Source organism: Typha angustifolia, chromosome 2 (assembly GCF_048772165.1).
Source record: "Typha angustifolia cultivar Huaian chromosome 2, ASM4877216v1, whole genome shotgun sequence".
Classification (NCBI taxonomy): Eukaryota; Viridiplantae; Streptophyta; class Magnoliopsida; order Poales; family Typhaceae; genus Typha; species Typha angustifolia.
In genome coordinates, this window is record NC_133240.1 from 9,595,471 (window position 1) to 9,858,957 (window position 263,487).

General features: G+C 38.0%; 49 protein-coding genes, 1 long non-coding RNA gene, 4 other non-coding genes and 1 pseudogene across 83 annotated transcripts; 28 read left to right on the forward strand and 27 right to left on the reverse strand.

Moving 5' to 3' along the window:
* Positions 1 to 725: 725 nt before the first annotated feature.
* Positions 726 to 4,923, reverse strand: LOC140776143 (glutamyl-tRNA(Gln) amidotransferase subunit B, chloroplastic/mitochondrial). Of its 2 annotated transcripts, XM_073119736.1 has the most exons (10): positions 4,771 to 4,923; positions 4,533 to 4,585; positions 3,641 to 4,302; positions 3,307 to 3,516; positions 2,596 to 2,736; positions 2,296 to 2,499; positions 2,004 to 2,201; positions 1,842 to 1,910; positions 1,348 to 1,464; positions 726 to 1,238 (listed from the first exon to the last, which is right to left on the reverse strand). In XM_073119736.1, exons 3-10 carry the CDS (start codon positions 4,277 to 4,279, stop codon positions 1,158 to 1,160), a joined length of 1,659 nt encoding a protein of 552 aa, XP_072975837.1. In that variant the 5' UTR covers positions 4,280 to 4,302; positions 4,533 to 4,585; positions 4,771 to 4,923; the 3' UTR covers positions 726 to 1,157. The 2 variants fall into 2 exon arrangements, with proteins under 2 accessions (XP_072975837.1, XP_072975847.1); XM_073119746.1 differs by lacking the exon at positions 4,533 to 4,585 and having other exon boundaries at positions 4,771 to 4,916.
* A 2,443-nt stretch (positions 4,924 to 7,366) lies between these two features.
* LOC140768382 (protein neprosin-like) lies at positions 7,367 to 11,450 on the forward strand. The gene is made up of 7 exons (XM_073108640.1): positions 7,367 to 7,972; positions 8,060 to 8,146; positions 8,264 to 8,521; positions 8,924 to 9,097; positions 10,148 to 10,201; positions 10,324 to 10,470; positions 10,903 to 11,450. Exons 1-7 carry the CDS (start codon positions 7,781 to 7,783, stop codon positions 11,278 to 11,280), a joined length of 1,290 nt encoding a protein of 429 aa, XP_072964741.1. The 5' UTR covers positions 7,367 to 7,780; the 3' UTR covers positions 11,281 to 11,450.
* Positions 11,451 to 13,449: 1,999 nt separating this feature from the next.
* Positions 13,450 to 15,391, reverse strand: LOC140776478 (large ribosomal subunit protein eL21z/eL21y-like). Its single transcript, XM_073120204.1, has 2 exons — positions 15,100 to 15,391; positions 13,450 to 13,893 (listed from the first exon to the last, which is right to left on the reverse strand). Exons 1-2 carry the CDS (start codon positions 15,334 to 15,336, stop codon positions 13,636 to 13,638), a joined length of 495 nt encoding a protein of 164 aa, XP_072976305.1. The 5' UTR covers positions 15,337 to 15,391; the 3' UTR covers positions 13,450 to 13,635.
* A 356-nt stretch (positions 15,392 to 15,747) lies between these two features.
* LOC140774656 (uncharacterized) lies at positions 15,748 to 16,812 on the reverse strand. The gene is made up of 2 exons (XM_073117736.1): positions 16,222 to 16,812; positions 15,748 to 16,119 (listed from the first exon to the last, which is right to left on the reverse strand). The coding sequence occupies exons 1-2, from the start codon at positions 16,628 to 16,630 to the stop codon at positions 15,872 to 15,874; spliced, it is 657 nt and encodes a 218-aa protein (XP_072973837.1). The 5' UTR covers positions 16,631 to 16,812; the 3' UTR covers positions 15,748 to 15,871.
* A 526-nt stretch (positions 16,813 to 17,338) lies between these two features.
* Positions 17,339 to 22,868, forward strand: LOC140776768 (uncharacterized). The gene is made up of 13 exons (XM_073120622.1): positions 17,339 to 17,545; positions 17,618 to 17,711; positions 17,797 to 17,886; positions 18,121 to 18,198; positions 18,368 to 18,442; positions 18,784 to 18,836; positions 19,185 to 19,335; positions 20,064 to 20,174; positions 21,375 to 21,501; positions 21,657 to 21,757; positions 21,853 to 21,988; positions 22,405 to 22,457; positions 22,646 to 22,868. The coding sequence occupies exons 1-13, from the start codon at positions 17,448 to 17,450 to the stop codon at positions 22,727 to 22,729; spliced, it is 1,251 nt and encodes a 416-aa protein (XP_072976723.1). The 5' UTR covers positions 17,339 to 17,447; the 3' UTR covers positions 22,730 to 22,868.
* A 751-nt stretch (positions 22,869 to 23,619) lies between these two features.
* On the reverse strand, positions 23,620 to 32,754 carry LOC140770463 (uncharacterized). 2 transcript variants are annotated; one of them, XM_073111680.1, is made up of 17 exons: positions 32,428 to 32,754; positions 32,252 to 32,317; positions 31,603 to 31,735; positions 31,317 to 31,466; positions 30,948 to 31,064; positions 30,796 to 30,880; positions 30,023 to 30,131; positions 29,819 to 29,886; positions 29,611 to 29,736; positions 28,376 to 29,529; positions 27,752 to 27,955; positions 27,586 to 27,646; positions 27,255 to 27,368; positions 25,822 to 25,935; positions 25,649 to 25,738; positions 24,487 to 24,560; positions 23,620 to 23,752 (listed from the first exon to the last, which is right to left on the reverse strand). In XM_073111680.1, the coding sequence occupies exons 3-16, from the start codon at positions 31,710 to 31,712 to the stop codon at positions 24,534 to 24,536; spliced, it is 2,529 nt and encodes an 842-aa protein (XP_072967781.1). In that variant the 5' UTR covers positions 31,713 to 31,735; positions 32,252 to 32,317; positions 32,428 to 32,754; the 3' UTR covers positions 23,620 to 23,752; positions 24,487 to 24,533. The 2 variants fall into 2 exon arrangements, with proteins under 2 accessions (XP_072967781.1, XP_072967775.1); XM_073111674.1 differs by lacking the exon at positions 32,252 to 32,317 and having other exon boundaries at positions 32,428 to 32,753.
* Positions 32,755 to 33,564: 810 nt separating this feature from the next.
* LOC140775611 (carboxyl-terminal-processing peptidase 2, chloroplastic) lies at positions 33,565 to 39,411 on the reverse strand. Its single transcript, XM_073118995.1, has 13 exons — positions 39,212 to 39,411; positions 38,403 to 38,751; positions 38,140 to 38,289; positions 37,530 to 37,612; positions 37,226 to 37,434; positions 36,569 to 36,637; positions 36,309 to 36,427; positions 36,067 to 36,142; positions 35,944 to 35,985; positions 35,082 to 35,190; positions 34,831 to 34,928; positions 34,626 to 34,719; positions 33,565 to 33,835 (listed from the first exon to the last, which is right to left on the reverse strand). The coding sequence occupies exons 1-13, from the start codon at positions 39,332 to 39,334 to the stop codon at positions 33,710 to 33,712; spliced, it is 1,647 nt and encodes a 548-aa protein (XP_072975096.1). The 5' UTR covers positions 39,335 to 39,411; the 3' UTR covers positions 33,565 to 33,709.
* Positions 39,412 to 41,861: 2,450 nt separating this feature from the next.
* Positions 41,862 to 41,934, reverse strand: TRNAF-GAA (transfer RNA phenylalanine (anticodon GAA)). Its single transcript has one exon. It is a non-coding gene; the product is annotated as a tRNA-Phe (tRNA).
* A 1,867-nt stretch (positions 41,935 to 43,801) lies between these two features.
* On the forward strand, positions 43,802 to 48,192 carry LOC140774339 (nuclear transport factor 2-like). Its single transcript, XM_073117304.1, has 9 exons — positions 43,802 to 44,274; positions 44,361 to 44,495; positions 45,534 to 45,834; positions 46,123 to 46,385; positions 46,545 to 46,704; positions 46,797 to 46,918; positions 47,005 to 47,070; positions 47,250 to 47,328; positions 47,805 to 48,192. Exons 1-9 carry the CDS (start codon positions 44,236 to 44,238, stop codon positions 47,969 to 47,971), a joined length of 1,332 nt encoding a protein of 443 aa, XP_072973405.1. The 5' UTR covers positions 43,802 to 44,235; the 3' UTR covers positions 47,972 to 48,192.
* A 1,165-nt stretch (positions 48,193 to 49,357) lies between these two features.
* LOC140771488 (large ribosomal subunit protein eL37x-like) lies at positions 49,358 to 50,999 on the reverse strand. Its single transcript, XM_073113070.1, has 4 exons — positions 50,906 to 50,999; positions 50,679 to 50,814; positions 49,780 to 49,881; positions 49,358 to 49,573 (listed from the first exon to the last, which is right to left on the reverse strand). Exons 1-4 carry the CDS (start codon positions 50,906 to 50,908, stop codon positions 49,524 to 49,526), a joined length of 291 nt encoding a protein of 96 aa, XP_072969171.1. The 5' UTR covers positions 50,909 to 50,999; the 3' UTR covers positions 49,358 to 49,523.
* Positions 51,000 to 51,110: 111 nt separating this feature from the next.
* Positions 51,111 to 51,182, forward strand: TRNAT-CGU (transfer RNA threonine (anticodon CGU)). Its single transcript has one exon. It is a non-coding gene; the product is annotated as a tRNA-Thr (tRNA).
* A 235-nt stretch (positions 51,183 to 51,417) lies between these two features.
* On the forward strand, positions 51,418 to 57,702 carry LOC140770333 (probable inactive histone-lysine N-methyltransferase SUVR2). 5 transcript variants are annotated; one of them, XR_012106013.1, is made up of 11 exons: positions 51,419 to 51,636; positions 51,756 to 51,958; positions 52,034 to 52,066; positions 52,144 to 52,777; positions 52,921 to 54,101; positions 54,518 to 54,783; positions 55,098 to 55,164; positions 55,268 to 55,318; positions 56,116 to 56,209; positions 56,806 to 56,926; positions 57,113 to 57,702. XR_012106013.1 is itself a non-coding variant. In XM_073111486.1 (10 exons), the coding sequence occupies exons 2-10, from the start codon at positions 51,782 to 51,784 to the stop codon at positions 56,835 to 56,837; spliced, it is 2,535 nt and encodes an 844-aa protein (XP_072967587.1). In that variant the 5' UTR covers positions 51,419 to 51,636; positions 51,756 to 51,781; the 3' UTR covers positions 56,838 to 57,105. The 5 variants fall into 5 exon arrangements, 2 of the variants coding, with proteins under 2 accessions (XP_072967587.1, XP_072967599.1); XR_012106015.1 differs by lacking the exon at positions 57,113 to 57,702 and having other exon boundaries at positions 51,418 to 51,636; positions 55,090 to 55,164; positions 56,806 to 57,105; XM_073111486.1 differs by lacking the exon at positions 57,113 to 57,702 and having other exon boundaries at positions 56,806 to 57,105.
* Positions 57,493 to 61,560, reverse strand: LOC140770360 (large ribosomal subunit protein uL14). 2 transcript variants are annotated; one of them, XM_073111526.1, is made up of 4 exons: positions 61,467 to 61,560; positions 58,619 to 58,903; positions 58,014 to 58,055; positions 57,493 to 57,779 (listed from the first exon to the last, which is right to left on the reverse strand). In XM_073111526.1, exons 1-4 carry the CDS (start codon positions 61,468 to 61,470, stop codon positions 57,697 to 57,699), a joined length of 414 nt encoding a protein of 137 aa, XP_072967627.1. In that variant the 5' UTR covers positions 61,471 to 61,560; the 3' UTR covers positions 57,493 to 57,696. The 2 variants fall into 2 exon arrangements, with proteins under 2 accessions (XP_072967627.1, XP_072967618.1); XM_073111517.1 differs by lacking the exon at positions 61,467 to 61,560 and adding an exon at positions 59,371 to 59,521.
* Positions 58,336 to 58,469, reverse strand: LOC140777806 (small nucleolar RNA snoR137). The gene has a single exon (XR_012107097.1). It is a non-coding gene; the product is annotated as a small nucleolar RNA snoR137 (small nucleolar RNA).
* Positions 61,561 to 64,209: 2,649 nt separating the features above from the next.
* On the forward strand, positions 64,210 to 68,082 carry LOC140774240 (protein PHOSPHATE STARVATION RESPONSE 2-like). Its single transcript, XM_073117156.1, has 8 exons — positions 64,210 to 64,345; positions 65,123 to 65,849; positions 66,128 to 66,338; positions 66,446 to 66,522; positions 66,614 to 66,653; positions 66,856 to 66,910; positions 67,119 to 67,188; positions 67,361 to 68,082. The coding sequence occupies exons 2-8, from the start codon at positions 65,265 to 65,267 to the stop codon at positions 67,727 to 67,729; spliced, it is 1,407 nt and encodes a 468-aa protein (XP_072973257.1). The 5' UTR covers positions 64,210 to 64,345; positions 65,123 to 65,264; the 3' UTR covers positions 67,730 to 68,082.
* A 287-nt stretch (positions 68,083 to 68,369) lies between these two features.
* Positions 68,370 to 71,236, reverse strand: LOC140774250 (cytochrome c1-2, heme protein, mitochondrial-like). The gene is made up of 8 exons (XM_073117168.1): positions 71,080 to 71,236; positions 70,803 to 70,928; positions 70,152 to 70,372; positions 69,506 to 69,785; positions 69,349 to 69,420; positions 68,930 to 69,046; positions 68,782 to 68,847; positions 68,370 to 68,700 (listed from the first exon to the last, which is right to left on the reverse strand). Exons 2-8 carry the CDS (start codon positions 70,860 to 70,862, stop codon positions 68,584 to 68,586), a joined length of 933 nt encoding a protein of 310 aa, XP_072973269.1. The 5' UTR covers positions 70,863 to 70,928; positions 71,080 to 71,236; the 3' UTR covers positions 68,370 to 68,583.
* An 829-nt stretch (positions 71,237 to 72,065) lies between these two features.
* On the forward strand, positions 72,066 to 74,641 carry LOC140772483 (protein NRT1/ PTR FAMILY 5.2-like). Of its 2 annotated transcripts, none has more exons than XM_073114574.1 (4): positions 72,066 to 72,231; positions 72,359 to 72,576; positions 72,653 to 73,221; positions 73,484 to 74,641. In XM_073114574.1, the coding sequence occupies exons 1-4, from the start codon at positions 72,132 to 72,134 to the stop codon at positions 74,343 to 74,345; spliced, it is 1,749 nt and encodes a 582-aa protein (XP_072970675.1). In that variant the 5' UTR covers positions 72,066 to 72,131; the 3' UTR covers positions 74,346 to 74,641. The 2 variants fall into 2 exon arrangements, with proteins under 2 accessions (XP_072970675.1, XP_072970684.1); XM_073114583.1 differs by having other exon boundaries at positions 72,105 to 72,227.
* Positions 74,642 to 75,192: 551 nt separating this feature from the next.
* On the forward strand, positions 75,193 to 78,274 carry LOC140776697 (heterogeneous nuclear ribonucleoprotein 1-like). Its single transcript, XM_073120511.1, has 2 exons — positions 75,193 to 75,628; positions 76,197 to 78,274. The coding sequence occupies exons 1-2, from the start codon at positions 75,407 to 75,409 to the stop codon at positions 77,340 to 77,342; spliced, it is 1,368 nt and encodes a 455-aa protein (XP_072976612.1). The 5' UTR covers positions 75,193 to 75,406; the 3' UTR covers positions 77,343 to 78,274.
* A 688-nt stretch (positions 78,275 to 78,962) lies between these two features.
* LOC140776707 (uncharacterized) lies at positions 78,963 to 84,771 on the forward strand. Of its 5 annotated transcripts, none has more exons than XR_012106932.1 (7): positions 78,963 to 80,372; positions 80,502 to 80,767; positions 82,523 to 82,546; positions 82,629 to 82,741; positions 84,119 to 84,213; positions 84,304 to 84,515; positions 84,591 to 84,771. XR_012106932.1 is itself a non-coding variant. In XM_073120523.1 (7 exons), the coding sequence occupies exons 2-7, from the start codon at positions 80,665 to 80,667 to the stop codon at positions 84,597 to 84,599; spliced, it is 453 nt and encodes a 150-aa protein (XP_072976624.1). In that variant the 5' UTR covers positions 78,963 to 80,372; positions 80,502 to 80,664; the 3' UTR covers positions 84,600 to 84,771. The 5 variants fall into 5 exon arrangements, 4 of the variants coding, with proteins under 4 accessions (XP_072976624.1, XP_072976632.1, XP_072976640.1 ...); XM_073120523.1 differs by having other exon boundaries at positions 84,116 to 84,252; positions 84,449 to 84,515; XM_073120531.1 differs by having other exon boundaries at positions 84,119 to 84,252; positions 84,449 to 84,515.
* A 1,195-nt stretch (positions 84,772 to 85,966) lies between these two features.
* On the forward strand, positions 85,967 to 88,951 carry LOC140768605 (very-long-chain aldehyde decarbonylase GL1-6-like). The gene is made up of 10 exons (XM_073108946.1): positions 85,967 to 86,117; positions 86,200 to 86,426; positions 86,499 to 86,731; positions 86,819 to 87,038; positions 87,126 to 87,504; positions 87,592 to 87,699; positions 87,793 to 87,993; positions 88,111 to 88,212; positions 88,316 to 88,489; positions 88,611 to 88,951. Exons 1-10 carry the CDS (start codon positions 86,058 to 86,060, stop codon positions 88,785 to 88,787), a joined length of 1,881 nt encoding a protein of 626 aa, XP_072965047.1. The 5' UTR covers positions 85,967 to 86,057; the 3' UTR covers positions 88,788 to 88,951.
* A 388-nt stretch (positions 88,952 to 89,339) lies between these two features.
* Positions 89,340 to 94,293, forward strand: LOC140771236 (protein unc-13 homolog). Its single transcript, XM_073112692.1, has 5 exons — positions 89,340 to 90,078; positions 90,941 to 91,834; positions 92,087 to 92,548; positions 92,658 to 92,844; positions 92,921 to 94,293. The coding sequence occupies exons 1-5, from the start codon at positions 89,623 to 89,625 to the stop codon at positions 93,919 to 93,921; spliced, it is 3,000 nt and encodes a 999-aa protein (XP_072968793.1). The 5' UTR covers positions 89,340 to 89,622; the 3' UTR covers positions 93,922 to 94,293.
* A 221-nt stretch (positions 94,294 to 94,514) lies between these two features.
* LOC140772518 (exocyst complex component EXO84A-like) lies at positions 94,515 to 100,604 on the reverse strand. 3 transcript variants are annotated; one of them, XM_073114648.1, is made up of 8 exons: positions 100,343 to 100,604; positions 100,066 to 100,163; positions 98,887 to 99,934; positions 97,882 to 98,376; positions 97,235 to 97,423; positions 96,641 to 96,771; positions 95,542 to 95,720; positions 94,515 to 95,460 (listed from the first exon to the last, which is right to left on the reverse strand). In XM_073114648.1, exons 1-8 carry the CDS (start codon positions 100,469 to 100,471, stop codon positions 94,685 to 94,687), a joined length of 3,045 nt encoding a protein of 1,014 aa, XP_072970749.1. In that variant the 5' UTR covers positions 100,472 to 100,604; the 3' UTR covers positions 94,515 to 94,684. The 3 variants fall into 3 exon arrangements, with proteins under 3 accessions (XP_072970749.1, XP_072970741.1, XP_072970732.1); XM_073114640.1 differs by having other exon boundaries at positions 94,515 to 95,720; positions 97,235 to 97,408; XM_073114631.1 differs by having other exon boundaries at positions 94,515 to 95,720.
* Positions 100,605 to 101,195: 591 nt separating this feature from the next.
* LOC140776163 (large ribosomal subunit protein bL28c) lies at positions 101,196 to 102,582 on the forward strand. The gene is made up of 2 exons (XM_073119779.1): positions 101,196 to 101,459; positions 102,158 to 102,582. Exons 1-2 carry the CDS (start codon positions 101,243 to 101,245, stop codon positions 102,388 to 102,390), a joined length of 450 nt encoding a protein of 149 aa, XP_072975880.1. The 5' UTR covers positions 101,196 to 101,242; the 3' UTR covers positions 102,391 to 102,582.
* A 352-nt stretch (positions 102,583 to 102,934) lies between these two features.
* Positions 102,935 to 105,815, reverse strand: LOC140776152 (rho GDP-dissociation inhibitor 1-like). 2 transcript variants are annotated; one of them, XM_073119760.1, is made up of 5 exons: positions 105,496 to 105,815; positions 104,030 to 104,093; positions 103,730 to 103,951; positions 103,392 to 103,516; positions 102,935 to 103,162 (listed from the first exon to the last, which is right to left on the reverse strand). In XM_073119760.1, exons 1-5 carry the CDS (start codon positions 105,727 to 105,729, stop codon positions 103,097 to 103,099), a joined length of 711 nt encoding a protein of 236 aa, XP_072975861.1. In that variant the 5' UTR covers positions 105,730 to 105,815; the 3' UTR covers positions 102,935 to 103,096. The 2 variants fall into 2 exon arrangements, with proteins under 2 accessions (XP_072975861.1, XP_072975870.1); XM_073119769.1 differs by having other exon boundaries at positions 103,730 to 103,948; positions 105,496 to 105,809.
* A 1,297-nt stretch (positions 105,816 to 107,112) lies between these two features.
* On the reverse strand, positions 107,113 to 110,701 carry LOC140772539 (cyclin-dependent kinase inhibitor 3-like). Its single transcript, XM_073114659.1, has 3 exons — positions 109,946 to 110,701; positions 107,853 to 108,053; positions 107,113 to 107,561 (listed from the first exon to the last, which is right to left on the reverse strand). The coding sequence occupies exons 1-3, from the start codon at positions 110,398 to 110,400 to the stop codon at positions 107,492 to 107,494; spliced, it is 726 nt and encodes a 241-aa protein (XP_072970760.1). The 5' UTR covers positions 110,401 to 110,701; the 3' UTR covers positions 107,113 to 107,491.
* A 4,653-nt stretch (positions 110,702 to 115,354) lies between these two features.
* LOC140770572 (transcriptional corepressor LEUNIG_HOMOLOG-like) lies at positions 115,355 to 121,865 on the forward strand. Of its 2 annotated transcripts, none has more exons than XM_073111829.1 (18): positions 115,355 to 115,626; positions 115,809 to 115,889; positions 115,975 to 116,072; positions 116,578 to 116,687; positions 116,780 to 117,078; positions 117,177 to 117,252; positions 117,381 to 117,492; positions 117,596 to 117,645; positions 117,733 to 118,005; positions 118,553 to 118,663; positions 118,834 to 119,061; positions 119,153 to 119,294; positions 119,375 to 119,484; positions 119,721 to 119,870; positions 120,572 to 120,727; positions 120,820 to 120,936; positions 121,090 to 121,287; positions 121,472 to 121,865. In XM_073111829.1, the coding sequence occupies exons 2-18, from the start codon at positions 115,858 to 115,860 to the stop codon at positions 121,613 to 121,615; spliced, it is 2,406 nt and encodes an 801-aa protein (XP_072967930.1). In that variant the 5' UTR covers positions 115,355 to 115,626; positions 115,809 to 115,857; the 3' UTR covers positions 121,616 to 121,865. The 2 variants fall into 2 exon arrangements, with proteins under 2 accessions (XP_072967930.1, XP_072967921.1); XM_073111820.1 differs by having other exon boundaries at positions 115,357 to 115,626; positions 118,547 to 118,663.
* A 3,090-nt stretch (positions 121,866 to 124,955) lies between these two features.
* On the forward strand, positions 124,956 to 127,672 carry LOC140777032 (peroxisomal membrane protein PMP22-like). Its single transcript, XM_073120937.1, has 7 exons — positions 124,956 to 125,158; positions 125,327 to 125,425; positions 125,965 to 126,066; positions 126,217 to 126,292; positions 126,690 to 126,760; positions 126,834 to 126,919; positions 127,454 to 127,672. Exons 1-7 carry the CDS (start codon positions 125,087 to 125,089, stop codon positions 127,503 to 127,505), a joined length of 558 nt encoding a protein of 185 aa, XP_072977038.1. The 5' UTR covers positions 124,956 to 125,086; the 3' UTR covers positions 127,506 to 127,672.
* Positions 127,673 to 128,564: 892 nt separating this feature from the next.
* LOC140774158 (uncharacterized) lies at positions 128,565 to 128,924 on the reverse strand. Its single transcript, XM_073117037.1, has one exon. The coding sequence runs from the start codon at positions 128,922 to 128,924 to the stop codon at positions 128,565 to 128,567; it is 360 nt and encodes a 119-aa protein (XP_072973138.1).
* A 2,436-nt stretch (positions 128,925 to 131,360) lies between these two features.
* Positions 131,361 to 133,273, reverse strand: LOC140774166 (very-long-chain aldehyde decarbonylase GL1-6-like; annotated as a pseudogene).
* An 867-nt stretch (positions 133,274 to 134,140) lies between these two features.
* On the reverse strand, positions 134,141 to 140,597 carry LOC140774687 (glutathione reductase, cytosolic). The gene is made up of 17 exons (XM_073117777.1): positions 140,447 to 140,597; positions 140,104 to 140,265; positions 139,873 to 139,937; positions 139,564 to 139,633; positions 139,315 to 139,386; positions 138,532 to 138,735; positions 138,104 to 138,177; positions 137,920 to 138,003; positions 137,516 to 137,603; positions 137,315 to 137,396; positions 136,953 to 137,026; positions 136,580 to 136,687; positions 136,396 to 136,460; positions 135,584 to 135,697; positions 135,143 to 135,242; positions 134,913 to 134,966; positions 134,141 to 134,428 (listed from the first exon to the last, which is right to left on the reverse strand). Exons 2-17 carry the CDS (start codon positions 140,242 to 140,244, stop codon positions 134,333 to 134,335), a joined length of 1,491 nt encoding a protein of 496 aa, XP_072973878.1. The 5' UTR covers positions 140,245 to 140,265; positions 140,447 to 140,597; the 3' UTR covers positions 134,141 to 134,332.
* A 1,059-nt stretch (positions 140,598 to 141,656) lies between these two features.
* Positions 141,657 to 141,742, forward strand: TRNAM-CAU (transfer RNA methionine (anticodon CAU)). The gene is given in 2 exon segments: positions 141,657 to 141,694; positions 141,707 to 141,742. It is a non-coding gene; the product is annotated as a tRNA-Met (tRNA).
* Positions 141,743 to 142,902: 1,160 nt separating this feature from the next.
* On the forward strand, positions 142,903 to 145,126 carry LOC140772323 (uncharacterized). The gene is made up of 4 exons (XM_073114345.1): positions 142,903 to 143,174; positions 143,270 to 143,350; positions 143,429 to 143,486; positions 144,940 to 145,126. The coding sequence occupies exons 1-4, from the start codon at positions 142,981 to 142,983 to the stop codon at positions 144,985 to 144,987; spliced, it is 381 nt and encodes a 126-aa protein (XP_072970446.1). The 5' UTR covers positions 142,903 to 142,980; the 3' UTR covers positions 144,988 to 145,126.
* Positions 145,127 to 145,978: 852 nt separating this feature from the next.
* On the reverse strand, positions 145,979 to 150,773 carry LOC140774191 (uncharacterized). The gene is made up of 6 exons (XM_073117085.1): positions 150,345 to 150,773; positions 150,151 to 150,269; positions 148,586 to 149,537; positions 147,628 to 147,918; positions 147,421 to 147,539; positions 145,979 to 146,751 (listed from the first exon to the last, which is right to left on the reverse strand). Exons 1-6 carry the CDS (start codon positions 150,621 to 150,623, stop codon positions 146,262 to 146,264), a joined length of 2,250 nt encoding a protein of 749 aa, XP_072973186.1. The 5' UTR covers positions 150,624 to 150,773; the 3' UTR covers positions 145,979 to 146,261.
* A 297-nt stretch (positions 150,774 to 151,070) lies between these two features.
* Positions 151,071 to 155,327, reverse strand: LOC140775529 (pentatricopeptide repeat-containing protein At2g13600-like). 2 transcript variants are annotated; one of them, XM_073118893.1, is made up of 3 exons: positions 155,200 to 155,327; positions 152,839 to 155,006; positions 151,071 to 151,592 (listed from the first exon to the last, which is right to left on the reverse strand). In XM_073118893.1, exon 2 carries the CDS (start codon positions 154,961 to 154,963, stop codon positions 152,876 to 152,878), a length of 2,088 nt encoding a protein of 695 aa, XP_072974994.1. In that variant the 5' UTR covers positions 154,964 to 155,006; positions 155,200 to 155,327; the 3' UTR covers positions 151,071 to 151,592; positions 152,839 to 152,875. The 2 variants fall into 2 exon arrangements, with proteins under 2 accessions (XP_072974994.1, XP_072974986.1); XM_073118885.1 differs by lacking the exon at positions 151,071 to 151,592 and having other exon boundaries at positions 152,331 to 155,006.
* On the reverse strand, positions 155,089 to 161,741 carry LOC140775506 (uncharacterized). 4 transcript variants are annotated; one of them, XM_073118864.1, is made up of 17 exons: positions 161,574 to 161,741; positions 161,330 to 161,435; positions 161,120 to 161,214; positions 160,663 to 160,819; positions 160,446 to 160,584; positions 160,106 to 160,199; positions 159,746 to 159,883; positions 159,391 to 159,491; positions 158,896 to 159,009; positions 158,602 to 158,822; positions 157,823 to 157,881; positions 157,559 to 157,735; positions 157,343 to 157,466; positions 157,130 to 157,185; positions 156,371 to 156,516; positions 156,111 to 156,278; positions 155,089 to 155,580 (listed from the first exon to the last, which is right to left on the reverse strand). In XM_073118864.1, the coding sequence occupies exons 1-17, from the start codon at positions 161,635 to 161,637 to the stop codon at positions 155,290 to 155,292; spliced, it is 2,250 nt and encodes a 749-aa protein (XP_072974965.1). In that variant the 5' UTR covers positions 161,638 to 161,741; the 3' UTR covers positions 155,089 to 155,289. The 4 variants fall into 4 exon arrangements, with proteins under 4 accessions (XP_072974965.1, XP_072974956.1, XP_072974969.1 ...); XM_073118855.1 differs by having other exon boundaries at positions 157,559 to 157,744; XM_073118868.1 differs by lacking the exon at positions 161,574 to 161,741 and having other exon boundaries at positions 157,559 to 157,744; positions 161,120 to 161,224.
* Positions 161,742 to 164,984: 3,243 nt separating this feature from the next.
* Positions 164,985 to 169,011, forward strand: LOC140776094 (uncharacterized). Of its 2 annotated transcripts, none has more exons than XM_073119673.1 (11): positions 164,985 to 165,204; positions 165,350 to 165,430; positions 165,993 to 166,088; positions 166,177 to 166,252; positions 166,330 to 166,428; positions 166,554 to 166,642; positions 166,737 to 166,841; positions 167,366 to 167,503; positions 167,966 to 168,071; positions 168,216 to 168,424; positions 168,550 to 169,011. In XM_073119673.1, exons 1-11 carry the CDS (start codon positions 165,136 to 165,138, stop codon positions 168,616 to 168,618), a joined length of 1,137 nt encoding a protein of 378 aa, XP_072975774.1. In that variant the 5' UTR covers positions 164,985 to 165,135; the 3' UTR covers positions 168,619 to 169,011. The 2 variants fall into 2 exon arrangements, with proteins under 2 accessions (XP_072975774.1, XP_072975781.1); XM_073119680.1 differs by having other exon boundaries at positions 164,986 to 165,204; positions 166,336 to 166,428.
* A 288-nt stretch (positions 169,012 to 169,299) lies between these two features.
* LOC140774201 (syntaxin-132-like) lies at positions 169,300 to 171,875 on the reverse strand. The gene is made up of 13 exons (XM_073117097.1): positions 171,861 to 171,875; positions 171,209 to 171,316; positions 171,073 to 171,129; positions 170,918 to 170,966; positions 170,735 to 170,823; positions 170,534 to 170,607; positions 170,331 to 170,373; positions 170,154 to 170,214; positions 170,038 to 170,063; positions 169,865 to 169,942; positions 169,710 to 169,790; positions 169,545 to 169,610; positions 169,300 to 169,467 (listed from the first exon to the last, which is right to left on the reverse strand). The coding sequence occupies exons 1-13, from the start codon at positions 171,873 to 171,875 to the stop codon at positions 169,300 to 169,302; spliced, it is 915 nt and encodes a 304-aa protein (XP_072973198.1).
* A 4,026-nt stretch (positions 171,876 to 175,901) lies between these two features.
* LOC140777441 (phosphate transporter PHO1-2) lies at positions 175,902 to 182,222 on the forward strand. 2 transcript variants are annotated; one of them, XM_073121554.1, is made up of 15 exons: positions 175,902 to 176,247; positions 176,573 to 176,626; positions 176,731 to 176,989; positions 177,107 to 177,467; positions 177,617 to 177,665; positions 178,246 to 178,320; positions 179,012 to 179,141; positions 179,270 to 179,390; positions 179,919 to 180,168; positions 180,532 to 180,636; positions 180,737 to 180,781; positions 180,896 to 181,048; positions 181,164 to 181,445; positions 181,516 to 181,652; positions 181,745 to 182,222. In XM_073121554.1, the coding sequence occupies exons 1-15, from the start codon at positions 176,002 to 176,004 to the stop codon at positions 181,833 to 181,835; spliced, it is 2,358 nt and encodes a 785-aa protein (XP_072977655.1). In that variant the 5' UTR covers positions 175,902 to 176,001; the 3' UTR covers positions 181,836 to 182,222. The 2 variants fall into 2 exon arrangements, with proteins under 2 accessions (XP_072977655.1, XP_072977665.1); XM_073121564.1 differs by having other exon boundaries at positions 175,904 to 176,247; positions 177,110 to 177,467.
* A 1,551-nt stretch (positions 182,223 to 183,773) lies between these two features.
* On the forward strand, positions 183,774 to 184,829 carry LOC140769634 (uncharacterized). Its single transcript, XR_012105936.1, has 2 exons — positions 183,774 to 184,003; positions 184,370 to 184,829. It is a non-coding gene; the product is annotated as an uncharacterized lncRNA (long non-coding RNA).
* An 82-nt stretch (positions 184,830 to 184,911) lies between these two features.
* LOC140769628 (uncharacterized) lies at positions 184,912 to 188,851 on the reverse strand. Its single transcript, XM_073110414.1, has 2 exons — positions 186,952 to 188,851; positions 184,912 to 185,501 (listed from the first exon to the last, which is right to left on the reverse strand). Exons 1-2 carry the CDS (start codon positions 188,503 to 188,505, stop codon positions 185,118 to 185,120), a joined length of 1,938 nt encoding a protein of 645 aa, XP_072966515.1. The 5' UTR covers positions 188,506 to 188,851; the 3' UTR covers positions 184,912 to 185,117.
* Positions 188,852 to 190,403: 1,552 nt separating this feature from the next.
* On the forward strand, positions 190,404 to 192,505 carry LOC140771367 (plastid-lipid-associated protein 6, chloroplastic). The gene is made up of 4 exons (XM_073112881.1): positions 190,404 to 190,734; positions 191,419 to 191,655; positions 191,751 to 191,877; positions 192,107 to 192,505. The coding sequence occupies exons 1-4, from the start codon at positions 190,480 to 190,482 to the stop codon at positions 192,319 to 192,321; spliced, it is 834 nt and encodes a 277-aa protein (XP_072968982.1). The 5' UTR covers positions 190,404 to 190,479; the 3' UTR covers positions 192,322 to 192,505.
* A 352-nt stretch (positions 192,506 to 192,857) lies between these two features.
* On the forward strand, positions 192,858 to 197,416 carry LOC140768525 (kinesin-like protein KIN-10A). The gene is made up of 6 exons (XM_073108834.1): positions 192,858 to 193,848; positions 194,513 to 194,668; positions 194,763 to 194,870; positions 194,983 to 195,093; positions 195,182 to 196,684; positions 196,886 to 197,416. Exons 1-6 carry the CDS (start codon positions 193,192 to 193,194, stop codon positions 197,141 to 197,143), a joined length of 2,793 nt encoding a protein of 930 aa, XP_072964935.1. The 5' UTR covers positions 192,858 to 193,191; the 3' UTR covers positions 197,144 to 197,416.
* Positions 197,417 to 198,631: 1,215 nt separating this feature from the next.
* LOC140770433 (serine/threonine protein phosphatase 2A regulatory subunit B''beta-like) lies at positions 198,632 to 204,115 on the forward strand. 2 transcript variants are annotated; one of them, XM_073111635.1, is made up of 13 exons: positions 198,643 to 199,178; positions 200,039 to 200,287; positions 200,389 to 200,494; positions 200,585 to 200,684; positions 200,816 to 200,921; positions 201,088 to 201,178; positions 201,450 to 201,591; positions 202,010 to 202,157; positions 202,268 to 202,377; positions 202,852 to 203,008; positions 203,116 to 203,241; positions 203,324 to 203,476; positions 203,573 to 204,115. In XM_073111635.1, exons 1-12 carry the CDS (start codon positions 199,029 to 199,031, stop codon positions 203,462 to 203,464), a joined length of 1,626 nt encoding a protein of 541 aa, XP_072967736.1. In that variant the 5' UTR covers positions 198,643 to 199,028; the 3' UTR covers positions 203,465 to 203,476; positions 203,573 to 204,115. The 2 variants fall into 2 exon arrangements, 1 of the variants encoding a protein (XP_072967736.1); XR_012106026.1 differs by lacking the exon at positions 203,573 to 204,115 and having other exon boundaries at positions 198,632 to 199,178; positions 203,121 to 203,241; positions 203,324 to 203,462.
* A 73-nt stretch (positions 204,116 to 204,188) lies between these two features.
* On the reverse strand, positions 204,189 to 206,281 carry LOC140770447 (putative protein phosphatase 2C-like protein 44). The gene is made up of 5 exons (XM_073111649.1): positions 205,843 to 206,281; positions 205,264 to 205,515; positions 204,894 to 205,122; positions 204,632 to 204,765; positions 204,189 to 204,520 (listed from the first exon to the last, which is right to left on the reverse strand). The coding sequence occupies exons 1-5, from the start codon at positions 205,873 to 205,875 to the stop codon at positions 204,383 to 204,385; spliced, it is 786 nt and encodes a 261-aa protein (XP_072967750.1). The 5' UTR covers positions 205,876 to 206,281; the 3' UTR covers positions 204,189 to 204,382.
* Positions 206,282 to 206,409: 128 nt separating this feature from the next.
* On the reverse strand, positions 206,410 to 208,449 carry LOC140770457 (large ribosomal subunit protein eL14-like). Its single transcript, XM_073111662.1, has 5 exons — positions 208,318 to 208,449; positions 208,102 to 208,203; positions 207,024 to 207,153; positions 206,814 to 206,926; positions 206,410 to 206,731 (listed from the first exon to the last, which is right to left on the reverse strand). Exons 1-5 carry the CDS (start codon positions 208,318 to 208,320, stop codon positions 206,675 to 206,677), a joined length of 405 nt encoding a protein of 134 aa, XP_072967763.1. The 5' UTR covers positions 208,321 to 208,449; the 3' UTR covers positions 206,410 to 206,674.
* Positions 208,450 to 210,265: 1,816 nt separating this feature from the next.
* Positions 210,266 to 214,884, forward strand: LOC140768374 (glutathione gamma-glutamylcysteinyltransferase 1-like). Its single transcript, XM_073108634.1, has 8 exons — positions 210,266 to 210,590; positions 210,838 to 210,994; positions 211,154 to 211,392; positions 212,012 to 212,175; positions 212,645 to 212,696; positions 212,835 to 213,062; positions 213,162 to 213,671; positions 214,477 to 214,884. Exons 1-8 carry the CDS (start codon positions 210,516 to 210,518, stop codon positions 214,573 to 214,575), a joined length of 1,524 nt encoding a protein of 507 aa, XP_072964735.1. The 5' UTR covers positions 210,266 to 210,515; the 3' UTR covers positions 214,576 to 214,884.
* A 580-nt stretch (positions 214,885 to 215,464) lies between these two features.
* LOC140773909 (H/ACA ribonucleoprotein complex subunit 3-like protein) lies at positions 215,465 to 217,555 on the forward strand. Its single transcript, XM_073116692.1, has 4 exons — positions 215,465 to 215,582; positions 215,998 to 216,069; positions 216,548 to 216,590; positions 217,157 to 217,555. Exons 2-4 carry the CDS (start codon positions 216,016 to 216,018, stop codon positions 217,252 to 217,254), a joined length of 195 nt encoding a protein of 64 aa, XP_072972793.1. The 5' UTR covers positions 215,465 to 215,582; positions 215,998 to 216,015; the 3' UTR covers positions 217,255 to 217,555.
* A 473-nt stretch (positions 217,556 to 218,028) lies between these two features.
* On the forward strand, positions 218,029 to 220,345 carry LOC140776685 (NADH dehydrogenase [ubiquinone] 1 alpha subcomplex subunit 13-B). The gene is made up of 3 exons (XM_073120483.1): positions 218,029 to 218,288; positions 219,800 to 219,871; positions 219,946 to 220,345. The coding sequence occupies exons 1-3, from the start codon at positions 218,074 to 218,076 to the stop codon at positions 220,088 to 220,090; spliced, it is 432 nt and encodes a 143-aa protein (XP_072976584.1). The 5' UTR covers positions 218,029 to 218,073; the 3' UTR covers positions 220,091 to 220,345.
* Positions 220,346 to 221,617: 1,272 nt separating this feature from the next.
* Positions 221,618 to 225,691, forward strand: LOC140772778 (probable methyltransferase PMT3). 4 transcript variants are annotated; one of them, XM_073114987.1, is made up of 9 exons: positions 221,618 to 221,782; positions 221,910 to 222,038; positions 222,398 to 222,782; positions 222,871 to 223,035; positions 223,155 to 223,337; positions 223,477 to 224,071; positions 224,561 to 224,673; positions 224,814 to 225,034; positions 225,134 to 225,691. In XM_073114987.1, the coding sequence occupies exons 3-9, from the start codon at positions 222,516 to 222,518 to the stop codon at positions 225,447 to 225,449; spliced, it is 1,860 nt and encodes a 619-aa protein (XP_072971088.1). In that variant the 5' UTR covers positions 221,618 to 221,782; positions 221,910 to 222,038; positions 222,398 to 222,515; the 3' UTR covers positions 225,450 to 225,691. The 4 variants fall into 4 exon arrangements, with proteins under 4 accessions (XP_072971088.1, XP_072971077.1, XP_072971082.1 ...); XM_073114976.1 differs by having other exon boundaries at positions 221,910 to 222,027; XM_073114981.1 differs by lacking the exon at positions 221,910 to 222,038.
* A 345-nt stretch (positions 225,692 to 226,036) lies between these two features.
* LOC140770750 (uncharacterized) lies at positions 226,037 to 228,949 on the reverse strand. Its single transcript, XM_073112013.1, has 7 exons — positions 228,608 to 228,949; positions 228,311 to 228,488; positions 227,844 to 227,941; positions 227,214 to 227,310; positions 227,021 to 227,106; positions 226,852 to 226,940; positions 226,037 to 226,370 (listed from the first exon to the last, which is right to left on the reverse strand). Exons 1-6 carry the CDS (start codon positions 228,872 to 228,874, stop codon positions 226,887 to 226,889), a joined length of 780 nt encoding a protein of 259 aa, XP_072968114.1. The 5' UTR covers positions 228,875 to 228,949; the 3' UTR covers positions 226,037 to 226,370; positions 226,852 to 226,886.
* A 3,404-nt stretch (positions 228,950 to 232,353) lies between these two features.
* Positions 232,354 to 234,159, forward strand: LOC140774575 (protein CUP-SHAPED COTYLEDON 3-like). The gene is made up of 3 exons (XM_073117619.1): positions 232,354 to 232,577; positions 233,221 to 233,486; positions 233,620 to 234,159. Exons 1-3 carry the CDS (start codon positions 232,409 to 232,411, stop codon positions 233,998 to 234,000), a joined length of 816 nt encoding a protein of 271 aa, XP_072973720.1. The 5' UTR covers positions 232,354 to 232,408; the 3' UTR covers positions 234,001 to 234,159.
* A 1,729-nt stretch (positions 234,160 to 235,888) lies between these two features.
* LOC140769487 (lysine-specific demethylase JMJ703-like) lies at positions 235,889 to 243,297 on the forward strand. Its single transcript, XM_073110188.1, is given in 13 exon segments — positions 235,889 to 236,081; positions 237,157 to 237,449; positions 237,707 to 237,778; positions 237,878 to 237,955; positions 238,053 to 238,550; positions 238,933 to 239,157; positions 239,272 to 239,433; positions 239,637 to 240,005; positions 240,079 to 241,485; positions 241,488 to 241,650; positions 241,868 to 241,971; positions 242,331 to 242,528; positions 242,834 to 243,297. Coding segments are annotated over 12 exon segments (3,870 nt in total). The 5' UTR covers positions 235,889 to 236,081; positions 237,157 to 237,161; the 3' UTR covers positions 243,140 to 243,297.
* A 3,432-nt stretch (positions 243,298 to 246,729) lies between these two features.
* LOC140772127 (protein LIGHT-DEPENDENT SHORT HYPOCOTYLS 4-like) lies at positions 246,730 to 248,320 on the reverse strand. Of its 2 annotated transcripts, XM_073114041.1 has the most exons (3): positions 248,053 to 248,319; positions 247,814 to 247,916; positions 246,730 to 247,583 (listed from the first exon to the last, which is right to left on the reverse strand). In XM_073114041.1, exon 3 carries the CDS (start codon positions 247,562 to 247,564, stop codon positions 246,971 to 246,973), a length of 594 nt encoding a protein of 197 aa, XP_072970142.1. In that variant the 5' UTR covers positions 247,565 to 247,583; positions 247,814 to 247,916; positions 248,053 to 248,319; the 3' UTR covers positions 246,730 to 246,970. The 2 variants fall into 2 exon arrangements, with proteins under 2 accessions (XP_072970142.1, XP_072970149.1); XM_073114048.1 differs by lacking the exon at positions 247,814 to 247,916 and having other exon boundaries at positions 248,053 to 248,320.
* Positions 248,321 to 249,838: 1,518 nt separating this feature from the next.
* Positions 249,839 to 255,786, reverse strand: LOC140769027 (cell division cycle 5-like protein). Its single transcript, XM_073109544.1, has 4 exons — positions 255,340 to 255,786; positions 252,882 to 254,609; positions 251,716 to 251,997; positions 249,839 to 251,354 (listed from the first exon to the last, which is right to left on the reverse strand). The coding sequence occupies exons 1-4, from the start codon at positions 255,514 to 255,516 to the stop codon at positions 250,341 to 250,343; spliced, it is 3,201 nt and encodes a 1,066-aa protein (XP_072965645.1). The 5' UTR covers positions 255,517 to 255,786; the 3' UTR covers positions 249,839 to 250,340.
* Positions 255,787 to 256,435: 649 nt separating this feature from the next.
* Positions 256,436 to 261,120, reverse strand: LOC140771879 (U-box domain-containing protein 3). Of its 3 annotated transcripts, none has more exons than XM_073113669.1 (6): positions 260,830 to 261,120; positions 260,629 to 260,707; positions 259,500 to 259,777; positions 259,027 to 259,143; positions 257,035 to 258,879; positions 256,436 to 256,819 (listed from the first exon to the last, which is right to left on the reverse strand). In XM_073113669.1, the coding sequence occupies exons 2-6, from the start codon at positions 260,666 to 260,668 to the stop codon at positions 256,754 to 256,756; spliced, it is 2,346 nt and encodes a 781-aa protein (XP_072969770.1). In that variant the 5' UTR covers positions 260,669 to 260,707; positions 260,830 to 261,120; the 3' UTR covers positions 256,436 to 256,753. The 3 variants fall into 3 exon arrangements, with proteins under 3 accessions (XP_072969770.1, XP_072969787.1, XP_072969778.1); XM_073113686.1 differs by having other exon boundaries at positions 260,478 to 260,707; positions 260,830 to 261,119; XM_073113677.1 differs by lacking the exon at positions 260,629 to 260,707 and having other exon boundaries at positions 260,830 to 261,119.
* Positions 261,121 to 263,487: the final 2,367 nt, after the last annotated feature.

The following is a 263,487-nucleotide window of genomic DNA, read 5'->3' on the forward strand; positions in this document are numbered from 1 at the left end:
TGCATACGAGTCATGAAAAAGCTTTTACCTTTGAGAAATCCCCAGCTTCCACAAAATAGGGATTAGTCTGAAAATCCTCGCTCCATTATTCAAAAATTTATACAAAGAAACTAGTAAGTATCACCGACCCCTGTTTCAAGAATTTGCCATAACAAACACTCCTATTTCAAGCTATCATCAAGATATCTTCTGTACTGAAACTGAAGAAAATAGATATTTGATAAATGTAATAGTAAAATACATAGGAAAGATAATAAATGCCAAGTAAGCCAGCCAAGCGTATATTTCTGATAGATATGTAGGACATTTTTGGTCCTTTTGGATACCATTATAGAAAAGATTTCATAAAAGAATTCAAGCCTCTATTATATTTCAGGACAGGGAAAATGCTGACTTTAAGTTATTTGTCAACAGGTCCCTGTTTTCTGCCGACTTCCGCTGAGGAGCTGAATACAAAAGCTGAAGGTTTCACATAATTTCCAGAAACATATCTGATCCAGCTATGGAAAACTGAAATCATCACATTCCGATATCTTTTGCATCTATCGTCTACATATATAAGTTACAAGTGGGCAACCCAACAATAGATGAGAATAAAGCAAAATTAAAGACTCTTGATTGCAAATTGGAGGACAAAATGTATAAAAGGTATCTGGGTTTAGTTCATCAGAAAGAAATTAAAACAAACTTTGGATTGAAGAAGGATGATAAAAGCAAAATGGATCTTATCCTTGCAACTGATGTCACCAGAAAATTAAGATAATGATGAGGAAATAATTTACACTGAAATTTGATCCTTACACGAGGTAATATTTGACCTCAGCAAGAATAGAACTGAAAAAGAATAGTTCAAATTATACGGCCACTCTTCAGATGTCACTGAAGGATTACCCTAGGAACAGCTTATCCCTCTAGTGGCAAGCTAAACACCATAAAGAAGAAAATTTGCAATGAGATCAATGCACTGAACCAGGTGAAATGACACTGTTAAATGTACTAATCACTGCATACAAACATGTTAAGTAACCGTCATGTCATTTATATCCACGTCGCATCATCTTTTCCTCGATAGCAGCTTGCTTATACATACTCATTTAATAATTATAGAATGCCGTATGCTGATCAATATATGTTTTGCCTTGCACCATTTAGCCTTCTCAGCTCCCCGCATTTAACTTATCGATGAGTATCTTGTTCAGAATTACAGGATTAGCCTTACCTTTTGATTCTTTCATCACCTGAAAGTATGATAAGGACATTTCAGAACTTGCAATAGCAAATGTTGGAGTAAAAACTGAAGTCATCTAAGAACATAGGAGAATAGTGGATCTCCTATTATTCACATACCTGACCAGCAAAAAAACCTTGCAACTTAGTTTTGCCCCCACGATACTGTTGAAGCTGCTTGGGATTCTCTGCAAGAACCTTATCCACCAATGCTTCTATTGCAGCTGGATCTACTATCTGTAGATCCAATAACAAGATATGAGCTCTTGCAGAACTAAACCATAATTCTGTAAGATGATCCTTAGTGTCGACTATTTTGGGATTTGATCATTGACCACAACTATAACAGAATCAAGAATTTTAATCAAAATAATGTTATTATAATATTATAGAGATATAATGCTACAGATGTTCATTTACATGAACCGAATATTGAAGAACAGTAATAAGGAATTGTTCTAGTGTTCCTATGCTTAAAATGTTATGCAAGAACAGTCTACAGAATCCAAGAATCAAACCAAAATTTTGCGTGTCGATAGAGATGGAATGCATAGTGAAATGTGACACAGAGAACAAATGTAGGGAGTTCATGTCAATAATTTAAAAAGATTTACCTGAACCAAATCTTTCTCCTTTATCAATGATTTAACAGTTCCACCTTTGGATATAAGCTCAGTTAATATCTGCAAGTCACAGATTATTAATTCTTGAACAACAGGACCTATTAGAATTGAACATTTGGGGGCCTAGATTAAGTGGCAAAATAAAAATAATACCTCCTTCCCTATCTTTCCACTAATAGTTCCCTTTTTAATGGAAGCTATTAGTTCAGAGAGTTCTTGAGGTGTTAGTTTGATTTCACTAATTGAAAGCCTTTCATTTTTCAGAAAAGCTGCAATATCACCCATAATCCAATTGGCAGCCAACTTTGCATCAGCACCTTTCCCAACAGCAGCATCAAAAAAATCAGCAACCTGAAAAATAATCATTGCAGTTTGACGCTTAACAGATATTATGGAAAATAATCTTAAATGTTGTAAGAACTATAAATTTATTGAAGAGACTTACACTGTTATCATTAGCAAGGAAGAGAACATCTTGCATACTGAGTCCCATTTCCTCATAACGTCTACGCTTTGCTTCGGGTAGTTCAGGCAGTGACTGACGAATTTGGTCAACATACTCCTCAAAGAGGACAACTTCAGGAAGGTCAGGCTCAGGAAAATATCTGTAATCAGCAAGCCCTTCCTTCTTTCGCATTGTAACAGTTTTCTGAATAAGCAATTTGAAAACAAACCAAATAAACTACACCAATGAAGCAAAAATGAGCCTGTAATAAATACAACAAAAGCAAACACTGGTATAAACCTGAGCACCATCATCCCAAAGGCGAGTTTCTTGGACAATTTGGTCAAGCTGGCCCTGATTATTAAGAAGAATCTGCCTTGAAATCTCAAAATCTATTGCACGGTTCATTGCAGAAAAAGAATTCATGTTTTTTATTTCGACCTGCCAACAAAGTAACAAAAAGCATTTCATATATCATTTCTAGGATAAATGAATTACTCTTCTTCGTATGCTGGAAATAATAAAAAATAAGAACTTGCAAGAGAAAATTACTTAATCTGTTCCAAAATAGTCTCTCCGACGATTATCAATGTTTTCCTCATCATGACTTACAAAGAGATGTAAGTTAACAGGTAACCAAAAAAAAAAAAATTCAGTTCCAATGGTCATTTCAAATAATATAGGCTAGTGGCAGTGAATGTATGATTAAGTTCTGGATGCAGATAACCTAATAACTGAGTCCAATTTCCTCAATTGTAATGTCAAATTCATGTGAATTTATTCAAATTCAGAACTCCAGAGAACTGAAACTGTACTTCCTGTTCAGGAGGTTTTTGCAAATGAGAAAACTATCCAGATTACTCTTTTCTTGTACCCTCGTTCATTTGTTAATGATCACTAGGACTGCTAATTGTCATCTAATGCAATCATATGAAATAAGAAAGGACCGCTGTGAGTTGTACAAATTATTGTATTAGAATTAGGTTAGTTGAAAGATTGAGATCCAGTTACCTTTGTCCCAAACTCCAGTTGTCCAACTGGTCGAACAGAAACATTTACATCACAGCGAAGAGAACCCTCCTGCATATTTCCATTACTCACCCCCAAATACCTAACTAGCCGCTGTAACTCAGCGGCATACTCAGCAGCCTCAATTCCAGTTCTCATATCTGGCTCAGAGACAATCTCAAGCAAAGGTACCCCTGCTCTATTGAGGTCAACCTGCAGTACAATCAGTATTCTCTCAATTGATTACGAGCATTTTGGAGCTTGCCAAAGGAAGAAATAGCTGATAAGTATTAAGTTGACAGAAGATGTGCAATGAGAATAAGTAGTGTTAGTGTACCTGAGAGTAGCTTCCAGACTCAGAATGAAGTAGCTTCCCGGCATCTTCTTCCATATGAACCCTGGTTATCCCAAACCTCCTATGCCCACCACCAAACTCTAGTGGAAGATCCACATCAATGTAGCCTCTCTTTGCTATGGGCATATCAAATTGAGATATTTGATAGCCTTTTGGAAGGTCGGGATAGAAATACTGCTTCCTATCAAACTTGGAAGTCATAGATAACTCACAATTGAGTGCAAGACCCAATTTCACGGCAAACTCAACAACTTTCGAGTTCACAATCGGCAGTGTTCCAGGGTGCCCCATACATATGGGGCAGATAGTTGTGTTGGGCTGTGAACCATAGAGGTAGGGGCAGTTGCAGAAAGCCTTGGTAAGGGTAGAAAGCTGAACATGAGTTTCTATCCCAATGACAGCTTCGTATCCTTGCATCTTTTGCTCTGACAATTCTTTGGTAGCCATTTGGATAGATTTTGTTCTGCTTTCATTTGTCTGGAGACTCTCTGCACGCACATTAGACAGTGTATTTGGGCGTTGCAGTGTGCAGAAAAGAGCACCATTTCTTCTGGAAAGTAGAGTTGATGAATGGAAGAAAAGATAGTTGGTTCTGATTCCTCGGAAAAGGATCAAAGCCATAATAACCAGTGATCACATGAAGCCTGCTCCAAAGAAGAACATATTAAGTCAATTAGCAAGCCAGAAGAAGCATCAAAAGATGAAATCTTGTACAATAAATTCTCTGGTAACTAAATTTCATCTCTACTATAACCAATGCACGTCCAGAAACAGAAGAAAAGTTGGGATTTTGGAGGAAGCCCACTTGATAACTTGGTCTCGCATTGCATCTTTTATCAGTAGTTGAAAGGAAAGCAGAGAAAAATTTAGTTACCAAATGAACTCCAAATGTTCTCTTTCCGTTTTCCTCTGTGTTAATTCTCCCAACTAAAATACACATAAAATCCATCATCAAGAGCAGAATATAAATTAAAAGGTGAGGTTTTCACGAAGATCCAAGTGATAATCCATTACAGAAAATCTATTCTTGGGGAAAAAGAAAAAAAAGGTAGAGGAGAAAAGAAGAAATAGATGTCGGGAGAACCCAAAAGTACTTGTTCCGAGAGACTTACAACAAGAGGAAGAAGGAGCGCGAAAAAAGTTCTTTGGATTCAAGGTGTGGATAGAACTCCACTTCCACACGAACGGCGATGAATCTTATCGCCCCCTCCTTTCGTCCTCGAGCTTCGTCGGGTTTCGCGGCGTTCGCATTTGATCGACAAATATGCGGGCCGAAATCAACCCATTGCGACGGGTACAGTCGTACAACAGAGCGGCCCAGATAAGGCCAGATCCAGAACTTTAATGGGCCTTACCCAGTTCAAAAATGGGTGTGTGTGTGTGTATACATACATATATATTCTAACCGTTAACTTATGGATGAAAAATAAAAATAAAAATCTAAGAATATAATTATTTAAAACATTTTTAATATTTTAGTGGATCTATGTGCCACTAAAAAAGATAATAGAACAGGTCAAAGTGTAATTAACTCTTAAAATAATAAAATTATAGGGTTGAAACTGCAATGAATATATAATACTTACTAAGTGTAAAATGAAAGTTTTTTTATTTCTTTATAGTAAATTGACATTTGCAAATACGTCCTTATGTTATTTTTTATTGAATAATATTATGTTGAAAAAGATACTTGTATAACATAATTTTTTTTTTTTTCTTATCAATAAATGTAGGAGAACAAAGTGAAGCAAATAAATCGGAGAGCAACACTGGCACCACTAGTTCTACCGAGAGGTATAATCGACCCAATCCCTGATTAACTTGAATTAAAATCAATTTTAAACCTAAGTTTGAATTGAAATATATATATTTTTTAGGAGAACGACTAAAGCAAATGGGTCCACAGCAGCAACATCAGCACCGCAACGGATACAAATTACAAGAGCAAATATAATATTGGCAGGTTTCTAAGCAATCTAAAGCCCAAGATTACTAGTTCCTAATCTTAGCCCAGATAATTTGCAAAAGTGGGCCCTAAGCTTGTCCCCAATTAACTAATAAATAATAAAGTATAACTTATGGATGGCAAAATCCAAAGGCCATTTCTCAATGGAGGGCTGCTCAGAGTTTGAGAATTCTAAAGTCAATAGGGAATCTGAAGCTTGGAATCACTCGAATATAAAATATTTCCTCTGACACACCTCGTGGATATTTCCTCTCTAGACTATGATATTAATATGTTTGTAGATCGTGTGATTAGAATTAATAATAAAAGTGTTGGATTTTGTAGAATTAATTTGTTTAATATGTATGCCGATCATCGAAAGATACGACGAATAGATATGCAGGAAAAAGCCCGATAAGATGGATTTATCCGAGGATAGTTTCGTAAATTTGCCTGGATTTGGCGCGTGCGTCGCGCCGCGGGCCGCGGTGTCTTCTCTTGCCGTCTAAGCGACGTCGTTACTCGGAAGAGCGCGAGTTACGTACGCGTAACAGCTTACCTAAAAAGAGCGTGAGAATATCAACTTTTTACCTTAAAAAGAACTTTTTCTCTTCTCTCAATCCACCACTGTGGCCGTCCGATGCCAGGAGTGTCTCCCACAGCGACTGCATCTGGACCACTCATCTGTGGGACCCAACTTGCCAAAGTTATAATCGACATTGCAAATGGTAGCTGAGATATATATAAACCCTCAACAAGATATCCAGACATGTCAACAAATATTATAAGAAAAATATTATAAAAGCCGTATAATTTGAGCGGACAAAATCGAAGACATCAGACTGACCTACATAAAATCAGCTCACACCGTATCCCAACTCGATATAATCTTTGCATTCAATAGCCATTCACTAAAACATTCTTGCAACAAGGTACATCCGTTAGCTAAGATAATAATAATAATAACTTGTCGTAAATTATAATTAGGCCAACCTTGCTAAGTATAACAAAAATATAGTAGTAGTTACTTTATGCATGTAGTGGTAGGTCCTCGTATCATTAACACGGCTGCATGCTGTAGTACTCATGGATATAAAAGCAAGCCAGAGAGAGAGAGAGAGAGAGAGAGAGAGAGAGAAGGGTTGTCTGATTGTCTCTGGTCCACGAAAGACACTAAAAATGATAAGTAATTAATTAAAAATAGGCAGGAAGGAAAGAATGGAAGCCTCTTTGGCTTGCCCAAAAGATTCACCAAAGACTTTCTCTCTTTTCTTAGCTTAGTAGCTTAGCTTTCCTCGCCTTCCACTCCAAACTCCTAGAACCCCCAAGATGGCAATATAAAAACGAATAAAAGACGACGCCCACCTATGCCAGTGCACTGTTATAAGGCAAGCCCACCGTCTTTATGGGGGTAATATTTATGTCTCTCAGCTCTCCCATTCAAGTTGTCATTAAGATTTTAGGTTGGTAGGTCAAGCTTTATTTAATTATACTGTGGCTTGAAGCCTCCCTCTCTCCCATCCTCTCCTTTGATACTTTTAACTCAGTTTATAGCTATAAGATTTGATCGATTCAACTAAACTGAGGACAACGCATGTTGTTGGGAAAAGGAGTTCTCGATGACTCTTTCCAGTAACTGAAATATTGTCGTAATGTTTGGATTTCTCAATCAGACCTTTCATTTTATGTGGTGTGATCATATAAAACGGGAAAGAAATAAAAGTCTTTCTATATTAGTTTGTGTGGTAAATGGAGAATCCCAATGAAATAAATCAAAATCAATTATATTTATAACATTCTTTATTTGGCATTATGACCGTATTTCCTTCACTCGTTTTACAGGTGCAACTGCATAAAGATTAGCTTTGATGGGCACGGTCATGATTGTGGCTTCCATCTACAAGTTGTAATGCAATTAAAGAAGGCCTCAGAGAGAGAGAGAGAGAGAATATATATCCAACTCTACCAAGAATAAGCAAGTTAGAGGAGAGGTCCTTTTCCTTGGCTCCTGTGATGTTTAGGATAGCTCTGATTCATGTGCGGTCTTTGTTATTAATACTACTTGTTAGAGATTTTAAAGGACCTCCTCCTCCTCTTCTCTTCGATCTATCTGTCTGTCTATTTGAGCACTAAAACATATGTTGCTTTGAAAGGGGAAGTAGAGGAGAGGTAGCTCAATGTCTTCTTCCCTCCAATCTATCGCTTCCCTTCTTCTTCTACTACTACTACTCGTCTTCATAGATGGTGATGGGAAAAAGGGCGTCTTGGCTTCTAATTCTACTAGCAGTAGGCGATTTTCCACTCTTAAGTTGGCTAGAATTCAGAGACACTTGGAAAAGATCAACAAACCAGCAGCGAGATCCATTGAGGTAACTGCACAAGTCCAATTATATGATTCAAATTTACCCATTGTTTTGAAATAACGTTGACGTGGTTTCTTCTTTACTTTTGTGTAGAGTCCTGATGGAGATACCATCGACTGCGTTCCCCAGCACAAGCAACCAGCCCTTGATCATCCTCTTCTAAAAGATCACAACATTCAGGTTCAATCTACTTTCCACTTGATCACCATGAAGAGCCTCTCAAGATATATACATACATATATATATATATGTTCCTCTATTAGCTAAGATTTGATTATCTTGTGAATTGTTATACAGACAGTAGCACCTAAGATGCCGAAGTTCCAAGGCGGCCGACAGCCGAGGAACTACACCACGGCGGCGGCGGCCAGAAGGGCTTGGCAAGCGTGGCACCACGTCGGACACTGCCCGAAGGGCACGGTGCCGATACGAAGAACAAGAATGGACGATGTCCTCCGGGCCAAATCTTTGTTCCACTATGGCAAGAAGCAAGCCAAGGTTTCAGTTGCTAGGTCTACTGATGCTCCTGATGTGGTCAGTGGCAATGGCCATGAGGTATGATATATTATCTCATGTTCCTTTTTTTCTCTCTCAATTTTTAACAATTATTGGAAGAAGTTAGCCTAGAGCTAATGGAAGGAACATTCAAAGGTTATACTGTTCTAGACTTCAAAACAAAGCAATGAAGTCCATTGAGAAGGTTGGTGGGAAGAGGAACTGAGTAATAAATGGTGGTCATTTCTATTTCTCCATTTCCTTGCAATTCACATTAAAACCTTTTACCCTCTATGATGGTTGAGCTCAGAAGAGCATGGCATTGAATGAACTCCATGGCATTCAATTGCGTAGTGGAGGAAGCTATCATGGCTATATTTCTTTTTACACCTATTACATATACATACGTATATATATACATATATATACTGATTTATTTTGACCTTGTATTGGTATACATAGCATGCAATAGCATACACTGGGTCAGATACAGGAGAAGTCTATGGGGCAAAAGCTACTATTAACGTCTGGGAACCATCCATTCAAGTGGCAAACGAGTTTAGTCTTTCTCAGATCTGGATTCTCTCGGGATCATTTGATGGCTCAGATCTCAATAGCATCGAAGCTGGATGGCAGGTAATAATTTCTATTTTTTTTTCCTTCTTCTCTTTGAAGTTTGCACCTTATAAATCTTGGTATCTTATCCTAAGTTCATAATAAATGAATGCCATATCAAATAATTCCTTACTCAATTCAGAATATAATTATTACCATAACAAGTATCTGATCCTTTCTAGACCCACTTCTTTTTAGAAGTCAAATAAAGATGGTTTTTGCCAAACTTATTTCAATGCAAAACTTAGAGGACTAGTGAGCACAGTGCCATTGACATTTAATCACACCACCATTCATGGAGAAATTGGCAGAAGAACTTTTAAGACCTTTCTAATCCTTTGCCTAATCACATGGTATATATATTAGATGTTTAAGATTAAACTCATTTAATAGAGCTATTTATTGTTATCCAATGAGATGATCAGAGTGGTAGCACATGGGTGCCATAAATGTGATGATGCATAAGGTCAGATAATAATGTGCTTTACATGTATAATAATAATAATGTCAAAGCAACATAGAAATATTAAAATCCTTAAGTGAAAACCTTATTGCATACTTAATGATGCCAAGGCCTATTTAGAAGATCTTTGCCAGCAACATAGATGACATCCATCATCTAATCTCTCTTACTCATGATCATGATACCCCACAACAGCATCATTGCCATGTTCACAATCTGACCAAGTTAATAATTTCAAAGGCATATCTACTAACATCACTCAGGAACCCTTGGTTACCTTAGTAACTCTATCTTCCTACATATCCACATTAGGGAAAAAGATTGAAGTCAGACCACTCAATTAATTGCTGAGTCCTTGTTCAGAATCATCATAAAGAATAATCAAGGAATACTGGTGCAGAGTACCTTTCATCATCAAAGATATGCCCCATGCATGAGATTGCTGAGGACCTAATAGGATGGTCCAACTAACCTTCAAGACATCTAAAGAATTGATTCAGAGTTGGATATAGGACACTTGAAAATCCTTCTGTAGAACAATTTGGAGTCACTTGAAGTTAGTAAAATTTGGAATGGTCATCTGAAGCTTTGTATTTCTTTCTAGTCAGGTCAGCCCTGAGCTTTATGGAGACAGCAGGCCAAGGCTGTTCACATATTGGACGGTGAGAAATCCAAAACTTGATTAGATTGCAGCGTTTCTGCAAGCAAAACATATAGATTTCTAATCAAAATGGGATGGCTTGATGGTGAATTCATTGCTAGTTTCATGCTTTTGATGCCACAGAGTGATGCATATCAAGCAACAGGTTGCTACAACATTCTATGTCCAGGATTTGTGCAGACTAACAACAGGATAGCCATTGGAGCAGCGATATCTCCGGTGTCGGAGTACTCCGGCAGCCAATATGACATAACAATCCTCATATGGAAGGTATAAATTTCTAATGTTTTACCATGAATCTAGAGAGCATGGCAATTTTTTCATGCATCCTGTTGTTAGAAGTGGAGTCTTACCATATTATGGCTGTAACAGGGGTAACAAAGTTGCATAACTTTTAATGCATACAACAGCAGTATGACATGGCAGAGAGCCTGAGAAGATTGATTGTACAAACTTACCATTAATTTCTCCACAATGCAATAAATTCTAGCATCTGCCCATAAATGGCATCATAACTGATATACCTACTCTATGCATTATCTACCTAACATATATTTCTCCACCTTCTCTCCATTTGAACGTCAAGTTTGAAAATGTTAGAATTTACGTGCTTAAGAAAAGGGAACTTTAAACTAATAAGAATTGGCAATTAGGCTACAGGACCATGCATTTGATTGACACTGGAAACATAATACTGTTCAGGATCCAAAGCTTGGTAATTGGTGGATGAGCTTTGGGGACAACATGCTTGTTGGTTATTGGCCAGCTGAGCTCTTCACACACCTCTCAGACCATGCAACAATGGTGGAGTGGGGAGGAGAGGTGGTGAACATGAGAACCAATGGCGAGCACACCTCGACGCAAATGGGGTCGGGTCACTTTGCGAGCGATGGCTTTGCGAAGGCGAGCTACTTTCGCAGCCTAGAGATCGTCGACTCCGATAACAGCCTGACTGCAGTGCAATCCATCTCAACTCTTGCAGAGGACACCAATTGCTATGACATCCAGAGTTATTCCAATGCAGACTGGGGGATTCACTTCTACTATGGAGGACCTGGGAGCAATCCCAAGTGCCATTGAGTTCATGTTGCTAGTTGCTAGTTGCTAGTTGCTATTCTTTCTTTCTTGGAGTGAGGTTGATCACCAAGCCTCACTACACTAGTCTGATATGAATGTACTAATCCAGCGGTCTTTCTAAGTTTCTTAATTATTTTGAACCCCATGGCAACTGCTATGGGGGTTTTGTCCCTCTTTTTGTTGCAACTAGTATCTCATACATAATATATATATATATATTGTGCAAAGTTATTCTTCGATCAGTCTGAGAAGTTTTCACACCGCATCTGACAAAAGTAATGGAAATTAACAAAGGACTATATTTTCCAACCAGTTGACATCAAAAGCTTAAACCACATGCTTAATTAGAAACATCTTATAGAGAGGTATAGGTAGGTCAATACTGGTGGCAAATGACTTTTGTTCCTCCTCACTAGTCTCGTTTTCTTTCTTTTTTTTTGGTTACAATATCAAGAAGAACAGCTGGTATTCTGGGTACAAACAGTCTCTGTACACTCCTTTAAATTTCTTTCTGATAAGAATAACAATGCAGAATATATGGCATTTGGACTCATTACTGAGACTTGGGAGTGCAGTTAGAGTCTTCCTCACTCAATCCTTAATTAAGTAACGTAGGCCCATATGCCCATGGAAACAAAATTTACTACTAAGTGGGCATGGCTTTCCGGACCTGGTTGCTGTCAGGCAAAGAAATAAACTAGTAATGTCAAAGTCAAGGCCAGGTGAGGAGGGTTGGGAAGCACGACAAACAGCTCTGATTAATTACCAATGGTTGTGGGAGTGAATGCTGAAGTTAATAGATTAGTACCTTTGTGTGTAGGTGGGGCAGAGACAGCAATATGCTGTCAGGTTTGTGGGGCTTTGGGGTGGGTTCTTAAAAGTTTAATGGCTACTTGCCTTGATGTGGAGAAGTGTGTTATTGGGGAGAAGAGAGGAAGAGAAAGTGGAACAGGAGAAAAGACGTGGTGAAGTGTGTAGGTAGATGCTTTCTCGCTGTTGTTTTGTTTCTCTCATTCTGTTCTTTCTTCAATCATCATAGCAAATGAGTTCAAAAAATTAATATAGCTCGTGTGATTTTAGGAATAATAAGAACATTCACCGAATTATGAAAGTTGTGCCGCATCCGGCGACGAGATTATCATCGCCGCAGACTTCAATGGTGGTGACTCAGGTAAGAGAAAGCCCATATCAAACATCACCTTAAGGACAAACCCGGCGACTGCATTACTATCGGTGACGAGTTCTAACTCAACAAGCAGAGAAGCCCAATAACTAGTTGATGGGCTGACCGTGATATAGTAGTAGTTTGGGCCCTCATCAAGAGAGGAAATGGAAGCCCGTGACGAACATCTTCTTACGACCGAAGCCGGCGGCTTCATTATTTGTCGGTGACGAGTCCTACTGATTGCCGTCCATAGGGAAAGAAGCACAGCGACTGGCTTATGATCAGAAAAGGCCTGGCACGAACATTTCGGGCCAGTTCTAGCCTGTTCAGAAGGGTACTCATAATTAAGTGTGAGTGACCCTATGATCTTTATCTCTATCTCAATGAGTATTTATCTCTATCTGATGACGAGTAATTGGTCATTACAGGCCCTGCAACGGTGCCACCTAGAAAATCCCCCACATTTCAATGGAGCTCAAGACAAATGAAGCAGTTTAGCCTTTTTACTTTTCCCAATTCGATTGTAATTAATAAATGCCTTACCTGATATGAGCAATCAAAACCTACTTTGTGATACAAGGAAACTACTACAACTACTATAACGAAGGTCAAAAGTGAAATATATGTATATATATATATTGGCAGAGTGACCTCAAATATTCGATACTAACTTTCCCTCATTCGAAACTCAAATAAAGGGTACACAAGCAAGATGAAAAATGAAACCCCCCAAAAATTATTGACTAACCATGAGAAACTGCAGACACCAAAAGCCAAAAGCATAATAATCATGCAAATTCTACCTGCAGCTTTAGCATTGTGGTGAAGACGATAAATATTTACAATTAGTAGTTTTCAAGAAAGCATAAGAACAGTTATCTCTCAAAGAAAATAGAAATAAGGCAGCATTTGGTGACTTAGATCAGAAAAGTTTCAAATAGATCGAGAACTGGAAGTGATGAGGAAGCAGCACTGAAACTAATAAAAGAAAAGGAAGATTATAAGAATGAGAAAATTCCACAAAAATCTAACATTTAGTTACCATAAGCAAGTCAATAGTATATCTGGCGACGATTAAAAAGATACTCCTTGAGTTGACAAAACGCTCAAAACAAATAAGTAACAACATTCCACAACTTCCAAAAAGCCCAAAAGGGGGGGGTAAAGACCTAGTAAGATGAAATAATGGCAGCTTAGTAACCACCCTTCAGATCATTAACCACATCATATGGAATAGGAGTGACGGTCTCGAGTGTAGCACACTCAACCATGAAACCAGGTTTGGGAGCTTCAGGTTGCCGCTTCGTGCTGATAACTTCACCGCGTGCCTTGGCTTCTGCTTTCAGCTGATCATTCTTTTTCTTCCTCAACTGGAAATCTTCGGTGCATCGGGAAGGCAGGACATGCTCCACACGAACATGAATCCTCTTCCTGATAATTCTATTACCAACCTGACCAATTACAAGTATCCAGCGAAATTATAATTAACAAGCCAGTACAGTAAAGAAGCTGACGAGTAAAAGATGAACACCTCTAGAAAACGAATTACTAATTCACATCCTCTGATGAACTGGTTTGATATAATTTACATGTGAAACCAACAGATGCAACCACTCTCCCCTCACATTCATTTAGGTACTATACGACTAAAGAAAATAAATATTTTTTCAGAGAAATCAAATTACAAAATTTACAGGAAAAACATAAAAGGTCACAAATTAAGAGTTGATAGTTGACAAACATTTCACAAACTAAAAGTTCTAAAAGAAAATTTTAGTAGAATACTAAGACAATCAAGCAAGATAACTTTGGATGCAGACAATTCAAACCAACTGAAGTAAATCTAGATATCTTGTTTACCACATAGCAGTTAGCATAAATCAAAATAAAAGTTAGCATGTAAAGAAGTTAAATTCATCTTATACAAACATAGGTGATGAAGAATTAAAATTGATCTCCCAGATAGTGTCTTCTATAGGAGTCCAAGAGGACATCAAATAACTAGCTATAACGGATTGTTATCTGCAACAAGTAACTGTCTATCCATCATTTTATTTATGAATTCTCCGTATCCTTTAATCCCCCTCAACTGTCTATTTTTGAACTCTTGCATCTTCAATCGCTTAGCATTAGGTTTTTAATGCTACAAAAGAGCCAAAACAAGGTAACAGGAATTTTGAGTCGAGTTCTTCGATCCATCGTCACAGTTAATTACTTCGTATAGAAATCTAAACAGGATAAAACGGTCGTTTAAACATATGTCCAGTCTTTTTTGGCTTCCTTTTCAATCAAATCTGTCTAAACTTTTCTCTTATATCTCTAGGCATTCATAGAAGCAACACCTCAATCAACCAATCAAAATACCTTCCACTCCTAACGAGATTAAAAAAATCTACATCCCAATGCAGGCATCTATAGAAATCCTTCTACTTCCACTATATTGCTCACAGAAGTCAAGAACTCCCGCCGATCTTACTGTAACTGACTAATCCGACCTCGAATTCGAATCAAAACACTAATCACTGGTAAGTTATACCACCAACATCGAATCAAACCAAAATCCTAATATCGAAGAAAGATCTCAGCTATTATTCCGGCATCCATCTCGATCTGACCAAATTAACGCTACTGATTCGAATCAAAATCTAAACACATACCTGTTTGTTGATCTCGACACCGATGGCGCGCTTGGTGACGTTCCAGACTTGTCCCGTGCGGCCGTGGTAGAACTTGTGGGGCATGCCCTTGTGGACGGCGCCGTTAACCTTGACGTCGACGTAGTCCCCGATCTTGAACGTCCGCAGGTAAGTCGTCAAGGGGATGTAACCCTTCTTGCGGAAAGGTCGGGCGAAGAGATCTCGAGTCCGAGAACGGAGACCATGGCCGGCCGGCATCGCCGCCTAGGGTTTTGGTAGTGGAGGCGCGAAAGAGAGAAAAGAGTGAAGACGAGATAGGGTTTGGGAACCTTTGGGCTATTTATAAGGAGACTATGTGAGTAGTCCTTTTTACCCCTCTCTCTTGGTCTTTGCATTTAGATCCAAGGAATTCCCCGGCCTTGTTGAAGGTCCAAAGCCCAACAACTATGTACGGCAACGGGTTATCGGGTCGGATCTATGGCGGATCTAATGTCACGGATTTGGAACCTCAACTTCTCTTTGGATTCTCTCTCTCTTAAAATTAAAAAGTGAATCTTCGAAAGGTTTCTATGCAATTGATAATTGTATTTTCTTAGTTGGGCTGGCTTAAATATTTAATTTTAACGCAAAAAGTGAAGAAAAAACAATTATTTCATATGAAACTAGAATTAAATTTATTCTGATATTTATGATTGCTGAAGATTTTTGAAACAATTTAGTTTCAATATTTCCAACATAGAGTTTTAAATCGACTGCAACTTCTCTCTCTCTCTCTCTCTCTCTCTCTCTGAGTTCAATTTTTCTTCCAACTACTCATCAACCTTCTCGGCAGGCAAATTTTGCTTTGATTCCTTCTAGTGTTGCTGAGAATTCTGTGGCTCTGGCGAAGTATATCTATCTCCCTATCCCTTCTTATTCCCTCCTTCTCCATTGCTTCTATTTGTTGTCTGAGTGATTCCATGGAGTCCTCCTTAGCTTTCAATTTCTTCTCAAGTCCTTCGACAAGCACTCCTTGCTCAACTCCCCAGCACAATCTCTCCCCTGCAAAAGAAACCACCGTTGTAAATTAAGGGATAAGTACAGTCTAAAACACTCGTGAATTAACTATTGCTCGCTTTTTATCTCAGAGTAACTTAATTTTACCTTGATGAATTCTCTGAATGAGGTCGTCGAGCTCGGCCTTGATGGCCAGGTAGAGCTGCTTCCACTTCTCGACCGCCGCCTCTCGCCGCGCTTGCTCCGCCTTCATACGCTCTACGAGGAAGTTGGACCGCAACTCCTCCGGAGCACCTGCTGCTAACTTGTCCTCCTCCTCTTCCTTCCATCTGATCAACCTCAGCCTAGCGATCTCCTCCTTGTCCTTCTGCCACTCTTGCATCCACGACTCCTCCTTGCATGCAAACAGCGTTACGTGGTGGTGGAATGCTCGCACCTCTTGCTCTCTCGCATGCCTCATCTCCTCTATCTCTTCCTCCAGGACTTGGATTTTGGCCCTCAAAACTTGGCGTCTCTCATGGTGCTTACTGTTGAACTTGCTAAGTGCAAGACCCATAGCTAGCAACTCTCCTCTATGTGAACACTCTATTGGTTAGTTTTCGCTGGTGATAAGGAGTCGTGAAGAATGTGGTGCTAGTTTGTGATTCTTTGGATGGTGATGGACAAGGAGAAAAGAACACACCATTAAAACCATTAATGGAATTAATTGGGATGCCAAAGTGATGATTAACGTTTGACTAATTGTATTAGACCAGCCCTTGCCCCCCCCCTATATATACCTAAACCTCAGTTGACATAATTACATGACTAGGGCTAATAGGCATTATTTACAGTAGGCCCGATGATTTCGGAACAAAGCCCGACTATCACGGATCGATTGACCGGTTTGATATTTTAAAGGGAACTTTGTAAAAGACACCCTATAAATTACTAAACTATTATTATGGGTGTTATTTGGAACTTTCCCTATTTTAAATGGCATTCTTTTTGCTGGGTTGGGCTAATAGAATTTTTTAGCATGTGATGGGCCTAGTGCCCATTAAGGGAAGGCCAGATCCGTTGTAGTAGATGATCCGATCGCCTGCAGTACAAAATGCAGGAGTATCGTACAATTCGGATAGTAGTGTTAATTAAACCAATAATTTAGAGGCCAAAGATCAGCAACATTAAATTCCTACGTCTGTGGATGCAGCCGATCAACTCCATGACTTGTAGCCTGAATCTATATGTTATCCGCACCCCCACCACACTCACCCCGCTCACTCACCAGTCACTAAAATCAGATATCATCACTTTCCAACTACCCCCCCCCCCCCAAGTTTCCGATTTGCTCACTTTCACGGGAAGTCGCAATACGAGGTTATAAAAGTAAGATGATGAAGCTTGCTCCCATTCTTCCCTGCTACAACTCCCATTCATTCTCTTTCCTCCCTCGAAGCTTCTCGAATACCAAATCAACAACCCTTCCAAGGTTTCTCTCCTCTCCCTAGATCTCTAGATCTCTCTCTTTCTCTCTCTATTTCGTGTACATGGCTGCTTGTAGAGCCGAGATGTCGTCGTCGTCGTCGTGGTCGGTGGAGATGGAGAAAGCTGCGAGCTCGCCGTCTCTTCCGCCTTTCCCGGAGAAGCGGGTCGTGGTAAGTATCGACTCTTCCTCGATGATTTCTGCTCTGACAAGTGAGCTACTTCTCACTTGCTGAAGCTTGACTTCATCTCCTCAAGTTGGGATGCGGGGCGGTGTCGGTGGATTACTTGGCGACCGTGGCGTCGTTCCCCCAACCCGATGATAAGATCCGAAGCTTGAGCCTTAAGGTATCTTTTGACATCAATCTAGCGCGAGTGTACAATTTTGTTGCATTAGGTCTTTAATTTGCAATTGAAATGTCGAGTTTGGTACATTTCCACTAGTCATGTCAATCAGCGAGAATGTACGTGATAGATCTTTACTTCTTCGATATCTAGTCTTCTAAATTTAGGAGAGATGCTTGTTTACTTGGTTGAATCGGTTTAGAATGGAAGATTCTTATTAACTTGTTATGTTAACAGGTAGAAGGAGGAGGGAATACAGGGAATGCATTAACCAGTGCATCTCGTCTAGGTTTGAAACCTACGTTGATTTCCAAGGTTTTGTGTTATTCTCATTTCTGTAGGGCTAAAATTTGTATATGATTTTCTTTGTTATTCCTGTTAATTTTTTTAAAAAAATATTTGGTATTGGAATTATTTAACAAATGATGTCTATTATTATTTGCAGATATTCTTACTGATGGGTTTTCCTACTCTCCATCTGTAGGTAGCTGATGATGCACAAGGGAGAAATGTGCTAACGGAACTTCAAGCTGATGGAGTAGATGCTTCTCATATAGTGGTAAATACCTCTTTGTTTAGATTGGCAATGCACTAGTAAAGCATTTTTCATTATTGTAGAATGATTTGTACTTGTAGAACACATTTTCTTCTCTATGTTCTAATATGTAAAGCATGAATTTTTTACCTTTAGTTATAAAAAGGCTCCTTCTGTTTTGATGATATAATGTACGGATGTAACTCAAATTGAAGAAGAAAAGAAGAAAACCTTGTGGACATAGTGAATTAGAAAAATTTCACCAAAAAAGAAAATAATTTTTTGTTGAAATATTTGATACACATTACATTTCTGAATCATCACATTATTTGGATTTCTTCCTTATTTCATTAATCTTTTTCCAGGTTGCTAAGGAGGGGAATTCACCATTTACCTATATAATAGTTGACAACCAGACGTAAGATCCTTTCTTATTTTCCATTTTGCGATTTTGATATGCTTTTAAATTTATGATACAGTCCAAGATAATCTGGTCTGACTGTAAGTATCACTGAAACTGGTTTAGCTAAAACATTGCATGGTTCTATCGTATTGAATCTAGCTATGCAAGAAACATCATGTTTTACGTTTGAACTTTGAACTGACCTCAATCCTAAGGCATGTCACAAATTGCGCCTTATGCGGATTATGTTTATCTCATATGACAGTAAAAGATTAACATTCTATGGTGGGAGCCTATTTGTTGAAAAGGAGATATCAGTTCATAGTATTTACCAATGACAGATTTTCTCTGCGTGTCTTCCAGGAAAACTCGTACTTGTATACATACACCTGGTTACCCTCCGATGCTACCAGAGGATCTTTCTAAGACTAGCTTGTTTTCTGCTTTGGAAAATGCAAATCTTGTCTACTTTGATGGAAGATTGCATGAAACTGCTCTAGTTGTTGCTGAAGAGGTAATTTTCACTAATTCTACCAGCTAAGCACTTTTCATTACCTCCTCATTTTGTGTTGGTTGATATTTTAATTGTTGCAAAGAGGTAACTCGATTAACTCCACCTGCTTCATTATGTGTTGGTTGATCAGCTGACTTGGATGAAAGTTCTTACCTATTATCAAGCAATTAGTTGCGTGTAGTATAAGAAAGCATACTTCATAATTTTTCAGGCTTAGTTGTTTCACACCAGTTCACTTTACTTCAAGATCTAAAATATAATGCAAAATAAACTGTACTTCTAAGGGCCACCTTCTCTACTTACATCAATCTTTTCCTATTGACCACACATTATTTGCCACACTGGCTGAATAATGGCTTTTGTCTTTCTTCAAGGATTGAGCTCTATTTTATTCCAAGAAAACTCTACCTCTAAGTGCTACCACCTCAACTAACAGATTGACATCTGGTTCATTGCCTGATATGTTAGAACCATGAAATTTATGTGTGCCTTTGTCTTGAGACTTGAGTTACCTTAATTCTAATCCACACTTAAAAAAATTTCCCTGGTTGAATGGCATATTGTTCGGTTTGTTGCCGGATTTGTTGTAGCCATGAAAAACTCTTGCATGCTTTTGCCCTGAAATATCTTAGTTCTAATATACCCTTATATATCTTATCTTCTTTTCTTTCTTCCTTTTCTTTGCTTACAAATGTGATATATCTGTATTATTGAATCCTCCAGTGCAGGCAAGCCAAAGAAAAATTCCTATTTTAATTGATGCAGAAAGAAAGAGGGAGGGATTAGATGATCTTCTTAATTTAGCAACTTTTGTTGTGTGCTCGAAAAGATTTCCTCAGGCAAGCAGATTCCTTATAGACAAATTTCAATGGGTTTCCCTACTATTTTTGCTCATTTACTCATGATGCTGCCAAGAATTATACTTCGACCATGTATGTAGCTTATGATTTTGAATTGATAGCACCGTCATGAACTCATAATTCATTGGTTTTGGGTAGTTTTTCTCTAGCAATGTTATTATGGTATTGGAGTGAAACACACCCTAATAGCAGATGACTCCTTAATTCCTGGGAGAAATAGGAAGTTAAGGCTCAGTCAGCAGCCTCAAGGTGCTGACTTGTTCTAAGCATCTTTGCCATACCCAGAGTTGGCAAAATTTTCTTGCTTTATATGTAGGCCAACCAATAAGTGTTACTTGTCTCTGCTAATCATTTTCCATGGATTATGCCCTCATCATTTTTAGACGTATCTGTTGGTGAGCTTATAGCCTTATACCATTACTTGACTTTTGATCTTTCTAAATATAATTAAGTGTAAATTACAATTCACCCATATATGGTTTTGCTAAGAATCAAACTACTCTTCTGAACTTTTATTTGTATCGCTTTGCCTCCTTGTGGTTTAGTTTAGTGTAAAAATATTAACATGTCTATCCAAATTTAACAGAAAAAAATACAAAAATAATTAAATTAGAGAGAACTTTTCTACTATAATAAATATTAATTGATGGAAAAGTTAATAGCTTCACATTAGTCTAAACTATATGGGGCAAAGTGATACAAATAAAAATGCAATCGATGATTTTAGTTTTAGACATAACCAGACAGATTAATTTGAAATTCACCCTATAACAAAATATCTAAACCACGAAAACAACCTCCATTAGTTGCAGATTTAGAAAGCAAGTTATGCAGCCTCCATTAGTGTTAGACATAATCAGAAAGATTAATTTGAAATTTACCCTATAACAAAATATCTAAACCAAGAAAACAATCTCCATTAGTTGCAGATCTAGAAAGCAACTTATGTACCTGTTTTAATATGCTTTAATTTAATTTTGTTACCCTATAACAAAATATCTAAACCAAGAAAACAATCTCCATTAGTTGCAGATCTAGAAAACAAGTTATGTACCTGTTTTAATATGCTCCGATGATGTTACTTTAGGTTTCATAGAAACTTGGAAAATTGTTTGCATAAATCATTACAAATGGATTACTTTAATTTTTTATTTTATTGATTATGCTAATATTATACAGGCTTGGACGACGGCATCGTCTACTCCAGCTGCTTTAGTGTCCATGCTTTTAAGATTGCCTAATCTAAAGTTTGTAATTGTGACCCTTGGAGAGGAAGGTTCCATAATGCTTGAGAGAAGCGTAAATGGTGAGTGGCAATAGTTATACTTTGCAGCATCGTCTTTTATCAGTTATGTATTTCTAAAATGAAGGACGAGAACAAATATCATTATTTTATTGGGTTTAATAATGAAATTAGATATCCACGTGTACTGCTACTTAATGGTACCTAACGCCTAACAGATGCTTCTGAGAAGGAGGAAACAGATGTAGAGAATTTACTAGAATCACTAAAGCAGAACATTGATGCGAGTGCTACCACTCCGATGTGCATTTCTTCAAAGGTATACTTCGGAAGAAAATAATTCTTCATATATTTTCCTTATCTAGGTTCTTGCAAAATGAAATAGATTCTGATCTGGTGTGAATGTCTTTCTAGAGTTTGAGGATTAGCGCAGATGGTATTGGTGCAGTGAGTGGGAGGTTGTTTCTAGGCACAGCGGAAGTGATACCTCCATCAGAGCTCGTTGACACCACCGGTGCTGGAGATGCATTCATTGGAGCAGTCCTATATGGTTAGTGGATAACATTCTATCTTTTCTTTATTTACAACTGTGACTTGAACCATAGAATTTTCTTTGCCTGAACCAAAATATCTTAGTTTCTTGTGTAAACTAAATCGAACTGGATGCTCCGTCTGGAATCATCTGATTTCCTTTTGGATGCACAGAGGAGGAGGTACATGATCTAATGCATAAATATCTACTATAATATGTTATCACTTTCATTAACCACCTCCTTCAAGGTGATACCTCTATCATTAATTTAATATCTTGGAGCCACGACGCTATCTTTTGATCACAAACTCAGAATGTTATTTTTAGTTCCATCAATCAAGGCTCGGTAGGGACTATCTTTGATGTTTTGTTAGGTCACTTGTGCTGTTTTATCTCATGAACGGTGTACTAATTTCTTTCTTTTATTCTATTAGGTATATGTGCTGGCATGTCACCTGAGAAGATGCTGCCTTTTGCCGCACAAGTGGTATCCCACCTTCTCTTTCTATCCACTATCTTGACAATACTACTGTCAAGACCTTGTGGCGACGCTTTTTTTATTAAACTTGCTGATGGTTGACATCAACTAAGTGCAGATAATCTGCAGAATCCTCGATTATACATATCTTGTGATTTCTACTCTTAAAGCTGATCTTTTTTGGCCATTGGTTGCAGGCTGCTGCTGGGTGCAGAGCTTTAGGTGCCAGGAGCGGTCTACCTTGGCGTGCTGACCCGCGGCTGGCTCCCTTTTGGTCATAGACTTTGCCCGTGGTGTTTGTATGAGATGGGAATCTATTGACCTTATTTGATGGAACACTTAAAGCTTCTGTATCACTTTCATAATATATCTAAGAGGACAAATTACACAGACCATGTGAGATGGCTCGATTACAAATATCTCCCTCTATTTTCGTAACCCTTTTAACTTTTTGTGGCTTAGGCTTAAATGCAACTATTAATTTCTTCACCTATTAATGATACCAACTATTAATCCTATTAAAATGATTAAAGTACCTCTCTATTGCAGACCACTAAGTTAATTTGTGGAGATAAAAAATATCATTTTTATCATTAATGATAAATAAAGGGTTACTCTTTGCATTTAAAAGGATTAAATGCTTAACAATAGATAAGCAGTTACACTTTAATTTATATATAAGAGAATTAAATGCTTAAGTTAAAAATATAGGAGAGTTATTTGGGGACCAAACAACGGTAGTATAATATCCCCGATCTAAAATCATCTCATTGCTTACGTTCAGTATGGATAATGTCAGGATTATGTCATTATTCCTTTCGCCTAATGTTTCCCTATTGGCATGATTTGGCCACTGATGTCGACTCTTAAGCAGGAAATAATGTAGACATGCCGACGCAGCAAACTTCCCACCTTTGCAGGTTAACAGGGCCAACCCCCTCCCATCTCAGACCGGGCAACCGAATCAATTGATTGGGGACAGCCATAACCGATTGCACAATGTGTCAGCATTCTTTATTTTTTTGAGAAAAAAATGTGTCATCAAATGTTAAATGAGTTGAAGACTAAATCTGTTACCAAGGAGACAAATTACTATACCAAAAGGTGCAGTCTACATGTAAGAGGCAAGTGAATAACGACATTATGTTGGCTAAAACTAACAGTAACTAACTTGAGTTAGAAATATAATTTTGCATTGAAATCCAAGATCTGAGATACAGGGATAAAGTTACAACACATAGAAAGGCATCTCCAGGTCACTTCATTTCTGAAAATCTTTCCCGAACCCAACTCCACCTCCGCACCTGAACAAAAATTACAACAAAACGTCAAATTATCAGTTTGATACATGCTCATATCATCTACTATGGCTAAGTTGGCTAGAAATAGCTCAATTTCGAGAAGATTTGCTAACAAGCCACCCATGACTTCTTGGATGCAAGCTTTACCCTCAAACAATGCACACACACACACACACATAATAGGTTATACTACAATTTCTAAGTAAAACTTCTAAAACTTGTAGTACACATCGAGATTCTAAAACCTCATCCCAATGTGACAAAAAGTGAAATCAATTAATCCCTCTTTATTTTGGGGTATTTTTTTTTTCACTAATCCCGTGGCATACTCGATGGCTAAAAAAATGTTAAAAAAGTTGAAACTTTTTCACAATTTGTAACATAAAGTTTAGTATGTGTATGCATAGGTCAAGCCTAACTGAGCAGATGCTAGCTCGAGCTTAGCACATTTAATAAGCAAGCAAGCTTGAGCAGTGAGTAGGCTGGCAAGCTGACAAACTTATGACACCTTGCATATCAATTAGGTGCTTAAAAGTACATGGGATTTCAATTAGGAACTTATTTGGATACCTCGGCATACAACTCAAGTCTCTGATAGCTAACAATAACAATCAAGACTCAGAATTATTATGTGAATAAAGCCACACAAAAACAAGGACAATTATCAGCCCAATTAATACAAGTGGAATAAGTGTGTAATCTAGAACTGCTATAAGGAAGAAGGTAAAAGTTATTACCAGGAATGATGGACACATGATCCGCGTATTGGTAACAATTGTACACTTCAGCACTCTAGGGCATATTTCTGAATCTACAAAATAAAGTACAAAAGAGAAGAAATTAAAGTTCTTGCTGTTCTGTAGCTGCTGCAGCCATTCGTGAAACATATTACCAGAAATTCATAACTATATGCTACCAGAACTGAACAAAGATTAAAAGATCAGCTAAATAAACCATCGAGAGTGCTAAGAAAAATGCCATAGAAAACATAAATTTTAAATTTTCTTAAATGTAGTATAAGGAAACAAAATTCGGCAAGCAAGGAGAACAGTAACAAGCAAGGAGATAACTAGTCATCTGCTATTTTCGTCCTATACAAGACTAAACCTAAGTGCAAATACATGAACTTGAGATAACAGTCTGGTAGCAAGGAGTACCAATTTGTTTCTCCTGACCAAACCTGTATTTCAGAACATCAGCAAGGAATTCATTTAGGTTCTACAAGTATTGCACTTCCACGCCTACAGGTGCTCTGTAGTGTTTCATTTTTCTTTCACCAATTTACAACTTTATTCGTTCTCATCCTTGCTTCATGCTCATTATTTTCCAGTTACTCAATACTTGGAAGGTTCTAAAATCGAGATTACATCTATTCCCAATTTATTTAATGGATAGTGCTCTCCAAAGCAAAGCACCAGAAAATTAACAATTGATAGCAATGTGCAAACGTATTCATAACCATTTATTATCCACCTTCCCATTTATAAATCTTATTATGCTGGCTTGTTGTTGATGGTGACGACTGCAATACCTTCTATGCTTACTGAATTAAAACGCAAACAGATAACTATCAGTAACCATTGCAAAAATTTATTGCTTCATGCATGATCTTCCTACTCTTTGAAAAAATAACCATCTTTATCTATGAAAACATTTTCCATCCAGTCAAACTTAACAGAAACTAAGTCCTAATTAAGTAATACTTTTATCACTATTTCTTGGGAACATAATATTATCTACTTCAATTTTCTTTGATTAAGATTCAATTGCTATATGCACTTTAGCTAGTTTTGAAAAATGCACTGAAGAAAAAAAGCAGTAAACGGGAAAAAGGGAAAAAAGAAATAGAGGAGTTCCTATAGATACAGAAATACATAACAGAGAAGCTAACCCTAATACCTCAAGTAAATTTTCTTCGAGTAAGATGTTTGCCCCAGTGCAGCTGGTATCTTGTCGGCCATCATACTGAAGAATCCTAAGCTTGCCTTCCTGCATTATTTTTCCACGTAGAAAAATTAGGAAGTTCAAAACAAAAAATTGTTCTTTAAATATGACTGCCTTAAAGTTGTCACCTTAGTTCCATATACAAGACCTCCTCCAGCTAAAGGATGAAAGCATGCAACATTAACCTCATCTTCTGCACTAGGAAGAACTCTTACAAGCTCCATATCCGAAACTCTATACACCTGAAACCAATTTTAAGTTTATAACTAAAATGATGTCAACAATACACAAAAAAGAGAACATCTACTGAACAGTTAGTAACGAACTCTTCTAAATTTAAAATGGCATTATCACTTCCCTCTTCATTATCTTGTCTCATCATGTGAGATTTGAAAAGACCATGGTAAAAGTACTCAATCATCATAATGCATTATGATGGATCATACTCCAGATAATTATATGTCACAATAGACAAGATAGACAAGTCTACCAGAAAAAGGAAAAAAGTCAGATGGACCAGGAAAGCTGTGGAAAACAGTTTCCAAATTTATTACAGAAATAATTGCAGCCTAACCACAATACACAAAATATGGGATGGCCATTCCATATATATTGCAGGGAAATAGAATAAGAAAATTGCTCCCACATAATATGGTCAAAGATTCTCGAAATTGGTCATGTTATTGCAATGTTCTTTTCTCTAATAACTAAAGCTTGATTATATTTATCCGTGTTTTTAAAAGTGCTCCATGCGGCAGCCTAGGCATGGCGGCCCACGGGGTGCCCCGCAAACAGGAGTGCCAAGAAAGAGAGAGAACACTGCCATGGGAACGAGAAAGAGGTAGAGGAGAAGAGATTCCAGATAGGAGTGGCAAAGGTAGGCAAGAGGAAAGGGATAAGGGGATTTGATGCTAGAGGAAATAAGAGGTTAGTTGCACCCTTTCAACTTTTTTGTTCTGCTTCATGGCTATTGTAGTGGCTAGTGGAACAATTAGAACTATTTTATTCAAAAGGTGGCTGCTAGGGTCATCCTATTGTTACTGATATGCTGATTTGCTAATTCTTTTAAGCAATTCATTAGTTTACTGCTGTGTTATTGCTAAATTTATGATTGATATAGTGCACTATTAAAAAATCTATATATATACTATCTTACTATGTATTATATATCATATATGATTTTTTTTAAAAATTTCTATATATTAAAAATGCTAGACCATCTTAGCGCCCACTTTCCACACAGGCGCTATACGGTGGGGTGACCGCCCGCAACCCATAACCGTCTTTCAAAACATTAATATTTATATTTCCTCAAGTTCTATGGTGTATATTTAGAAGCAATCTTTTTATTAATAGCAGCTAGTTGTCCCTTATGTTTTTGACAATTCAGATTGCTGCTCCTTTCAAAGAGTTAGTATCTAATGATCACAACATAGTGTATCTCTTACAACTTATATAATAGATAATCATGTAAAATATTAACAAAAGCAAATGTTATATTCTCTCTATGTGATGATTTTTCAATCTACACAAGTGAATATGGCAAACTAATCAAATCTACCTCCAAGATAGTGTATATGGGTATTGCAGTCTCTCCATCAATGACAATGCTCCTAAGAAGTGAATTATGGCGACGACCATATGCTAATAATATGTGTTCTGAAGTAGGGGAGAACTGCAGTGAGAACATGAAAAAGATGTTAGACGTAAAATATCACAACATTGAGTTATCATGATTAAATGCAGGAGTATATATATATATGCATTTTCATGCCACTGAAGGAGAGAGAAATGAAAAGATAACATTTAATTATGTTGGATAGCACATAAGGATGTCAAGCCAAAAATTAATATAGATAAATAAATAAAAAATTCCTACAAGAGCAGCTAACCTGAATAGAAGTCAAGCAATGAGCAGCTCTGATTGCTCTTGAAGCAAGCACCTTACCAAACCTACAGAAAATGGGAGAATCACAAATGTAGAAATATTTCAACACAAAAGACCAAACATACTCTTGATAAAAATGACCAAGAAGGCAAGAAGTGATATCATCTTACGTTGCCTCTTCAAGAGAGTAAATGCGAAGCTCATATATCACTTGGTGAGAGGAAAGTGGGTGGTGCGTGGGGGATGTTGCAGCCCCTGTAGCATCAAGTTGCATCTGTGACTGGATCCCAGACTCACCTTCCATCTGAGGAAGCAAACATGCAACACAAGCTACCAAATATCGTCCACATGGAGAAAAGTGGGCACCCATTTCGCTGCCATTATTGTAAACATGTAAGTATTCACATAAACGATGCCATTGCCAACCAAATACGTAAATTTTGACAATATATTTTTTTGTGACCGAGGCAATAACAAATGTACAAACACAGAAGCAGCAGACTTTTTTGGCACAAATTTAGATATGCATAGGACAATTGATTCATTGCCAAAAGATATTCTGCTAGGGTATGAAATTCAAGACTAAGTACACTTTCAACAAGAACAAGATTTCTTTGCAATTAATAAAACAGGAATTCTCATATCTACAGTCAAAGAAAATGGAGCAGATCACCAAATACAAGGAAAAATATATCACTCTCAACACTTATCAGAACTGCTACATTAAGGAAAAGCTTGAGTATACTAAAAAAGAAAATGAAATAATTTCTCTAATCAAAATGCAGCAAGAATACCTGCAAAGGACAGCATGAGATATAGTTAATCGGCATGTTTCTGGATCCAATGGGGCACATGGATCTTGTATATCATGAGGCCATATTCTAAGCTTCACCGTACAAGGTAATTCAGCAGCTCCTGCAGCAGCCAATGATGTAGGAAGTTCAGATTCAATACTACGGGAACCAGGGCGAGGCTCAGATTCATCCATCTGAGTACTAACAAACGAGCCAACTTCTCCAGAACCAACAGAAGCCATTGGACGGGATCGTGACCGATGGCGAGAACCTGATTGCCCAGCAACCCTAGAATTTCCAGTAGCAGTTGCCATTGAAGAGGAAGCTACCAGAGCTTCAAAGTTATGCGTAGACTGAAATTCAGTTGCCAAGTAATTGGATCTAGTTCCACGAAGGGATGAGTTTCCCTGGAGGGTGTTATGAACAGGTGTTGCAGAGTGCACACCAGTATGAGTTTGACCCATTAACCAACCTTGCAAAAAGGGCAGCTCCCAGCATGGTGGCTCACCAAAAGGAACAAACTGATGAAAGTGCCCTGCCTCTGCATTTCTTAAAAGCATTTGAAGGTCAGAACTGGCAGAAGGGGTAGAGGAACTTATAGCAGGAGCATCATTGGCGCCAGGCCTAGGTTGCCTGATAGGTACGGTAATTGCAAACCCATTGCAGTGGAAAGTAGACATTTGTGAACTGCTAAAAGCATCCTGTCTCTCATTACTTCCAGCAGGGATTCTTTGCTGTGACCTAGTGTTAGCCTGCCCTTCAATCCCAGCTTGCAAAGAATTGGGGACTGCATCTTCTATTATAAAGTTAGAGCCAGAAGGTTCCTCCGGGGATATATCCATAGGGATCACTATGCGGTCATGCTGGTTTCCACCATCAGAATTTGTTAGACGCTGAGTTAGAGATTCTTCTCTCTGCTGCTCATTGGCTGAGCCACTACCCCTGCCGCTGTTATGGGGAGATGTTCTTCCATCATCCTTTGAAAGTGTTGGACAGAACAAGCAAGGAGAAGGTACAAGAGACACTCTAGCCTCAGGATGCGGAAGAAGATTTGAATTGACATTTGCAAAAAAGACAGCCGGAGGAGGATAGTGCAGATATCCAGAAGATGTTGCAAGTGTCAATGGGGAATCTGATGAATTAAGATCATTCACCTGTAATGAAGCTTCAAATGAGTTTCCTCATCAAGTAAGAATTAACAGAGAGAAGTCAAATGTGAAACTAAAAAGTTCCACCTCTGCAGTTAGTAGAAATGGAGCAGCGTGGGGATGAAAGTGCACAGCTCTCAACGAACGACGGGTTTTCAGTATAATTGTCGGGGAAGAAGCTTCCCCTCTTCTGTTGTACTTCCATATGTATAGCTGGAAAGTTCAATTTGAGTTCGAAGTCAGAAAGAATTTTCAACTATCAAATGAGTTAATACAAGGAAAGAAATTAACTCACTTTATGACCAGAAGCTACAGCAAGAAGTTCTCCTTGCGCGTGAAAAGCAATAGAGGCAATTGGACGATCTGCAAGTAAGAAAAATAGAACAAAAGTGTATTGGTAAACGAATAATAAGGTGAGTAAAAGAAATATCAGGACTTTAACGTTGCTTTAAATTGCCATACTATGATACTACATAAAAAATTTTGCAAGAGATATTACAGAAATCGCGTGACCCTATACAATCTGCAGTATGGGCATCCCAGAGGCGAACTTCATGATCCAAACTTCCACTGGCAAGTATTTCCGAATATAAAGGATGGAATCTAACCTGCAGATGATCAGTCAGATAACATAAATACATAATGCTTCTAGAAGCTTAAAAATAAAGAAAATTTTGACTGTGCACGTTGAAATTAACTATATTATAAGATCGTACGATGCAGAAAAGCATGAGATGCTATGGAAAATGTTTAGAGGAAACACCAAATACTTGACCATTTTTAAGCGATGATTAAATTCTAAAGCTAAGCTGCCGAGGAGGTCAAAATTCTTCAAGTTTTACATGTAAAACTGGATATATCACATAACAAGATAATCATGTTTCACTGAAAAAAAAAACCCAAAGAAAATATCCGTAATCTGAGGGGACAAGTAAATGGAACCACCTAAAGCCTCTATAAGTATTAATGAAAGGAAGTATCAAGAACGTATCAGTAACAATTACCAAAAAACTAAAAAATAAGACCTCATAAGCTTTCTGACCAAGTAGCTAGATTCCACAGATATGCATTTGTCTTAGACAAACTGGAAGTTCAGAAGAACACAGCATGAATTGCTGTGCTGGCTAAGTTAAATGTCGAAGGAGTCATACCACCCAATGCCTACATTTTTTTATTGCAGATATATTTCATGTGATAAAGTACAAATATATTAATATATTTAAATCAGTGCTTAAAATAAAAAAGAATCATGAAATATCAATGTAGACATACCACCCAAGGAGTCCGTCGATGACCGCTCAACACCTTCAAGCAGTTTCCAGTTTGGCAATCAATTATCTTCACGGTGTGGTCACCACTGGAGACAAAATCAATTAGTCCAGGAAAAGGCTACAGCTAAATCTAAAGTAGGACAATCAACCTACTGTGTCGAAGCAAGTGTTTTTCCATCAGAACTAAATGCTGCTGCAATTGTCGACCTAGGAGGTGGCAGAAGGGGACAATACTTGGCTGACAAATGACGCAATGACTCTGATTCTACCCTGAAAAATGAAAACATAATGCTTAAAAAGTTCAGCCTATCTTTGTCAAGTATGCAGTCATGGAATCAGTAGTTCAGCACATGGACTGCAATAAAATCCAACCAACAGTTACAAAAAAACAAAGATTTAAGGAGAGAATGTATGATAAACAAAAGCAACTTCTAGTTCTAGCATTAAAATTAGTTGTCTAAAAGAAAGTTCAGAAATTATCAACTGTTATAAGTAAAATGGAATACTGAAATTATTCCTTACCATGAAAAGAGAGCATGTTTTGCATCTGCTACTTCACATCTTAACTCAATGAGATCAGCTTCATACTCTGAAGTTCCGTGCCAAAGCCTTTTCGTACTACGTTTGGCTCGAGGAGATATCTCCCTCCCAATTAACAACTGAAAGACATTTCTGTCATGATGGGAAAAAAGGTCATGTTTCAGCAAAGTGATTCACGTGAACAAAGTGAAGTTTTAAAAAAGCACTGGACCAGGTATGGTCACAGATAGACATATCAAACCAATGTCAAGAGTAACATTTCTTTCACCTGCTCCTCGATCTTGCATATGATGGCGATTGTGAAAATGCAGGTCGGGAACTAGATGGTGAAACCGATGCTGAGAAAAACTTTGCATCATCTACCTGAGGTTGTGTCATTTCATACTCTCAACATGCTTCTCCTGAAATGATTTCACAACACAAACATCAAGTTGCATATTTCATCCAGAAGAAACAATGACAACTGTCAGGACTGAAAGAGACCAGTTGATACATGATTCTAGAGTTCTTTGTTAGCCTGATTCTTCTCTGTTTCTTATCTTGCTTTCTTATCTCGTTCTAAACTCTCGTAGCAGGATTAAAGTCCACCATGCAAATACTATGAGCTATACGCTACAATTTGCTATTTTCTTGGTATCATCCTCTTAAGACTATTATGTAGATATTGGTAAGAACCTTAAGATCTACATTGTGCTATTTTCTTGGTATCGTCCTCCTAGACTATTCAGTAGATATTGATGAGAACCTTAAGATCTACAGTATGCTATTTTCTTGGGATCATCCTCCTAAGGATTGAACAGGTCTCAATTGGCACAATCCTTTCACATAATAAGATTTGGGATAGGAAAGAGAAAAGAATCCAAACATGAGAATAAATGAACAGCAATAAATCTAAGCCAGAACCTACAACGTTATACCAATAAATTTTCAATCTTTCTCTAAGTTCCCGATGAATCCAAACGAGAAAACACCAAATTCAATTCCTAAAATGGAAAAAAAATCAATAAGTGAAGGGAATGAACCAAACTACAATATTTCAACAGAAATCCACATAACGATGGATCGGGATGGGGACCAATGGCGACGAGATTACCTAAACAGCTACGAGCTCAGATCATAAGCGATGGATCGCGGCCAAGAAACGCGGAATTCTCCCTGCAGCAAGATTCAAGAGATCGCGATGATGCAAAGGCTTTAAAGAATAGGGTTTCCTCGTGAGAGGCACGGCTCGGCTTCTCCCGGAGAAAGGACTTCTAGGGTTTCGAGGCAAATGGTTTGGTGGGGCGTCGTGTTCTCTCCGGTATCTAACCACGGCGAGAGACGGATTTGAATGGAGAAAATAGCGAGATGTAAAAGAAAACCTAAATCGAGGGGAGCGGAGCGTCAGATCAAGATCGCGTTTAGACGTATTGCTATTTTTGACCGTGCGGTTCGGACCGGGCCGCCCGAATAAGTCGGTCGTTGCAAAAGAACCAACAAAGCCACAAAGGCGGCTCGGACATGAGACACCCGATCCTCTCCAGACCCGGTTGCAGGAATTTGCTCCATGCGGATCAACGTAGGATCACATATTAATATGCGGCAGAATAATCTTAGGTTTATTTGGACCCTATTTTCGGAGGTTTTTGCAAATTTAATTCTATTAAAAATTTTATTTAGCATATAAAACTAAGTGTATATATATACTTTTAACCATCGATGCATATTTTATTATAAAAAATATACACAATTTATATGTGCGATATATACGATACTTTATTATTATAAATTTAAAAAATAAAAAATAAATTAATTTACAAGAGACCCCTTTTTTTGACTTAACTCATACATAACTTTTTCAAAAATTCAAAAAGAGAAACTCATACCAGATGTCTTCCTTTCTTGGTTTTATTATTAATATTACATGGCAAGATTTTCCAAGTAAAAAAGAGAGAAACAAGAAACAATAGCTACTTCAGATGGATGTTCTTTAAAAAATAAAAAATAAAAAAGCTACTTCAGATGTCAAAAGAGAAGCTCTCTTTCCACCAAGAGAGAGAGAGAGAGATTCTATCTGATTCTTTATGTGTTTAATATTTAAAACTCATCCCAGTGCTTATGGTCTAAGAATAGATTAATAATCCAATCTGATTCATATATATATACAACTTAATCAGCTTCATTTTCCAGCAACAATGCACGTCAGGAAAATTGATTGCGGAAATAAAAATACAAGAAAAGTTGCCACATCTGACAGGAAGTCTTCCTTAAACAATTAATATTCAGGAGAATAATGGAAAAAGTTGTCACAAAAATTAGAATGTAGAATGGGAAATATTGCAACCGATCAAAACTATAAATAAATTAAAATATAGTTGCCAATTCTTTAAGGTGGGTCATCTTGAAAATAGTTGGGCTGTACTAAGATTGCAAGGAGATGCTGGATCCTTGAGGCAGCTACAAAACCCATCCTCATCCATAGGAAATGATGTTGGAAGTGGATGGTCCGGGATTATTCCAACCTAGTCAAAGATCATGAACAAGAACAAATTAAAAGACAATTTGAAATTCCCTCTTATTTATCTTATCAGATTAATTGGCTTATTCATGCCTCAGAGGTGAAGATGAGTTGCCACATCAACAGTTACCGTATTTCTCTTTTTCCCCAAAGTCTCACCATTTATAGAATCTCTAGAGTCTGCTCCTCTCAGCTAATATGTGACCTCTAATGCATGATATAACTCAGCCATATATTTTGACCAGTTTGTAGGAAACGATAACCCAGCCAGTCAAAGAAATTACGCTTCAAAGAAGCATTATCCACTTCGAAATTAATTTTGAATCAAATTTTTTATTATGGCTCAACTCAGCTCAAGTCGAGTATAGCCAAACCAGACTCGAGCTTGAATCGAATATATTATCAAGCCGAGCTAGTCCGAGAATCCGAGCCGGATTGAGCCCAAGCCTAAAATTAAGTTATTTTCAAGCCGAGCCTATTTTTCAAGCCAAATCAATCGAACTGAGCCCAAGCTTACAAGCCTTAAAATAAGTTATTAGATCAAAGATCTAATAATTATAAATATACTTATACATACTATATATGTAATATTTTTTTAGCTGAGCCTAAGTGAGTCAGCTTCGACTTAAGCTTAGCTCGAAATACAATTTGAGCCCAAAATTTTGTTTAGGCTTGACATTCCTTGATCTAAGCCAATTCCACATGGTGAGATCAAGTTTTGATGATGACAGTATTTGCCGTATTATATTTCATGGTATAACAATATTATGTTCATCTGACACAATGCTACTAACCTTGTTTATATCGGTATGGGCAGGTGTTTCATACCGAGCCACTGTAACGGCTAAACCAGATCCATCAGAGAGCTCAAAGACTGACTGAATCTTCCTGTCCATGAAAATAGTGCAAGTTACAAATTAAGGAGTGGAACAAATTGAAGCCTTATAATGGGGAAATAAAAGGAGAAAGGAAAATAAAGACAGTAAAGCATCAGCAAACCCTTTGCCATATGTTGGCTCCCCATATAGCACTGCTCTTTTGTTGTCCTTTAGTGCTCCAGCTAGTATCTCACTTGCACTTGCCGTTCCTCGATTTACCTAATATATTTCAAGATAAATGTAGCATATCATGTATCAGGTTATGTGGTGCTCCACAAAATACAATGATAATCAGGTGATAGCACAAGGGGGTGTGCTGTACTGCCGTATCAAAGTTTTGATGGTTCAAGTGCTTCTTTGAAGAGATCATACCAGGACTACTAAAGGTTCTGATGGTGCAATAGAATTGATTCCATCTGCCTCGTATATGTCACGAACCCCACGGCTATCACATATATAAACAATAACTCCTTTGTCCAACCTAATCAGCAAGATAATAGTATTAATTAGTTTGCAACATAATAAGGTTGCAGTTTGATAATAAAAGAAGAGCTTATAGTAGCAACTCAGCATGCCGCTATCTGTATAATTGTTTGCTTCATTGCTCGAACCTTAAAGCAGATATACCTGAATCAAGACTGTTGTACATGAACTACTTATGTCCAACAAGGCTTTATAGAACGCTTGTATTCAAGAATCACAACGCATTTGGATGTGTCTAAAATGAGGAGGAATCTGGAAATGATTTTTTTTTGGCCCCAAAAGTTTGTATCCAACATTCAGGCAATTGCAAAATATGGCTTTAGATACAAGCCAGCTTAACAAGAGTTACAAGGCTAAAACCATTAATGAAGAAACACACAACTACAACTTTAGCATTTTGTTCTTATACCTAATCTATATATAAAATAACTTGGTTAGCTGTATCCTGTATGCAATACAAATGCACAAAATATGTAGTTGAAGATTATGGTTCTGCAGCTTGAAGAACCCATTTGTGGAAAAAAGAGAGCACCCATAGTTTATTACAAGAGCAACAAGAACTATTGGGAATAACCAATATGCATCCCCCTGCTGCTTTCTTAAGAACCCTACTAATATTTTCATGAATGATCTTTCCAGCATTGTAGGAATAAGATAATATGCCATACTGTATATAGCAAAAGAAACAGATGAACTAACTCATGTAGTAGCATGGCTTCTGCAGAAAAGTAAGCTCTGTGAAGTAGCTTACCAAAATTTTGCAATTTCAATTCCTTCGGGAAAAAGTCCACCACTGCAATATGTCATTTTATCAAGATCTTAGTTCATCCAGCTATCCAAGTTTAGAAAAGATGCTCCTACAAAAATTGGTCACCTGTTATTCCGCAGATCCAAAACAAAGGCCTTCACATTGTTGTTTCTTAATGTCTCAATGGCATCCTTAACAGCTCCTACAAGGACCAAAAAAAGGCGAAGAGGAGAAACTCAGAAATAAAAATTCTGAAACTAGTTGCTAACTATGATCTATCAGCCACCCCTGATAGCAGTTTCTGCTATACTAGGCCAATTTGGTATGATAGTACCATAACATGAGATTGTCGAATATAAAACTAGTACCTGAGGCATTTTGATTAAATGATGTTAATTTGATGTAGCCAATTCTCGAGCTATCCGTTTCAGAGCGTGTAATCTCACATAACCTTGTCTTCACTGGGTTTAATGTAACCTTTTCTCTCCTACCATCAGATTCACATATAAAGCACTCACCACAAGAATATCATAGATTAAAAAAATATTCAAAGTCCTGCAGGAGAGCAGATTAGGGTGCTGGAACAAATATTCACACAAGCATCAAAAGATAATGGAAAATAACTTACTTCAGAAGAACATGTCTAATGTCAGATCCACTGCGAATGACTAAATCCACAGAACTTCCTTCAGTACCCCTGCAGGAGCTCGGAATCAAAGGAACAATCAGATAAAGTAACAAATCTGCCTACAAATCAACAAAAAGAACTATCAAAAGAAAGCATTATTTGCTGATAGTTTAATAACACATAATTGTTAAAGCTCCAGTCCAGTTTATGTTTAGTAATGTAGTACAGTTAGAACTGAAAATGAAAAACAAAATTGCTCTTTTAAAATAATTTTATTTCTTAACTTTTCCATCTGGATAAAAAACATCTATGCTATTCCTTTCCCTGGAGGGACTTATTTTTTATATGAAAGACTTCTTAACTACAGATAATAAATTTATTTGGCCTAGATAAACTGAAAATTAACACAATTCTAGTTTTATATGAATTATCAATACTCAATGGAATAATATCTTGAAATCTAGAAATACAAAATCTAGTTGCAAACTTAGAAACAACTTATAACCCACAAATAGCTTGGCTGTAGAGTTAATAACAACTTGCATAAACAGCATACCCTTCACATAAATATGAGAACTGAGGTATTATAAGGACGATATATTTGAAACTAAACTGTAAGAAATAATAAAAAGAGAATTTGCAAGTGTATGTCTTTACTGTAAACGTTCTGCCGCATCATATATATCCATGTCCTCTGTACTAATATCATTAATTGCCAAAATAATATCTCCAGGACTTATGCCAGCCTTGTTAGCAGGACCTCCTGGTGTTGATGCCATAACAGCAAGGCCAGTGGGTGATCCATTAAGCACTGTAGGGTAGCCAATTGACAAGCCTACGCCTGTAAGGGCGCCTTGAGTGCCAGACTGCCTTCAAACAGGATAATGACGAGTCAGATGTAGCTTCATATCATCGCATTTATGTATATGACTAATACTTAAGAGAAAAATGAGAGTCATACCCGCAAGCTCTTGAATTTCTCAGGTTCTAGAAATCGAGTGAAAGGATCATCAAGGGTAGAAAGCATTTTTCTTATAGCCGCATCTGAAAGGTAATTGCAACAGTTTAGCACAAACCACAGAAAGTAAAATTATTACAGATATACAGCATTCTAACAAACAGAAATTTCCTTGTTGCAAACTTGCAACTTCTTAATCATCACTACAGATCTTAATTCATAAAAGAAAGCAGTTATGACAGTAGTCACAGTACTATCAGTATATGTGTTACTAAAAAAGAAGCGCTGTCAAAAGGTGTTCCTAGAGATTTTTTTTTACGGATTCTCTCGAGCACAGAGACTAGGTAACTTTACATTGACTTTCTTTCAGAAAAGCTATAAGACCTATTCAGGATTTACTCATTTACAAAATATACCTCAAGATATAGTGAGATGTATGATGTAAAATATTTTTTTGGCATGAGGTGGCAAAAATAATACCAAGTAGACCATCTTGAAAGACAAACAGTAGGCAACTTTGTCAATTAATTTATTGATTTTATTCTCTGTTAGTTAATTGATCAACTAAAAGATATGTGCCAATGCATAAAAACAAAAAAGGATGAGATAATACATGTTTCCTCCCGTGTATTCATTGGTTCATTTCGAAGTGCGGTTTCTCTAAACCTAAACCAACTTTGGCCATTGAAGGTTTTATCGAAATATGCACGATCAACTGTCCTCCATGCCTCCAAGAAAAGTAGATTTTCCTCTGTAAGCGCCCCTGTTTGAATATCAAACAACACACAGGCACACAGCTAAATATGTAAAGCTATGAAACATTGTTCTTTGAGCAGAAAATTCAAAAGGCGATAGTTGCAATGAAGGTAAACTTACATGACGGTGTCTTATTGATACTAACAGACACTGCTAATACAAGCATCATGCCCACTACCATGTGAATGGATATAATGGAGATTTTGTGCTTGAATTTCTCTTGCCAACTTGTTATTCTGTGAATCCTGTTACCACGTCCCAAACAACTGCCAAAGCTTATAAATAATGCAATATACTTAGAAGAAATACTCTTCAGTCCTCGCAATATCTGAAAAGAGGAGCTACATCCTAAAGCATCGTCAACACTCTTCACTACTTCGTAGAGCCCTGTTCTTCTGGTAGAGTTGCAAGCCAAACATCTTAGAGGAGGACCGACGTGTCCTATAATTATGCTGGAGAACTGAGATTTCTGTAAAATTCATCATCGTCCAATTAGATAGGTGACGCCAACAAAGAAGCAAGAGACTAAATACTCGCACAGTGTGCCGATTCTAAAGATCACATACAAACATCTAGAAATCGTGATTATGGAGATTATTGAAGAAAATAAAGTTGAAATTACGCAACGTTTTCTCTTTAACAGTATCATCCAATCAGTCAACATTTCCTCAATCATGCATTCCATGATTCATTCATGACTACCAGTGTACAGTCCCATAAATTCCAAATAACTCTTTCAAATGCTAGACAATAACCAAGCAATGAACCAACCCTATCTTTCACCATATCAAATTCTTCCATCAGCAAACAAAAACACTTTTTCCAACTCTAGGCATAAATAAATGGTTGGATTCGTTGCCGATTCCAATCAAAAGAGGAGCGAAGAAGAAAGAAGGGATCGCATTCAAAATCTGAGAGATTTCTCCTACCTGAGGATTGCAAGGAAGCCTCCGAGCGAGGAGGAATCGGCTTGTTTGGGTGTCGGTGGTCCTGGACGAGGCGGAGACGAGGAGGAGAGGAGGAGAGGCGAAGGAAGAAGCCGCGACATCCATCCCCCTCGACGAATGGTGAGGAAGAGGTAGCCCGAAGGGCTCCACTTATCCCGAGTGCACTTTAAGTAGTATGACGGTGTTGCAGGCGAAGCTACATTTCAACTGGCCCTAGCCCTCTTCTAGGCCTAAATTTACTTGCGGAATTTTACTCTTATTATATTAAAATTATTTGTTTTTTAATTCATTTATATGTCGAATTTTAAAATACATAGTTAGATGTAAAGTTGCATAGATTTTTATAATTTTATTTTTAATGAGTATCTTTAAATTTAACACATAAATTAATTTAAAAAATAATATTTCAGTTTAAATATAATTATAAGAGAGTTAAGTGATACGAATAAAATTATAGGAGATAAAGTGAAATTAAGTGTAAAGACCCGAAAGAGAAAGATGAGAAAGAAAAAAAAAAGATTAGCATTAGATTTAGATTTAGATAATTATAATTGTTTAGTTGTTGCCATCAATTAAATTATTACATTTTCATATATTTGCTGCTACTTTTCGGTACTCTGTTTTACAAATTAACTTTGGAATAGATTCATGATCACAGAGAATGATCCCTTTTGTAGCACCAACCAAGGAAAAGAATTACCTTGTAGAAAAAGATGAGCTTATAGATTTTGCACGCAGTCTTGTGAGAAACAGAACAAGCTACGGTGATCCATACTTGATACAAGCTGTTCTATGTGCCCACTCACAGGCCTTTCTTAGGAAGAAACAAATCTGGTGTCTAAACTTAGAAACAGAGTGAATCCATCAATCTTCCACATGAAGAGCTTTGCAGGGAGTGTGGCAATCTTAATGATCTGGATGCCCAGAAATCCGACACTGTGATGGGATGCCATGTCGTTGTAATCCTCGGAGCGATTTTAGGGTGGCGTCTTTGAACTCCGTTGTACGTGTTGTGGGAACCGAAGATCATGAATTTCTTTACACGTGAAGAACTTCTTCCCTACCAGACGCCGGTCCTGCTCCGGTACCTCTGCCAGATGCCTTAGTTCTTGATCTTTGTCGGATTCTTCTAAAAAATCTGTGCCAAATTGCATGAGGCATCCCTGGATTAGTTTCTTGACATTGGCATTAAGAAACAGATCCAGGAGACAAACAATGTCGTAAAATGAGGTGCTAGTACAAACAATTAGAATAAGCATCAAGCCCTGGCCCCAAGTATTTCCATTAGCATATATCCTCTGGTCATTCCAAAATGAGGAAGAAAGAAAGCTATCAAAAAGAAAAGGTGAAACTATTTACTATGCAGGAGTTGCCTATCTTAACGAGAAGACCATAAAATTCATCTAAAATATTAAAGATGAGCCCCATCTATCTGTTTCTCGAGAGTTGCATCTCATGCAGAAGAGGTGAATGTGACCTGAAAAAGATTTCAGTAAGCAGATCATAAGCAGCAACTAATCAACTATGATAACTATTGACCCATAATTTGATTGATATTGATTTCCCCTTCAAGGGAGTATTCAGGGAGGTTCATCAAAGAAGCACTGTATCTAAACAGGGAATTTATATTGTATCATAACTATGGCCAGCATGCAACTAATAAACACTGGCAATTAATTTTCTAAATGATAATTTTCCATAGCTTGAAAGTTCCCGTTCCAGTTTCGAATAGTTTTGATCTTGATAATTATAACATAGACGAAAAACCTCGAACTAAGCAAACCAAATCTCTTCCTTCTAGCAGCAATTTTTATATATATATATAAAAGAAAACCTATAGTTATGATTTTATATTGTATAAAACTATGGAGCCTATCGATATGTTTCCAACCCAAATCAAATGCTGCTAAAAAAACTAGAGCCTAATTGAAGCAAGGTAATCACCAATCGCTTTGGATATTGGTTTTTATAAACCAGATGATCTATTTCATTGTTTGTAGCTTTTGAAAATCATGGATAGAGATATAATAGACTACAAAAATAACTATGAAGCATTTCATTAGTAATTCTTTAAAAAGCGACGAAGAAGAGAGTAACTTCATTGATGGCAATCAGAGGGCCAGTACTCTTTTTCACCTTCTTTAATTTCCTCAAGAAATACCTAACAACATATAAACATACATCAAACTGCTAAAATTACTAAAAAGAAGTAGCATTACAATTGAAAGGTGGAAGACAGGCTTACCAAATCCATAATCACAATAACGGATCAACACCTGAACACTATCAGGGCATCAATACAACGTAAATCTAGAAATAAATTCCAGTAAATAAGATCAAATAAGCAATAATTTACGCAATTTGATAGATGTGATCGCTAGTTATTCCTACTCCAATCACACATTGCAACATCAAAGTAAAAGTAAAGTTACAACACTACTTAGAAAATCTGAGCTCAAAAATCTTTTTAGAACATACAAACATATCAAAAGGAAGTGGAGTAAAAGAGAATTCTTACCCTAAAGTTCTCCATAGACTTCGGATTTCCAACGCAGCTACTCGAGACACCACAGCCGCCGCCCTCAGAAGCTGTCCTTCATGCCGAGGACTAAAAGATAAAATAAAACTACATTGCGGTGAGCGTGGATCGAACACGCGACCTTCAGATCTTCAGTCTGACGCTCTCCCAACTGAGCTATCCCCGCTTTTGTATTACTTTTGTTTTAATATATACACCCTTAAATCAATTTATTTATTTTTTTGTTCCAAAGTCTAAATTGTACACGGATGTTTCTTTTTTTAGCAGGTGTATTTAAATAATAAAAAAATTATATAAAAAATAGTGATTATTTCGATGTTTAAATAAAACTATTCCTTTACATTGTTACCACATATTTGCTAAATAATCTATGCCAATCATTTTCAACGTAGATCTCTTCTCGATACGATACGTGACAGATTAATCCACCTCTTTTGAGTGCAACCTTTTTGTCTCTGAAATGATCGATGGGAATCATATACTTTTCATCTCATTCCAGGCCAAATGGAACTTTATAATGCAATAAAGATTTATATTTGGTTTTATTTGGCACGCTTCTGCTTTGGATTCTAACGTTACGCTTGCTTTGCATCATTCCTATTCTTATATTGTAGATTGGATCCATGCATAACAAAAGAAAATTATTCCCTAATTGTTGCACTTGATCTACCAATAATAATCATGTGCAATTATTCAACGATTATAGTGCTATAACTATTACATAATTTATACACAATTTTGACCGAGTAACTGCATTTTAGTCAGTATGTTAAATTATTATTTTACATTACCTATAAGGGTTAATTACTCTAACACCCCTAAAAGAATATCTGATTTTTATATAGAATTCTTAAATTTTTTTAGATTACAATATCATCCCTAAACTTTTGGGCAAAATGAGATAGGTAACGGCGATGATGGAAAATACGTGATGATTGATTATACCCCTAATAAGTCAACAAATTCGTCTCCATCAATGTCGATCACCTTGTTGGAGTACGCGGGACCACGTTGTCACGCTCGAGGAAGTTGGGACAAGGTTGGAGAGCTCGACCTCGCTCCGCCACCATTGCCGAGATTGCTCAACTCCTTGCTAGTGCACATATGCAAGCGACCGATCAAAAAAGACGAGGCTTAAGAGTGCAGCCTTGCTCGCTCTCGTTGCCAAGGTTGTTTGGCTCCTCGCCGGCGCACATGCGCAAATGATTGATCAAGAAGTTGGCCAACTAATGCTTGGCTATCACAAGCCGACAACGGGGAGTCAATGTTGACGATTGGCGCTGGTGAAGAGGTGGTTAGCGACGATGAAAGAGTGATTAGTGATGGTGAGGGGGAGAAGTCGGCAATACTGGATGGGGAATGAAGATGATTATTTTTTTTATAATGAGTTAAATTTAATAATAAAATATATATCCTTTTATCTTAATTTAATTAAAGAGTTTATGAGGGTATTTATATTATTTTAGAATTAACTAAAAGTGTTACATTAGAATTTTTAAAAAATTTAGGAGTGATATTGTAACCTATAAAAATTAAGGGTCTCCGTGAAAACCGAATATAGTTCAGGGGTGTTAATCGTAATTAAACATACCTATAATTATTACACACTATATTAATATTCAAATATAAAAATTTAGAATAATTATGCTGGTATTAGACTTAGTTTAAGGTGAACCAGTATAGGCTGTGAATCATAAATTATATAAAGACAGGGTGCGGTGTAATTTTTCTTATTACTGAAAAATTACAAATCACACCCTATGCTTTGAAAACATTACAAATAAAGCCCCTTATTTTTATTATTCAAGCATGGGCTGCTATACGTAAATGATAAACATAGAGGGCGTTATCTGTAAGATTGTCAAAATATAGGGTGTAATTTTCTTTATTATAAAAAACTAATATCCTCCGAATAACCAGACTCCAGTGAAGGCGACACCTGTACCACCACTAGAATCGACGGCGCAGATTTCACCATCTCGGGTGTCTCGGACGCGACGACGAGGGTTATCAGATATCTCACGCCACGTTGCGCCACCACTAAGCCGCGAATCGCGAGTACGGAGAGACTGCCCTCTCTGCTCCCTCTTCCCCCTCCCCCCGTGCGCATGTTAGCTGCGGGCGCTTTTTAAAACGCGTTGTTCTCTAGAGAGAGAGAGAGAGAGAGAGAGAGAGAGAGAGAGGGGAGAGCAGCGGAGAAGAGCAAAAGAGGGGCAACCAAAAAAAAAAAAAAAGAAGAAAAGAAAAGAGAAAAGAGAGATCCATCTGTCTCATCCCTGTATCGCTTTGCTTCCTCGAGTGGCGAATCCCAGATCGAATCCACCGAGTGGCGATTCGTGGATCTCGTTCGGATACATCGATCGCGTTGTTCCTCTCTTTGGTTCGGATCTAGGGCTTTCGACGGGGAGCTCTAGGGTTAGTGTTTCTTTTAGGTATTTGCATCTCTTTATGCTCGTCTAGGGCATAAATGGCGGCTATGTTTCCCGGTCAAGTCAGTGCTGTTCAGGTAAATCGAAATGAGTATATTGATGAAAGGAACCTTTTTTTTTTTGCTGTTGTTGGAGATTTATCGCTTACCTTTCGATGGTGTAGGTTGGGACCTTCTTCGTGGGGCAATACTATAATACCCTGCAGCAGCAGCCAGGTCTCGTGCATCAGTTCTACAATGATGCGAGCACTATGATGCGCATTGACGGTGATGCCACTGAGACGGCTACTGGGATGGTGGTAAAATTTTTCTACCCCATATATCTCAGTTAACTTACTGAAGTATTTTTCTTTTTCATATGGGATCCTGAATTAGAGTTGCATAAACGAGAAATATGCATCATGTTGGTCGTAATATATGTCTTTAGGCGTGCTGATTATTATTTCTCACTACGTATTCTTGTGCAAATTCTGGAATAGTTATTTCTAGTGTAATTGGTTCTGCCATTTTTAATCAGTAACAGAGACCCATTATAAAACTATGCCTTAAAGAAATAGCAGTAAATAAAGGAATACATGCATGAAAAAGCACATCCTTCAAGCAGTCTTTATGGTAATTCGAATGTAAAATTCAACTTTATCATATTGCATGTATTCAAGGCACAAACAATTTGGCAACATCCAAAATCCTAGATAGGTGCATGTATTTGTGCTTAGCTTAATTTAACAACTTTATTATATTAATATGAGTTTAAGCATTTTCAACGGCACTTGCTAATCACAAAGTGATACATTACTTCCGCGTAAACTGTTCATTTTTTTTTAATTTTAATTTTTGACAAAAAGGCTGCAGGTAAATGGTTAAGCTACTCCATCTATATAGTTTGAGTCAGCTATGAATTTTTTTCTCTCAAACTATTCTGTTATTTTAGCAGCTAAACGATTCACAGAGAACTCATGCAATTCTTTCTAGCTTTAGTGACAGCCTTTTGATTTTCTTAACTTCAGTAATATTCAAGTTATTGTGTCGCTTGGTTTCATCTGCTTTCAAAATTATCGTGTTTGGACCATCCTAAATGAGTTGCATATATAAGTTGTAGGTTGTGCAATTTTGAGCTTTTCTGTTTTTCACTAGGTTAGTACACCATAGTATTATGCATATCTGCACCATGTTATTTTTCTGTTCATTTCTTTGTACTATATTTGAGCTTTATATTTGAACTTCTTTTTACATTTATTGGTTTGCATCAGTTTGTGCTCACTTGCATTAGTTCACATATACTTTCTCCTTTAGAAGTATTTGCCATCAATGATAACACTTGATTTTGTCTTTTGCAGCAAATACATTCTCTTATAATGGCCCTTAATTTTACCCGGATTGAAATCAAAACAGCTAATTTTCTGAGTTCATGGGGTGATGGCGTCTTAGTGATGGTTTCTGGTGTTCTGCAGACTAGAGAGTATAATGCTAGAAGGAAATTTTTTCAGACATTTTTCCTTGCTCCTCAGGAGAAAGGATATTTTGTTCTAAGTGACTTCTTTCACTTCCTTGATGAGGATCAAATTCATCAACCGGCCGTACCAACTCATGAAAGTTTTGAAAACAATTTAAGTACATCCAATACAATTCCTGAGGCAGGTAGATTCAATACTATTGTTAAAACTTGACATTACTAATCAGAGAAGATAAATATTCTTATGGCTCTAATGTTTATCTTTTGATAATTGGCTACTGAGAATAAGTGTAATGTATGTTCTCTAATGTGAAATTAATTATACAGCTTATACTTTTTAATGATATTAATCATCAGAAAACTTGGGGAGAGTCGATAATGTTTCTTTATCATACTACTGCAAAAAATTTACCTTAACATTCATTTTGTTGTCGATATGTTGATTAGTAAAAAGAAACTCATTGTGTTGGCAGCTTCTGATTACTCTCATGGAGGAGAAATACAGACCGAAGAACTTGCACATCCAGTGCAGGCGGAAGAAAATGAGGCAGATGCTGAGTACAATTTCCCTGAGCCGCAACAGCATGTCTCCGAACCTGATGACTTGATAGATGAATCTCCTGCCGAGGAGGCTGTTCCTTCATTTGCTAATCTAACAATCACAGCACGGGACCCATCTCCTGTACCTGCAGGGGAACCTGTGGGAGAACCATTAAAGCAAACCTATGCTTCCATCGTACTTATCGCTTCTTACAACCAAATAATTTCCTATGATGCATACTTATGTCTGTTTGTAAATAAAAATAACAGCTTTTGTTCCCAATTAAGCGGTGTTGGTTGAGCAGTTTCGTCTGCTTCCATTTCTGTGCTGTTTCTGATAATATGAATATTGCAGCTGCGGACTGCAAAAGGACCTCAAACCGTATCTCAGCCACCTGCAACTTTTGAGTCATATCAAGTGCCACAGTCAGTACCCCAGCAGACCACGGTACTGATTGGACTTGAGAAGACCACATATGAGGTAGTGGAGGACATTGCGGCACTAGAAGATGATGGTTAAGTTCTTCAATGCTTATATAGAATCTGCAGTCTGATTATTTGTTTGTGCTTTGATCAAGTACTGAAAATTTGTTGTTGTTCTGTTTAGTTGAGAGCAAATCAGTTTATGTGGGAAATGTACCCTCTTCTGTCTCGGAATCTGATCTGGAAAATGAGTTCAAGAACTTTGGTAGAATCAGACCTGATGGTGTTGCCATCAGAAGCCGCAAGGTCCAGATGTAGTCCATTTATTTTACCTTCCTGCTGGAAGGAAATCTAATATCTAATACATTATTTTGCATTATATGAATGTGCAGGATTCTGGTGGTTACTATGCCTTCGTCGAATTTGAGGATGCTATTGGAGTTAAGAATGCACTAAAGGTAGTTATATATTTGTGGCTCTTAATCTTCATGTAATGGTTTTGAAATAGTGAATTGGTATTTGATCGCATCAAAATAGTGCAAGTACCAACTTGTTACTGATGTTCTCGTGGTGCCTCTATGTTCTATCAATATAATGATATTATTGCTTCCCTGCTTATCCCTTGTTTGTCATGCAGGCATCTCCATTACAAATAAATGGGTGGCAAATATATGTTGAAGAGCGGAGACCTAATAGTGGAGCATACCGAGGAGGAAGTGAGTTATTTATTACGCCTTACTAGTTGTACATTCTTTGAGTTTTCAGAATGAATTCATCAATAAATGTGGAAACAAAGTTGTTATTCGATAGGTTAGAATGCTCTATTATTTATCCTAATATCTTTAAAATCTTTTCATATCTTATGTTTGGCTATGATTCTTAATAAGCATACCACTCTTTGGTTTACCTATATGACTGGTCTTCTCTTCCATCTTTTCTATGAATTTGTCAGGATGAATAGATTCAAGCTATTCAATTTGTTGGTCAAGTACTAATCAGTTAAATTTTCTTGTAAAGCATGAAATATGAAACCAAAAGCATAATTGTGAATATTTTATTACTTAATAAAGCATGCATCAGCACAACCTTGTAGTAGTACTGGATATTTCTTCTTTTGTCATTTGACTTTATCTGCTGTCATGTTTAGGACAATAATCTTGATTTATTTGTTCATGTTCCCCTCTGTGCGCAGGAAGGGGCAGAGGAAGGGGTGGATATCAGTCAGAGGTGCCCAGGGGCCGCTTTGGTGGTCGGAGTTTTGGACGGGGAGACACCGACAGGGAGTATAACAGCCGGGCAAGGGGAAATGGTTTTCACCAGCGAGCTCCGCGGCAAGAAAGGGGCATACTAGGAAATTAAAGTTGCAAGGATATGCCAACAGAGACTCTACACCCATTACCCTTAGCCGCATCCGAAGTGTTATTTTTGTGAGGAACAGTTAGCAGTAGCTACTGAGATTTATGAAGCACTTGTGTTGTTTTTATGTCCCTGGAAGACTTCCATTTGAACTTACCCTCGTATTGTTAAAACTTATATTTTAAGAGGAAGTGGAGCCATCTTTTTGGTGTGGGTTTCATTTATGCATTCTTCTTCTTCCCTTGTCATTTGAAGGCCAGCTTTTGGGTTGCAAATCATGAAGTTTCATTTATAATCCTTTATTTATCCCTCTCTCACATAGTGGCATACTACTATCTGAAAATGGTACGCTGGCTTTATTTCCTTTTAATCGCATTTTATTAAAGTGTTTTCTTTTGAAATCGTGCATAAAAGTAGCACCGATAACTAGGTGACAATAAGAGGCAGCGGAACAAGTGAAAAAACAACTATAAGCCCATTAGATGTATTGAAAACACAGCATATATAAATATAGTTATAATTTTAAACAAACATGAAACACCCAGTAAAATAGCTGTCAAAATTTCCACCAAAGTACAAAAGATAAGCTGTTATAGCCCCTTTCATTGAGTTTGAGCTTTCTTTTCCTCCAAATTTGAAGGTAGAGAACTGTATTTTAATATCCGTTCTAACTAATGCATTTGGTTGAGAGCTTTTTAAAATGCTGTGCTAAAAAATACATTAACTAATCCAAAAATCATTATTTAATTTAGTATACCAAATCTGAAAAATAGCATTTTGAAAAACTAATAAGACCAAGCTGCTGTCTTTAGCATCTATTTAAATCAAATAGATGTCAAGACTGCATCTAGTGGCTCCCCACTAATCTTTCTCTCATTTTAATCCAACACAACCCAACCTTAACCCAAATCTCCGTTTATCTCATTTCAATCCAAACCCAATCCTAACCCATCTCTCTATTCTAACTCTTAACTCATGTTTGATCTTCTCTCTTCTATTATCCTCTAATTAAACATCTGTTAACTAAATACCTCGTTATAAAATACCTAATTAAACATGTGTTAAACAAATATATCGTTATGAAATACAATCAAGCAAACAAACAAGCCATTTATTTATCTAGATACAACATATAGAAAAATATATATACATTTCTTAATACACATGTATTTCTATATACAAAAAACTAATCGACCCCAAAGAAAAACCAAAATACAGTATATTAGTTTGAATAATACAGGAGACAATATAAGAGGATTTATTATCAAAAAATTGTACTTTATATGTGTTAATACATCATCTTTAGAAACATCATGCCAAATAACCCTATATAATGCACAAAAATTAAGAAGAAGAAATGCAAGCATAGAAACAGAGTGACAAGGAATGTTGCATAGAAAACTCAGATCAATTCAAGTACTGCCTTAAAAGTTGTAACATGACAAAAGCCAAAATATGCTTCAACATAACTCAAGCAAATTAAAATCCAGATAATACAATCAAAACAAGTGCTCCAGGTCCAAGCTAGATCGATTCCTACTAAAATAGCTATCCTTTAACTTGTAGAAGCAGCAGCTCCTCTCTTCCTTGGAGCAGCCTCCGTTCCTGAAACAATGAAAATGAAAATTGCAGATTATTTATCAGGTAGGTAAATTTCTCCAGCAGCCAAGGAAAAAAATGCAAGGCAAATTTTGTGGGTAAACAAATTTAAGGCATTACAACTGAACTCAAGAGTAACTAAATTCTGATGTAATGATTCGTAACGACTGCCTGTATCAATAACATTTACCAAGAAAAGGAACATTACAGACCTTCTCTGAAGTTGCTCTTGAATCTGCGAGGTACATGGCGAAGGTACCTCATCCTTCCAGTGCCTGTGGTCTTCCTTCTGATAGCCTTCACACTCCAGTTATCTGTAACAAATTTAACCAGGATGACGGCCTATAAAGAACTAGTAAGCAATACAAAGTCATACATACAACAATGACTTCTACAAAAATGACAGTTTGTAACACATGAAGATACCACCTTTTACTTATTTGCTTCAACCTACAATCTGTAGACAGTTCAGCACTAGATAGATGAGCAAATATAAAGAGTATTGAGTAAGAGTAGAATTAACTCGGCCATATGTGGTACAGAAAGTGTAACGAGGGAACTAATAGGACTAGCTTCGACACAAGAATCGGTAAGAAAGATACTAAGAAATAGATTGATAGGCACCCCCACCTCTAAGGAGGCTTGTATCAAACGATATTATCCTCATGATCATACTGAATGGTTCGCAAAAAGAAGAATTGGAAATATGGTCAGATTAAGCAAGGAAGGGAACAACCATATAACCAAAGATAAAGACAAACTAGTTAAAATTCTTAAGCCAAATGAAATAGACATAGTAAATAGAAAAACAAACTACATATGAGATTACTTAATCCTACGCTGTAAGTTTTCTAATAACAAACATGATCAGATATGATTGGAGAACGACTCCTAGCATCGACAAAAACTAAGTTTAAATCAACTGATCTAGTTTAAACTTAGTAGAAAAGGCCAATATACACAATAACGTAATTGTTTAGAAAGAAGCAATAAGTATACCAAGCCAAATACCTACGTCTTACAACAGGAGAAGAATAGCGACTGCAATATTAAGCAGACCAAGAATCCAACTACGGAATAATAAGGATGAGAAGGTCGATAAGAGGCTTACACTTGCGAATGCGAGCAGAGGGATAACCGCAGGAGGAGCAGGTGCTCTTCTGGAGGTGGAAGCTCCTGCGGCCACACCTCACGCAGAGTGTGTGGGTCTTGTTCCTCCGCTTCCCGAAGCTACCTGTGCCCTTACCCTGCCATGAGAAACAGCCTTTGGGGTTAGGATTAGGTTAGAAAGAAGATGATGGAGGAGGAATTAGGGTTAGAGTTCGCGCATTTGCTTACCATTTCGAAGCGTTCTCGTCTCTCTTTCCCCCGAGATCGGTAAGCGGCGTCCTACTGAGAGATCAAAACCCTAAAACGAAGAGGAGGGCTTTTATAGCCACTTATTTCGGTCGACTTAGCAAATTACGTGAATACCCTCTAAAATTGCAATAATGGTGATATTTTATTGTACGTATAGATTTAAGTTTGGCAAACTGGCATTCAAGCTTCCATAGCATAGTGGTAGTGCGTTCGCTTCGTAAGCGAAAGGTCGCGAGTTCGATCCTCGCTGGGAGCTACAATTATTTTAATTTTTATTATTTTTATAGTTTTTTGGTTCTTTACCTACTTAGCCATAAAAATAGATAAATTGCACGTAGACTAATCATAACTCAAAAGTGGTCTACAGATGCTCAGGTGCTGCCGCAAATTTATGCTTCATTCCGCTGCAATAACACCATAAGTTAAACCGAGTCCGCGGAATAACAGAATCGATCCTCCCCATTATTTTATACCTTTCCCTCCGTTCTAAGACCAAGGACACGGTCTAGTGTAGGTTGTCATTGAGACATTAAACCAAACAGTTCGAGAGAAGAGAGAGATGTTAATGGTTGGCCATTCCTCTTCTTCGAAACCCTAACCTTATACCGTGCTCCCAATAGCATCCGGATTCTGAGTTTGCCCTTTGATCGAAGCACTTGAGATGGTTCCAACCTTGCTCTAGGGTTTTCTCGAGCTGTTGAATGCTCCAGGTACTTTAACTGATCGAAGAAGTCTTGCTTTGAATGAGCTATTTCTACCTGCATTTGGTTGCAATCTCTCTCATTTCTAACAGAAATGTGATACTCTCCATACGTTTTGATCTACTTAGTTGGATTGACCCCTGGGCATTTGAAAATGGCGTCGAAAACTGAAAGAGCACGGGCGGCGTTGAACGCCATGAAGTCTCTTGGGTTCTCCAAGAAAGTTGCAACTCCTGTTCTGAAGAACCTACTTAGTTTGTATGGTAACAAGTGGGAACTCATCGAAGACGAGAACTATCGAGTTCTCGCGGATGCCATACTTGACATGCAGGTGAAGTTATGGCTACCAAAATCTTGACTTGGTATAAATAGTGGATATGGTTGCTAAACATGTTATCCTTTTCAGGAGAACGGTGCCCAGGACAAGATGGTTGATGATGTATGTAGTGCGTTTTCTTTGAGTCTTACTTCTTTCCTTATCTCCATATGGAGTGTTAAACGTTTGGTTAAATGTAGCAGGATATGGATGGTAAGAAGAAGGAAGTTGCGGTCGATGATGAGCAAGAGCCTCTCAGAACAAGAGTAAGGATTAGGCAAGAGGATCAAGATCCTTCGCCTTCAATGTGTAGCCCTGATTTGCCTGATGAGACTCCATTGAAGAGGCCAAAGCTTGAACCAGGCGAAGAGCACATTCAACACAGAGAAGCAGAGGTGCATTCACCCCGGAGGGCTCTTAGAGGCAAATCTATTGAACCACCTCAACCTTGGCAAGAAGAGCAAGCAATTATGCAAATGTCACCTCAGCCATCTCATACATCTGGAAGAACTGGGACAGTTTCACCTGAAACAAGTCGGCGGGAAACTAGAGCTTTAGCTCGCGCACGTCAAGCCAGCCTACAAGCTCAGACAACTTCACTTGTGGTGTCTGGAGGAGAGAAAGATTTAGGGAATGGGAAATTGGTAAATGCCATCTGTCTGAAAGAGCCAAAGGCTGAACCAGGGATAGAGATTCGACAAATGATTGATGCATCTGGCAGTCATACTGGTTCAGTAAGAACAGTGCTTGAGCCATTGAATAGGGACTTTCCAAATGATGAGGCTCCTCTTGCGTTCATCTGTCCTCCTCACTCAACTCCTTCCCGAAGCAGAGGTAGTCAGTTTCTCATGATGTGTTCTCATCACATCATTATTATGCTAGATTACTCAACTTCTTCACCCTTCATTTATCTTCTTATAATTGTTTTCTGTTAATTTTTATATCTGATCTAACTGAATTGATATGATGTTCTGTAGATGATCAAGGTCAGGGAATCCAAGATGATTCTCCAAGGAACATTCCTACTTTGCCAACAAATGTTACGAAAACAACAATAGATCAGCATGGGAATAGTGAGGGTGGAGAAGAGTTTCCTATCACCTCTTGCCAGACTAGGAATAAAGCTGAATTAGTGAACGTGCAAGAACCATCTTCTACTAATGTTGATATAGCCTCCTCTGCTAATGGAGAGGTCAAAATTTCATTAACTTGTAATACAGGTCGCTCTAATTTTCAAATGCCGAGCTTAGAAGCTGTCTATAGGATGGTAGAGGATCGATGCCTCAGGTCATACAGGATTCTGCAACCTGACTTTTCTCTTGGCAACCTCATGAATGAAATCTGCCAGTGTGTTTTGGACCTCAGTAATGAAACAACCACAAATAATCAGGAGAATTCTGTAAAGGTAGATTCTGCAGTGGATTATCTAATAAGATCTGGTGTACACAATATCACTGGTAGCATGGGCATGACTCCAAGTGGTGTTTCCAATATTGCAGATCCAAAATGTTCAGGGACGTTAGCCAATAATGATGGAAATGGTGGAAACCAAAGAGGCAAGAACACGAAGGAACCTCCACTTATTGGAGCCTCAGAAAATAGGCCAGAGGGCGCAATAGTTGTCCAACCACATCATCTTGCGCTTGGCGATGTAAGACCCAATCATGATGTAAATGACATATCTAAAGGGGAAGAAAGATTGCGAATTTCAGTTGTAAATGAAGTAAACAGTGAAAAGTATCCATCTTCTTTTAACTATATACCACAAAACCTTATTTATCAGAATGCTTATGTTAACTTCTCTCTTGCTCGGATCGGTGATGAAGATTGCTGCTCTGATTGTTTTGGTGACTGCTTGTCTGCACCAATACCTTGTGCTTGCGCACGAGAAACTGGAGGGGAATATGCATACACACCAGATGGTGTGGTTAAGATGGAGTTCCTTGAGGAATGTATCTCAATGAACCGTGATCCTCAAAATCATCATCATATTTATTGTAAAGATTGTCCTCTTGAAAGGTCCAAAAATGAGGCTACGCCTGAATCCTGTAAGGGGCATTTAGTCAGAAGGTTTATCAAGGAATGCTGGAGCAAGTGTGGGTGCAACAAGCAGTGTGGCAATCGTGTTGTGCAACGAGGTATCACATGCAATTTGCAGGTAAGGTTTCTTCAAAACTTGACTGAATTTTTATGTTATAATTCTTTGAATATGATTTTGGCTTTCTTCTATTTCACTTTCCTCTAATGGAAGAAAGGTACACAATGTACCTGCCAACTAATCTAATTGGAAAGATGGTAAGACCCTCTCTTGCCTAGTTCTAATTTTAACAGGATGTTTGGCACCACTTTCTAGAGGGTTGACATCATATTAAGTATCAAATTGTAAATGTATTTTATTTCCTTGAATCTTCTGTCATGAGTTGTTCTCCAACTGGCCCCTATTTTGAGACAAGGTTTGGATAAAGTAGGTTTTGCTTTAAACTTGGATCTGTATATAAGCGAATTTCATAATTTCGACTTTCTTCAGTCTCCATATATAATAAATTGCACCCATGTAATTTTTTTACCTTTCAGGTGTTCTTTACATCTGAAGGAAAGGGCTGGGGACTACAGACACTTGATGAATTGCCTAGGGGTGCTTTTGTATGTGAGTATGTTGGTGAGGTGTTAACGAACATGGAACTTTATTACCGGACAGTGCAGAGCACAGGTAATGCAAAGCACACATACCCTGTGCTTCTGGATGCTGATTGGGGCTCAGAAGGTGTTTTGAAGGATGAAGAAGCCCTTTGCTTGGATGCAACATTTTATGGAAATGTTGCAAGGTTTGTTAACCACAGGTATGCATTCATTCCTTAATGTGTTGTTTGCCATCTCCTGGAAAGAAGTTACAGCAATATAATAAAGAAAAACTTGATATAGGTAGGCAAAACCTGCTGCTTCAAAATGATTGCGATTTTTGGAATTTGAGAGAAAGTTGAAGTGAATATAGAGAGTGCAAAATATGCTGCTGTAACTGATCTATATATTCCTAGTTCTTGCAAATCAACTGAATTTTGGTATATGAATTTTCTGTTGACTGACAAAAAAAGAAGAGTTTGGACTTAAATCATCCACAGTTTCTCTCATGATCTTGATCATTCAAGTGCTTTAGGTGTTATGATGCAAATTTGGTTGAAATTCCAGTTGAAGTGGAGACACCAGATCATCACTATTATCATGTACGTGACCTAAGCTGCTGCCTCCAAATTTGTAGTCTTTTATATTCAAATTAGCACCAGCAAGTTAATGGTCTTGAGGCTTCATATTGTTTGTATCATGCAGCTTGCTTTTTTCACAACAAGAAAAGTAGAAGCATTCGAGGAGCTAACATGGGTAAGCCGCATCACATACTTGTCTAGGAAATTTAACTTTTATCCAATACTGCAAATATGTTTTATTTATTTAATTCTAACTTATTTGTTATTTAAAATTACGATTCATTGTAGTTTTATTTTTGGTCTCGGATGGAATTCCAATAATTGTACTGATATATTGATTCACAGTCTATTTGTCTTTCTACCTAACCGTCTGGCCATCATTGTATGCATACACATTTACCAGATGAAGATCTGTTGAATCTAAGATGCATGCTTAAACTAAAATGCAAAAAGTTGGGAGAAGACCCAACTGGTTATTACTATTATTGGCGAGAGGGAAAGCTCAGTTATTCATCTATCAATAATCGTGTTATGTCTTGATCTGACCTACACCAACCTTGTTTGCTGCTTGTCTATAACATGCTGATAAGGAACAGACTTCATGATAGTCAAAACAACCTCTATTTTCATTGATGAGTGAGCATAGACTAAACCTTTTTGGAACTTGAGAGAAAGTGAAGTGAATATAGGAAGTGCAAAAGATGCTGTTCTCTGATACTGTTAGGTTTGTCAAGTAAGCTTTCCTATTCTTCTATGGTACCAGCTGACATTTATTCCTGCCAACTCCTAAGCTTAAAGATAGTGCCTACATCTTGGGCTCAAGTTAAGGTAAGCTCAGTATTACCTGGAGCTTAATTGGAACATGTTCGTAGCATTTAGGATTTAAATTCTATCTCTTGCTGAAAGCTGATAATTTCAAGTAATCAAGATAGCGTGTTGTTTCTTGATATCCCTCATATGGTTTGTTTGCAGGATTACGGAATTGATTTTGATGATCATGATCATCCTATCAAAGCATTCCGATGTAGATGTGGAAGCAGATATTGCCGAGATCTGAAACGTACAAGTATGCTCTCCTAATTCTTTTAATCTCAAACATCAAGCTGTAACTATTTTGAGAAGTTTCTTAGAATGTCAGAGTTATGACATTATTTATTAGCAATTTCATCGCTCCTTCAGTATGCCTGAAGTAAGTTGGTCATTTTTCTTTTCTTTTCCTCCAGCGCATTATCTTCACATGTCATTTGCATATGAAACTTGCATGTAGATGAGTTCCAGCACATCCACCAGCATGCAAGCTCCGGCATACAATTGCCGTAGCACCATACCTCTACTTGGTCACTAAATTTCTAATATCGACCCTCAATCCATAGAGAAATGCTTATAAAATACCCCCATGATGGGGGTAAATGTTCGTTGTACCCAAAGATAGGGAGACAGCTTCAAAAATTTGACTTTCTTTTCGATGTTAAGGCAACTTTCCTTTTCATTTGTGTGCTTCCCATCAGCACATATATTGCTAACTTCAACAGAAGAAATGCCGTGCATATCTCAAAGGCTCTTATGCTATGCGTAACTATTAGATTTATTTGTCCTGTTTTCAATCTAGTTTTCGTAACATCCTCACTGCCAAAACTAATATGATATTTTCTTCATTTACAGACAGTAGACGCAAGGCATTAGTCTTGAAATGAGCGAAGAGGCACTCACCAAAGATGTCAAGGGTTATTTTTGGGAGCAGAGCTACGAATTGCTTATTTTTGAAGGCATGTACTGATACATGGTAAAATCTTAATCTCATTTTGCTTGACCGAGGTGTATTCTATAGATGTTTTCAACTCCTGTAACTCTAGGTACGGTAGTTAAGGTCATGGAACTGCTACAAATGAGTTGTGGAGTTCTGTAATAGATGGTTGAATAGCGAAGCACTAATTTATATAGATAGAAAATTGACCAAACTTATTTGCAGTTTTGCAGATATCTACAAATATGAAGAACATGTAACATGTTACAATGTAAGATCGTACATCTACATTTCTGTGAAGAAGTTGAATGCAATTAGGTTCCACTCAATGTATGCTAGAGTTACAGGTACTAGCTATATCACCAAAGATAAATAAGCATTCAGTCTCACTGCTCTTGAGACTTGATATTGATACAGGTTCTCTTGTAGTATTACTGGATAACATTTAAACGATACTCGAAAGAGTTTATTAATGGTTATTACGTAAAAATCCCATCAGAATTCAACAGTCCGAAATGAATCCCTCACAATGTTTACGCAGCTACGCGAAAAACTGGCCATTCTGGAATGCCATCAGCATAAGAATACGATAAAAACGCAACCTATAATGCAAAGACAGGCGTCGGCCATCACATCTTATATAATAAGGTAGGCAACTGATAAAATTTAACCTGAAGACACTAAAATCCAGCAAGTAGAATGATTCCAAAATTCAAAACAAAATTAGAAGGTAAAGCCAATCTTCCTTCTTTGTCCAAACACTACTAAAACACTCAAATTTCCTTGCAGAAATGCAGCTAACAGCACCATTACACGATGGCATTGGCAGCGCTAGCAATTCTAGGCCACAGATCAGCACACTCCTTTCCGATAGGTCCTGTGATAGCAGACCCTGCAGAGAACCACAACACCACAATCACTAAAACTGGATTCGGACTTCATATTCATTTTTTAAAATCACTCCATACTAAACTAATTAAGTCAAGTTTGTAATAAAACTCAACTATATCCATTAACCCAGCTAAAATGAACAAACATGATCACAGCAATCATAAGTTCAATGTTATAGCTAACGAATTATGTTTGCATTCAAAAATCAAATGTCGAGGGAATCAATTTCACGTACCCTTCATTTCTCCCTTGGGGTTAACAATAACTCCAGCATTATCTACAAAATTGGCATATAAATAGCAAGATTAGAAACAAATTTGCATAAAGCTAATAATATTAGAAAATTATAGTGTGTCAAACAAAGTAAAACATGACAAGATAAAGCATAGAAAAACATCAAACGGATTATGCTTTCAATTATTTTGTAAACAAAAAGCAAATGACGGGGAACATAATATTCCTTACATGCTGCTGCACAAGTGACAATATGCATAAACTTCATCAATACTATTCAAAATGCTTCTTTGTCCAGCAAAAAATAAGATGATTTGGTCATAAAATGTACCAGGAGACAGGTAACATGATGCAAAATTAAGAAAACATCATGCTGTTTAATACTGGTTGAATTCATTTATGCTTCTCACTGAGAAATGACCAAACAGAGGCCACTCTTTGCAAGTGTCGAAGCAACTCTAAATAGCTCTCAATAAGCATTGCCGATTATAAATTGGTAATAAATACAAACGAAATGGTTCAACGAGGAAACAGCTTAATAATCTAAAAGGGATTGTATTTATCACAACTATCAGAAACATGCTATCATAAAAAAGAACACAATACCTTCAAAGTACATGTATACACCATCCTTTCGGCGCCAAGGCTTGCGCTGCCTGACGATGACGGCAGGCATGACCTTCTTCCTGAGGTCAGGCTTTCCCTTCTTGACTGTAGCCATCACCATGTCTCCGACACAGGCCGAGGGGAGCCGATTGAGACGGCCCTTAATTCCCTTCACTGAGATGATGTAGAGATTCTTTGCGCCAGTGTTGTCGGCACAATTCACTGTCGCTGCCACCGGCAGACCCAGCGACATCCGGAACTTATTTCCGGCGCTACCTCCGCGCCCTACATAACATGAACCAAATAAACCATATCCATGGACCTAAGCACATAGCAAACAACCAAAAGCATATACTACACCTAAATAAACTTACAACATAATTTATCTACAAAAGAAAGCAATCTTTAATCTGACAAGCAATATATGACCAAAATATACTATTCAGAAACTATACTTTCTATTTCCATGGAATGCATCACAGATCACGGAGAGAACATCAAAAATTAGATCACTCCTTCCATCCTAAACCCTAAACCCTAAATTTCAACAGCAATATAGGAAGCATCGACAAAGATCCAATCTTGGAGGAGGCTTCTATCTCAGTGCATCGGATCTCATTGAAGTAAGCATGAGATCTAGTACGTAACACGGTAACAGTGATGAGATGAAGAGAACTAAGCCCATGACTAAAACACAGTTCTATGAGATTAATCCCCAAAACTATGAACAAGGGGGTCGAGAACCACTTTACCTCGCTTCGACATCTTGGAGAGAAAGTGGAGTGTACGACGCCACGCCGGAGTTGGAAGCGAAGGGCGAGAGGTACCAATTTTATACGAGGCGAATTCTAGGGTTTTCGTTCTGTGTCGATGAGGCAAATTACCATTACACCCTCGAACCTTGTTACGGTTTTGCATTTCAGACCCCACATTATGTATTTATTTATTTCTGGTCACACCCCGTCTTCGCATTATTTTTAATTCAACCCTTTATTGTTTTATTAATCACATAAAACACCTTAATGGGGAGTTTTCTCTAAAAATCCGGCGACAACAGCTAGGGGTGGCAAAAATTGACCCGACCCGATAACCCGACACGACAACCCGACTGTTAATTGGGTTTGGGTTTAGTCTAATCGGGTTCGGGTCATAAACGGGTCAACCCGCCTAACCCGATTATTAATCAGGTCGTGTTCGGGTTTATACCACTGACCCGCTTGACCCGTTTAACCTGTTTAAGTAAACGGGTCGGGTCGGGTCGGGTCGGGTCGGGTCGACCCGCAAACCCGCTATATATATATATAAGTTTTTAACCCTAACCCTAATACTCAACACTAGTTGAGTGAGTCCCCAAATCGGCCAAATCCCGATCCCGCAGCCGTCGCACCTCGGCCTTTACCCATGCCCGCAACCATCGCCCCTTGGCCCTTACCCATGCCCGTAACCGTCGCCCCTTGGCCCTTACCCATGCTCGCAGTCGTCGCCCCTTGGCCCTTACCCATGCTCGCAGCCGTCTCCTCGTCGTCTTCTTCCATTAGATCGGCTTAATGGTGCACCGACCGAGAGGGCAATGATGACCGCGGCAGTGGTGGAGAGTGGAGACAACGGTAAGCTCTTGCTTCCATTAGATTAGCTTAATGGTCTTCTTCCATTAGATCCCTTCTTCTTCGAAATCTCATCATCTCTTCCCCTCCTCCCTCTCACCTCCACCGCCGCCAATGGTAAGCTCTCGTCGCCACCGCAGCCTTCTCTCCTCATCTCCGACGGGCCTCCCACTCTCTTGCAGCCTTGCCTCTCCTCAGACTTCCGACGAAAATCTAAAGGCTCGATCTTCTCTGATCCTCCCTCTCGAGGCCTCGCCTCCACCGCCACCCTTCTCTCCTTAGATCTCCGACGGATCGCCATCCTTCTTGCACGCCTGCCTGCCCGCCCCATCGTCGTCGCTGTCGGTCGATCGATCTACCACGCCATCGCCGTCAGTCTCCGATCTCTATCATTGAGGAGTTGGATTTGTTACCGACTTATAGTTGTAATTAAGGATTTGTGTTAGGATTTGTGGGTTAATGGCTTGTATAACTGAGAGTTTATTGTATAAAAGATTCTATTTGTGTTAGCCCAGTCAATTGTATAATAAATTCTGTTTGAATGCAGGGTTAATGGCTTAATACTTATAATTATTATTTTTATGTTGTATAAATTTTGAGTTGAAAAGATATTATTGTATAATGTATTATTTATATAGTGTAAATTAGTAAATATTAATTTTTATATGGGGTTAAATAGTAAATAATTAAATATTATTGTATTATTCGGGTCGTGTTAATACGACCCATTTTTTAAACGGGTTACACGGGTTGTGCTGTTTTAACCCGACCCATTTAATAAACGGGTTACACGGGTTGTCGTGTTACCCGTTTAATAAACGGGTCGTGTTCGTGTTTACTAAATACAACCCGTTTAATAATCGAGTCGTGTTCGTGTTAGGGAGATGTTGACCCGACCCGAATCTGACCCGACCCGATTGCCACCCCTAACAACAGCGGTTCAGGTTGTCTTTTGGTAATTTATTAAAATTCAGGCGCCGAATTGAAAACAGTCAAAGGAAGGTTGACATGGTCAGCCCATTACCAAGTTATTGGGCTTCTTTGCCTGTGGTGAGCCAGAACTCGTCGCCGAGCTTGCCCTTAGCTAGATGTATGGGCTTTCCCTTGAAGTCTGCGACGATAATGATCTCGCCGCCGAGCGCGGCACGAATTAAACGTTACCCCCCCCCCCCCCCCCCACCCCAGTCCCCACCCAACTTTAACTTATAGAAAAGAGGAACAAATTTAACGAGCTTTATACTTACTCATCTACGTTTTCTAAATATCACATAAGCCACGTCAGCACCTCGTCGGCGAACGGCGACTACCCCGACTGGCGGCGGCGCATCGTCGCCTGCTCGGAAACTTCCGATCGCTCTTGCGATGTTGAACGCGAAGGGATTGGATTCTTCGTCCATGGGGCTTTATGATGAAGAAGGGTTAATCGCCACCGTCCGCGCTAACCAATGGTCAATGGATTAAATCCTGGCCGTTGATGTTTCAGAAATCTCGTTGAAGCCCACCAAAGTAGAGGAGAAGATCATCTTTAGTCAAAAGAAAAAAAAGCACTTGTAGTTTATCCTCTAATTATCCTTATAATATTATATCAAATGCTAAGTAATATATATTATGAGGTGTATTTAAATTATAGCTGTTCTTTCAAGCTATCGGCATAATGTTGAAGTGAAACAAAATCGCCGTTGAAATTAATACTATAACTTTCTTAATTACTGATTAAAATAAAAAAAAGAAAAGCATCTACCAACTTTGTTAAAGTTAATTGATCATAAAAAAGAAAATTATTCCCCATTGCTCACCTAGTGGAATTCCAATGCACTATCTTACATGGAATCATCATCCCTTTTGAGAACTTTTTCCTAGAGTCTATGTATGAGATCCATCACTTGAAAGCCAAAGTGATCTGATCTTATCTCCTTCTTAAACTTTTGCCAAGGCTCTGACTAGAAAGGCAATAAAGGCAGCCTGAGATCATTTGACAACCAAACTTATAGATTTCTTTCTTCGTGTCGGAGAGTTGTATATATAAGCAACTAAGGTGGTATCATTTGAGAGCAAGTTAGTTCTACAAGACCAGTTTATATATATATTGATGATCAATTGGAGTCTCATTAGGAGCAAGAAGATGGAAGCAATGAAGTTGGAAAAGAATGAAGTGATTCTGCTGAGTATTAGACACAATTCAGTGATCCGATGGTGGCGGCGATCCACGAGCAAGAAGCAAGTTTTCTCGAAATTGAGGTATCGTTGGAGGAATGCGATGAGATCTTCGCGAAGGCGCACCGCGAAATTTGCTTATGATTTAGAGAGCTACTCTCAGAATTTTGATGATGGATGCATCCTCCTTGGAGCAAATAGATTCTGAAGTAATTATACTCTAGCTCTTAAGAGGGTTAGTGATTAGGGATTTGCGGATCTTTGTAGGGATAGAAGTGGGTGGGACTTTTGTAATTTAATTATATTTGAATTTTTACTTTAGCATATATAATCGAATGAATATATATTTATTTTATAATTGATGTATATTTTATTATAATAGACTACGTATAATTTATATATATGATATGCACTAAAAATTAAATATAATTAAATCGCTTCGGAAAATTTCAATTGGCTGATGCATAGCTGTTAGATTCTTTTCAGCTCAGCTCTCAGGAGTTTCAAACATCATTCATCAACTTAAATTTAGTTTCAAAAGAGAAATAAAATTAATATATTTAAATCTCTGATATTTCTTTCTTTCTTTCTTCTTCATCTGGTTTTTAATTATTGTTCAATGGAATAAATAAGATAATGGTATAAAAAAATTGGGGACAAAACAATGGTATAAAGAAATTCTTTTATTATCTTAAGCAATTAATTTAATCATAAACTAATTTTGATTACTTAAAAGAATATAAAGCAGCCAGAAAGGATCTATTAAGTAAAGCACATTGGTTTTGTATCCATCATCCAAACCATAGAATGATGACAAGATTATCATCCACTAAACTTCCAAACATTACCATCATCCTTGGAATTTTGCAGATAAACCCAAAAGCAGAGGGGGCTTTCTGCAATATAGTTAAAATAAAGATGGCAATGTGGAAAAAAATATATATTATATAAAACAAGAGGAGATTTTTAATTTTTATTTTAGGAATTAAGAATGCATCAAATATCAAATGGTAAGGCTCCTAAATTAATTATACTGTAGTGCCCCTAAGGTGCCATCACCATCATAACACAAAACAGTTTAATTATCTAAATATATGATTAACAGTAATTTTGTTGAAAATATTGCTGAAGATATCCTTAAATGGGTTTTATCGCCCATTGTTCTGAGTTGAATAACGCATTTACAAGTTAGGTATATGGTTTGTTCCCCAAACTTCGGCATATAATGCTATGCAACACTAGGCAGAGGCATCTCGTGCCAACAAAATATCAAAGTCAGAATCTCTAAAAGGTCAATCTACTCCCTGATCGGTAGCCAAGTCGAATAATATGTCATAATCTTTTACACGCAACACCGTGATCTTTTATATTATTATTATTATTATTATTTGACATTTTAGGCTACTATTGCCTTGCCTTGGTCGACTTGTCCACTGTAGATAATAAACCAAGATTAATAAATAAATAAAAAAGTCCGTCATATTGATAGCAGCCAGTGGATGGTTTAATTTAATCTGAAAGAGGTAATTAATGCCTAATATTTGCTTTAATTTATACTGTTCAAAACCAATACATGGGAAATGATATAAAATTATTAGGGATAAGTTAAACAAATGTTTTGAAAAAAGATATTAAGCACGTCGAGGGGCTTAGATTAGCGTTCTTGTTATGCAAATGATATTATTTAAAGTAGTCAATTAAGATCAAAAGATTCCATCTCAAAGACTTTGCTTTAAAATAACGAAATAATCTCTAACAATACGGGCTTTAAATCTAATACGAGATTTAGGAGGGGCTTTTGAGTAAGAATGTATATACGTAATCTGTCTCCCATAGCTCGTCGTTAGAGGGGTTTTACTCCTTTTGAGATGGAACTCGGATTCCTTCTTTCTTCCTTCTCCTTTCCTCTCAAATATCTCTCCTTTCCATCACTTCTCCATCTATAACACCGCTATTTGATTCAGAGGAGGTAAGATTACGAGAAACCCACTTCGATTTTGCACTATGTTATCTTTGTCTTTATTGTTTTCTTTCGATTTCGTTCGGTTGCATTTGATGGCGGCTGAAGAGTCCTTTTTTTGGGTTGCATGTAGGTTTTTAGATGAGAGTAGGAAAGACCCAATTCGATTCTGCCTCTCCTTTTGCTTATAACTAAGTCGAATTAATTGGACTGAGGATTCCTTCTGCATGTGGAAATATATTGGGCTAAAAAAATTTTAAATCTGTCATGTGATATCTGCTCTAACAGTGTTTGTAACCGAGACAGGATGATAATATTGATGAGATTTTTTTTCCCTTTTCTTAATCTAAATGATGGAACTGGATTAGCTTCATTCAAGATTTTGGTTCCCATAAAAAGATGGCGAAAAAAAAATCCCAATCTGATGCTACTGTTAGTTTGGATTGTCAACCAATTTATAACATGTGGCCCATGTCCCATGCTTCGTTCTCCATGCTTATGGTGGAAATAATGGTATATTTTTGTGTATTTAATCTCTTATGAACTTCCAGTCTATTTGAACTTTTACGCTTTTATGACAAGGCTCTTTCTTTCTGTTTTAGTTAAATGTTCTCATACCACAGCTCTAACTAGTCCTATAGAACTATAGAAGACATCACATTCAATCGATAATGCCCTCATATTTTACTGCTAATGCATAATATAATGAATTTTTTAGAAGAGTCCTGCTTCATTTCTTGTTTTCATTTTCGTGGTTGAATCTAATTTATGATACTCCATATACAGGGCCGACGATACAGTGTGATTTATAGTTTTCGTTGTTTTGGAGAACAAGGCAATGACAGTTGTCATTCTGGAGATTAGAGGGATAAAAAAGATTGTATCAGAAGTGATATAGGTTGAACAATTTTATCTCTGTAGAATCAAAATGAAACAATTTCATAACAGAGGCATTCCCATGCTTGTTTCCTCATCTTTACACTTTCGACCTTCCCCTATTGAAGAGAAGTATCCCAAACTTCTGGATTCTCAACAGGCTTTAATGGAAATGGAACTGAGAAAAAACTCTCTGGCACCACTCCAAAACCCTCTGATGTCCAATAATGGGGTTTACGGGTTTTCATTTTCAGCAGCTCCAGTGTTCGATTCAGATCTTCATATTGACGCAATATCACCTCATGAGAAGCATACTTTCGATGCTCCATATATTTCAAAATTGTCAGATCGCAATTCCTCCTTGCCCTCCACATTTTCATTATATTCAGCAACATGCCAACCTTCATTGAATACTTATCCTGAAGAATCTGCTGAAATTACTTGGCATCCAGAATCAGTTCAAGGAATAACTGATTACCCAGATCATGTCAATCTCAACAATCAGATCCAAGAAAATCACATTACTAATCCTGGTGACATCAATAAGCAATATGAATGGTCAGATTTGACGGGCTTAATTAATGAAAATTGGAGGGAGCTACTGGATGATAGTGATGCCACTGAGTCTCAGACAAAGGTTTGTACATTTGCATATTGGACTTGGAGATTTACTTTTATGATGCTATGTATATTATCTGTGAGAGATAACAAGATGTTTAATCCTATGAAGTTTTGGTATGTGAATACAACTAGCAGATTGGTGGAGTAAGTTCATCAAAGAAGAAAACTAGTTCTTATAAGTGTTTATGATATTAATTTATGCTTACTATGAGGCTAAGGAGAGGACTGTTATAGTATTAATTAGTGCTTTCCCAGATTGAGCGCTACTCTTGAACTTATATGACCTTTTTATAGGTAATACATTCAGCAGTTCATGTGCCTGCAGACTTTTCAGTTCACAATTCACAAACCCATCTATCACTTCCTTCCCATTCCAGTGAGCTTTCTAGCGCCACTGGTCCATCTTCTTCTACAAATGCAGCTCCAGCCAAGTCACGAATGAGATGGACGCCAGAACTCCATGAACTTTTTGTAGAAGCTGTAAAGAAGCTTGGTGGAAGTGAAAGTAATTGTTGCTCTGTGGAACTCGTGTTATTTTTATTTATATACTTTCTCGCTAACTTATTATGCTTTGAGTTCCTTGCATTAATTTCTGTTTCTTCTGCTCTATAGAAGCAACCCCTAAGGGCGTGCGGAAGCTCATGAAGGTTGAGGGTTTGACCATCTACCATGTAAAAAGCCACCTGCAGGTTCATCATTTGTACCCTTTTCTGTAGTTACATAAGCTTTATCATTTTAGGTCTTTTTTCTTTTCTTATGGACCCTTTTCTTATGTTCCAGAAATATCGAACAGCAAGGTTCAGACCAGAATCAATAGAAGGTTTGCCAATCTTGTACCAATTATCATAACTTTTGGTGTTAGAGTTCATTTTTATTGCTTCTTTTTTACTTACGAAGTATGTCATGTCAAATGGCACATATTCGCATGCGGTTCGAAGTATGTCATGTCAAATGGCACATATTCGCATGCGGTTCCACTGTTTGAATTTGAAGACCACTCACAGAATTTTCTCACGTGGCAGGAATGTCTAAAAAGATTACTCAAATGGAAGAAGTCTCATCTCTAGACTTAAGAACGTAAGTGGATCATTGCTAATTGGGACTTCTGTAACTTCATTTACTATCTGTACATATCAATTCAATTTCTCTTGCTTTGGTGTTACTGTTTTCCACAATTCAAATTTGTACATTGAGGAAAGAAATAAAGCATAAAGTGCATAGTCAGAGGGCTCTCGGATAAGGTTCATACCAAGTCAAACCTGATCCTATCTCTCTTTCTTGATAGGGGTATGGGGATCACTGAAGCATTGCGAGTTCAGGTTGAAGTCCAGAAACAACTTCACGAACAGCTTGAGGTACTACTGATTAATTATTGTTGCAGTAGAAAATGATGAGATAAAATACTGCTGAATGTAATTCTTAACAGTACATGCAATATTTTCTCAAGTCTTTCTCTAATGGATCTCAGGAAAATTATTATTGGAAAGGATTGTTTGTGTTCAACTAGGTTATTCTCTTCCTCTACAGATTCAAAGGAAGCTGCAGTTGCAAATTGAAGAACAAGGGAGGTATCTTCAGATGATGTTTGAAAAACAATGCCAGGGCATCGACAAGATCAAGGCATCGGCCAATATGGACGATTCATCTACCCAGTTGTCAGAGCCAACAAATACTATCGACATAAGGGAAATTCCTGAAAATGATCATGCCAAAACAGATAAGCGCTCTCCTGGTGCAGGACTAGCAGCAGAGGGTTCTCCGCAACTTATTGACAGGCATAAAATGCTCAAGCATGATAGTAAAATTGAATCCAATATAGTTGGTGGTTCTCATTCCCCACCCTCTAAGAGGTCAAGACATAATTTTGCAGACTTATCTGCTACATCAGCAATTTAACTAACAGAATTATGCTCATTAATATGCTCAAGAGAAGTTCATATTTTGGTACAATCAGGATTTCAATACCTTAGCTAGCAGTTTTCCCTCTTACAGAAATTGCTTTCATATAAATGATGTTTGATAATAAAAGGAACAAGATTTATTATTATTATTATTATTGTGATAATTAGTACCTGATTCACAACTGCTGAATTTGGTGCTTTGATAAACATGTTCTGGAAGATGGAAATGTTGAAATAAAGGATAGAGTAATTGTTGCAAGAATCTGCCTTCTGTACTGACATATTTGATCTTAAAACTTTTGTATACACATATTGTAGGCAGTGACAGAATATTACAATGCATACTCTTCTTATTTCTTCTGATCGATGGCATAGTAAGTGCCCAGGGTTCTTGTTACAAGTATTGGACTTCACAGCTCCCGTGTCATGCAGTTCAATAGAAACACTGGACGATAGGTGCTTTAAACAAGGATCTCATGAAATAAGATGATCTCAGATAAGACTTGAACTAAGAGAATTTACCTACATCAATTATTTTGTGAAATAAGTGTCCAGTATTACCGATCCATGTCAGCTGTTCACTAGTAGTATGAAGTTGAATGAAATTTATTTCATCAAAGTTAAGCCAAAATGTATTTCAGAATCCGACGACAACAAAAAGGTCCATTTGAGAAATAAGTTGAGGAGATACCACTCCACAAAAGAATTGCTCAACAATACGATGCATAACTAATTCCTACTTTAGACCATTGAAAAAAATCCATGGGAACACAGGGTACAATAATTAATTAAAGACTTCTTATTTTTCGATGTTCTCACAAGAAAACCAAGATGGATAGAAGATCATCATCAGTTGACAACATCAAGAATCAGCTTTCTTGACTTCAAAACTGACCACTTCATCCGTCGATAATAAGCAGCTTGCATGAGAGCAAGAGACAATACAAAGATCCACTTAAAACCCATCTGCATAAAATGGATAAGCTTCATTATAATCCAAAATGATAATAGAAAAAATCCAGAAGTCCAAGAATCTAAAATGATTACCAGTTTCCTCTCTTCCATTTCAGGCTCTGCTGCCCACGAAAGGAATGTAACAACATCTTTTCCCATCTGAAAATCGAGACGTAGGTTTCAAAAGATCAGTATGCAGAACATATCAATGTTTTTAAAGATGTAAAGATGGAAAAGTTGCCTGTGATTCAGTTGCAGGAGTGCCATCTTCATACTCAATTGCACCATCAATAAGCATCTTGGGCATAGCTATTGCACCTCCAGGGAAGTAAGGATTGTAGTTTAGGCCCTCCCTAATCTAAATTCCAGAAGACTTGGTTAGCACATTCAAGATTAACAGCCACTGCAGAAATCATGAGCATACATAATAACCATTCCTCCATGATAGTAGTATGTAATTATAGACAAATGCTTAATTTCATCCTCACATAAAGTGATGATTATACAACAATTGTTCATCGGGTGTGCATTCTAGCCTGTGTGAATGACTCAAGCAATGAAGATAGCAGTATCATGCATGTGTTTGGTTTGACGGAGAAGACTGCATGATATCATTCAGAGGAATGATGAATACTAAACATAAGAAGGTCACATAATTACCGTAACACCTGCAGGGGGATCACGATAGCCAGTAAGAAGAGCAAAAACATAGTTTTGGCCATTGTGTCGAGCCTGGTTAAAGATGAAAAAAAAACATTAGTCAAATGGAAGAAGAAAAAAACAGAAGGAAATTTGAATTAGTTTACAAGAAAATTACTTTAGTGATAAGGCTCAAGTCTGGAGGATATGCCCCTCCATTTGCAAATCGTGCTGCTTGTTCATTTGCATACGGCTGAGGGAAGCGATCACTTAATTTACCAGGACGAGTGAACATTTCTCCTTCATCATTTGGTCCATCAACGACCTCTATCTCAGCAGCCATAGCTTTTGTCTCCTCTTCAGTGTATGCCACCCCGACAAGATCTCGGTATGAAATTAGGGACATTGAATGGCATGAAGCACAAACTTGCTGGTAAACCTGATGGCCCCGTCGTATTCTGCTCATGTACAATATAGATATTATAGATGTAATTGGCATGTATAAACAAAAATAAAATGGTCATCTAACAGAAGGAGATCGGTTTGTTTTAATATTTTGCATGAACAATTATTGTTTCATCGAGGAGTAATGATGCACATCTACCCTACATATGTGACATGCATTCATGTTACCTCTCCTTTTGCAAGAAAGGCTAAGAAAGTAAACAATTTATGCTCATGCAGATTCTCTAAACAACTTAATAAGCATCTGAATCTCGAAGGCCATAATCCTATTACTTTGACAGATTTGAAAGTAGCAGAATAAGTAAATGATTCATAGAAAGGATGGAGTTCATGATAACGACAGGGACACAGTTGCTTACGATGCATGGTCATAGGAACTCAGAATGCCTTCGTGAGGCCAAGGATAGTTGGGACATGGAAGTCCATGCTCAGCTTCGTCAGCAGATGCTACGGAAGCAAAGCTCAATATACCAGAAATACCAGCTCCAAGAAGAGCAAGTGCTCTTAGTGACTTCACACCAGCAGATCCAACTCTCTCTTGATCCTGCTTAAATGCAAATGATGACAGCAAAAGCGGAGCCTGCAGTAGTCAACATTTCAACAATTATCCAGAATTGAACAGCATTTTCTACCATTTTTCCAATGGATCCTGCTAGAATACATATATGGACGCTCTAAGGTATGGAAAAACATATAAATACTTTATTCCAATTAAGGTATCTAAAGAACGCCCAGAAATCTTTCGTGTCATCATGAATGTAAAAATTTTAGAAGATCTAAATCCCTCCAAAACTAGACATCACTATACCGTTTACGACCTAACAAAGAACTTGAGTTACGATTTCCTCTCAAAACCTGAATTCAATCAGTAGAATCACATCAAAGCCCACTAAAATAGTATCATTTTGAACTAAAGAAAGAAAAAGATGAATATATAAAAGGATGAGCTACTACTTAGTATATCAAATGTCTACCATCACAATCTTTAAGAAGACAAGGGGAATTCTTACACATGATTGAAATTGAGATTTCCTCCTCAAAATCTGGTGGATGGCTCTGCCGGTGGCCATCGGAGTAGATTTTTTCACCAAAGCGGAGATCACTAAGAGAGCGGATCACGAATGCATATCAATTTCCTGCATCAAAATTACAACTTGAATCACTATCTAACCCCCGAACCACGCAACTCTTTGACCAAACAATCGACCATGATAATGCCACGAAACCATGAGAATCTACAACAGCTAGAAAGATCGGGAAGATCTACAAGATGTGCGTCGGATCTACCTTCGATCCTTCTGTGGATTTAGGGTTCCAAGATGGGGGGAGACTGGAGAGAGATGAGTAGTAGTCTCTGGGTCTCTGATAATTTGGGCAGCGGATTGGCTGGTCCACTCGATGTACGACAAAACAACGTGATCAAGAAGCTGCCACGTACCCCAGTTCCTTGAATGCTATTTTGCAAATAAAGGACCTCATCTGCAAATCATAAAAAGAGAAAGGGGCTATTTTGCAAAATAAAGTCTCTGCATTAATGAAGATTGAAGAGTGCAAAACTACCATTTTGTGAGTTCCAGCACAAGTCTTTTTGAAATCTTCATATTGACAAATCCTCTACTGCCATTAAAGTCCCATAACACAACCAGAAAGAAGAATTTTATAAGTCTACGTCTCATTGAGACATACTTCTTTCAGGAAACCTCAAAGATTCCTTTGCTTGAGCAGCAATGGTGAGTTAACAGAATAGGTGCTGATCGATGAGTGGAGATTGCAGTTGCATGACATATGACAATGACGAAACAATGACGAATATCAAAAGGTCAACGGTAGCCGAGCAACGACATCAATTGGATAGCACGGCTAAATGGTAATGGTGGCCAGTTTGTGGTGGATATTGTTGGTAATGAGGATTGATGCAAAGTGAATGATATTATAGAAGCATATAATTAAGTGGATGAGTAGACATCATCAATTCTATAAATGCTAAAGATTCAATGTTGATGTTCTTTTTCATGCCAATCATCCATAGTGGCCAACCAACTGTAGATGGTCCCAGGCTGCAGCCCAGAGTGCAGCATTTCTTGCATCAGGGTACATGGCAGCTTGTTATTGGCAGTCATGGATGAATTAGCTGCTGTCGGGTAGCCAATTCATTGCAGCTGATATGCTCCTCAGAAAGGGTGGTTCTGTTTTGAAGCAAGCAAGTAGTAGGAAGTGCTAATATTCCTTCACGTGTTGCTTTAAGACTTGCAAATTTTATCTTCCTTGTAGAATATGATCACAGTGGTCTTGTCTATAAATGAAGATACAGAGAGAGTTTTACTAGTAAGAATTCATCGATGGAGGAGGACTATGCCAAGGATGGTTCAGTTGATCTCAAGGGCAATCCTGTGTTGAGATCTAAGAGAGGTGGCTGGAGTGCCTGCTGTTTTCTTGTCGGTAATTAAATCTCAAAACATATCGCCTTTCTGGCTTCGAATTCTTCAAGTTTTTTCATAGCTAGACTATGAAATACTAATGACATGAAGCAGCTAAGCTAATTGATGCATATTTGGAGTTCTTGCAGTGTATGAAGTATTTGACAGGATGGCCTATTTTGCAGTATCAACAAACTTGTTGATATATCTAACCAGAAAGCTTCACCAGGGTACAGTTGAGGCAGCTAATAATGTCACCAACTGGGCCGGCGTCGGATTCTTAATGCCGGTTTTCGGTGGATATATTGCTGATGCATACTTAGGGCGATACTGGACGTTCGTGATTTCCTCGTTGTTCTTTTTACTGGTAATTATTTATACTCATTCCTGTCTTAAGAATACAAGGAGTAGGCTCAATTGATAGTGTTAAACTTTGTGAACAGGGAATGTGTCTACTAACGGTAGCAGTTTCAGTGCCATCACTGAAGCCACCACCTTGTGATCAAACCACTATTGCAGCTAGTTGTGAGCAAGCATCAGCACTGCAATCAGGTGTGTTCTTCACTGCACTCTACATACTTGCAGTTGCATCTGGGGGAACCAAACCGAACATTTCAACCATCGGCGCCGACCAGTTTGATGATTTCGAACCAAAGGAGAAGGCTCAGAAGGCTTCCTTCTTCAACTGGTGGATGTGCAGTATCTTCACAGGGACTCTCTTAGCCAACACTCTGTTTGTCTATGTCCAGGACACTGTGGGTTGGTCTCTGGGATATGGACTTCCTACAGTTGGGTTATTAGCTTCAGTATTAGTCTTCTTTGCTGGAACTCCCCTGTATAGGCACAAGGTGCCTCAGGGAAGTCCACTTACAAAAATGGCCAAGGTATTGGTGGCTGCAGTTAGAAAGAGGAGAGTGCCACTTCCTAAGAATGCACTGGAGCTTCATGAATTGGAGTTGGAAGAGTACAAGAACAGAAACAAGTTCAGAATCCTCTCCACAGATTCAATGAGGTAACTTTTCTCCTCTTTCTTTTTCTATATTTTTTTCTTCTGAACTTGATAGTAATTGAATAGTAGCTGTGCTAAAATAGTTCTTGCATGACTTGGAGTTGGAAGTAAGTAACATAAATCTTAAGACTTATAAAAGTGTATTGCTATCTTTTTCTTCACTATGATCAGTATCAGCAGTAAATAAGCCAAGTGTTGTAGCACTTGTCATAATAGTAGTTGCATCTCATGTATCCTCTTAGCTAATATATATATCTGACTGCAGATTTCTCAACAAGGCGGCTGTGAAAAATGGATCAAACACACCCTGGATGTTGAGCACAGTGACTGAAGTAGAGGAGACAAAACAAATGCTAAAATTGACTCCAATCTTTCTTGCCATGATCGTTCCTGCAACGACGATCGCTCAGGTTAATACGCTCTTCGTGAAGCAAGGAACTACTCTTAACCGACACATCGGATCGCACTTCCAACTCCCTCCTGCTAGCCTTTTGACATCCACAACAATCTCAATGCTCACCTTCCTAGTTGTTTACGACCTTTTCTTCATAAAGATCATGAGAACATGGACTAAGAATCCTAGGGGGATAACACTTCTTCAAAGAATAGGAGTTGGCCTAGTTCTTCACATCATAACAATGCTAGTTGCATCTATAACCGAGCGAAATAGGCTACGAGCCGCGAGAATTCATGGAGTTGATCAAAATGAAGGAGGAGTTCCACTCACCATATTTATACTGCTTCCTCAGTATGTGCTCATGGGAGTAGGTGATGGTTTCTTACTTCCTGGAGAATTGGAATTCTTCTACGACCAAGCTCCTGAGAGCATGAAGAGTTTCGGCACTTCCTACTCATTACTTACTTATGGCATTGGGGACTTCCTCAGCAGTGTTCTACTAACAACTGTTTCTAAGATCACAGCTCAAGATGGCAAGAAGGGATGGATTTCAAACAATCTTAATTCTTCGCATCTCGATTACTACTACGCCTTCCTCACGATGCTCAGTATCTTCAATTTCATCTTCTTCTGCTTTGTTGCTAAGTTTTATAGCTACAAAGCTGAGGTGTTTGAACCATTCCAAGAAGCAGAGGAGTATCATGAAGCTCACAAACAAGTGCATTGTTAGAGTTCAAACAATCTTAGTGTCTTCAATTTCATCTTCTTCTCGTTCTTCTCGTTTGTTGCTAAGTTTTAGATCTGCAAAGCTGAGGTGTTTTGAGCCATTCCAAGAACCAGTGGAGGATCTTGATAATTCATATGTCTCAGTATGTCAGAAGTAGCCGAAGAACAAAGATCTGATCAGGTGTTCAGCAGAGTTCTCTGTTTCCAATTCTGGATTCCTTTGGAGTTGCTCTTTTTTTTTTCATGAAATATATTTGCATTGTATATCTTGATTAATTTAAATGAACTATTAAGTCTTCTCCGTAAATATTTCATTAGAAATTCTGATAGAAATAAATTTAAAAATTTGACTAATTGATGGATAAAAATGCCCATATATTCCTTCTATAATTATCTTCACCTTTACATATATATTAGATTTCAAACCAATTTTCTTTAATATTTCGAAATCTAGTTCTATATAGAAAAGGAATAGAAAGTAAAAATATTTTTATCCATCTAATTAGGAGGTCAATTATTGAAATATTAGTGATATAATTAGATAATACAGGGTAGATATAACTATTTTTTTTAAAGTGAGATGTGAAAGTGACACGTGGTGATATATAACGAGGGGTTAAAATATAATTAATCTTTAAAATAAAATAATGACGGTAACTAATGTTCGCCGCAAGATTTTTCCAGTTCTTAGGGGGTTATATGCCAAATACCTGAAAATAAATATTTTACAGGGTGTAAAGGTGAAACTAAGACGCGTTGTGTAAAACACTTCCCTCGCACGTGCGAGTAAGCGACCGAACCAAAAGGAGGGGATGGCGAACCCTACCTTCGTTCTCCACCGTCCGATCACTCCATCTCAGCCCTCAGACGGAAAAGGAGTAAATATCCCTTCGCTCCTCTCCCCTTCCCCACTTCGAGATCTTTTCCTCTCCGCCGTGTTCCGAGCTCGGCGGTTCTCTATCGTCTTCTCTCTTCTTTTCCAAGAAGGTCCTCCTCTTTTTTTGGTTTAATTCCTTACTTCGATCTAGAGAGAGAAGAGTTTTTGCGTGGAGAGAGGAGAGCTTGATGGATTCGGATCAGGGGAAGCTGTTCATCGGGGGGATATCGTGGGACACGAACGAGGAGAAGCTGAAGGAGTATTTTGGGAACTATGGGGAGGTCTCCCAGGTGGTTATTATGCGGGATAAGGCTACCGGAAGGCCAAGGGGTTTCGGATTCGTCGTCTTCGCCGATCCATCGCTTCTCGATCGGGTCCTCCAGGACAAGCACACTATCGACGGCCGCGCGGTTTGCTCTTTTCACCTCTTCCTATTTCGTGAAGATTGCTCTTTTCCGGCTAATAATTTGATGTTTCGATCTCGGGTTTTGGGTATCTTTTGTTTTCTCTCTTGTTTGGTTTCTCTGTTGTAGCAATGCTCGAGATTTGGGCTTTTGGCATGCTCTTTTATTTATTCTTTCCGGGATTTACAAATTTTGGTGGTGTTTCGGGTCAATTTCTCGGAGTCGGGGCTTTTGTAGCAAATCGTATTGTTCTTTTAAATTAGAATAAAATTTCCTGGTCTGCGTGTTTTAGATGCTTGATATGCCATATGTCTTTTTCGTCACATGTGTTGTTCTTGGTCTGATCAAGCATTTTTACACCTTGCTGGTTTAGTTTTTAAGCTAACAAAGCTTGGTACTTTTAGATGTTTGACATGCCATATATATATTTTTCTTCTTTTTCTGAGGCACGTTTGGTTGTCTTGGGTTTTGTGCTAATGTAATATGCATCGCTATGCAATTTTCTGTGTTAAGCTAACAAAGTCTGTGTATTGGTCCTTTTCCTATGCTCTAATGCCCTACTTATCATTATCAGGTGGAAGCCAAGAGAGCTCTTTCTAGAGAGGAACAGCAATCCTCTACCAGGTCTGGAAACCATAATGCGGGGAGAGCAGTTGGCGGAGGTGTTGCTGGAAATATTAGGACCAAGAAGATTTTCGTGGGAGGGTTGCCCCCAACTCTTACAGAAGAAGGATTTCGTCAGTATTTTCAGAACTATGGCAATGTGACTGATGTAGTTGTTATGTATGACCAGAACACCCAACGTCCGCGGGGCTTTGGGTTCATCTCTTTTGATACAGAGGATGCTGTTGATCATGTGTTGCACAAGACCTTCCATGAGCTTAATGGCAAACTTGTTGAGGTCAAGCGTGCTCTTCCAAAAGATGCAAACCCCAACACTGGTGGCAGCCGATCAATGGGTGGTGGAACTTACCAATCCTATGGTGGTTCAGGAGGTAATACTAGTTCTTATGATGGTAGAATGGATACCAACAGGTACATGCAGCCACAAGCAGGAGGTGGTGGGTACCCAGCTTATGGCTCTTCAGGATATGGTGCACCAAGTTATGGGTATGGAGCGGCAAACACTGGTGTTGGTTATGGAGGCTATGGTGTTGGTGGCTATGGAGGTGCTGGTGCTGGGTACAGCGGGCCTGCTGGGGGATATGGAAATCCGAATGTACTTCCAGGTGCTCCAAGAAGCCCCTGGAACAACCAAGTTCCGACTGGTTATGGCTCCGCAGGATATGGTGGAAATGCAGCTTATGGCGCTGCTTCCTCATGGAACAATCCTGGCAGCGGTGGTGCTGCTGCCGCACCTACTGGCCAATCACCAGGTGGGGCAATGGGATATGGCAGCCAAGGGTATGGCTATGGTGGATATGGTGGTGCAGAAGGGCCTTACGGTAGTCAAGGTGGGTATGGATCTGCTGGGGGTCGTGGTAGCGGCGGTCCAACTAATAACCCAGCTAGTGGCACAGGAGAACAAGGTGTTACTTCTGGTTACAGTGGAAGTGGTTATGGTGATGCAAATGGGAGTTCAGGTTATTCAAATGCTTGGAGGGACCCTTCACAAGGAGGGCCATATGGAGCTTCTCTGGTTAATGGGCCTCCTGGTGGAGCAGCTAGCTATGGTGGTGGTTATGTTGGTGGTCAGGGCAGGCAGCCACAGCAACAGTGATGATCAGAAGTTATTTCAGTTCCAGCTGGGCCTTCCTAACTGGAGATTGCTTTCTGTTTTGCAGCCGAGGCCTGATTCAGTTGGTTTTCGGCCTTTGCACCTCTGCAGAAAGGAAGATCTTTTGCCTGGTTGGAATGCTTGATCTCAGTAGTAGACTAGTTGCAGTTCTCTATGTTGCTTGCATATAATTAGTAGCTTTCCTGAGGATTACTATATACCTCAATCTTAGTATTTGCTTTTGAAGTTCATTTACTTTTTAAGTATGCGTGCACGTTGGTAGCTATATGTTCTCGAGCTTGTTCCCTAGCTTTGCCTCTTGCTAAAGGCTAGAGTAGCTTTATGTTTGATCTTTTCTTATGTGCTATTAGACTCTATGTGTTATGATAATATATGATTAAGTATGTTTTGGTATTGGATATTAGTATCAGTGTTAGAGGTAAAGAAAATGTCTTTTGATTCTTAGCACTGCTTACAACTATCTCAGTTTACTTTTTTGACATGATAAGGAAAAATAATATGGTCTTGCTGTATGTGGGTATAAGACAGCAGTGATTGGTTCAATCGCAGTAGCATTGCTTCATTCATAAATGATAGGTTAAGATTACAGATGTAGAGTATTTTGTGGTATTGATGAAATTCTTGATACAAAGGAATGAGTACAAATTTCAGTGGGTAGAAGAGTTGAGGGTCTTTGATTCTTAGCACTGCAACTACTGTCTCTGCTTTCTTTTCAATGAGAAAAGCATATGATCTTGCTGTAGCTGATATTTGACAGTGGTGGCTTATTTGTCTCACAGTAGCATCAGTTTATTCTTACATGATATGATTTCGGATGTATAGTGCCATTTTATGATATTTGGCTATTCACTCTGTTAACTCAAAGCAATGGGTAGAACGAATCTTTTCTGATTCATAGCACTTCTTTCTGCTAAGGCAATATTCTTTTTGCGCATGATAAGGAGAAAGATTCATGATCTGCTGTAGCTGGCTAATATCTGACAGTGAAGGCTGGCTTTGTTGCTGTAGCATCAGTTTTCATATATGATAGGATTTTGTATATAGAGTACAATTTTGTGGTATTCACATTTCTCTGGGTCAAAGCAATGAAAAGAAGGGATGTTACATTATTCTAGTACTACCTCAGTTTCCTTTTTGTACATGATAAGGAGAAAGATATATGATCTTGTTGTAGCTGGCTAATATCTGACAGTGGTGGTGACTCATTGAAATAGCATCAGTTCATCCATATACACCAAGATTATGGATGTGGAGTATAGTTTTGGTATTCATGTTGTTGATGCAATGCAATGAGTAGAAGTATCAAACAAGTATACATCTTGAGAATATTTTTGATTCGTTTTGCACATGTAAGGAGAAAGATTTATTGTCTTGCTTAGATGCATAATGTTGGAAAGAGGTGATAGAGTTCATTGCAGTAGCATCAGTTGCATGCTTGTAAGATAAAGAGTAGAGCTGTAGAAGAGTAATGGTGACTTCTTTTCAGGATAGAGTAATCTTCTGAGCAGTGTATCTACAAGTCATAGCAAGACTAGTAGTAGTTAAGAGATATCTATCAGTGGCATAATTGTTTCTCCCCTTGTATTTTACCTTTTTGTACAGGGGATGCTGCCCTTTGGTTGTGCACCGCTACCTTGCCTGCTGCTGAAAGTTCTTGCAGGGCGAGGCAGATGCATCAAAGAGCTTGTCGCGCAATTTTCTGATGCTTAGGGATGAGGATTTCGATCACTGAAGATGGTCTTCATGAGTTCATGTCATGGCTTTTCAATTTGGAAGGGGAGTGATTGGTGGTCGAACATCAAACAAAATAAGTGACAACCCAGTTTCTCTCATCATTATTGATCAATATTTCCATTCGCCGCCATTTTCACCCACCTCAGATGATTTTTCTATTTTGTTCCTCCATGGTAAAGTTGAATTGGAGGAGCAGCGTTTGATCTGCAAATTCTATTTTCACTTAGACACTAGGTTGTCACTTAGGTATTCATGAGATTCAACTAAGATTTACTTGTTGGATTTGCTGATGTTGATTGTATCAGTAGGAAGTGCCAGAGGAACCTTAAAGCCGTATGCTTGTATTGTCAGATGTTTCTCTATCACTTGTCATGCTGCTGTGTAGCCCATTAGAACTGATGCCTGCCATCAGTCAGAATTCTGGATCAGACTGTGGTTAGTGATAAGAATATTCTTGAAGACTAATTTGCTTCTTATAATTGATGAAATCTTTTAGGTGTCCTTGCTTGCCACTTATATATTTAGTTGAAAAATCTTGATACCCACATAATAGTATCAGACCCACCACCATTTTACTGACTAGCTGCTTCACCACAAGTTTCCCGAAGGATGATAGAAAGAGATCAAATGTATTAATTTTATCCAATCTCCAGTTAAATTTGTTCATCTCATATGCAGTGCATAACTAATAAGTATTACATATCAAATTTTTTTTTCCTATTTCTTTTACTTGCTTTTAACGACCTGAAATTAAATAAATATTATATCCTGCGGGACTATATAATAAGCCAAACTCACATAAAGTTTTGAGTCAAATTGAATTATACGCTTGGTATTGGACGGTCCACCGTCTACAAGTAGGTGGCCCACGATAAGTAATGGCACCTTCTAAAGCGCACCTTAGCACAATCCACTAAGCTTATAACTAAGCTGGTCCCGGAAAGCCACCGTTCCTATTGGGCACTTTTCCAGCGAAGTGCGGATATTAATATTTTTTTACGTTCACCTCCCGCCTCTCAATTTTAGCTTCCCTTCCTTTGCAGAAATTAACAGAATCGGAATCTTTTCGATGGCTTTTTTGTTAAATTCCCACTCTTGATGTGTTGGTCTGTCCTCTTCCTTCCTTCGATCTTTCTCCGATCAATCGGTGTTTGCGAAGAGATTATTCTTTTCTGGTGAAGCCCAACCCGACCCGAGTCCAGTTTTGATCTGCTTCCGATGCGGTTCGACCGAATCGGAGCTGGTCTTCAAGTTAATTCGTGGTGAACGTTGGATATGGTAAAGATTTTGCTTCCTTTTCTGGATTGGCAGTAGTTGAGATGATGTCTTCTTGGAATTAAAAGGTTTTCGGATCAAAATATGGATCTTCTGAGACTCCTTGGGTTCTTCTTTTGTCTTGATGGATAGGTTGAGTTCTGGATCTGCGACACATCCTGGTAGTCGGTGATGGATTCGGTTCGTGTGGATGCGAATCTTCGTAATGGAGGCAAGTCGTCTTCTGATTTGGACTTAAGGGAAGTAGTTGATAAGGAAGAGGAGGAAACAAACTCCCTCCTGCCATCCGCTGTGAATGGAGGAACGCAAAGGAAGAGGCAGAAGAATGCAAGGAGGAAAGTCCAGTGGAACGATCGCAACGGCAACAAGCTTGTCGAAGTCGTGGAGTTCCAGCCAAGGTGTGTTTTTATCAGCGGATAGATTGTTTTATTATATATATATTTTCTTTCCCACTCTTTTATGGAGTTCAGATCTTTAAGTATACTGACAATTTCATGTGAAAAATTCTTGGACATGAAATATTTTCTCGGCCTTTTGAAACCTAATCAGTTGTATTACTTTTCTATGCACCTGCAATCAGAACGGAATATAGTTCTTTTTTTAGTGTATTGCTTTGATAATTTCAAATTGCTTCCTCAAAGTGCCTACTTTGAGGCCAGCAAATCCATAATATTGCTTAGTATAGACAGTAGTATTTAGTAGTATAATGTGATTCTTTATATATTTCGTACTTAGGTAGTATCGTTTGATATTTATTGAATACAGCGAGCATGTTTAGAGATTGAACGAAGGGAATAAACAAATTCTTTCTGTAAGATATAATTAATGAGGTTATGAAGACTGTGTTTCTAGTACATGTGGAAGTGTCTCTTACTCATAAGGACATATTATAACCTCAACCAGGAGTTGGAGGTAATGTTACAGGACTCTACTTTTGTATCATCTGTTTGATTGTTCCTTTACCTGGTTTAAGCCTGGACTTTGCTAAACGTATATGCTATTTTCAATATCCCTGGTAGAAGAGCATGAGATTAAGATGGCATGGCAGGTTTAAGGACAAAGGATTATCTGAGATCTATTAAGAGAATGCTAAGAGGAAAAAAATAATGGCTTCTTATATTTGGTGGATGGATGACGTGGAGCAATGTTAACAGACTGAAGCATGATAAAGAGGGCCTGGTGCAACATAGTGTCAATTTAAGAAGGTTTGAATGGAATACAGTATCAGTTTGTTGGATGGAAAGAAAGTCAGAAACACTGCAGATGATTCTTTTCTGGAGAACTTGACAATTATTGGTAACTGGTTGCCAAGTAGGATCCAGGAAAAAGTGGCAATTGTTGAATGAGGCCTGTTATCACCTCCCTCTATGCCTGCAGCACACAATGTGTTTTTACCTTTTCTTTTGGCATCTTTTGTTTTGGTAATTCCCTTAACATTTAATTCAAGATAATCATCTGTACTTTTTTAAAAAAAATTTTGTGTGTGGTTTGTTTGGGGGTGCTGTTCTCTGGTCATAGAATACATTGGGAGGCCAATAGTAGAATGGAGATCAATGTTTAGTGGTCTTCTGGAAACTCTGTGATCCAGAGTCAACAAAGGATGATATGTAACTATGTAATGTGGTTCTGTAAAGATTTGATACCCTTTCTTGCCTTGTCTCTGTTTAACATGTGGACCACTTATCTGGCTACCCTTTTGCAAACTAACATCAAAGTGAACGTAAAGTTCAGGAGAACAACAAAGAGAAATATGCAAAGGAAGAGCAGAAGATTTAGGATTTGTCAAGTGCACCTGAAATGAAATGATTCTTTAATTTCTCTGCACACACATTTGCATAAAACCACCAAATAAATATAAGATACTCAAAATCCTTCTTTTGTATTGATAAAAAAAATCCTCTTTTTTTTTGGTGTCTAGATGTAATAGTTTCTGTTTGCTCTTTTACCTAAATATCAGTTGATTGCTACAGTTAAAATATGCCAAGGATGATCATGTCTTAATGAAGAAGTGCTTTTGCAATCCTGCAGAGTAGTGACAATTATGAAATATGAATTCGTATCTTTCCTTGTAATCCTAGAAATCTAAAAATATTTAATTATTGTTTTTTCTGCTTACATATGCTCAAACTTTTCTTTTTAACTAATTTTTGCAGTGATTCCAGCGACTCCGAGGATGAGTATGCAGATTCTTGTACCTGTACTATTTTGTAGATCACTTGCATATATGTGATCATAACAAGAAAACTGTTATTGTCGCAGCTCCAGTGATGGGTTCTCGATTTGGGATTATGCAATTGTTGGTTGTGCTCAACTTTGCTGTTGCTTGGGTGGCCAAAGGTCTCACTCGTAGAAGCAACACTAACACTATCAAGGTGCTGACTAATTTTCCTACAATATCGTTAACTATAAGTGATGATTGGATTGGGCACTTGTCACTTGACCATCATTCTAAGGTTTAACATATTGTCGAAAATATGCATTCTGCTGGTATATGAAGATCATAGAAAGGAATGATATTGCTCTGTTTTGATTAATACCAACCAAATGTGATATCTTAGGTGGTGTTTGGATGTGGAATAATTTTTTAAACTAGTTTAGTTACTTATTTTTAAATTTGAATGAGAAAGCTTAAACCAGTTTAGACTTAAATTATGGTGTTTGGTTGTAAACCGGTTTAGCGATGTAACTATTATGCTTGATGTGATATGATGTTCAAATTAAAGTGAAGGAGAATAGTGAAATTGCTTTGGGAATTGCTGAGATTGTATACTAATTAACCAAGATACCATGTAGGCTTTCGTTGATGGATGAAGCACACCTCCACAATATAATTTAAATCAGCTTTAATTTGTGTTGAGTTTGTATGAGAGAAGTGCGTACTAACCTGGATTTAACATGTAAAATGTGGTTATCCAATATTAACACTCGTTTTGATTATTAAATTATTTCTTTGACATCTAATACCCATTTCCCCTAAAATATGGTTATCCAATATTAAAATCTATTTTGACAGTTAAAATTACTATTTTACACTTTTAACATGTTTTTGATATTTAATACCCAATTTGCACTGCTTGCTTGTAGGTCCACAATGCATACTTGTAGGTTCACACTGTATGCTTGTAGGTCCACATTGCCTATTTTATTAAAATGACTGTGAGAAGCAAGATGGAGAGACTCATTAAAATGATAGTTAATTGAAGTAATATTTTTTAAAATACAAAATTATTATTTTATTTTGTTATTAAAATGGTTTAACTTTGTGATCTAATGTAATTTTAGAGAGAATTAAGTATTACTAAACTAGTTTTAAGATAAGCTACTGATTAGATACTGAAACAGTATAGTTCTCACTATACTAGAATAAAGTTATATTTAATTGACATTCAAACGCAGCCTTCTAGATTTTTTGCGGAGTACATATCATCAACTTATGAAGTTAGTTTGATTGTTATCTTGAGATGAGTATGTATGTGAAAAATATCATGGGAAATTGTATGCTTGATGATTTCTGTTTCTGAAAGTGCAGAGGTCAGACTATAATTTGGGTGTAAACCATGTACCTCGGTTAATGGTAATGCTGTTCATGATGAAAAGGTTATAGGCTTGCATGCTTTATTATTTGTTCTTGAGGTGTGAAAAGAGAGAAGGAAAAATTAGACAGAAAGTATTTATTATCGCCTCTTGCATTCCCTTTCAAATCACCTCAGACAGTACCCTTATCCTAACTGTCAGAAAGTTATCAGCAGGTACCCAAATGGATATCCAAAGATTTCAATTATGTTGGTTGGAGGAAGTGTTCTTATTACCAACAAACCATTGAGCTTCGGATATGGAACGACAGGTCCAAAATTGCAACATCAATAACCCAGTTTTGTCGAATGTAGGTTTGGCAAATTTTCCTATTCTTTTTATCATTTGAATTTTTACTCAGGAAATGAGGATATCCAGCCATTACTGTCCAACATTGACCCTTTTGTTTAAAGTTGGAGGCATTTGATGCAAATACTGGTGGAATGTAGTAATAGAGATTTGTCAGAGGACATTAAACTTGGGGTAACTTTAGTCTTTTGGAGCAGGTTGATAGTTGGCATGTGGGTCCTCTTATCTTACAATGGTCAGCTTGAATGCAGGGAAGGGTTCATGGTATGTGTCATCTAGCTATTTAAACCAATTGTAAGTGTTTGCAGATGTTCTAATTGAGCTGGTTCAACCTGACAGAATGAGTAAATGCATGGGGCTATACTTGGTTGCAGACTTGGAGCCTTTCTCCTACCTATATTGGGTCCACCTTCGCATGTCCTTGTATGCGCACCAATACATTATTTTGTATATATTTGATGACTTTAATTGTATTCTTAGAATTTGAGCAGGCTTCTGGATGTACATTATTAATGTGTTAGTCCGCATCTGATTGATTGCGTACTTCAACTGATTCACATGGATACACTAAATCCTAATCCTAATCCTAATCCTATTTAGTGTCAGTAAAGAGAGGAGAATTTTATTTACAGGATGCAAAACTCATATAATTCAAGGTTGTTAATGAGATAGCTTGATATTAGGGGGTGTTAAACGAGACGAGCTTGGGATAGTCGGCTTTGGCTTAAGGCTCGGGTTAGCTTAATTTGAGCTCAGGCCAAGTCGACTTCAGCTCTTATCTAATAAACAGTTCCTAATCTCAATTCAAGTCGAGATCAAACTTATGTTTATTTTGACAGCCCATCTTGAGACATGCACCTAAGATTAAACGTACAAAGAAACAAGGTGGCATTTTTCAAAGTAATGAATTGGCTAGCAATATTTTTCAACAAGCTTAGTTCGAGCTCAGGCCAGACTATAAATCAGTCTATGTTTAAGACATAAATATGTTGAGCATATTCTCAATCCTTAATTAAACAAGTCGATTTCAGCTTTATCAAATAAACATTTCTTAATCTCAATTCAATTCGAGATCAAACTCAAGTTTATTTTGACAACCCAACTTGATACATGCACCTAAGATTAAACGTACAAAGAACGTGGCATTTATCAATCCTACCTGTTATCAGTATGGGGGAGGTCCAAAGTAATGAATTGGCTAGTAATACTATTCAACAAGCTTCTAAAATTGATGGTCCTCAATTTGACAGACAAACGTTGGGCTTTCATTTTGGCTAGTTAAGATATTCAACATATTCTTTTAAAAAAAAATGCCTTTAGAATGAATAAAATGTGCTTGGAAGCTAATTAAAAGTAGTTACTTTCACATATAATGAGAGGAGGAGTCGATTATAAATTTTGAATTGAGAGGTTTTACCCCCCCTCTATTCAAGATTAGACCCAGGTTAAAATGCAGGCTGAAACTAATGCTGTGATAATATCTTCCTGGCAAAACTGGAGAACTTGGAGCCCATGGTATTTATCTGCGTACAAATTTGAGCAAGCAGTAGTACTAAATGGCTTACCATTTGCATGTTTGAATTAATAAATACACCCACGCATACTGGTACGAAGATGCAGTGAGCAGTCACTGGTTAGGTAACTGTTACAGCAAGACATAAATATATAGAATATACTACCATAATTTATGGTTATAAATAAACATACTCTTTCCAACAAACAATCCAAGAGAAAAGCCACTTGAACATTGAAAACAATAAGAGAGAGAGAGAGAGAGAGAGAGAGGAGGGGGGAATTAAGGAAGAAATGGCTTCACAACCAGGTCCTTGGACACAATGGCCATGGCAAAGGCTTGGAAACTTCAAGGTATATATATCTGTATACTAACTCACCACATTATTCTTCTTCTTAAACAGAGTTTGATTAATTCTTCTTTCATTTTGTGAAGTATTTGATACTAGCACCATGGGTGGCACACAGCATGTACAAGTTTGTATCAATCAACAATGGCTATGAGAAGTATTTGTTCAACTTCTCCATCTTCCCCACTCTACTACTTAGGCTTCTCCTCGGCCAGCTTTGGATCAGCATCTCTCGCTACCACACAGCCAAAAACAAGCATAAGATTGTCGACAAAAGCCTCGATTTTGATCAAGTTGATAGAGAAAGAAACTGGTATGCGTTTACATTTACATATCAAAGATGTGGTTATGTTCCGTTTGATTGAGAAATGAATGATGATTGCAGGGATGACCAGATCATCTTGACTGCTCTGTTGTACTATATTGCAAACTTGGTGCTTCCTGGGGTAGCTAATATGCCATGGTGGAATATTAAGGGAGTAGTCATGACCATTCTTCTTCATATGGGCCCTGTGGAGTTCATCTACTACTGGCTGCACAGAGCTCTGCATCACCATTTCCTCTACTCCAGATACCATTCTCACCACCATGCTTCCATTGTCACTGAGCCCATTACATGTAACTAAATATTCCTCTGAAAATGTTTGAACTTTATGTCATGTTTGATGATTCTCACAATTTTTCTATGTTTCTGATCATTTGCAGCTGTTATACATCCATTTGCTGAAGAAGTTGCCTACTTCCTACTCTTTGCCATTCCTCTGTTAACCATTGCATTATCGCAAACCCCATCCATAGTTGCATCTGTCGGCTACCTCATTTACATTGATTTCATGAACTACTTGGGCCACTGCAACTTTGAGCTTGTTCCAAAATGGTTCTTTGATATCTTCTCACCTCTGAAGTACCTCATGTATACTCCCTCGTAAGTGTAGCTACATCTTTATAGTTCTTTTGTAGCTACAAACTTGAGTGTGCTCTTAATTTAACTAACAAAGATGGTGTCTTGTAGGTTCCATTCACTTCACCACACAAAATTCCGAACAAATTACTCGTTATTCATGCCTTTCTACGATTACATATACGGTACATACGACGTATCGTCAGATGAACTGTATGAAAGATCTATAAAAGGATCAAATGAGTTGAGCCCTGATGTTGTTCACTTGACCCACTTGACAACCTTACAGTCTATTTTCCATCTTCGCCTAGCATTTGCTTCATTGGCATCGAAACCATATACCTCGAAGCTGTACTTGAGTCTTGCGACGCCGGTGGCGCTTGTATCAGCTCTGCTGACACAAATCTTTGCAAAAACATTTACTCTGGAGAAGAATAGATTGCAGAAACTCCAGATGGAAACATGGGCAATACCAAGATATAAGTTTCAGGTAATATCTGCTCCAACTTTTACTATATATGAGATGCTTTGATTTGGAATCGCTTTGATTTGAGGTTCTGATCAGTTCTTTCTGCAGTATAAGTCATCAACTGAGAGAGATGTGATCAACAGCTTAATTGAGAAAGCAATCTTAGACGCAGAAGAGAAGGGAGCCAAAGTTATCAGTCTAGGCCTCTTGAACCAGGTAACATCTTTTTTTTTTTTTTTTAATTTTCTTCATCTGATCTATAAATTGTATCTATACTTCCTTAGTATTCTTTGCATTGTATAATTCCAGGGTGATGAACTGAATGGATATGGAGAATTTTACATAAGAAAAAACCCAAATCTGAAGACAAAAATTGTGGATGGCACCAGCTTAGCTGTTGCGGTAGTTCTTCATAGTGTTCCTGAGTCCACCAAAAATGTTCTCCTGATAGGAAAATTTTCCAAGACATCATATTTTTTATCTTTGGCCTTGTGTCAAAGAGAAGTTCAGGTAGGTGAATTAATCAGAGGTCCTGGTAGTACTCTTAATCTTGATAAAACTGCGATGAAATAGCATCGATTTCTAGTATTTACTCTGCAATATTAATACTAGTCTTTAATAATGCAGGTAGAGGTGGTCCAGAAAGAACTCTATAAGCTCCTAAAGTTACAATTGCCTTCAGAGTTACAGAAGCATCTGGTGCTATCTGATAGTTATACAACAAGCAAGGTAAAGTTATAACTGAAGATAAACAAACAAAAATTAAATTAAACTTTATGAAAGAAACAAAACACCAAAGAAGAAGTAAATTTATTCATGTGATCACTTGCAGATTTGGTTGGTAGGAGATGGAGTGGGTGCTCAAGAACAAAGCAAGGCACCAAAAGGAGTTCATTTCATTCCATTCTCTCAGTTCCCCCTCAAGACTCTGCGCAAGGACTGCACCTATCATTCTACTCCAGCACTGGTGGTCCCAGAAGAATATGAAAACCTACATTCTTGTGAGGTATTTCTATAGCAAATACTCCAAATTATTGCAGTATATATGTATATGAATCTTATACATTATAGAAGCAGTCGTTTATTTTCGATATGAGCTAGTAATTAAATTGTGGATTTGGTTTCAGAATTGGCTGCCAAGGAGGGTGATCAGTGCATGGAGAGCAGCTGGAATAATTCATGCCTTGGAAGGATGGAATGCTCACGAATGCGGTGAGACGGTGATCGGCGTTGAGACTGCGTGGCGTGCCGCAATTACCCATGGCTTCCTTCCATTTCCATTCGATGAGGGTTGCAAAGTATAGAGAGAGAATTGAATGATGCATGCAGACTGTGATATTTATAATTATATATATATATATATATATATATTCTGCTCTAAGTTGTAAGAGGATTGAGTTATGCTACATTATGTCAAAACTTTGCTAAAAGTTAAGTTCATGTTATGTGGTGCTGAAACTTTATTTTTCTTATCCAGTAATACATATATTTTAGATTGGCCAAATTATAAAGTACTTTTATTTGCGACATCTAACCTCCTCCTAGGTTTGATCTATCTGTAATAGTCAAACAATTGTTAGTTTTAATAAATAATAAGACTAAATTAGGAGGTTAATGGTAGTTAGTCAAAGCAAACGATTGGAAGTTATATAAAATTCTATCCAGAAAGAGAGAGAGAGAGGTAAAATTATAAGATTTTGGAAGAAGGGTATTAATAAAAATAAATAATGAAAAGATAGGGTGTTAATTTCAAAATTACCATTTATTTTCTAAATTATAAAATGGGGGTTGGGGTGGCACTTTGAATTTAATTTTTTTTTTGCATATAGCCACCTAAATTAGAGGGTTATTGCAAACAAAGCCAAGGCGAGAAACGGTTGGGCGCGGGAGACAGCAGTTAACCGCGTCCTGTGTGTTGTCTTCCCAAATAGAATGGGAACCTTGGGATTAGAGAGATCCATGTGATGATCTCGTGTCATCTGGGATCCTCGTTGTCTTACCAAATAGCAACCGATCCTCCTCTATCTCCCCACCTTCAAATGCATCGACCTGTCTATCTATAGAATTCCTTCGTCGTGCGCGACCAAGACCGAGCGCCAACCGCCAACCGCCAACCGCCAACCCCCTGAGACGGCGACGATGCCCCGCCGACGCCAGTCGGGGTCGTCGTCGTTCGCCGACGAGGAGGCGGAGGATCTGACGTGGCCGTTTGGGAAGCTCGAGGGGGTCGACCGGGACGAGCTGAGGGAGACGGCGTACGAGATATTCTTCACGTCGTGCCGGTCGGCGCCAGGGTTCGGGGGGAGGGTGCAGGTGGGATTTGACGGCGGCGGAGAGGGGGGAGGAGGAGGAGCCACGGGAAGAGGAGGAGGAGGAGGAGGAGGAGGTGGAGGGATGACGGGAGCGAGCAGTAGGATAAAGAGGGCGTTAGGGTTGAGGACGAGGAGGGCCGCGCCGATGCGGCCGATGGCGTCGCCGGTGGTGGGGAAGACGAGGCAGAGACCGATGACGTCGGCGGAGATCATGAGGCAGCAGATGGGAGTCACCGAGCATAGCGATAACCGGATGCGGAAGACCCTCGTGAGAACCAGTCAGGTAAACATGTGGAAGATAGGAATGAATTTTACTGAGAATTTAGCCTTGTAGTTTTGGATTGTTGGCTTTTCCTAGAGATGTCTGATTTGAAAAGAATGCCATTTCAATTTCGCCTTTTGCGTGTTTGATGAATTGCCTCTCAGAGTTTGTCTATGGCGTTTGCAAAACACTCTTGAGGGCAACTTCTGGATAATAAAACAATCTAATCATACGAAAACAAAGAGGTTCTAGCTTTACTACTTAATGAGAATAGAAACGGGTACCTATTCATTGATGAGAGACAAACTTGATCTAGTAATCGTCTGGGTTGAGTGCCTGTAATGAGGTGGTTTTGGCAGTTACCCATGTTGCTAAGAACTATGGTGTGATATATTTTGGTTCCTCTTCTTTTTATCTCCTTTCTCCAAGCAGTTGGCAGACACTTAATTGCAAACTACAGGAAAGTCCTGCTTTGAATGTGAATCAAGTGATTAGGAACAAGGTCCCGGTCTATGATTTACCTAGCTATGACTAGAATTTAGTATAAGAACAAATGCTTTAATTTGTTCTTTTTCCAAGCATAAGTTAATACAGAATGACATTGCTAATCTGCTATACATTCTGAATGTTTTCCAGTAGTAGAATTTCTGTTCTTTACTTCAGTGGTCTTCTTAGTTGACTTATGTAACTTTGCTATCAAAGCCTAGAATGGGTTTCCTTTACCATGACCTTAGAGCGTGGTACATCTACAGAGAAAAAAGAATAGCACGAGCACACAAAGACATACTACAAGAATTCAAGAAAAATGTCAAAGCAGTGATATTGGTTTTGGATAGTAGGCATAATCTAATGATTTCCTAATTTTGTTCTGTCTCTTTATTAGATGGGAAGGCGAGCAGAGACGATGATTCTTCCCCTTGAGCTCCTCCGCCAATTAAAACCATCCGAATTCAGCGATATGCACGATTACCATTTATGGCAACGGCGCCAGCTCAAGATCTTAGAAGCAGGCCTAATCTTACACCCCTCAGTGCCTTTGGATCGAATGAACTCTGCTGCACTTCGTTTCCGTGAGATCATGAGATCTAGTGAGATTAGGCCCATTGATACAAGCAAGAACTCTGAATCCATGCGCACCCTGGGCAACTGCGTGATTGCATTAGCTTGGCGCAATCCTAATGGTACTCCTATAGAAGTGTGTCATTGGGCTGATGGCTACCCCCTTAATATGCACATATATCTATGTCTCCTCCGTACCATCTTTGATCTCAGGGACGAGACTGTGGTGCTAGATGAGGTCGATGAGCTACTCGAGCTGATGAAGAAGACATGGAATACCTTGGGGATCAATAGGATGATCCACAATGTATGCTTCACCTGGGTCCTGTTTGAGCAATATGTTGTGACCGGGCAAGTAGAGCCAGACCTACTCTGTGCAACCTTGGCAATGCTGGTCGACGTTGGAAATGATGCAAAGAGGCTTGATCGAGAGCCAGGGTATGTGAGGGTATTGTCTGCCACATTGGCTTCGATGCAAGAATGGGCAGAGACGAAGCTTTTGGATTATCACGAGAGCTTTGAGAAGGGTGCCACGGGAATGATGGAGGTGGTGTTGTCCTTGGCGCTTTCATCGGCAAAGATACTTACTGAAGATGCATCAATAGCTGGAAGTGCAGCAGCACTGGTTGAGCTCGAATATGGAACTCTCCGCAATTCGTTGCCTCGAAATCGTGTTGATCAGTACATCAGATCCTCAGTGAAGAGCGCTTTCACGAAGGTTTGTAGTTATAAGTCCTTTTGTTATCTTCTTTTTACACAGTACATCTGAACATATTGGGCATATTGACCATGATATCTGATAAACCTTGCATTTTCTTCTTGTTCTGCTAACAAGTGATCTTTAGTTATATCACTTGATGTTAGATTCTTCTCTTTTTCCAGTAACAATTAATTTCCTATTTGAGCTTGCAAATCCTAGATCATTCCATGAGCTTGTTATCTTGTATAACATCACCAATTCTCATGGCAGATATATGAGAACGGTAATGGGATAATTGACAGCATGGTTGTAGAAGTAGAAGAGGACCCATGCGATACCTTGATGAATCTTGCAAAACAGACTGAAAATTTGGCCATAGTAGAGAAGGAAATCTACAGCCCTATAGTGAAGAAATGGCACACTTGTCCGACTGCAGTCGCGATGGTGACCATCCACGGCTGTTTCGGCATCGTGCTCAAGCAGTACGTCGGGAGGATGTCTCGCCTGACCAACGAGTCCGTCCGCGTCCTCCAAGCTGCAAGCAAGCTCGAAAAGCTCCTCGTCCAGATGATCACGGATGACTCCACGAGCAGCGAGGATGGCGGGAAGGGAGTCCTCAGAGAGATGATCCCTTATGAAGTCGAATCCATTACCTTGAACCTCATGAAGGTTTGGATTGATGACAGGCTAAGGATTGGAAGGGAGAGGGTGAACAGAGCCAAAGAGACTGAGGTGACTGTACTCCTCATTCTCGATTCATTGCAGTCATGTAGATGTTAACAGACAAGCCTCTTGCTTAATTTGATGTGTAACTTAGTCTCGTTTGTTTTCATGATCATAGAGTTGGAACCCGAAATCGAAGGCAGAGCCATACGCGCAATCTGCAGTGGATCTGATGAGGCTGGCCAAGGTGACAGTGGACGAGTTCTTCGAGATTCAAGTGGCAGCCCGGGAGAAGTTAGTGCAAGATCTTGCAGATGGAATCGATGGCCTCATCCAGGACTACGCTGCCTTCGTTGCATCATGTGGTAAGTCTTTTGCCCCCACGATGTGTTTGTTTGCAGAAATGCTAACTGGCTTTTGGCTTTTGTCTAATGATCTAAGGAACGAAGCAGAGCTACGTCCCGGAGCTGCCGCCGTTGACGAGGTGCAACCAGGACTCGAAGCTCCTTCAGCTATGGAAGAAGGCGGCACAGCCGTGCCAGTCCGGCATGGACACCGTGGAGCAATCGGCCGACAAGCCCAGGCTCGTCACCAGTAAGTCTGCGAGGGCCAAAGGTGAGAACCACCACACCAGCCGCGGCACGCAGCGGCTCTACGTCAGGCTCAACACCCTCCACTATCTCCACTCGTCCCTCCATTCCGTCGATAAGTCGCTCTCCTTCTTCTCCCGGGGAGGCCGCGGCCATGGGCCCTCGCCGTCCCCCCACGGCGGCTTGGCGCGCCGCCGCACCGTAGCGCCCACGCACTTCGATCACGCGCGCGCCACCTTACACTCCTCCATCGTCCACGTCTCCGAGCTCGCCGCCTATCGCCTCGTCTTCCTCGACTCCGCGCACTCATTCTATGACACGCTATATGTCGGTAGCGTCGTCGAGGCCCGGATTCGCCCTACGCTCCATACGTTGAAACGGAATCTTACGCTCCTAGTCGGCATGCTAACCGACCGCGCCCAGCCTCTTGCCGTCCGGGAGGTCATGAAGGCATCCTTCGAGGCCTTTCTGATGGTGCTTCTCGCCGGAGGGAGTTGGCGAGCGTTCACGCGGGCCGACCATGCCATGGTGGTCGAGGATTTCGCGAGTTTGAAACGGATTTTCTGCAGCGCCGGGGAGGGACTGGTGGCGGAGGAGGTGGTGGAGAGGGAGGCTGCAGTGGTGGAGGAGGTGGTGGAGCTGATGGCCCTGCCTGCCGAGAAGTTAGTAGAAGAATTAAGCATGATGGCCACCGGTCTTTCGTCGGCCAAGGTGCCGGTTTCCCCGCCCCCCATGACTGGTCGGTGGAGTCGGACTGATCCTAATACGATCCTCCGGGTGCTCTGCCACCGGGACGAGGAGGTGGCGAACCGATTCCTGAAGAGGACCTTCGAGCTACCGAAGAGGAGGTGACGTGAAACTTTCGCTGCCTCTGTTCTACCTACAGTTACAGGATCTTCAGGATCCACCGGGACCGAGAGAGAGAGAGATCGCTAAATGATAGATTGGAAGGAGACGGCTGCGGGGTGTGCTAAAATACAGCATGCAGACGTAGAAGCAAAGGGCAGGCAGGAAACCTTAATGTCGATGAATGGGTTCCTGAGAATTCAAGAAATCCATGTGTTTTTCTTTTTCTTTTCTTTAATTAATTAATTAATTTATTTATTTTTTTGAATCGTACTTAGATTGTACATTCTTTGGTTCTTCAAAAGAGATGGAAATATGATTTTGATATCATAAGTTCTTGTATTCAGAACTATTCATCAAATCAAAATTCAGCCAGCTACTGCGTACAAGTTCTGAAGCTTTTCTGGAAGATGTGAAATTAGTCAGTGGTATCAAAATAAATTCGCAATGTATCTGGAAGAGATTTATTTATTTATTTTGGATGCAACAGGATTATTTGTACTTATAGGCAATGTGATAAAAGGGAATTGCAGAAGAGTATCGTAATTCCCATCAGATTCTTTCATACAACTAAGATGCTGGTTTTGCACTGAGAAAGCTTTCATCTTTTCATACAACTATGACGATTGACATGTTCTGTTCTTATGGAACAGAGAAACATCTGCTACTTTCTTTTCAACAACGAAAAGATAGATACAAACAAAGCATTAAAAGGGAGAAAAAAAAAGTTGATCCGTTCTCGTAAGCAAGAAAACCGTTAAATAAGATCTTAGTGCCATCTCGGAGGATTTGTGCTTGAAGCTTCTCTCTTTCTTTCTGAATTCTTTGCAGCACTGATATTCTTATGCCGCTCAGGGCCACCTTGGAGCCGAATTGAATCAGCTGCTTTGCTACTGTGACTCTTGACTGACTCAAAATCTTCGCATTGGTTTCTGGAACTGTTGCCAATGGCCAAATCAGTAGCTTCAGAGAAGCATTTGTTGATGCTTACAAAACTAGTTATCTCATTTCCAACTCTCAGCTTGTCATCTTGCATGAGCTCCTGCGAAGTAGTATGTGAATTACTGTCGTCAACTTCAATGAACCAATCCATATCCCTACTTTGGACAACAAAATCGAGATCAGTAGCTTCATCCTGTGTACCGGAGGGACTTCCACTGGCATCAAAAAATGCGGCAGAACCTTCTGAATCTCCGGAGCTAGCCTTCGCAGGGTCCAGATCGTCGGAAACTTCAGAAACTCTTGCATCCAGTTCCGGATCTTCTATATCAGGAAAATCTTGTGCCTTGTTTTTGATTGATTGACCTTCAATGGTGATGTATTCGCCCTTTTTGGCGGATATCATCTCAGGAATTATTACAGCCTCTTCTACTTTCCCCTCCTCTCCTTCCTCCCGCTCGCACAGTCTATCCTCTCTGATGTTGTATCTGGCTGCATCTTGTTCATCTTCCACGTGAACATAACAACTGTTGGAAGTTGTAGAGAACTGATCACCATTGCTAACAGCTCCAACATCGTCTTGCAGTTCTTTGGGAGATTTGAAACCTATGTTATCATTTGCAAGTACATCAGTCATATTTTCAGCAGAAACCTGGAAGGCATCAAGTTGATCGATAAGATCCAGACCTCCTTGAGCATCCTCTCCAATTGGTGGGCTTACATCTTCCTGCTTTCTCATGCTCGATCTCTCTGCAATGGTAGCAGCAGTTTCTTCCTGGGGCTGTGAATCATCTATCTCGACTTCCGAAAGCTTTTTAATTGCCGTTTTTGCAGAATTCATGGCCCATTTCTCATCACGCACACCACTGTACAAACAGATTGAATTGTTCACTCATGCCAACGAAGTATGTCTTTGTTTGAACTGAGAAAATATTAAGGTCTGATAGAATAAGTATGTAATTGGAGCTCTATCGAGCTTTATTTAATGAAATGCACGACTCCGGCCATTGTCCTAGGAATATATGCTGCTGTAGTTGACTTTCATGTCTTTTCCTCTTCCACCGTTATTAAATAAACTATTGTGTAGCTTGCTAATTTGGACATTAATCTTATTTATCATATATACGAGCTAGAATGCATCAAATTGCCAAGTAATGTGAGAAAAGTTACTAGCAGAAAAAATAGAGGAACTAAAGTTTTTCACATGCTTACATTCTTTACAAATTATTATAGAAGGTAATGCAATGAGTTGGATAAGATAAAATTTTTTATATATCTCACATCTCCTACAGTGTATTTCATCATTAAATCTTAAATCTAAATCTGAAAATTACGTGAGATCTGCCGCACTTGTTGTCCAAGGTTGAAATTTTCAGTTTCATATAACAACCCAAACGATTATAAGTACAACAAAGAAGTGACCAATTTCTGAAGGCTTTTCTGCACTTTACAAACACAGGTAAGAACTCAAGATTCTCGAAGTAAAATACATTATGCTGATGATCCATCTACTACACGCTTATCCAAAAGGCTTCTAGATGAAAAACTTAACTATGCCAATAATACTTGCAACCAAAAGATTGCTAATATGTCAAGAAAATAGTTGCAACCAAAAGATTTGACCCATAGAAGATAGCAATGCATTTTTTAACCAACAAGAATTTTACCTTACCAACACCTGTAGAGGAAATAGAAAATAATAGCAAGAGATCAAATGGTTAAAGGAGACTTCTTGATGCGAATGCTATTAAACCATATAGAGGGTGAAGAATGGTTCAGGTGCTACCTGTCCAGATCACGTTCAAGTGCAGTAGCTTTTGCTCTCTCTAACAAGTCCATTGTAACAGCCTTGAGAGCATCTGAAAAGAACCCGCCAAGCTGTGCAAATTCTGCCAGAAAATGAATATCTAAATAGACCTGCAATACAAGATCAAGCAGTGAATTAGGAGATGATCATTATGAACAGACAATACAGAGGGTCCAGAAAGAAATAAGATAATCTAGCAGAAAATGGGCAAATAAATAAAGGAAAAAATAACAATATACCAGTATAACTAAGTTTGCTAATCCTTTCACAGTCTTAATAAAATTTAACTGGGTCTAGCCCATTCATTCTCCCAAAAAAGGAGTACGACTAAGAACATATGGATGTTAAAGAACAGGCTAAAATAATGCATGCAATGGATGCTCATCTTCTTAAAACCCTGCATAAAGGATGTACTTCAAGCTAAACTGGAACAGCGAATAAGCAACTGACTGAAAATAACTGGAAAATTATACATTTTGATGAAATGAACTGATGTCAAAGAGGTTAAAAGATCAATAACATATCCAGCGATGAATCTTGTTAAACTTACTGTTAAGGGAGAAATGTTCTTACCTGATCTAAAAAACAATGCTTCTGTACATGTGAACAATCCTCGGCAATTTTCCAATACTCTTGGTTATCTGAGAGCCAAAGAATCATAGCCTCCATCAAGTCTCTTAGCAGCTTCTTTGTTATTCGATCCTCGCCAATAAAAATAGATTCAGAAACACTTTTTATCTGCCTCATCTGTATGAATAATGCCTAACAATCATTTTTATAAATTGTATCAGAGAAAGAAAAATCGCATGAATCAAAAAATGAATCATTACATAGAAGAATGGAAATGAGGCAATACTTAACAAACAGCTGAAGGTATTTCGTTTTCCTCTTTTAGTTTTAATTAGTAGCATGTCCAGTGAAGAAGGACAAGAAATGAAAGTGAGACTTGCATCCAAGAAAAGTTAATAGCAAGTTCATGTTACTAGTTTAACTGGAAGCCCATGACAGCCTGCATTGCAAGTGTACAGAAGTATCTTCAGAAGAATGAGAAAATTAACACTATATTTTCCTCATAAAATCTTGGAACTATGAGTCCTATCATGGCAAATTTACTGTGTTATCTCTTCAGAGCCCCAAAACAGGAAAAAAGATCAATTCGATTCTGCAGCAAATTTTGAAAAGAAAAAAGAGACTCATAATTGCTAAAATAAATGCTGTACCTGGAAAGCAAAAGAAGGCATCATATTATGCTCTGAGCTAGGTCCACATTTACCAAAAATATCCGACTCCAAGTTTATTCTTGCTTCATATTGCACCCTTGACGTGATATCATATATAACTTGCTGGCAGAAACATTCCCATACTCGATCAGCAGCTTCTTCAATAGAAAGAATCAGACCATCCAATTTGTTTTGTGAAGAAATATAAGTGTGGTCTGATAGTAAATTGTCCGAGGGCTCACCTCCCTTAAAAACACGAGCAGAAAGGATTGGGAAGAGACCCACAAGTGTTGTAGAATTGACCAAAAGAGAGAGCTGCTTCTTATACATTTGATCTGAATTACTTCTACGAGAATCATTTGGTAAAGTATCTCTTATGCTAGAAATAGCACTTTCAAGAGAGCACGTATATACATTGAACATTTCAGCAAGGGCCTTTAGAATTAAACTTTCCATTTGAAGGATTACCAACGGGGACATGTCATCCACAACTTCCTGGTCATAAGTATTCAAATAGTGAATCTAATGCAAATTTGTCCTTTAGGAAGCCAGTGAAGTTATTGAACTTTCCCTAACATTGTTAAAATATTTAAACATTGAGAAAACTTGGAGGAAAAAGGAACCTCATAGACAGGAAATATCTAAAAGGTCAGAAGGAACCAAATGTCAATATGACTACCACAATAACCAGGCTGCATAGAGATGTGCGAAATAACCAGCTGTCACCAAGGAAGTCATAAATTGGAAGTCTCAATATCTAAATAAAACATCAGCTTATTGAAAGTCTCAATATCACCAAGGAAGTCATATACTGAAAGTCTCAATATCTAAAATAAAACATCAGCCACAAAGCACAAAGAAACAAACTGGAAATTGTTAACAAATGTTGCAGGGGAAAAAGATGACACACTAGAAAGAGAATAACTTATTCTGACTATATGACATAATATTCCAGAAAAAAACAAACGAACATGCATCAGATGATTCGAAGGAAAAACAGCACACCTGAATTAGTGTAATAAACTTTCTTCCACTGCTTGTAAGTAGGCAATAATCCATTTCGGCACCATGCCCTGTTACAGATAATTTTTCCCTAAATATTCCTGCAATAAGAAATCTACCAGGGATACAAGTATCGCCAACAACTAATAGACCAATAACTTTCTTTAAGTGGTCAATATGTATTTGCAATACCACTTTCATGCAAGGTCTGATTAACTTTACCAAGTCTGCCTGCAAGAATATTCTCTGAGATTCCAGTAAAGAGCAGTACGATAGTACACAGTTCACGGCTTCAACTGCCAAAGATAAACTACCACTAATTTCTGAGATGGATTTGACATACTCCTCAAATGTAAGGCAGAAGGCTTCAGTTTCTTCTGTGGCCCACTTAATAAGTTCTGAAGTATAAGAGGATGATTCACCATACAGTACAACAAAGCTTCTTGCTGCTTGAGAAATGACAGAGAACACAATACGTGCAAGTTCCTTAAGATAATTTCCATGTAGAATTGGTTTTGAGCACAGAAATTCTTCCCTATAACAAATGAGGCGTGAACGATAAAATCCAAGCAGTAAAAAGCTTGCACGGTTAGTTTCACCAAGCTTGCAGAGTCCATAAAGTGCTTTATGCAGTTCAGTTTGTGATACCCGTGGGTGTTGAGCCACATGAGAAAAATGATTGGCAATCTTGGTCTTGTAAACTGATATTGCAGACATATATGCCATGACCAGAGGTGATGAAGAATCTTCATTGGACATCTTTTCAATGGTTTGGGTTGTCATTTCCAAAAGAACCATAGCTTCCTCCATTTTATGCTCAGAGAGAAGAATATCGACTGTATCAAAGGTATCATCAATGTGAGCCTCACAGCTGCTAGGAGAACAAAGATCAGATTCATTCATTTCATCGATGATGGTCTCAACCACATACTCGGATAATGCTTTCAAATAGAGGTTGCTTGTAAGGTCCTTGATGAGCTCCCTTTGAGTTGAAATATGTCCTTTAAGTTCGCGGAGATCACTTTTCAGAATACCAACCTCTTCAAACACTCTACATAGTCGAGTAAGGAAAAGAAGAAGTAAAAACAATAATGTATTAAGACCTTTACAATATATGGAAAGAATAGTACGCTTCAGTGAAAAATATAACGGCTATACTCCTTTATATATAGTAGAATGTACCTAATGAAGGCTGAATAATTTGAATAAACATTTCTCCGGAAACCTTCATATGATACTTTCTTTAATTCAAGGAGCTCTGAGCACAAGCGCTTTATACCCTGGAAATCGTTTTTTTTTCAAAGAAAAAATCAATTTAGCATGATGGTCCAAATATATGCAGATAAAATTAAGGACGTGAAACATAGAAAAATGGAAAAAGAAAATATAGTTGAAATTATGAAATAATTCACGCAAAAAACTCCCCCAATGAATAGAAAGAAAAAAAAGAAAAGCATACCTTTGAGGTCATAGACTCGATCTCCGACTCATAGCCTTCATCTGAGCTCGAATCGGATGAGATCTCCACTGCCGTGTCTCCGTCGATTCGTCCATACCGGAAACGGTTTCGCCTCGTAGAAGAAGCCATCGGAGGAGGAGGAAGGAGCGGTTCCGAGGGATATGAGATCCAAAGTATTGTGGCTTCTAATGCTAATGGAAGGAAGTCCCGACCAAATGCTAGGGTTTTGATCCATCGGATCGTCGATTTCTTCCATGGTTGGATGCCGGCTTCACCTTAGTTTCTCCGCCACCAAATAGAATGAATCCTCTATAGCGGCGCTCGGAGGAAATCAGTTATTTTGCCGCCAAAAAGTAAAAGGGAAATTTATCAAAAACACCCTTACTTTTAATTATTGATAATTCCGACCCTATCATAGGAATATTTATATTTCTCTATTTTGATTTTAATAACTCAAAAACTCTCTATTATTTTAAGAACATAAAAACTAAAAATATCTAAGAAACCCCTTATATGACTTTAAAATATATTTTTTATTACTTTTATCGTAACCTAAAAAATACATTGTCGTTAGTTTTTGTTAATAATCTTCTTCTTGTTTCCCTTTAAATCTTTTTGAGAGGGAATGAGGACTTTAGTATCAATTAGAGAAAATTAGTTGAAAATTAAGAGTTACCAGCAGAAATAAAAGAAGAAAGATCTCAAATGACAATGAATTCCAAAAGAAATTTAAAAAAAAAAAAAACATTGGTTGGGGAAGTATAGGGGTAGTTTTGTTTGGTACACATCTCTTGGTGTTGTAAATATTAGCCAACCAAATCTACTACTGTTATCAATCCATCTTCTTATCTTCTTTCTCCCACTCCCTTCTCCCAGACGCACAGAGAGAGAGAGAGAGAGATGGCGGCGTTTGTGACGACGAGTCACTGCTCGACACTCTGCTTCAGGAAGGCGGAGACATGCGATTCTTCCAGAACTAGGATTAGGTTTAGGGTTTCGACTACTGGGGCGAGCTCGATGCTAGGGTTCGGGAGCTCCCAATTGGGCGGCGCTAGGATCGCCTTTTCTCAGCCCGCGCCTCTTCTCCCCAAGCTTCCGACCCAGCCCATCGTTGCCAGTAATCTTCTCAGCCTCTTAAATTTGAAAAGATGAACTATTTTCTTTTTCTTTTTTGCGTTGGGAACTTATAGGTTTAAATTGAGAACATTGGTTTAGTAGCTTCGATTTGTGAAAATTTCCTTCGTGTTCTTAGAAATCCTATTTGTGCAATTTTGGATCCCAATATTTGATAAAGAACATTGTGTACTGATTCTGTAATATGATTGTTGTTTTACTAATAATTTAAAAGAGCTGAATTTGACGTCCTTTTCTAATCTTATACGATGGTTACTCTTCAGAGTTTAAATTCGCCTTTCAATTTCGAAACTTCCACCTAATTTTTAAGTTATATGATTTTTTTCTTCTTCTTCTTAGTACTTCAACTTTTAAGATATTAGAAGGGCTTGGGTTCTTTTGAACATCAATAAACTGATCTCTAATTTTTCATAAGATACTGGATTATCTACTCTTTACCTGCCAGTGTTCCATCTACAGTCATTTAATTCTGTATTCAATTATTTAACTTACCACATTCCTTCCTGAAGAGCTGAAACTCAAGGAGTAATTCTATTGGATTGAGCAATGAGAATGGTGTTCTTGAAGAGTCCAAATATTTGGTTGCATTTATGTAAGCTAGTTTTGATGAGCCCGAATAGAATGTTGTGGTAAGTTTATAGTGACCAAGTTTTCAAGGACTCATTTCTACTCCTATTTCAGGGAGGATTTGCCCTTTCACTGGGAAGAAAGCAAACCGAGCCAACAAAGTATCCTTCTCAAACCACAAGACCAAGAAGCTACAATTTGTGAACTTGCAGTACAAGAGGGTCTGGTGGGAAGCTGGGAAGCGATTCCTCAAGCTGCGTCTTTCCACCAAAGCACTCAAGACAATCGAAAAGAATGGCTTGGATGCTGTTGCTAAGAAAGCTGGAATTGACCTCAGGAAGAAGTGATTTTGAGCACGACCAGCCTTTTCTCCTTCTGAATTTATTATTTGTTAGTGTTGTGGAAAATCTGACTGCTGTTAAAACGAAATGTTGAGCTCCTCTGTCTTATTATTTGACTTCCTGTGCCTTGTAATTTAGTTTCCCCTGTATTGGGACTTTTGTCATGGCAATTAATTGAATCAAACATTAGTTTCATCAGCCAGTTCAGAATGAACTTTCCACATATATAATTCACTTGTTTGATTGTTCATCTTTGATTGACTTGCTAAATTATAGTATCTCTGCTGGCAGCCTAATTTACAATGATGTACCTGTGTTGGATTTTTCTGCAATGAATGTTGATTTTGTATTTCGTTGCTACTATGGGAAGCCTTTTGACCATTATTTTGCTGTCAAGGATATCATCCCACTCCAGAATGCAGAGCCCCTTGCAGTTTAGTAAGACAAAGGATATGAGGCTACCGAAACAATGATACGGAAGGAAATAATAATCCACTAGGAATTTTGATCCAGTATCTGTTCACTAAAAGATGGAAATGAGAAGCCATACTGGAGGTTCAGATCCACCAACTCATTCAATTATAGACTGTGCATCCAAATCTCCACCAATACAACCTTCTCAAATCTAGGTACATTTGCACTGTAAAATGTTTGACAGTATTTATGTTCTGACTTCCATTGTTTTCAAACATATTAGATACACAGTACTCTCTCAACGCTTCTTGATCTCGAAGGAATAGTTGAGTTCCAGATGGCATCTCTTGTCATCATCTTCAAACTGTAAAGCATCAAGCAGGAGCAAATCAGATATGTATGTTCCATAGAAAAGACTAAATGATTTTTTTTTTCCTGAACATAAAAACATGGAAGGGCAATCTCATATTTTATAGTTGGTGAAGTATGTAGGCTTAACTGCAAAACCATAAGTTCACCCCAGGAAAAGAAAAGGAAGGTGCTGGTGAAGTAGATATACAATTTCATAGCATGTTATAATAGAGAACGAATACCTTCAGTTTTGCAGAGTAACTTCCACGGGCCAGTGCGCCCGATGGAGTAGTCTCTTCTTCCAGCAAATGTTCATAAGAATCAAATTGTGGAGCAAATGTACCAAGCATTCCCTTGGTTTGATCAACTGACATCAAGGAAAATCAGCAGTCATAACAATCACAGTACCTTTTGTCAAATAAATTATGATCCTAAGAAGCATCCAGATTCATTTACTAATATGACAATATAATCGTAAATCTTGGGCTTATAGCAATATATGAATCTCCAAATTTCCTAATATAGTATTCAGCTAGGTTTTTATGTGCCAAAATTAATGAAATGAAATGGATTTCCATACCGCGAAGCCCTTTCTTCCACACTGTGTTCACATAAGTTAAGCCAGAGACAATATTATGCTTAACACTGAATGTCAACTTCAGGCGATAGTGGGAGCCCTCCTTTAGAGTGAACAGAACACGGCTCTGATTCTCCGCAAGTGGTAAAGGATTGACTATTTCAGCACAGCCTTCAGATACAATTCCTATGGAATGAAATGCAACTTCTGGTTCCATTTGGCCTGCTAAAGTAAAATGATTTTAGATATATCTACCATGGATTCGAAGCTGAATTAGTGTGCAAGGAAAATCATCGATCTAACCATTCAGTTCTCCATCAATACAACCAAGCAGCTTCTCCTTCCACCTCCTCAAGCTCTCATCATCCTGTAGTCAAAGCTTCACTCAACTCAAAAGGACGAGAGAGAAAAATATGGAACGGATAACTTCTCTACATTCTTTTGTCTAATGGCAAGGCAATAGATGTTTGAGATTGTGACAGACTGATAGTCATGCCAAAAGACTGATTACAAAAACTTAAGGACACCATGTTTTCTTGCTGCCAAGAAAATCTAAAGATCTAAATGGCTTCATAGACAGTAGGCAACTTGTCAATTTGAAGGTAATGTAATGAAATCAGACACAGAGGATAAATGAACAAAATGATTAAAGGAAAAGAAAAGACATTCTTTCATACTTCAACTATAGTGGCGCTTGATTTGGATGGAATGTATAAGTTGGAATTTATAAAAGGGTAGTCTCCAAGTGCTGCAGAGAGGAAAAAATTATCATGTGGATCTTTTTATATACGAGGTACAGGAAGGGATTAAAACTACAATTACATGGCCAACAGCCACGATCAAGATTGTTCTAAAAGGAGCATCTCTGTTGATTTTAAGGAGAAGCACATAAGATGACATGACAGTTTAAAGCAAGATAGATGGACGAAGCATCACACTTCCGACAGTGAGGAGTGCATATAGAAAGAGAATTAAAATCATTTTTACAAGTGCTATTCTTGCATTGGCTATTAGGAGCATAAAAGTATGAAAAAATTCTTTGGACCTGATGTAGTGGTAGAAGGTACCAAGAAAGTAGCACTGATGGAGATTCCTTCAGTCTCTTTGCAGGTGCAAAGCCTAGTTTTGGACTCAGCGTGTCATTTAGATCAATTGGCTAGATTTTTCAAAGGCTAGTATATGTACCATATGTGTTCAAATCCTAAGTACATCATGATCATGTTAACACTTAAAGGTTGAGTGATCACTGTAAACTTTGTGTGCATAACGATAGAAAGATTTAAGAGTCGATCATCTCCTTCCAATAAAGAAGATGAAATATGAATAGAAAATTTCCAGGACTTCGGAAGACGAGACTTCCTTAGAAATGACATTTATACACACTAATATAGATGGGGGTAAAATGATCGACTTGAAAAATACTTGAAGATAACAGTAAATATTCTACACAGTTCAGATTAGATCAAGCTCATATAATGCCATGGAAAGAGGAAAAACATGATGCAAACCTTACGGTATAAATGCCACACATTTCCAGAATCAAGACAAAATTGAAAGAGGCAACAAAAGGAAATCGATTGAGAAACAGACAAAAGCCTAGATTTTATTCAACCAATATATCTCGCAAAAGAATCCACAGCAAAGATCCATATGAGATAACCCCCAAAACAAAAGCACATTTTGAGCAAAACCCACATTCCAGATCACCTAAAAGACGCAGAGATCGAGATGAAAAATAGAAAAGAAAATATTTTCTTTTTAATCAAAACCTTATCTTTCTCCAGCTGCTCCTTTAGAGGGATCAGAGGCCCAGGGACGAACCCATCGACGCCAACCTCCTCGTCCTCGTCATCCCCATCCACTTCCTCCTCCTCCTCTTCCTCCTCCTCCTCGACTCCCACCTTCTTCTCATCATCATTCCTCCTCGGAGAAGCCGCCGCCTCGTGCCTTTGAGATCCCGGGGCGGACGAGCTTCCCGCTTCGCCTCTACCACCTCCTTCCATCGCCGCCAAACCCTTCCTTCCCGATCGAAACCACCAAGGTTTTAGAGAGAGAGAGAGAGAGAGAGCGCTAATTGCGAGTGTGGTGGCGTATATTATTACTTAAAGTACATACATTTGCGTACAAATTTCGGTATGTCTTGGTCTTAAAAGACAATGATTCGATGGTGATTTGCTTGTGCTGTCGGCGCGAGACATGTGCCCCGGAGAAGCCTGTGCTATAAGATTCGTGCGAGGGGGGACAAATGGGTTGGCACAATTGACTTCGGGTCTTGGAAGGTATATAACCGGATAAGATGAACGGGAGTCAAAGTCTAATTAGGATCCTGTTGACCTGCCCAAGATTGACCAGTGTCTGACTGGGTTAATTCTAGGGCTAGAAAACAATAATCTATATATGTAAAAAATACTCGACAGCTTCTATGAGTTGGTTAATTTATTAATTTAGGGAGTCAAAACACATTAATGTTGCATCATTTGGGTAAAAGAGATAATTAATACATTAAATCCCTAAATTATTGCCCATTTCAATGCCTTAATAATATAAAACCTCCTAACTCTGTAATCAATTAAGGTGCTTCAGAACTATTTTACCATTATTTCTGCCCTTATTAAAAAGTAGTGGCATGAGACAATCTTTGCCAGGGAAAAGAGTCCATCAGCAAACCATGGGTCCATACTGATAAAAGAGACCTTTAAAAAAACTGTGACTTAGTTTGCAGAGAAATAAATAAATAAAAATAAGCTGACATAGTTTAGCAAAAATTCTGTATCCTGATATGAGAATGGTAAATCTGTTAGCAGCAATTACAGCAGAATAGTAGTCTGAAATGAGATTATCCAAACTTCTTTAAGAACACCCACATTGCTACAGAGAATCTCAATAATTAAAAAAAACACATCAGAAATCAAGTCATAGTACCAATAGGTTTGAGCACTGTATTATTCAGCTTGACATCAATTAGAATTTAGAACTAGTTAAGTACTAACTATGTGAGCAACAGTCTTTTTTTGTCATCTGACCAAGAGATAACTCTCTGCTGAAGGATGTTGTGGGCCTGGCAACCTGCAAAACTAAAGTAAACCACATTTGCTGATGGAGTACCTGCCAAAAGCTGCTCATCTACTGCAGCTAATAATGCCCACAATTTACGGCAAAGTTAAAAAAAGCTGCCTATGTTGCAGGCTACTTTACAAATCAACTACACTTCTTGCTGGTAGAAGTTACAGTGGGTAAATTGCTATGACCACATCATGCAAGTAACACATTCTATACAACATAGATGGCAATAATTTACCATAGTAAAAAGGGCCGTGGTAAAAGAAAAAGGAGCATGAAAGAAAAGGACAAGTTGATCTGAACATTTAAAAAAAATTTACTGAGACTAAAGACAAAAGAAAGATAGGTATCTTTATTCCAGAAGAGACATTGAGTTGCATCAGCACATGTATATATACAAGATACAAAATGAGGTACCCCCACTATATACCCGACAACCCAATTTAGTCAGATACCAATTCTAACAGTACCCAAAGAAACTTAGAACATAAAGATTATGTCAGAGAGGCTTTGGGTTTAACATCTAGCTTTAACCAGTTGGCTCTATTTGTTACAGAGCATCCATCAGACTAAGCACTAGCTTTAACTTTGTTAAGATGCAGACTAAGAGGGGTGGCAAGCACCACCACCGCGCCCCTGCCCTCCTTTGAAAACCCTGGGCAGAGAGTAATGGAAAAGTTGCAGAAAGAGAAATGGCTCCTGGGTTTAGGAGTCTATTTTCACCCATTCATAGCGGCCAGGGAGCGGTTGATCATTGACAGGATCAAAGTTGTATCTGGAACATCAAGAAAGAAAAATTCAGTTAGTTAGAAGAGCTAACTGTTCATATGTTAGCCAGCAGCTTCAGACTTTACACCTTTTCTCTATCTACAAGAAAAGATTTATCATAGTAGTGCATTAAAAGTTGTTTTATGGTCTTAAAACTATGTTTATTAAATACAAGCAGACCAAAGCCATAGATATTATGCCCTGATTGAGATGATAAAATTGAGGACTGAAACTTAATATACAAGAAAAACATACTAAGGAGAGTAGAAAAAAAAAAAGGAGCAAAGGAAATACATACTTCTCTTTGAAGACTTTTTGATGATGTTGCTCTCGCTTAGCAAAAAGATCCTCAATTTCTTGGGTGGAAGGAATGATTTTGTGAGCTGCAGTCGTCCTCCTCCTCTTAGGGGTAGACTTGGTAGGCCTGGATGAAGAACCAGGAGTCCTTACAGTTTCTGGGTCCCTTATAAGACTACAAGGGGTGCTCTCTCTGGTGTTCCTGCAGTCAGTGTTAACACAAAATTCCTCAAGTACTACAAGAACAATGTTTTCAGTATGATCTTAGGAAAGTAGAAAGAACCATAAAATCATTTATATACTGAAGAAAAAATCCTTTCCCTTAAGGTGTCATGTTCCCCTACCAATGATTATCATGAGAAAGCAAGTAATAGATCACCATACGTTACAACATACTACGGAGAATTCTCGGACGTCTCAAATCAACAAAGAAACTAAACAAAATAGTTAGCTTATTTTTGTTGCAACTAAGTAGCACTGCTGCGTAAATTTTTCATAGCCAATAACTCCTCTTACTGGCATGCTTTCTATATCAGATGTTCAAGTTAAATAAGCATATTTGCAGCTCATTGTGTTAACCATGTCAGACAATTATAGTTGGTCCCACCATCTACAGGCAGGTACTCCTGATAAAAGTACCGTCTCCAAAGGGTAGACAACAGTACATCACTCTAATCTACAATCACGATCTGATGATTTTGTGAAAATTCTACTATAGAACATTTTATCGATATACAACAATTATAATACCATCCACCCAAAGAACAAAGAACAAGAAGAAATCAGAGAGGAAAAAAAATAACATTAACCATCTGAAGAAAGTCACGTATTCAAAAAGCAGATCAAACACTCAGAAAGATCTCCACAGTGAACGTTGACAAGTCCTATAATACTTTCCAGACTCGTTACCAAAAGCCATATTCTATAGGCGGAACCAAACGAGCACAGAACAGAACATAAGAGATCAAGAGTTGCAAAGTGTCAGTATATCACATACCTTTACATCTTTTCAAGCTTTAAAAGAATAAACTTCCGCAACCAACTTACCTCCAAAGCATGCCCAAGGAAAAAATCAAAATGACTTGGACACTGCAAGAAGATAATCTACCAACTAGAATATTTTGCCATGATAATAATGGTTCCTGGTTTGCAGATCACATAAGTGCTTTCACTAACCATAAAACCAAGTTTGATATGTTATAAAGTATATCATAAACTACTAGACATATTTGGCAGTAAGAGACATCTCAAGCAGCGAACTGAAACAAAAAAAGGAAAAAAAAACTGAACTGACATGCACAGCTAGCATGAAAATGATAAAGAGGGGGGGACATTAATTTCAGGTAGCATCTAACATGGTAGACCGACATGTAGACATAAATAACCATCAAACAATTTAATCGAAAAAAAAACCTATCAAACAATGAGGCCCCTCACCATTTCACAAGAAACAGAACAGAATCTTCATACAATGTATCAACATTGCTAATTACTTTAAATAATTTACATAGCACACAATATTCATAAAGAAACATTATGTGCAGTACCATGTAGGAGAAGCTCTCCAGAAGAATCAAATAACAATGAAAAAGATAAGAGGGAGGTTAAAAAAAGCATTGATTTGTCTATCAGAAGCTTGTTTCTTAAGAAAAGCCTCAAATTTTTTTTTTCAGGAAAAGGGTAACTCCACATGAATGACACCTTGAGAAATTAAATTTTCCAACAAAGTATGTAGAAGATTCTTCTTTAGCCCTCCCCTCAAATAATAGAAAAAAAATGGAAGAAGCATTAAAAATTTTTGAAAACATATAAAATCTGTACAGCTATTATTTATTATCTATAACGATCCCTAAATTTCCGCCAGTTCGAGATCAGGAGGAGAAAAATGGGACTTTTGTAGGCACAATTTCGAAAAAAAAATATCAAACACGATATAAATTAAAAAAAGTACAAGTTTGTCTAAAACCCAAATCGAAAAAGACCAGCCAAAAACAAAACCCAAGTAAGAATTAAGCTCAAATTAGGAACAGAAGAAGGCCTGATTTAAAATTTAAAATTAAGCGCTAATTACCAAAATTTAAAATCAAAACCCACCTGCCACTTTCAAGCTCGATAGCATTATCCCCGAAGGATACCTCGACCCCACCATCCATCTCCGGCGAAGCCTCCGGTTTCAAACCCCTCTCCACCTCCTCTTCCTTCGTCGGCATCACCAAACTAGAATTCCCCTCTCCTTCCTCAGCTTCACACGGTTTGCTCTCCACCTCAGAGCTGGAAGGTCTAGGACTCGTCGACACAGGACTACGTTTGACCCTAGGGTTCTTTCTCCTGGCCGCCCTGGCCTTTCCGAAGGGCCTCTCGAGGCGGCGGCTACGGAGCTCGAGGTAGGCAAACGAGGAGGCGTCAATGGCGGCGGCGGTCGTCTTCTGGAGCCGCTCCAAAGCTAGGGTTTTGGCCCTAGTGCGGACTCCAAGGGAGGAGGTTTGGTCGGGGAAGTCCATGACTTCTACCTCTCCAGCGTCCTTTCCCTTCTTCACGAATTTGCCCATGCACTCGATTCCTAATCCAAAGTTTGAATCTTTTGGTAGCACGGATCAAAAGAAGCAGGGGAAGAGAGAACCCAAATACCCAAAGGGAAGAGAGAGAAGGAAAGATGGCAGATGAGGGTGTGAAAGGGGTTGAAGGAGACCAGATGGAGAGCCCAAGTGGCGTAATGGAAGGAAGTGAGTGATGGAGCAAAGAAATCTATGAGAGAGAGAGAGAGAGAGAAAGAGAAACCCACACGAGGAGAGAGACAGAGAGAGAGAGAAACCCACACGAGAGAGAGAGAGAGAGAGAGAGAGAGAGAGAGGGAATGTGATGTAAGAAAGAGAAGGAGGGGTCGGGGGGTATTTGTAGGGGGGTTGAGGAAGACCATTGAAGGAATAATGAAACCCCCAAGGGTATTTTGGGGAATTTATTGTATGTTTTCACACAAAATAATTTATTTTTTCAAACAAATTAACAATGTTTTTTAATTGATGATCAAAATTTATACTTCCAAACGAAAATTTTAATTCATAATAGTAATCCCACACCAAATATCTTTAGTGTATTTTTAGTTATACGGTGAATAATGATTATGATACGCTCGTAAGATTACAAAAATGGGCCATCGATATTTTCAGATAGCATATCGATAAGATTCGGTAGTTTATATGCTTCGTGATTACATTTGGAATTTTTTGAAATGTAGATAAAGGTATTTTTGGCATATTGCCTATTGTACTAGTTAGCGAATCATTTTTCTCGATTCGGTTATTTACCTAACGAATCTAAGCAAATGTACTTACACTTTTAGTAAATATTTAGATAATCTTTGTTTTTCATTATATTTAGAATTCGAACTCGAGAATACTATTCTCTCACGAAGTAAATTTAGGTCAATTCTTCTGCTTACTATGGATGATTAAGAAGATCTGAGATGTCCAGCCTCCACAAATTGATTTGAACCCTATTAGGCGATTGAAACTGAAAGACTTAGAGTGGGTAAAATTTGAGCACAGAGAGAGAGAGAGAGAGAGGGGGGGTGGGTAGTGCCTAGAAACTATTGCCATCCAATGTTTACAGTGAAGCATCTGAGAGTCTACCAGTTTTCAAATTAATTCCACCAATCAAGTGAAGCATATTCTTGAAATGGCGAAGTGCATGAATGATGAGAGAAGTAGGTTCACGGATTCTATGGAAGCTACTGTTCTCTTCAATGTGCACCAAAGAGAGACAGTACTCCAGATGGCAGATATGGAGACACAAATTTCCACGAGTTTTAATGCCTGCCATATAGTTTCCTTTTGGACTCATTCCTTCTCTCTTCCAAACCCTCTCTCTCTCTCACACACACACTTTGTGGATTGGAGAGAGAGGGGAGAAAAGATAGACGAGAACCACAGTTTGTACTTATGAAAGCCATACGAGATATTGTAGTATAGAGAGAGAGAGAGATGGGTGTTGTCAAATTGCTGTGGTGAAGTGCTTGAGATAATATTCTTGTGAGCATGGAATATAGTGCTTGAGAGCAGCAGCAGCCTTTTCCCTGGACGTTGGGGGGTGAAGTGTTACTCCAAACTCCAAAGACAAAAGTACTACACCTCTCTCTCATTCACTCACTCACTCCCACTGATATAATATTGTATAGATAACATACTCTTTTAATCTACAGTAGAAGGATATTACACTTAGAAAGAGGGGGAAGAGAGAGAGAAAAAGATCAAATCTGAACAGCCACACGTGAGCATTCTTCTCTTGGGTACAAAGGTCTTATGGGACTCTTTCAAAAACAAATTTAGTGTCTAATCTAATTTATTCTTAGACACGTTAATTACTAATTCATAGATTTAATGTCTTCTAACACGCCCAACCTTCTTCTTGCTAACCTTCTCACCAACCAATGCTCAATAGAAAAATATAAAGTGTCAGATCTTGTCAATGCTTGATTTATGATCATGTCCTCTTTTTAGGTTTTCTGCATATCTTATCATTAATTATTCCTATACTCATCTAATAATTAATATTTGTATGTATACACTTCTCAAAACATGTTTTTATATATATATATATATATTTTTTTTTTATTTAAAAATCTTATTATTTTTGAATTATTTGACGGTGTTGTTAGCTTAAAATAAACGGCTTATTTTATCACTAATTTTAGCTTCAAAAGAAAATAACAAATAACTTAACAATTTCATAAAATAAACCCATTTAAGTATTAAAATTTATAGCAGATCATTCTAATTAAATAAATTTCTTAGGAGGCTTACAATTAACCCCAAGTAATTATAGGCTAAGAGCTCCACTTGATTCCATTTTATCACTCACTAAACCCATCTGTTGGGTGGTGGACGAGGTCAATGGCAAAAATTTAATGTTTCTTTTATTTTAATTATTTTTATTGAGCAACAAAATGGAAGAGGAAGAAGAGACGAGGAGGTCCTTCCAAATTGGAAAGAGAAGCTTGGAACGCCATCAATGGAGACAAGTAGCATTAATGTGGGTCTGTCCTTGAGAAGAAATAAAATATGCATTGATAGCAGGAGGAGAAGAAAAAGAACGAGGTTAAGTTCTCAACTATTCTTCTTCTTTTCTTTAGTACATACCTTGCTTGTGACTGGACGACGTCACATAGACATTGACCTACCTAATGGAATCCTATGTTTCTAGAACTCATCCATCTACTTTTAAAAATAATTAAATCGTTTTCGGATCAATCTTATTTCCATCTTTCCAAAGACACTCACAAATCCTCACTTCAATAACCAAATATTTCTTTTTATTTGTTTTATATTTAATTAATTTTATTTTTTAAAATAATTAATAAGATAAACTAATCAAGTTCTGAGCTTAGCTTCAAAAATTTTACCTTATACTAAGATAATTTAGACGTTTTATATTTAGGAATAAGTTAACTAGTATATATGGTTATCTTCGGTTAAGAAAATTAAATTTGAAATATTTTGAGGCATTAAACCTAAAATATAAGAGTCGAATGATAAATACTTATAAAATAAAATATTAATAATTTATAAATGTAATATATAAGATATTTTTGATTATTTTCTCTAAATTGTGAACTCATAGGCTAATTAAAGACCAACACAAATAGATTAATTATAAACAATATAGTACAATACGCAAAAAAAAAAAAGTTATGAAATATTATACCTTAGGCCTAGAGCAGAATAAAAAAACTTCCACTAATCCTCACATTTCCTTTCCACCAAGCTCTCCTTCCTCCTACAAGATCCCTTTCTCATTCATCTTCATCGATCACAAACTATATAAAGAAAACAAACGGGTGCACTGAGATGGAAGTATATGGTGAGCTTTGCCCTCCTCTCGATCCCCCCACCGTAGCTCTCATCTTTGTGGAGATGAAGGTGTTGCGCAATACATATGGCTAATAAGAAGCAACGCTATTCTACTATGCTGGTTAGGCGGCTATATGCACTTGCTGCGATGGCTATGTCCACCACATAAATAAACTCATAAGAAAGTATATGAGATTCTTGTTATTGTTTGCGATCTCAATGGAGTCAAATCAAATGTGATGTGTTCAAGGTGAGAGCTTTATGACCAATTCAAACTTGATATTGGGTGAAGATTCAAATTGTGTCATGTAAGAAAGGCATGGATTTACGTTCTACCAGGCGAATTGGGTGATTATGTGCATAGATTACTATGTTTTGATACATAGTGCAAAACTATCTGACTATGACGCATAAGCGCTTCCTTCTCACAAGGACAAAAATCTCCTCTTTGCCCATCTCACTTCTTCCTTATCGAAATCCAAAAGTCTATCTAGGCTGACGCATAGGGGACATCCTCATTGATGACATTGTCGCTAGCTGTCACAGTTAATGACTTCTCTAAAGTCTATTATTATAAAACTCAACTCTGACGATGGTGCCACCGAAGCCCAGTTATGTGGGGGGCCAAAAGAGGTGAAGTCAAGTTTTCAGACGATCGATGATGGTGAGTGAAGGTGGAGGATGAGGCAAGAAGTGCATTTCAATCATTTTCCTATGGTATAGATTCCAGGTATACTAGGTTTGTCAATAAACAAATGGACGGTAGACTAAAGGGAGGATGCAATTGAAGTAAACTCAAAGTTTATGAGACATATTGTAATGAAAAAAAAGTTTACAGGTGACCGGAAAAAGGAGGCATAGTTAAGTCACGTAGGTGTAATCAACCCAAATTTTAAATTATGCCACATATATATATATATATAATAAACTAAGAGTAGCGGTGGCTATTTGCAAATGATTCATATGTGTACCTAACTACGAATACCCCACCACCACGTGCTCACGAGTGCTACGGCCATGCATCGCGATCACCACCGTTGGAATCGTGGGGACCACATATCAAACGGTCTACAATTCCTCAGCGACGTCCCACCAACTCAAACGGTGGTCCAAATTTGCCCTCCAAGCATCTGTAGCCGCATATTGCCCCCATAAAGAATCTCAGCCATCGATTGGTTGGAAGGGAGAAATATATTACTCAAAAGGAAAAGGGTATAAGGGTAAAATTTCAGTGTGAAAGGACGATTAGACTCTTTGCGATTTGGAATCCTTCCTCAAACTACGCGCATCTAATGATCCAACCAACATGCTCTATTCTCGGTCATTGTAAACGTGTCACGACTTTGCTGGTTTAGTTGTGGTGTATGATGTTCTTGAGGTTCAACTATTTCTCCGAGAGTGAAGTGTGGCAAATCACAGCTTCGGATCCGAGCGAAGATCCGAAGCTTCTTATAATCTCCACGTTCGGTAACCGAGCTGATAAGGAACCTAATTTGCTCATTTGGCGGATCGCCTGTATCATTAGAAGCAGGAATTTGCTACTTCGGATACCTGGCATTGTATCAGTGGCTATCAGGTTAAATATTTACCTACGTGTCTCTCATGGAGGTCGCCAAGGATGTCAAAAGAAAGAACTTGTTGCTATGGAGGCCGCAGACGATCTGATCTCATAGCCTCACCTTTCGCTCTCCTCCGAAGCAGCGGTGAGAGAGAAAGAGTTCGCTCTTCTCGCTAATCGAACTCTTCTTCTTTCTTCTTCCTCTTCTTCTTCTTCCTCTTCTACTTCTTCTATTCCCAAGACTTCAGATTCCTCTCCGAAAAGCTTCCATCTTTTAGGGTTTCGATCTTTTTTAACCGACGTCTCCCTCTCTCTCTCATTATTGGAGGGGGGATCGCGAGATCTGGGAATTTGTAGTGCTTCGAATCAAGGTAGGTGCCTTTTGTTTCAATTTCTTACCGCATTTCTAGTTTGGATCTTTAATTCGTTTCGAATGTTTCGAGACGGGGGAAGGAATCGGTAATGTAGGCTTGTGGTCTTGCCTCCTCTACTCGCAATTTTAGGTCGTTTGATCCAATTTGGTTAAAGTGTGATTAATTCGAAGTTTTGGTAGGAAATGATGATATAGGAACAGTTTTCGCGCTTGTGGAGTGGAGTGAAGCATGGCGCAGAGTAATTGGGAAGCGGATAAAATGTGAGCTCAGTTTGCTCTATGATTTTGTGCGTAGATTTGATGCTGTCGTTGCTCTTATTGAGATCTTTAATTTTGGAATTTGCAGGCTCGATGTTTATATTTATGATTATTTGCTGAAGAGGAACCTGCAAACGACTGCCAAAGCATTCATGGCTGAAGGGAAGGTTGCAGCTGATCCAGTAGGTAATAAAGCTTCTTTTGGAATCTTTTCTTTGATGTTCCAGGTAGTAGCTATTTTGTTTTCCTATACATTTCTATATCTGATAGTGTATTGCATTAGGTTTCTGATAAGAATTCAGTCTATGTTATTCTAGAATATGAGAAAAGGAAGACATCAAGTAATTCTTTCATTTAGGGTTTTTGTTAAACTTAGGAGTTAGGAAAGTTACCCTATCAGTTTCAAATTATATTTGCAGTTGTTAACAGCCACTACCCTATCATTTAGTAGCTGTTTTGTTTGCCTATGCATTTCTATATCTGATAGTGAATTTCATCAGGTTTCTGATAAGAATTCAGTCTATATTAGTCTAGAATATGAGAAAAGGAAGATATCAAGTAATTCTTTCATTTAGGGAGTTTAGCTAGTTTTGTTAAACTTAGGATTTAGGTAATTTACTCTATCAGTTTCAAATTTTGTTTGTAGAAAGATATTGTAATGCGAATATGTAACTTTTATATTGACCAACAGCAATTGATGCTCCTGGAGGATTTCTCTTTGAATGGTGGTCTGTTTTTTGGGATATCTTTATCGCACGGACGAACGAGAAACATTCCGAGGTTGCAGCAGCTTATATAGAGGTAATTCCTGAAAGCTTCACTTTACCTTATCCATTTTCTTACTCTGCTGTCCTTTTGCTGCTGTTCCCTATAACAATTTGTTGAACCTACAGACACAACAAATGAAAGCGAGGGAACACCAACAACAGTTGCAAATCCAACAATTGCAACTCATACAGCAGAGACATGCCCAACTGCAGCGAAATAATGCTAGTCATCATTCTCTTAATGGTCCTGTAAATGCCACAAATTCTGATGGAATTCTGGGGCCATCAACAGCTAGTGTTTTGGCTGCTAAAATGTATGAAGAGCGGTTGAAGCACCCACAGTCGATGGATTCTGAGGCTTCTTCGCAGCTTCTTGATGCGAGTAGGATGGCACTTCTCAAGTCGGTGGCTAACAATCATTCAGGGTAATATTATTTTCCAGTATCCTTTTTCAACATGTTACTTGGAATGTTATGTCCTACTGATATATACATCTGATTAACTGTTGTTATGCTCAAAACAGGCAGTTAGTTCAAGGGAATCCGGGCAATATATCTGCAACACTGCAGCAAATTCAGGCGCGGAATCAGCAGACAACTGTATCTTGTTGCACTTTCTATTTTTCCTTGTTGCAGATTTTAATTATTTAGTATTTACATTTTCTGCAATCATGCTATTTTATGTCCAAATTTCCAGTTTCTAATCCCTATACTTTGATGACTAGCAGGACATTAAGACTGAGGGTAACCTGGTTGTATCTCAAAGACCTTTGCCCACGGATCCATCATCGCTATACGGACAAGGTGTTATTCAGGCAAAATCTGGATTAAGTGGTGCAGGTCAGACAATTTTATGGATAAAATATCGGAAAGATGTATAATTTTTTTATCTGCTCCATATAAACTTAATTTCATTAATCCTGGTATCTGACTATATCTACAGGGTTGAACCAAGGTGTCAATGGTCTTCCATTAAAAGGCTGGCCTTTAACTGTAAGGGACTATACCAAAGGATGTATTTTTCCCTGTTGGTCGGTTGCATTGTCATTTACTTTTACTGAATCTGCTATTTTCAAACAGGGAATTGACCAACTACGCCAAAATTTAAGCCCACAGATGCAGAAGCCTTTCCTATCTACACAATCACAGTTTCAGCTTATGTCACCACAACAACAACAACAGTTCCTTGCACAGGCCCAAGCACAAGGGAGCCTTGGTAGCTCGGGTATCTATGGAGATATGGATCCTCGAAGATTTAGGGCTTTACCTAGGGGTAGCTTGAATAGTAAAGATGGTCAACCTGCTGGAACTGATGGATCAATAGGTTCTCCTATTCAATCAAGTTCGCCAAAGGTCAGTCAATATCAAGCCGGTATTTTAGAAATATTTTTTTAATGCAACTACAACAGTTAACAGGTTAGCAGTAGTGTTTGCTTCTCAGTGAAAAGCAATGAACAATTTGCTTTATGCAAGTGAGGACAACTTACTGTTTCAAAAATGGCATCATGGTTTCTATAAAATAGTTGCTTTCATATGATATTTCTTCAAATTATTTTTATGTTCTTCATGATTAATTATTGTTTCCAACTGTGGTTTAGCTATAGTGGTCTACTGAGCTACTGAGTAAATAAAGAGTGGAAATAAAAAAAAGGGCGCATCAAGATATGTTGGATAATATTTATGCAAGCTATATAAGGCATGCTATTATCTACTTCTATAATGTTCAATGACTGTTTTTGTTTGGATATAATGCAAATTAGCTCCTTGGCATCTTCTGGATTTTCTAGACTCTCCTAGTTCAGCGGTAAACCAATTCAGTCTATATACGACATTGCATAATGTGAGATTTTCCTTACTTGACTATAAAATTACATCCAACTTATTCAAAATATAGTTAAAGGTTGCCCAGATGCAGCAATCCTCTGCCCAGCAGTCACAGGAACAGATTCAGCAGCAGCAGCAGCAGCAGCAACAACAGCAACAGCAGCAGCAGCAACAACAAATACAACAGGTTCAGAAAAATCTCCTCAACTAATTAGTGAAATCTATTATTTTTTATGCAATCAGGATCACTATCATTGTCAACAATTGTTACCTTTTATTGTATAATTCAGGTTTTCCTTGTTTTAACAAACTTCTGGCTTGCTCTCATTTCTTGTAATTTATTGTCTTGATTCTTAGAACAATAGAAAAAGGAAACAGGCGACATCATCAGGAGCTGCAAATAGTACTGGTACAGGAAATACGGTTGGTCCTACTACCAACTCTCAGCCATCTACTCCATCTACTCATACAACTGGCGAAGGTGTTGGGATGGCTGGAAATTTGCATCATGTCAACAGTATGCCAAAAAGCATAATGATGTATGGAGCAGATGGAACTGGACTTGCTTCATCTTCCAATCAAATGGTAACAGTGGTTGTTTATAATAACTTTCTCGACGAAGCTGGATAGTTCATGCAGTTTCTTTCTAGCTAATCCACTATCTTCTTAATTGCAGGATGATCTGGAGCATTTTGGGGATGTTGGTTCTTTGGATGATAACGTAGAATCTTTTTTATCCCATGATGATGGAGATGCAAGAGATATTTTTGCTGCACTAAAAGGAAACCTGGCAGAGCACAATCCAGGTCCTTCAAAGGGTAACTGTTGTACACTTGTATTTACATTTTGTTAATAACTTTTGGAAATGATAATAAATATGCTTATATCATGTTTCAAGGTTTTACTTTCACCGAGTTTGGATCTATTCGTACAAGCAGTAGCAAGGTTGTATGCTGTCACTTTTCTTCAGATGGAAAGTTGTTAGCCAGTGCAGGTCATGAGAAGAAGGTATTATGGGTAATCTTTATTATGAGATACTGATTAAAAAATGGTGTAGCAACAATGTGGCAGAACTGCTCAGTGCAGGACAGAGTCATTACTGCTTTAAGTTCCCATAATCAATTCTTGTTTATGCTATTAGTTGCTTCACTCACAAAGGTCTGACCAACATCACCTAGGTCTTCAATGGGAAATTTTAATTGTCACTTTATTTCTGTATGATACAAATTCTTTTCTTTCTCTAGGCTGTTATTTGGAACATGGATACCCTGCAAACGGAGAGCACTCCAGAAGAACATGCTCTTATCATTACAGATGTCCGTTTCAGGCCAAACACGACCCAACTGGCAACATCTTCTTTTGATAGAACTGTAAAACTATGGAATGCAGCAGAGGTATTGAGCTCTACTTTCATAACCTCCTCAGAAATTTATTTTGTAACATCTCTCTCCATTGTATGAATTTCTTTTGTATGTAGGTAGCTTGTCAAAACAATGAATTTATTAGTGTGTTTCATTAGATTACTGCATGGAAGTGTTGTACTCTTAGTGAATCGCTTGTGGGTTCCTGATACTTCTTTTCTTTCCCCATCTTAGTCTGCATATTGTACATCATAAACTTTTTCCCGACCTCATTTTCTAAGGGAAAAAACAAATCTTTTGAGTACAGCTTTGAATTTCATGATTCTTTATATGTTGCTATTTACGTATCACCCTTCATATCTTAATACATATTTTTTAATTCTGAAAGCAAAGGTTCTATGATAGTTTAGCATCTATGAGACATAGAAAGTATGGATGGTTAAAGTACTTTATCCAAATTTAAATCTGTAAATGTAAAATATGTAAACAATATTTCATAGTATAAAAGTGCCTGAATGTTTTCATTTTTATATCACCTATAATCTACTTGTCTAAATATCTTCTGTATTTAAGATGTTCTCTTTTCTATGTATATGTGGAAACACCAACTATGAATATCTCCATATCTGATTTTTACCATCATCTGTATTAAATGAATATGGTTACCAAGTTTATTATCTGTTTACCATCTTTATCTATACCCTTATTAGACAATTATTGGGCTTCTTTGACAGCCTGGCTATTGTTTGCACACATTCACTGGGCATAGCTCCCAAGTCACTTCACTGGATTTTCACCCAAAGAAGACAGATCTTTTCTGCTCTTGCGATGGCAATGGTGAAATCCGGTTCTGGAATGCCAGCCAGCTTTCCTGTTCACGTGTTTCGAAGGTTAGTTACTTGTTCCTTTTCTATTCCACCTCTTGTTTTACTTGTCACATTTCTGGATCATGGTAGTTAATTCTGCACTTCTTGCTAAACAGGGCGGGACAGTACAAGTTAGGTTTCAACCTGGCTTTGGGCAATTTCTGGCAGCTGCTGCAGAAAATGTGGTTTCTATTTTTGATGTTGAGGCAGACAGGAAAAATTATACCTTACAGGTTCTCTTAATAAGCATCAACAAATTTTGTCATAATTTCCTATTACAGTGAAAGACATAGCTATAGATTGTTCAACTATACAACTTTTTTCCCTGATTTTCTGAGGAATAAGTTTTCTTTTTCTGAATCTCCTCTTACAAAATTTATATCTAGGGTCATACCAAGCAAGTGGAGTCAATTTGCTGGGACAACAGTGGGGAATATTTGGCATCCGTGAGTCAGGATTTGGTGAAGGTCTGGTCATTATCCACTGGCGAGTGCATTCATGAGCTAAGCTCCAATGGAAACAAGTTTCATTCATGTGTTTTCCATCCAAGTTATACCAGTCTCTTGGTAATTGGCTGCTATCAGGTAATCGTGGCTCTTGTTCTGCTTGTTAGAGTCTGAATAAAGTTATAATCCTTTCAACAGATTGGTTCAACTGATTGATTATTTGAAATTCTTCCTGAAGTGCACTGAAGTGACTGAACTAAGAACGCTGTCCCTTATAATAGCATGCATGTACTTACTCTCTTTTTAACGTTTCAACCTGCAGTCTTTGGAGCTATGGAACATGGTAGAAAATCAAAGACTGACCGTCCAGGCACACGAAGGTTTGATCGCAGCATTGGCGCAATCACAATCCACTGGAATGGTGGCCTCTGCTAGCCACGACAAGTTTGTCAAGTTGTGGAAGTAGGTTAGATGTTCTTAGGCCTAGGTATTGCTGTAGGATTCTGTTTTTGTTCAGGTTGTGAGATTTAAGAGCAATATAAATTATAATGGAAGTTATTAATGGCCACTGAGTACTGATTGTGTTAAGAGTGAAGCATTGGATGGCACTGGAAAACAAATACCTGTAATTGGCTTTCCTTTCTACATCCTTTTATGTACTCTAATTAACGTAATTTATAGATCGGCAATAATTGTGGAATGCACTCTGATCTATCTGGTGGTTAATATCTGTTATTTCATGATTAAGTTTGGTCTCGGGAATGACTATAAATTATATAAATGTTCTGAAAATTTTCTCCTGTGAAATTATTTATTTAGTGCTGCTCTAAATTAATTCCCTTTCGTTATCTTATTATTCTTATTTATGTATGGACTTTTGACTATTGTGTGAGGTTTATGCGTAAAACTGTAATGATCTCAACTCTGGTATTTATGGCGCATATGCCTGAGAATGAATCACGTAGGTTGATACCACTTCCCTTTTTCTAGAATTATAATAAAGATAATGGATATTATATGGATAATTTTGTTTTATGACTATTTATCCAAAATGTCTACGTGTATATGAATCAAATATTGATCAAATCTATATTAAGTTGTACGTATAACAGTATTAATCAGATGTTACTCAAAACATTTAACATGCTAATTCTAGATTAATTCTTGGCCCTTCATTCAGAAAACAGATTATATTCCTAACCCAGTGTAATAGAAAACCCTCTCAATCCGAGACGGTGGCCTTTCTTAACAATTAACAATGGGAAAGGACATCAACAATAAAATTAAAATGGAAAGAGGAAGTGGTCAAGATCCAAAAATAACTGCAAATAACTAACTCAACCGGCAATACTGGGTCCCAACGAATCGAAACCACAAACTTCCCCGGATACGCCACGTGGCACCTCACCCAAGTAGTCCTACAACTATTTATAATCAGCAGTACCAAGAGATTGATTAGAACCTCAACTCCTTCCCACTACTCTTATACAGACGACTTTCTTTTTTAGAAAAAAAAAAAAAACGAAAAAGATTTCTTAGATGGCGAACAGAAGCCTAATGAGTGCAGTTCCCAAGTTCTTGAAGCTTAGCCCATTAGTGGCTCAAAGAAGCCCAGGGTCTCTTAGGGTTCTGGTCACCAATGCCACAAATCCCATCCAGGTGCAAAGATTTTCGCACACATATGTACTGTTTGATTAGGATGCCAATGGAAGAATATTGAAAGAAAAATGAACTCATTCTCTTTTCTTTTCTTTTTTTGAAATCTTTGTATTTTTGTTAGGGTATGATGTGTGAGGATGCTCATAAGCCGGTGAACGGAGCGGTTAGAGACAAGGCAGAGATGGCGGCTGAGGCTGATCGAGGGATTGCCTGTGCAGCAACGAGTCAGGTACGTATATATATATATATATATATATTCCTTCTAATATTTGAATATATAATTAGGAATATGATTGTAAGATGGTAGAGAAGACTAACTAAACCTAAGTTCGACGGATAACAGGTAGCAGAGAAAGCAGATGAGATAGGAGACAAAGCTAAACAAGTAGCCCAAGATGCATGGAATTCGGCTAAAGAAACTACTCAGAATATTAAAGACACTATTGTTAGCACAACTAAAGAGACGAAGAACAACATCAAAGATAACGCCAAGACTGTTGAGCGAGCTATGAATACCAAGAACCGCTAAATACATGTGTTCATTGCCATTGGCATCTACCATCTATCATCACGACTTTACTGTTATAATTTTGCACTATATATTAACTATAATTTACTTTTTTAATATGTAAATAAAGATTTATGCATCTACAAGCCTCTATGGCAGAGAAGATGGCGATTGAATGAATTAGAATTGAGCAAAAGATAATAACACCATTTTCTTTATTTTGATTTTTCCTTCTCGGCTAGTTGTTCCAAGGGATAAAAAGCTTAGGCATACTTTAGAAGTCAAGGTCTTCTCTACCTTAATCAAGTCAATGTTTCAAAGTCCACAAAGTTTTTAATATATATTAAAAAGTAATTTCTACAAAACATACTGGAAGAACTCCTAAAAGCTTACAACTATTAAGTACCAAATCAATAATAATAGTTCTTGATAACTTGTGCAGTGGGTTAGAGAAATTTCTTTGCACAATCTTGCGAATAATCTTAATCAATAATTGAGAGTTTTTGACCAAACTAATCCTATTTTAATTTACTTTTATAAAAATAGACTAACCCTCAAACTTATTACCAAATGGGATCTAATTTATCGTAGCTCTAATAAAAATACTAAACTAATCATCTCTAAATAAAAATACTAATCAGTTTAGCGTTTTATGTACATAAATTCTTTTAACTTAATCTTTCATCGGTTAAAGAAAAAATATCATCTAACGATAAAAACGCTGAATTGATTAGCGTTTTAAAAAATACTGATTAGTTTAGTATTTTTATTAGGGCTATAGTAAATTAGATCTAATTTAGTAATAAGTTCGATGGGTAATCTATTTTGATTAAAAAAAAAATGTCTACTTTGATTAAAAACTCCAATAAATGATACTTCTCTTGATCAGGATCTTGTCATGTCCTTTTAACTATTTAGCATTTATTTCTTCCATCTATCTTTCCATATTATTTTGCTGCTCACCAACCCATCTTGCAATCTATAATTCATCCGTAAATGGACTGAAATTAAACCCATTAAAGATTCCAACAAAAAGAAAAAAAGAAGACCAAACAACTGACCAGAGACCCAAGATGGGCTCTTTTCTATTAAGGGGATCCAGCAGCCTTGAGTGACCACTGACCAATGAGGCTGTACCTTTTTTTTTTGGGGGGGGGGGCCCACTGAGGAGTTGTACACGTGGCAAATTTATTCAGAGTCCGAGGGATTTGGTTCTCTAAAATATATATTAGATTTGTGTCACCGGCGTTTACTACGCACCTCGTCTAATTAAAGATTATATCTTGGATTTTTTTTTTTTTTTTTTTTTGACATGCATATTGTTTTTCTAAATCTTTTTATTTATATTTAATCTCTTCTAGAAGTTGATATTTACGTAACAGCGTTACGTATATCTTTTGAAGTCTTTATGTATATCTATCTAACTGATAAATAGAAATATAAAAAGTTCTGAAGCAAAAAAAAAAAAAAAAAAAATCTAAATCCGAATATCTATACGAAAGAGAAATTTGACTCCACATGACGAATTCATGAAAGAATGGCAGCATTAATTTATTTTTATATTTGCAGTCAGTTCCTATAGATTTCCGAAATTTTAGAATTTGAATCTATAATTAGTCTTCGGTCTTCTGTCACATGCTTTCAAATAGACACCTACCCGTTCTTTCTCCTTCCTCAGTTAGACCCAAACCCAACTCCTTCCCTTCTTTGATCTTTGATTCCCTTCTCCTTTCATAACCCACCAAGTCCGAGAAGGGAAGCATCTTAATCATGTCGGAGGTCGTGTCCGAGGCATGGACTGCTTACCTCAAGCAACTCCAACGCCACCCTCTGAGGACAAAGGTTCGATTTTTATTTCTGGGTTCTTAGATTTTTTTTATTGGTTTCTTATCCTTTCTCTTTGATTCTTCAGTTGGGTAATTGTTGTCTTTGTATGCTTATGGGGTTTTGGCTTCTGGGTCGTTCGGGTTTCATCGATTTAGGTTTGTGTTTTGTGTTTTTCTTATGTAGGCAATCACTTCTGGGGTATTAGCTGGATGCAGCGATGCGATTGCTCAAAAGATCTCTGGGATCAAGAAGCTCCAATTGAGAAGGCTACTTCTGATCATGGTATGGATAATCTCATAGAGGGTTGTTGATACTCGTTTGATTTCATTTATTGATTCATATTTTCCTGCTAGGTCGAAAGGTTCCAACTTGATTATTCATACTTATGAGCTTGAAGTAGTTTTGTATATTTATTTTGCAGTCGGTTCATCCAAGGCCATGCCATCCAAATCCATTAATCATTTCTCTAACCCTCTTCTATCTGATTATTAATATCTTCCCTTCCTCCACTTTGGAGTTTGGAGGCTCGGCCCTCAGATCTTAAAACCTAATCTTTGATGATCTGCACCTTTTATGTCCAAATATCAAGAAGTTTTTCCCTGTAACACTTAAGTTAGAATTTTTCAATTTCACCAAGATTAGGTTTTAATTTATTATGGCACCTTTGAATTTTCTCATGTGAATTTGTTGTCATTGATGCTATTCCTCGTCCCGTTTTCGAGAATTAGTTAATTGAGATAGATTAGGTCTATCGTTGTAATCATAGCATATTGAAATGGGCATCATCAATCTTTTCTCGAACCACAAACTGTGTTTTGCAGCTCTATGGTTTTGCCTATGCTGGTCCATTTGGTCACTTTCTCCACAAGCTTATGGAAATTATTTTCAAGGGAAAGAAAGGAACAGAAACGACCGCTAAAAAGGTACTATTCTGTATGACCTAACATAGTACACCAATAGCTGTTGTGACTTCTTTGCATACTTCAATGCTTTTGTTTCCTTTTCTTTTATAATCTTTTGGCACAAGCTTTTGTTTTCATTGAATGAGTTATAGAAAAATTGGCTCTTTTTAGGTGTTGTTGGAACAATTGACTAGCTCTCCATGGAACAACATGCTCTTTATGATGTACTATGGGATTGTAATCGAAGGTGTGCATCACTATGAAATACTCATATCTCACTCCCTATTATAAATAGTACTTGTCTTGATTGTAGTAGAATTTGATGTTATTATCTAAATCCTAGTGTTGTTGCTTCTTCTGCAATAAACAACCTGTCACCTTGTGATGCTCCTCTGCTGCCTGATTATATCTTTTGGCAAGGAGTTACCCTTGGTGTCTAGTTTAGTTGTCTAACAATTCTATCTCTTGTTGGGAGAGACAATGATAATATATATGTTGACCAATATATAATTGTTAGTGCATTTTCATTTGATTATTGGTTTTCAAAGTAAATGGTAGAAGTTTCTGATATCCTGTATATAGTGGTATTCCCAACTTCATGATAATCAAGTAACGCGTTATTATTGATATGTTGGTGAGTGCAGGCAGACCATTTAGCCAAGTGAGGAATAAGGTCAGAAAGGATTACCCATCTGTTCAGTTGGCTGCTTGGAAGGTATTGTTTTACCCATCCTGTTGGTGATACTAGATGATTTAGCACCTGTCTTATATTGCACTATGTTTTGCAGTTTTGGCCGATAGTTTCTTGGGTGAACTATCAGTACATGCCGCTCCAGCTTCGTGTTCTGTTCCACAGCTTTGTTGCTTCGTGCTGGTTAGTCCTCAATTCGTTTTCATTTACTTTCTATCTTTTACCAGGTTCAGAAATAAATTAGTTTTAAGTTAACACAATAAGGATAGCTCATGCATGGACATCTTGCATTTCTTTTTTTTCTAATTGGGCATGATTTTCTAAATGCATCTCGTCTCAGACTCTCATGTCGATGTGGAATCTGATAGCGTGGAAACTTCTTGTGATGCATTTGTATAATCTTTAATGTCGAGATGTGTTCATATGCCTATGTCAGAGAAAGTTGCAGTGTAAATCTTGAAGTTCTAACCGTTAGAGAGTTAATGCATTCGATTAATTTATTTCAATCGAGCAAGAATGATTTCAGAATTGATAGCAACCTTTAAGCAGCATGCTTAAGGTTTTCAAGCACATCATCTCCATAGATTTATGCATGTTTTGTATGTGGTTCTCCATGTGCTTTAGAACTTGTTAATCATGTGATCTTAATGTAGCTTATATGACATAGCATTTCAAGTAAATATGATGACTGATGCTTTCTCTTGTTTGGATTTCCAGGGCAGTGTTCTTGAATCTGAAGGCACGATCGATTGTTGCTAAGAAGGCGTAATTCGAATCAGAAAGTTGTCATCATCTCAGTGCTTGATAGCATCTTCTTCGAGATATAATTAGTTCCTCCAAGTGGACCTTCTATTTATCGATCCGAAATTAACTAGGATACACTGTGGCATTGATTGCAAACAATATATTAAGAATATTAGCTACAGCTTGTGAACATTTCTGATGTGTGATGCCCTATTAATACGAGAAATTAGAAAATAAAAGGATGCTAATAAGGTTTAAACACACAAAAGCTGAGACAAATCAGCTCCAACATATATGTTAGATAGCCAGTTGACTCAAAAAATTTTAAGTCAATAGGTATAAAAGATATATACATATATAAGAATCCTATGTTTCTGATTCAGTAAATAGTCAAAACAGTGCCTCTAATATCTAATTTCTTCATTGTTACCTACTCATTTGATGTAACAACAAACAGCAGTGAAGACTAATAAAGGACTAGTCCTTTTCCTCTGAATTATGACACTCATCTAATTGAAGCCCCCCCAAAAAATAAGAACAATAATAATAATAATAATAATAATAAAAAGACCCAGTTAATTGAAAGATCGACAGTGTATATTATTCAGACTATCTCCTCTTCGTGTTTCATGCACCACACGAAAACGTCATGGCTGAAAACAACATAGAATCCCCCCTCATTTACAACAGCTATTAATACTTGACATGGTTACAACCACCACCAAGATAAGAATATATATATATATATATATATATATATATATACCAACCATCAGCTTTCTTTCACATATGGAATAGGAGTAAACCCATCAAGATCGCATCTTTTTTGCCTGACAAAAAATTCTTGGATCTCACGTGCATGCGGAGGAGCAGCAGAAGAAAAATGAGGAACAAAACGAATGTCATTTCGTCGCTCCATTTCGATCAAAATCAAAAACAAAAAAGAGAAGAAAAGAAAGAAGAAGAAAATTAACGAACAAAAATAACATCTCGCTCCATTCGTGGATAACTGAGAAAGAAGCAGAGGAAAGAGGGGGAAAAAAATATAGTTCTTTCCGGCCAGCCGGCGACGTCCACGTGGCTCTCAGCTGGGCAGCCAGCGAGCCAGCTCGGTCGGGTTGACGACTCCCGGGATGTGGGCCCCATCCCACTTAAGCAGGCGCGCCACGTCGGCGTACGCCAGCGGAGCCTTGGGAGGATCCGACCCGCTCCGGACCTGACCGGGATCCGATTTCTTGGCCGGGGCGGGCCCCGCAGGCCTGCCCAGGAGGGTCCCGTGCGTGAGGAACTCGTGGGCGAGGTAGCCGGCTAGGAGCCGGTTTCCGCCGCTGGCAGCCGGTCGGCTCTGCTCGGGCTTCGGCGCTAGCGTTGGCGGCGGCGGCTTCGAGCCGGCTTCCCTCTCCTTGCGCTTCCTCGACTCCAGCCCAATCGCGTGGTTCGACATCGGGAGCCACGTCAGTCTCGGAATAAAGAAACCGCAAGGGGGGGGGGGGGGGGGGGGGAGGGCAAATTTGGAAAAGCGGGATTTAAAGGAGTTGCGAATGGTTCGGGGTCGGCGAGGGGCGGATCGGGATGGGGGGAGGCGGCCAGAATCCGGCGATCTCGCCGGAAAAGAGCTTAAGGGTGGGGTCCACCTTCCGTAGTCCGGCGACGGCTGGTCGGACTTGAGACGAAGGGAGTGGGAGAGAGAAAGATGGGAGGAGAGAGAGAGAGCGAGAACGAGAGAGAGAGGGGAAGAGGGATTTATGAGGAGGAGATCTTTTGAGATGGTCGATGGAGTTTATATAGGAGTACGTTAGAAGAGCGCCCCTAAGAATGCGAACAATATCGAAGATGCCACATCTTGGTTTTATGACTAGAATGGCCTTGCGTTTGTTCTTGCCTAAAAAATTCCTTGAACAAGTTAGAGGAGGGTAACTTGGTAATTTCTGAGCCATTCGTCGGAGCTTCGAGTCGGCAAAATGGCCATCTTTTTCCACCCATTTATTCTACTTTTTTTTTATTATTTTACTATGGGGGAAAAAAGGATGACTTATTTGAACTTTAATTAAAAATAATTAATTATGAATATAAGGTCTCTTACACTCCTTAATTAACAAGTTAAATCCAATTATCAATATCGATCTAAATAAATCACACATTTAGCAACTCTTCTATCCTTCCTTCTCCCAATAATTCCTCACGCTTCTTTCTCACAACTGTTGTGAAGGGAATCTTCTAATTATAGAATCTCGGAGGCAAAATTACGACTCGCCGTAGAACGTAAGCAATCCTTTATTGCAAATGCTTTCCTAACCTTGCAAACCTCTTCCTTTTCTTTTCCCTAAAATCACTATTGTGAGGGATTGCATATAACTTGTTTGAATTCAAATTTCAAACCAAACAAATCACGAATCTGTCAAAATAAAAGAACAACTCTAGTTCAGTTCCAATATAGCTGGAAATTAATTTAGCATATACCCGGCTTGATAGGCTCAAATATATTATGTATAATTTTTTAAATCTCAAACACATATTCAATCTCTACATATAATCCACAACCACTTCTAACCCAAATTCTTTAATTTACACGTCTAACGTGGGCCAATATAGTGCCGATCATTCTAGCTGCATTATCAAATGTGTGCCAACTCATCGATTAGGCATATATGATGAATCAGATTGAACTAGTTTAAAATTCTGTGTCTTCTTATATTCGTTTTCCGACATGCTTAAGAACACGCTAGATGCATAATAAATTGACCCAATTTGGATGACATCTAGGCCTATTTGATTAAGCTCATCTATTGGGCTCGACGACACCGAGTAGTATTTCCAATTTTACCCTCCACTAATGAAGCTGGTGGAATTAATAAGATCAATGATTCCTGACAAATGGAGTGAGAGCATCTTGGAACGATGCAGATCCCAAGGAAATAAGTGAGAAATTAATATAAGATTTCGCTGATATATTTTGGGGAATTATTTATGTTTCGTTTATATCATGAGTTCTATTGCTACTTAAATATACCACTAGGAGTAGATTGAGATAATTAAGCTCAAGATTATTCACAATTCCCCCACTGATGGAGATAATTAAGCTCGAACTTTATTAACTAATAAGCTCTTAATCCTTTTATTTTCAACTATTAAAACATGCCCACATTGGGTAAATACATAGTCCTCCTAAACTTTTAATTCAGATCAGCAGAAGCTCTAGTTTCAGGACAAATTTGATTGCCAAACAGTGGCAAGTCTTTGTAGTAATTGCCTATGATACATAGGATTTTCAGAGGGGATTGCATCTTTTTTATCTCTAAATTTTGCGACGATGATCCTCGAAAGGAACAAATCCATAGTGAAGTGCAGATTGCCACATTTTTTTCAGTACTGATCACCAGCTCGTCAGATTCATGTTCATTCCATCCTTCTAAGGCATGAATTATTTCCCGATGCTCGCCATGCGCTGATCACTCTCCTTGGTAGCCAATTCTGAATGCAACTTTCATAATTATAAGATGGAAGTAGACATATGATTTGATGCATCAAACATTGCTAATTAGCACTGCTAGTTCTGAATTAAATCTGAACAGTTAGTATAAGATGCATCATCTGTGGTCCTAGATTAAGTACCTCACAAGCATGTAGGTTTTCAAATGCTTCTGGGACTACCAGTGCTGGAGTAGAATGATATGTGCAATCTTTTCGCAGATTATTCTGCGGGAGCTGAGAGAATGGAATGAAATGAACACCTTTCGCCGCCTTGTTTTGTTCTTGAATCCCTACTCCATCTCCTATAAATCAAATCTGCAATTATATCACAGAGAAGTATATCTGAATCAGTGTCTGAACTTTTTCGACCATATATCTATGGTCGAAAGCAGAGAAAATGTTTGAATTTACCTTGCTTGTGCAACTATCAGATAGCACTAAATGCTTCTGCATTTCTTGCGGCAATTGTAGTTCTAGGAGCTTGTAAAGCTCTCTCTGGACCACCTCTACCTGTATCATTAAAGAGTTTCAGTAGATAAAGGTAGGTAGTACTAATAAATCTCACCAAAATTTAGTACTTGATTGACCTTACCTGGACTTTCTTTTGACACAAGGCCAAGGTTAAGAAGTAAGCTGTCTTTGTAAAGTTTCATGCAAGTAGAACACTTTTGGTGTACTCTGGAATACTTTGAAGAACCACTGCAACAGCCAAGCTGGTTCCATCCACAATCTTTATCTTCAGATTTGGATTTCTTTCCACATAAAGTTTTCCATATCGATTCAATTTATCGCCCTAGAATTTTTCATAATTCAACGCGCATTAATATGAAGTGTAAAACTATTGAGAAAAAAAGAAAACATCAACTGCATAAGATAACTTGGTTCAAGAGGCCTAGACTGATAACTTTGGCTCCCTTTTCTTCTGCATCTAAGATTTCTTTATTGATTAAGCCATTAATAGTGTCTCTTCAGTGGTAGACATATACTGCAGAGAGAACCATGAGAACCTCGATTCCAATTCTTCAAAATAAAATTATAAGCCAATAAATATAGCATAATTTAGCACAGATTTTACCTGGAATCTATATCTTGGTATTGCCCATGTTTCCATTTTGAAGCTCTTTAATGAATTCTTCTCTACTTTGAATGTTGTACCAAAATTCTTTGTCAAAATTACTGTTAAACGTGGAAGTGGCCACATAATTCTTAAGTACAGCTTTGAGGCATACGGTTTCAATGTCAATGATGCAAATGCTATTCGAAGATGGAAACAGAGTGTAAGGTTGTTAAGTGAGTCAGGTGAACAACATCAGGACTCTCTTCTTGCTTTGATCCCTTGATAGATCTTTCATACAGGTCGTCGGACGAAATGTCATATGTGTTATATATGTAGTCGTAAAAAGACATGAAGAACGCGTAATTTGTTCAGAATTTTGTGTGGTGAAGTGAATGAAACCTACAGAAGCCACCATTTTGGTAACTGAAACAAAATTATCAATCCATAGAACTTAGCTGAATTCTCTCTCTCTCTCTCTCTCTCTCTCTCTCTCTGTCTAACACTGTACCTACGAGGGAGTATACATGAGGTACTTGAGAGGTGGGTGGAAAGATATCAAAAAGCCACTTCGGAACAAGCTCAAAGTTGCAGTGGCCCAAGTAGTTCATGAAATCAATGTAAATGAGGTAGCCAGCAGCTCCAACTATGGATGCGGTTTGCGTTAATATAATGGTCAACAGAGGAATGGAAAAGAGTGGGGAAGTAGGCAACTTCTTCTGCAAATGGATGTATAACAGCTGCAAATGATCAGAAACACAGAAAACTTGTGAGAATCATCAAACATGACATCAAGTTCAAACATTTCCAGAGGAATATTTAGTTACATGTAATGGTCTCAGTGACAATTGAAGCATGGTGGTGAGAATGGTATCTGGAGTAGAGGAAATGGTGATGCAGAGCTCTGTGCAGCCAGTGGTAGATGAACTCCACCGGGTCCATATGAAAAAGAATGGTGATGACTACTTCCTTGGTATTCCACCATGGCACGTCTTCTCTTCCAGGAAGCACCAAGTTTATGATGTAAGATATCAAAGCTGTCAAGATAATCTGGTCATCCCTGCCATCATCATCATCATCATCATCATCATCATCATCATCCATTTATCAATCAACCAGAACATAAACACATCTTTTAATATATATGTAAATGCATACCAGTTTCTTTCTCTGTCAACTTGATCGAAATCGATGCTTTTGTCGATGATCTTTTGCTTCCTTTTGGCTGTGTGGTAGCGAGAGATGCTGATTGATACAAACTTGTACATGCTGTGTCAAGGGACCTGATTGAGAAGCCATTCACTTAGTTCTAAGTTATCTTCCTCTTTTATTTGCGTGTATATATATATATATGTTTGGTGTCATACTTGTGAATAATTTAATGTGGAACTCCTTATGCTCTCTACTCATATGCATGCATGTTGCTGGCCAATCTTGTGCAAGAGTTACTGGTGGGAGATGTTCTTGGTTTATCTATTAACCGTATGCTCTATTTTTTTTCTTCTTTTTCGTATGCATTTATCAATTTTTCAAATAAAAAAAATTAATAAGGAGGTTTTATAATATATTTAAATAGTTTAGGAAATGTATTTGTCTATTGTTTGTTTTTTGAGGAAGTGAAAGTGATATTGGTTGAGATGGATGATCAAAAATTAATTAACCTAAACAAAAACAAAGTTTTATTATATAACATCAGCCGGTGTTTTTTATTTCTCTTTTTTCTTTTTTGTTTTGCAAAGAATAAAGTCCAAGTATGAGGGTTTGAAAATGTAAATATTTAAAACATAGGGAGGTGAACTATAAAATTAATCATGGCAACGAAATGTACAAATGAAATCAATCTTTAATAATGACGTTGGTTCTAGACTAAATAATTAATGAATGATTGAGCCTCGAATGGAATCTTTCAAAGTTCCATTGGTAGGTTAAAGCTATTAATTTCTCGAATGGAATCTTCTCAATCAATTGGCCTCCCACTTGCAGTCAAGAGTTCTCAAACATAAATACTGGATTCTTCGGGTTATTCATTCAATTAAGTCCAAGTCAAGCCAAAAGGGTTCTTTTACCACTCTTTTGAATTTGAATCATCTCGCCTACTTCCATTCTACCATAAAATTTTGATTTAGCAAGAGAAGTTGAAGTTGAACAAGTTACAACCTTTATTTGTAAATCAAAATTCAACAAACTTTACAATAGTTCAACTGGATCACAAAGCTTGGGTGTGGAAACTAGTACAAGGAGCAACATATTTGGAATTAAGTGTATAAATTATTCAGACGATGAATCAGGTACAACTGTCTATTTCTTCATTGTGTTTGTCTTCTTTCTTATAAATTTGTCTTTGGTTTATCTCCAGCAGTTAAGCGCCTGGTCAAAGTTCGCATTGTCACGAATTCTTCAGCAGCTGAAGGGTGAATTCCCACCTGCGAAATCCACACAACAGCTTGGGTTCAGAGCCAAACAACAGCTTGGGTTCAGAGCCAAAATGATTTATGATACGCGTATAAAATCCATTCAAGCACATAGAGTAATTATTAGGTTTCTATTTGCACCCCTTTCCTGGTTGCAGCCCTCTATAGGAATAACAATGATGAACCTTGGGTTCAAATTGGATCCGTAAGCGAGATGTTAATGCATGGAGGTCCACACTATTAAAAGCTCAATCCATCAAGCAAGTAAACTAGCCCGTCTTGAGATGAACAGACCACCGGTAGATTTAGATTTTTCAATAGTATATTACTTAGATGAAGTGCTGGGTGTGGTTCAAAAAAGATGGTGAAGGGTGAGACGCACAAATAGATGATTACCACAGTAGGATAAACTGATAGAGAGTGTATAGATAGTTCGATTCATGGTTCTTTTCCTGAAACCTAATGCAAAAAATTATAGGGATAACAATTTGCTTACAGTGCTGTCAAATTGTGCTTTAGTAGCTCCGCATTTGATTGCAACAGCAATGCCCTGTATATAACATCCAAAGGAACTGGTGGTGAAACCAAGACTCGATAAAAGAAATTTCAGAGGAAATTACTGCCTCTTGTGTATTTGTTTAGATATTTCTAGCCATTTTTGGAAAATATATTTACTTGTGATATATGTAAGTTCTTAGAAACCAATGCCATAAAGTTTAAACTTACCTGCATGATTTCAGGTGCATCTGGACCACACATTGATGCACCAAGTACTCTCTCAGTTTCAGAATCAACAACAATCTTCATAATAGTCTTTTCTTGCCTTCTGGGAACATGAAAAACAAAAGAAAGAGTACAACAGTGACACAGAGATATGATATAAAACCCATAAAATTAAGATCTTAAAACGGTGAACTCGGTGGGATGGACAAAACTTGTTCATATGCATGAATTTTATGAGCAATATAATCAACACAAAAGAATGTAGCATAAGAGGCTTCTGGGACTTGAAAAGTGAACTAATAAAAAAGCTAGTCTGAAAAACAAAGACACTTGCATCCACTAACATGCCTAAAAGTAGATATGCATAATATGCAGATCACCATGCTGCACTAAGTGGACTGACTTTTATTTATAAACATCAGAAATGTGATAGATGGCACTTACCCAGATATAGTGTTCTTCATTGGGGTGAAAGATGACGTGTAAACCAAAATATCACTCTTGGCTTGCTCTAGAGCCTGTTGTTCGCTGAGGCCTACGACTGATAGTGGTGGTACACTAACAAAATAGTGGGATCTCCATATTAAATTGCATAAACATCAAAGAGAAACACACAACACTACACCATTTAAAATGCCAATTAAATGGTTTCAGACAGAGGTGTGAAGGCTACAGTTTCTACAAGACATAATAGACATACTGTACAATTCAGCTCACAAAGAATATAGAAACTTACAAACAAAGACATGGATGATTGAATAAATGATATTTTAAAATAGTAGTATACATATTGTTTATCAATGATCTAGATTGTGAAAGTTAATGGATAGTTAAACAGAGAGGAAGAAGAATAACTATAAAATAACTATATGGATACAGTAAACATGATTTTTGGTCTTAACTTGTCTGCAAAAGCTAAGTATATGAGAGTTCTGAGAAGGTATATCACTATATCATCTGTTTTTGGAGTTCTACAGTTTTCTAACATCTGCAGCAGTACTATATATTAATGATGTGTTTCTGCATCATGTTGTACATGTGCAAGAAATTGTCAAAGAAACATGACACAACATGATCTTGCACAGTTTTCATCAAACGATAATTTAAAGTGTAGGTGTTCCACGACATGGCATTAGTTGCAGAGACAAATCATAGTGAACATGTACTAGCAACTAGCAAGGTTCAATTGATTAATAGAGATGACCACAGCAGTGGTAAAGAGAACTGAGGAGCAAGGAGAAAGTGAAACTACATACCAGAACACAGCACAAGGTATATCCCTGTAATCAGGTTTAGTGGGCTGCCCCCCAAAGACAGTTTTCTGCAAGCAATAAAAGAAACAGCAATATCTATCATAAGGAAAAGTGGAAACAACATGATTAAACAAATCTTCAACAAGTCCAATCATAAACAACTCAAAGCCTTGGATGGCTGACGTACAGAAAAGCAAGTTCCTTCCATTAATGCCACAGGGGTGAGATTCATCCGATTTGTAACATCACCCACAGCCCATATACTTGGAACAGTAGTTTGAGAATACTCATCAACCTAAAATTCAAATAACTTCAATTAGCCCCAAGATGCATGCTCCTGCTATGAACTGATAACTTAACCACATATTGTAATCACGCATTGCTATACAGGTATTGAGAGCAAAAGATGGAATATAGAGGAGAAAAAAAATGACACTTTAATACTAGATGGATGCAAAATTAAGTACCTCAACATTTTTATGGAAGTATCAGGCATCCATTTATGTCTCTGAAGTTACTAGGGTTAAGTAGAAAATTAATAGGATAATAAAATAATTAACCTTGATGGCTCCTGTTTTATCAACCTCCACGCCAACAGCTTCCAAGTTCAACCTCTTGGTGTTAGGACTCCGACCTACAACCCCAATAATGTCATATCATAAATAAGAAGGATGCCATATGAATTACGCAGGAACTTGTATATACTCTAGGGAAAAGAAAGAAAAAGACAAAGAAACTCTTTCCAGATGCAACATCTAGAGGATTTCATTTACCACTCTTTGATACCTAAGCTATAGTCGATGCTATGAGTAGAGCCAGTTCAAAGAAGAATTACTTCAATGGATAAGCATAACAGAAACACCATTGAAAACAAAGTAAAACATCTATAAGTATCTATAGATGAGTGGGAATGATAAGCTACCTGTAGCAAATAAAACAACATCTGCTATAAATTCTTCCCCATGATCAGTCAGAACTCTTATACCATCTTCCGTCTTACTCAACTAGTAGAGGGAGAAAAATAACATAAAAAAAACATTGCAGTTATTTAGCAGGCAATATGTGTGCGCAAGAAGATTTAATAAGATGGAGGCCTTAACAGATTGTTTCAGGACAAATATACCTCAGATAGGTTTGTCCCTGGGTGCAACTTTATTCCTCTTCCTTCAAGGTTTCTTGCAACAGCAGCTCTCATTTCATCATCAAAACCTCTGCAAAATATTTAGAACATAACAGGTTATAAGAGATCACCTTCACGCAAGGCTTCTCCAAACAATAGTAAGATAAAAAGGAAGGGCAAATGAATCCAAGGCATATTGCATAAGAAAAGGATAAGAATTCATACTGCAGTGAGCATAATATAGAGAAATATTGTATGCTATGGTTTATTAGCAAACTGAGTTCCAGAGTTTTAACGCATGGACAATTTTGGTCTTCATATTGTTGGTCACATAGAAACTGAATAATTATGATGGGCATTAAATTTTAATTGACATATGCATGATCATTAAAATCTAAATCACATACCTCAAGGGAAGTTCCTTACGGTAAAATAAGTCTACTGTCACGCCCATGCCTCGCCAGATTGAAGCAAATTCAACAGCAATATATCTGCAATACATCCATCACATAAACAACCCAGCAGAATATCAAGAAAAGGAAAAGGATAAACATGATCTATAGAATATAGACATGGATGAGCATGCCATACCCTCCACCAAGTATTACCACACGTTTTGGTAACTCTTCCAAGCTTAATGCCTCATCAGAAGTAATAGCCAACTCCTGATATGTGAATACCAAATCAATATCTTATTGAAAGGCAAACTGACAAAGAAATTTTAGTGAACTACTAAAACATAATGTCTTACCATAAATGATCTAAAACTTTTAAGATATAAATGACAATTCTGTTCTTATTAATATTATGCCAAGAATTTTCATGTTGATATGGCATGAATTGAGTAGAACATTTAGAATAAACTAAATAAGGCAAATGAAAAAAAAAAAAAAAAAACAGAGCGTAAGCTAGCAAACATAACAGATGAAGATGTCGAAGGTGATACAAAAACAGTATAATGAATATATTACATACTGCTGTTGAGATCACTTGTCTAATGAAGAAAGAATATAACAGACCTGTCCAGGAATTTTCACACGCTGTGCACGACTACCGGTTGCTATCAAGATATGCCTTGCCATATATTGCTGCTTTGAACCATCAGGCTGTGTCACTTCTACTACGTGAGCATCAATTAGCTTGCCTTCCCCTTCAATCATTGTCACACCAGCATTGTTCAACATCCTCTTGTATATTCCATTTAACCTTATTATTTCCTGAGTCTGGACATCAGTAGAAAATAATCACCAGTAAGTCCTAGCTCCTAAGTCAGAAGCTACATTTATCTGTATTTATGTATCAGCAGAAGGAACAAATAGAAAACATTCTGTTTTGAGTGAATTGTACAAAGCCACAAATTATGAAGGAAGAAATAAATACTTTCTACAGGAAGAAAAGAAGGGTGTGAACCATATATATTGGAGATGAGTAGAATATGAACCGCAAAATAATTATATAGTAGGGTGTGAAATGAAATTTTCTTGAATTCTGAAACTGAAACAAAACCTACCACCACAGGTTCTTTAGACTAATTAAATTTTACTATACCAGTTTCACCAGATCCACTCAAATACCATTTGATCAGCATAATACTTTCAGAAATATATTAAATCAGCTGGATTTCATGCTAACGAATACAAGTAAAAGCTCCTTCATGCCATCAGAGTGATATATATGTACAATGAAGATAACATAAGTTACCTCCAATAGTTCCACTAAGTGGTATAATGTCAATTGGTTCATGCGCAAGAAAAATATTGTACAAAAGCAATAATTACTAACAATGATATCGAACTTCTTACCTTATTATGCAAAAGCTTTTTCCAGTTGAAGTTAATTTGCTCGCTAAGCTCCCAACCAAAGTTTCTTGCATCCTGTAGAATAAAGGATTTTCCGTAACGAAATTTGATCAAAGTATTAAACATACCAATGAATGTTATCTTCAGAAAATAGAAACTAAAAATAAATAAATATAAAAGTTATATCTGAAGTTACACATACAAGAAGCTGAAGTACATTTTCGTACTTCCATGTACAAACTAAAATCATACCTCAAATTCACCTCGAAAAGATGCTCCGTAGACCAATATCTTCTTCGGAACACAACCACGGATGACACACCTATACATCATTGTGTTTTGACCATGATGAGCACATTAAAGACCCAAAACTGCTATTTTTCAAGAGTTAAAATGAAAGAAGAAAGTGTAGTAGCAAAATTGGTTACATATTTGCAAGATTTAATCATAAATCATGCAGCACATATTGCGATCAGTTTTCAAGTACAATCATAGCTCTGAAGAAGGAAACCACTAATAGCAAATTGAGAAAGAACCACAAGATGATATTAGTAAACTTACGTTCCACCAACTCCTCCAATGACTTCCGAGCTTATAGGATGAAATGGAAGCTCGCAGATTGCAACCTGCACATAACTTACAGATGGGTTCACCAAAGTTAACAGAATTATTTTTCAATAACACCTACAAATGTGTCATTATAAAACCCACACACTGTCGAATATAAAAGGCTTTATTATCTAAGAAGTAATAATCTAAAATAACAGTTCCTTTCGCCCTCAAATCCCTAACCTTAGCTCCATGAGCTGCAGATGTTCGAGAAGCGCGAACACCACCGCTTCCCGCTCCAATGACAAAGAGATCGAAATCGTATTGCTGTTCCCCAACAGCCGAGCTGTTCAACTCCCCATCAATAAGCATCTTCCTCGCCATGACTTATATCGCCAAGAAAACCTGTAACCATTCCCCAAAACAATCTCTTGTTCTAAAATTCTTCCCATAGATTACAAATATCAAAATTGCGAAACGAGGATGCGGGAAAAAGTGAAAAGATCGAAGAAAAATTAGCTTCGAAATGCCATTTCAAATCAAAAGGAATCGATTTCCGAAACCAATGGCTTGATCGTCTTCTTACCTTAAAAAATTCAACGATTTCGAGCCACAGAATCCAAATCGATCGGAATAATAACTTTAGGGTTAGGAGTTCTTGAGACGCTGCAAATATTTATAGAGTCTATATTTGACCGGGAGAATATTAATAGGAGTAATATTTGTCACACCCTAGACTCTACCAAGATCGTCTTTTTCTTCATTTCACAGCTGTATATGTTTATACCATTTAACACCCTACATTTCACTATTTATAATCTGCCCCTTTCTCTTTCAGCTACTTGGCCGCATAAAACACTTCAGTGAGGTTCTTTTCGCAAAAATCTAATGGCGTAGTTCCCGTCATGTAAGTTTATTAGATATAGGAGTTGAATTATAATAATGAGAAAATAGGGTGCAGAACGTAAATAAGAATAGGATGCAACGATGGGGGCATTCCTTAGGTACCCAAACTATCTCAACGAAGTACTAGGGGATGATATTTTTGATCGTCTGCATCCCCAGATGGAGGAATTTTTGCAAGAGTACTTGGAAGCACCTGAATGGATGTAAATGACTGCAGCAGTTCCTGCAATCGGTCCTGCAGACCATCTTCTCTGTACGATGACATACCATGTGACGACAATATATTTTTTTCTAATCGTTATTAAAATGATTTCTTTTTTCTACTGCTTTAAAAATTGGGTATTTTTCTAATCTCGCATTTAATCCGTCATTCATGATCAGAGGATCGGAGGGCTGAAACCAATTCATTTCATTTTCGAATAAAGTTTGGAGCACTACGGTAAAAGGGGGAGGAGGAGATTCTATGGAGCCACGGCTGTAGTAGTTTCCTGAAACTATGGTTGTAGGGGATCCGGCGGGTTTTTGGAGCTATATTATGACGTAAGTGGTGACACTGATAAAAATATCCCGACTTTCAATAACTAACTACGTGGGCGGCGTGTGGATTTCTGGTCCGGTCAAAGGATTAATGGATGAATTGGATGATCCCATTTCACATTAATTATTAATAAAAGGACAGTTTGTGAATTTATTATTACTAATGAATATATTTTATGAAAATTTGGAAAAAAGAATGTAAGAGATTTGATCACTAGTCGCATCATCTCATTGCAAATGAGAGTGTTAACACCATCCTTTGCCTTTGATAATTATGTAAATTTAGAGGTAAAATATATTTTATTTCCGATATTTCATTTTATATTTTTATTTTTATTATTTTTCCATCAACCGGGGTGGTGGCGCAGTTGGCTAGCGCGTAGGTCTCATAGCTAAGCGAGTGATCCTGAGGTCGAGAGTTCGAGCCTCTCTCACCCCAATTTCATTTTTTTTTTTTGCAATTCTTGAGAGAATCCAAGTAGTGAAGTAAATGAGACGATTTCCTTCGCTTTAGAAGATTTTTCTTTTTATCACAGAGAAGAAAACGTTTTGCTACCATAAATTATGCTGAAAGAAAGAGGAAAAAAAGAAGAAAGAATTCAAAGAGTAGCACAAGATAAATACTTTGATAGCCATCTTCAATTCTCATTTCAATATGGTCACAAATTTCATAATCAGGAAGTATTTACTTCTAAAATTTCCTTCAAACTAGTTAAATCAGCAACTAATTAGTGGAAGGTCTTCAGAAGTGTAGCAGATAACTATATCAAACTCCCTATGCAAAGGAATAGTATTTCAATGAGGAGAATATTAACCTCTACAAGGATTGATGCCCCTCCTCTTCATCTAAAATTGCATGTTCTTGACAAAGAGCACCGCAATCGCAGCACGGCTCCTCCGGTAGACCGAGTTTTCGCCGCAGTTTTTTTTCGAGATAAGCATTAGTATAGCCAGTGGCATTGGACAGTCCACAGCAATCCATACACTAAACCACTTGAAATGCATGATGAGAGGCAAAGAACAAGCATATGGATGTAATGAGTTTAGTACCATGATCAGTTCCAGGTCAAACGACTCGTTACTTACAAGTGTTTCCTTCATCCACAGGTTCAGCAATTTGGCCAAAAGTGGTGCAGGGAAGAAGGCAACAAGTTATGCAACCTGGATGTTGGTTTCAATTAAAGATCACTCATAGGGCATAATGTTCATGGTGTTGTGAAGAAAGTTTCTTGCATGTAGATGAACTATTTCTACATTGGCAGAGCCCAAGAGATCACCACTTTCCAACTGAAGAAGACAATGGATTCCACTCCATGCACTGCCAATTCTGTTCTATTCTTATATCTCCTCTCTTTGGCAGATCAAATTGTAGTTAGAAGGAAGAGAGTTAAAAGAGTTTAACTTTTTGTAATCCACGAAGATTAAATCTTATTCTATATGTTAAAATGAATGCTTGTTATCTTGGGCTTGCAGGAGAAGCTTGTTTGCAAACAATAGGAGGTTTCAGTGGGTTCGTATGTAAATACCAAATTTAGAGGGGTTTATGCACAAAATGGTACAATTTGCATTTAGATTCTCAGCTAAGTCGGATATTACATGTAAGTCCACAACGGAGGCCTATTTGCCCGAGAGTGACGGCTTCCCTTTGCGGTGCGCTCTGGCTCTTTAGTTGCGGCAATGGCGGGGAAGGCGGCGGCGGCGACGGTGGCGAAGGTGGCGGCGGAGTATCCGTGGAGGGAGAAGCTAACCAAGTACAAGACCGAGCTCACCAAGGGGGTGTGGGGCTATTGGGATCTAGGCGCATGGAAACCCCTTGCCCTAAGCGCTCGCAAACGGGCTCGGCTTCGCAAGGAAGTCCTCCTTGCCGGAGAGTAAACTCTAATCCCTCTCTCCTGATGGTAAATACCCGATCCTTGTGAAGATTTTGTATCTAATTTTTGTTTGGGACCTTGGGTTGGGGTTTTAGGGATTGGCCCTACGATCCACCGCGAGGGGAGATGAGGAACAAGAGGAAAGGGCATAAGTGCGATAGAATCTCTGCGGAGAAGTAAGATTTCGATCGTAAAGCTTTCGCCTTTCGGTTCATTCTAGGGTTTTAGGATTAACCGGTGCTTTTATGCTTTAGGCGGGCGAACACTGCCGAGCTGATGAAGAAGATGCCGCAAATGCTGTTGGATTATAAGGTTTGTGCAACAATCTTTGCTTATCTTGTTATAAAAATTTAACCTTGTTGCTTTGCATCTCCCAGTTAAATTTTGAAGGATAAAATATATTTGGATTACAATAGAAACAATCCCATTTATGACGCCCATTAGAATTTTTTTTTATATGAGATGTGGGAGAATAATTGGGTAGGATGTTCATGATCTATTAGAGAAACACAACCCTTTCACTAATATTGCTAAGCAGAACCTATTCTTTCTGTCCTGGCACTTATCACCGGTTTCCTCCTTTAATAGAGATCACAGCCTTAGTCAGTTACTTCTAAAATAATTCCTCATCAATTTCTGAGTGTTTAGATTCAAAGCTCAAACCTATCAAATTTGAGAGCTTATTTTAAACTCTATATGGGTCCATAGAGCTCTAATAACTTGAGTGTTGATGGCCTTATTGTTGTGGATGAAGTTTTGGAGACTAGGCTAGTTGTATGGCATTTGAAGAAACCGACACACCATGTCACGAGATCATACAGATGACCAGTCTATAAAAGATATCCTTGAAATGCTGATTCTGCGCCTTTGGCTGCCTTAGCATTTGATATGCCCAAGCTGTCAGACCTTATATTATTGAATAGATTGCTTCTTTAAAAGAGTGCAATTTAATGGAGCTTACCAGGCTCCAGGAGAGAAGGATCTTCACAATTTGATATCATCCATTTCAAAATGATAATCGAAATGTAAAAGCTAAACCAGATCTTAATTTTGTAATCCCACAACATCTTTCATCTATAACAAGACATCAATAGTTATCTCCCTAGACTTAAAGGTCATAACTAGAGACGTTTTTGTTGATTTTAAACAATGACATGCAATCTATTTATCTGTTGCTTTGGTCATATCTTCTTTGGAGATATCATATCCTATGATTTACATATTCTAATGTATCTTCAATATCATGGGAAAGAAAGATGCAGTTAAGGTTAAGTTATGCTTGACATGCATTTTATTTTATTAAAAGAACTAGAGAGGAAGTCAGTTAGTTAGCTAAAATAGCATATAATATAGGCCTATATATGTTATCATTCTTTGGGAGTTCGACGAAATTGGTGGGTAACCATATATGTAGGTACTAACATGCAACTGCCAGTATGTATACATACTTAACTGGTATTATGTCCAGTCCATGTAAATCAATGGTTTGGATTTTTTTTTTTTTATATATACTTTTCACTTTGCTAATTTGCTTTGTATTATGGGTGTTGTAGGGTAGTAGCTCCTTTTACTCACCATTACACTTTTCTAAGTTCAATACTGTTAGAGTATCAGGGATCTATTGTGGAAATTATGGAAAGCTAATAAACTTATGGCAGCTTTTGTGTAATAAATCATCAAATGATTGAATCATGATTTTATTTTCAATGATAGTCTACCTGACTCATCTATCTCTAATTATTCCTTCTCTTTTCAACCTCCTCAGAAGCGCAGATGGGAGAAAAAGATGAAGCAGGAGGACGGAAAGAGCTAAGATTTTCACGCAAGATGATGCCTTTTCTTAGATATTGTAGTCTTCCTTGAGAAAAAGATGTTTTGCCTCAGCATGCCTAAAGTTTTGCTGATCAAGTATTACTCTGTGTTGTCACTTATAATTTGCTACGTTTTAAGTACTTGCGTTTTCTCTTTGAAGGCTTGTATTCCCTTGCTGTCATCAATTTTAATTGATTGGACTTATTCAGCATAAAAAGAAAAAGATTGATGTATGTTTATATATATGTAAATATAAATATGCATCTATATTATTCTCTTCCCTTGGCTAGGCTTCGGTATCTTTATAAAGCATGGACAGCTTGGTTAGTTTATTTTATTTTGAGGAAAGCTTGGTCCGAGTAGCATTTATCTTACCGAGTCTGTGGCTATGTGAAATAACCTCCCTTTATCTTTTATTAGACATTTAGTTCAAAGATAAACAGGTGTAATGGTTATTAGTCGGAGGAAAGAGAGATTAATTTCTCTCAACTAAATTGTCTGACGAATTACTCTTTTCTTGTCTGATTCTGCCTTCAGCTGTTATGGGATTATTTTAGCTATTATAGACACCATATATTATTCATAAATTATAATAATAACTACTATTATTATATAAAAAAAGATAATTTTGTCTATTAAATTTATATCTCATTTATTTTTTCTCTAAAAATAATATTTTTTTATTTTTTCATATCACATCATAATTAATAAATATACTTTTAAACTAGTTCGGAACTAAATCTTACATTACTTTAAACTAATTTAAGGTATCTAAATTAAGATTAAAAAATAAAATTAATTAATCGAGTTTAAGGTTTAGTCTCAAACTTATTGGAGACTCAGATCTCTGTCAACATAAAGAAAAGAAAGAAAAAAAAGGATAGAAAAGCAAAGCAAAGGCGAAAGGAATAAAAAAAAAATAGAAAAGAAGAAAGAAAATGATAGAAAAGCAAAAGCAAAGGAGAAAGGAAGAAAAAGTAGAGAAAAGTATATGGGAGCATTACATCTAACTTTATTAATAACTATATACCAACTTTAATCATAGAAAACAGAAAAGAAACAAATAATAGCAACTTTTAACAAACACATCTACAATCTCAAAAACATTGTCTTAGATCATACAGCACACTAGAAAAGCTCATAAACTTTTGCCTTTTCTGTTCTCCTTGCTTCTCTTTTCTCTTCTTTTTCCTGAGTCCCAGAAAGTTGCACAAACTTTGCATGTGGTGTCCAACATTCAAAGTAAGATCTGCAAGGAGTCGCACACCGAGCTTTTTACTTCTTAGGCCTGACTTCAATTCCCTGGAGAATAAGCCCTGTCTTCCAGTGCCCTCCTTTAATCTCCATCAAGCTCATCTCAACCTCCCCATCATCCCCTTCTTCATTGTAAAACTCCCCCATCTCCATCTCCATCCACCCATCATCCCTTTTCTGCGGGCATCTCACATTCCTCGTAGCTTCTTGTTCTGCATCTCCAACATGAGGAAGGGTTGGCACACCCCGCCAGTTCAAAAAATTCCGGTACATGTGTGTGTTCCCGCGCGTTTCAGCACTGTCGGGCGCAAGGCATACATCATGGTGGGACACATGTGACCCCAGCCTCACCATTGTCTTCTGCGGTTTGTAGCTGAAGCTGTCACCTTGCCCCTTCGTTTTGAAGATGAGATAGGCGGCGTAAGTTGTATTCCTAGAGAGCATCTTGCTTTCGATCTTCCCACGGATCTCCAACCAGCAGACATTCAAGAGTTGGGCAACCTCTGTGAACCTAAGAAAGGATAACTTATTTCTCTCAGGACATTCATCATACATACTGTAAGCATTTGAACTGGAGTTAATGCAACTTTCTCAAAGAAATTATATAACCGTTTGCAATATATAAAATTGTAGCAATGCAGTAATCCTGAGCAGCACGAAGGTATAAAGAGAAGTTAAAGTTACATGTTGGAATTTCAGGGCTGATAAATTGAGAAGCAGTTTCATAATCCAACAAGTGCTTCAAATATTTCAAATATTTACTTTTAGACAATGAATAACCTGGGCCAAAAGAATACCTGAGACAAGTACCAGAAATTTGAAGATGTCAACCATTATCATTAAATAGCCTTCAAATTGATTAAAAAAAAAAAGAACAAACTAAAATGTTAGGTAGTATGCTACAATTACGCAAATGAATTACCACCAAATTAATTATTAGTTAATCTGATGAAGATTTAGCCAAGGAGTTAAGTACCATGCATATTATAGAACTCGAAATACTCTCAAGATATTAGTAACGATTCCCCAAATGAAAGATATTTTAGCACCAAAATGCAAATTTTCTACCACCAATTTGAGCAAAGTTTACAGGAAGAGTATCAAGCTTTCAATTCCGTTCCAAACCTCTAAAATCCTCAATTACTAATTAGACGAAGGGGATGGAAAAGTGGGATCAAACCTCGAATCTGGAAGAGAAATCCACCTCCAGTATTTCATCGTACCCCCCCAAACAATCAACAATGATCTCGCCGACAGCATGTAGCATTTCCCACCGCTCGATCTTTCCAATTGAAAACTCTAGACGAAGAAAACAATAATTACAACAACAAAGAAACAGAGAAATCGAAAGACAAGTCCAAAAAAAAAAAAAAGTAATTAAAAATACCATCTTGCCGCCATCGAGGAGGAGTGGTAGGTCGCAGAGGCGGAAGTAGAGATCCTTCTTGGTGGCGTACCCTGCCGGCGGATCGACGGCCCGCGACAGGATCGAAGGGAGATCAGACGGCAAGAAGCGATTCCACACGCCGTCCGAGTCCGCCGCGGAGCGGAAGGCGGTGGACACCGCCGCGCACCTGCACGAATCAGAAGGGGAGGTCATGGAGATCACGTGCGAGACGCACTCCTCCGGCAACCGGGATATATCGTCGCCATCGACACCGTACCGTTCCATCTCTCTCTAACCGCTTCTATTGCTTCTCTCTCTTTCTCCTCCTCCTATGACCAAAATAAGAGATACCGGACGAATATAAATAGAGTTAGAAAAACGAGAGAAGCGATGCTTAACCACTAAGTAAGTATATGTGATCATCTAATTTATGGGTTCTTTGCATGTAAAAAGAAAACCTTTCTAAAATCACTTATTTGCGTATGTACCCTCCTCCAAAGTTGATAATGTAAAAGGACAATTCTTCTTCTTCTTCTTCTTCTTCTTCTTCTTCTTCTTTTTGAAAAAAAAGAACGGTATACAATGTCTGTAATCTGATAATGGACGTCTGGCAACTCGAGAAGGTGTTATTGAGTTAAAACTTTCCAGTGTAGCAATTTTTACTGGAGAAAATGACAGATTGGACTTCTCTCTCAACACAAGCACACAGACAAACACACAATGGGGAAAATAAAAAGGAAAGAAAAAGAAAAGGAGAAGTATAAGCATTACATGTGAACAGTATTGACAGACATAAATTAGTGTCTTAGATATTCTTATTTGACACTAACAATTCATATACTTTTTAGTTCTTCTTCTCTTGGTTCTTTCTTTTCTTGTTGTTCCTGAATCCCAGAAAGTTACAAACTTGGCATGTGGTGGCCAAGCAACAGATTTAAGGTCTGCGAGGAGTCACTTAATTCTTAGGCCTGACCTCGATGCCCTGGAAAACAAGTCCACTCTTCCAGTGGCCTCCAATCTCCTTCAAGATCATCTCAACCTCTCCATCCTCTCCCTCTTCATTATAGAAGTCCCCCATCTCCATCTCCATCCACCCGTCATCCCTTCTTTTTGGGTATCTAACATTGATCGTAGTTCTTTCTTCTGTCTCTTCATTGTTGTCCGATGCCTCTTCATTGTTGTCCGATGCCTCTTCGTTGTTGTTGGGCCAAAGGAAGAAATTATGTGAGGAGTTAAAAGCTCCCAACCTCATCATAGCTCCTTCTTCTGCCTCTTCATCATCAGTGGACGCCTCTTCATTGTTGGGTGCCTCTTCTTCATAGTTGTTGGGCGCGGGCGCCGCTTCATTGTTGGGTGCCTCTTCTTCATTGTCGGACATCGCTTCGTTGTTGGGTGCCTCTTCTTCATTGTCGGGCATCGCTTCTTCATTGTCATCTAGTGCCTCTTTGTCATCGTTCGGGCAAGGGAAAAAATTGTGTGTGGAGTCAAAAGCTCCAGACCTCTCTGCTTCTTCATCATCATTGAGTGCCTCTTCTTCACTGTCGTCGGATGCCTCTTCATCATCGTTGGGCCAAAGGAAGAAATTGCGTGTGGAGTCAAAAGCTCCCAACCTCTCTGCTTCTTCATCATCATTGGGCGCCTCTTCTTCATTGTCATCGAATGTCTCTTCATCATCATTGGGCGCCTCTTCTTCGTTGTCATCGGGCACAAGGCAGACAGTGTGTGTGGAGACATGGGCTCCCAAACTCACTGTTGTCTTCTGCGGTGTGTAGCTGAAGCCATAATTGTTCCTGTTCACTTTAAAGATGAGATAGGCTGCATAAGTCGTATTTTGAGAGAGCAACTTGCTTTCAATCTTCCCACGGATATCCAACCAGCAGACATCTAGAAGTTTGGCAACCTCTGCGAACCTAAGAAAGGAGAACATAGTTCAATCAGGACATTCATCATATATTAGATAAGCATCTGAACTGAAGTTAATCTTACAACTATATCAATGAAGTGATATAGCCTTTTTCAAACTTACAACATTCTTGCAGTGCAGTAACACTAATCAATAGGGGCCACAGGATATAAAGAGAAGTTCAAGTCACATAGGCTGGCTGATCAATTGAAAAGCTCATAATAAATCTACCTCATAAGAGAAAAAGAAAAGAACAACCGATCATCATAATCAAAGAACCGGAAATATTTCAACGTTTCCTCTTAGACAATATATAAAGAGAATACTACTGAGACAATTGACAGAGACATGGAGATACAAACCATAATCGCTAAATAAATATCAAGATAACAAAGTAAACTACTAAAATAAGAGCTAGTATGTCACAATTAAGCATAAGAAATTATCACCAGGAACGCAATTTGTGATCTCTATTCACATCTTAAACATAGATGAAGTCAAATAACTTGTAAAACAACAGATATTAGCAAATTTTACCACCAAAATGTAATTTTTCTGTTTACCAACTAAAAAAAACAACAAAGGGAAAAAAAAATTAAGATTCAAAATTGGGAAGATACCTTGAATCTGGTTGAGAAATCCACCTCCAATATTGCGGCGCATGCCCCCAAGTAATCGACAGCGATCTCGCCGACAGCATGTAGCATTTCCCACTGCTCAACCTGTCCAATGCGAAACTCTAGACGGCGACAACAACGATTACAACAACAGACAGAGAAATCACAATAAAATTAAGGAAAGAAAAAAAATATACCATCTTGCCGCCATCGACGAGGATGGGGCGGTCGCAGAGAGAGAGGAAGAGGCCCTTCTTGGTGGTGCTCTCCGGCAGTGGATCGATAGCTCGCGATACGATTGAATGGATATCAGGCGGCAGGAATCGACTCCAGACGGCGTCCGAGTCCGCCGCGGCGCGGATGGCGGTGGACACCGCCGAGCACCTGCACGAATCACGAGGCGAGGTCCTCGATATCACTTGCGACACGCACTCCTCCGGTAACCGGTAGATATCGCCACCGCCGATTCCTTCCATCTCTCTCTCTCTCTAACCACTTCTTCTTCTTCTTCTTCCTCTCCAAGACTCTTAACCAACCTCTTTCTTATAGCGGGGGAGAGAGAGAGAGAGAGAGAGAGAGAGAGAGAGAGAGAGAGAGAGAGAGAGAGGCGACTGCCGAGTGCCGACTGGAGACAGCTTCCTCACTAAGAAATGTTATTCTATTAACGAGAAAGCAACCGCATGTAACGACCCCATTTTATAGTCAAGCGGGGATCCGTTAACCCGCTTTTGAGGAATTGTTAATTTACCGTTAATACATCTATACTCGCACATGACATGAAGAGAATAGAAGGCCGACCTATTTCAAATTTACCAAGTTGACCATTAATTTTTTTTTTTTTTTTTTTTTGAGAAAGATCATTTGGCTAATCGAGCAATGATTCCATACTAACCGATTAGTTATTAAAAATAATTTTTATCCTTTAATAAATTAAAAAATATATAAGACATATGACTAGATTAATCGATAAAAAAAATTAGACTTTAAGTATCTTTTTATTACTTATTTTTATAACTGTTTCTTTAATAATAAGAGTCCCAACTTTTACTAATTTTTTTTTATTTTTTATAAAAAAAAGGATAGCTAAGAGAAATAAAATACAACGAATTTACTTTTACAATTTAAAAAAGTGATCGGCACTTCCGATTAATTTTATTTAATATTATTTAATTTCAATTAAGAGAGAGAAATTAATAATTATTATTGAATTATTATGTTTCTGACTTGTTCTTAATGAATATCTTAATAGTACTAGTTGGATATTTCTCCCTCCTTATGTTTCTGACTTGTTCTTAATAAATATCTTAATAGTACTAGTTGGATATTTCTCCCTCCTTATATATATATATATATATATATATATCGAGAGGGGGGCAATTCCCTTCTGATCATCCCAGTGATTTCCAAGGAGCAGACCAGTAGAAGTTCGGCAACCTCAGTGAAACCTAGGAAAGGAGAACATATTTCAATCTGGACATTTATCATATATCAGATAAACGTATAAGCCTTTTCAATTTACAACATTCTTGCATTAAAATAACACTAAGCATCAGTAATTTATAAAGAGAAGTTATGGTCACATTTTTTGAATTTTAGAGCTGATCAATTGAAAGTCTTTAGAAATTTACGTCCAAACAACAAAAAAGGACAACCAATTATCATAATCCAAGGATTGGAAGTATTTCAATGTTTCCTCTTAATATAGAGGGATACTGAGACAATTGATAGAAACATAAGGAGATATAAATCCTAATCACTAAATAAACTTCAAGATTTAAAAAAAAAAAAAAGAACATTAATAAAATAAGAGCTAGAATGTTACAATTCACGGAGTTGAAAGATGTGTAACATAGCATTGGAAATAACCCCCAACTTGTGATATCTATTCACATCCTAAATATTGATGATAAAAGAATATAGCAGATATTGGTATATTTTTACCACCAATATTGATGATAAATAATCTTCTTCCTCAATGATAAGAAATTAGATACATATTTTAATGCTTAGTTTGGCATAAATTAATAATCAGTTTTAGATAAGAAATTGATATTGCCCATATGAGATGTATTAGAACAATATCATACAATCAATAATATTTATATATTCACACAAAAATACTTTCAAAATTTATTATCATGAAATGTACCTGAAAGATAATAAATAGATAACTACATTTGATATTTTTGTGTTTAAAAATGTTATTTTGGTAAGGGCATATTATTTTTCTATAAATATTATTTTTATTTTATATTTTTATAATAATATGTATCACTTTATACTAAGATACTATTCTTATAATTTATAAAGACATATTCATAAACATGCATAATGACTAATTCACGGAAGACGAGACAATATTTTATCAAAAGAAGAGCAACCGTCTCTAATGACCCCGTTTGATAGTCAAACCCAGACCCGTTAACCCGCTTGATGAAGAGTTGGTAACAATAACATATCTCACACACTCTCAACTGTCGCATATCATGATGACATTGTTGTTAGGTTTTGACCAGTTTTGCTCTAGAGAGAGAAGTGGCATGTCAACCTTGAACTTTTCTTTATTGTTGGATGTGAATACTTGTGTTTCAAATGGCAATCACTATTTTTGAACTTGGTCTTCTAATTTTTGGAGAACAGCTAGTCTGTAATCAATATCCATAGACTATAGTGCAAGTTGGATATACAAACCTCTGCCACCAAGTTTCTGAATTAGTACTCTTGAATCTTAAGTAGATGCACCAATCTGAACTTGGCTCTGGCCTGGCACTTTGACTGCCCCTTGTTTCCTCCACTCTTCTCTGACTCTGTATGCCTTGTCCCACATCTCAGCAGCTGCATAAACATTAGAGAGTGCAACAAATGTGTCAGATATCTGTTGCTTTCTCTCTAACATCTTTGTAGCCACCTTGCTCCCAATAACTGCATTCCCGTGCAACCTACATCCACCAAGCAATGCACCTAACACAGAAGCACCCTCACCATTTCCAGTGTCTTTATCTTCCACAGAGTGCCTAGCAACATCCTTTACCTCCTCTACCAGTTTCCAGGCTTCCCTGAGCCGCCCTGCTCGTCCTAACATATCGATCATGCACGCATAGTGGTCGCCTTCTGGAATGATATTATACTTCTCCCTCATTAAGTTGAAGTAGTGTATCCCTTGCTCAACCAAACCACAATGGCTACAAGCACTAAGAATAGCTACAAAGGTGACCCTGTTTGGTTTGTATTTCATACTTATCATCTGCTCTAATGCCTTAATTGCTTGTGATCCTAGTCCATGTGTTGCATAGCCAGTGATCATGGAGGTCCAAGAAACAACATTCCTGTTTACCATTCTATCAAAGATTCTCCTTGCATACTTCAAATTTCCCGATTTTGAGTACATATCAACAAGAGCTGTTTCTACAACCACATCACTTAATCCACCATCATCAAGTATTCTCATAGCCTGAGCATGGATCTGTTTGCCAGCATCCAATGCAGCCAGACAACTACAAGCATAAAGTGATGCCACAAAAGTGAATTCATTTCCTTGAATCGACCCACCTTCTCCATACAACCTTGCAAGCAACCTTAACCCCTCTTGTGGCAAGCCATGTTGTGCATATCCTGAAATCATTGCTGTCCATGAGACGATATTTCTCTCAGGCATATCATCAAAGAAACAACGCGCTTCAACTATTAGACCATCATGAATAAATCCCATAATCATCACATTCCAATGGGAGACATGTTTTTCTTGCAAACTACCAAACAATAATTGAGCTTCACTTATCCCAGAGCATTTGCAGTACATATCAATCAGTGCACCACCAAGAACGACATCGGAAGCACCCAATGCGAATATGAGACCATGTACCTGCCTCCCAAGCCTAAGAAAACCAAGATGGGCACAAGCAGATAAAACGGAAACAAGCACACTAAGATCCTTCTCCACAAGTTCCCGAAGCCCAGCACCAACTTTGCTACATGCAGTCCTAATGGCGTCGCTGTACCTCTCATTAAAGACATAACCTTTGATCATCATAAGTTTAGACACCACACTCCTATATCCGCTCGCCTCTATGGCTCTCTCTGCAAAATTCACATCTCCACATCTGAAATACATATTAGCAACGGCATTCACAATAGCGGAATCAGCCTCAAGCCCAACAGTCAAAACAAACCCATGAATCTGCAAACCAGATCTCACGTCACCAATCCCTGAGCACGCCGTCAGAGCACTTGCCACTGTGAACTCATCTACCCCAACTCCCAACTGCATACCGAAACATTTCATCCGATAAAACAGCTGTAGAGCAGAGACTCCCATCCCGGCATTTGCATAGCCTGCGATGACGGAGTTCCACGAGAAGACATTTCTGTTAGGCATTTCGTCGAACAGGGTACGAGCGGAGGTCATGTCATCGCATTTGGAGTAGGCGTCGAGGAGAGAGGTGGTGACGACGACGTTGGAGAGGAATCCGCGGCGGAGGACTTGCCCGTGGAGAGATTGGGAGAGGTGGAAGTCGGAGGCGGAGGCGGCGGCGCGGGCGGCGGAGGAGAAGGCGAAGGGGTTCGGGCGAGGCGAGAGGTGGAGGAGCTGGGAGAAGAGAAAGAGGGCGTGGGAACAGTGGCCGGAGCGGGAGTAGGAGGAGAGGAGAGCAGTCCATAGGACTTGGTCGCGGGAAGAGTAGGGGACCTGGGAGAAGAGGCGGTCGGCGTAGGATAGCGGTGGATGTGAGGGGTGGCTAAAGTAGGCCTGGAGGAGCTGGGTGGCGATTACCGGGTCCCGGTCGATGCCTAGTTTGAGGAGTCGGGCATGGGAATTCATTCATCCGCATGCCACCCACGCTGCTACACGTTTCTTAAAGCACCTATACATCATATATATGTTATAAATATTAGGCTCATTTGTTATGAATTCGACAATAGAAAAAAAGAAGCAATATTCTTACAAAATTGAACCTAAAATTTATTCGATATATCTAATAATCTAATAACAAAACCTAGACAGTATTATACACGAGAGTTTACGGCCTTTGGCTTAAATATGAGAAATAGAGTTACCCGAGGGAGAATGGAAGAATGCGTGCTTGCTGCATTGCCAAGCAAAAGAAAACAATAATATTATACAACAAAAAAGAAGAATAAGATTTATCACTCTAAACATATGTTAATCTTTATGCTGGAGTCCGTTAAAACCGTCTCTTTATTGGTTTCGGCAGCTGGGTGGTCACCACACTCGAGCAGCAGTCTGAGATGCAAAGGTTTCATGAAGACTATATCTCTTACAGCCCCACCACAATCCAAGAGCAATTTAATGCTTGCATCTTCCTCTGGTTTTCCAACTTCATGATCCCTGTAATCCAGAATCCTCATAGCTAAAGCCTTCTGATCGTCGTCCAGTGTCTTCTTTATTTTCAGATAGAGGACTGCAGAAACAACAACCTGCACCCATGGAGAATTTGACGGTGATCATTAGTTTAATGCAATTCAACTTGAATCAATGCAGGCATACTACAAGCACGAGCATTAGAAAAGACCATGAAAGAAAAGCTGTGAGATGTCATTGCAGATATACTAGGATGCAAGGTAGAAAAAAGATTATATCTCTGCATAAACTAGTAGTCCCTTCTTCCCGATTCCAACGACATACACTGATACACAACCTTCTGTACCATGTACTAATCATAATCATGAAAGGAAGTCAGGACAATTGCTATAACCAAGTCGGCCGATGGTAAAAAGCTGAAAGAAAAGAGAACAAAGACAGTGTACACAATAAGATGCTAGATTTTCTTTTGGCCACTTGGAAAAGAATTTCAATCTTTATAGAGAAAAAGGAGATGGTGCTTTACTTGATCATGAAAAGAGATGGTGCAAGTATCAAATCACCTTCTCAGTACTTTACTACTGTGAGATGAACAAAGTTATCCCGTCAAGTTCCAAGTTATCATAAGCAGCGATGGGGATTATACCTCACTTTTTCCAGGACTGATGTTCACAGCACAATCAAAATGCACCCTATTGCTATCTTGGAAGCTTCTATCTGGAAGTGCATCTTCACCTTGAATTTCAGATTCCACCTCAGGTCTTGTAAATGCAAGATTATCTAACTCATCAAACCACTGCTGTGCGACACCAACCTTACATACCAGAAAAGAAACTTAAAAAACTCTTAAATTCATTCTACTTGGTGCAAAACCAGGAAAGTAAATCAATTATGAGAAGCTAATACCTTTTCTGTATCTGTGGCTGATTCTTCCAATCCAGAAAGCTCAGCAGCAGATCCTCTAGCTTGGCGCCAGATACAACTCTCACCCAAGGGTGCGACAAGTTCAGTTCCAACTGGTATATCTACATAAACTCGTATATCACATCGTCCTGTTTCAAAAAAATAAATTGAATTCATATATTTAATAACAGAAGCCTAGTTATACAAATGTATAAGTAGCAAAAAAAAAACAACAGGGTCTTATTGCCCAATGAATTATGACCGGCAAAATAAATCCTTTTTCTCCAATCAGTACTATCTTGGAAGATGTCATTTTTCCACATACGAAAAGAAAAAAGCTTTTGTCTTCTTATTGTTTAAAACCACATCATTTTTTTCTTCCTCTCCCTTATGTGGCACCTTTCACCAGAAGTGAATCCACATCTCCTTATTAGTCGACTACATGATCTCCATTAAACATGTTCAAGCAATCTTAGACAATTTCTCGCATCACTGTCAGTCAGTGTTACTCTTAGCTTTGCATGAACATGCTTAATATTTCTTAGTTTGTGGGTCATGCTGTCGCAAACTCTTTGTTAATTTAAGTGGCATTGATTAAACAGAAAAGCAATAACGTGTACACTTTAACAATCTTGGCTTAATTCTATGAACAACGTCACGCTCCTATACTGTAATTGCAGGATCATGTTCCACTGACATGTGATGAAGTGCAATGTACATGGCACATTTGAATGATGAATGAAGTAGGGTGGTATTAAGTACCAGGAAGCACATTTACGTTATGAATATGCTCTCTCCCAGGTCTATTAGAATATCCACTGCAAAAGCATAGAAGAAGTCAACAAATTAGATTTCTGAAGAAACAAATCTCATGTTCAATACTGAAGAACTTGTAGAACTGAAAATGTCTTCAACATGGATGCCTTGATGTAGAACTTCACAAAACTGAGAACAGAGAATAAGAAACCATCTCACCTGTCACAAACTCTCTCGAGAGGGAAAACCAACCAATATGGTAAACCAAGAACCCCAAAGTTCGAAAAGTGAATGCATGAGATGTCCTTGGACTCCCTATCAAATTTTAGAACTCTTTGACCCGCTTGATAAGAAGAAAATGAAATAGAAAGTAAGAATTAGTAAATATAATCTGAGTACCAAAATAGCAAACCTACATAACAGTTAGCAGACAACCTGAATCACAGAATATGGAATAGTTATCAAAGCTTGCAATTGACGACAGATGACCAGCATAAGGAATCCCCTCTAGAGAAAGGGGCTGCTCATGTGCCCCTGATGACCAATTCTCGTATATACCTTTCAGTAGAGACACTCTCTCCATCATCGTTCTCTCACATAAATCGATAACACCTGGGATACCTTTGCAGGATTGAGATTCTTTAGTAATGCTGTTACCAAATAAATATGACAGAGAAGAATGAGTCATTAAATACAGACCTCTTAAAACTTTCCTTTTCTCACCAGTTGCCATGCTTATGATCCATGATGTTTCAAAACTGCAGAATCAAGAAATTCAGTCAAAGATCACAAAGTAGAAACCAAACGTTTGGTCGATAATTTCCCAAAATGACTCTAGACATCTTTCAGGCAAGGTCCAAGTTCTTTTGTGTAAAAATTGTCGTCTATAATATTTATTCACGAAATCAGAGTAATATATCTTGGCATGAAGCTATACAAGCTGGTCACACTGATGTTCATGAAACATGCTACAAGGTTTTTCCTTCTAGCACTGACGTTGTGCATTTTGCTGTTATAAAGACTAAAGATTGAATAAACAATGGCAATGAGTTCTTACTACAATTCCTGTTTTAAAACTTTTTGGGAATGTCATAGTGACAGGAAAGGATAATAATATATCATCTCCTCACAGACATAGTCAATCCATTTTCCAAGGTACTAACCTAAAGATTCCTAAATGTGTAAGAAATCATTCTAGTATATCTTTGACCAAAAAATTCATTGTTGAGAGTAATAGGAAAACCATTAAAGAGAGATGATATAACATTCTAAACAAATGCCCTTGTATCTGCACATTGCAACTACTTGAAGAGAAGGTAGACTTGTTCACAAAGAATCATATGAGGAGAGTATACTTGTTTGGGAAGACCAGAAGACTGTTAAATATGTAAAATGCATCAAGAAAAGGGGATCATAAGACAATTATATTTCTCTACATAAGAAAGGATGAAAAAAAAAGGCAGTGCAAGCATACATACTTGCGGTTTATAATTAACAAGTCATCCTCCTCAATCTTTATCAAATGCCATGGAAATGTCATCCTGTCAGCAACAATTTCCTGAGATTTAGGAGCTACTTCTTTTGCCAGTCCAAGCTTATCCAAGATCCTGCTCCACATACCACTAGTTTTTTGAACAGTAATAGGGTAAACTGTCTCTAACACCCTCTTTTCCAAATCAGCTCTTCTAATTGCATGATTCTAAGCAAATAACGCAGGAACAATAATAAGTAACAGTAAAGTCAAAGAATAAAGATAGCATTTTATTTTATACCTCAGAATCCACAAAATACAGGCTATCTTCTGCAGCATAATAATATGATGCAGCAGGACGCAATAGTTTGGCAAATTCAAATTCACCATCCTCAAAACCAGGGGAAGAACCGATCTGCAAAAACAGAGAGGGCTCCTCGTAACTCATCATATCTGATAGCAGTTATTGCATAATGATTATAAGAATAAACTGTTTAACAGAAAAAAGTAACAGTGCCAGACCTTACACTCATGATCAAGTACCTCAACTGCCATGCTATTTAATTGTTGTATGCCTTTCAATAAATATTTATGTTCTTTGCAGTGTTACAATTTACAAAAGTTTTGTACTAATAATTAGAAGGATACCAACATCAAACAAGTAGCCTTATAACACTTTAATAGTAACTTCAAGGTACTTTAACAACATCACCATTGATGAAAATTTCATTTTAACAATACAAAAACATCATAACAAGAAATCCATTTCTCAAATGGTAAGTAATATCACACTTACAAAATCTACAATCTTCCCAGAGCCGTCTGATATGATGATCCGGTGATGGTTAGAATCAGAGATGAATAGGCGGTTTCCCTTTTCATCTACAGATATACATCCTGGATTGGTGGAAATGTGGAATAGTAGATTATGTCAGTTCTCACCATTAACATCTATCTATTCTCATTCTAGAGTTCATTATGTTGCTTCTACAACCAAAACCAAATCATACATTCTTTTTTTCACAAGAATGATAGTAAGATTGGAACCAAATGGCATAATAACCACTAAGTTACATAAAGGAAGATGACTGCCTCAGAAATGATCAAACGAAGACCATCTAGAATTACACTATTCAAATGGGCCAAAATACCTGGATGGCAAAGAAATAAATTTCTGAAAGAATCGACATATGGTTCCTTAATAGCCTGATGTTGCCTCTGCCAACCAACTTTTGAATCTTCAGCAGCAGCAAAACTGTTTGTTCCAAACGCATCAAAGCTCTCAATGACTGCATCCAAAGGTGAATTTAACCTAATTAAAAGGCAATTATTTTGAGCTTTACAGACTCAACATAATGAAGAACAATTGACTTTGTTGTCCGGTACAGAAGCAACAACAGAGTCCAAAAAACAGAGCTTCAAACCCCCAAACTTTAAATTTAGCAGCATAAAGTTTACATTGCAAAATAAAATGACATAATTATTTTGTGTGTGCATGTGTTTGGGTTGACCTTTTACTATGATCTCAGGCTCCTCATCGCACTTTAAACAGAGGAAATGATCTGAAGAACCTTCAAACAGCAAATAGCATGGATCATTTGTCATCTGAAGAATCAAAAAGAAAAATATTAAAAAAAATAACTGGGAACCATAGATATAAACAGTCAATTTAGATAGGAAAATGATTAAGCACTTCCTCTCTAGTGTGTATATATAATATCCTATTTTAAGATCACTGTGTAGGCATAACTTGTAACTGATCACAGTCCTTCTATTACTCTAAGAGTCTTTCTAGTAAATGCATCCTCCTAATTTCTGAAAGAAGTAACAATCATAAGAGAGGTGGCTTACGTTCATAAAATTTTCTTCTGATACTAAGATAGGATATGTAATGTACTCCTTCATAACGGTCTGAATAATCCAAGAGTGAGTAGCAACTGAATTAATTAAACTTCCGCATTGTAAAGCAAAAACATTAAGCTTTGGATACCTGCAATAAAAGAAATTGATCAGAATGATGTCCTCACATATCAATCTTAATCTCAAAGGTGAGCTTAAACACAACTACCTCTGCTGAAGCAACTTCACTCTTTCAAACATAATTGAAAGTTCACGGAAACTACTAGAATCTTCAACAGATTTATACAAAAGCACTAAGAACATTCCATCTTGATTGAAAGGCTTCACACAGCCATTGACATTATTCAGCCAACGATGATTTTGTCCTGCATCAAAATGCTAAAATAATGATAAAGTCCTTGAAGAACCAAATCTTCATGCATCATTTTGTCATGCATGAAGATTGTTGTATCTGCTGCATACATGAGCCTAACTGACACAAGCTTCTTAATAATATATAGAAATGCAATTATAGAAATGAAAGTTTGTGATGAGAGGAAGAGAATCTCGTCCCTATAGTTGTTGTTACGGAAAGAATGGTGGCCAAAACAGACCGCCAATGATGGAAGTCACAGAAGAATGACCGGTTAGAAACAATTCCAGCTATTAAAGCATGATTTAGTTACCTTCAAGCTCATCAAATGTGGATTTGATGAAGGTCAAGACTTTAGCCTGTGAAGCCAAAAAATTATTTGTTTCTTCTGTCACGGTTGTTGAGCTCCTGAAAGCAGCTGCTACTTATAACCCGACAGAAGAATAAATTCTCAAAAATTCTACACTAAAGCATATATAGCTGCCCAAGAGTAAAACCATTCAAGGAAACATCTTTCCATTACCTGCGGACGTGATCCATCATCACCAGATGTCTCTCTTCTGGTCTCAGCCATGGACGTAACAAAGATGTCGGTAGATTATTCTGAATCTTCCTCCTTGATATTGAATCTGATGAGCAACATATATGAGTACTAAATGTGGCACGATCAGGCCAAAATATGGATTCAATGTGCCAGACGAGGTGGCGAAACCAACATAGATACAAGAAATCTAACTCCCCAAACGGACTGGAGATCAAACAAATACCTGAATAAAAGAATCGCAAAAGAACCCTAGAAGCACCTCTGAGACGAAACAATCTGCAAGCCATGGAGATGAAACCCTAATTCCACAAAGAAGAGGAAGCAGAAGCTAGAGAGAGAGAGAGTAATAGAGCGGGGCGGCGAGGCGGAGGCGGAGGCGGAGGCGGGGAGTTTGCACTTGCCCGCGAAAAAAACCTAGGCGTTTAACGAAAGCTAAAGCTAAAATGTCGGATCGGGTTTGCATGATGAACCCGCGTACCCGTACCGGCCCAACGTCCAGTATTGAACTTTTTTCATATAAGCTCCTCCTTTTTGTATCATTCCCGCTTCAAACCCTCTTTCCTTTGGTTTAAAGTTTGTTGCTCCCTTTTTCCTTTATTTTTCTTCTCCAACCTATTGCTAGATCTTCCACTGCCGTACTTGGCGGATCACGATTGGCTGCTAATTTATGCCAATAAGAGGAGTGATTGACCAAACCAAACTACCCTTGTGGAATTAGCCTTTTGATTAGTTCGGCATTTTTATTTAACACTAAAACGCTGAATATTTAAGTATTTTATTTGTAAGAATCTACTATTAAATTAATTTTCTTACTTTTTATATACAAAAGTAAAATAGATCAATTTTGATAATAAGTTTGAAGAGCATAAATAAAATATGACTAATTTAATAAAAAAAACTCTAAATAAGAGAAGTAGACCTTTATTGTGAACAATATATTTTCAATATTTTCTAAATCAATTACCTTCTACCACTGAAGTATTTACAAAGCTGAGCTTGAAATCTTGAATGATTATAAAATAAAAAATCTTGAATGCACCAGTATCTTGTTTTCTAATGAGAAAGTTCTATTTTACTGACTGTTTAATAGGAATAAAAAAATGGTACAGCTACCAAGATTTAATTACCCTATGAACACATGGATGCTTCATCATAGTTTTCAAGAAAATTCTAAACTTTCTTTATGAATCACAACTCACTTCCTGGCTAAATTTTCATGTCATAGCTACAGAAAACTTGTGACAAGCCTTGGATCCTATCTCCCAAGTAGATAAGCATCACCATGTTAGTCCTCTCTGAGACTAGGGCCCTTAAACTGACCTTTTTCTGGGGCACATTTAGTTTATGATTCAAGTAATATCATGGCAAACTGAAACACTTCTGATACTTTTTTTCTTCTAAACTTCCAAAGCTGAAGACCTCAGAGAGATCTAAGTAAGAGCTTAGTTTTCACATGCCTTCACTCAAAAGGAAGAAGAGGAAGTTGGATGGATTGCAATTTATATGATAAAGATCTGAATATTCTATGAACATACATAGCTGCAGGTGGATGATTCAGACAGTTCCAAGTTCCAAATGCTCAAAATTAACTATTCCTTTAAGATGGCAATAAGAACAACACCACTTCATTCTTCCACATAAATGCCTTCTTCAGAGGCTCTCTTTTACTGAAAAGAAAAATAAAAAATAAATAGAAGCTGACATTCTATATTTACATTTTGAGTGACAAAGTGGTGATGACCACTACACCAACAAATCAAAAGTGACCCCTCCCCCAAAAAAAAATTGTTCCAGAATGTTGTTGATCATGCTAGAACAATAAAAACTACTACCTATTTGAGACTGGATTTGGGCCACTGGGGACTTCATGCTTGCTTGTATTGAACTGAGAACTAAAGTTGGAGCTCTTTGGATGCAACTCCATGGATTGAGATGTGGAAGGAGGAGTAGTAGTTGTAGTTGTTGTTGTTGTAGACATCCTTTGCTGGTCTTCTGGATGAGCCAATGGGAGTAATAAGACGAGGCAAAGAAGAACACCAAACACCAGTGCATTAGGTTTACATCTCCATTGCCATTGATCTCTAGCCATGCAAGCTTCAATGCCCATGAACCACTTGAACCAAGAAAACATTAACTTGAGGAGCATATGAGTACATAATAGATGAGGAGATGTAGAGGGCCAAAACTTTGGACTGTGAGTCTAGAAAAAGCATGACAAGGAGACATTTTAACAGGGATAGAGAAAGTTACATGATTACCCTTCTCTATCAACTTTTTTGAATATGGATGGGTTGTTAAGGCTCATTAAATGCATCTTCCATTAAATGTGGAAGGGTTGAATGATATCAACTTTTCAGAGCCATGATCATAAATGATGGTATACTTTATTTAGGAGAAAATTATGGCAAGTTTAGGAAGGTTAAGGGAGATCAAGATTGAAAACTTGATAGATTAATTGTCAGTGACTTTATGGGCTTTGGAGTTGTGGGGGGAAGGGAACCCTACAAGCAAAAGATGATAGTAAGCAATCTTTTTCCCCTAATACACAAAAGCAAGGAATCCTATTCCAAGAGCTTCTATATCACATATCTGTCAGACTCCAGATGTTGTCTCCAAATTGGGATGCAAAAGAAGCATCCTCACCTTGGCCTCTGCCAAATCTCATGCAAGGGTAAAGAGACACACTATGGATTACAAAAAACATTGTTAGAAATATTATCTTTAATTAACAACACTAATAGCAAGAAAGATGGCATTTTGTTTGATATGGATCAACTGATCAGTAGATCACCTTGGCATTGATTGACCTATGACTGCTTCAGTAGACCTGCAACTCTGCAAGCCACATTATATCTTGGATAGAAAACAATGAGCCCGAAGCTTTTGGCTTTCTCAAGGGAATCATAGAGGGCTCATTCTTTAATATGGAATGTGAAGTCACATCTAAGTAAATGTAGCAGATTTGATATGATACATAAATTCTCAGAATACATAAGAGAAGATGAGTGGGAGAGTGGATTTCTTGTGATGGCAATGAGTGTGCATTAGACTTTTTAGTAGGTTATAAGAATCCAAAACCAAACTGGTCAAATAAGCATCTCAAGATCAAGAGGCTTTTGCAGAAAGAGATGGGCAGTGAGGATCATGAATTTAGTGCTACTTTTGAGGCAATGATATGGGTAAATGCTTTTGCTTTGGATCATTGCTAGGTGATGAAATGAATATTATTATCATATATATTGCAATTACTTTATAACATTATAATTAGTACTAAACAACAAATGACTGACTCTCTACTGAACTATGTTCTTTTTTATCAATCCAGTGCTGGATCTGGATCTTCTCCTTTCTTGGCATATCGGATCCGGATCTAAACTGGATTACGGTCCTGTGTGTATGCATAGGATCCGAATCGTACAAATGTCAGCTCCGCAAACAAGTCGCATGCGGACATTGATCAAAAGCCGTCCGATTCTTTCCCCAACTCATCTTTACCGCAAGATCGTCAGGTTGTTTTGTTTAGATATTTATCTCCAATCAGGGACGCACGTTTTCTGTCACGGTCCTCGTGGATAATTATAATTCATGCAAAGCCCTTGGACCAAAAAAAAAAAAAAAGGTAAAGAAAAAATATATCGTAATTTAACGTCGTCTTCGACCTCTTTCCTAGATGGCTTTCTTCTCGTAGCCCTAGAGACCTTTCGTCCACCCATAATTCCGATCCAGGAAAAGCCTAGAATCCCACGGAAACCTAAAGATCGCTGCTTCCCCCGAGCTCCTCCGCCATGGTCGCTCGCTCCCCGTTGCAGTTCCTTTTACTGCTGTTGGTTTCGTTCATCTGCTTGAAAGCTAGGGTTTGTTCCGTCTCTCTTTGTCTCGCAATCAAAATTGATTCTTTGGTTGGTTTACTGTTTTTTCCCCCACCAATAGGATTCGTGGAGTTGTTATTAGATCTTGTCTTGTCTTTGCGAAATCTAATGTGATTTCTTCTTCGTGCAGGCCGAGAGCAGCCGTTCTGTTGTGTTTATCGATGGATCTTCTAATAATTATATCCGGGATCAGAATCCGGATGGTGCAGAGGTAAATGCTGGATTGTTGTTTCCATTAGCTCGAATTTCGTTTTGTTTGCACGCTGGATCGAGAAATATGTGTTTTTTTTTCCATAAATTTTAGTGGTTCGCTGGATCTGTTGATTTAATCTACTCATTTTAGTTGAAGCCCTTTACACGACTAGACATTAGAGCTTCTAAGTACTAAACTTGTCAGTATGGTGGATTTTAGAATGGAATTTTAATGTTTTAGATAATATGCCTGCAAATATTGGGGCACTGTTAATTAATAAGCAAGCAGCAGCGTGTTTCGTATTTGGAAATCTTAAATCACAATCTTGACCAATGTTTTAAGAAATATGGTTGTTCATTTGATATTTTTCCTACATCCTTGGGTTCTGTAAAAAGTGCATTTCTTGTTTTTGGCTTTCTGCCGAAGTCTTTTCTTGTTCCCTTTGTTACCATCTACAAACTAGAATCCATTGAGACTTTTTGATTCACTCTCATTATGGCACCAGTAAGATGCAAATCTTCCTTTTCATTCAACAACATACATTGAGGGATTGATTGGAAAACTTCTTGTTTTGTTCCAGACCAGTTCGATGCTGTTAGATGAAGTTGCTGCAGCGGCATCAGTCTTACTTGGTTTTGCACCACCTTCTTCTCTTGCAGCAGATTCTTCATCGAAGGTGTTTGCTATCCCAAATCTTTGCTTAAGTAGTCATATCATTAGATTCATTACTTTTATCTGATGGTTTGGTGTCATGTGAATAACAGTTAAATGAGGTTCTTCTTGCAAATCCTTTTGATAAGCCCCATGCTGTTTTTCTGCTAGAAGTTAATGGAATTGATGGTATGCTCAATTTCAGAGTGATTCATAGCAAGTTACCTTGGTTCTTCATATTTTTATGGCTTATAATTCTTTCTTAGGTGCAGATCCATTGCTATCTATGGACAACTCAAAATTGACTGGCAGCATATTCAAGAGCAGGGTTCTCGGTCCAAGTAAAGCAGCATTAGAACTTCCAGGTAGGTGATATCTACTCTGATGCTTCTGGGGTACAAGCACCATATGTTATAATCTGTTTTGTTTTCTTTTTAATTTATCTTTGATAATAAGTTGATATACAACAACTTTTGTTTTTCATTTGCAGGTGAGGACGAGGTTTCTGTTGTTCACCTAGATGAATCTGTAGCTGCTGAATGTAATGCCGCTTGTCTTGATAAGGAACTTGCCAATATTGTAAGCTCATTGTTTTATCATGATAAGTTTGTAATTTGTTGGGCATATTGGTGTCCCATATAACTAACCTGAATTCTGATGAGCTTGATTGCAGGCAGACTGGTTAGGTGGATCATATGTTGGGAGTCTAGAGTCACTGGATGGGATGTTGACCCTTCCCTTGGCCAGTGGCAAAGCTCTTAATTTGCATGTTGAAAAGGTTCATCCTTCTCTGCCTCTCTCCCTATATGTTGTGTCTGCACATACACACCCATTACATACATACATACATGAAAATGATTGTACATGTGTGTCTGTCTATATGTGTATTGTAACACTTTGTTGACTAAAGGAATCATGGATCTGCCAAACCTTACTATTCTATTCACCATGGAATATTCTGAAATAAAACTTAGTTGGTTCTAAATGCCATAATTATGGACCAGAATGGACTAATTGTTTTCTCGGCGGAGAGTCTTGCCATGCAACTCTTGTGCTAGCATTGCATTTTCTAATGTACTGAAATCACGTAAACTAAGTTTACCCTTCTTGTCCTGACAATTTATTTTGTGAGGGTACCTAGAACAAAATATTCTTAAGGCTGCGATTATCATGTGGTCAATTGGATCAGTTGGCACGTGCACTGGTTGTGCAATAGTAGATTGTTACTTGCATCACTGAAATGTCAACATCTCCATTTGTCAATTTCTGATAACTGACATTAAGAATTTATATGGGTAACAGGAGGCACAATTACAATTTGCATCTGGTCTTATCTCCTTGTTTAAAAGTGTTAAAAGAGGAGTAGAAGTTCATGAAGATTTTGCTGGAAGCATTGTGAGCCCTGCAGAGTTGATTATAGGTCATTTCACAGGCATCAAGGTAATACCATTTTTCTTGAACACCATTAATTGGAAGTTAAATTGGCATTTTACTTTTTGTTGTGATGAGACCTCGTGCATAGATTTGTTTTCTTTGACTGCTACAATTCTTCATTTTAACGTCGATTGACGAAAATTTGACAGCAAAGCTATTAGAAAGCTGAAGTTCCATCTGTCATACTTCTTTTATACAGAATGCTATTTTGCTTAGTGATACAAATATATAAGTTGCATGTGTTACAGACTTACAGTTTTGTGCACGAGCTGTCTTCGTGCATTACATGTTAGTTAAACCTGATGGAGGCATTTGTGGAATCTGTATTTCAACTGTACATCTTGCATAATATAAACATGATGCATCTTCTATCATTAACGTATTCTTTTGTTTGCAACAAGTAAAGGCTAATTATCCTGCTATCATTCTTTTTTTCCATGTGGTACTAATCTGATTGATCTGATCTAGATTCTGCAAGAGGAATATGGTCCAGGGGACATTGTCCAGCAGGCAATGGAAGTTTTCCAGACAGCACTTACCAAGTCATTAGATCTATTATACAACTCACATGAAGGTCAGTGCTTATTTTTAACCTTGTCGTGTCAGATCTAGCTTCTAGAATATCTTTTTCTTCTAGTGATCTTCATACTGGATTCTGTTTTTTGTGATGCTTTATTGCTTATGCTTATTGCATTGATGATCTCTTTTACTATGTTAGGGAAAATTGTTGGAGTTGTAATATCCAAGAAGGAGCCTACTCCACACTCTGGAGGCATGATTGATGTGACATTTCCAACTCGGGTTTCGCGGTTCTTAGAAGAAGGAACCCAAGCTGGTTTTCCAATCCACACTCTAGAGGTGCTATTGGTCAGACGGAGTTTGGCCTGGATTACAGGAATTATCCTTCTTGTCTCAACTCTCATTGGGGTGAGGACCATTACTCATGGCTTTCAATAAAATTAGTTACATTATAAATTAAATTTCAACCTAGAGATATTTGTGCATGCCCATCGCTATTATCTGGGTCGCTGATGTATATTTTGATCGCGCAGGTCTTCTTACTTGTCAACATGCCACTTACAAGAGACACTCTTCTCTATTCGAATGTCAAGCTAGATTGATTTCAGAAAAAAGAACCGAGTCTTAAAAGCAAATAGAGAAAGATTTTGAACTATGTCATGAGATTTCCTGTAGTCATGCTCTCTGTTGGTCCGTAGCAACAAGTTATTACACCAAGTCGCAGTTCCTCCACATTTATGTCTTACTCAATGCACCAATGAGTTTGCTGCTCTGTGGATCAGTCCTCTCTGTATGTACAACTGGATTTTTTTTTTTTTATACTGGCTATCCTGGAGGAAGGATAGAAAATTTTAAACTTGCAAATAAGTTCGAAACTGCGAAGTACTAGTTGTGAACATGAATGTATCTGAAATTTGTTTGGTGGTCATTGCAAAAATATTTCTTGACATTATCTTCCAATGGTTGCAATAAAAATTGTGTGGTAGTTCTGCTCATGGATTAGTAGTCTGATTGCATAACAAGCCTTCCTAACCTTCCTGAAGGGTAAGTAGTTCTATTCATCCTTCCAGTTCAAGAAAATTTCACAGTAAATTTGAACATTAAAATGCAAAGCAGATTACAGTTTCGTAGCATCATTACAGTATCATATTTTCAATATTTCTGGTTTGAAACACATTTCCAGTCTTGCAAGAGAAAAACAACAGCAGATCTCAAATTCTGCTTGAATTATACTTAAAGATGTGCTGAAACCAGAAAATCTAGATGCTGTATGCATCTCAGTCCTACAAAGATATTTTGGCCTCCTTGAGAACTGTAATTAGTGCGGCAGCTAGGATAACAAGGAGGATTATAATGGCAATGCACATCCATTTCCTTGAGTTCCTCTGTATTTTCTTAGCTTTTCTGAGGGTCTCAGTTACCTTCTGGATGTGATCAACTGAGCTAGAGACCTATGAGAGAGTACATGTTAGAATGAAAAAACAGGAAGAAACAATTGAGCACTTCAATTTTCATCTTTAGCTTTAACCTGAGCTTCAATGTCATCCAAAATATCTCCTTGTGCATCGACTAAGACAGCCATATCCAAGAACATCTGAGATAGATAATTATAGAATTTCATGAGAACCAATGTAGAACTTTGAGAAGAGAGTTTAATTTCATTCATAAATTTCAAAGCAGACAGTTTAAGCACCTGCTGCAAATCGTAGAGTTTCTTCTCCAACTCAAAGACAGCATCTCGTCGTTCTTGAATCTCCTCCGCTGTGTCCACAATCTGGAAAGATTAGAGCAGTAAGTCATAAATTCTGGCGTGAAATCCTTGTCCAAGATTTCTACTGATTCAAGTACCTGTCCTCGACCGTAACCATGTATTGCCTTAGCGAAGATCTGCTCGCTATTTCCTGTCTCCATCAACTGATCGATCATCTGCTTGATAATTTTCATGACAAAAGTTGACAATTTCGATGTTGAAGTATGAAGTGAAGTCAAAGAAATTAAATGTTTTGATGGTTATATCTTACCTCCTCATCAGGTCGTGTTCCAGTTACTGCAAAAGATGGGTTAAGAAAAAGAAGTTCATTAACTGGATATACTAAAGACTTCTAGTGTTGGAATACTAACAAGACTGCGTGATTACCTGTGAAAACCCTTCTCTCGATAACCTCGCGGTATTCATCCTGAATATTCTGCCTTAGAGTCTGAAAGAATGAGATCAAAAGGAAAAAATAAGTTTAAAAAAAAAAAGCATAATCTTTATGCCCATAGATCCCACATACAATTTTGGTTTACGAAATTAATCAGTTAGTCTATGTACCTGAAATTCTGACAGACGTTCTTTGAGTTTCTTTTTCAGAGCTCTGCAAAATGACAAAGAAATAGCGAAAAAGTGTATGTCAGTTTACTTGGGTCTGTAAGAAGAGCTGATAAGTGTGAGCAGAACCTTTTGAGATGATCATAATGTAAAATATAATCTATAGAAACATGAAAATTTTACATAAGCATTAGTAACTTACTTACACAGTCATTGACATTCTCGAGCGATCGATCCCCGTCCCATTTTCGCATCCAGGTCTTCTTCTGTTGTCTATATTCTGCAGTAAGTGAATAAATTAGAGGGAGAGAAATCAGAATCCTTTCAGGAAAACAATCAGGAAGGCGTTACAAGATGGAGGTGATATTGATATCTAAAGCAATATACAGCAATCTGGAGGAGCTTACATCCTTGTCAAGTTGTTCTAGACATTTTTTGATCTTTAGAGCAATTTTGGAAACCTCCTCAACATCCTTCTCCATTCTTCCTTTGATTTCTGAAACAAGGAATAACGCGAACTTATGTAATTAATGACAGCATGATAATTTCATGATAAGAACAACAAGGAGATGCAATGTGAAGGTCTCCACCTTTCATAGCTGATGCCTTTGTCACATGCTGAGACTCCTCATTTGCAGCCTAAATCAATTTAAAGGATCAATGAATGAAGAGCAGATTAAACTTTACCGCCGCTGATTAAAAGAGGAGAACAATAGGTAAGATGAGCATTGTATGAAAGTAGTACCTGAAGCTTATGCAATTGATTGGTGATTTTCTCAATCTGCTTATCTATTTCTCCCACCTGAAAGTATAATTTTTGAGTTGATATAAATGGTTCCAATATGCAGTTCAGAATAAGTGCAAATGGATGAGCACCAGACCTGTTTAAAGAATTGTTCCATTCCCATATCCCTTGCATCCGGTGAAAACCTTCCAGTTTCGACGTCTCCCTCTCCCGGATAACGACCGATGATTCTCTCGAACGATTCCTGCAAACCGCATTATAGCTAATAACGACGGAAGATTCTTGCATTTGAATCATCAAAATCAAAATCTTATTGTCACTTGGAGATGATACATTTTCCTCTTATCGCCAAGATTGCAATTCACCGTCAAAAATCAACACAGAAAAATTGGCAAAAAAGATTAAAAAAAATCGAAAGGAGCAAAGAATCCAGAGATACCGTGAGAAGATTGTTCATCTTGATGAAGAATTTGGTGTCGATACGCTGAAAGATTCGAAGAAATTTGGGGCGTTCGCCCCTGCAAGGACTGGAAACAAAAAAATAGGCAAAAGGTTTTTTTTTTTTTTTTTTTGAGATGATTTTCTGTTAATTTTTTTTTCAAGCTATGGCAGGGGAATTGATGTGGCACTCCCCGCCAAAAATAACGGTCTCAACGGTCTCAACGGTCAGTAGAGACTTTCCAAGATTAACGTTCGTTTTACTCCCTCCTCTAATTTACACCGGATAAAGTGGGAAACTTTTTTTTGCAACCGAAATTACATAAGTACCCACGCAGAGGACCGCAAACCTTCACGCTTGCCATGTCCAATATGGTAATCTGCACTCAAGCAGTCAACCTTTCCTATATCGGGTCAAAGTCCAATCGACAAAATTACAATTCACCGCCTGCCTTTTCAGAGTATTACATTTACATGGCTCATAACATAAATCCTAAAAAAATTTATGGTCTGAATTGTAAATTCAAGAAAAAGCAGGTTGTGAAATGTAATTTTCTCACGGCCCAGCAATCAGGCCCATTCGATCCTTTTGGGCTGGGCCTAATTTGTTGGGGCTCCTCTTATCATTTTCCAAGCATTATTTCTATACCTTCTTCTTTCTCCTTTTCTGTAGTCAATAAGTATCATGGGCACTCTAATATGTATTACAATTATAAATTGTGCCCTACATTCATATATATATATATATATATATATATATATATATATTCTTGAGGTAGCTTTTGAGCTGCTATCCACCACAAGTGAAGCATGACAATCTTATCTTGCTTCCACTTGGCTACGGCATGAATACGTCCATTAGAGGTGGCCATTGTTATGCTTGCACTCACTTTTTCCAAATTGGTTCCTTGAATCAAATTTACCCACCTAAGTTAACAAATATGTGAGAAATAAGTTTTCATTTTATTATATGAATATCTGCCATCCGAATTCTATATTTTGATTTTGATATTTTTGAGATTAAAAGTGAATTGCAGGCGACAATGATAATAAAAATATGGTGTTATTATTATTATTATTCCAAAATAATTCTAAAATTTAAAAACCCAAAGGTCTCTTTTTTTCTCTGTTGCCATAGCTTAGCTTGTGTGGTCATGGGAGCTACTCTCCATTTCAACATCTCTCCCCACTGGGGGAGTGGGGTGACCTAATCAAACACAGAAGAAACAGTGAAGCTTTAGCCTATGAATTGAGAGTATATTAAATTTGCTACTATCCCATGGAGGAATTGGATGCCATTTGGCATTCCAAGAATGGAGGGGGTTTGTATTCTCAGCATCCATGCTGGATCCTGGCACTATTCTCAAGTAAATAAAGGTCCATGGGAATGGAATGCATGGAGTCTGCATCATGTTCATCACCCTTTGCCATGTCATCGGCTCATCCAAACAGTAGGAATTGTTGAGGGTTGATTTGAGAGGAGTGCAACCAAGGCAGACATCCATGCCCATGGGGCATGCATATGTTGTCCATGTCATTTGCCCACCCACCATCACATGAATGCTACACCTCATTTCCTGAGCATGCAATGACTAATTGAGGGAGGGAATTCTCTGTCTTGCTGTAGTCGGAAAGAGAGGAAAAAAAGAAACATCAAGGAAAGAAGAAGAAGAAGAAGAACGACGGCTTGAGGAAAGAAAAAAGGAAGATGTGCATGAAGAATACACTTAATTTTTTAAAGTCAAACCTGATTATAGTTTTCTTTTGCGCTTTAGCTTAAATCCTCCTTTTCTTTCAACTTTCCCCCTTACTGTAATCGTGTCCTATTAAATGGCACAGATAGACAAAGCAATTCTTTTTACGTAAAAATAATATGATTAGACATTGTACGTTAGAAAAAAGGGCTTCTTCATTTCTTCTTCTTCTTCTTCTTCGTCTTTTAGTTATTTCAATTTGGTAATTTGTCTTTATTATCTTGTCATGCATTCGTTTGTTCACTCATTATATTGGTAAGAATGGAAAACCTATCTTATCCTAATATGATAATTTTATTTCATTATAATCGTAAAGTTAAAGTTCTCTAAAATAATGTGACGAGTTTAAAGTTGATTTAAAGTAGCTATTTTTAGATAATCATGATATATTTATTTATATATTTAAAGATAATAATATTGTAGAGATGTATATGTGCCACCATTATTCTGTCAAATTATACATATGTTTAGAACGATGAAAGAGAAAGATTTATTAGTGTGAGTTAATATATTATATTTATAGTCGTAATTATATTTAATATATACAGCAAAATTACCTTGGTAACTTATTTTAATGTCGAGATTGAACATAAAAGTGATTATTATTTAACATATTTCATACTTTAATGACAACATTCCTAATTTAGTTAGGAATTTCATAATTTAATTGCCGCTGCCATTAAAGAAAGGTGAAATTCCTTAATATTCAATATGTTCATATTATTATTTTTATGTTTGGACTATCTAACCGTAAAATTTGATAAATGAGCAACCTATTGTTTCACATATTCGAAATCCTTGTAATATTAATTCGAATAATTTGGAGGGTCCTTTCATCTCAGTCATCCTGCTAATCAGTGTTTTGACATAAATAGACAGTATATACGTGATAGTGAGTTTGATTATCATGTATGTAATCCTCATAATATTATACAAGTTTATTCATACGTGATGAAGTTCGTAAGCAGGTGTTGAAGAGTATTAAAATATACATATTCAAGTTGACATGTAGAAAAAAAATTTAGAATTTTAGTAGGTTATCATAAAATTATCATGTTAAATGAAATGCAATAGAAGATATTCATAGCAACTACGAGCAAATGGTTGCAAAGCTACCTTCATGAACTTAAAAGGAAGGATCTTACTATTATAAAAGAAAATTGCAATGGGTGACTATGGATGGTGACTATGAATGCTTTAAACATGTATTTTGGGCTTTGAATACACTTGTATTCATTCAAGTAATATTTAGGACCTTGTATTTTTCCCATCGTCATTTAGAATCAGATCCCTTTATAGTCTTATCAATCTTCAATCACACAGCTCCTCTTCCTCTTTGATAGAAGGGTTTGACTTCGTCATTTTTTTTTATAGATTCACGTTTTTTTAATCTTCTGTGAGATTCTTTAAATCTCTCTTTTTAGTCTTTATCATTAGATTAATTCAAATTATATACACAAATTATAAGAATATAAAATTTCAAACAGTCAATAAGATTATAAGTGTACAACACACAAAACATGTTTCATTTGGTAATTAAATTGCAAATAACAAGCATAAATTTTATCAATGAACTATGAAACTAAATAACAAGTTGCAATTTGGTCAATAAGTTGTGAAACTAAAATAGCAAAGACGAATTCTTTTAATAAACTATGAAACCAAAATAATATGGACAAATTTTGTCAATAAACTACGATACTAAAATAATATGTTGTAATTTTGTCGATAAAATATAAAACCAAAATAATAAGGATGAAATTTTTTAATAAATTATGAAATAAAAATTACAGTTGTCACTATTGTAATTTAAGTATGAAAGCAACGTTATAATTGTTCCAATGATCCTAATATTATTAACGGGAAAATGGATACGTAATTAAACTATTCCAATGACGGTCTCACGAAATCAAGATGACTTTCTCAATAAATTGTCCCAAAATTTCTTACGAAAATAAAAATCAAGTGTGTTTTGGTTGAAAATTTTTCAAAGAGGAAAAAAAGTTGGAAGGAATTAAAAATAATAATAATGTGCAGCATTGCACATCAGGAGAAACTCCTCTTAATATATACAAAGGCTAAACAGGATAACTCCTCTTAATTAGTGCAATATGAACAGACCCACTTCACATCTGAAGCATGGATGAGATAAAGCACACGTGTTATGCAATAAGGTAGCTTGTTTGGGTTAAACAAGTAATTGGAACTCATCTAATAGCCTTTTAGCGTTAAATAATCACCCTGCAGTTGATTGCACTCCACTAATCTTATATATCCAATGAGGAGAAGACTTAGTTAGTGTCCATTAACTTCTCATATCATTGCAACAACTAACAAAGAGGATTTTTCTTCTTAAGAAGATTAATTAAGCCTAATAATTACACTTAGCCAATTCCCTTGACGAGGGCAGAATCGTCATTTCGACATTTGCCAAGATCTTAGACCTGCCCATGGTTACCGGATTAATTAGTATATTTATGCACAATAAAGTTCCCGTAAATAAAAGAGATGAAGAATTAAAAGAAAAGAAAACTCCACTTGTTTTTTTTACAATATACCCCCTATAATTTCCTCTATCTCGATCTCCTCCCTTTCCTGTCCCTGTCTCTATAAAATCTCTTCACTACAACTCTTCCCTCTCCTCACCTCACCTCTCTTCTCTCTCTCTCTCTCTCTCTCTCTCTAGAAATATCGAGATTACGCCATTGGCTTCTAAAGAGAGAAAGAGCTAACAGAAATGGTGAAGTTTTCGAGGGAGCTCGAAGCGCAGCTGATACCGGAGTGGAAGGATGCCTTCGTCGACTACCGGCAGCTCAAGAAGCATATCAAGAAGATTAAGCTGTACATCTCCACCTCCGCCACCACCACTACTATTCCCTTCTCCGGTCACCAATCTCGCCGTCGCTTCGGCTTCTCCCTCCTCGATCCGATCCGCGCCGCCCTCACCTCTCGCTTCTCCACCAGTCTCGACCATCCGATCCAGGTACCGATAGATCGACCGATCGATCGCCTATCCCCCGATAGCAATTATTTATTCTCACCGATCAATTTTTTTTGGATTCGGGTGGATTCCATTGTTCTTGGATCGATTTCTAAAAATCCCTTCGCTTTAATTCAGGCGAGTGTCGTTTTTTTTTTCTTTATTTTTTTTGGTAATCACGAAACAATCGTGAGAATAAAATTTATCTAAGCGCTTTATCCTACTTTTTGGTCTGCTCCTGTATAACGCTAACTAACTTAGTTAGACCGTCCATTTAATGCATCCAATTTTTAGATTAAGATTTTTATTTATTAATTTGGTGTTGCAGACTGATGAAGAGAAATTGCACGAATTGGTATTTGTCCGGTTAAGAGACGATGAGGTAATTAAGTGTGTATATATATATATATATATATATTAATTGGGGAAATAATTATTAGAAATAAAACTTTCGTGATGTTTATATATATATATATATATATATAGGTGAAGTCATTTATGGAGAAATTAAGTGAAGAGCTTGAGAAGGTGAATAACTTCTACACTACTAAGGAGAGTGATTTCTTGGAGCGAGGCGAAGCTCTAATCAAGCAGCTTCAAATCCTCTCAAAAGTGAAGCAGATCTTCCACGACCACCACCGCCGCCGTCAGCACCACCGTCGCTCTCTGTCCCCTCCTTCCCTTGCCTCTCCTGCGTCCCCTGCGAGTCTCCTATCTCGGCTCAGCTCCGACTCATCCCTCTCTGGTGAGCTGATCGTATATATATCTACCGAGGCTCATATATGAACTGATCACATAATATATATATATATATATATATATATATATAGTTCTGTCAAATGATTTCATTGAGATGTGATAGCAGAAAGCATGGAGGAGACAGAAGAGGCAGAGTCAGAGGGCACACCAGTGGCCGATGAGGTGATCGCGGTGCTGGAGAAGAACGGGGTCAGCTTCATCGGCTCGGCAAGAAACAAGGCGAAGAAAGGAGAAAAGCCGAAGATGGCGGCGATGAGGATACACATCCCCGCGACGACACCTGGCCGGACGATCTCAGCCGTCAGCTCCATGATCTGGGAGGATCTCGTCAACGGATCACGAAAGGAGGGATCGGGCGGCGGTGGAGATTACATCAGCCGGAAAAAGATACAGTGTGCGGAGAAGATGATTCGCGGAGCGTTCATCGAGCTTTACCGAGGGCTTGGCTTACTCAAGACTTATAGGTTTGTACTCTAAATAGACCATCGTATCCACCTTGCACGTGGGGTAAGTTGGTCTTTTAGTCCCTTCATGCAAAGGTTGCCATGATTAATTGGTCCACACATATTATTTATTTATTTAACGTCGATCGTCTTGCTATAACTTGTTGCAGTTCCTTGAACATGGTGGCGTTCACGAAGATACTGAAGAAATTCGAGAAGGTGATAGCAATTTCTTTTTAAGATAACTAGGAACGTGTTTATTCGAGTTCCCACTAACTTGGAGGCATAAAAGAATATATTATCTTGTTGGTAGCAGAATCAAATCACAAGTCGGGTAAGGTTCCAACCCCAAGGCCCCCCCCCTCCCCCTATGTATAGCTCTGAATAACCGAATTAAAGTCCCTAATGACATCCGCTTTGGAAAGGCCGAATTATTCGGACTGCTCGAATGGGATCTGTAACAGTTTAGATAACATCTCCACTAGTATTTACGCAGAACCCTACCAAAATTAGTCCTGTCATGAGCAGCACAAAGAACGCCGTAGCCCACAAATCAACATCGAACACCTGTCGTAAATGACATGTGGGCCCCACAAAGAAAAGCAGGACTACCCTCACATGACTCTGGAGGTCTTTCGTTTTGTTTGTTATAAAGTTGTATAGAAACTGAAATAAGCCTAACAAAGGAAGAGAGAGATACAGGATATATATATAAATATATTTATATATATACACTTATTCGTGCCTTATATCTAGCTCTATTCAAACTCAAATTGGATATATATTTTTTGATGTGAAGGTATCCAACCAACAGCAAGCTTCGACATCATTCTTAAAGAAAGTGAAGAGATCGCACTTCATAAGCTCAGACAAGGTAAAACCAACCATCCTCTTCTCTTGCTTCTCTACTATATATATATATATATATATACACACACACACACATGTCTTTTCTTGTAGTACTACTCTACAGTGATGATGAGCCTCATTATGTGCATGGCCCCATAGTCCCATACTAAATGCGTGTGTACCAGCACCATCCACCGTCCACGTAAAATATCATATATATTGAAAGTTGATTCCTATTCTTGGTAAGCTGACGGGTTGCTAGGAAAGCAAACAGAATAACGTAAGAATATACTCTTTTATTACAAGGGCACCATTCCTTAAGTCCCGCCACACGATCAAATGTATTTACTCATAGAGAAATTAGCGGCGTTTAGTCTTATGTATTTACAAAAACTATATATGTACGTACAGAACAGAGCCCTATATTATAATCAGCTTTTGGTTTATGAGACCCATGCCATATCATTTTCAAATGCCAATATTGACATCCAGTTAATTTAAGGAGATGCCAAGACACATGGTCTTAATCTTGAGAATTAAAAGGGGAAAGATACAAGGCTCGTTTGCGTATATGATCGTTTCTCATTAGCACCATCGATGTAGCGTCTTTAGATGCATTACTATAAGAGTGGATGTATGCTTAGGTACACGTCATGGTTAATTTCTTTTGTTTCTTAAATTGAGATAAATATAAAGAAGAAGATATAATTGAACAGGTGGTGAGGCTTGGGGACGAGGTGGAATCCATTTTCACGGAGCACTTTACGGGCCATGACAAGAAGAAAGCAATGAAATATCTAAAACCTCAACAGCCTAAGGAGTCACATATGATCACCTTCTTTGTCGGTAAATTACCATCCTAATAATAATATTCCCCATAATCAATAATTTCTTTCAAAACTAGGAATCGGAGTTTTTCTTTTTCTTTTTCTTTTCCCATGATTAATTAATGTGGAGCTTTCTTTCTGTTGCAGGTCTTTTCACAGGCAGCTTCGTTACTTTGTTTAGTGTGTACGCCATCTTAGCTCACTTCTGTGGCATCTTCTCTTCCACCTCCAAATCCGGCTACGTGGAAACTGTTTACCCTATTTTCAGGTAACCACTATGTCCAACTTTAATTTGTTTAATTCCGTGATTCTATCACTTTAGCAATTAATTACTATGATTATTAAGTGTTCTTCTATCTTTGGTTTCCTTAAAAGTTAGAACAATTGCTGAAGGCAAGTCTAGCCAGCAAAGGAGAGGTCTTGAAAAATACAAAAGTCTGACACGGCTACCATTTCTTCTATGACCATGTCATTCTCATCAAATATTCAAATGATTGATGTGGCACCCACTAATTGTTGTTGATTAATTATATGTATATATGCTCCTGTCCTTGTTTTCCATAATCTCTTGCAGCGCCCACTATCTCAATCAAATAAATAAAGATAGGCACCTCTTTTTACTAGTGTTCCATTCCTCACTATCCACTGAGAAGATTCGTTGGGAAATTTAATTAGTTTCTAATTAATTTATGCAATTATTTAGGGATCAAACAGCCAATAACTCTGTTAATGAAGTATGTAAAATGGCAAAAGCAATATAGATCACTTTAATTTTAATTACTTGTCTCTTTTGCAGCATGTTTGCTCTTCTCAGTCTGCATATATTTCTGTATGGATGCAACTTAATCGCATGGAGAAGCACCAGAATTAACCACAATTTCATATTTGAGTTCAAACCAAACACAGCTCTAAAGCACAGGGATGCCTTCCTCATCTGTGCCTCTTTCATGACCACTGTTGTGGGGGCCATGGTGATCCACCTCCTTCTGAGGTCAACCAATGTCTCCTCGCACCATCTCGATGCTTTGCCTGGAATCCTCTTACTGGTAACAAATCCAACCAAAATTAATTTGTACAGTACAATGTTTGTCAAAATTATGAAATTTTATAAATTATGTCCTATATTTTTCTCTTATTATCAGTACACCTTACCAGTATTTGTCATTCGGTCTTGCATTTTATACTTATTATCTTAAAAACACCATATCATTAGTATGCTTAATTAGTTTAATTATACATATTTAATGTCCATAAAACCTCTAAGATTAAATGAGAAAAGGGGCACCTTAAGTATTTTAATATAATTTCCGAGAGGGACGACACTTTCTCTATTCAGTCAATACTATGAGCTTAAATTTAAACTTCAATTTTTTTTAGATTTTCTTTTTAAACTCTCTGTTATCTTTCAGACTTTCACAGGATTACTGATTTGTCCATTCAACATATTCTATCGGTCGACACGGTATTGCTTTCTGCGAGTCATCCGCAACATTGTATTCTCACCTCTTTACAGAGTAATCATCAAATATTCCTTATTTTTATCATATAGTTAATTACTTACCCCCAACGACATTTTTACATGACAATTAAACGAGTATCAAAGATGCATTGCAGGTCTTGATGGTGGATTTCTTCATGGCTGACCAATTAACCAGCCAGGTGAGCCCTAATTCAACCATGCAATATGATAAGCTTAAGTAGCTTAAACCCAAAATTAGTGTAGTTCTCCTTACATGGATGTTCTGTTCCTAATTTAATGACTCTATGACACAGATTCCATTTCTAAGGCACATGGAATTCACAGCATGCTACTTCATGGCTGGAATATTCCAAACTGACCCATATGAGACTTGCACACATAGCAAACAATACAAGCTATTGGCTTATGTCATCTCATTCATGCCATACTACTGGAGAGCCATGCAGGTAACTCCTAATCTTACGATCTCATTTAATACTAATACTAGAGGCATAAGATTAGTAGATGTTACTCTAAAAACATAGACATCTGATACTTGCTATATATGCATACATTTCCAAGTGTGTTAGGAGATATATTGAGGAAGGTTATGACAACAAACACCTGGCAAACGCCGGTAAATATGTATCCGCCATGCTGGCGGCCGCAGTCAGATGGAAATATGCAGCGGAACCTAACACCCTGTGGCTTGCTGCTGTTATAATCTCTTCTACAGCTGCAACCTTCTATCAACTATACTGGGACTTTGTGCAGGATTGGGGACTTATGGACTTGAGGTCTAAAAATGCTTGGCTCAGAGATGAACTCATCCTAAAGAACAAGTCCATCTACTATGTCTCCATGGTAGACTACATAAACATTAATTTTGTGCTAATTAAGATAAGCAACACAATTAACTGGGTTAATTATGCAGGGTTTAAACTTTGTTCTTAGACTTGCATGGGTGGAAAGTGTGATGAGGCTCAACCTGGGTCAGGTTGACCATAGGTTAGTCGACTTCTTGTTAGCTTCATTGGAGATAATTAGACGTGGCCATTGGAATTTTTACAGGTGATTAATTCTTCTATATATATATATATTATGAATTATTTTAATGACATAAGATTAATGTTTGTTGTCAAATTGTATCAAATGACATGAAGGTTGGAGAATGAGCAACTGAACAATGCGGGCAAATTCAGAGCAGTGAAGACTGTTCCATTGCCTTTCCGCGAGATGGAATCAGATGGATGAGAGGAAATTAATTGCATGCCCATTAAACGTATCATAGCTTAGAGCCTCCATGAGTTGATGCTGATTTATGAATCCAGGGGACACGAAACCGATGTTCCCCGGTGCAGGACTCGGAAACTGGAGATTGAGCCGATGAAATAAGGATAATTCATGTGACCCGGAAAAGGTCTCAGAAGTAATATCCTGGCAAGAACTCTCCGATCTTCAATTTGACAAGATTGATGCGTACTCTGTTGATATTACCAGGTTGAATATTGATAATGCTGTATGTAATTGATTGGGAGAAGCAGTGAGAATTTGGAAGTTGTAACCATTTGTAGAGTGTAACTTTTGAATTAAAGGAACTTAATTCTGACTAGAAGTCAGACTTATTGATTCACCTGGTAATATTATCAGTGTTTCAACAAAGATTTATCTTAGCAAAAGTCATCAAATTTATTTGGTAGACCCATTAATTTTTAGATGTCATGGAGTCACTGGGTTTAACTAACTCCACACCTCATCGGAGATCGGAGAGGCTGACTCTCGTGCCAGTGCTAGAGAAGAAACAGAGGGGGAAAAAAAGAAGAAGAGAAAGTGCGACGTATAAGCATGGAAAAGACACACCGGACTAGAACTAAGGGAGGGCAGAGGGGAAAGCGCCACTCAAGACAGTGCAAGCGAGAGAAGAAAAAGGATCAAGAAAACTTAGTACATGGTAGGGTTTGGAATAAAATTTTAATGTACTCCAATATAATTTATTAAATGCCACCCAAACATCATATATTCCTATTGGAGGTCTCCCTCCTGTTAAGTTAGGGATAATTGCACTTTTTTTAAACTATTATTCATTTTTCTATGCACCCTCTGTCTACTTTCTTTCTTTCTGGTACACACTGACTTCTAAACTATAAAAAAATCTTTCACCCTATTCACAGTTTTAATTTACTCTTAACTTCGCTTTCTTTCTCCTAAAATAACAGTAACATTAATACGTTTTTTTTTAATAGAAAAATATAACAGATAACTCATGAAAGATATTCTAGAGATTTTATTATAATTAAAAATTAAATGTAACATAAAAAATAAATAAGAGGATTTATATGAAAATGAACAAGATCTGATCTAAGTATAATTATTCCTAGAAATTACTTGAAGAAACAAAAGATTCACTATACGTTCAGGAGCACTAAGGCAGCTGCTGATAGGCTGTCAAATCAATTTTAATATGTTTTTTTTAAGAGATGAATGGCACAAGGGAAGTGATGCATATTAAACCAATAGAATTGAGCTTATGAGCTAATCTAATTAGATTCAAATACACTTTAGGAGAAGGACTACTTTGTATTTTTCTTTTTTTTCTAAAGCGGATTTGACGTAGATTTGCACCATCCAATGCATCATTTTCTTAATTAATTGGTATCTACGAGCAACGCAATTATCCCTCCATATCAATTCTAAACATGTAGTTTCCCACCACAACTCCCCAACTTTAAGAAAATTTTTCATTTCACTCTTTAAACCTCGTCATTCTAATTTCTTTTTAAATAATAAAGTTGAGTTTAAAATAATAAAAAGTATAAGGTGTAAATTATAATATTAGCATCTAGAGATCAAAGTGCATGTCATGTGGAGATTACTAATTAATTTTATGGCATGCCAATCTCCTTGGGTGCTCATCGGTGGGCTAATCTTTGTTCAATATTTTTGCCCAAATTAAAAAGCACGACGATATGAACTTTTGACATGTCACGCGTGGTTAATTTATTCTTCTAATTAACAATTAATGAGGATTAGAAAAAAATTTGCCACCATGGAGGAATTAAAGAGATCAGTTATCCCAATAAAGTAGGATAACATTAAGTAGGAACCGTGAATAAATAAACAATTCGACATGGATTGCTCCACTCCTATCTGCTATAAAATGGGAAGAGTTATTCTTGTGAGATATAGCAAAGAGAGAGCCCAAACTTTAGACTAGATTTCTCTTTGTGTTCATAAAGCATAGAATATGGGTATGGGCATGGGAAGAGGCAGTTGCACTAAGTTCCTAGTCCTAGCGTTGTTTCTAATCCTTTTCCGTGCTCGAGCTGAGACCCACGTAGTTGGAGACTCACAGGGCTGGGGATTTGCTGCATCGTACGACAGTTGGTCCGGCGGGAAGAATTTTGCCGCCGGGGATACCCTCGGTCTCTCTCTCTCTCTCTCTCTCTCTCTCTCTCTATATATATATATATATATACGTTTTAAGTTTATTGCAAATAAGCACCTCCTTTTTCAAATTTAAGAATCGACTACCCCTTGCTGGGGATGTATTTGAAAAGTACCCACATCCGAGTATCTCATATAAGAAATATTATAACCATATTCCTTTTAAATTTTATAAGGAAAATACCCCGCCCTTAAACTTCATAAACAAGCATTCTGATTATATACCTAAAAGAAAAAGAAAAACAAAGGCGTATAAGACTATAGTTTATATTAATTCCTACTTAAAATCTTCATTTGTTTTGCTGAAGCTTTCTTATTCTTATTGTTATCTCCAATTGCCATAGTGTTCAGCTACCAGGCCGGGCTTCACAACGTTGTGCCGGTAAACGCGGCGGGTTACAGGAGCTGTAGGGCGCCGGCTTCGTCCAAGGCGGCGACGACCGGCAACGACAAGTTTACGTTGAAGAAAGGGGCCAACTACTACATCTGTAGCATTCCTGGGCATTGCTCTGCAGGCATGAAGATCCAAGTTCTTGCCAACTGATGATAAAATGAAGAAATAAATGAGCCTTGGCCTTGCCTTAATTAACATAGGGTTAAGCCTATATATATATGTATATTAGTGTGTGGTGATTTGGGCGGTCTCTCTTGGCTCTTAGATCAAAATAACGACCGCAGTGTGGCAATCAAATTTGTACTGGTTCGTACTATTCTCCTGCTACTATGGAGTTTAGCACTGTGCTTGACTACGATGTGAATTTTAGATACCGTCAAGGAAGACTTTACGAAGCTGAGTGCTTAAAAGAGTAAGAGCAAATAAGGAAGAGATTTTTTTTTTTTGGATACAGAATATTGCATTCATACAAGTGGGAAAAGAAACCTCAAATAGAAACAACTAACGAAGACTGATATCTTCCAACATACTTAAGAAAAAAAATGAATTACAAATAAGTGGGGGAACAACAACATGATGTAATGATCAATGAAGGTGGACAAGCGCATGCACTGCTAATACTTATCAATCCCGTGTCAAAACACATCTTTCCCCTACAGTTACAAATCCATATTAGGGTTACCATCGTCTCGGCTCATCTACTCTTCGAGACCATCCATTTGCGGGTTTTCCGATGTTCTTGAGGTCTGCCTCTTAGGAGTGTTGCGCTTGCTCTTGACCTTCTTGGCCTTCATCCGGCGCTTCTTCTCGTTGGCGTCAACCCAGGTGTAGTCAGAAGGTATATTAAAAGGATCAATTTCATCTTTCCAGCTTCGATCATCGCTGCTGTCACTGGACTGTGCACCCCGACTTCCCCTAACCCATGAATACCATGAGTTTGTTGCTTCAGTATCTTTGGCTTTGCTATCCTGAAAATGAGTTGGACTTGAAAGTGGGGTAGCAAATTCATCTGATGGTTGCAGCTCTTCAAATTTCGTGAAAGTCACAAGGACTCTGATTGTTGGAACAACAGGGATGGCTACCTGAAAAGAAGACAGATATTATTCAGTGAAATAGACGGTAATGAAAGTCATACCTTTTGTGGATTTCTTAATCCTTCTATTTAGTATTATCCCTTAGAGAAAATAAGCCAAAGAGAAAGAAGGAATTTGTTATTATAAGATAAGAATCTGTTTACTGCTGAGCTGCTACTGTAAGGACTAAATGAACGCTTAATTATAGCTTTTTCTATCAACCTCACCCAGACTGCACTAGAAAACATTCCATTTCCACCTGGCTGAAGGTGTCAGGTTTTGAAAAGTTCTCCCCTTCCCAGGAATCCATATTAGAAAGATATTCCATTTCCACCTGGCTGAAGGTGTCAGGTTTTGAGAAGTTCTCTCCTTCCCAGGAATCCCGCTAAGAAGGATATTCCATTTCCATCTGGCTAAAGTTGTACCGAGAAGTTCTCTTCTTCCTAGGATTCCAGATTAGAAGAGATATTGCAAACATCCACAAGTCTCTTATCTCATGCATAGGAACAAGAATGTTTACTTCCATGTAATTCTGGATTGACCCAAATCTCAACCAAACTTTTAGAACAAAAGATTGATAAAAAGGAACTATGGTTTTCATCTTAGTTTACTAAAAGTCTAAAGTATAGTACATATTAATGAGATCCATTAGATATTACTTCCCCTGATCAGCTAAGTGCATCACACATTCTTAAGTTAAAAGAGGAATAGGATTTATCAGATTCTCCAACAAAAAAGTAGAGGAGGATCGCAGATTTGCAGAAGAAAGGTAGAGAGATTAGGAGCGTGCCTCACTAGAGCTGAATTTAGGATATAAAGTTAGCGAGGCTGCAACTTACACTCACTCACAAGCCAGTTCACCAATCATTACAATTTAGTTGATAGGAACCAGAAATTTGGCTGAGTGGTCCAAAAAAGGATGTATAGTCCAAATTGTAGCAGAGAGAAAATTGAAAAGGAATCTTCAAGTCATGCTTATGAGGAAGGAAAGGAAAATGAGCAAATCTTGTTGCCTACATCGCTAAATTCCTAGTAATTTCAAAGTGAACCTGAAGTACATTTGAAGTGTAAGCAAGTATGTTTTATTTGCGGACCATTACATGAGTTAAACACGGACAGTGAACAATGATGGGCAAGCATTATGGACAATAACTTTTACTTAGTTCTAATACACAACTACTGCTATGGAAGTCACTTCAGAGAAACCACTAAATAAATCAAATGTATCAAACTTCAATGAATTTCTTAGAAGTTGAAATTTCTTAAACTATAACAAACTAGAACCACTTTGATCAAATCATACCAGTATCAAATTACTGATAACAGGGGTAAGAAACACTTGGATCTACGAATGGGAACTTTGTCCTAACAAATGAGGTACTTATGAAATGCATCAATCAGAATAACATGATCGTAGTAGAATCACAAAGGACTGCTAGTAGAATAATGCATGGGTTACCTTGACAGGAAATGTGCCTTGGGGCAATTTGGTGGTCAAAAGTTCCCTAAGCCTCCTCACAGCCTTGACCTTGTTTGCTAAGACGTCAAGCAAAGGAAGAAGCTCATCCGTTTGCAATGGGAAATCAGGTGTCAACCATAAAACTGGTCTCAATCCCTTCTTGTACTCACTTTCATGCTTATTTGATTCGGTCGCTGATCCACTTTTCTTCTTGTTCTTCTTAATAGTCTTTTCCTTTCCCTTCTTCGCATCTCCCAATTCCTCCTTTGCAGACTCAGTTTTCTGATTCCCATTCTCCTGAGCCAGCTTTGACAATTTCTTTGGGTTTTTGGGATCCTCGTCATCTTCACCCTCACCATTCTTAGAAGTCCTCTTATTACTCCAACCAAACCAGCTCTTCCTCTCTTTGGCAGCACCATTGGCATCTGAATTTGCAGTGCTCTCGATACCCTCACCATTCCCATCAGACTCATCCAGACCCTCCGAATTGCCCATCCGGAGTGCTGAATCCAGCTGCATCCTCTCCTCTGTCGTCAAGACATCATCCAGCTCCCCTCCATTTGCCATCTTCCCATCGTTGTCCACTGCGAAAAGCTCCTCATCGGTCATCGCACCGGGCACCCTCCTCGACTTCACGCTCACCATCACATGAAGCATGTCATACACCTTCGCCTTCCAATTACCAACCATCTCAGTCCTCTCCTGCCGCCTCCAATTCAAATGTGGCATAAGCTCCGCTTGCGTTACGTCAATCCCTGGTCGGTACATATTAGTCTGTGACATCAATGCCACCTCATGAGCAACCTCCGCCTCTGTAGGCTTTGCCCCTGCCCCCTCGAGGGCATTTGTGATTTCCTTCTCCTTATGTGCGAGCACAATCAGCGAACCCGGAGGCAATGCCCGCCCGGCCACCTCCTCCGATGTGCCCTCCCCAAGAAAAAGGAAGGTTTGCTCCGAGCGCTGGATGCGAAATCCATCGAATCCTGCTAGGGTCATGTCCGCTCGCAAATTGGCCCCGCGCTTCCAGATGCGGTAGGTGTCTGAAGGTGCAATGCGGCCGATGAAGGGGATGACGGAGCTCTCGAAGTGGAAGGAGATCTCCATGTAGAAGTCACGGATGCGAGCTACGGAGGCGACAATCCGAGGAAGGCGGCGACACCACTTGGCCCACGCCAAGGGCTGGTAGTGGCGGGCGATGACCATCGCGATCGCATCCTCGCGGGCGCACACGGCTTCCTGGAGCGCCGACCAGCCGTGCTCGTTCTGCAGCGACCAGTCCGCTCCGGCGGCCATGAGGAGCTCGACGGCGACGAGGTCGCGGAGGCGGACGGCGAGGTGGAGGGGCGTCTCGCGGCCGGGGACGTCTCGCCGGTCAATGACGGTGGATACCTCGTCGGCGGTGACCTCTCCAGCGAGGGATTCCTCTTCCGTCGTAACCTCACCGGCCTTGGGTAGTCGGGGAAGGGCAGAGACGATACGGCGGAGGCCGCCATGATCACGCCGGGCCACAGCAAGGTGGACCGGGCTATGGGAGTACTTGGAGAAGTCCTCCATGATCCAAATCCCTCTCCTTCCCCCCCTCTCTGTCTCTCTCTCTAGATCGATCTAAAATCTAGGGTTTACAAGCCCGTGAAAGAAATCCCATCTCTGGAGCTGAAATCTATGGGGAAAGGAGCAGAAAAGCTTGGAGAATCTTAATTGCTTCAATCTTAACCAAGATCGAAATCGATTTCTAGATTTGGTAGCGTGGATCGCTCGTATTAAAGTCTTAGATCTAAGAAAGATAAAATAAAAAAGAGAGACAGATAAGAAGAATCGAAGAGGAGAGAGAGAGAGAGAGAGAGAGAGGAAGAGAGGTAAAAGGAGATCGGCCACAGTCAAGACGCAGCTCCGCGTACAACCCTTCTCTCTCTCTCCACTCCTTTGCTTGTGTTATTATCGCACAGTACTTTTCCTAGTGCGAGAGTATATCCCCGACCTCACATCACCCAATAATTACCTAAACGCCATCTCCTTGCGTGACGCCCGTCTGATGTTCTGATCAACTCATCTTAGATTGAATTTGAATTTTCAACTTTAGGTTAAAAAAAATATATATAAACGAAATTTAATTTAACTATCTTTTGGTTTTTTAGTTATTAATATTTTGATGCGAGCTTATATAATATAATTTGCTGGTCTTTGTCTTTTAAAGTTAATAACGTGATAAAAAACTATTTTATTTATCTTCTCCACAAGTTGCCAAAGAAGACCAATAAATTGGCAGTATACAAACTATACATAGGACAAACTATGATAAGGTATAATTATCATAGTTATTCAATGTTACATTTGAATTACATTATTTAATAAGTAGTATCTTTTTATATAATTTTTCACGTTGCATGGCTAATTACTAATTACTCTGGTAATTTAGTTAAAATAAATAAATCCATACTAGTGTTTACCTTATATATTTTAAATGTTTATTATCAATCCATACCAATTTACAATTGGTATTGATATTTTCTACCATAAATAAAATACTGAATGTAAGTGTATAGAATATTTATCACGACCTTTTTTTTACATACCTCTGTTTGTATTATACTATGACATCATATAATATTAAAATTTATAAGTAATAAAATAATATTCTTTTTAATTTAAGGTCAGTTTTAACTAACAGAATGATATTTTTATAAAATATTTAATATCATTAATAATAATAATAATAATATTTAATAGAATTATTCATCAAATTTCTTCCAATAGAAAGAAATTCAGAGAGAACCCATCCCAAGGGGCAATTCAAAAAACAAATAAATACTATTTCAACATCTAACAAATATAGTGGGAATTATTAAAAAAAAAATCTAAGTTTAAAGTAGATAGGATAAGTTAAAAGTGGGCAATACCATAGAGAGATAAATATAATTTTCCAAATTTTTTATTTAAAAGTAATTGCTTCCTCATGTGCCTTCCTTCTGAGAGCAAACCCCTTTCTGCTCCGGTACGAGATAAAAAGGAAGTCAGAAGCCATTGTTGAGGGAAGCAAGCAATCCCTCCTCACTTTTTTAAGTATTTCCTTTTGGAAGACATCGGTTTATAATGGTCTTCCTAAGTCTCACTTCTTAAAGACAAAATAATAATAATAATAATAATAATAATAATAATAATAATAATAATAATAACTAATGAAATAACTAAGGTATTTTGGTTAATAGTTAGTTAATTCTGAGAGTACCTTCCAAAAGATATAGAAACTCAATTATTGTCAAAATGTAAAAAATAAATAAAATATGACAAATGGTACAATAAAATATAATTATTATGGGGCTAAATATCACAATAAAAGAATGATTATATCACTTCCATTTTGTCAAGGTACCTTGGAAGATTCCAGAAGAAAGATATGCCAATGCCAATGCCACTGCCACCTATTGTAATTCCTCATCACACGAACTAGGACATCTCCGCAATAATAAGTGGCGCGCTTCTCGTCGAATCTACTCGCAACTTCTTCTTCTGTCCGTATTCCGTGTCCAAATGGCTTCCCTTCTTCCACCATCGTCTCTTCTCTCTTCCTCCTCCTCTTCTTCTCCTTCTCACTCCTCTCGCCTTCCCTTGCTCTCCTCGACCGCGAGAACTTATCTTGCCCTCAATCGACATCGCAAGCTTCTCCGACGGCGCCGGTATCCCATTTGTGCGGCGGCGCTCGATGAGACCCCAGTCCTCGATCCCCCGCCCAGCTCGGAGGAGATGGGCGGGGAGGTAGTGGCTTCTTTGAAACTGAAGCTGTTGGTGAGTCTCTTTGCTCTGCCCCCCAATTACTGGATTTTTGATTTGATTGTTTTCTGAGTGAGATGAATCTGGGCTGTTCCAAGATGCGAACTTTCTGGGTCTAAATTGGGTTCGATAAACAAAGATTGAAATTTGGTAGTATTACTTAGTTATCTGAAATCCTGAGGTCTTTTCGTTTCCCTGTTCTGTCTATGTTCTTCCATTAGCTTCTGATTCATCTGTGGCTGAATTGAGCCTAGTTTGTCTTCTTTCAGTTTGTTCTTTCCTATATGATTTTTCTTTTTCGGTGCCCTAAACTTAACTGTTGCAAAATAGCCCAATCTCCATCACAGCCGTGGTGATGTATAGGGCTATATCTACTTTAGTTTCTAAGAGCAATTGAGCTGGTACTTCTATATGGGCAGAAACTACCTATCAATTATATTGTAGATTAGTTCTCTTGCCCCAGAAGTCTGAAAGCTAAGCAAGGGATTTGCTTGTATATATTGCTAGGGATTCCTTTGGCCTTCATATCGTACCAATAACTTGTGTGCATGCCTGCCTGCCTTTGTGTTCTTGAAGGAGTTCAGATCAGACTAGAGTTGTCTGAATCTAATATGATGAAACTGAACACCACTTCTTATGTGCATTTTAACAACATTGTTAATAGTTTCTCCTTACAAGAAGTTGGACGCTGTGATGCAGAGTGCTGTTTCTGGGCTGAACAGAGGTCTCGCTGCCAGTGAAGAAGATCTAAGAATTGCAGAAGCTGCAGCGCGTGAGCTTGAGGCTATAGGAGGTGTTGTTGATCTTACCAAGGACCTAGATAAGCTCCAAGGAAGATGGAGGCTAATTTACAGCAGTGCATTCTCCTCGCGCACTCTAGGTGGAAGTCGCCCTGGACCTCCCACTGGCAGGCTCATACCGATTACTCTTGGGCAGGTACTTTTAGTGTAATTGGTTGATGCAAACCGACATTATACAGGTGATCTCATTCATAGGTAATTCCAATCCAACTTGTAAGATCTTGTTAACAGGTATTCCAAAGAATCGATATACTTAGTAAAGATTTTGATAACATAGTGGAACTTCAGCTAGGCACTCCATGGCCACTTCCACCGATTGAGGCGACAGCTACATTGGCACATAAGTTTGAGCTTGTCGGTAAGTTTGCTCACCCATCTCTAACTATTTCATGGTCCAATTAGAACTTCAGATTAACTCTACCATCTGGGGAAAAAATTGTTGTGATGCAAATGTTTTAAAGGTCAAGGAAGTTCACACACAAACGGTCTATCTGTGCATAAATCTCCATAACTATTGTTTTCTTGGACTGTTTCCTCATAGTTTTGAGCTAAAGCTAATAGCACAAAAACATCATACGAATTTGCAGGAACTTCGAACATAAAGATCAAATTTGAGAAAACCACAGTTAAGCCCACAGGGAGCTTCTCGCAGCTGCCACCGTTCGAGGTTCCAAGGCTTCCAGATTCACTGAGGCCTCCTTCCAACACAGGGAGCGGCGAATTCGAAGTGACATATCTTGATGCCGATACCCGGATCACTCGAGGGGATAGAGGAGAGCTTAGGGTGTTTGTTGTCTCATGAGCCAAACAATCTAATGCTATTACACACTTTGTCTATTCTTTTATGTTGAAATCCAAATTTTTACAGAGCTGATGTAATTGATATTAATCCAAATTCTATGTTTCTCATAACAACTTCTCTCGTTGAGACTGAATAATAATTAGCTGAGATTGTAAATTGAATAATAACAACTTCTCTTGTTCTATGTATTTATTGTCCCTCTTCCAACATACCAGGGTACATTTAACCCTCACAACCTACCAAGGTATATTTAAAACACTTCATTGAATCCCCTCTTCTTCTAGGCTGTGGTGTTAGTCATCATCCTGTGCATATTTGGCATACTGGTACGTGGAATCAAGAGACAGCCGGACAATTTTGGAACAAATTGTAAGCTTATTTATTTTCAATTTTGATTGTATAGGATCCCGCCCAGATCCTCCGCCATCAATATGGGTTATTCGCTGGGGAGAATGTGCTCCATTAGCTGCAACGAGATTCGGACGCCGTCATCTATCCGCTTATTGCATCGGCTATGCGTGCGTAGTTGGACGGCAGATCTCTACCCCCGCATAGAAATATTTCTGCATCCGTCCGTCCTTCCGCTCTTCGTCCTGCATTTGAGGCGATCCCGAGAAAATAGACGTTAGGACTCCCAACGGCTACATTTCATTCAAATTCCAAACTGCTCTTTTCTACGTTCCATTCCTCTCTTTCCTTTTCTTTCTTCCAAGAATTCAAAGAAGCCCTTAAGATCTGTCTTCTTCTACTCTCCCTATTCTTCCTGATCCTTTTCAAAAACCCTAATTTTCATTTCTCTTTTGAAGAAGCAAGAAGCCCAAAAGCCTAAAACACATCTCTTTTGTCCTCCAATTTTCTGGGTCTTTTTTCATGGCTCCAACGCCGTCTCCAAGACCATCGCCAGGGCAGCAAACTCCCATCAAGACCCCTCAATCCAAGCACCGTCTCCATTTCCCAAACCCAAAGAATGGCGCCCACCCATCTCCAGGTCCTCTTTCAGCTGCCAAAGAGACAATGCCAACCGAACACCCGGTGGAAGTCATCGGCCGGATTCGCGACTACCCTGACCGGAAGGATAAGCCCGTCTCAGCCCTTGAGATCCCTCAAGACGGCCATTCGGTTCGCGTCCGTACCGACATCGGGTACCGCGACTTCAGCCTCGACGGCGTCTCGGTCTCCGAGACCGAAGATCTCGAGGGTTTCTACAAGAGGTTCGTGGAGTCGAGGATCGAAGGCGTGCGGTTGGGCGCGAAGTGCACGCTCATGGTGTACGGGCCGACGGGGTCCGGGAAGAGCCACACGATGTTTGGGTGCTCGAAGCAGCCGGGGATTGTGTACAGGGCTCTGAGGGATATACTCGGGGAAGGGGATCGGGAGAGCGGTGGGGATGATGCGGGATTTGGGCTCGGTTTGTTTGTCCAAGTTGCTGTCTTGGAGATCTACAACGAGGAGATCTACGATCTTCTCTCGGGGAATTCACACGGCGGCGGAGCAAACGCGGGGCTTCCAAGAGGAAACACCGCTAAGGTAACTAACTTTCCCTTTTGTTTCTTGGTTTCTGAAAATTCTTAGGCAATTTGGCTTGATTTCTTCACATTCTAAAGGTTCTCTGAGGTTCTAGTAGTCAGTGATTGGCGTAGTTAATAGTTTTTTTTAATGAAATCTTAGGCATCTTAGGAGATGCAATCCTTATCTAAATTCCTAATGTTTTCTTATATATAGTTCTGTTGATTATAAACTATCTTTGCATCAATTGGAGTAAACATGACTTTTCTTTATGAAAAGTTACTGGTAGCCCATTTTCAAATAAGCAATTAACACTTTATAGTGCTGATTAGCTTTTTATGATTGATTTAGCAAAGAAAAAATGTTGTATAAAATAATGGCTTCTACTGATTTAGGTACCTGAATTCAGAAAAGAAAAGGCTGGATGCGATTATATCTTTTTGTCTACTCATTTTCCCTGAAATATTTGCTAATAAGTTTGCCTTCAAGGTACTCCAGTTTCCATTGAACTAGTCTTTTGATTGTTGTTTGCTAGTGCAGATAATATTTTCCCGTTGATGTAGAGATTGTTGTTGGGGTGTTGCGAGTTCTATAGGTTCTTATAATTAACTGAAGAAAGTAGGTGCCATGGTTAGTCAGATATGAACAATAGCGTGTTTCAATTTTCATTTTGTGGCATACACAGGTTAGGCTGGAAGTGATGGGGAAGAAGGCCAAGAATGCAACCTATATATCTGGAAACGAAGCTGGAAAAATATCAAGAGAAGTTGCCAAAGTCGAAAAGCGGCGGATTGTTAAAAGCACCCTTTGCAACGAGAGAAGCTCTCGAAGCCACTGCATGGTTTGCTGCCTTTTTTATCTTGGGTTTCTGTTGAAACTTTGAGCTATCTTAATTTAAATCCAATTTACATTACTTCTCTCTGAATTGATAACAGATAATCCTGGATATTCCATCGGTGGGAGGACGGCTAATGCTTGTTGATATGGCTGGTTCTGAAAACATAGAAGCTGCTGGCCAAACTGGATTTGAAGCAAAAATGCAGGTACTGTTACCTGTTATGTTTGTAGTACTGATAGATAAGTGATTGATCTATTTAAATTCTACTAAGGATTCATTCTCTCATATTGACTTACTTCTTGATGAATCTTATGCAGACGGCAAAAATAAATCAAGGAAATATAGCACTGAAAAGAGTGGTTGAATCTATTGCAAATGGTGATTCTCATGTTCCCTTTAGGGATAGCAAGCTTACAATGCTTCTACAGGTAATCATTGCATTCGGATGACTTTTCTCTTATCATTGTTTTCATTTTAGATGACTCAGATTATTTTATCTACCCTATGAGTTTTCAGGATTCTTTTGAGGATGATAAATCGAAGATTTTGATGATTCTGTGTGCTAGCCCTGATCCTAAAGAGTTGCATAAGACCATATCTACTCTCGAGTATGGGGCTAAAGCAAAGTGCATTGTCCGTGCTGCTCACATGTCGACTCCGAGGGAGAAAACGGTTTCTGAGGAATCATCTGTTCTCCTGAACTCGAGAATTGCAGCAATGAACCAGTTCATTTATAAGCTCCAAATGGAGAACAAGCTAAAAGAAAAAGAGCGTGATGCAGCCCATAAAGAACTAGTGCAGAAAGAGAAAGAATTAGCACAGTTGAGGGCCAATCTTAAGTTGATCGAAGGAAGAGGAGCAGCAGCGAAGGAAGAAGAGATAAATTCAAAGGTCGTAGAAAGAACTGAGGTCTTGAGGCTCGAATTGATGAAGATGGAAGAGAAAATGCTGCAACAACAAGAGGAGCTCAATATGCTGAAGCGTCGTCTACAAGAAGTAGAGTGTGAAGGAGGCAATGTCGGTGAGGCCTCATTGCCGGACCTAGAAGGAGGAAGGTTTATGAAGCGGTTGTCAGAAATGTATACAGGAGATCAAGGAATGGTGAAATCTATGGAACTGGACATGGGGGATCAACCAGTTATTCAGGATGTAAAAGAGATAAAGGAAGACCTTCACCAGCCTGTTAATCAGTGGAACCGCTCACTGCAGAACTCTTGTGCTCTCAGAAGGGAAGAGGAACCTGATGCCAATTTGCTGAGATTCCCAGATAAGGTGTCACTGAGCACAGTCTTTGAGGAAGATGAAGAAGGAGAAGACAAAGAAAGTACTGAGGAAGATGAGGTGGATAAGGAGGTAGTAGAAGAAAACATAGATCATGTTAGGACGAGGATGACTGAGGGTGATGATGATGCTGAGTTTGGCAGGGATGCAAATGAAAAGTATGTTGGAGATGGACAGGGTCTCATGGAATCTCCAATGGATTCTGTTGATGCGAGGAAAACACGAATTCAAAATATTTTCAGACTTTGTGGTAACTATCGAGAAGTAAGTCGACAGGTCAAAGTTCAAACACCTTCAAAACAAAGATTTGGCAATGAAAACATGCAGCCATCTCCATTAGCAGTTGACAATAAGTACATGCCAGAAATAGGCCTATCCGATAATCTTTTATGTGATGTAAGAGTGACTGAAAGCCCAGACTCTGCACTGCTTGTGCCGCTTGCATCTCTTCACCTCACAGATGACAAGAAATTAGAAGAAGCTGAGCCACTTAAAAGACACATTTCTTTTGAAGAACCTGAAGAAGATCTTAAGGAGACCAGCAAATCTGATGGAGTGGAGACAGATGGGTTGATAGATGTTTATGTTAAGTGGGAAGCATCGAAAGAATTTCCAGGAAACCTCATAAAGAAGTTGAAATTACTCAAAAATTCAAGTCTTTCCGATTTGAGAAAGCTTATCGAGACCCATTTTAAGGAGGATAATAACAAGCAACCTTTCACTTTTCTTCTGCTCGGGGTACGTCAGTCTTCAACCATACATGTTTATATATTTATACGCTCTTTTGAAATTCAGTTGGAATATGAGCAACTATTTTTATCAGAATCACAATTGCTGGTTATTTTTAGCTTAATTTGACTTCATACTAAGTCACTGGATTAGTTATAAATCTATGCACCAAAAACTTTAAATTCGTCATGCTGGTTGTTCTACTAACAGGATCCTTCTGGAGCTCCAGTAGTCAAGGAAAAGGAAGCAGCAACACAAGTTAGCAAACTACCCATTTGCAACAACCAGCTTAACAGCCACCTCGCCTGCTTGCGTCCGATCAAAAAGGCAGTTCAGCGACCAAATCACATACCATTCAGCTCATTGGAGAACACTCTGCCAGTTGGATTGAATCCACTCCATCCTGATGGTCTTTCTCCAAAACTCAGCCCAATGAAAACGAACTACTTGACCGATTTAAGGGTGTAGGTTGAACTCCTTACCTATACCAATGATGTGAGAAAAACTTATCCATCAGTTCATAACCCTGTATATACTGGTGTTCTTCATACCAGTGTGGTTATGAGAACTTTCAGAATTATGTGCTGATTTATGTATGATTTGTGAGTATAGGTTGTACTCCTTTCAGAATTATGATTGTGCATTCATTTTAGCGTTCCATACGACATATACTGTCTGAGAACCTGAAGAAGTATAGACATTATGAATTTATTATCAATGATTATTGTTAGTGGATGCCTTATATTATCACTGGATATGACAGATGTTATCTAACTATTATGCCATTCGGAGAATTCTTTTATACTTATAGCAGGAGTCATATTGTCAAGTAGTAGTAGTAGTAGTAGTAGTAGTTTCAAGTACTGGCTCAAACCTTTACTTTGTGAATTTCAGAAGACTCAGTAGCTGCAGGCTGGGCTAATCCAGCGGATAAGTGCCATGTTATCAGGACTTTTGCGTATAGCTTATCTTGCAAAAACTATGACAAGTCGGTAGTCTTGCTTAAATAAAGCAAACCAACTCGGCGTAGTTCCAGCTTTAGATAAGTAGTCGGCTTCGAAGCCTTGGGCATTGCAAACTTAGATCTCCGGAGTCGGCACCGACACACGTATTATTAAGAGACTTAAACAAGATCTTTAATTTGCATTATATACTCCTCCAAAGTTAATATATATGACAGTAGAATCCATGATTATAAAGTCAAATTAGTTTTTTTAATCTTCTATGGTGCAGCTACGTTTTATATCTAAGTATACCTATGGCTAAAACCACGGCTAAGTAGTAACATAGATTTGCCCTTTTGGCCAGTGGTGATACTTTTGATCTTGCATAGCAACAGACATCTTACGCCTCTAATCTATTAAGAGAAGGACGAAAAGAAAAAAAGAGTCTTGGATTGTACTTTCTCCAAAGGTACTTTCATTATGGATTTTGATTACCTGATTGCCAATTGATAGCAAACATCATATGGCTGCCAATTATGAGAACACGAATCATTCTCAAGCATCTGAGGCCTACATCAGCTTGAGGTTTCTTTTTTAAGTGATTCCACAGTATGATCATGAGAAGAAGAAGAAGAATTCTTTGTACATAACTTTGTTGATGAGAGGTAGTTTGTAGCAAATATATCTAAACAGAGGAGTCAATTTGTAAATAAAGTTAGCTATCTATATGGTGTTGCTGTGCCCCCACGAAGATCATAACATTGCTGTTAAAGGGATTAATTAATCCATTAACAAATCCTTTAAACAGGTTTTGACTAAATCCGAGAAAAGTCAAACAGCCTGTCTCCACCTCAGCATTTGAAATGCTCCTCGCGAGCCTATCCAGTAGAATGAATAATGTAGCCAGTCCTCCTCACGTGAGGACGCCTATATCCGCATACAAAATATTCGTCCTCCACGTCCGCAGAGAAGCATTGACCATCCTCGCATCCTCCTCTTGCCATCGCATAAATCGGACGGCCCAACTCAGGCCATCTGCGCCAAGAGTAGTGTGCGCCACGGTGGCTTCCCTTCCCCGTTATGCTCCTCCGCAGAAGCCGTTTCGGCTGTTGAATTCTCTTCCTCTTCTTCCTTGGGCTTCGATCTAAATCGCCTTCGACTCCGAGAAGAAATCCTCGTCTCGATTTGGCTCGATCGTAATCTATTGTAAATAATTGCTTCTCTTTTTTTGAGAATGAGAGGATCGATCCCTCGTTCAACTACCCGAGCGAGTAATGGATGAGAGACCACTAGGGTTTGAGGTGGATCGATGAGCGCATGGCGTCGATTTGGTGTTTCTTTTTCGAAGTGATTTGAGGATCTGAGATTTGTTCTACTACATCTGTCGCTTGATATTAGGAACGGTCGAAATGGATGTGGAAATGATGAGGGATGTGGCGTCGCTCGATCCCGAGCTGCTGCAGCTCTCGGAAGTCTCGCCATTAGCATTGAAGGAGAATCCTTACATTGTCGAGCAGCTCTACATCCAGTGGCTTTCGCTTCCCGAGACCGTTAAGATGGTAATCTTCTTTTGACTTTACTATCTCTTTATGCTGGAGGAATTGGGAGTTTGATTTTGGAGCTGCGAAACGAGAAGATGGTTCCCAAAGGATTAATGAATTAATCGATTAGTATAAAAGGCAGGAAATTGTTGGTGTAGGTTATTGATATATAATACAATTAACTGAGTCTGGTTTTGGAAGTGTCAGGGGAAGCTTTAATAGCATTAGCTTACTCATATTGCAGCGCCGTAGCTTTTGATGCCAGTGAAGTAAATTATTATTGGCATCAGCCTGGCTGTTACAGCATGATTTGGTGGATATTCGTAGATAAGAAAGTTAGGAAGTTGTATTATGGTACATAATTATCCATTCTTTTCTGGATCTCTCTGTGCTCGAATGTTTCCATGGATACTAGAATGAACTAGGCTTCCCCTCATGGAAAAGCAAATGTACGGTACCTTACCCTCATTAAATTGAGAGGTTATTTATTTGACTCGAAGCACACTACCGTTGGGTCATGGTGGCAAAACCATACCATTCACCTGAGTGATGTGCAAATCGACATTCTAAAGATAAGTCAGAATTTTGATGCTATGCAAATCATTAGGAGCTAATTTTATCATCCTTCGAAATTGCATTTACCTCACTAAGGAAGATAAAGTTGTGAAATAGAAGCATGAATATGGATAACATAAGGAAGCTACTTGCTTGCGTCAATCTAGACATGCAAATTGCAAAGATGCAGGCATCTTATTTTGTTCTTCAGCCATTTCTGCGAGCATCTCAAAGACACCTCAAATCTGTTTAAAAGTTTCTTTTCTGATTCTCCTATTTACTTTTTTGTAGGAATTCTCCTCACTACCTACATTTTCTTGTAGGTGCAATCTTTGATTGAGGAAGCAAAGGGATATGTGTCATTTAATGTTCCTGGGATTGCAAGCAGTACAAATGCTACTGCTAGCAATTCATTGCCCTCTATTTTCTCTGCTGGTAGTGCACCTCCACTCTCACCAAGAAGTGTCTCTTGTTCTCCCCGCTTTTTGAAACGAGGTGGAAGTCTAGGCCCTTCATCTTTAGGGTCTTCCAAGAAAGTTATCAGTGAGCCAGTTAGAGAAGTCATACCTCAGGTATCAACTATCCTTGTATTTATGACCCATTCTGTTGCAATTTTGGACACATAATTCATTATTGTGGTGTTGATTCTAACAAAGTGCTTGTTTTCTGGCAGTTCTATTTCCAAAATGGACGCCCGCTTCCAAATAAACTAAAAGAGGAGTGCTTATCTAGAATTGATGAGATTTTCTATTGCCACTTGGAGGGTCTCCAAGTTCAAGGTAAAACTCTATTTGACATTCTGAAAACTCTATTTGACATTCTTTTCCAATTGATTTGAATTGGCTGATCTTTTCCTTTGAAAATATCAGAATTCAAATCTGTCACAAAAGAAATCTGCAAGTTACCATCATTCTTTAACAGTGCCCTTTTCAGAAAAGTTGATGCCAATTGTGTTGGCATTGTAACAAGGTTTGCACATTTTAGTGTTTGATTTTTCAAATGGCAAATTACTAATTTTCTGCGACTAGGACAGAGGAAATCAAATACTGATTAAAATAGATTTAGACTCTGAGGAGCTGGCCCTCTTGGTATTCTTTCAGGGACGCCTTTGTTGACTTTTGGGTTAATAGCAACATGATGACTATGGATATAGCAAATCAAATATATATGGTTTTGAAGCATCCAGATCACAAGTACCTTACTCAGGTTTGTGCTTTTTGATTTCCATTAGTGTAATCACTGTTGTCTTGTCAATTATCCTATTTGTACAGCATTATACATGCCAAAGATTTGAGGTCTAGTTTTGAGTCAGATTGCATGGACTTCTTTCTTCCTTTTTATGTATTTAAAACTCAGTTCTCACTTATTCTAGGAGGACTTCAGACCTGTTCTTCAAGAACTTTTGGCCAGTCATCCAGGGTTGGAATTTCTACAGAGTACACCTGAGTTTCAACAAAGATATGGTAGGTTGTTCATACTTACAAATTTTATTGCCAGAGAATGGTAGCATTGTACTCTTCTAATATATATGCATGATTTTATTGGTGATTCCTGGATTAGTGAATTATTTTCTTCCTGTAAATATATGAAAGTCTTGCATTCTTCATCATAGTATTCTTTGTCTAATTAGCCTGATTTTACTTATATATCTTATGCAATATTGAAATTCCTTACATTACAATAACCTCAATGTTTGCCATCTCCGATTCATGTTTTACTACAAACCTGTTGCAGCGGAAACTGTCATATACAGAATATTCTATTACATGAATAAATCTGGAAATGGTCAGCTTACACTCAGGGAGCTAAAGCGTGGAAACTTAATTGCTGCAATGCAGCATGCAGATGAAGAGGAGGACATAAACAAAGTTTTAAGGTACTTTGCTGAAACTAAATTCTGCATATCCAGTATTTTCTTAGATCGTACAGGTTTCTCCCATTCCAATTATTTAACTTGGTTCCAAGTTTCAATAGGAGCAATACATTTGAACTTGTAAAGTAGATGAAAACCTTTATACCAGTCATTTTCCCACCTATTTAATTTTTGTCTTTGGCTCCCATGAAAATACTGTGTGCCCTTAAAAATGACAAACTTATTCAGAAAAAAAAAAAGAAAAAGAAAAAGAAGAAAATGACAGACTCATTTTGGAGCAGTGGATTTGGATTCACTGTCCATAATTTTATCACTGGTTGAAGATGATGCTTGTCATCAGCATTCACCTGTACAGAGATCATGTGTAGTAAGTATTTAATATGTCAAAAAGAAACATTTTGAACTTGTTCATATTCTGCAGGTACTTCTCATATGAGCACTTCTATGTAATATATTGCAAATTTTGGGAGCTGGATACTGATCATGATTTCTTGATTGATAAGGAAAATCTTATCAGATATGGAAACCATGCCCTTACATATAGGATTGTTGATAGAATCTTCTCACAGGTTTGTCATCTTTTTGGTGTTATGAGTTTAGATTGTATTTGTCATATTTTACTTTCTCCACGATACAAAGGATTATGCTTATGGTATTAAATCTGGAGTCTGCATCATAGGTTGCAAGGAAATTTACTAGCAAGGTTGAAGGAAAGATGGGCTACGAAGATTTTGTCTATTTTATATTATCTGAGGAGGATAAGTCTTCTGAGCCTAGCCTTGAGTATTGGTAATCTAACTCACTTCTCACTTATGTCATCATTTTGTTTGCTTATTTATTATTCTTCAGCTTGTTTTATTTACTCTCTTCAATGACTGATTACATTTATTTTTGGCCAGAAAACCATTCGACTATTTGCATCCTGTTTTGATACATATGTGCCATTTTACTCACCTGCAGACTGCAGTTGGTCATTGAGAAAACCATTTACTTTTCCTGCATTTTATAGTATGCTTTTGTTGGGTAACATTTCATGATTCATAACTGTCTTAGCAACTGATACTTGACCTTATTCTCCTTGATGTTGTATAATACATTGTCAAAGATAGTTGGTTTGTGGGGAATTTAAATATACATCTATGTAAATCTTCAACCATTTGATTATAACTGCATTGAGAACTTTCACTCTTTGGGTTCTCAGTTACTCTTTTGGACATTTAGGAATTTAACCTAAATGCATTTGATTAATTATGATATCTGCAGGTTTAAGTGCGTAGACTTGGATGGAAATGGAATTCTTACAACCAATGAAATGCAATTCTTTTACGAGGAGCAGTTGCATCGCATGGAATGCATGGCAAATGAACCTGTACTATTTGAAGACATTTTATGCCAGATGATTGATATGATTGGACCAGAGGTTGCAATTCTTCTGTCACCTATGGTTAATCTGCATCTTAAATAACTAGACAAGTTACCAGCAATTTTAATCAGTTCTAAACTGTTTCCCTATTGACATTTTTGCAGAACAGAAGTTACTTTACATTACAAGACTTTAAGGGCTGCAAATTGTCAGGAAATGTCTTCAATATCCTTTTCAATCTAAACAAGTTTGTTGCATTTGAAAGTCGTGATCCATTTCTTATTCGTCAGGTGAGTGCACCATTCTTACTTGTTATCCTTTTTCATTTTTGATATATATGACCGGAACTTTATGCTTCCAATGTGAATGCAGGAGCGTGAGCAACCAACTTTGACTGAATGGGATCGGTTTGCTCACAGAGAATATATTAGGCTATCATTGGAAGATGATGGTGAAGATGCCTCCAATGGGAGTGGGGATGCTTGGGATGAATCACATGAGGCTCCTTTCTGAACTTGAACTCAGGTGAGTTCCTTTGTAGTTGTTAGAAAAGTTGATTATGAAAGTTGAGCGCTTGTCCTATTCATCCTTTTAACCTACTAAGATTTTCCATCTCTGTAGGGTATATATATAAAGATGGTTGTGGTTTTGTTGATGCTCCACTCAGAATTTGCATTGGAAGGGATAGTCAGATGCATGAATTGCTTGAAATTCACTTGTACATGGAGGAACTTGGCACCATTATTTTTGCATTGTAGATGATGCTCAGAATTTGATCCGTGCATTCTCAGTTCCATATGATACATTACTTCTGCACAAGATTGCACTCCTGTTTTCTCAAAAAGAAAAATAAAAGCAAAAAAGATTTCACTGCTGGTTCCAAGTAGAAATGCTGCGGCAGGTGATGGGAACATGCCATTCCCAGAACATTCCTGAGCAACATCTGGAACCAGATACCATAAGTCTTATGAAGATATCAATTCATGTCTGCTTGCCGTCTTTAGCTGCTGTTTGTTTCCTCTTTTTAGAAGAATTAGGCTTGATGTTTTGGCCTCAGATTTATGTTTTCCTGCCAGTCTGGCCTGTATTTTCCAGTGGATATTGCATACTTGTCTTGATTCTCAAATTCAATTAATAAAATGGGAGAAGAAATGTTTACTATTATTCTTCCCTTTTTCATTGCCTTACTGTGCTGTAGTCACTTGTCTTCCTTGAAAAAATACCAAGAATACTCGAGAGTTAAGAAATGAAAAACAATTGATAGGATCCAAATAGCATCATTAAGAGAGAAAAAAAAAAGGAGTTGTTTTACTAAATACTAATCTAACAGGTCAATCATAATTCTGCTTAACCAGATCATAAACCATCTGATCAGAATTGTTGCATTTCATTAGAATGAGAGTAGAGAAAAAACGAAGGAAAATTCACTGGTCAGTGGAAGCGAATAACTATGCTGGAGATGGTAGCTTTGCTCATTCTAGCAAGGGCCTCTTCTGCTAAACACTCTGCAGCTTTTTGAGCATCCTCAATGTGGCTCACCAAGTCCACAGCTTCTTGATATTTCATTACCTGAAATTAAAATAAATCAATAAACAATTCATCATTTGCTCATTATATTTGAACTTTGAAGAGGCAGATAAGATATAGTTCATGATACAGCAACTTCAAAATGATATCTACCTCCCATACACCATCACTAGCTAATATGATGAAGTTGGTATCAGCCTCCACAATCTGTGCAGTGACAACAAGTTTTGAGCTTTGAAGAGCTTTGTGTTCTCCAATGCTAGTGGCACATTTCAATTGTAGCAGACCTGTTCAATTCAACAGATTAATTTACAGAATAACTAAAAGCCTGCAAGAGATTGTTTCTGGGACTCATCATAAATCCTTGTTCTGAAAATCTCTGCATAAGCAGAAGATCAGAAAGAATCTCATTCACCTGATATCGTTCTTTTCCGATACTTCTGACCTATCTCAAATGCCACACCGTCCTTGCAGACTACAGCTCGGTATCCGCCAAGTTGTGCTACGACAAACTTCTTACCATTCATAACAAGCGCGGTCGTGGATCCTCCGATTTCATTTGCTTCCTCTTCTTTCTGTATCTTCGCCCTCGTACTAATGTAGGCCTTCCTCATTGTTTCTTTGACTTTTCTCCTAATTTTATCCTTAAAGACAACGAAATATGGATGATTAAGCCTCCTCCGCATTGCAACGATTCAATTACTGCTTTTCCTTATTTAAAAAAACAAAACAGAAAGTAGAATTCCACATGAAATCAAGGATACAGATTAATTCAAAACTCATACCTCACTAAGATTCTTGCCAAAGAGATGAGACTGCAAGTACTTAGTAATTCCACACCCCAATTGCTGATCAAAGGCTCCAAATAACCATACCTCCATGCCTTCTATCTGCTCTCGCTGTGCAAGTACAGAGCCTTCAGAATTATCATCCGTCTCCACCGAATAAAAACCATGCGATATCCCCGTCCATCTCCTGTTCTTTCCTGCCTCCTGATCCTTCACTGCCTTCGCAGCATATCTCCTCATCTTGATTATCTTAGAGGCAATAAACAGAGAAATCCATACAGTTGGAAGCATATCAGCACTCATAGCCACGGATTGATTCCAAAAAGTTCTTTTTAAATCTATGAAACGTATAAACATAACATCTATCTTTTTCTAGATTTATGCAACGAGAAAAAAATGCATATGAAAAGGAAAAAAGATATTCATTCATATGATGCCGACGAGATAGTTTTTCTGCATTTGAATACGATAATATGAATCTAAGGAGGATTTTTTAAAATTAAAAAAAAAAACTTTTAACGAAGATCATAAAAGAAGAAGAAGAAGAAGAAAATGAACTGAAAAAGAATCCAGTACCTTGATCTTTCGAAGGAAAACTTTTAACGCCATTGTAGAATCTCCACAAAGTGAAGAGAGGAGCAAAAGATTGAGAAGTCTATCGCTTGCTTACCGGAGGTGGAGTATCTACGGCGCTGCCAATTGCCAACCATATCTACGCGCGCGCAGGAGCGGAATCGAGGGAGGCCGTTACGAAGAATCAGAATGGATAAAAAGAATTGAGATTTTTATTTTCATTTTACACCCTGTACTTGAGGTTTATTGCGGTTTGAAAAATATCTTCTAACTATTTTTCAATTTGACTATTTTAAATTTGAAATTATTAAACAGGTTATATAAGTCGTAAATAAGTTATTTTATTTATGACCTAAACCTAGTTATATCGAAACTGTTTAATAAATAGTATTCATATTGAAACTCACATAAAGACTGCTTAGAATTATCCAGTTAAAATGGATCAATCTGTTTAATCCAAACCTAATTATTTAAACTTATTTAATAAATAAATCATGTTCGTGTAGTGACTGCTTATATATTTAGTACCCAAAATTATCAAATAGCTGGAAAAATGAGACATCAATACACTGCGGAGCGAATTTTGCCATTTTGTAGATTGAATCCAATAAAACCAACGAAAAGGATTCACAATGACAACATGCCCATATCTCAGGTAGGTTCAATTATCAATCTAATGTTAAGAGGAAAGTAGCAAAATCTCAGACTGACTAAATGTCTCAACAAAGACAATAAAAATAGTGGTCACTTTTGGGGTCTGAACAATAAGTAGAACAAGAGGAAATTTTGATGCAATGTGACTGATAAGCAGATCAGAGAAATAATTCATCAGCTCTCAAGATGAATTTTCCTTCTTCAGCTTTGCAAGCTCCTGCCTGATAGCACCACCTCTCTGAACAATTATAGAGTCACATCATTAGATTCAAGAGCCATACGGTAAATGCTGAAAACTTATAATGCAAATGAAACCCCACCTTGATCTTGGCTAGCATGACCTTAAACCTATCAAAATCATTCAAGGAAGCTCTCTTCTTCTGCACGATCAATTTTCTCCCCCACGAACTGTTATCCCACTTGTTCTTCACATCTGCCATCAAAAGTTCATCAGATATGCTACATTACGCATCATATTAAATATGTGTATTTATCATTTCAACTTCTGAAGAGCATAACATATTTTGTACCAGCAGCTTCCATAGCAGCAACTAATGACTTCTTTTTGGGGACTCTAGGAATGTCAATCTTGATATCAGTCAATGAAAGTCTCTTGAAGTTCATTTGTCCACGCACCATGTCAGGGGCATCGACAAGGGCCTGGTAGAATTAAAGCAAGTCCAAAGATCATCAATCAACAGGAACAATGCTTCCAATCATCCAGATTGTTAGGGTCATCAGATACAACGATTCAATGACATAGCATCAATAGAAAAGCATCTACTAATAGGTACAAAGAGAAAAGGAAAAACTATAGCATCCAACAAAAGATGAACAAAAAGAAGTGCTCCTCTAGTCCTCTGCACCGAATATACTATTGACAATGAAATTTAATTAATTAAGTAAAAATCATGTAGAGAGATCATCTAGCCCTCAGAGGATGAGGAAGGCACTCTATCAACTTTCAGTAGAATACTTTACGAAGTTGCCAAAACTCAAAACAAGATGATCTCCTCGAGATGTAAGTCTCAATGCAGCTAGGTATTACAAAAAGTTATTATCAACCTTGGCAACTTCAGTATACTATCAAAGATAAGTGATAGACAGACGGGAACAAAAACAAATAAGGGGCAAACACAATGCTGCAAAATTTGAGAGCTTGATTGGCAAATACCTAGTAAGAGAGGGTATATTGATGATCAACAACCTAAAACAGCCCACTAAATCCGATTGTATATATAGTTCAGTAAACAAAAAATCTTAAGCATATTTTACCTTACAATGATCCATCATGCTGTCTAAATATTGAAAAAATTACCACTTATTGAGTTTATTGATTGCAGAATCATGACCTATAATTTCGAGATGAAAACTTGACCAAAAACAAAAAAACAAAACTCATGACTAAACAATAACGTGATTTCACCAATGTAATTTTGTCACCATTCTACTGAGCTTACTCAATTATCTGATATCAAGTTTATATTTGCGCATGTCAACGTAAATCATCCCTCAGCTTCCTAAAGATATATAAAGATTTAAACTTGGCAGTGGAAGAACAAACTTAGTATCATGATCTTATCAGAAGCACTTCTAACTCATACGCACCCTGTTCTGGTCGATAACGTCGACGATGACGACGAGCCTGCCGTAATCCTTCCCATAGTTCACGAGGGCGACCCTCCCGATCTCCACGTAACGCTTGAACGGCTACCAAAACCCCCCCAAACAAAAGAAAGTAAACGCAAGCAACGCAAAGGTTAAGGAGATCAGATGAACAACAAATAAATAAATCGAAGAAGTAAACCGAAAGACTTCTCTCACCATTGTCGAGATCCGCGGCGAGCAAAAGAGAGCAGACGAGAGAAGGGCTAGGGTTTTCTCTATCGCGCTGAGAGGTTTCGTTTGAGAGAAAGAGAAAGGAGGGCTTTTATTTCGCTATCACGACCGTCGGATCTTCGAGCACGAAGTTTAGCGCGGGCCAGCTCATTGGGCTGGATTATGGATTAGGCCCATATGCGGATCCGCTAACCTCATCGGGCAGGGCTTGATAACTCCGCTAACGGGCTAAAACAGATCCGGTGGCTGACCTCTCGGACTGAGAAGGTCGTCGCCGAGTTGTAGATAAACATATATATATTATATAAAGGTGATTTTATATTTAGATAAGTTTGTAGTAAGATTTGTTTTTGTAAGAGTACCTCAATAACCAGGGGGAAGCTGCAAACCAAAAAAAAATTCCATTGTTATTTAGATCACTTGTGTCTGACGGACCTGTTTGCTTTCTAACGAGAGCATTATTCACCACTTCTTTTCATTGTAGGGTTGTAAGTATTTAATAGGATTTTGTCAAGGCACGTCTATTAGTTTTCTTTAGTTTTAGGGATACCTGAGACTGAGGTACTTGGCTCCTTGAAGGTGATAGCTTGATGGAAAAATCTAAGGTTCGATTTATGGCTTTGGTCACTATCCTTCTGTGCCAGTTGGTGGAAATATCACAATAACATGGTCTACAATAATGTCAAAAGACTTAGAAAATGTTTGGTACCGACCTCTAATCCTTACTGATGATTATGTTGAGAACTTTTTCATCAGATAAACGAAACCCAGCTGCTCCTTTAGAACTCTAATTCAGTGGAAACCTTCACCACTAAGTTGGTGGCGTAAGGTTAAAACCGATAATTCTTTTTAAGCTTTGTAGCTCGACTTTTTAATTGTGCTTCCTTTGGAAGGGGTTAGATGTGACGCTTATAGCTTGGTGTTGGATGCAAAAGCGGTGGCAATCAAAGAAACATTGTTGAGCCTTATGAACTAAAGAATCACTAATATTTGGGTGGAGTCAGATTCATATATCCTGGTGCATACGGTGAATGAAAATTGTCGGCCATATTGGATAGTGGAATCTATAATGGATGGCACCATTAATTTAACTGACAATTACAGAAATTATAAAATTAGTCATATTTTTAGATAAATTAATTATGCTGTTAATTATCTTGCAAATTGGGATAAATTATTAGAGTATGGATGTACCCTCGGATGGGGTTTTCTTTTAAGCTTCTCTAGTTTTTGGGCTACCATTGCTCGAGGCCTCAAGTTAGTTTATAATATCTTTCTTTTCTTTAGAAAAAAAGAAGATTTACTTTCGTTGTGATGGAATCTTAGAAGATTTGCTTTTGTTCTGATGGAATGTAAGACATACCTTTACAATTTTGACTTGTTCATCCATCCATCCATCCATCCATCCATCCATCCATCCATCCATCCATCCATCTTGCAGGCTATTGCTGGCCTCAATAACTTAGACAGCTTTGAAGAGTCCTCGGCAGAATAAATGATGTGATGTGACAACTACTATGTCAACTTAGATCTGTATCAATAACATATGTATACTTTTTTTTTTAGCAGCAAAATATGGTAGTCGGCGTTTGAGCATTTATTGAGACGATCATTTTCGTCATTTCGTGTGTGTGTGTGTGTGGAAGGAGAAAACTAATACCCGAAGAAAGAAAGAACATAAAGAGTAGTAAGTAGATCTCGTGTGTTGAGCGTACTAAACTAAACTCTGGGGTTTCGTATTGCCGAAGATTATCTTCCACGCTGTGAACTCTCCCGGTGGGTGTAGGTGTAGGTGTAGGTGTAGGTATGGGTGGCTTGATTGGATTAGGCTCTGCGTCGCTTTGTCGTGGTCTTTGTCAAGGGTAGTCTCGAATCTCGAATTGCTATCATTAATTTCTTCACTTTGTCTTGCCTCTTCTTATTCTTTTTTTTTTATTTTGGTTCTATTATCTAAAACAAAGTCCACTGGGCCACTACCCATATTACCTTTTCTTTTTCTTGTTTCCTTTTGACTTCCCCACTGCTGTTTGAATGTTGGCGGGTTTGTCTATTAAAAGAAAAAATATAGAAGAAAAACAAAGCACCTTAATCCCTTTGCGGCAACCACTCGAAAAGAACCCCACCCGATCTCGAGAAAGAGGGTTAAAAAATATTCGAGGTTGTACGAGGGGAAGAAGAAAGTAATGGCGGAGGCAGGTCTTTTCCGGCGAATCCTCCCCTCTCCACCCGCGATCGAGTTCGCTTCTCCCGAGGGAAAGGTAAAATGCTCCGTTGGAATCGATCTAGTTGCTCTTTTAGCCCCCATTCAATTCGCCGTTGTGTTCTCGATCTATTCTTGCTTCGGGTCTTAATTTATTGCCTTGGGGATCGCTCTTGGCTGTGTCGGATTAAGAGAAGGGCGTGAATCCTCAAACTAGTTGTTGCTTCTTAAACCCTAGATTATTATGAACCTGCACTTGTGGAATTCCCTTACTCTGCACTTTTAATTTTGTTAAATTATTGCAGTGCCTCTTCTCTGATGCCCTTCATAATGGAACGATGGAAGGGTTTTTCAAATTGATTTCGTACTTCCAGACACAGTCGGAGCCTGCTTACTGTGGACTGGCCACTTTGTCTGTCGTCCTGAATGCTCTTGCGATAGATCCTGGTAGAAAATGGAAAGGTGATTTCTTGTTAATTTAGTATGCACGAATCTTCTCAGTTTAAACTAATGTAGCCTCCATTGGCGATGTCATTGGAGCCCATTTTATTGTGCGGATCTTGTTATCTATCTTGATACTTTTGTGTTACTGTGATCATCTTTGCTGGATTTAATATTCAGGCCCCTGGAGATGGTTTGATGAGTCCATGCTGGATTGTTGTGAACCTTTGGAGAAAATCAAAGCTGAAGGCATCACATTTGGAAAAGTTGCATGCTTGGCTCATTGTGCTGGAGCTAAAGTTGAAGCTTTTCGTGCAAATCAAAGCACCGTAGATGACTTCCGTAAACATGTCGTACAGTGTACTTCCTCTGAAGATTGTCATTTGGTTGTGTCTTACAGCAGAAAACTTTTCAAACAGGTTGCGGCATCAATTCTTCTTCTGGTGCTTAATTACTATGGCTTGCTTCCAGCAGAACTAGTCAGAGATGCCCAGGAATATTATTTCTTTGTCATGTTGGACCATATGTTTAGGATTTTGCCTAGGTTTCAGTCATTGAATTCACAAGCTCAGCTCTGACTTTTCTGAGCTTGGAATTTAAGTACCCTCAGGTTGCTTGGACAATGGATGCCTCCACAACCATCATACTATCCTTTTTCATAATATGAAATAGTTGAGTTACTTATGTCTTATACATTAAACATACTTTCTGTGCTTACTAATAATTTAAAATATTTTTAATTTTGATATAAAACTATTAATAGACTCTTTCAGAGGTCTACTATTTTTAGCATACGTTGCCTTTTTGCTGTTGACTTTGTTTAGAAGAGTTATTTCCACTCCAATTAGAAATATACTTTAGATAATGTGTACAATGCCTTTTGAAATCGTTAATCTGTTAAAGGGAGGCCCATATACTTATGTAGATTATTAATTCACTTATGGACACTACCAGTTACTTTTACTTTTGCTACACACTTTTCATCATTCTAGTAGCGGTACGGGCAGTCTGATGATAAAATTTATCACATACTTGCAGACAGGATCTGGACATTTTTCACCTATTGGTGGTTATCATTCTGGAAAAGACATGGTGCTCATTTTGGATGTCGCCCGTTTTAAGTACCCACCACATTGGGTTCCACTGGAACTTCTTTGGGAAGCCATGAATACAGTTGATAAAGCAACTGGATGCCTGAGGGGGTATGATTACCTACTGTATTATGTAATTCATGCATGCCTTCCAAATTAGAATGTAAATTGATCTTCATGCATCTAGAGAACAGGACATGGCTTCAGATTGAGGATAGATGACATATTCTTGGGGTTTAATTTCCTACTGATTAATATATGTGTGCAACTAAGGGGAACTCTGTCTCTCTCAAGTTCTGTTAGAAAGGGCTGATCTAAATGGGGGAATGATGCTTTAGATATTCACAATTTAATGCATACATAACAAACAAACTATATGAAACACAATCTTATAAACTTGGCTTGAACTTCTTTATAGTAATGACAAATTTAACAAGAGAATTGCATTTGTCAATAGAGCTACACAAAGTATCCAATCTAGTTGGTCATTCTCGGTTTGACTTGCTCTTTGTTCTTGGGCTATATGATACTACTTCAATATTACTTTAAGAAGAGGATTTTATTTCATTGATTTGTTCAGGTTCATGCTTATTTCGAGGTTTCAAAAAGCTTCTTCATCACTTTATACCCTGGTACTATGTTATTCTCTTCCTTTTGTTTTGCCATTTGTTATCTTATTCTTCCATTTTGTATTCTATCTATATGAATGCAGCTTTTATTTGAATTTTCTTGCTCATATTGAGGCGTGCATTTTATTATTGAACACTCAGAGCTGCAGACATGAGAGCTGGCTCAGCATGGTGAAGTATTTGATTGATGATGTACCTATTATCTTAAAGTCTGGGAGCCTTGGAGATGCTCCTTCAGTACTACTCCTTTTAATCAAATCTTTGCCTGCCAAAGCTGGAGATTTCATCAAGTGGTTTGCAGAAGTTAGGAGACAAGAAGAAGGTCAGTCAAGAATAAGCAAGGAGGAGAAAGAGAGGCTTGCTCTGAAGGTTCTTTCTTTCTTTCTTTCTTTTCCTTTTCTGTTGCCCTCTCTATATCTCATTTTCTATTGCTGTCTCTAAATCTTCATATGTCATACTGAATTTCAGGAAGAGGTACTGCAGCAAGTTTATGAGACTGAGCTATATAAAGTTGTAAAAAATGTGCTATCTTCTGCAAATTCTTGTTGCACAAATTTCTCCTTTCCAAATAATAAAGATTTCTTACCAGAGATTGCAGCTACTGTCTGCTGCCAAGGGGCTGCACTTTTAACAGGGAAGGTTGGAGGGAAGGAAGAGTTTTGCTGCAAATCAACATCTGTTAAATGCTTTACAACCAATGGGAATGGGCCTACAACTATCATCTCTGGTACAGTGGTTTCAGATGGCAAGGAACAAGGTGTAGATATGCTGGTACCAGTATCACCAACGAAATCAAGTTGCTGCCATTCAGGTCTGAGTAATGGTGTTGCAATACACCCAGCAAGTGATAATGTATTAACCGTTCTCTTATTAGCTCTACCTCCTCGTACATGGTTGGACATTGAGGACAAGAGTCTATTAGCTGAAATACAAGGTCTTGTTTCGACTGAGAATCTTCCAGATGTTCTTCAACATGAGGTAGATCTTCTCATGGCAGTTGCACATGATTTTTTTTCATCTAGAACATTTTTAGATGGCATTATAAACATGAGGTAAGCTATGCCCCAGATCGGAGCACTGATGGGGAAATGATTTTTGAACTCCTTATTCTCCATGAGGCTGTATATAATTATAGGCTTTTCAAAATTAGTTGTAGCACCTAGCTAGACCTGATTGGTCAGCATCAGTGTATGATCTTCTCTCCCTTATAACTAGGACAAGATGACATTAGTCATTAATTCATTATTTGATGATTTCGGCCCAAATCTAGTTGACAAACTGTTTCCAGCTTTTGCTACCTCTGACCTGTTTTTGATAGTTTCTAGGTGTTTCAATTACTAATTTTGTTTGCGTTTTGATTTTTTGAGTTTAAGTAAAATGAATATATAATGTACCTGAGTCTCCCAAGTTCGATACTTTCTATAGTAGGTTAGTTGCCTCGCATTTTTCCTATGATCCATTTGGTTATGTATGACATAACTATCTTTTACTTTAAGGTGGTACACCCAAGGTACTCAGTAGATAGTTGTGCAGTATCTTTCAGCAATGTTTTCATATTATTTGGTCAATTATTATGCTTCTTCGCTATATTTAGATATGTCTTTCAGTGATAGAAGAAAGTCCATTTTTCGGATTGGATTGGTAATATGACATACAAGATTATTAAATGGGTCAAAACATTATACACTGTTACATTTTGATCTTCGTGATTGACCAAGTTCCCTATTTTGAGAATTGGAATGTACTAACACCTGAAATAACTCCAGTTCTATGGCCATGGCAGGTTTTGCATTTGAGGCGGCAATTTGATTTCTTGAAGAGGTGTAAAAACAATGAAGTAGATGATGATCCGATATTGCCTCCACATTCTCAGCCATTTTGATTATCTTATGATCAGTGGGAATATATGTTTTAGATATATCAATCTTTGCATGAAGCATTTCATGGCGCAATTTTACTTGTGATAAGGTGTAAAGTTTCATCTAGTCTGTCAATATGGGTTCCTGCAGCTGAGCGTGAAACGTTGAGAAGAATTTTTTTCTTTCTTTTTCCTACTTGCAAATAAAACACGAAGCTGTAATAATTGAAATGCCAGCTTGGTGGTCAGTGAACGACTAGAGAAAATATGATAATCTCAATTCATGTTGACATTATATTAGCAATTTTATTTTCCAGTTTTGAGATTATACAAGTTTGTTGATGAACTGCATTGGACTTTATATTTATCGTCTATCCGTTTTCTAAAACAAAGGTTTTGTTTCAATTTTCCAAAGCCACTAATTGTTATTGAAGTCTGTTTGCATAGGTTTAAACTCACAGGATCCACGATCTCAATTATCATAATCTTTGACCAAAAATGCGACAAGCTATGTCCACAATAAACCTTATCATCTGAGTAATTTTCTCAATAATTTCTTGGCTCTCTGTCAATTATTATTTTAGCCTCGTGAACTCGTTTAGGGACCTATATATAAATTAGTTCAATAATTAAATATTTTTTTATCCTTTTTTATATCTAAATAATTTTTTTTAAAAAAAAAAAATCTCCTCACCAATCTCTCTCCCGTGAATTTTTACAATCTTAGACTTAGTTCAACCTATTATTTCTCAAAAAAAAAAAAGAGCATATTATAGGGCGGGTCGGATTGTATTCGACCCGACCCGATTTCTTATCGGAATGATCCGGATACGGGTCGCCTTTTTCTATCTGACTCGGATTCGGATCGCCTTTTCTACCCGACCCGTCCTCATCATCTCGCCAGTCACCTCTCCTATATTTTTACCAAAACCCTCTCCCTCTCTGCCATCACCCATTGCGCCGTCTTTTCTCCTGCCTCGTCGCCGGTCGCCTACTTCTCTACCCTCAGCCGTCTTCTCCGGGTCAATCAGGTGAGAACACCTCCTCTGGACTTCTACGCTTTCCTCTGAATAAAGGAGACATCTTTCATTCTTCCAAGCAGACATGAGATTAAACAGCCGCTTGCTTTGAATTGGATTAACTCTTTGTAAATTATTTATTTATTTATTTTGGAAGCATCTTAATAGGCATTGTAACTCGTAACTCATCCTAGGGCTTTTTATCTGCTTCCTCTCTCTCACCATGTTTAGACTTTGGTTTTCCTATAATCAAGATTTATACAGTAAAGTTAGAATAATAACTGATTATATCTACTGTTGAAGGCCAGGTTTTCTATACTATTTTTTATTTGTTTCTTTGTTCATGTTACTACCTTGAGTTTCTGGATTAGTGATTTGGGTGATTAATATTTTATTCTTACTGTGTAAATCTCTTTGGGGTGAGTAGGAATTACTATCCACTAAGATGTATCTCCAGTTCTACATCAATGAAAATGGGGACAAGGTCTACACCACCAAGGTAACTCCTCTTTCTTTCACTTACTTTTGGAATCTCTTTCTTTTATCTGGGTATAATGGATAAAGTTTATGGGTCTTTTGCATGAATTTATATTTATCATGGCAAATACTTCAATGCAACTTTAAAAATTATAATCTTAATCCAACGGCTATAATAGCCAGTTTTCATACCCGGTACCGGTTCCAAAACCACATTACATAAGAAAAAGAGTATATTAGTTAAGAAGATTAATTACATGTGCTTAACTTCTCAATTTTTTTGTTATACCCTTGAAGATCTTAACCATTAGATCTTCATCAAAGTGATTGATAAACAATTAATTCTATTGCACGGAAGAAACCCTCATTTATCATTAATTCGTTTCTGGGTTCTCGAATTTATTATGATTTTGAGGCTTAGATTAGTTCAGATTTCTGTTCAAGTGATTTATGTTTGTATCCGAGCTATTTCATTGACACTGGTGTTGTTTGATCTACAGAAAGAATCGCCTCTTGGACTGGCAACAGAATCTGCTCACCCAGGTAGATCAATTCGTTCATCCTATTTCCCTTTTTGCACGTGAGTACTACTATCAGTAGACATTTGCAGAAGTAAAAGTACTCGAGTTTTTGCTCCTTATGCTATACCAGCTCTTTCCTTTTTGTATTTTCAAGTGCCTGGATACAAAGTTCTCATTCTTATAGGGTTTAGTCAGTAGATTAAATTCAAGAAAACTTACTAGTCATTGAATACAAAATTGAGAGTAATCTTGACTCAACATTTTATACAAAATTTTCTTCAACGCCTGAAGTGATTTAGTTTGATCACACTAATGAAGTTTGGAGGAAAAAAATAATTGCTTTCATCTGCTAACTTTGTTACTGTTGTCTCCATGAACTACTATAGGAAGTATTGTCTTGTGTAATGGTACCTTTGCTTTACTTTGAACAAGCAAATCATAATCAACAAGTGCTCAATATTTTTGCAACAGTTGGGTTACATTGATTTCTTTGTTTTCATTTCTTGATGCCCAGCACAACCCACAAGAATCTCATTTTTTTTCCTATGTTATGTACAATGTGCTTAAACTTAATTTAATGTCATGCAGCTCGCTTTTCTCCCGATGACAAGTATGCTAGACAGCGGGTTTTGTTGAAGAAACGATTCGGCCTGCTTCCGACCCAGAAGCCTCCTCCCAAGTACTGAGAACTTTTTGTGGAGCTGTGCTTGATAGCTTCTACTATGCTTTCAAGAAGAAGACCTGTGCTTGATAAAATTTTAATCATGTAATATGTTATATCATTTAGTCAAATCCAGTTTAGTTAGTGCTTTTGCTTATCCTACCGACAACTTTCAATGAATTTTCCTGGAAGCATGAAACTGTAAAATGAGTTTTGACTCTTGTAAGTTGGAAGTCAGTACACATCAGGAAAGTGTGGTTGCAAGCTTGCTGTTTCTTCCTTTTCTTTTCTTCCTTTCGTTCAGGTTAATATCTTACAGTTCATGCTATCAAAGATAAACTTCTGATCAAATATCTAGGCATTGTATTACTTTTTATATCTTTTATTAGACTTTGCCTCTTAATTTATTTCTGAAGGGCAACAAGACGAGGTGTTCATCTTTATATGTTTATGCAATTAGAGGTAGCTAATCTAAGGTAATTAGTTGTTATTTTGGCCCTCTCCAAACTAAGTGAAAGAAGGGTGATACTTTCATTTTTCAATCAAAACAGTGTTGTTCATATTCAAAAGGAATTTTTAAAAAAATTGTTGCTTAATTGATTCTTCCTTAATAAAGTACCATAAAATAACAGTGAGAATAGCTTAATTAAAGATGATAACCCTTCTCCCGTGGGCTCTTATTGGGCTGGGCCATCTTCGGATCCGCATATGAGTTCGGACCCACGGGCTCAATGAGACCCATTTGCTCCATTAACAACTCGCTGGGTCTCTGTTCGCTTCTACTCTCTCTCTCTCTCTCTCTCTCTCTCTCTCTCTCTCGATCGAGCAGGAACGGGCGACGACGATGACGGAGGCGGCGGTGCGGAAGAAGCCGGGGATGGCGAGCGTGCGGGAGATGCCGCTTCTCCAGGACGGGCCCCCACCAGGAGGGTTTGCTCCGGTCCGTTATGCCCGTCGGATCCCGACCAAGGGCCCGAGCGCCACCGCCATTTTCCTTACCGCCTTCGGTGCCTTCGCCTGGGGCATGTACCAGGTCGGCAAGGGCAACAAGATCCGACGGTCAGTTGAATCTTTATTCTCGTTATTGGATTGGATTTTATTCGGTGTTTCCAGATTAGGGTTTTATAATTTTGTTCAAGATCGAACTTTTCTCTTTTGCATAGATGGATCAGGATCATTTTAGGAATCTATGTGACTTTTATTCTCGGATCTGTGGATGTTTTCTATATCGCCCAATGTTGATGATGCTTCTCGTTGCATTCGTATTGGATCTCAAGGTCGGTAGGTGATCATCGAGTCGAAGTCTTATCTCTCTCACGCACATTTCCAGATCAACAGAGGCTTTCCCTAGATTCTCGCAATCTCAATAGTGCTCCAATCATGGATCTCTCTGTCTTCACATACCTGTTGATAAGACACTGAAAGTCTTAGAAAAGGAAGGAGAATGCAACTAGGTGTATAGGTTGGGTAGGATCTAAGCCAGATACGAACTTGTTACAATCTACAGAAAACCTGCATTTGAGTCCAATAAAGAATTCGAGTAATTTGGTACCAGAATTATGAAGTATAGGTATTTGGCTCTAATTTTATTTGTTTTGACTAGAATCACAGAATGAGATTAGTGCCGGAGTGCTTAATTAGAGATTAAGTTGTTTATGACAAAGTTATCATGTTAAAGCTCTTATAAGCTCACCTACTACGAGTCAATATTTACGGGATATCTGGATAATAAACTGTGGTATGTAGAAAGACGTAAGAGGGAAACACACTTTATTAGATTATAAGTTAGATCATTGTTCTTGTGAGGGTTATTCCGATATGACAAAATGGGCTGTAAGTTATCAAATTAGCACATTATCAACATTGTTGGACTTTTCCAGTTCTCTTTTGGTGAAGGAAAGAAGAGGAGATCTTTTTATGTGCTTGTAGCTTGGCTTGGTGTGTGTGGTGTGTAGGGAAAAGGAGAGTTGTTGATCCTGTTGTTAGAAACATTGGATATTTGTGGGTAAAGTTGGCAGTTTCCTCTTAATTTGACAGATTGCTGCTTTTGAAGATATGAGAATTACTGGATTCTCTCCAAATCTCCTTTGAGCTGCTTGAAACTTTTTTATTAGCTTCATCTTGTTGGTAGTGATGACAGATTGCTATTAATTTATATGTGGTATAGGCCAGCAGATTGATGTAGCATTAGCTACATTGTGCATGAAATAACTGTTGCTATTTTGTAAGTTTTCAGATTTGATATTTCAGCTATTCTGTTCTATTAATTGTTTGGCTTAGACGAAGCAACTTTGGTTGTTTACTATCTTTATGCTGGAGGATGTTTTGTTCCATTGTGGCAAAGGTTTATGGCTGCTAGGAACAATTATATGAATGAGTAGCTCGAGTTATGCATATGAAAGAGAGGTTGGGCTTGAGTTGAGATTAGATAGTTAATAACATTATCTATCTTTAAGTCGTTTACTTGGATGAATCAAATGGTTTAAACTCTATAGGTTATTCAGGTAATTACTTGTTATGTTCATGTGACTGACTGTTCTTCTATGACTGGTACGGTTTGCACCCCATAGAGCTCTCAAGGAAGAGAAAATTGCTGCTCGCAGCGCTATACTTCCCATTATTCAAGCTGAAGAAGATGAAAGGTAAGGAGCTTTACATCCCACCATATTTTCCTGTTTCCTCATTCACAATCTAAGGTATTGTTTGGCTATCTTAGATTTGTCAAGGAATGGAAGAAATATCTTGAAGAAGAGGCCAGAATTATGAAGGATGTGCCTGGGTGGAAGGTCGGTGAAAGTGTTTATCACTCTGGGAGATGGACACCTCCAGCAACTGGTGAGCTGCGACCTGATGTCTGGTGAGATTGTTCTTCGGAACACAAGCTGGTTGCTATGGGTGGCTATGGCTAGTTGATGCTGAATATGGTTTTCAACTTTGGTCTGTTTCTCGTGTCCAGAACTACATTATGTCTGATTAATAATACATGTGTACGACTCAAGTATGTATAATTGTCAGCATTGACTGTTAAACTCTGCATGTTCTGAGCTTTTAACCGGTTCAGGGTATGTGTTCTTCAATCCCAGAACAAATGGATTCATTCATAAAGTTCACATGAATTAGGTGCCAATGTGACTGAATACTGATGTCTATCTGCGAAAGAACTATGTGAATTTTGGATTTGCTTTTTCAATCATTCACTTGCCTTTATCTAGCTCTATCTTATCTGGATTCATGGCTGGGACTATTAATCTGGCTTCCTTGCCCTTTGAGCTATTGTATTCGACAGATAATAGATGAAATGGCCTGTATACGAACTTCATCGTGTTCCCAGCCCTCTCTTGGGCCATTTTGTACAATTGGTCATTTCAGAACAGCCATTAATGGGGACTTTCTTATTTTGGTTAAAGGAAATTTATTCAATTTATCTTTTTATCCTCTCATGAGTATCTTTTTCGGAGTTTTTGATCAAATAGGGCTCATTATATATATATATATTTTACTAAAATAAATTGTCACTCAAATTTATTATCGTTTTAAAAAAATGCTGATCAGTTTAATATTTTTATTATTTTATTTTAGTTATAAAAATTTAAGTTAAAAAAATTTATACACATAAAAAAGTTTTTTATTGTTCAGTGTTTTAGAATCAAACAAAAATATTGAATTTGATCAGCGTTTTTGTCTAGGAAAAAAAATATGATCCCCTCAATGTTTTTATTAAAGCTACAGTAAATTAAATCTAATTTAAGAATAGCTAATTGGGTAAAAAAAGATTGGAAAATAACTAATTGTCAAAACCTCTCCTTTTTGCCCAATCTTTTTACCCTTTCCCATCGGATATAATTCTTTTCATCTTCCTCTTTGTGGTTTTGTTAAATATTATCTAATTGATAATTTTCTTCCATTAAAGTCTTGTTTCGCAATTGGTAGGACGACAAAATAATTACACGTTAAATTTCCAAAAATTATGAAGACCGTCTTTGAATGTTACTTTTGTTTCAGCTAATTGCTGGGAAAGAGTCCTCTCTGGTCATCATTCTCATTTATAAGATCATATTAGTCCAACAAACTGTAATATATATGTATGTATGTATGGTATTAGTCCATCAAACTATGTTAATATGATATATAGCTACAAGTGCGTGATGACTCACTTTGGAGATGGCTATTAAGTAATACCAACCATATAACATGCTCATACTTTCATTTATACATATATATTAATATATTTGACCGACATTTATTCTCCAAAGTCCAAAATCCACGGTCACAAACTATTTCTAAAACCTAAATTATAATTATCAACTAATTAAAATAATCATTTCTTTGGGTAAGATAATATCTTCTCTTTAAGTTCGTTATTACAATCTCCCCCAATATGGCGATATCTCAAGCAGGTATAAAATCTCTCCCTCTATCTCACTCACATACCTACCGTCTGTTTGCAGAACATCGATCTCGCGGATCGCCTCATCCCTTTTAGGGTTTTCTTTCTCTCTCTCTTGGATCTAAGAGGGTTCGGCTTCTCCGATTAGATCCGGAGTACATCAGAGGTGAGCTCCGTCGCGATTGTATAGGTTTGCGTTTCTTATCCCTTCGGTTCTCGTTTACGTTTTAACTGGTGATTCGAAATTATCCTCGATTTGCTGCCATTTTGGGGAGTTTATTATATTTGTTCAGATTTCTATTTGGTCTGCGGATTTGGAATCGCCGTACTTTGCTTGGTACTTGCCTGATCTGGGTTTTTGAGTTCGAGGGCGGATCTCTTTAATTGGTTCCGGAACTGCCACTGTCATAGGTTGGTGGGAGGTCACTTTCTATCAATCGCTCTCTTTTTCGTAATGGTTTTTTTCCCGCTCATTGGTTACCTACCATTGTTAAATTCCTTCTTCTTTTTTTCGCTTCTAATAAGATATGGTAATTTATACTGCTGAAGATCTCTCGAAGAGAGCTTACTGATTGCCATAAGGCATCTTGCTGTCTTGCTGTTGGTTAATGAGATTAAGCGGGTTTGAGGCAATGCAGATCTGATATGGATCTCATACATTGTTTTGTCTATCTCTACAGTCAAGAAGCCGGATTTAATCAAGCTGTTTTTTTTTCCTTCCAAAATTTACTCCAATGTTCTTTTTGAAAAAATAAAATAAATCCTGTGTTCTAATGTGCAGGAGGAATTACTTTAACCTTAAGTGGAGAGCAAGAGAGGCAACGGAGGCTTAATCGAATTTTGAGGTGAAGAGTAGGATGTTGTAAAAGGGATTGTGTTAGAATTTGGTTGCTTTAAAGATGAGGGGAAGAGGAGACGGAGGCTCAAAGAAGCACCTGATCCCGACGTTGTGCTTAATGGTGCTCTTTGTAGGAGTCCTGGTTTTATTCTATGGTTCTCTCTTTGGGTCTCGAGGGCAGCAGGGAAGTGCTGCTTTAGAGTATGGAAGTAGATTCTCTAAATCATTTGGTTGGGGTGCTGATGAGAATGGAGAGGTTGGGAGGTCCGATGAATCTGTTTTTTCTCAGGAAGCTGGTGGAGACAATGTCATAGTCAAGGGCTTCCCGGTGAGGGCTTGTACAAGCAGCTGCTTCAGTTTGTGTTTGTTGAAGGTTGTAGCTAACTGAATTAATTGTTATTATTTTGACTTTGAAGGTGTGTGATGATAGGCATTCGGAGCTGATTCCTTGCCTGGACAGAAATTTCATTTATCAAACACGACTGAAGCTCGATTTGTCCTTGATGGAGCATTATGAAAGACACTGCCCCCAGCCTGAGAGACGATTTAACTGCTTGATCCCTCCACCACCTGGCTATAAGGTGAGAACTGTGTATCTTGTGTCTATATTCCATCTTTGTATAAGTTCTGTTAATCTGTTGGATAGTTCGGTACTGTTTCTTTATGTTTCTGATGAGCCTTTAATAAAACTGTGAGTTAGGTTCCAATAAAATGGCCAAAAAGCCGAGATGAAGTGTGGCAAGTAAACATACCTCACACTCATCTTGCTCATGAGAAGTCTGATCAGAACTGGATGGTTGTCAAAGGTGACAAGATCGTATTTCCTGGAGGGGGCACTCATTTTCATCATGGAGCTGACAAATACATAGCTGCACTTGCCAACGTAAGTCTGATTTGGTTGTAGGCATACAATGGAACTTTTTAAAAATATGGCTTTTGCAACATACCTTTTCCTATGATACTTGAATGTTGGCTTTGAGTCCAGAGACTAAGAACAAGATCATTTCTATTCTGGATTACAGATGCTTAACTTCACAAACAATAATTTAAATAACGAAGGAAGGATCCGCACTGTTTTTGATGTTGGCTGTGGTGTCGCCAGCTTTGGAGGTTATCTTCTTTCATCTGATATTATAGCAATGTCATTGGCTCCCAATGATGTTCATCAAAACCAAATTCAGTTTGCTCTTGAGAGGGGAATTCCTGCTTACCTTGGTGTGTTGGGGACAAAGAGGCTGCCCTACCCCAGCAGATCTTTTGAACTTGCGCATTGCTCTCGTTGTAGAATTGATTGGCTCCAAAGGGATGGGATTCTCCTGCTTGAATTAGATAGGCTGCTCCGTCCAGGAGGCTATTTTGCATACTCATCTCCAGAAGCATATGCTCAGGACGAAGAAGATCTCAGAATATGGAAGGAGATGAGCACTCTTGTTGAGCGGATGTGTTGGAAGATCGCTGCTAAAAGAAATCAAACTGTTATATGGGTTAAACCTCTTACAAATGACTGCTACATGAATAGAGAGCCTGGTACACGGCCTCCTCTGTGCAGATCAGATGATGATCCAGATGCTGCTTGGGGAGTGCCAATGGAAGCTTGTATCACCCCTTATTCTGAACGTGAGTCCACTACCTTTAAATGTCTATTTGCATAGTGTGGTTCCTTGTTTATTTGCAAATTCAATTCGGTCGGCCCTAAGCATCTATTGTGTTTTTAGGTAGTGTGGTTTCCTTTTCTTTCTCACAACAACATTCAATATCATGGTTAAATAAGTCAAATGTCTTTTCCAAGAACTCGAATACTTTCTTACGGATTTCGAGCCAAGCGCAACAATGCCATCTTTGGAAATATCAGTCTATATTAAAGTTGTTTACAGCATGAGCACAAAGTTAGTCTTTGTTCTAACGTTAGACTGATATATGAGAATATTCCTCTTATAAAGGAAATCAATGTTAGAGAGTAAGAAAACTTCGTTTTGGAGGGTCTTTTTCTCGTATGTTTAATGAAGCTGCTTTTGGTTTTGCCATTCTTCTTTGTGGACTTATTGTGCCATTATCAGTCTCTTAATATTATTTTATGGTAACAAAGAACTTTTCCAATTTTGACAGAAAACCAGAGAGATAAGGGGAGTGGATTGGCTCCTTGGCCTTCTCGATTGACTACCCCTCCTCCACGACTTGCTGATTTTGATATCTCCAACGAATTATTTGAAAAAGATATGGTAATAGAACAGCCTATATTTGTTCTTTCAGTCACTCTTTCTGCTGAAGCTGCTGCAGTATTCAACAGGGATATCAAACAAAGCAAGAATATGGCATCTCTGAAGGAAATTCTATTTTTTGTTATTTTGTTGTGATGCAGGAAATATGGCAACAGAGGGTCGATAGCTATTGGAGCATATTGAGTCCAAAAATACAACAGAATACTCTGAGAAACGTGATGGACATGAAGGCAAACATGGGATCATTTGCAGCTGCTCTCAGAGACAAAGATGTTTGGGTTATGAATGTTGTGCCAGAGGAAGGACCGAACACACTTAAGATAGTTTTTGATAGAGGCTTAATAGGGACTGTCCATGACTGGTAAATTATCACCACCTTTCTGAACTTTAGTGTACCTACTTTACAGAACAATAATTCCTCCGCATGATTTTGATGATCTAACATTCTGACCTTGACAAGGTGTGAGGCATTCTCAACATACCCTCGAACATATGATCTCCTCCATGCTTGGACAGTCTTCTCTGACATTGAGAAGAAAGGGTGCAGCGTAGAGGACCTGCTTCTTGAGATGGACCGCATACTCAGGCCAACCGGTTTCATAATAATCCGAGACAAGAGGCCAGTAATCGAATTCGTTAAGAAGTATTTATCGGCTCTGCAATGGGAAAGTATATCACTTGTGGATGCTGAAACCAACACGGATTCAGAAGAAGGCGATATGGTTTTTGTGATCCAGAAGAAGATTTGGAATGAAAGCCTCAAAGATTCAGAATAAATACTTGGGTTATCCTTTGCTTCCGCGGTCTGGCCAGTGAAGAATGACTCGAAGTGCCAAGAGATTAATTCGACCAGAGTGGTCTGTCCAGAGACACTTTTCTTTCTTTATTTCGTTCTAACTATGTTCTTCTTTCTTTCTTGTTCATTCTTGTTCTTTAGGCAGTTTTCAGTTTTGTTTGCCACGAATATTTAATTCAGATGGGTTAATAAAAAGCTTCTAAGAACTTTGCTTGCTAAAAATTGCCGTCTATTAATTTGTAACTGAGACAGACATCGGTTTATTATAGATTATACCTTTCTCTTATCTTTATATTCCTGGTCGCAAATTATGTATATGCATGGAACTGAAGCTTTTGCTCGGCAATTTTTCTGTGAACTGTCAATTGCGACTTCAACTACTATCGACTCTTTCATACGATATGCTCATTTTTCTTCAAATACGCGGGTAATCAAGTTCCTATGCCACCTCTAACTCAAACGAAAGCTTTAACCTCAGATTACAAGACCACCTCAATAACCAAAAACTTTACATAAAATTATAAATATACTCGGAACTTCTTTTAGTGCTTCGTACGAGCAAAACACTTCATGCAAACAGCTCGAGCATATTCAGGAAGACAGATCAGCTTTCAAATTCCATACATTCCCCCCACAGGAACTACAGGTGCATAATGATGGACATACATACAGTTTAGATCTCCAAAAGCTCTAACTGTAAAAATAACACAGAAAAATCCTGCCTCTCAATCTCTCTCTAGAGCTAAATTTAGAAGAAAAAGGGTAAAAGAAAGCAGGCTACGGTTGGAGAAAGGAAAGTGAACCATCATACATATGCCAAGAGCAACTATAATGTCTTCTTGTCCACCATGCAACTTGATACAATTTGAAATGAGCTCGGTTGATCCAATTCCTTCTCGACCTGTATAGATTGAAATGGGTTCGATCAATTGACAACTAAATACAGTTCGAGTAAGTAATTAGTTGAAAACTGCACAACATGGTTACGTCCAAAAGTAGTTGTCAACATAATGGTCAAGATATTTCTTGGCTCTGCAGCCTTTGTATAGAACATCATACACACTCCAACTTTCACAGCATGCATATATATCTCCTCCAAGAAGAACGGGTACGTGCTCATATAGGGAGTTGGCATGCGTTGCAACCCATAGTCACAGATGCATCTTATGGCATAATCTTCTCATCAGTTCTGATTGGGACATTCCTTTTAGTGCATCTTTCCAAATATCAGATGTCCGTAAAAGTTCTGACCAATATTTTCAAATAAAAAAGGCAAACAATTTGTCCACTCACGAGGCAGAAAATGCCAAATTGTATATGCAACTATAGGAGAGAAAATATAGGAACCATCAGACGTTTGAAGGAAATAAAAAGCAACTTACCAGGGGCCGTCATGTGAATATGATCCTTGAAGCTCTCACTTATGCAGAATACTTTTCTTTTGCAGTTTGGGTTTCTTCTGAATGTGGTTCTGAACATAGCACACAATTATAAACATATGCATAAATACCAAGCAGACACTAACAACGAGTAGCAAAAGGATATTAATACCTTTTGCCTTTCCAAAGCCTCAACATCTGTTCGCTCCTTCCAATTGCTCTTGCGCAGCTTGATAGGACGGTTTCCAACATACTTGCCTACAATATATGCGTTTAGAAGAGGGTTACATGGCGCGCTGTCGATGAATTAGTCACAAGGCTCTGTATATGAATAATCAATGTGCCAAAACAGAAAAAATACTTACCATTCATCTCTTTGACTGCTGCTGCGAGGTCTGAAGGATTTGAAAAACTAACAAATCCGTAACCTCTGGTTTTTCCGGTCCTCTTGTCTCTGACGACCTGAATGAAACATTATGAGGTAAGTCGATGCCTTTATAAAAACATTGAGAAATCTTAAATGTACGTACTTCAAGAACACTTATGGCAGCCTTATTATAGATAGATTAATCATGTCAAACTCGAATGCTTCCACAAACAGTAACACTTTAACCTTTTACAATACAGAAAACCTAAAAACTACAAATTGACCTGATCTGTTAGTTCCGGAAAGATCCGGCCACGACACTACACCCAACCATTTTTCAAGAGTGGAAATTAAGTCAGCTATACTTGACAATCACATTATGTTGCAAGAAATTGACCTTTCAGAGAAAAAAGAAAATTCACTTACATAAGCCAAATACTAACTGGACAAAAGAAAGTAACAATGAGGGAGAGACCAGACCTATAATGAAAACAATCATAAAGTGGAACATGAGATCCAAATACTAACTAGACAAAAGATAGTAAAACATAAGCCTAGTCAAGATTTCACTGTACCTTAATTGCGGTAATTATAAAGATCATCTACCATAATTCAGATAGATACTTACTCTTGCCATATTAAAAGTAGGGAATCTTGAAAATGCCTTTGAAAGAACGTCATCATTTACTTCGTTACCCAGATCTCCGCAGAACAAACGGAAGTCATCTGCAATCATTTATCATTGAGCTATTTGGGAATAGGTACAAAACCAAACGAAACTTCATATGAAAGATTCAAGTTCAAAGCTAATTTAAAGAAGAAATAACAATTGCACTGGTGGCCTAAAAGATAAAACTTACAATAAAGCCCATCTCATTACTAATACCCCAGGACATTGCTACTAGAGGGGAAAAAAAATCAATAAAAATTTGCATGCACGTAAAAGGTGGTAGCAACCCATCAGAAGGCCCTTCAGTTAAACGAGAAAAACGACTCTAGATTTAGGAATTTAACTTCCCTTGAAACATAAAAATTAAGCCATCTGAGATAAATTATATAAATTCACCAAAGAATCCAGCTATATTTATAACGTACTCTCTGGCCACTCGGCCAACGTAGGATCCTCCCAACTCTGTCCAGCCGCTTTACGAGGAACAGCCTTCTTCTTCGTCTCCGTTTTATGCTCAACTTCGCTACTCGCAAGTGCGGCTTTCACACTTTCTAGAGCCTCAGGCGTAATAGTCTGCGCATCCCTTTGGAACAATTGCTGTGCCTATCGACACAAATTAAGTAGTATAATCTATCAAAACCCTCCAAAAAAAAAAAACGCAATTGCGCCTTACAACATCAAAAGATCGCGATTTTCGTAAATTTGGGAGGTAGGAATCGCACCTGCTGATATTGGGGAAGCGTGTAGACACCAGTGGCGACCGGAGCGGCGGCGGGAGGGTACGACGAAGGAAACGGTTGCGGCATCTTAATAGGCGGAGGGATTTGGGGCGAAGGGAGATAGGATTGCGACGCAGTGGGATCGGAGTTTTGGAGATGGAACGGGAGAGGGAAGTAAGGGGCGCCGCTCGAGCCGTATCCATACTGCGACGAGGAGGAGGAGGAGGAGGAGGAGGAGGGATTTAAATTCGACCCCGACTCCGACGCCATTAGGAAACCCTAGAATTGGAGAAGCAACAGCAGAAGCGGTAGGATTGCGACGACGAGAGATTTTTGGTGAGGGCTTGGAGACGCAGAGGATCCGATAAGGATTTGGATCTCTACGACCAAATCGGATTAATATTCGTTAATCCCCATCGTTAATCCCCAAGTCCGATCCGCATCGCTTGATCGGATTATATAACGATGACGATTTCAATGAAAAGCATCGCCGACTTCAACGAATTCATTATATGTTAAAAAGGATTTTTATATAATTGTTTTGATTTCACTTCTACATTCTTCAAAATTGTAATTGCCACCTATTATACACTCTCAAAAATGTCATCCATTATTAAGATTTAACTAATCATGATTAAAACCATACTTAGATTTTTAATCCAATATCTTGATGTAAGGAAAAATATATTCTTCTATGCAAAATAAAAAATTATTGATAAATATTTTACACTTTAAACTTTAACAAAAATGAGTAATTTAGTTATCTAGATTATTTGTTAACCTTCAGAAATGAGTAACTAACTATAATGATAATCATGATATTTGGAAAGTTCAATTATGTGAAAAATCCTAATATGAAATTTGATATATAGTAATATGGCCAAAAAAATTACTAAGGAGAGAGTATTATTTCTATAAATAAATAGTATTGTCATCATTAATTGCGTAAGGCATTGCTGGGCATCGAGAGATCACTCCTGTGAGCTGATTCAAAATCTCGTGAGCCGTGCAACTTGATTCTAATCCTTGTCCTCACCTTAATTAAATGACTAATCTTGAGTTAGCTGATTCATTTCTATCTCATTAATTAAGATTCAAGTACCTTCTTAACTATAGAGAATATAAACTCCTTGTCTCATCCTCTTCACCCAGATCTAAAGCCTTAATATTCTGGATTTCATACAGCTTCTGAAGCATTAAATCTGACGTTTGTCGTTAAGATCTTTAAACTTGTTTCTTTCTTCTTTGCTTGCAAATTATTTATATATATATATATATAACGGATCGATTAACCCGTGATATCGACATTATCCAAGCTCATGATCAGGAGATATTAAGGTTATTATGCACTTAATCTGTCTCAGGTAATTGTCGTCGGTGTTAATTGTGTTACTATAACTATGTTTCCCTTTCAAGAATCTGGTCACTATCTACACAAAACGATACTTGTAGACAACCATTTCCCCACCCTCATAAGCCATCAAACAAACCCTAGCTCTGTGGTAGTACAAAATATATAAAACCGTAATTAGCTCAAGGAAGCATGATGCATCAGCATCTGATGTTGTCATCTGCTCGATTGGAATATTTTTTCAGATATGACAAAGCTTTTTATTAATTTTCTTTCTAGGATAGTGATAGGGTTTTTATCAAATATTATCGTAGCTTGAATTAGCAAAGAGAGTTTGTGTTAATTAACTTCGTTTCTTGTTCTTTAATATATGATCTTTACATGAATATAAAGAATGAAGATCGAGTTTTATTCCTTATTGTATGAGAATCTTTAATTAATTAGATTTTAATACCGAGCAAAAAATCGTGGTTAGCTGGGCTAGCTTATCAACTTATCATGCATTGATTAATATATTCTAATAAATAATTGAGACCTTTTTAGTACACAAGACATTCCAATTCTGTTGGGCCATCTAAATTGCTCCTTGTTTATGTTGAATGGATGAGGATGAATAATGATAGCTATATTCTTTAATTAATTAAGATGGACAGACAGATAGATAGATAGACAGACAGTACTAACCAAGGGAGTTCACAGTCCAAATTGTTTGTCCAATCTGATGAACTTTATAAATTTAATAGGACCTAATTATAAGCTGTTTATCTTGAGAAAAATCTCATGAAGACACACTAACTGTTCAAATTGTTCTTTAATTTGACAACTTTTGCTTCCTGTATTAGTAGGATAAAAAGATTATTCTGAGTTTGATCTTTAAGTAGATGAGAAAGGGACCATTTTGAAACTAATTAAGCAATTATCACATTTCACTTTCTAATAGTATTTAACATGTGGATTAATTTGATAATGTATATAAAATTATGTGACATGGCTACGTGCAGTCATGGAATTTCTTTAGAGAATAAAGCCGTTACTCTTCCTACAATAACATAGCCAAAGACTACTCATCTCAAAGGCTTTGAGTATTTATTTATTTTATTTATTTTTTCTGATCCCAATCATGGAGATTATGGATAATCTTTAAACTGATAGATGATAGCCCTGATGTGCTACATCTACCTAACAATGCTATTTTCCCAAGTAATTTTGTGTTTAAGATGCGAGATCCTTTTCAACAAAACAAATAAGCTAGTTAAGATAAATTTAGTTTAAAAAGGTACTTTATGAATGGAAAAGCTATTTAACTATATATTTATTCACAAATGTGATAGTCTTAACACTAGTCACCCTTTTTTTTTTTAGAATTTATAATTCGAAAATTGCTTACAATTTTAATTAGTAGAAATGCCACAATTAACTTAATTTTATATCCACTCTAAGTGTTTTCTGCATGGTTGGAAATTAACCTACATGATATAGATCGGATATACTTAATTAGGAACCACACTAGCTAAGTCTAACGATCATGACTATGGTAGCATATATACCAAGACCAGTATGTAAGTATAATGCCATATTTGACATTCATTTATATTCACGATCCGAAGGCTTGTCTCCTCTATTATTTTGATACATATATATATATATATATTTGTCTCTATCTAGGACAACATTGGTTTATTCATTATTTAGGTATTATTTATATATAGTTTTCATGCACATCGATCGTCACAACTCTATTGATAGCCTACACATATCCTCTCTAGGTTAGCTCTTACTTAGGCTAAAAGAAAGCACAATATGACTTCATGAATAGCGAGAAAAATTGATTATATTCTTCTGCACGTAGAAAATAAAGAAGTAATAATTTAAAAATGGCAATACGTTCAAGATGACACGCTTTAGTGTACTTACACCGGTTGTTGTATGACTTCAATCTTTAATGAGTTTTGATATGAATTATACTCGCAAAGTAACTGTACTTATGATATCACATGAATTGTTTGATAACAACCTAAAGTCGTGAATTAATTATATTTTAATTACTGGTATATGTTTTAGATGAGACATGATTTAAAGTGGATCTCTGCCAATCCGTGCATGAGAAGATTTCTTGTAACCATGGTGTTCTGCCAATTAAGTTGTTGATGCACAAGCATTAATTAGACCTAAGAATCTTCCGGGAGATAATGACTGCCACGCACGCTTCCTCCCTCGCCCGAGATGACAGCGATAATGATTTTTAATAGCAAGGGTAGCTTTCATGGCCTGTATGATTAGCTCATCGCTGATGGATTTTTCTGGTGATCTCTTTCTCTCTCTTTCTTTCTCTTTCTCTCTCTTTCTCTCTCTCTTCCAGTATGTATATATACATATGTACTCCATACCTCAACTGCAGGAGCAAAGCTTTACCAAGTTATCCTTCGATCTCTAGCTTTAGAAATTAAAGACAGATGGACCTGAGAGATATCAACGGCACTCTCCTACCAGGGTTTAGATTCTATCCGAGTGATGAAGAGTTGGTATGCTACTATCTACGGAAGAAGGTGGCAAATGAGAGAGCCCACGGAGCTACCATGGTGGAGGTGGATTTGCACACACGCGAGCCATGGGAGCTACCTGGTGAGCTATATATATATATATATATATCCTCCTAGCTAGATCTTTATCTTTCATTCAGCTAGTTATATAAAGTTCTACAGTAGTTGAGATAGATAAAATTATCTTTTGCTGCTCAAATTTAACAAACCATTAAGGGGAAACGTAATCTACAGTAGAAGTGCTTATCCATGTAAATTAATGATGCAACGTACATATTTCTCGCATATATGCTCTGACAAACTTAGCCTGATGGCCTGTTATAAAGAATGAAAGAGGTATGATTTGTATTTACTAAGCTATACAATTTATTAGGGCATTTCTTGTCTCTTGCCAAGCAATAAACTATTCATATAGACAGATAATTAAGCCGTAGCCGCGTGATTTTTGTCAATTAGCACTGCTGAAATTTAATTAGCATGCATCATGGAGTAATCTATATATCTGTTCATTGGAGTGCTGAGTACTCCAAACTTTGTCTTATTTCCTTTAATGAGCCAGTTTCCTTCTATCCATTAGGAGTGGCATTAACTATAATACACTATTATATATAATTATTATCAACTAAGTAGGTTTTAACTTATTAGTAATTAAAGCTAGATCTAGATTCACATGAAGCCTATCGATTAACAATTTCTAAGCGTGAACTTGACCTGCATGGCCTCAGATGTAGCTAAGCTCAGCGCAAACGAATGGTACTTCTTTAGCTTTCGAGATCGCAAATATGCGACTGGTTTACGCACCAATCGGGCAACTAAATCTGGATACTGGAAAGCCACCGGGAAGGATCGTATAATCCATGATCCTTCAAGCCGTATGGTCACCGGAATGAGGAAGACACTCGTGTTCTACCGCGGAAGAGCTCCTAATGGAATAAAGAGCAGTTGGGTGATGCACGAGTTCCGACTCGAGAATCCACACACTCCCCCTAAGGTATATATAAGTATATGTATGTATGTATATTAGTCCTTCAATCAGAACTTGTTTACTTTGTGATTAAATATTTGCAAAGTATATATGTTTTAATTGCTCGCTGTTCGTTTGGAATTGTATGTATGCAATACAGGAGGATTGGGTGTTATGTAGAGTTTTCCAAAAGAAGAGAGGGGAATCGATGAACAATAATTATAACATGGAGATCTATGAGCCCGAGAGCAACGCCATCGGCTGTTCCTCGTCACATCTAGACTCATCCACTTTCCCAAATGACCAGCCAATGTCTGAGCAATTGGATTCATCATTTTCGACAGCTCCACATCAGGAGAGTAACAGCTCAAATAGCGACTTTTTCTTCAACTTGCCATTATTGCACCAAAATTTCCTTGATTTCCCACAGGATGTGGATGGCGCAGCCATGTCAGGAAATGGAGATGATTACGGAATTTTGCTCTCAGATATGAGAGACTTCACAAGGTTTCAAGGCGGAAAGGATCAGGTCTTCTTCTAGTCATTTTCCAGTCTCGACATACTGTTTATTTGATTGATTTAAGAGAGTGATTCTAGTGGGCATGTATAAATTCTAAGTCCGTGATCATAAGGTTCTTTTATTTTTCTATTTTCTCTTTTGCAATCAATTAATTTGTACATAATATACTTGGTTGTGGGTCTAATTTTTCCTAGTACGTGCATTGCATGCATTGCCAAAAAAGATAAAAAAGGAAATAGATTAATTCATTGATTCTTTCTACCAATCTAAACCCCTCAAAATGTATATATATATATATATATAGAAGAAACTTAGAGAAAAGCTTTCAATTAATGAATATATTAGTTGCCCTTCTTTTAATTATTTCGGCAAGAAATAAGTAATATAAGCTGATGTATAAAGCCAAAAAAATCAGCACCGTCCTCAGGACCACTGCAATCGTGATGCATTCGTTTCCTCAACATACAACAACTAAAATTATTTGATTCCTTCATAAATAATATATGAATCAAAATTTAAATACTTCATAAATAATATATATATATACTCTTCTTTTACCACCAACAATGCTTTTACTGCTAGCTCCATCTATCCATCCATCCATCCATCCATCCATACATCAACATGTAGAATCCATTAATTGTTTATCAAAAGCAAAATGGAGCACATTAATGACATGCCACAACAAAGTAACTCACGAGCATTGAACCTTTCATGCAAATACAAACACAATTAATGCAACTATGCCTCGATCGTTTGAAACCCGGAGTGCAGGAATTTCATGCAGCCTTTTTTTTTTTTCTTATATGTTTGGTCTCTGAAAGAAATCAAATAATTTTGCTTATAATTTATTGGTATCAAACTCGTAATTATATTCTGTTTATTTCAGCCTATTTGAGTCCAAGTTGAAACTCTTGTATTCTTTCTGTCAAATTAGAATTCTGATTCAATAGTCATGTAAATCTTCGGCCAAACTAGTTCAATTTTATTGGAATATAATTGTGAGATATTTTATTTTTTTTTATTACTCTTTGGCTTTCTCTTTACTATACCTTGGATCTGGTATCCATAAGAAGGATCAGATTAGAGAAGAGCTTCGTTCTAATAGTGATCGGCGAATCAACAGTATTGAGGTTTTGCATCCCAGGAGGCTATACTCCGATCAAGTTACCCTAATGCGTCGTCTAATGGAACAAAGCATACCATCAAACCGTACATATCTTGTTGTCACATCAGGAGAAGAGAAAAATTTAATTGGGAGATTATGATATATGCAGGGTGTAAACTGTAATAATAAACACAAGTAATAAATCAGGTGCAGAATGAAAAATAATAATAATAATTTGTAAAAATTAGTACGTGGGTGCAGCATTATCTCCGAATTGGGTGATCGTTCGTATCACGACTATCTTTCCAATAGTCTCCAGATGAAGTCTCAAACCAGCCACACAATCCGCCGCAGACTCTTACCATCTCGCGTACGTAACCCAACCAAAACCGTTACCGACTTCGGTATCCGAAGTCTTTACCATCTATTATCACGTAGCAGATGAGCATCAGACGGCGGCCATATATGGATAGCTTATCCGTGAAAATTGATCTATATGTATATAAGTGTGATACGGATAAGAGCAGGCCCAGACCCAGTCCAAGTTTGGTCGTGTTAGGTTGGTTGACAGTTGACGCCTCTACTGTACTGACATATTCTATATTTAAATCCAAAGAAAGATTAGAAGAAAACATAGTTAAAATACAATAATATTTGTATAAAGGTTAAAGTAATTGCTGGATGAAATAGATATTCTTTTTTTCTGGGGAGGTTGGGGGGTGGGGGGGCCAATTGGCCAAAGAGCCAAAGAGGCATAGAGGCAAAGAGCCGAGTTCTTTTAACGCTATTATAATAAATTACAAGGTTGTGGTCTTTGGACTTCGGGAGAAAAAAGAAGAGTGGTTTTGGGTTACCACACATTGGTTTGTTGGGCAGCCCGCAAAACCACTTTTCTCGGTCTTAGGCTGTTTTGCTGGGTGCGCTATCTTCTTGGGTCTCTGATTAGGGTTAGGATTTTTGGGGTTGGTTAGATCATCAATCCTTGCAAGAACTGGTAAAATTACATTATTATTAGTATTATTATTATTATTATTCGTTATTTTCCCACCACATGGATTATTCTATGGCCTCTGTGTCTTCCCTTCCTTTTGTTTCCTCCCCCTTTTTTTTTTTTCTGTTTTGTAATTTTTTGGACAATTAATTGATTTGGCTAACTAAAGAGATGAGATCCTCTGGAAATTGTGAGGTAATGATCTGATAGTAGGATCATCCATGTGGTTTGATTTGATTCTGTTGGGTCCTTCAGTTTTGATGCATCTGTCGTTGGGGAAATTGTGATCTATTTTGTTGGGAGTGCTGGGAACCATAGCACCTGTGAGGAAATCATGTTGTTGGTTGTATTAATTGCTCAGATCTTCATAATTTGTCCGATCTAGAGAAAAACAGGATGGTATCTAGGGATTTTCGTAGGCGAGATCTATATGACATCAAGTATATGTTTTGGGGATAGCTAACCTGTAGATCGATCTGATCCGATTCTGTATATTTATTTATTCTTTTCTGGTATTCGCATTGGATTTGGGGGAGGGGTCTTAAAGATTTTCATAAGAACATAGAACAGTATGTAAATGAGGATTATAATGATTTTCATTACATGGACTCCCAGATCTTGATTCGTGTAAAATGGAAGTTAGAAATACAAGGTAGGATGCTATTTTATCTGAGCGATCTTGGATATTGTTAAAGTTCTTTTAGGAATCTGACAGGCTCTGAAAAGAATTTCACAGCATAACCTCCATGTCGCAGTTTAATGACTTGACTAGATTTCTTCCATGAAACTCTGTTTTGGATGTAAAAAAATTCGCATCTGTGTAAGATAAAAAATTAGGTAATGTGGGATAAGAAAGTAGTAGTTTGTACTGAACTTTTAAGAGGTAATTTAGGATATAAATTGATCTTTACAATAGTGTGCATGCTGAGATGTTTCTGTTGATCGACTTTTTTAGGCCAGAGTGTTCTTAGAATGTGATGATTCTTACTCTACTTTATATCTTCTAGTAAATCATGGCATTCATCTAGGTGTTCTCAGCATGGTATGTGTGATGATCTTTTCATGCATCTTCTTGCAGTATTGATGGGAACGGAATGCATGACAACCCATCTTAAAGATGAATCTGATGGGATGCCTTCAGTTCCACCAGGCTTTGCATCACTTACATCATTCACATTGCAGAGGGTCCAAGATGATGTTAAAATTCCTGTGTGTTCTTCTAATCCAATAAAGACTACCACAGATAGCGATTGCAGCATCACTGGTAACGATAAGTTCAGAAAGTCACTTCGGCATAGACCTTGGGTAAACTATAGTAAGTTTGATAATAGTTCAGAAGAGGAAGAGTCTGACCCCGAATTGTTTGAGCAGGTAGTAGTTCCTCGAAGTCATGTATTTACTGACATATCATCTTACTTATAAGCAATCATATCTATCATGCTTCATCTGAAGTAGTAACATCCATGATTAGATATATTTTAATGTCCTCTTTCTAAGTTGACCTTTTATTCTATTTACTTCCTTGAGGTCCTTTTATAGTTTATATTCATATTTTTGTGATAATTTTTCTTCTAAGTTATCCTATATTTTTCTCCCGTTAATTTTAACTATTAACTGTTGTCGTGCAGAATGTGCCTTCAATTCGGTGCCTACCAAAAGGCGTACTTCGCGGATGTGCTGAATGCAGAAACTGTCAGAAGGTTGTTATTTGCATGCTAGCTTGTTTCTTTAGTCTCTTTTCTCTCTCCTGTTAGATTTTCAAGTTTTGTTCGTATAGTGGTAATCCAAATATCTAACAGGTCATTGCGAGATGGAATGCAGATGGAGCATGCAGGCCTGTCCTTGATGAAGCTCCTATCTTTTATCCGAATGAAGAGGTTATTCATTATGATATCGTTTAAAGTTTACCCTAATGCTAAACCCTTTTTCAATGCCCAAGTTTCTAATCTTGGGATGAACCATTGTTGACATTAGGAATTCAGAGATACAATTAAGTACATCGAGAGCATACGACCAAGTGCAGAACCCTATGGAATTTGTCGCATAGTTCCACCTCCTTCCTGGAAACCCCCATGTCTTCTCAAAGAGGAGAGCATCTGGAAAAATTCAAAATTTGATACACGAGTCCAGCAGATTGATAAGCTCCAAAACCGTGAGTCCCTGAAAAAGATATCCAGGAACCAAAGTATTATGAGGAGGAAAAGGAGAAAGCTTTTGAAAATGGGGGGTAGTGAAATGCTTGACGCTGATCAAGTTGGGCAACATCAAAATGCCGACAGATTTGGGTTTGAACCTGGTCCAGAGTTCACTCCCGAATCATTTCAAAAATATGCAGATGACTTCAAGGAGCAGTACTTCCGGGCTGATATGAACATGAGCTCTGATGTAAGGTCTAGACTACATGAATTATCTTTGGATGATATTGAAGGTGAATATTGGCGGATTGTTGAAAAGCCTACCGAAGAGATCGAGGTACGGCAAAAAGACTTGCATAAGGAGAATTCTGTTCTCCATTTCTCTTATGTATTTCTGTATGCCAAAGCTTACCAATGCAGATGCATGTGATTCTTGAATTTAATTATACATGCTCTAGGACTACAGGATTTGTTTTCCCATACATTGTTTCCATTTACCATTTATCTGCTATTAAGAGAATAGAATTGAGTGCCCGCATCTGCATAATAAGAGTCCTTCTTTTCAGTCTGTCTTTGCATCATTATACCTGGAAATGATACCAAAAAGCTCAGACCAACAGAATTTCATATACTTCTCATCAATAAATGAGATCTTAATTCTAGAGATTGTGCAATAATACATGCCCCTTTTGAGTTACTATACAAAGGTGCTTTTATAGGTGCTTTATGGTGCTGATTTGGATACGGGAGCTTTTGGCAGTGGTTTTTCCAAAGCTTCTTCCTCCACAACTTCTGAACCCGATGATCATTATGTGAGATCTGGTTGGAACTTAAACAACTTCCCTAGGCTTCCAGGTTCTGTACTTTGCTTTGAAAGTGGGGACATATCTGGTGTTCTTGTGCCATGGCTGTACATAGGGATGTGCTTTTCATCGTTCTGTTGGGTAAGATATTTGTAGCCTTTGACAATGATTTTGAACTACGTGCACTTCCTTTAAGTTCTATGGATGCTCCATTTGATTCTTCTTTGATGATATTTAGATTGTTTTCTCAAACAGCATGTTGAAGACCACCATCTATACTCATTGAATTACTTGCACTTGGGTGCTCCTAAAATGTGGTATGGAGTGCCAGGAAAAGATGCCTTAAAGTTGGAGGCTGCTATGAAGAAGCATTTACCAGATCTATTTGAAGAGCAACCAGATTTGCTTCACAATCTTGTGGGTATTCGGAATTCCCATATAAAAGATTGTACATTTCCCTTTTTGTTTATTTTGGCAATATTACAATGTTTTTGAGAAAACAACTGCTAGATGCAGTAGTTTCTTCTATATGCTCAATCTGACACACATTCCATTGATTTCATTAATGCAATTTGTTAATTTCTTTAGCAAATATTTATGTTTTCTGTACACATTTGCAGGTGACTCAATTTTCTCCATCATTGTTGAAGCGTGAGGGAGTACCTGTTTATCGCTGTGTTCAGCATGAAGGAGAGTTTGTTCTTACTTTTCCACGAGCATATCATTCAGGTTTCAATTGCGGGTTCAATTGTGCAGAGGCTGTAAATGTGGCTCCTGTTGACTGGTTGCCTCATGGGCAGACTGCTGTAGAGCTCTACCGTGAGCAAAGCCGCAAGATAACAATATCCCATGACAAGTTATTACTAGGAGCTGCAATGGAAGCAGTAAGAGCTCAGTGGAATATCTTATTCCTGAGGAAGAATACAGCGGATAATGTAAGGTGGAAAAATGTCTGTGGATTGGATGGCATCTTAACAAGAGCAGTTAAGGTAAACTTTACACAGCCACTGCTTGATGTGCTAGTTTGTCATTCACTTGTGAACTAATTATGTTTTTCAATAGGCACGAGTTGAGCTGGAACATGCACGTAGAGAAAATCTATGCTGTTCATCTCAGTCTAGGAAGATGGATGATAATTTTGATGCTAGTGACAGGGAATGTGTGGTATGCCACTATGATTTGCATCTTGCTGCAGTCAGTTGCCCTTGTTATTCAGATAGGTTTGCTTGCCTGATTCATGCAAAGCAGCTGTGCTCATGTGCTTGGAGCACAAGGTCTTTTTGGTTCCGCTACGAAATCAGTGAATTGAATGTCCTAGTTGACGCTTTAGGTGGCAAGCTAAGTGCAGTTCACAGATGGGGTATTTCGTATCTTGGTCTGAATTTGAGTTCCTATGTGAACAAAGATAAAGCACAAGAATCCAAACCTGTCATAAAGATTACCAAGGAAGGGAAAAAACAAGATGACAAAGGACAAATTAATCCTGGCAGTTTAAATGATACTGCTGCGAAGGGGTATGGTTCACCTCAAGAATCTAAGGCATCTGTGCTGCAGTCATCCTTCCCAGAAGTACGGAAAGTTAGAGAAAAGGTCACACCTGTTGCAGCTTCACATAAAAATGCGCATTGCCCTTCTATACAGCGAACCGAATCTACATCCTTGTCTGTTTCAAAGGAGCCAATCATAAGGGGGGTGTTCTTGCCCAAAATAGTGGAAGACTCGAGCACACAGTCTGTGGAAGGTTGTAGAAGCTTAGGGTCAAGTTCATCATACTCTTCTGCTAATTTGCCTTCTTCTGAGGGTACGACAAGCACTAGTAGCAGTTCAAGTGAAGCAACCAATGATAGACATTTCAGCAAATCTAGTTTAAAAGTGATAAAACCCGACAAAATATTATTATCTGGAACGAGGGATGTTATACCATCAAATGATGGCAATCACAAAGGGTCAGACAAAACATTGTTCGATAAATCAAATCAAGAGCCTTTGCTAGAAAGCTCAAAATCCTCTGAGAGATGGACTGATTGTGATGTTAAGGTGACTTTCAGCAACTCTCATAAGGATACAATCCTTTTAACCCCAGAGACTAATACATCCACAATGAATGAAAAAGATAGCAATATGCTTGAGAAGTCTTGTAATTTATCAGATTTGCCATTTGTTGATGACAGACACCAAGGAGGAGGTACTTGTTTAAAGAATTTCTCTAGCCCTCTAAATCAACAGGTTGTGAGATTGTCTCCTCAAGATATATCTCTATGTACAAATTCTTCCAGTGCCGCCATTTCAAAACCAATCGCAAAGTTTTTGGGTGTAAAAGAAGCATGTGATAGCAGCAGGGCAGATATCAGTGGTCATCTTCAAGCCCATCGTGATAGTGGAACACCAAATGAAGAGAGCATGCGAGGGAAAACTGAGTTGTTTTCTGATCACGATATGGTGGATAGAGGGAATTTAGTTGCTACAAGCCCCCATCTTGTTCGGAAAATAGTCTTGATAGGTGTAACCGTCTGCAAAAGGGCCCTCGCATGGCTAAGGTGGTGAGAAGAATTAACTCCACTGTTGAGCCTCTAGAATATGGTATTTTATTGTCTGGGAAGCTGTGGTCAACGAGCCAGGCAATATTCCCTAAAGGTATGTTTGCAGGTGATGACATGGTTAACATGTTGATTACCAGTTGATGAATCTTGGGATATTTGAGTTAATTTCTAGCCAAAGCTTAATGACTTTACTTTCTTCAGTTTCAGTATATTGTTACTAGTTGACTTTTTCTCTGCAAAAGTGGATTGGTGAATGCAGTATTTATTTGCTTTCAACTTTCTTCAAGTTCTTATATCTGTTCTTAATGCAGGATATAGAAGTCGAGTTAGATACTGGAGCATTCTAGATCCAATGGAAATGTGCTACTACATATCTGAAATTCTGGACGCAGGACTGCTAGGGCCTCTTTTTATGGTGATTAATATTCTCCATTACATATTTTTGACAACCCTTTTTGGAATTTGCACATATTACTACCTCATTTGGCCAGTGCAACTGTATATAGAAATGATGAAAAGTCATCTCGATTTGACCAGCTATTACATCGTTTTTTTTTTTGTGGTTGGTTTATCCCAAGTATAGTGGCATTTGATTAAGTTCAAATATATAAAATTACATGATTTTATTTTGTTAAACAAATTGAGGCCTATGCAGCAATGTAGCGCTTAGCTATCTTTTGGTCCATATCTTTGTTCTGCTTGATTTTTAAGTAGTATGTGCCTAAATATTAGCCTGGATCAATACATGATACAGACAACTTTCTTGACATGCAGGTCACACTAGAACAACGACCAAGTGAAGTATTTATCCATGTCTCCGCTACCCGATGCTGGGACATGGTCAGAGAGAGGGTGAACCAGGAAATTAGGAGGCAGCATAGTATGGGAAGAATGAATCTTCCCGCATTGCAGCTGCCAGGATGCCTTGATGGACTTGAAATGTTTGGTTTATCCTCACCCGCAATTATCCAGGTGAGGAAAGGGTCAAAGTCATGAAGGCCTATATTTGTATACTTCAAAGTATTTTGTGTGTTAAATGTATGGAGACATATCAGATATCTTATATACACACATGCATGTGTTAACATATACTCACACATGCACACACGCACGCACATACAGGCATATTGTCTCCTAATTAGTTCACCAGACGGACAGCACTTTTGTCGCATCCTGCGTTTGTATCTTGTTAGAGCAAAATTTTGCATTTTCATTTCATCTCATCTGTTAGGAACTCATTTCCCTTTTTAAACTTACATTTCTGTTATCCCTAACAGGCCATCGAGGCACTTGATCGTGATCATATCTGTACGGAGTACTGGAGATCTAGGCCACTTCCACAGTCAATGCCGAGTATGGCTGCTTCGAACAAAGATCAGGGGCCAAGTTATGTTAAGGAGAGAGGAAGTCAGGATTGGTATTTGCCTCCTGGCTCTAGTACTGCTCTCAGAGGTCTCCTCAAGAAGGCCAACCCAGAAGAGCTTCTCGCTTTGCGAAATATTCTACACAATGACGCATCAAATACCTCCAGGCAGGATGTTATCATGCTCATCAATGAACAGATTGAGAACCGTCATTGTTGACAAAATTTACCATTCTTCCATGACACAGTTTTTCTTCAGCAAATTATCTCTGTAACTTACAGCAATTGTCGCCGTGGCTATTCTTGGTTCGTCTGTCTGTCTGTCTGTCGGAAGACATTTAACATTCATTGTTTCTACAAAGTTGAAGTTGTCACACATGCAAGATAGTGCCTCGTGGACAGATATGCTGTATTTGTCGACAATCATTCTTTTCTTTTTTCTTTTTTCTTTTTTTACAATAAAATTCTGTAGAGTTTTCTTTTTTCCTCGTAGATTTACTGACTGACTGACTGACTGACTGACTGACTACTGGTTACGCAAATCTCCCATTTTGCTACTTGGAAGTGGTAGTAACGAGCTCAACAAAATCTTGATGCAAGTTTCTTGGTAATTCGTCAGGTCAAAGGAAGCAATTATTCGTCGCCGACTTGCAGACCCAATTTGCTCCCCGTCCCGTAACTCTGTGTTGTGAAGCATATGGGGGGCGTGAGAATATCGATTCCACGTGAGAAGCAGACGTCTGAAAAAGGCATCATATATTAAATTAATAATAACATTATTATATTATAAACAGCGTACGTCACCACCCGCGGTCCCGAGGTAAGTGACGCCAACGCAGACCGCCACTTTTGTTCCGTACGCCGTGATAAGCCATGAAGTCGCTGGCACGTGGCAGTGTCCGACGCGGCCTTCCCGCCCCCTTCGCCGACACAAGGACGGGGGGCCACGTGGTAGGCGACTGCCTGGGCTGCTAGTTGGACCCCACGTGTCTCTCCCCACTAGTCCATGGCCGTGGGTCTTGGCGTGGATGTCACCGTGAGGTCGCATCACCAAAAAAAATAATTTGTTTGATTCTAACCAAAATTAAATTAAATTTTATTTATATAAAAAATAATAATAATACCCTCCTAAAGTCTCTTATTTACATGCATAACCTCAAATCATAGTTTTTCCGCGTATAAGTAAAAAGTGTTTATGCTCGCCTAGAATGATAATTTCTGGTAAATTAATTAGTACGTTAAACTATATATATGCAGCTGGAAACAAAGGGCTCTTCTTCTTTATTTGACTCTATTAGTTCCTTTTCGGGAGTCGACTCGACTCGAAAGACCTAATTATGGACTGGAATAATTAATAATAAACACTAGTCAGCAAGAGCAAAGATTTGCACATAAAAGGAACCTTATTGGCTATATGTCTCTTATCGTAGTTCGAGACACTAGTCTCATTATCTTATACCATATTTCACATGCATATACCACCATCTCGATAGGACACCAAAACCGATCAACGTACGAACTGCTTCAATATATTTAATACTTATATATGCCATAGTATTATTAGCACTTCAAAGTTAGGCTGCATCTTAACTTTCAAAACATTTTCTATCGAAAATTACTCCAGTTTAAAAAGATGAGACATTGAGACAAAAGGAAAAGAATGAGCATTACGTTTCTTTTATTGGAAATGGTGGAGTGTGAAATTAGAGACAACTTAAGCATTAACCTAGTCCCATTCATTGGGGAGTAGTTGTCCTTGGAGATGCTTTGCCTCGATCAAGAGTAATGTAAATATTGTTTCCCACTCTAATTCTTTGCGCGTTCTTAGTAGACAATAGGTTCTATCCGATTCTAATGTTCCACAGCTGTATAGCAAATGGAGCTTAAACAATCTTATTACAGGTCAACAATTTAGTACTAGTATTATGGTTGTGTCGATGAGATTAATTATATATATTTACCTACACGTTCGTGTATATATTGCTAGCACTCCTCTCAATTCAATCAAACTTGTATGAAAACCTCAAAAGTTGAAGGATATTCAAAGTTCACATCATGCAAGGACAAACCGTCTCTATGGTATATATAGTTGACGAAAAAGTTTTAATAAGTTATTATTGCATTAAATTCTTCCAAGATAGGAATAAGCTCGATGATTTCTTTTTCGATAATATGCATGAAATCAAGTAAGAATATACCATGTATGATCTTTATACGCAATTGCATTCCCAAACAAATACATATATGTCGAGAGATTATACTTGTATTGAAATTGAAGAATTGAGGAAATAGAAACTAAATTTATATCATAACAAATGCTCTAGAGGGTTTTAAAGGATTGTCTATGAAAGCGATGACACTAAAAATTTTACTGAAAATGCAACACGCTGTATCAAAATCAGAAGATCATATTGTCCCTAAAAACTAATATGTTGAACATCGCCGAAACTGAAACCCATTATACTGTCAAAGAACGCTTAGATCCTCACTAATAATAAATAAAAAAAATAGAAAAAAAAAACTATCAAAGAATAGTATAGTAGCATTTTTCTAGTAATAAACTAAAATTATATAATGAAGTAGTCGCTATACATTAAACATACAGAAAGCTAAATGAAGATAGTCGCTATACATTAAACATGACAGGACCTCGAGGGTGTAAAGATGGGATTGAGCATTATTTAGTCTCAATGCGTGGTAAAATAAAATTCTTAGAAAGTTTATAGCAATATGTATAGCATAAGATTTCTTAGACGTAGGCATATTAAAAGAGTGAAGTTCATTGAATCTCACAGTCGCAAGGTCAAAATTTTACACAATTTGCCTAAATCAACCATCCGGAAAAAGAATATCTACTATGCTGAACGACTATTCTACCATAATTATTTATGCGCACATCAGTAAAAGGTACGAGGAAAAGTACCATAATTGCGCTTTCTTGAAGAAAATTAAACTGATCTTGAATAAATAATAATAATAATAATTAACATCTATGTTACCCATATGAGGTAATAAATTCTTGGTTAGTGATCACAAATTCATTGGTTTAAGAGCATTACTCATATTGTAGAACTAAAGACAAGCAATGTAGGTCATATATACAGATAATAGTTACTAAGGCATACATAATTCTATCTTACTCCTAATATATATTATTTTTCTAGGAACTGGATAGGATTGCGTGCCTTTGTTTATTTCCTGAAAGCGTCTTAATAGTTACAGTCATGCTCATAAATTCTCAAATTTAATCTTCTAACTGCTTAACATCTAGGAGTATGAATATTGTCTGAATTAGATAGAGCTCATAATCATAGAAAGTTCAGAAGAAAAGGACTGGTGATAAAAGAACTGAAAACAGCAGCCCTCTTGTTACTCCTAAGGAAATTAGGGAATTTGAATGCTTCCATGGTGCACCAATGCAACCTCTACCATCATCCTCATATAAATGCTAGAGGACCCTGACAAGTCTCACTAGTTGTAGACAGGACTTCACTTTAAGAGGCTCAGACCTCTTCATCTCCATAGCAATTAAAGTAAACCAAAGAAACGCAAAGCTCCAAAAAAGTCATGGATGACTCAGATTTGAAAAGTGAGCAAAACAATGGAAACAGACAACAAGAAAGATATATAGCTTCAAAGGCCTACCTTCCCAATTGATGCAGGCAATGACTCCAGATGTGGAAGAGGCAACTCCTCACAAGTCCTTACACTGCCTCTCATGTATATATAGGTCTCACTCACAGCTATCCCTCCACTACTACTTTTAATACCATAAAAAGAAAACAGTCAGAAAGCAGCAATAATGACATATGATGTCCAAATCCAATCTCTGCCACACTTGAGATCCCAAGTACATTCATGGAAGCCATGAACTATCAGTTTTAAAAAAAAAAAAAAAACCACACTTCTCTCTCCAGTTCTCCACTTGCTAATACTACCACCATGTAGTTACTACTACTACTACTACTAATATGTCAATCATAAAGTAATAGCGAAGATCAAATAAGAAGACAGTAGTAATCTTAACAATTATACCATAGATAGTAATTTACTAAATTGCACCGGTTTCCGGCCAGGGGTTACGGCTACTGTCCGTCGCCGATGTCCCTGCGCTGCCGTTAGTAGGCAGGGGCGGGGGCGGGGGCGGCTTCTTCCTCCTCTTCTTCTCGTAGCTAATGCCCCGGGCCTTGGCCTGCATCTCGCGGACTTCACGGAGGTAAAGCCGCACGGCCCGCGCGCCGAAAGGGTTGGCCTCCGGCTTCCCGCCGTTTTCCTCGTAGGCCGCGCGGAGACGGCCGATGAGCGCGTCGAGGGACCCCCACGCCTGCCGGAGAGGGCACGGGCACGGTGAGGGGGGGTTCGGGTGGCCGAAGTAGGGGCACGCCGGGATGTGGACCTTCGTCTTGCCGAATTGGTCAAGGTAGCGAAGGAATTCCAGCACGTGCGCGCCGCCGCATCGCTGTATCGAAAGCGGCGGCCGGTGGTTTTTCAGGTATTGGCCGAAGGTGTTCCAGTCGCGGCGCTTCTGCGACTCGTAGCGGCTAGGCGACGGCGATTGGGACGGCGATGCCGATGAAGACGACGCAACTGTGACGGCCAGTGAGGGAGGGCTTTGCGGTGGGTTTGGTGGCGCTGCTGCTTCCATTGTGGTAGGCAACGACTAACTGTGAAGATCACAAGTGTAAGTAAGCAAGAGTAGTAACTGGGTACTACGTAGTTGGAAATATCTTGGCTTAGATTTTGTGATTTTGATGGTATTGATGGTGGTATGATGGTGATCATGATTATGATGGCGATGATAGATTTGTTTTGGGGTTTGGTAATCTTTTGCCATTTCTTGAAGGTATTAAGAGTGAGAAAAAGAAGCATAGAGAGAGAGAGAGAGAGAGGAAACCAGATTTAGAAAATTTCAGTTAACAGTAGAAAATTTCATAGCTACTGAGTTGTAGAAGACTCCTCCTCTAAGCTGCTGCAGCTCAAGTGGTTGGATCTTCTTTCTGAGGGATTATTTAAGAAAACAAGTTAGAATCCGAGAAGATGATCGAACAGCTAGCTCGTTGTTGGAGAAGGGTTTTATGCGTCCAAACAAGATTTAGAAACTTGCAGTTAGACACAGTAGTGGCCATATCTTACTCTAATTTGGTGGAGGAGGGAGGGGGAGATTCTGCCGCTGCTACTAGTAAGAAATGGTGGATTTCATGCTTTCTTTGTACTGAACAAAGGAGTAGAAGAAGAAGAAGGAGGAGGAGGTGGAGAAGGAGGTGGTGGTGGTGGTGATGGATAGTAGTAGGTTTGGCCTAAAAAAGTGAGACTCAAGAAATTCTCCAACTTTATTATGTTAGAGAGAGAGAGAGAGAGGCTGACAAGGGTTTGAAAGGTGAAGAAGGTGGCAGGGGAAAACGTGTGAAGAGGGGCAAAAACATCAGTGGAATAGCCATTAGATACATTGAATGCTGAAAATTCTGCCTAAAATGACCAAAGTACCTATTGCCTAATTGTACCTGTTTCATACTTTACGAAACACTGTGCAATATTCTCTTGGGAGGCAGGCTTTTCACAAATTTACCACCTCTTTTGTAGCTTATTACCGAAAACTAACTTATAGTTTGGAATGAGATGATTCTTCCAAATTATTGGCTTATCATTTAATCCCTTTAAACTGTTACCCAAGCTTGATTGGCTCTGCCTACTTGGATTCAAATCTATGGTAGCCTGGTAGGTACCTCACACTATATATATATTTATATATATATTTGTATAATTTATACTAACCAAACAGTGATTAAGAACACTATAACATATTAATATAATTGGTAGGGTTGGGGGTTTAGTGAGAGAAAGATTCTTTCAAATTTAATTTCGTACGGGCACAGTCAAAATTTTAGGAGGGGCCCCATCTCCCTCCCATCCAGCCGTCGATTGAGGTTTGGTAGGAAGAGCATACATTCGAATCAAAGCTAAAGCTGACAATACCATTGCTGTACTTCGTACCCACAAAATTTATCCTACAGTAGATCACCTGCAGCCACAGATGTAGGAAATTAATGCTACCACCGTAACCTTGAAGCAATATGGTTGCCAAGTTCCCCTGATGTTAGACGATTCCTACAGTTCAACCTTGCAGAGAATCTGCTTCCTTGAGCTTTCGTCCATGAGCATAATACTTGGTGAGGACAAACTTAGTCATGCTATACTGATAACATTGCCAGAAGCTCTCTGAACATTTTGACTGAATGCTCATCAAAGAGGAAAGGGGGAAACAAAAGCTATATATTGCTGCAATGAACAAATGCGAGCTGACTACTTTATGATCATTTGAGATGAGAAAAAAAAGAAAAAAAAAGAGAAAAAAACCATGGCCAGCATCGGAAAGCTGATAGTCCTGACAAGCTAATCCAACTTTGAACTCATTTCATGTTACTACAAATGGTAACATCACACCTTTTATCCTCAAGCGGAAAAAAGAACCAAGATTCATAGACTTGTTAAATACAATATAAAACTATATCCATTAATGTGCTGTGCGTGCTGCTACCAATATGGATAAGAAGATGCTTCACAAGTATTTTCAAAAGAAAGCCGTCTGGAAAACATGGTAATATCACATCCATTTATCATTTCAATAGTAAAGTCAAGGACGTATTAAAATTCGGTGCATTCAATCCGATTCAGACATCCAAACAGCCCCTAAGAGGCTACCACACATTGATGAAGAAGATACAGCAGCAAATACAGCGCTATTTTCAGTAAACTTGCACAAGGAGGGTAAAACCCTCGGTACTAATTGTTGGCAAGCAAATATCAGCATTTTGCCAAGCAGAAAACGACTTCCAGAATCACTAAATAATTTAATTAATTTGACAACGATGAAAAGCATTGTGACCAGAGCATCTATTTACCACCTACAATTCGAACAACTCATGAAAACCTAGCACCTTTTCTTACTTCTCAGAAAGAGTCAACACACAATTACAAGTGGAATGACAGATCCAGAAAGAAATTCTGATTAGGAACTGCAAACATAATTGTCACTTTCTCACAAATAAGAAGTAAATCTTAAAAGTTCCAACAAAGGCAGACTTGAAAATAAGCTATTTGCCTTGAAAATAAGCTACTCGTCGTATTACAACATCTGATCTGCCAGTTACAAATCACAGGAGAATGGACCATCTCTGGTGTGACTAACATGCATGTAAGAAGCGGAAAGAGCAGAACGGTCTCCGTGCCGGTGTCTAGTAATCTACATTTGGTGCCGGCAGCAGAAAACTGATCTCATTAATTTGTGCCAAATCCACCAGGATGAAGTGTACCAAGTAATTTCAACCTTTTTGACTATGTTAGCCACCACGTCTTCTGAGGATTTGGGCTAAAGAGCGCCAATCTTGCTAGTGACTGCTGTCATTAATATCAGGAAGAAGCTCTTAACCATTTAGGCCATTCTGATCAGCAACTGGTAAAGAAGCATCAGCAGAGTTGCCATAGTTTTCTCCCTTACTTTCTTCAGTTAAGCTGGAAGCAACACTTGAATCATCCACTCCCTGCTCATCTGTCCTGGCATCAGAATTTCCAGATTTGACAGGATAACCTTCTTCCTTAGGCACATCTGACTGCTTATGCGTCTCAGCATCCATCATTTGAATGTCAGAAGCTACATTGCTGTCTAAACCCACTATATGTGGATCAGCTTTCTGGTTGTTTGAAGCACCAACAATAAGAACACTCGAGTCAGATCCGTCTACTGGTTGCAGGGAACCTTCAGGTGGAACATCCAACAATAAAACATCACCATGTGGGTTATCCACAAACCCAGCTACAACTTTTGATCCATGTGCCTGAGAGTCAAAGGCAGGAGGAATATGCTCCTTAAGATCATTGATACCCTCTGGAATCATATCAGTCGTATGAGTAATTTGAGCTTGAACAGCATCTTCATTTTCAATTAGTACTGGCTGAATACGTTCTGAATCACAAGTACTGATTTCGTCAAAGTGCTGTTTCATAACTGCTGATTGTCCATCCAAATTATTGCTTTCAGCAGTTATTTGCCCATCATTGGCAAGATTTTTTGCTGTGACTTCTTCCTCCATAGAACTCTTAGCTGCTATTTCTTCCTCAATAGCATGATTTTTAGCAGCAACTTCCTCAGTAGCGCGATTTTTCGCTGCAATTTCTTCCTGTATTTTCAATTGTCTTTTATGCTCCTCCAGCAGCACTTGGATTCTCTCATAATCAGCCAGAAGATCTCCATAGCGGTGCTGGAGACTTTTTTCTAAAGCTTTTTGTTTATCAACTTCTTCAACCAAATTATTGACTCTATATGCAGCAGCCAATATTTCCTGCTTTTGTAGAAGCTGAAAGCATTCAAGTTCTGTTGCAGCAGTGTCCATTTGCTTAAATGTGGCCTCAATCTGTGACCATAATTTTCCAGCCCTTGTCTGCTCATTCAAATTTAAAATGATCATATTATGATAATTTCACTTTTAGAATGAGATGAAAAGAAATATAGAAAAAAGTAGGCCAGAAATGATCTGCAAGAGAGGAAGGAGAATAACTAGCACTCTAGCAGTAACCAAAACAGTTGTATTACAAGAGAAAGCTAATTAGCAAAACCTTCTATTACCAAATATGACTAAATCAGTATATATCGACCAACATATCTTGGGTGAGGCTCCATAACCAATATGGCAATATCTAGGCCAAAAGATTTATGTAAAACATGTAGGACAAAGACTATACATATATGTATGTGTGTGTGTATAACATATAAACAACTAGTAATCATTATCATCAACATACTTGATATCCGTGTGTGAGGACTTTGATCTTCTGTTCAAGTCGTGTAGCCTTCTTTGCTTCATCATCCATTCTCTTTCTCACATTCTCGAATTCATTTTGTAGAGCCACAAGTTTATCAGTATTTACAGCAACACTAGCAAGACCATAACTATTATTAGTTGGGAAAAACATGAGGTCATCCTGGCATGCATCGCGCGCTTTCACAAAATCTTCAAGAGATTCTTGTTCATGACCCATCGCCACACGAAGGAACTGAATCTCTTCCTTAATCATAGAATCAGCCTGCCAAAAGAAAAGTGAACATACATTAATAATTTCCCACAATGACAAGACTGCCAAATATTTGCATGAAGGCTAGCCATAAATGGATCGTTAATGTGTCTACTACATACCTCTCAATTGCCAGTCTTTTTTGAGAGTAGTCCAGAGATATTAAAGAATACTTCTCAAAACAAATGTGTTACACTATGGTCAGCTTAAATGTTCAAAACATAATTTTATTGCTAGTTCATCAACTGTTCTAGTAGGTTAATACAACAGACCATGAAAAAAAGTGAATAATCAGTCCAAGTGATATTACTACATGAATTTAGACATCAATAAAGGAAATCGATGGAAGGAGAGCCTAAGGAAATTCATGAGAGATTATCAACAGTTTATGTTGTATCCTTGCCAACATGCAGTAATTCCCTAGGGGCGTAAAGCCACAGACTGCCCATTTTGAGTATTTGGCCATATAGCAATAGGAAGCTAAAAGAACTAACAATTTGGAATGATAAAGAACAAGTGATAGTTCACTCCATGAATGACAATTAGAGAGGAAAAAATATTCTAGATACATGAATCTCGACAAACTTTGATTGTCCATAATAAAAGCCATCAGATAAGAACACAAGATATATGATCCTAACAACTCAATGATTGAGAAACCTACAGTTGGGGCATTTCGCAACTATCTTACAGTACAAATGAAAGAATAATACTTCCATCGATTATGTCTTGTAACCGATTCCAGATACTGTTATAGTAAGCTAGAAAATAGATATGAAGCATAGAAATTAATCATGTCTTAAAAACAAAACAAAACAAAAAAATCTGAAAGAGCCAATGAGATTCTGCAGTAACATGTGAAAGAGTAAAAGAAAGAAAGAAACAAGACAACATACCTCTTTCAGTTCATCCTCCTCAAAATCTTCAATTTCAGGTACAGAAACAGAAGATTTCCCATTTGCCATACGCTTGATTCCTTTCTTTTTCTCCTTCTCTGTTTTCTCATCAAGCGGGTATTTAGCATTATCATGCTCCAGCAGTGCAAGAAACTCCTTGTTTATCATTTCATCAGCCTGCTCAAACAAGGTAGGGGGGACAAAAGAACTTCTTCCTTCACCACCCTTGATGAGGGAATTCCTTATAAGCTCTATAGAAGTAGCAGGAGGTCTAGGAAGGTCTCTCTGCAGCACTTTGGATCTCTTTCTAAGCAAGGCTTCCTGCCTTGCTTGTTCCTCAGCCCTCTCCCTTGCTATCAAGTCTGACATATCTTCTTCAATCTTCTCCTCAGCTTCTTCGTGCTCCTCAGGAATTGGGTGTATAACTATTTGATAATCGTTTTTAGGCTGTGGGAGTTTTGTTAATCCAGAATGCAAGTTCCTTCTCAGTTCAGCCTGTCTGCGAAGTTCAAGCTTGGCATTATCCTGCATATCCATCTCCTCATTTATGTGAAGCTCATCACGAAATGGAGTCGCTCTGGGGGTTGCACCAAAAGAAGGCCCATCTACTGAGGGAGTCATCCCAATCCTAGGGGTGAGACCCATAGGTCCAGGACTTGCCATAGGAGTTGCCATCGGATTGGGAGTTTGTATCTCCCTTTTCCTTGGGGTAACACCTGAGAAATCTGATGGATGAAGATCAGGGTTTTCCCCTCCTAGAAGAGGGGTCTGTGACTCTCTCAGACGTGCAAGGTTCTCAGCCTCCATCATAATAGCATCACCTTTGCCAGACGGAGTTCTCTGTGGGGTGCGCAAAGGTGTCATGCCTAGTCTTGGTGTCTGAGAATAGTTAGCAAGAAGAGTCCGAGTGGCACCACTTCCTTCAGCAAGTTCCTCTGCGGACAGAACAAGATCACTTGCATAACCCATCTTTGCTATCTTCTCCAACTCATGATCTGAAATCTGGGGCGCTGGAAGCATTAATTTTGACCTCTTCCTCACTGCCTCTGGGTCATTAAGCTTGTTTGCCTGCAATATCGCAGAAGGAGCATCCTGTCGTTGTGCAATTTTATTCCTACCAATGTCTTGCTTCCTTAATTGGGCTTCTACATCAACCCTCCTTTTTCCTTCTAGTTCCTCAATAGTGGTGGGGAACTTCGGCTGTTCTGTGGGTCGATCCTCACCTGTCACGTCGTAGAATCCTGGAGGCGGTCTCTTTTCAAATGGTATTTCTGCATTATAATCAATTCCTCTTCTTTTCCTCTTCCGGTGCCTTGTGTTTATACCGGCAGCCTTCAATTCTCTTCTCTTTTGCAAAGATGCAAGCCGCCTTGCCTCTTCAAGCTGCTTCTCTCTTGCTTTGCGTTTGGCCTTCTTTCCCCTAGTGTTAGCTAATCGAGCTCTTGCTTCTGAGAGCATTTCCTTTTCATCTTCATCCATATCGACAGGATCAGGACGTGCAGGCTTGGACTCAGGGTTTGGGTCAATCTCTCCCGGGCGCAACTTCCTCGGGTCATCACTAGGCTCATAATTCTCATCTTTCGCACAAGCAGCATCAAGTAGTTTCTCATAGCGTTCAAGGCACTGAGAAGGTGTTCGGCCTACAATTGGTGCAATTGTTCTCCACTGTGTAGGCATAAGTTTAGCAAGATGCAGTAACTTTTCATCTTCTTCCCTAGTCCACTCGGTCTGAAAAAGACCAGATCAGAATAACTTTAAGCAGTTAAAACAATGAAGTTAGACCACAAACAGTGAACTTTGCACTGACCCAAACATAAAGGATTACAAGAGAAAATAACTATGATCTTAAATTCAGAATATTTAATGGCAGTATAACATTGAGGAACAAAACGTAGGGAACCATTCGTCACAATGGGATCCCATATCTTTCTTCCGCAATAAAGAACAGTTCAAATGAGACATATACAAATGTAAAACATTGTAAAATATTCGGACAAACCATTTAAAGTACTAAAAAATAAAGACTACTCATAAGTTCTTAATCGGAAAAAAGCTACACCTTATTTTAACTTCTGAAAGCAGAGAAGGACTAATGTGTACTGCCACAAAGCAAACATTCTGTATAAACAAAATCGTTTCTATTTTCTATTGAGAGAACCATATTCATTGGTGTTTCAATCATGAAAGCCACAAATTCATCACTCGTGAACAGGCAAGACAGTAAAACCTACGAATCGTTAAATATTATTAGCAAATAAGAACCAGTTGCATCTTATAAATACTATAAACCCAAACATATAATCACAGACGACAATGATTTTATCTTCTTCTACCCTAACATCTTCATGATTCCGCTCCACTATAACAAACCCCCCAAAAAATATTCTCAGAGTTTTAAGGAGTAAAAGAAACACTAAATAAAAACAGCCAAATGCCAGAAGAAGATTGGGATGAGTACCTTCTTGATGGAAGGATCGAGCCACTCGTACCAACGAGCCTTGCACTGTTTGGCGGACTTACGAACTAGTAGCGAAGAGATCCGAGCCCACTGATTCTTGCCATACTTCATCACCGCCGCCTTGAGGATCTCATCCTCCGTGTTCTTCCACACACCTCCCTTTATCATAATCCTCATCTTGCCCGCCTTTTCTTCTTCCTTCCCTTCTTCTTCTTCCTTCTCTAAGCTCGCGGGTGATACCTAGGGCTCTTCGAACTCCGATTAGGGCTCCGAATCGGCGGCTGAGATAGGAACTCCTCTTCTTCCTCTAGGGTTTCCGGGAGGGATTCGATACAAGTCGCATAAAGATCTAGAAATGGGCCTTAGGGTTTAGATCGCAAGCCCTCTCTCTTTCTCTCTGAGACTATCCAGGCGAGAGAGATTTCTTTTTTAGATGAGGTGAATCGCTTTCGGGGTTGAGGAGGACGTTGTTTTTTAACCGGGCGAGCCGACTTAAACCGGAGACAACGGTACAGATTTTTCCGGTTCAAAATTTTAAACCGGTTAATCGCAACGAACCGGTTTGTCCTACAAACCGGACCGGAAACAAAATAATATTTTCTTTTTTAATAAAATTATCCATGTGATAAAAGGTTTTCATTTCATATTCTTTATATATACATCATGGTCAAATCTTTGTATTTGCCTAAGCATTTATTTATTTATTTATTTATAGAGTTCAATTTTCCTCTATAATTTGGCATTATATTCTTCAAAAGAAGTGCATTATATTTTCAGCATAATGATCGCTGCAATTAAAACATATCTCAAAATAGTAGAAGTATCTTAAAGGAAGCTTCTTGAAGTGCATATCTCCACATTACAGTAGGTGCTGCTGCTAGTCTGCTATCAATATCACACTTGTTTTTTAAAAATAAATATCATACTTCATTGGAGCATTCATTTAAATACCAAGCTAAGTCTGCTGGATATCTACATCCACCTCTTCCTCATCTGCAAAACATATATAATATCATTTTGAAACAACTCAAAACCACTCAAACTAAGGGCAAGAGCCGAATCCCACCAAAGAGCAGGGAAAAAAAACAAAGATCCCAAAAGGTAAAAAAGAACTATGATGGCAAACTTTATCACACTGACATGTACATATTCACATCACCATAACTGAGAAAATACATTTGTTGTGTGTCTCAAGACATAACATTCTGTTCAAATTGAGCTTCTCTCATGCTTGTACCTGAGCTCCATCTTGCCACAGAGAATCGTTAACTGCAAGTCTCTGGTCATCAGCAAGTATACCAACTTCATGAGTTCCGCACTTAGCCTCATAATTATCTTGCACTAGAACAGGTCGCCGCTAAACTTTCTGAATTCATCCATATTCATTAGTGTATTACGTAATACATAGAAGATATCATGGCTTTGCCTTGCGCACTATCCCCTCACGCTGACTTCGGAAATGACTGAGAATTTGTTGTGCCTGCACGAGTATAGGAGTGCCTAAGCATCAGGTTTGATCTTCTCCATGACCAATCAAAGGATCATATATGTAACTTAAGTATAGGAGATTCAGAGACAGTGGAGATGTTTGTACTTGATTACTGAATGGAATATGATGCTCTGAGGGAGCTTTACCATAACAAAAACATTAAACTGCATGACATATATAGATGCAAAAAAGAAATTATCACATACCTTTTCCTTTGCTCTCGGTGTTCCAAATTGTGACAAGGCAATGAGAGGTGGCACGGCTCCTTCTTGCAGGACAAAGCTACAGAACTTGTTGCTATGAAGACACAATTGCAGCAAAGCTGATGCTGCATTCTCTTTTCCCCTCTGAGAACCCGTCTCAACAATCTCAACAAGCAAGGGAATGCCACCTTCCTGGGTGATAGCTATACGACCTTCAGGTATTGTTGACAGATTCGCCAAGAGGGCCACAGATTTATCAACCATGCCTGTGCTTTGGTCCATCAGCTCAACGAGGTGCTTAACTGCACCAGCTCGGACTATCCGCACCTTGTTCTCATGAAAGATCGACAGATTGAATAGAGCAGTAGCAGCATCCTTTTTTCCTCTAAGGCTTCCAGATCCTAATAGATTGACTAATGCCTTAACTGCACCAGAACGTCCAATTCTAGCTTTATACTCTTCCAAGACAGAGAGGCTGAACAAAGTCGCTGCTGAGTTCTCTTTACCCTCTGTGCTACCACATTCCAGGACATGAATAAGTGGTTCTACAGCTCCTGCTTCTGCTATAAGAATTTTATTACTCTCATTGATGGACAAGTTCAATAGAGCAGTAACAGCATTTTCCTGAACCATTTTTACCTCGGAATGAAGTAATGAGATCAATGGAGGGATAGCTCCTAATCTTGCAATCACAACGCGATTTTCCATATTGTGCTTCGCAAGATGCCTCAACTCCATTGCAGCCGCTGTTTGTGTTTCAGGAATTTGACTCTTTAGGTCCTGGACTAAGTTCTGAACATGGGAAGAGGTGGCAAGATCATCTAATCCTGAAGTGGGTAGTGAAGATTGATTCCTGATGTTATTATCGTGCCCTGTATTAATGCTGGAAAACTGGTTTGGAGAAAAAGATGGTGAAAACCTCAGGTCTTTATTGAGAGGAGAAAATGAATGATACGAGACTTCCCCAAGTAAAGTAACTTTCTCATCAAACTTGCACGATATTTCACTAGAAATGACACTTGTGATGGATTCACTTCGACTATGGAAACTCTTTTGATCAAACGAATTACTGCACTGCATGTTATTCCTATCTGGTATTATCTCGTCTTGGCTTACATGGCAAGGCTCCTCTCCACTGCATCCAGATGAAATCTCATGCCCTTGTCGCTCTGCAAGATTAAGACACACAACAGAAGATCTGGAGGCCGAATCTCTATGCAGTGAACCTTGAAAACTGTTCTGAGGCCTGATGTCTTCCAAGAGATTGGTTAAGAAAGGATTAGTCATCCGGTCAAGTTGAACATAGCTGCATAGCTTTATGTCGTTTTCTTCACACCAATTTGTGATCAATGCCTTGACTGTATAATTTAGTATGAGATCTGTATGAACAAGAGTCTGACGAGTCGAGGGACAAATTCTTAACCCATTGTCTAGCCACTTCTGTATGAAAGATCTTTCATATGTTTGCCCTGAGGCAAGAATTACAGGATCCAGCATAATTTGCAAAGAAAGAGGACATCGGAAATGTGAAGGAATTGGGATCCCGTTTATGAAACCAAACTGCTCCAGTTTTGCAACACAATAACGAATGTGAGTTATAAGAGCAATTATCTGACCCACGAGATTTGCATCTTCAGTCTTCTCTTTAAGTCCAAGCTTTAACCTTTCTTTTTCCAGAGCTATACTTTCCATCAAGATTTCCAAGTTTGATGCCAAACCAAGAGTGTCAACAATCTTTATGATATCTTCTAGGCTAGGGATGACATTTTCCCTTAAATCTTTCAGTGCATTCTCAATGAGTACCGATGTCGGATCCTGCTCCGAACATTGAAGTTCCTGCATGCACAGCTAGAAAAGCAATTACAAATGTTAGCCTTCAATAACTGAACTAGCTTAAGAACAGCATCAGTAAATGGGGAGGAATGAATTAAGAACTAGTCAATATTTCAGAAGTCTTCAACAGAACAACTAATCCTTGTTCACTTTATCAATTACCTGGATGCTAGCCAAAAGTGAAGTAAATGAAGATGGTGGTAGCAATTTACTCAAAATTTGGCATATATTCATTGATGACTTCTGTACTTTCAGCACCATTGGGTCACTTTGTAGAACCTGAAAGCAAATATGAATGAAGATAAGCTACATATCAACACATACCATGACATCCATATGATGTAGGAATATTTGTGTGAGCCATCCTGACACATCTGCATTTGAGATTGCACCAAGAAACTACGCAAACAGGAGACTGCTGAGCAACTTGGTTCCAATGACTAATAACTTTACACCAAACAAACAAGAACTTTTCTTGCAAAATGCAGAAGTACATAAATTGTTACTGTTAAATTATATGTTAAGAAACAATACAATAAAAAGGTTTAGCATAAGACCAAAGAACAATTTCTTCTTTTGACGGATAGGTTCACATTGTTTAGAAGAAAGAAAGTACATAGAAAGATAGCACTCACGCTGTACATTTTGCTCATCCTCTGTGGCCATTTCTCCATAAATTCTCTGGCCTCATTAACGGCTGTATCAAGCTCCTCAAATGCCTTAACAAGTTGTCTGTCTGAAGGAATTGGAGAACCAAAGGCTTCATCAAGTATTGGCTTGAAGAGCTTCAGTATTCCAACAATATTTCTGAAGTTTTTCAGAACTGTAGCTTTATTTGTCTGGCAAGCAACTAGATGAATAAGTCGAGAAATACTGTTAATCAGGCCTCCAATAAGCTTTCTGTCCATAATCCCTTAACAAAACAAAACAAAAGGAGGACACCAGATCATCGTGATGAAACTCAGATATGATGACATAGTAAACAATAAGTTTAGCGATAAAAGACAGATAGTTACGCAACAACTATATCCTATTTACAAATGGGCCAGAACTAATTGAATAGGTTAGATATCTCTAAAGGAGATCACATAGTCGACCAGCATAAAGCCATAAGTTCATTCAAGTAAAAAAGATGCCTTGAGAAGAAGATGTTGAAAATTAATTATACTGACTTATAAAGGTATGATATCACTTCATTTGACCAGGAACCTTGCAATAAATGGAGTTATATAGAGGGAAAGGACTTTTACAGGCAAACCAAAAGAGTTAGGACTAAACGCATAACGAGGACAGAAGTTATAAATAGTATATTTTGCTACTCGTGGAAGCCCATCTGCAAACCGATTAGCTCCTTTATAATATCTGCTAATTTTTTTAGTGCTCTCAAAGAAAGATACGAAAATGAGAAGTCCTCGAGGGGAATTGCACATTACCAATGGAATAGAGAAGACAATCTTGGATCTGTGATTAGTTCTCACATGATTCATACATCAAAAGCAATAACTCAGATCTACATTTCTCTGGTGTCACATTAAAAACGAAAATAACAAAAAGGCGAATAGTAGAACTCAGTATCCAAGCAAAGTAACATAGCAACAATAGCATCAATTTACCACCAAAGCAAATGGAAAATTTCCATCAAGAATACCAACATTCCGGCCAAGGCTCATTGGAATAATTAGTTCGATTCTCAGATTCTCAAGCAGAGCCAACTAGATCAAGAAATCAGGCTTTTTGGTCAAATTACAGCAGTCGATCTCATACCCATGATTCTAAATACACGAAGACGACTTAAAAATCGCATCTTTAGCAGGACATGAAAAGACGAGAGAAAATCCAACTCCTGCACATCGGCCAAAAGTACATTAAAGATCCAAAAACCCTCAAAACCCATCAGCTGTTGAAATCCATGAGTGGAATAATGGATCGCATTGACCGAAAAGGAAGATAACAAGACAGTCTTACCTCTCTCCATATCGAAGCAAACACCAATGGATGCTTGAAAAAATCAAAGTCCCTTCTTTCCCAATACCTGGCCAGTTGCTGGATTCTTCTACATCAATACTGGCCTTTCCTAAACCCTTCCTGAAAACCCTAAGCTTTTCTGTGCCTCAAGCAGAGAGAGAGAGAGAGAGAGAGAGAGAGAGAGAGAGAGAGAGAGAAGGAGAGAGAGAGAGATGCAGAAGAAGGGAACAAGGTGGCAAAGGACCCACATCTGTTTATTATATTGCCTGCTCTTTTCTAAAACTATGGCATCATTGAGCTTGTAGTGAAAAGAAAGTTAAACTATCCAGGTAAAAGGAACAAAAGGAAAAGAAAGAAATAAAAAAAAAATAGATGAGATAGATATTTGAGAATATTGATCGAATAGTGAGGTAATTTAGCAATCCCTTTCCCTGCAGAGCACACACAAATCACACCCCAGATGGAAAAGCATCATCTTCTTACATGATAATGACAGTGTCAAATAGGCTGTGAATACAATAATTATCTGTGAAAAACATGTGGGTATGTTCATTAATCACTCACAACTGTCCTTATTAATGCCTCATTTAGAACACATCTTTGTATTACTGGAGCTGCCTTATCCTTCAACTGAATTTTTTTTTTTAAAAAAAAAAGGAAACTTGTGATAAACTACTATACATATTAGATAGAGTTACCTACTTAAATGTCCTATGACTACCAAACCCATGTTCTCAATATGGTTCTAACAGTATGCATGTATGATGCCCATGTCTTTGTTCTATTGCTTTTAAATTCTAATGGGACCTCATGCTTCAATTTCACCTTGTCAAATTTTCTGCAGCAGTGCATATCCAGGATGAATCATCCAAGTCCTATCTATAAATGTAATAGATTCTTACCCCGTGAGCATCACACTCCTCCCTCCCCATCCGGCCATCCCAAGATGATTAAAAAGCAACCTCTTTGGGTTGTTGGGAGGTGGCCCAATGACAGCTTACAATTTTGCATATTGTGGTGCAGGTGGCAACCCTCTTCCAAGGGAATTATATCGCTAAGGACAGCAGTCATGCACCGAAGATATATCTTGCAGCTCGATGGCCAACCATTTTCAAATTATAAGCCAAATGGACTCTTCCGATTGTTATTAGAAGAATATGACAGCAACTGAGCTGGTTGTTGCTTAAAGGCAAAGCTGTATGGAATTAGTATTGAGCTTGTGGGTCTTAGTTAGTTGAGTTGACCATGGGTTCAGATCTCCAACAACTGTCTCTGAATCATGTAGCTATGCCTCGATTGGTTGCTATGTAGGAAAAGTGAACTCAAATGGAAGCAGAAATATGCCAGGCATCACACTTTTCTCTGTCGGCAGTTGGAGTTGAGCTTCAAAATCATGTCGAGCACCACTTTGCAAGGCATTAAAAATAATATGGGGACCAAATAATATCGTCACCCAACTCCTATTGATCTGATAATGCAAAATATGTTGGCATTAATTTGAAGGTGGTGTCATTTCAAAGAGACTTCCCCTGACTTCTTCCCCCAAACTCCATGGAAAGGAAATGGTGGATGTTCTTTGCTGAGCCAACCTTTTCCCACTTCCAATATATCAGATTCTTCCGTTAATTAGAGCATTTTTGTTTCCTATTAGATGCCGCTTGCCACCCGTGTCGTATCCTTCTAACGTGGAGGGGTCGTCGTGGCGTCGGTGTGGTTTTGTTTGCTGCTTAAAGGTATAGCTTTGCCTGCGTTGGATTTTATGAACAAGCTGCCTTTGGTGATCATGCCCAATCCCCAAGAAATGGGGTCATCGATACGGGAAATTATGTAACTTTATCAATATCATATTTTACAATTACTAAAGTAATCTTCCCAAGTTGAAATTTACTGCAAGCAGTGATGCTTAGCAATATGAAATATGCTAAGTATTTCAGATCAAGTAGAAATTTTTATTAGTTTATGCTGATATATTATGAAATATGATATAAGAGTCATCCGATCAAAATGCAAAAGGTCAGTCATGGATTGTAACCATCAAACAAGCATCTGTCTGTAGTTGTTAGATAGCTTCTGATAATGGATTACATAGAGGTTTTCTCCACGACTAAAATCCTTTACCAATTATAATTTACGAATGATCCAACATTAGAGCACTTCAAGAACAGAACAATAGTACATCAAAATTTTGCATGCCAAAAAAAAAAATTGAACCACAATTTCTTGATTTACATATTATGAAGCCAGTTAGTACAGGAAAAAAAAATAAAAACAGATTCAGGAACATTTATGGATAAAGCAAATAATGAAAGAGAGCTTAATCCAAGACAAAATTGAATGTGTTATGTGGTGATCAAGCAGCATTCCCTCTCAATAATTCAGACTTTGCAAGTTCTCTCTTAATTCCGAGAGTTTCAAAGACTGTAAATTAAGGCTTCTCACAGAAGATGGTTCTATAATTTTCTCAGTATCAGAAGTATGATCATCATCTTTGCCCCATAGCTTCTGTAGCCTGACACCTGGATTGCTTGTCAAAGGAAATGGAAGCCCATCTTTAGATGACATTAGTTCCATTTCTTCAATGTTTTCTGAGTAATCTCGCTCTGGGTAATGTCTGCTTTTTCCCTCTGGAGGAACCTTTTTCTTGTCTCGAGAAATCCG

Excerpts from the sequence above, each read along its gene's own strand:
- LOC140776143 (XM_073119736.1), bottom strand. The coding sequence starts at position 4,279 with ATGGCTTTGATCCTTTTCCGAGGAATCAGAACCAACTATCTTTTCTTC. Across the intron at positions 3,517-3,640 it reads AGTCTGGAAGCTACTCTCAG|GTTGACCTCAATAGAGCAGG; the intron begins GTACACTAACAC and ends ATTGTACTGCAG. Across the intron at positions 2,500-2,595 it reads TTTGGGATGATGGTGCTCAG|AAAACTGTTACAATGCGAAA; the intron begins GTTTATACCAGT and ends TTGCTTATTCAG.
- LOC140768382 (XM_073108640.1), top strand. The coding sequence starts at position 7,781 with ATGTCTTCTTCCCTCCAATCTATCGCTTCCCTTCTTCTTCTACTACTA. Across the intron at positions 8,522-8,923 it reads TCAGTGGCAATGGCCATGAG|CATGCAATAGCATACACTGG; the intron begins GTATGATATATT and ends TGGTATACATAG. Across the intron at positions 10,471-10,902 it reads TAACAATCCTCATATGGAAG|GATCCAAAGCTTGGTAATTG; the intron begins GTATAAATTTCT and ends AATACTGTTCAG.
- LOC140776478 (XM_073120204.1), bottom strand. The coding sequence starts at position 15,336 with ATGCCGGCCGGCCATGGTCTCCGTTCTCGGACTCGAGATCTCTTCGCC. Across the intron at positions 13,894-15,099 it reads GTGTCGAGATCAACAAACAG|GTTGGTAATAGAATTATCAG; the intron begins GTATGTGTTTAG and ends GTAATTGGTCAG.
- LOC140774656 (XM_073117736.1), bottom strand. The coding sequence starts at position 16,630 with ATGGGTCTTGCACTTAGCAAGTTCAACAGTAAGCACCATGAGAGACGC. Across the intron at positions 16,120-16,221 it reads CATTCAGAGAATTCATCAAG|GGGAGAGATTGTGCTGGGGA; the intron begins GTAAAATTAAGT and ends TTTCTTTTGCAG.
- LOC140776768 (XM_073120622.1), top strand. The coding sequence starts at position 17,448 with ATGATGAAGCTTGCTCCCATTCTTCCCTGCTACAACTCCCATTCATTC. Across the intron at positions 17,712-17,796 it reads TCCCGGAGAAGCGGGTCGTG|TTGGGATGCGGGGCGGTGTC; the intron begins GTAAGTATCGAC and ends CATCTCCTCAAG. Across the intron at positions 18,837-19,184 it reads ATAATAGTTGACAACCAGAC|GAAAACTCGTACTTGTATAC; the intron begins GTAAGATCCTTT and ends CGTGTCTTCCAG.
- LOC140770463 (XM_073111680.1), bottom strand. The coding sequence starts at position 31,712 with ATGACACAACCTCAGGTAGATGATGCAAAGTTTTTCTCAGCATCGGTT. Across the intron at positions 25,936-27,254 it reads CCATATACACTATCTTGGAG|GTGTATAGAGTTTCGGATAT; the intron begins GTAGATTTGATT and ends AATTGGTTTCAG. Across the intron at positions 25,739-25,821 it reads GTCTTGTATATGGAACTAAG|GAAGGCAAGCTTAGGATTCT; the intron begins GTGACAACTTTA and ends AAAATAATGCAG.
- LOC140775611 (XM_073118995.1), bottom strand. The coding sequence starts at position 39,334 with ATGGATGTCGCGGCTTCTTCCTTCGCCTCTCCTCCTCTCCTCCTCGTC. Across the intron at positions 38,290-38,402 it reads TATCAATAAGACACCGTCAT|GGGCGCTTACAGAGGAAAAT; the intron begins GTAAGTTTACCT and ends ATATTCAAACAG. Across the intron at positions 35,191-35,943 it reads ATTGAAATTGCAAAATTTTG|GTTGGACAAAGGAGTTATTG; the intron begins GTAAGCTACTTC and ends CTTGCTGATTAG.
- LOC140774339 (XM_073117304.1), top strand. The coding sequence starts at position 44,236 with ATGGCGGCTATGTTTCCCGGTCAAGTCAGTGCTGTTCAG. Across the intron at positions 44,496-45,533 it reads AGACGGCTACTGGGATGGTG|CAAATACATTCTCTTATAAT; the intron begins GTAAAATTTTTC and ends TGTCTTTTGCAG. Across the intron at positions 47,071-47,249 it reads GAGTTAAGAATGCACTAAAG|GCATCTCCATTACAAATAAA; the intron begins GTAGTTATATAT and ends TTTGTCATGCAG.
- LOC140771488 (XM_073113070.1), bottom strand. Across the intron at positions 49,882-50,678 it reads CTCTGCTCGCATTCGCAAGT|ATAACTGGAGTGTGAAGGCT; the intron begins GTAAGCCTCTTA and ends AATTTGTTACAG. Across the intron at positions 49,574-49,779 it reads CAAGAGCAACTTCAGAGAAG|GAACGGAGGCTGCTCCAAGG; the intron begins GTCTGTAATGTT and ends TCATTGTTTCAG.
- LOC140770333 (XM_073111486.1), top strand. The coding sequence starts at position 51,782 with ATGGCGTCGAAAACTGAAAGAGCACGGGCGGCGTTGAACGCCATGAAG. Across the intron at positions 55,165-55,267 it reads CAGATCATCACTATTATCAT|CTTGCTTTTTTCACAACAAG; the intron begins GTACGTGACCTA and ends TGTATCATGCAG. Across the intron at positions 56,210-56,805 it reads CCGAGATCTGAAACGTACAA|ACAGTAGACGCAAGGCATTA; the intron begins GTATGCTCTCCT and ends CTTCATTTACAG.
- LOC140770360 (XM_073111517.1), bottom strand. Across the intron at positions 58,056-58,618 it reads TGTATACATGTACTTTGAAG|ATAATGCTGGAGTTATTGTT; the intron begins GTATTGTGTTCT and ends CCAATTTTGTAG. Across the intron at positions 57,780-58,013 it reads CCCCAAGGGAGAAATGAAGG|GGTCTGCTATCACAGGACCT; the intron begins GTACGTGAAATT and ends GGTTCTCTGCAG.
- LOC140774240 (XM_073117156.1), top strand. The coding sequence starts at position 65,265 with ATGAAACAATTTCATAACAGAGGCATTCCCATGCTTGTTTCCTCATCT. Across the intron at positions 66,339-66,445 it reads GAAGCTTGGTGGAAGTGAAA|AAGCAACCCCTAAGGGCGTG; the intron begins GTAATTGTTGCT and ends TCTGCTCTATAG. Across the intron at positions 67,189-67,360 it reads AACTTCACGAACAGCTTGAG|ATTCAAAGGAAGCTGCAGTT; the intron begins GTACTACTGATT and ends CTTCCTCTACAG.
- LOC140774250 (XM_073117168.1), bottom strand. The coding sequence starts at position 70,862 with ATGGCCACCGGCAGAGCCATCCACCAGATTTTGAGGAGGAAATCTCAA. Across the intron at positions 70,373-70,802 it reads AATCTCAATTTCAATCATGT|GCTCCGCTTTTGCTGTCATC; the intron begins GTAAGAATTCCC and ends TGACTACTGCAG. Across the intron at positions 69,786-70,151 it reads AGTTCCTATGACCATGCATC|AATACGACGGGGCCATCAGG; the intron begins GTAAGCAACTGT and ends GTACATGAGCAG.
- LOC140772483 (XM_073114574.1), top strand. The coding sequence starts at position 72,132 with ATGGAGGAGGACTATGCCAAGGATGGTTCAGTTGATCTCAAGGGCAAT. Across the intron at positions 72,232-72,358 it reads TGCCTGCTGTTTTCTTGTCG|TGTATGAAGTATTTGACAGG; the intron begins GTAATTAAATCT and ends GAGTTCTTGCAG. Across the intron at positions 72,577-72,652 it reads CCTCGTTGTTCTTTTTACTG|GGAATGTGTCTACTAACGGT; the intron begins GTAATTATTTAT and ends CTTTGTGAACAG.
- LOC140776697 (XM_073120511.1), top strand. The coding sequence starts at position 75,407 with ATGGATTCGGATCAGGGGAAGCTGTTCATCGGGGGGATATCGTGGGAC. Across the intron at positions 75,629-76,196 it reads ACACTATCGACGGCCGCGCG|GTGGAAGCCAAGAGAGCTCT; the intron begins GTTTGCTCTTTT and ends TATCATTATCAG.
- LOC140776707 (XM_073120523.1), top strand. The coding sequence starts at position 80,665 with ATGGAGGAACGCAAAGGAAGAGGCAGAAGAATGCAAGGAGGAAAGTCC. Across the intron at positions 82,547-82,628 it reads TCCAGCGACTCCGAGGATGA|CTCCAGTGATGGGTTCTCGA; the intron begins GTATGCAGATTC and ends TTATTGTCGCAG. Across the intron at positions 82,742-84,115 it reads GCAACACTAACACTATCAAG|CAGGTACCCAAATGGATATC; the intron begins GTGCTGACTAAT and ends GAAAGTTATCAG.
- LOC140768605 (XM_073108946.1), top strand. The coding sequence starts at position 86,058 with ATGGCTTCACAACCAGGTCCTTGGACACAATGGCCATGGCAAAGGCTT. Across the intron at positions 86,732-86,818 it reads TGTCACTGAGCCCATTACAT|CTGTTATACATCCATTTGCT; the intron begins GTAACTAAATAT and ends GATCATTTGCAG. Across the intron at positions 88,213-88,315 it reads ATAGTTATACAACAAGCAAG|ATTTGGTTGGTAGGAGATGG; the intron begins GTAAAGTTATAA and ends GATCACTTGCAG.
- LOC140771236 (XM_073112692.1), top strand. The coding sequence starts at position 89,623 with ATGCCCCGCCGACGCCAGTCGGGGTCGTCGTCGTTCGCCGACGAGGAG. Across the intron at positions 90,079-90,940 it reads CCCTCGTGAGAACCAGTCAG|ATGGGAAGGCGAGCAGAGAC; the intron begins GTAAACATGTGG and ends TCTCTTTATTAG. Across the intron at positions 91,835-92,086 it reads TGAAGAGCGCTTTCACGAAG|ATATATGAGAACGGTAATGG; the intron begins GTTTGTAGTTAT and ends TTCTCATGGCAG.
- LOC140772518 (XM_073114631.1), bottom strand. The coding sequence starts at position 100,471 with ATGGCTTCTTCTACGAGGCGAAACCGTTTCCGGTATGGACGAATCGAC. Across the intron at positions 97,424-97,881 it reads TGCCTTCTTTTGCTTTCCAG|GCATTATTCATACAGATGAG; the intron begins GTACAGCATTTA and ends AATGATTGTTAG. Across the intron at positions 96,772-97,234 it reads AGCATTGTTTTTTAGATCAG|GTCTATTTAGATATTCATTT; the intron begins GTAAGAACATTT and ends CTTGTATTGCAG.
- LOC140776163 (XM_073119779.1), top strand. The coding sequence starts at position 101,243 with ATGGCGGCGTTTGTGACGACGAGTCACTGCTCGACACTCTGCTTCAGG. Across the intron at positions 101,460-102,157 it reads GACCCAGCCCATCGTTGCCA|GGAGGATTTGCCCTTTCACT; the intron begins GTAATCTTCTCA and ends CTCCTATTTCAG.
- LOC140776152 (XM_073119760.1), bottom strand. The coding sequence starts at position 105,729 with ATGGAAGGAGGTGGTAGAGGCGAAGCGGGAAGCTCGTCCGCCCCGGGA. Across the intron at positions 104,094-105,495 it reads AGCAGCTGGAGAAAGATAAG|GATGATGAGAGCTTGAGGAG; the intron begins GTTTTGATTAAA and ends CTTTGACTACAG. Across the intron at positions 103,163-103,391 it reads GTTACTCTGCAAAACTGAAG|TTTGAAGATGATGACAAGAG; the intron begins GTATTCGTTCTC and ends GATGCTTTACAG.
- LOC140772539 (XM_073114659.1), bottom strand. The coding sequence starts at position 110,400 with ATGGGCAAATTCGTGAAGAAGGGAAAGGACGCTGGAGAGGTAGAAGTC. Across the intron at positions 108,054-109,945 it reads ATCGAGCTTGAAAGTGGCAG|GAACACCAGAGAGAGCACCC; the intron begins GTGGGTTTTGAT and ends CACTGACTGCAG. Across the intron at positions 107,562-107,852 it reads CAAAAAGTCTTCAAAGAGAA|ATACAACTTTGATCCTGTCA; the intron begins GTATGTATTTCC and ends TTGATGTTCCAG.
- LOC140770572 (XM_073111820.1), top strand. The coding sequence starts at position 115,858 with ATGGCGCAGAGTAATTGGGAAGCGGATAAAAT. Across the intron at positions 117,493-117,595 it reads ATCTGGATTAAGTGGTGCAG|GGTTGAACCAAGGTGTCAAT; the intron begins GTCAGACAATTT and ends CTATATCTACAG. Across the intron at positions 118,006-118,546 it reads TTCAATCAAGTTCGCCAAAG|TTAAAGGTTGCCCAGATGCA; the intron begins GTCAGTCAATAT and ends TTCAAAATATAG.
- LOC140777032 (XM_073120937.1), top strand. The coding sequence starts at position 125,087 with ATGTCGGAGGTCGTGTCCGAGGCATGGACTGCTTACCTCAAGCAACTC. Across the intron at positions 125,426-125,964 it reads GAAGGCTACTTCTGATCATG|CTCTATGGTTTTGCCTATGC; the intron begins GTATGGATAATC and ends TGTGTTTTGCAG. Across the intron at positions 126,067-126,216 it reads CAGAAACGACCGCTAAAAAG|GTGTTGTTGGAACAATTGAC; the intron begins GTACTATTCTGT and ends GGCTCTTTTTAG.
- LOC140774158 (XM_073117037.1), bottom strand. The coding sequence starts at position 128,924 with ATGTCGAACCACGCGATTGGGCTGGAGTCGAGGAAGCGCAAGGAGAGG.
- LOC140774687 (XM_073117777.1), bottom strand. The coding sequence starts at position 140,244 with ATGGCGAGGAAGATGCTTATTGATGGGGAGTTGAACAGCTCGGCTGTT. Across the intron at positions 136,688-136,952 it reads ATAAAACAGGAGCCATCAAG|GTTGATGAGTATTCTCAAAC; the intron begins GTTAATTATTTT and ends TTTGAATTTTAG. Across the intron at positions 136,461-136,579 it reads TGGAAGGAACTTGCTTTTCT|AAAACTGTCTTTGGGGGGCA; the intron begins GTACGTCAGCCA and ends TATTGCTTGCAG.
- LOC140772323 (XM_073114345.1), top strand. The coding sequence starts at position 142,981 with ATGGCGGGGAAGGCGGCGGCGGCGACGGTGGCGAAGGTGGCGGCGGAG. Across the intron at positions 143,351-143,428 it reads GATAGAATCTCTGCGGAGAA|GCGGGCGAACACTGCCGAGC; the intron begins GTAAGATTTCGA and ends TTTATGCTTTAG. Across the intron at positions 143,487-144,939 it reads AAATGCTGTTGGATTATAAG|AAGCGCAGATGGGAGAAAAA; the intron begins GTTTGTGCAACA and ends CAACCTCCTCAG.
- LOC140774191 (XM_073117085.1), bottom strand. The coding sequence starts at position 150,623 with ATGGAAGGAATCGGCGGTGGCGATATCTACCGGTTACCGGAGGAGTGC. Across the intron at positions 149,538-150,150 it reads ATTTCTCAACCAGATTCAAG|GTTCGCAGAGGTTGCCAAAC; the intron begins GTATCTTCCCAA and ends CTCCTTTCTTAG. Across the intron at positions 146,752-147,420 it reads ATTTCTCTTCCAGATTCGAG|GTTCACAGAGGTTGCCCAAC; the intron begins GTTTGATCCCAC and ends ATCCTTTCTTAG.
- LOC140775529 (XM_073118893.1), bottom strand. The coding sequence starts at position 154,963 with ATGAATTCCCATGCCCGACTCCTCAAACTAGGCATCGACCGGGACCCG.
- LOC140775506 (XM_073118855.1), bottom strand. The coding sequence starts at position 161,637 with ATGGCTTGCAGATTGTTTCGTCTCAGAGGTGCTTCTAGGGTTCTTTTG. Across the intron at positions 159,492-159,745 it reads TTTATTTCTTTGCCATCCAG|GATGTATATCTGTAGATGAA; the intron begins GTATTTTGGCCC and ends CCACCAATCCAG. Across the intron at positions 155,581-156,110 it reads TCAGTCCTGGAAAAAGTGAG|GTTGTTGTTTCTGCAGTCCT; the intron begins GTATAATCCCCA and ends CCATGGGTGCAG.
- LOC140776094 (XM_073119673.1), top strand. The coding sequence starts at position 165,136 with ATGGTCGCTCGCTCCCCGTTGCAGTTCCTTTTACTGCTGTTGGTTTCG. Across the intron at positions 166,429-166,553 it reads AGCAGCATTAGAACTTCCAG|GTGAGGACGAGGTTTCTGTT; the intron begins GTAGGTGATATC and ends TTTCATTTGCAG. Across the intron at positions 166,643-166,736 it reads ATAAGGAACTTGCCAATATT|GCAGACTGGTTAGGTGGATC; the intron begins GTAAGCTCATTG and ends GCTTGATTGCAG.
- LOC140774201 (XM_073117097.1), bottom strand. Across the intron at positions 171,130-171,208 it reads TGGAACAATTCTTTAAACAG|GTGGGAGAAATAGATAAGCA; the intron begins GTCTGGTGCTCA and ends TTATACTTTCAG. Across the intron at positions 170,824-170,917 it reads AAAGGCATCAGCTATGAAAG|AAATCAAAGGAAGAATGGAG; the intron begins GTGGAGACCTTC and ends TCCTTGTTTCAG.
- LOC140777441 (XM_073121554.1), top strand. The coding sequence starts at position 176,002 with ATGGTGAAGTTTTCGAGGGAGCTCGAAGCGCAGCTGATACCGGAGTGG. Across the intron at positions 179,391-179,918 it reads ACTGTTTACCCTATTTTCAG|CATGTTTGCTCTTCTCAGTC; the intron begins GTAACCACTATG and ends TCTCTTTTGCAG. Across the intron at positions 180,637-180,736 it reads TATTCTCACCTCTTTACAGA|GTCTTGATGGTGGATTTCTT; the intron begins GTAATCATCAAA and ends GATGCATTGCAG.
- LOC140769628 (XM_073110414.1), bottom strand. The coding sequence starts at position 188,505 with ATGGAGGACTTCTCCAAGTACTCCCATAGCCCGGTCCACCTTGCTGTG. Across the intron at positions 185,502-186,951 it reads AAGGCACATTTCCTGTCAAG|GTAGCCATCCCTGTTGTTCC; the intron begins GTAACCCATGCA and ends TCTTCTTTTCAG.
- LOC140771367 (XM_073112881.1), top strand. The coding sequence starts at position 190,480 with ATGGCTTCCCTTCTTCCACCATCGTCTCTTCTCTCTTCCTCCTCCTCT. Across the intron at positions 190,735-191,418 it reads CTTTGAAACTGAAGCTGTTG|AGTGCTGTTTCTGGGCTGAA; the intron begins GTGAGTCTCTTT and ends GCTGTGATGCAG. Across the intron at positions 191,656-191,750 it reads TACCGATTACTCTTGGGCAG|GTATTCCAAAGAATCGATAT; the intron begins GTACTTTTAGTG and ends TCTTGTTAACAG.
- LOC140768525 (XM_073108834.1), top strand. The coding sequence starts at position 193,192 with ATGGCTCCAACGCCGTCTCCAAGACCATCGCCAGGGCAGCAAACTCCC. Across the intron at positions 193,849-194,512 it reads CAAGAGGAAACACCGCTAAG|GTTAGGCTGGAAGTGATGGG; the intron begins GTAACTAACTTT and ends TGGCATACACAG. Across the intron at positions 194,871-194,982 it reads GATTTGAAGCAAAAATGCAG|ACGGCAAAAATAAATCAAGG; the intron begins GTACTGTTACCT and ends AATCTTATGCAG.
- LOC140770433 (XM_073111635.1), top strand. The coding sequence starts at position 199,029 with ATGGATGTGGAAATGATGAGGGATGTGGCGTCGCTCGATCCCGAGCTG. Across the intron at positions 201,592-202,009 it reads GACATAAACAAAGTTTTAAG|GTACTTCTCATATGAGCACT; the intron begins GTACTTTGCTGA and ends CATATTCTGCAG. Across the intron at positions 202,378-202,851 it reads GAGCCTAGCCTTGAGTATTG|GTTTAAGTGCGTAGACTTGG; the intron begins GTAATCTAACTC and ends TGATATCTGCAG.
- LOC140770447 (XM_073111649.1), bottom strand. The coding sequence starts at position 205,875 with ATGGCGTTAAAAGTTTTCCTTCGAAAGATCAAG. Across the intron at positions 205,123-205,263 it reads TTGGCAAGAATCTTAGTGAG|GATAAAATTAGGAGAAAAGT; the intron begins GTATGAGTTTTG and ends GTTGTCTTTAAG. Across the intron at positions 204,766-204,893 it reads TCGGAAAAGAACGATATCAG|GTCTGCTACAATTGAAATGT; the intron begins GTGAATGAGATT and ends TGAATTGAACAG.
- LOC140770457 (XM_073111662.1), bottom strand. Across the intron at positions 206,927-207,023 it reads TGCTGCTATGGAAGCTGCTG|ATGTGAAGAACAAGTGGGAT; the intron begins GTACAAAATATG and ends TTTTGATGGCAG. Across the intron at positions 206,732-206,813 it reads TCATGCTAGCCAAGATCAAG|AGAGGTGGTGCTATCAGGCA; the intron begins GTGGGGTTTCAT and ends ATAATTGTTCAG.
- LOC140768374 (XM_073108634.1), top strand. The coding sequence starts at position 210,516 with ATGGCGGAGGCAGGTCTTTTCCGGCGAATCCTCCCCTCTCCACCCGCG. Across the intron at positions 210,591-210,837 it reads TCGCTTCTCCCGAGGGAAAG|TGCCTCTTCTCTGATGCCCT; the intron begins GTAAAATGCTCC and ends AAATTATTGCAG. Across the intron at positions 212,176-212,644 it reads GCAACTGGATGCCTGAGGGG|GTTCATGCTTATTTCGAGGT; the intron begins GTATGATTACCT and ends TGATTTGTTCAG.
- LOC140773909 (XM_073116692.1), top strand. The coding sequence starts at position 216,016 with ATGTATCTCCAGTTCTACATCAATGAAAATGGGGACAAGGTCTACACC. Across the intron at positions 216,070-216,547 it reads ACAAGGTCTACACCACCAAG|AAAGAATCGCCTCTTGGACT; the intron begins GTAACTCCTCTT and ends TTTGATCTACAG. Across the intron at positions 216,591-217,156 it reads AACAGAATCTGCTCACCCAG|CTCGCTTTTCTCCCGATGAC; the intron begins GTAGATCAATTC and ends AATGTCATGCAG.
- LOC140776685 (XM_073120483.1), top strand. The coding sequence starts at position 218,074 with ATGACGGAGGCGGCGGTGCGGAAGAAGCCGGGGATGGCGAGCGTGCGG. Across the intron at positions 218,289-219,799 it reads AAGGGCAACAAGATCCGACG|AGCTCTCAAGGAAGAGAAAA; the intron begins GTCAGTTGAATC and ends TGCACCCCATAG. Across the intron at positions 219,872-219,945 it reads CAAGCTGAAGAAGATGAAAG|ATTTGTCAAGGAATGGAAGA; the intron begins GTAAGGAGCTTT and ends TGGCTATCTTAG.
- LOC140772778 (XM_073114987.1), top strand. The coding sequence starts at position 222,516 with ATGAGGGGAAGAGGAGACGGAGGCTCAAAGAAGCACCTGATCCCGACG. Across the intron at positions 222,783-222,870 it reads TCATAGTCAAGGGCTTCCCG|GTGTGTGATGATAGGCATTC; the intron begins GTGAGGGCTTGT and ends TTGACTTTGAAG. Across the intron at positions 223,036-223,154 it reads CTCCACCACCTGGCTATAAG|GTTCCAATAAAATGGCCAAA; the intron begins GTGAGAACTGTG and ends ACTGTGAGTTAG.
- LOC140770750 (XM_073112013.1), bottom strand. The coding sequence starts at position 228,874 with ATGGCGTCGGAGTCGGGGTCGAATTTAAATCCCTCCTCCTCCTCCTCC. Across the intron at positions 227,942-228,310 it reads GTTGGCCGAGTGGCCAGAGA|ATGACTTCCGTTTGTTCTGC; the intron begins GTACGTTATAAA and ends AAATGATTGCAG. Across the intron at positions 227,107-227,213 it reads AGCAGTCAAAGAGATGAATG|GCAAGTATGTTGGAAACCGT; the intron begins GTAAGTATTTTT and ends CATATATTGTAG.
- LOC140774575 (XM_073117619.1), top strand. The coding sequence starts at position 232,409 with ATGGACCTGAGAGATATCAACGGCACTCTCCTACCAGGGTTTAGATTC. Across the intron at positions 232,578-233,220 it reads CGAGCCATGGGAGCTACCTG|ATGTAGCTAAGCTCAGCGCA; the intron begins GTGAGCTATATA and ends GCATGGCCTCAG. Across the intron at positions 233,487-233,619 it reads ATCCACACACTCCCCCTAAG|GAGGATTGGGTGTTATGTAG; the intron begins GTATATATAAGT and ends TATGCAATACAG.
- LOC140772127 (XM_073114048.1), bottom strand. The coding sequence starts at position 247,564 with ATGGAAGCAGCAGCGCCACCAAACCCACCGCAAAGCCCTCCCTCACTG.
- LOC140769027 (XM_073109544.1), bottom strand. The coding sequence starts at position 255,516 with ATGAGGATTATGATAAAGGGAGGTGTGTGGAAGAACACGGAGGATGAG. Across the intron at positions 254,610-255,339 it reads TCGATCCTTCCATCAAGAAG|ACCGAGTGGACTAGGGAAGA; the intron begins GTACTCATCCCA and ends GGTCTTTTTCAG. Across the intron at positions 251,355-251,715 it reads TCCTCACACACGGATATCAA|ACAAGGGCTGGAAAATTATG; the intron begins GTATGTTGATGA and ends TTGAATGAGCAG.
- LOC140771879 (XM_073113669.1), bottom strand. The coding sequence starts at position 260,668 with ATGCGATTTTTAAGTCGTCTTCGTGTATTTAGAATCATGG. Across the intron at positions 259,778-260,628 it reads TCGTGTATTTAGAATCATGG|GGATTATGGACAGAAAGCTT; the intron begins GTATGAGATCGA and ends TGTTTTGTTAAG. Across the intron at positions 259,144-259,499 it reads GGATGAGCAAAATGTACAGC|GTTCTACAAAGTGACCCAAT; the intron begins GTGAGTGCTATC and ends ATTTGCTTTCAG.